Source organism: Ambystoma mexicanum, chromosome 3q (genome assembly GCF_040938575.1).
Source record: "Ambystoma mexicanum isolate Mex_15411 chromosome 3q, UKY_AmexF1_1, whole genome shotgun sequence".
Taxonomy (NCBI): Eukaryota; Metazoa; Chordata; class Amphibia; order Caudata; family Ambystomatidae; genus Ambystoma; species Ambystoma mexicanum.
Window position 1 is genome coordinate 822,956,958 of NC_090926.1, and position 288,358 is coordinate 823,245,315.

Below are 288,358 nucleotides of genomic sequence, written 5' to 3' on the forward strand. Positions count from 1 at the left end.
TTTTACCGGGAACCTATTTCCTCCAATAGTAGTGAGTCTAAAGTTCGGTATTGTCAAGCAATTAGAATTGATAACTCTGGTTGGTCTAAGAGATGTTCTCCTGTGGAATTTGTTAGTCAGGTAACTAGGGGCAGAGTTATTAAGGGCTTTATGGGTCAGGGATAGCATCTTGAGTTTTATTTTGTTCTCCGTGATCAACCAGTTGTAATGGCCTCTGGCGGAAGAGATATGGGATCTCTTATTAATGCCTAGTGCTGCTCTCAAGGCATTATTTTGTAATGTTTGTAGTCTTTGGGTTATTTTTTTATTGGCTCCAGAGTATAGAGCATTGCAATAATCAATTCTGGAGAGAATTAAGGCTCTGGCCAGGATTAGGCAACTCTTATTGGAAAGGAGTGGTTTACCGGCTCTTAGCAGTTTGCATGCGTAGGCCGTGGAAGAGGCAAGGGATTTTAGCTGTTTGTCAAGTGATAGTGTAGAATCAAGATAGAATCCCAGGGTTTTTACAACCTTGGATACTTGGATGATGTTCCCGTCTATGTTGAATGAAGAGAATTCCTGATCTAGTATTTTTATATTGGCTGGGGTACTCAGGATAATCAACTCTGTCTTATCATCGTTTAGACAGAGGCCGTGAGTGGCCATCCATGCCTGGATGATAAGGTATACCTTGTTCACCAATTCCGTTTCTTTAGCATGATCCCCAGAAAGCGGGAGGAGAATCTGTATATCATCTGCATAATTAGTGTAGGTGATACCAAGATGGTCCAGATCATCAAACAGGGGCTTGGTGAAGATATTGTATAGAGTTGGGGATACACAAGAGCCCTGGGGAACACCACATGAGATAGGGGTGGGATCTGCCGCTGCCGAGGGGGAGAAGACTCTCATCGTTCTCTTGCTCAAGAATGACTTGATCCATCCAATGGCTTCCGAGGAGAAATGGGCGGCGGAGTCCAAGTGACTGCAGAGGACTTTGTGATCCACCAAATCAAAGGCAGCTGAGAGGTCCAGGAGTAGTAGGAGTACTGTTCTCCCTTTGTCTCTCAGATCATCAATTTGAGACTTTAAGTCAATGAGGGCCGTTTCTGTTCCGTGTAGGGGACGGAAGGCTGATTGTCTTTCGCCTAATAGGTTATGTAATTCTAGGTGCTTTTGAATTTGGTTGTATGCGGCTTTGTCCAGAATCTTAAGAAGACACGGTACTGTAGTAATAGGGCGGTAATTAGTGGGGATGAGGGGATCTAAAGTCTGTTTTTTAAGGAGGGGGAGTACCCAGGACTGTTTAAGGTTGGCAGGGATGGTGTCTGAGGCGAAGGAGGCGTTAATATATTTGGTGATAAAGGGAGATAATTCTCTGGCAGCGTCTTTTATTAGCTATGCTGGGAAAATGTCACCTTTACAGTTTGATGGTTTAAGCGACAGGATAACATTTTCTACTTCCAAGGTGGTAATTTTGGAGAAGTGGAAGGTATTGCTGTGCGCCAGTGGGTTATTGATGTGAGGCATTTTAGGCGAATCCTGAATTTTAAGTACTTCTTTTTTTTGCTGGATTTTATTTTGGAGTGTGATAATTTTATTTGCTAGGGCTTGCTGGATATCCGTGCACCAAAGTTTGTCCTTAGTACAAGTGTCCTGAATGGCGATGGGAGACTCGAGTTCCTTTAAAATGGAAAAAAGCTCTTTCATGCTGGAATTAGATTTAGCTATACGGTCATCATATGAGTTACGTTTTGCCTGGCAAACTTCTTTTTTGTAAAGTGAGGAAAGTGTGGATAGTTTGGCTTTGTTATCGACTGATGGGCAGAGCCTCCAGGTGGTTTCACTCTTTCTTTTCAGAATGTGTAAATCTCTTAGCTGTGGGGTAAACCATTTGTTTAGATGAGCTTTTGGTTTGCTTGGTCTAAGTTTGAGAGGAGCCACTTTATCTAGGGTGGTGATCATGATAGTAGGGTTTAGATTAGCTGATAGAGTGTTAAGGGTCGGTAATATAGCTGGGATCACCTTCCCTACAGTGATACATTTTTTATTTCTGGTTAGGCAAGGTGGGGCTAGTGGAAGGGCCGTAGGGTTAGGTCTGGCAGTAGCTAAGTTAAAGGACACCGGGGAGTGGTCTGTCCAGGGTAAGGACATTATAGATGAAATAGTGGCTGTACAGTTGCAGTCAGCTATCCAGTCTAATGTTCTTCCCTTCAAGTGCGTAGGCTTGTCAACTCTTTGAGTTAGGCCAAGTGCGTGAATGGTGTTGGCTACCAATGTAGCGTTGGTGTCTGTGGTGTCATGGAGACCTAAGTTAAAGTCCCCAAGAAGGATTTATTGAGAGCAAGGTTGAGGTTGTTTGTAAGTAAGTTATGGAGATCCTCTTCAAAGGTGCCTAGAGGGCCAGGGGGTCTATATAAAAGGTGAATGATAAGTGTTTGATTATTATTTAGTTGAAGTTTGGCAGATAGGGTTTCACAAGATTGAATCGATTGGGTGGGTACTAATCTGAGTGAGAGGCTTGTTTTAGAGATTATAGCGATGCTGCCACCTCTAGCACCTTCTCGGTCATGTCTAATTATCGTGTAGCCATTAGGGATAGCTAGCATGAGTGAAGGTCCTGCTGCATTGTGTAGCCAGGTCTCTGTGATAGCGAGAAAGTCAAGGTTGCCTTCTGTAATTATGTCGGCAATGTCGAGGGCATGGGCGACAAGCGATCTCACGTTAAGGAGTGCTCCGACAATCATTGGGGTCTTAGTGACCTCTGTGGCTTGAGGGGGTAAAATAGTGGACATATTGGGTGTTTTTGACTTATTGTTCTGGGTTAGGCAAATATAGGAATTAGGTTGTGAGGGTCGTCTAGTATAGCTGGGTTTAAAAACCTGCTTGAGGTTTATTTTAATGTTGGTAGAGGGCAGAGATCTGCAGAGGGGTTCATGCAGTTTAGATAGTCTTGCACGGAGTCTGAGGTTTCTACTAGGTGTATCACATGGGTGAGATATTGCAGTGGCTGTCTCAAGGGGCTCGTAGCTAGGACATAAATATTGGTCAGGTGAGTTATCATTCAAGTGTACTACAGATGTCAAAGGTGGCAAGGGATTAAGTACGTTAACATCCGGCATGATGAGTAAGTGGAGGATAGTCCTCAGTAGGGTTGTGTCGGTGGCTGGTAGACACATCGTTGTATAGTGGTGGCCTATCTAGAATACCATATTAGTAACCGGTACGTGTGTAGGCAATCAATGACTCCAATGCAATTACTCAACTAAGGACAGCTAGGTAGGTACATGTACAGGCAATCAATGACTCAAAGGCAATTAATCAAATTGATCAAATAAGGCCGACTGGGTATGTACATGTGCAGGCAGTCAATGACTCAAAGGCAATTACTCAAATAAGGCCGACTGGGTAAGTACATGTGCAGGCAATCAGTGACTCAAAGGCAATTATTCAAATATGGCCAGCTAGGTAGGTACATGTACAGGCAATCAATGACTCAAAGGCAATTACTCAAACATGGCCGGCTAGGTAAGTACATGTGCAGGCAATCAATAACTCAAGGCAATTACTCAAAATATGGCCGACTGGGTAACTACATGTGCAGCATGCGAGTAATGACTCAGGGCAGTAGTTCAGGTAAGGGCTACTATAATTGACAATAAAGCTAAAAGGCATACATGTCCCTATCGAGGGCAGCTAGGTTTGATAATCCACAATATAGCAGCAGATGCGTGCATGACCCAATGGCAGGGCAACAAGATTTGACAGTATAGTTAGAGAATTGCATAGATGCTGATGCAGTAATACGTTAAATCAAACTGGACGAGAGTGATTGTAATGCACGTAAGAGTATGTACTTACAGGTAGACACACGCTTAACCAGGGAATTGCAAGCGCTGCGCTTCCATGCGCCAAACAGGCGCAGAACAGGCCTTTGAATGGCCTTCGTTTTTGGCCGCCGGCGTATCCGCCTGATCAAGCAATTCAGGCTGGGCTGCTACTTTTGGGGTTGGACCAAGCCTGATTTGCTTATTGCCTTTCCCCTTTTGTAATGTCTTGACAAGTGAAGAACGATTGCCTGGAGGGTTTCCCAGTGCAATGCCAGAGGTACGGTTTAGCTCAAAACCTTCCAGCCATCACCTCTTTTGTTTTGCTGTAGTCACCCCGAGTGGGACATGCATGCCCAGACGTGGGTTGAGAGCCTGCTGGGCCTAGAGACCCAAGCTTCTCCTCACAGATGAGGCCCAACGGGATTGAAACATGTTTGGGGATACTTGTGGTCTCATGCAGAAGGGATGTGACCAAGCATTTTGGCTGGACTACCTCTTTTGGGGTAGGACCAAGCCTGATTTGCATATGGTATTTTCCCTTTTGTCATGGCTTGGCAGGTGAAGAACGATGACCTGGAGGTTTGCCCAGGGCAATGCCATATGTACAGATTCATTTGAAACCTTCTAGCCATCACCACTTTTGTTTTGCGATTTGCAAGAAAAAACTGTTTTATTTCATGCAATTATGACCCGGGATGGTCAGCCATCACTGTAGAACAAGACAACTGAAAATGCTCTTGATAGGCCCATATTAGTTACAGTTTTTATAGATGAAAACCACAAAGTAACATTTGTTACAAATATTGAGTACATGTTAATCCCACACTCCCCATTGGCTAGTCCTGATAAAAACAAATCTAAACATAACCTATACAACCCAAACCTATTGCTGAATTACCTACCAGGATCATTTAAACCGCCCCCTGCGGATGACCTAATTATGCGGTCAGCACAAAATATTCAGTTTTGATTGGACAACCTTATTGGTATTACTGTTGCTATGATAGCCTTTTCTACTTTGGACCTCTTTTCCTTTGCTATGATAGCCTTTTCCCATTATTCAGGACAACTTCATGATATGCATGCTCCTGAAACTAGTGTGAACAGTTTAGTCAGTACTCTGTGTCAACAAAATGAACACAATACTACTGTTTCATGAGATCAGACAACTTGGCACCCTTAAGCGATTCTCAGACCTTGCAGCTGCACATTGGGCAACAGATCTGGAGTCATGTTGCTTTCTTCTCATATCTCTCTTGGGAACCAGATGGCTTTATAAAAACCGCTGCAGAGGTGCTGCTGCTGGGGTTTTATTTCACAGCTTTAATCACACTATTTAGCCTGCCAACTGCAGTTCCAATGGTTCTATTTATGTATTGCACATTTGGATGGTGACTATACAGCAGAAAGTGTTTCCAGGCACCTACCACTTCTAAATGGGGGCAGTGTAACCCCCAACCTTTTTCAATACCCTCGCTAGGCTTTGCCTCTGGGCCTTATTCAAACAAAACTGTCTATTTCACTGTCATCACATTTATCTACTGTTAGGAACATGGTGTTATCTATCTTGTGCCTTAAACATCTGTGAACAGCACAGACTTTCAACAATAACTAATATGTGCATGGCACTTCACCCTTCATCCAAGGTCTTTGGCCATCTGGACACTTGTTGGGGGAAATAGGAGTACAATCTAGTTTAATGAACAGGAAATAACCTAAAAATGATGCCTAGTGCCCTAAATAACAGAAACCCAAAGCTAACAACACTTAACTGGTCCTAGTTCAAAATGGCAGTGCTATGGCTAAGATGACAGGTGGCCCTTATGCTCATAATGATTCATATCTACATTTCTTAATGTGTGCATGACCTGGCACTTCAGCCATATATTCAACACTAACAAAAAGCTTGCCCTAATGCAATAGTGGCACAATCTCTTATTCTTTCCACTACCACAAAGATATAATCTACTTCAGTGATGCTTGCCATGAAACCTTTAAAGTAGAATAGGTCTAAATGCTACATATAATGTACAATGGCCCTCACTCTGAGTTTGAAGGTATCCCACCAGTAATTCCGGCAGGATGCCACCAAAATGGCATTATCATTCCCATCGCCTGATATCCTGGTATTACCGGGATACTATGGGCAGCGGAAATGCCGGTAACTCCCCATTCCATGGAGAGGACTGCTGCAATTACCGGAACCAATAGTATTGGTGCTGGTAATTGTAGATTTTCTTTGCCGGTGGGGGCCTGGTCTACTGGCAGGTCTGGCCTGGAGGTAGATCCGTGGCCTGCACCGGCGAGCTTGTGTTGCCCCGGTCTGGAAAAAATGCCTGTTATGGAATTACCATCAATTTTATCTGCATTTTCTCCTGGACAAGGATATCTTTTTATGTGCCCCATCTCACTATATAATGCTTCATAAAGTGTGCCAAAGCTGTGTGCACATCAAACGTGGAAAACAAATGCTAAAACAAATGATAGAAATACTAACACTAAAATTGCCAGTAGACCATGCTAATATAAGTTACACAGCTTGAACCTCATTCGATTCTGGGGACCTGTACCTGCATGACATCACTGCACTGCATTTTGGCACCTTGGACATTTTCCTATAATGCACCATGGGAGAGCATTGAATCACTCTGATCAAGTGGAACATGTAGTTGTTATTGCACAAGTCATATCAGAATATGCTGAAGTAATTTATGTGCCTATTTGCTTGAGCAAGACTGAAATAATTATTGGCCCCTCTGTTCCTGAATTGGGACCATTAATTAGACGACAGCCTATGTCTGTCCCCACAGATGTATTGCACACAAGAAAGGTGAATAGCCTACGCCTTGTTGTATTATTAATAAATCAAGTAGGCAACTTGCACCCTTTCCTTCTAATGATGTATACCAAGATTCTTAAATCTTAAAATTCTTAAATCTACATCAAAATAAAAACAAAGGTCTACGAAAACATGGTAAAAAGCCCTTGCAAACAGATGTGTGGTATCTAATGAAGCACAGAGGAGGATGGATTTTGTCTCAAAGTGAAGTATTCCCAGGGGCTTCTCCAAATTTGAAACCATAGTTAAAAACTAGTAGCACAACTAAATAGTCCAGGGAATAAGTTACCAGTAATCACTGAGTACTTGAAAGAAGGTCTTCTTTTGGCAGCTGATACTACACTTCCAACACTAGACTTACTAACATCAGAACTAATTCCTGTTACCAATAAATTGTGCGGTGTTGATAAAGAGATTTGGGTCTCTTATAGAAACTGTACACCTCAGTTTGAGGTATCGAATGGAGAAAACACAATTACTAACGACACACCTGACATGGAAATCTCTAAGCAAATGGGCACAGAGTCTGACTTCTTTAATGAAATTAGACTAGCAAACTCTGGAAAGAACCTTTCAGATTTAGGGACTTCTTTAACCAAACAAACACCCATGGTGTCCATAAATGTTATTCCACTCTATTATTTTCAAATAAGCCTAAGGATCCCCCTGTCCTTTTAATTGAAGGAAACAATTGAATGGTAAAGGCGACATGATCTCAGTGTTTTGTTTTCCTGTAGAAGGAGAGCATTTGACATGTGTATTCATCTGGATCCTGGTGCTTGAATGAAGGTATTGAAGAGTCTACAATATGTTTGATTAATATTTCTGGCTGGATACATTTTAGCATCAAATAATTATGATATTCACCCCAATCATCTGACTTCAGACCATCTACACAGGCTTCCTTGAAATAAGCTGACATGATGCTTTGTTCTCATAAAACATGACCGGCTTTGTATTTGATAACAGTGGATTCTTATGATTAGCATTCTAATGTGTGGTCTCTCCTTTGTGTCATGTTTTTAATGTTATGTTAAAATTGTTATCTTTTCCAGAATCTTAGTTGAAAGCTTATATTTTCCCAGGTCTTAAAAAGGGGTGATAGACAACTATCTTTAAACCTTTGCACCATTTTTCTTTTAGATTTCTCCTTTTAATTATGTGGTACGATTCAATTTGTGATAATTATTGACTATATTGCTAATAAAGACAATTTGACCTCGGTCCACCTTGGCTTCTGCAAAGGTCTTGGCACTGACTATAAGGAATTACATTTGTATTTTTTGATTGCCAATTCTCTATTGCTTAAACAGGAACCATGGAATGTTACCTTTATGGATCACAAAAGAGCCTTTGACTTTATCAAGTCTTCTGGTTTGTAGGTCACAAGATCCAATACAGTACAGTATCCAATAAGGGTTGTATTAGTGATATTTTACCTGCAATGATTCATAGCGAACATTTGCCTGCTGTGCACTACCTCCTAAAGTATGTCACCAAATATTTCCTTATTACTATGGGTGTTGGTCAAGTGTGTTGTTAGATCTAAACTGATTAATCCCTGTGTACATTCTTTATATGCGATTGTATGTGATGATAATACAGACTGCTCCTGACCTATGTTAACCCATGCAGATGATTGTTTAGTTTTCGTTAGGACTTTCATATTCTTCTATTTAGTATATAAAAAGTATAAAAACTTCTATTAATTAAAAAAAAACAGCCACAATGATATATAATGACAATAAGGTGATAACATCATTTTTTTTCAGGCCAGTATAGAAATGCATTTAACAGGTAGATGAGTTTGATTACCTGTTCATGCATTTTTCGCAATACATGTACAGTTGTAATCATGTGAAGAAATCTACCCATCATATGGGACAGGGGAATGGTGGGGCGTTTAACTTTTAAAAATACAACCTATAAAATACATGCCTAAGTTATACAAAAGAAATGTTGAAACACTGGTTCTGTATGGTGAAGGCATCTGATGTTTTAATGAAAATGCACCCTGGGCTTTATCAAAATTCCTTTTGCAAAACATTATTAGAACTCCCACAATCTGCCCCTGAATTTTCTGCTCACATTGAACTAGGATTGACATTCATACAAGATCTTTTTAATACAGTACCAGCTTATTTGCTTTTCAAAACATTTACACATCTTAAAATCACCCTTACTAAATCCATTGTGAGATATGTGGGGGAGGGGGGGCAATAGGACCAATGTTATTGCTCAGTTTGACATGCCAAGAAGGATCTTGCTCTGGTGAGCACTGAAGTGCATATGTGTGCATCAGGGTTATTTTTAAAATAATGCATTAGTTAATCATGTAGATATACGTTAACTATGAGACCAGGAAGGCAACAAAAATTGTTAGAAGGTCACATATTATGTATAACCATCATAGTTCTTGTTCTGTTACTCAACCATATCAAATCTCAATTCTGAATGCCAAGCATTGCTTTGTTATTATGAAGTTGTATTTTAACTTGTTGAATTTAATCAGCATAAATGATACTAAAATTAAATTAAATTAAATAAAGAAATGGTGGAAGCAGCGCTACTTGACCATTTTGTATTTTATCTCGTGAAATAATAAAAAATTTCATGTTTTTTTGTCCATTGAATCAAATTGAATTTAGGCTATTTTTATGACCTGTTTTAAAATACCTTCATTTAAGATTATGGGCCTTATTAAGGGCCTGATTCACAGATTGTTTTCCTATTTCATTGCCCCATTATAAAACACTTCCATGAATCAGGCCCTAAATTACCTTGGTTTTATGTTCTCACTAAGAGCACATGATGTTTAGTTTACTAAAAAATAATTATCTAAAACAAAACACAAAGCTTGATAAATCCATTGCAGCTAATTAACCCTAGCACTGTTTAAAGCCGGGAAGATGGCTCAGAGGCAACACCTTTGTCTTGCAAGCGAGAGAATGCAGAGCAACGCAGTTTAAATCCCAGTCCCATGCAGTAATACCAAAAAAAAATGAATAGACAAGTTACTGTTTTGTTATTTTGTGCTTTGATTTCTGGTCTAGCACCCAATGTAAACACATTTGACTGACTGCCTGAAATTATCTTAGTTTAAAGTTCTACATCATTAGCACTTGATCCATACCCAACATAGGGCCTAATTCACAGAAGCATTTTATAATGGCATAACCGCATTGGAAAAGCGTTCTGTGAATCAGGCCCATAATGTATATGGCTAGTTTACGCTATAGAAATTCTTTTTGGAGATGTGGTGATTGTGTTGCTAACAATTCTATATATTTTTGGGGCTGATATCTATGATTCAATTGCAGGATATTTAAGTAGGTGATTGCGCAAACATGCTTGTGTAAAAGTCCCATTTTTTCTTACCAGGATTATAATACACTGGCATATATATTGAATCCTAAAGATGATGGGCCTCATTACGAGGATGGAGGTAGCCCCAAACTTGCATCCGGCTCCGGCCCCGGCACCCGCAAAAGGGGAATCACTGGGCAATTCTGATCTTGGCGGACCCGGTAATTCCCCTTGTGCGGGTGCCCAATGGGAATGGGGAGGATGGTAGCAGCGGTACCGTTCATAATCGTACCGTTGCTACCATCATATTCTGCTTGCGTGTGCCGGTACGGCCACCTTGTCAGACCCGGTGGCTGCAAGGACACCTGCGGGCAGAAGTCCTAGTATGGCGGTACAGTAGCAAAGGTGCTGGTAGCGATAGCAGTGCCGTTGTTGCCTTATTGCCATACTCCTAATCAGGCCCAATGTCTTGGTCAGTATAGCTCTAACTGTCAGCTCTGATAATATATTTTTTAGTTCTATGTTTCATGGTCTAATTGTTACTTATTGCTTTATGATACACTGTGGAATTGCACTTGTGGGTATACTGTGAGGTCTAGACTATGTTTGTGATGAAATATCTGTACACTGTTTATTTATTTTTTTATATTGTTTTTTTATTTATTAAAATAGATAGAAGAACAATGCTCTTTTGATTTAAAAAGAATGTGCAATAGAAAAGAAATCAGATATCTCAGAAAACAGTGAGTTTCTTAGAACTTTTTGAGTGACATCCTAACCATGTTGTGGTGAGAAGTAAATAGAACAGTCACATGGGAGAATACATGGACGGACTTAGTTCAAGGACAATCAACATTAGACATTTTTAAGCGCAGGTAGATGGTGTGGCTACCATTGTTAGGGATGCAACCATGATGTATTCTTAGAATGAAGGCAGAGAAAGTGAGGAACAGAGGCAGATTAGCAGTGAGGTAAACATTACAGCTTGAAGGCAGATGCGAGCCAGGTTGAGAGGGTAACTCCGAGGAGAGGAGGTAAGCTTTCATTTTGGCTTCGAACAAATTGGTGTGGACTGTTTCTCAGATGTCTGTGAAAAGAGAATTCCATGCAAGTGGAGCAAGAATAGAGAAAGAGCATAAGCGAAAGGAAGCAGAGGGAGGGGAAGGTGCTACAAGGGTAGTCGAGGAGGTAAGGCAGATATTACGAGAAGGCTTGTAAAGTTGGATACAGGAGGATAGATACAGTGGTACCTCACCATGGATATATGTGTGAACCTCCAGAAGAAATGAAAACCTTGCCCTGTTTTGCATTGTCAGCCATCCAGCCTGCTGATGGTAAGAGGATGTAGGTGTGGTATGAAGGAGTTAAAAGAGAATACTGGTATCAAAAGTAACAATCTTGTCGAGAGGAAAGGAGGGGAGGAGGAAACCAAAGATAATTCTTGCACAGAACCCAAGTTTAGAGAAGACAAGAGTCATTAAGAAATGCTCTTCCAAAAAGAGAGCGACTAACTTGGAAGAAAGAATATTGCTTTTTATTCTCAAAAATATGACCGGGAGAATCAGACAGCTCCATGGAATGAACTGAAGAACATCTTGACATGCCCACTCAGGGCTATAATATTTAAAGCGAGAAACTGCAAAATGAACTTGTTTTGCAAATACAACATCAATTCTAATTCTGACATTCCCATTGGCTATTCATCATAGAACACCTAAAGAACACCATAAATTAAACATTAAACAATATAATTGGATGTTTCCTGCCTTTGAATATCAAAATACCACCCCTCGAACATAACATAATATTGTCAGCACAAAATACATCAATTTCATTGGTTGGCACTCTTCATGGTGCAATTAATAGACATGCTCTACCCTTTTTGGACAGTGACACCTATAACAGCTTGGGCTGTAGCATTCCACCAAGAAGGACCAATCATGTAGTGAGTGGAAATCAGCAAGGTCAAAACCTTGAGGCATCCCATGGAACACCGCAATCACTTCCCCATAATTGGCCCCCTTGCACCTGCTGACTCTGTAACTCCCATTTCGAGACATGTTGCCAACTCTAGATGCAAACATCTAGCTATCTTCTTGCAATGAATAGCTGCATGAAAAAACATGCCTGGAGCCCTGCTTCTAGAAATTCATTGTGTATATTTATTTGTTCTACCACGGCACTTTTACCGCTGCACTGAGTGCCTTATCTTTCAGTGGGGGCGCTGCTTTCACATCCTAGTTCTCCAATATGGCATTGCTACTGTCTGGGCATCTCACTGAGTCCTTCACAACCATTATATATTCATGTGTCTATCATCTGGTAAGGCACCTGCTGTCTCGAGCCTCATTCCAATAATGTGTTTCTTTATTTGCCATATGAGAAGTTCCCCTGATGTCTGCTGCACTCATAGCGCTTTTTGACGAATTGACTTCTGCCCTGCAGGAGCACAAGAATGAGTAGAAGCTACAGCACATACTTACCCCTTACACTTCTACAACCAAGTGTGAACCCAATCATAAAGGTAACACAGGCACAGTTAAAAGATATGCCTCTGCCACTTTTTGTCGTAACAAGGTCCACGGGAAGGATGTGCTCTCAAGAAGGGTGTGAATGTGAAACAGTAGCAATCCCAACTGCGAGTATGACAGCTAAAAACAAAGGAATGTCTTGTCAGGGTTCTTCAAAAATATATTTTCTTTAATTGAAAACCCCATATGCAATAATAACTAAATAGAAAACACTACAAAAACCCTCTGCTGTAGAAGGAACACAGAATATGCAAGATATAAAGAGAAAGCACTCTGGTTAATAGGACAGGAGGAGAAAAGCCAATAAAACCACAATGTTCACAATAATATGTTCTTGAATTGCAAGAAATGATTAATGTGACCTAGCCAGTGTCTAGGACCCAACATGGGCCAGGGGGGAGTTATCAGTCAATAATACCTTTTCAGTGTCTTGGTAGTTCCAAAGCAGCAAATTAGGCTTCTCTGTGCTGTTTAGTGGTTCCATGCAGTTTGAAATGTGGCAATTACAGTTGTCCAGTGGCAGATGTCGAAATGAAGTCGACTGAAGAAGGCTGTGGTCCTGGTTGTTTGATATCTGTGCGAAACGTGCTCAAATCAAGACTTGAATCAGTTTGATGGATAAATTGCAGGGGTCCTGTTTTATGTTTACTCTCAGGAGCTGTGAGTCCCACTCCAAGGTCTCAGTGATAATAGGATTAATTTTCTTGGGCTCCCAAACACAGGGGTGGCTGGCACATACCTACAAGAGTCCTTCAGCATGTTTAGGTGCTGGGCAGTAGTGTGGATGGCAGAGATGCAGGTTTTGATCCAGCAGCTGTTCACCCTAATATCCCCTGGTGCTGATAACATGCCAAACTGTACTAAGTGCTAATACCGTGAAAACGTTCACATGCACCAGTGCAACTTTTTTGTAATCTGGCTGATGGTGGCTGCACTGATTTACAGTTTCAGCCTTAACATCCATTTACAAGGTGATATGACAGTTTTAACCACATTATTGAAAGCATCTCATACATGCAAATAATATATCCTTTTTGGGAGTGTAGGAGTAGGGGCTCTGAATTTTAGTGGTGAGACTACATTTCAACAGTCAGAATCATCATTTTAGCATGCACATATTAGCGTGGGTTTGAACTGCAATGGGGCACAGGGGGTGAAACTCATTTCTGGATTCAAGAGTGTGAGTCTCAGGCAGAATTAAATAGATGCCAACGCACAGAGCACATGATCGAAATTGCATATTGCTTCAGTATGATATTTCAGTGGAATGAGCTGTACTAGAAATAATAGTAATATAAAAATAACATACTAAGCCAACCCCAGTTAACATGTAACTGAATCCCTTACTAACATTTAATGCAAATGAGTCCATGATGAAATAGGCTGAATGCAAATTTGGAAAATGCATGATGCTCTTTAAAATGGGAAATTAAACGTGCAGGCTGAATTTGCGCTGGGTGATAACACATGTGACAATCTGTTCCACTGAAAATAGGGCATTGTGTAGAGCCAGAAGCTAAAGGAAAGATGTATCTTTTGCTCTCCATCAATGAAATCATGTGCCATTTTCAGTGGACTGATCTGTTTAAGGGGAGGTGTTTCCTTTGAGTGACAGGGGGATTTAATAAAAAGGGGTTTGAGTGGGAGTAATTTATTCATCTATGGCCACTGAGAGATGAAGTAACAGAGGGCTAACTAGAGATGGAGCTCAGTGCTGGCTGGCTGTCCGATGCTGGAGTAGTCCTTATCTGAGTGATCCTGGATACGGCAGGTGGAAATATTGGGGAAGATCTCCATGCCAAACTGAATCAGAAATATCACCAACATATCTAGGAAAATATGAGTTTAAGTGAGGGTCTGCTGTTCTGAATGAGTCAGGTGGTCGAGATGAAGTAGGTGCTGTCTACTTTTAACGTGCATGTAACCCTGCATTGTGTTTTGATAAGTTCTGTTTTCTTTTTTTTTTTCAAAGTGTATTTCTCTTGCCAAGTGCCATGTTGCCAAGGACAGTTGACAAGACTTGCCACACATAAACAGAAAACTATTGCAATGCATTCGCATTGTGAAATACAATGTGGACATAACTGTTACTCTTTCTAGCATGCATATTTCTATTTTACGATAAAAAAACAGATTTCAAAGTAACTTGTAGTCTTATTGCAGCCATGCTGCATGTAGTCCCTTTTATATGATATGCATCAAAAGACAGAAGTGTGATAAGAGGTATCTCAAAACAAAGTAGCTGCCATGAGCTGTTTAGCTAGAAAGACTGAATGAATGTGCAGTATTTCAATTGAATGCTTTACAATTGTGGAAACTCAGCCAAAAGGGCATGGTGTGGTATTGTACATAAGGTACCACAAGGGTGTCACGCTCACCTGATTCCCACGGAGGCGCAGGTCTGGCTTCGAGTGCTGATGCTTCTTCAATGGTGAAGCGCAGGACTCTGATGATGGACAGGAAGGGCCCCTCTACTCTGGCTTTTCTGGCTCGCAGGAATATTCCCCTGTGCGTGAAAAGGGAGTATTACCTACTGACGGAATAATGCTCAAGCCTCCCACTCCCTTCCAACCCTCCTCGATACCCTTCCACGCTTCCCCGTGAAGTCTCACCTTAGGGTCTGGAAGGAGGAGTTCTCCATCCTGCTTCTGATGCAGGGGCGCGTTGAAACCCAGTTACTTCACTGGATTGAGGTTTGATGGGAGTTCAAAATAAGTTTGACTATTCAGATGAGGCGCTTTAAGAGTTCTGTTGCAAGTTCAAAAGTTCAAGCTTAATAATAATGTTAATTGTCTTATTGTAGCAAGTGCTAATGCTTATGTCTTTTTCCCCTTAGGGGCCGGGGTTAGGAATGCCGGAAATATGGCGCCGACCCGAAGTGTAAGTTCTGGATGAGCATTCAGGTAATGTCTTTGCATTCGCTCATTCAATGTCTTTGTCTTTTTTCCCCATTGGGGCCGGGGTCCGGAATGCCAGGAAGCGGCAGGACCCGAAATGAAATGGGAATGACCCAACATGTAAGTCTTAGAAGGAAACTGAGCTTTTCCTATTTCCCTTTCTTCTCTCACCTTGTTTTCTTGTCTTTTCTCTCTAGGCTCTGGGAAGTGGGTGCGGATCCGGATGATCGCTGCTGAAGATGGAGGCGCCCAGGAAAGGTGAGTGAAATGCAGCGCTGCAGCGATCGAAGCGAAATGCTTTTAAAATGATGTCTTCCCTTTCAGGATCGTCGGTGTGATGTCCCCGTGATGCAGCTTTAGCAGGTAAGGTCTTCTTTCTCGCCAATTCTCTCTTATCTCCCTTTGCAGGCGACCCAGGATGCTGACAGGCATGGCTGAAGTCCAGATGCAGGAGCTGACATGGTGAGCGTCCAGCTGCGAGGAGCAGAACAACGCGAATCGTGAGTTGCTGATCGGGCGTGGTTTAATTAGCCTTGGAAGAAGTTCCAGGCATGTATCCTTCCACCGATCAGGTATGTATCCTTCCCCGACCACACCCAGGTGGAAAGTGGTCCCACAGGTAAAGTAGTTCCATTCAGGCCTCAAGAGGGCCTGGATGTAGCAGCATGGTGTGCATCAGGAAAGTGCACATTAAAACACTTGAACACATGCCTAGCTTTATGAGCCTGGCGCCTAAGGCGCCAGGACAGGGGTCCAACATGAGCCTGGCGCCTAAGGCGCCAGGACTGTGTCCAAAGGGCCCCAGCTTGGGACCGCTGGCACTTCCCTGGGGGGAATGATGCCTGCCTCTGGGGTTGCTGGGTCGGACCTGGCTCCTTGGAGGTAGGCATCATGACAGTACCCCCTCCGGGGGTTTTGGCTTGTTCGGAAATCTCCGGTGGAACCTTTGTATTAATCGAGGTGTGTGAACATGGTTACTAGGCTCCCACGATCTCTCCTGAGGTCCATATCCCTTCCAGTCAACAAGATAGAAGAGTTTTGACTTTAACACCTTGGAGTCTAAAATGTCTTTAACTTCGAATTCTAATTCCCCTTCAATTTGAACTAGGTCTGGAGGCTTGGACAGTCGGGTCCCTGGTTGTACTGGCTTCAAAAGTGATGCATGAAAAACTGGATGAATACGCATGTTAGACGGTAAATCCAGTCTAAAGGACACGGGATTGATTATAGCCTTGATGGGATAAGGTCCTATGAATCTGGGATTGAAGGTTCGCGGGCCCTTGAGGGGTAAATGTTTCGTTGCTAGCCATACCTGGTCTCCTACTTGGTAAGGAGGAGTTTTACTTCGGGGCAAATCAGCATTTTCTTTATACTTTTTCTTGGCTTGCTGTAAATGAGTTGCAGCTTCTTTGAAGGCTCGGGTTATTGTGGAATGCAGATGATTTACTGCGGGCATTTCCAGGGTCAGAGGTGGATCTAGGTCAGAGGTCCGAGGATGGTGACCATACAAAGTATAAAAAGGAGTTTGTCTGGTTCCAGAATGCACTGAATTGTTGTATGCATATTCTGCGATCCAAAGGATGTCTTTCCAATTTAACTCGGATTGGTGTAACATGCACCAAAGATATTGCTCGAGAGTCTGATTGGTTCTCTCGGTTTGTCCATCGGTCTGGGGGTGGTGGCTGGTGGATAACCGCACATCTATTTGTGCTAGTTGGCAACATTTCTTCCAAAAATGGAAGATAAATTGACTTCCACGATCCAAGACTAATATGGAAGGAAAACCATGTATGCAAACTATATTGTCCAGAAATCCCTTGGCCAAGGTGGAAGCTGAAGGCAAACCTTTTAAAGGGATAAAGTGGGCCATTTTGGAGAATAGATCCACAATTACAAGGATAGTGTTGTAACCAGCACAAGGAGGCAGGTCAGTTATAAAGTCCATTGACAAGGTGTGCCATGGTGCCGGTGGAATATCCAAGGGTTGAAGTAGGCCGGCTGGCCTTTTCTTTTGACCCTTGTTTTGGGCGCAAATTCCGCAAGACAATACAAAAGACTTTATGTCTTTTCTCCAAGAAGGCCACCAGAAGTGGCGTTTGATTTTTTCCTCCGTTTTAGCGATACCAGGGTGTCCTTCCATTAATGATTCATGATGATGGGCAATAACAAGTTCTTGCAATTCTTTACTTGGCAGAAACAACTGCTCCTGGAAGTAGGGTAAATCATCCTTAACGGTGTAATGAGGACCCTTTTGACTCCATTCCAGTAAGGCTGAAGAGTCTAGTAGTTGTTTTACTTGCGTTTGGATGTCCTCAATAGTTTGCAATGAAGTTAGGCCTAAGATTCTTTGTTCAGGTATGATTGCCACAGGTTCTAAACTCGAATTGGGTTCTTCCATGCCAAACCGGGATAAGGCGTCCGCTTTACCATTCTTGCAGCCAGGGCGATAGGTAAGTACGAAATCAAATTCCGCAAAGAATAGAGCCCATCGGAGTTGTCGTGAAGATTGAGCTTTCGCCGTCTTTAAATAGTGTAAATTTCTGTGGTCCGTAATTACGGTGATGGTGTGTCTTGCCCCGAGAAGGTAGTGACGCCAAGCCTTGAAAGCAGATTTAATAGCCAGTAACTCCTTGTCGGTAATTGTGTAGTTGATTTCAGGAGGAGAACATTTCCTGGACCAAAAGGCCACAGGGTGTAGTTGGTTAGTTTCTGGGTCTCTTTGCGACAGGACAGCTCCTATGGCCGAACTGGATGCGTCGGTTTCCACAATGTAAGGGAGATCTGGGTGCAGGTGCTTCAATACAGGTGCAGAGGTGAATTTGGTTTTCAGGTCCTGAAATGCTTGTTCGGCCTCAAGAGTCCATTCAAAGCGTTTGTTTTTCTTTAGGAGAGCTGTGATGGGTTGGACTGTTCGGGAAAATTCCGGAATGAATCTTCGATAGAAATTGGCGAAGCCGAGCATGCTCTGAACTCCCTTCACCGAGCTAGGAGATGGCCATTTGAGGATGGCGTCCACCTTTCGCGAGTCCATTCGGACTCCTTGAGGTGTCAGGATGAATCCGAGAAACTCAACTTCTGTCGTATGAAAAACGCATTTTTCAAGCTTTGCAAATAGTCTGTGCTGGCGCAATTTCTCAAGAACTGCCCTAACATGTTTTCTGTGATCGGATTCTGAAGAAGAGTACACCAGGATGTCGTCAATATAAACAATGACACAGACATCAATAAGTTCCCGAAGAACATCATTCATAAAGTACTGAAAGGCGGCAGGTGCATTGCACAAACCGAAGGGCATCACCTGATATTCGAAGAGCCCAAATTTGGTGTGGAATGCAGTCTTCCATTCGTCGCCTTCTTTTATACGCACCAGGTGATAAGCTCCTCGGAGATCTAACTTGGTGTACACACAAGCCTCTTTCACCTGGTCGATAAGCTCAGGGATCAGGGGCAGAGGATAACGATTCTTAATCGTTATTTGATTTAGGGCGCGATAGTCTATACATGTTCTAAGGTCGCCCTCTTTTTTCGGCATGAAGAACAGAGCTGAGGAGACAGGAGACTTGGACGAGCGAATAAAACCATTGGCTAGGTACTGATCTAAATACTGACGCAAATGCAGGTTCTCAGGTTCTGTAAGAGCATAAATCCTACTACAAGGTAGTTGAGCATTGGGTACCAGATCGATTTGGCAATCATAAGACCGATGGGGAGGTAACGTGTTAGCCTGTTCCTTCTGAAAAACGTCTTGGAATTCTTGGTATTCTGACGGTAGCTGTACAGGGGTGTAAGTTGCTGAGGCTAGACCCATAACTGGATTTCTTGGATAACAAGTTGGTTCACAATCAGGAAAACTTATCTTCTTTGCTCGCCAGTCGATTCTGGGATTATGTGTTTCTAACCAAGGAATTCCAAGAATTACTTAAAATTGTGGGGCCTTGATCATATCAAACACGATTGCTTCCCGGTGTCCATCCTGACCCACCAGTGTCATTTCAACAGTGGAATGCTTACAGGCCCTGAGGCTATTTCGGTTCCATCTACCGTAGTAATGACATCTTGGGTTACTTTCGGGCGGAGAGGGAGCTTAATCCTGGAAGCCAATTCACGGTCTATGTAGTTTCCAATAGCTCCACTGTCGATGTATGCTTTTACAGCATGCAACTGCTGAGGCTGTTTTGGGTCCACGAGCACCATTGGCATGACAAAGTGCGAGGTCAAAGAGTTTGTTTTCAAGCTCGGCAAGCGGACCCCTACGCTTGTCGGGCTAGGTCGTTTCCCGAATCAGGTGTCAATAAATCGTTATCAGTGGCTCCAACCACCTTCTTAGGTGGTTTAACCGGACAATTTCGAAGAAAGTGACCGGAAGTCCCGCAATACAGATAAAGTTGCATTTGCTGCCTTCTCTCTCATTCCTTCTGCGTTAATGGTCCTTTAACACCGCTGATTTGCATAGGTTCGGATACATCGGTACTCTTGGAGTTAGCGTGGGTTTTGATCGGTACTCGGGTTTCGTACTTGAACCGATCTGCTTTTCTATTTTGAAGTCTGTGATCAAGTTGAACCACCAAGTCTATGTAGTCTGCGCAGACCTGGGGTGGATCTACTATCTGAGCTAGAACATCCTTAAGCTCTCCGCGCAGGCCTCGATGAAACAATGTGATCCTTTTGTTTTCTGGCCATCCAGTTTCCACAACCAGTCTATTAAAGGTGGCAACGTAGGACAGGAGATCCTGATTACCTTGTCGTAAGGATAGCAGCTCGTTATCAACGGCCTGTCCTTGAAAGTGTCGAGCAAACAATCGTTCCATGCTGGCCTGGAAGCCCTGAAAATCCTGGAGAATGGGATCATCCTGATTTACCAATGGAATAGACCAATCGGCAGCACTGCCACTGAGGTAAGATAGTATAAAGGCTACCTTGGTCTGGTCGTTAGGGAAGGCCCCGGGTCTGCATAGAAAGTGTAAATGACATTGGTTCACAAAGACGGCATATTTCTTGGGATCCCCCGCAAAACGTTCAGGCGGGGCCAAAGGCATGTGTCCAGGTAGATTGATTTGTACCGGGTTATTCAAACCCATTGATGTGGAAGTACCTCCGGAATTAGGTAAAGGAGTGTGCCCTGCCTGGGTCTGCAATAACCTTTTGGCCAGGTATCAGTTCTTTCCTTGGATAGGATCAGTTCTCTTTTGAGAGCGTTAGTCTCCTGGCGGGCTGTGTGCACTTCTGCCCGTAATTCCCCCAAAAGGTGGGCCAGCTGATCTGTCTCGGAAGTCTCCATAGCGCCCGGGTGGGAAATTGTGGGTAGGCTTCGCGTTCTGTCACGCTCACCTGATTCGCACGGAGGCGCAGGTCTGGCTTCGAGTGCTGATGCTTCTTCAATGGTGAAGCGCAGGACTCTGATGATGGACAGGAAGGGCCCCTCTACTCTGGCTTTTCTGGCTCGCAGGAATATTCCCCTGTGAGTGAAAAGGGAGTATTACCTACTGACGGAATAATGCTCAAGCCTCCCACTCCCTTCCAACCCTCCTCGATACCCTTCCACGCTTCCCCGTGAAGTCTCACCTTAGGGTCTGGAAGGATGAGTTCTCCATCCTGCTTCTGATGCAGGGGCGCGTTGAAACCCAGTTTCACTGGATTGAGGTTTGATGGGAGTTCAAAATAAGCTTGACTATTCAGATGAGGCGCTGTAAGAGTTCTGTTGCAAGTTCAAAAGTTCAATGCTTAATAATAATGTTCATTGTCTTATTGTAGCAAGTGCTAATGCTTATGTCTTTTTCCCCTTAGGGGCCGGGGTTCGGAATGCCGGAGATATGGCGCCGACCCGAAGTGTAAGTTCTGGATGAGCGTTCAGGTAATGTCTTTGCATTCGCTCATTCAATGTCTTTGTCTTTTTTCCCCATTGGGGCCGGGGTCCGGAATGCCAGGAAGCGGCAGGACCCGAAATGAAATGGGAATGACCCAACAGGTAAGTCTTAGAAGGAAACTGAGCTTTTCCTATTTCCCTTTCTTCTCTCACCTTGTTTTCTTGTCTTTTCTCTCTAGGCTCTGGGAAGTGGGTGCGGATCCGGATGATCGCTGCTGAAGATGGAGGCGCCCAGGAAAGGTGAGTGAAATGCAGCGCTGCAGCGATCGAAGCAAAATGCTTTTAAAATGATGTCTTCCCTTTCAGGATCGTCGGTGTGATGTCCCCGTGATGCAGCTTTAGCAGGTAAGGTCTTCTTTCTCGCCAATTCTCTCTTATCTCCCTTTGCAGGCGACCCAGGATGCTGACAGGCGTGGCTGAAGTCCAGATGCAGGAGCTGACACGGTGAACGTCCAGCTGCGAGGAGCAGAACAACGCAAAGCGTGAGTTGCTGATCGGGTGTGGTTTAAATAGCCTTGGAAGAAGTTCCAGGCATGTATCCTTCCACCGATCAGGTATGTATCCTTCCCCGACCACACCCAGGTGGAAAGTGGTCCCACAGGTAAAGTAGTTCCATTCAGGCCTCAAGAGGGCCTGGATGTAGCAGCATGGTCTGCATCAGGTAAGTGCACATTAAAACACTTGAACACATGTCTAGCTTTATGAGCCTGGTGCCTAAGGCGCCAGGACAGGGGTCCAACATGAGCCTGGCGCCTAAGGCGCCAGGACTGTGTCCAAAGGGCCCCCCTGGGGGGAATGATGCCTGCCTCTGGGGTTGCTGGGTCGGACCTGGCTCCTTGGAGGTAGGCATCATGACAAAGGGGGTGTTAACCATTCATCGACAGTGTATCAAGTCCGTATTTTGCTTGTTAGTGACCCTAGTAAAAACAATTATTGGGCAATATTCTGAAATTAGTCTCACCACAATAAAAATTTCCCAACAACTTACCACAATATATTACCAAGAATTATAAAATACCACCAAATTCCACCACAACAATAAATACCACAAAGTAATAGATATAACCCCAAGATATATCCAACAAGAGTAAGGGGTGGAAGTTGGCAAGTAAGATGTCAGTGACCACACGCTTAGAGAGAAGACATGACTCCCTGTATGGATTTTTAAATTGTAAGCTGGGTAATGCTAGACTTTGATAATTCTGCAAAGGATTGTCTTGAGGAATTCTTGTTCTGCCAATATGGAAATAATCATATAAGCTAAGAGTAATACCCTAGATGAAGAAATATTGCATGTTCACTTTATATTGAAGCCATGGAAGAAGTAATTTTCTGTATAGTGGCTGCAAACTGAAGTGAAATATGAATGGAATAAACATAAAATGATACCCCCATAACCTATAGCATGTACAATATATATAGACAGGCTATAAGAAAAACAACTTTAATAAACATGTCAAATATGTTTTTCTATTCGCTTTCCATTCACACATCTTTGTAGTAAATGTTGTATTAGTAGTTACAAAAATGAAGTAAAAACCCTCTTAGTGTGTGAGGAATGATAGAAAAAGCTTTGTGTGCCATCTAGTTTCTCGTGAATCTTCAATCATCTTCTTAATATGTTCCCAGTAAGCTTCTATTCGGGTACCAACATTATGTAGTAATAGCAGAGACAATTCCAGAAGAAAAAATGCTTCCCTATATTGGGTCACTCAGGATATGATTTCACTTGCGAAAAGGACACACCTAGGTAGATATATATAACCATAACTCACACCACCACGTGCACTGTTAAGACTAACACCCAGGACATCAAAGATGGCATCACAAATGTCATTGATGACATCACTGATGACATCACATGTGCATTTACTTTTCATGAAAAGTCTGTACAAGGGATTCTTACTATAATGTTGACAAAAAAGTGTCAAGGATCATTGGAATAAATATCATGAGCTAATTACTGCATTAAGCAATGCATTGATATAAATAGCATTCTATTATGAAGTTCTATCCAGTATACTAAGATACTCATGTAGAAACATAGGCATTGTGTGCAACATACATGATGGAGGTGCAATATTCATAATCTTGCCATGCTGAATAGTGAAATGATAACTGCTTTCTTATTAGAGTTTTACATACTATGAAACATGTAATAGGTAGCTAATAAAACCCACTTACTACATAATTGCATTATTACAGACAAAACACAAAGAGACAACGACACATATAAAAATTAGTATATACAGGGAAAGTGAAGTAAGCAAAAAAGCAGCAGTAGTAACAGAAAGTGTTCATAACCTAACTTTCTTCAGAGAAATGATTGCTCTGCTTCAAAGCTGCTACTTACCCTATGTATATGTATCACATGATGTGACTGGACCCTAAGGAAAGTAGTGTGAGTACAATGTATACAAATATGAGTATATACAGGGAAAGTACAGTAATAAAAAAAACAACAGAACTATCGGAAAGTGCTGATAAACCTACTGATCATCTTCATGCACAGAAAGGATTGCTGTCTTTCAAGCCTGTGTCTTCCCCCTATGTATATGTTTCATATGATGTGACTGGACCCTAAGGGAATTACTGTAAGAACATACTTGAAGGATAAATCTACAAATATAGTACCTTTTCAATTTTTAGTTCTTGACTGGTACTGAAGAAAACCATGTGGCCTAGATATGTCAGTAAAGGAATTAAGGAGGAGCCAGACATGTGATGCTATCAGTGATGTCAATAATGACTTCTGTGATGTCATTTTTGATGGCCTGGGTGTTAGTCTTAGCAGTGCATGGTGGCGGCGTGAGTTATGGTTGCTTAGCTTACCATAACTGGCGTATTTCAGGGGGTTTTCGGTTTTACTTGGAACCATAAGGCCCTTTTAACAACGTTTTTTTACTAAATTTCATAGGTTTTTAGTAGCCAAATTAACCATAACATCTCTTTAACAAAGTTTTTTTTACTGAATATCTATTTTCATAGTGTAAATTTGATAGATGTGTACTAGTGTTCCCTTATTTTATAAACAATTAACTTGGAACATACCAAACACCCCGCTAATGATTTTGATGTCTGCGGACGGGCACGGGCGACATCAATACTACCCAAACATGCAGGGGGTATTTGAAATTGTTCTTTCATACCATATAAACACTACGCAAGTTGGAAAAACAGCACATATACACATTATATATATTAATAAATAAGCAGTGGCAACTACATATTTAACACATCAACCAGCCATTGAAATACAATATTTAATAAAAATGGATTATACATAACAAAAAAGATATACCTCCAACATAATTACCTCACAGAAACTGCAGACCTAGAAGCAACAGTAGACCTACACAACACAACGATTACAACTTTCCAGAAACTAGTACGTAAACTTGATTTCTTGGTATATATTGTTGTACTTTTTGAGTGAGGTACAGTATAATTAATATATTTTTGTTTTTTACACAGAAATGTGCAGTACTTTGGAGTGGCTGGAAGAACATTTTTCACATGAGGAAATGTCTGAAGAGAGTGATAATAATGGTAGACACTTGTCTATACAAGGAAATTAATAATCATTACCTAATGTGTACCTAACATATATATGTGTATTTTTTACAGACCACAAAAACATTGAAAATGTGACTCCAAAAGACACAATGGAAAAGACTCTCGAACGCATTGAGCAAAATGTAGACATTCTTAAGGAAAATTTCGATAGTTTGAAACAGTTAGTGGAGGACCACATCAAAGAAAAAATTAAGTACCATTGTCCCACCTGTACCTGTGCCCACTCTCCATGTCCCAGTGAACTATCCCCAAACCGTGAACAACAAAATAAACGTTTTGATGAGATTTACATCCCTTCATCCCCTCCCATCCATCCTCTCCCCTATTTTTGTATCAGTTTCTGCTTCCCCCTCTCTTTCATAATGTGTGTATATATATAAATAAAAAAATGTTATGTTTCTGGTATGGAAATTCTTTGTATCTTATTTTTTTTTTTTAAAGCAGCTGAAATGTTGGCGGTCTGTCCGGCCTGTCCGTAATTAACAAAATGTGGATGTCCTAAGGTCACTACACCTGTCCGTACCATTCGCAACCAAGATGGAACTGTTCTTAGAACACACCAGGTGTCCGGGATGTCCGTAAATGAACAAAATGGGGGTGTCCTAAGGACACTATACCTATACGTACCGTTCGCAACCAAGATGGAACTGTCCGTAGAACAGGCGCGGTGTCCGGGATGTGCGTAGTCAAACAAAATGGAAGTGTCCTAAGGACACTATACCTGGCTGTACAGTCTGTAGAACATCTACGCACATGCAAACCATACCCATAAATCCTGTGAACATCGCGCCTGTCCATAACTGTCCGTCTCACTTGTGTCGCACTTTTAATTAGTTTCTGGACCCTAACACTGTCTGTAGGATAACCGCACGCATGCTCACGACCTCTCCTGCGCATTTGCTGTTCTGCGGACACCCGTTCCCTTCGCAGACATGTTCCCGACGTCATCAAGTGACCGCACCCATGCTGAGCATGTGTCCTAATTTGCGGACTCTGTCTGGATGCCCCACATTTTAAAAGAACTTATTTAGACAATTCAAATTATTTTACAGTAAAAAATCACCATTTCACATGTCCCAGACAATGGCCCTGGCTTTCCACATATTTTTTGTAACTTTTTGAAGGCTTTTGAGTGTTCGATATGTTCTCGAGGCACACCCCTCCACCACTATAAAAGGCCACACCCCAGAGCTGATCTTCATTGTACTTCTGGCTTTTCAGATTGACTTTTGCTGCCTTTAGTGCTCTAGCTCAGATTACTGCATCAAGCCTAATGTCATCCATGGCTGCTGTTGCTACATCACCCTCAGCACCACCCCCAAACCCTCTGCCACCACCACCTCCCCAAGGGCCTACAGAGGGGAACATGCGTGAGGATGGAGAGAACGAGGATGAAGAGGATGAAGAGAATGAGGTCGAGGAACTCCCTACTACCAGCACTCGCCAGGCGTCTTGGGTGTGGTGGTTATTTACAGTTCATGGTAATGTACCAAAAGCACGTGCGGACAAGGTCACCTGTAAACAGTGCAAATTAGTGCTGAGTTGTGGGAGACGTGGTGCATCCATGAAGTGACACCTAACTTTGTTCCATGGTGCGGACGTTCGCAAGGTTTTACCTTGTGATGAACGTAGTAGGTTCAGTTCCTCCACAGCATCCTCCGTTTCCGCTCCTCTCACCACAAGAGACACTCCTGTGGGAGAGCGCATCGCTCCAGCTGCTTCAAAGGTCATTCACATGCTGTTGACCCTTACCTTTCGAGGGTCACAATATTGTGTATGTACTGTGACGCAGTTCTCTGCAGGGGGGAGAGTCTTCGAAGTGCATTCGAGACTACGGTCATGGACCACCAGAAGACCTGCTACCTACCTTATTAAGGCCCACCCTACATCTTCCTCTCTCCACCTGCCCTTTCTTATCCCTGTGTTTGGTGTCCCTTCCTTACCCTCCTTTCCCCTCCTCTCCGATTGTGTTGTGTATAAAAAAAGAAAAAAAATATAAAACAACAAAAAAAACCAAAAAAGGCTCTTTTCGGAGACGCCTTTCACAGTTTCAAAATATAAGTGTCAAATAAATAGTGCAGGGCCCTGTGCATTTTTTAAAAGTCCGCGGACAGTCCTAGGACAGATAACATTTTGGGGTGCTGCCCTAGCAAAACCAAATCACTTTTCTCTGGGAGGAATTTGGTTGATCTGAAAAGAGCCTTTTGGTGGTGTTTTGTGTGTTTGAAAAACTTGGATTCGTCAACATCTAAAGCTTAATAGATGACTATAATTCCAAAAAAGGTTGCAATGCATTTTGTACATTTTTAAGGAAAATCTAATTGCCAGCATATGTAAGATGGACTCCTTCTCTGTGAAAAATGAATGTGCTACGAAACATAATATTTTCATTGTAAAAAGAGGACATGCCAACATCTCTTAGAAAGGCACAAACAGCCTTATTGACAATGCGCCTAGCTTTCTCCATTGTGGACCAAATGAAGAAGAATGCAGCCATATTTGTCTTTGCGCAATACGAGAAAAAAATACTTGGGAATTTTGGAAACATGTCCATGACCTTCTCAAGTCCTGCTTTCATTCCAAATTGCAAAGAGATTCCAAACACATGTCCTAAATTGTTCCCTCCACAATGAATTATAATTATGTCAGGATGACGCTCTGTAGCACAGAGAGGTACCAAGTCCAGCCACTTCATTCCACGTACTCCATGCCAGTGCACTTGCACATGAGGGAATCCAAGATCTGCAGATACACCACAAAGTTCTGCATGCACCTCCAACCAATGTATCCATGAGTCTCCCAAAATCCAGATAATCTGTTTTCGAAAACACACAGCCATAGCTATCTGTTATTCTCTCAGGAAAAAGACATCCTCACTAAATCTCTCCTTACACAACACACCCACTAAACTTTACTGACCAATCCCTAGCTCCGCTTATTCTCATTTGCATGCCTCTCTACCCCAGAATGCCTGTATGTAAAACGCGCTGTCCGCAGACTACCGCCATGTCCGCGGACCTGTGGAAGATATGAGCATAGTGAATGTACATTTAAATAGTGTTCCCCATTTCCCCTTTAAGGTGGGCTCTTAAAAGAGCCTTTTTTTGGATTTTTTTGCAGATGCCTGGCAGGCACCTGTTATTTTGTATTTTTTGGGGGTTTTTTTCTTCTTAGTTTACTCCTAAAATCATCACATAACCAGCTTTAAAATAAGCCACATTACACGAAACAATGTTCTCGTTTCTACAGAAAAACATACCAGCTCTTAGCATGAAAGCATGCATGCCTTGATTGATTGCACACCTACCAATGCTTTGATCAGGACAAAAAACAGAACTGTTGTCCCATTTTGCTCTGGAAGTAATCCTGAAAAAATGACTTTCGCATTTGGAAGGATGTTGATTACTGCTTGAACCAACTGTTCCAAATCTCCCAACAAAGTAGGGGAACTCACGTGGCCCAAATAGAAAGCACCATAGTGCAAAACTACCACATGGGGACTGTTCATCCTACGCATGTCTCTGCAAACTTGGAGAATTGCCTCTACATTGCAGTCAGTTGCAGCACTCCACACCACCTCCATTCCTCTAACATCGAAATTGTTTGCCCCATGCCTGCATTGAGAATACTGCTGTAAACCATAGACAAACATATCTTCGAGCACCAACCCCCTGACTGTCTCCACCTCTGCCATCTTCACTACACACACTCTCTTTCTACACAAATCAACAACATCAAAATCTGATTGGCATGAACTTAAAATTCTACTTATTTGCGAAGCAGGTTGAACTAACATACTGCAAATAACATATAAAGGCGGCACATAGTCAAATAAAATGCATGCATAGACTATGTTCAGATATCAAACAGGAATACTACCACGAAAACATAAAAATCAACGTTTACATTAACATCAGTGCTATAAGCACATAAAATTACTAACTTCTTCCTTTTACAATTGCAGTGAAGACCACTCTCCTGAAAATCAGCAGCATCTAAACTATAAACAACATATCCGAAGAAACCTGCTCATTCCACAAAAAAAGTAAGTATAATACTACCTTTATATTCTTACTGTTCCTCAAAGAGACTGTGTGGTTCATTCATTTAATTTGCGCACCAAAATAAAACATTGATTTCTGAACCATTCTGCCCACAAATCCCCATTTATTAAACAGAGATTAGCAGGCAGAATGGCACACAAATCACTGTTTTATTGGAACACAAATAACATACTCAAGCCTTAGAATGTTAGTACTACAAAACAAAGAACTGTTTTAATTTTAAACCATTACGTTTACTATTAATGCTTCTCCTCACCACTAGCTCACTTTCTACTCTCATCTGAACCACAGTGTAGTAACATACAAACAGAAAAATAGCCTTACCAACTCATTGTAACTGCCCAATGCACATTCACACACCACCACATACATCTTCCCCATCGAACTCATGCATGCATGCCCACAGCACACCTTCGGCCATGCACCCAAGACTCCAGGTCCTGGCCACAACCACTACAGTATATCATACCAATGGTGGCTTATAACTTCACTCCTTATAGCATATCACACCCATTGTGGCTTATAACTTGAACACTTATAACTTCTCTAGGTCCTGGCCACAACCACCGCAGCATATCACACCCATTGTGGCTTATAACTTCAACACTTATAAATTTGGTCTCGGATGCATGGCCTTTGGCCATGCACCAAAGTCTCTAGGCCCTCCCCACAACCACCTGATAGATATTCCATACTATGGCTGTGATATGCTGCAGTGGTTGTGGCCAGGGCCTACAGTCTTGGGTATATGGCCTACGGCCTACAGGCTGCAGCCATGCACCCAAGACTCTAGGGCTTGGCCACAACCACTGCAGCATATCACACCCATGGTGGCTTATTACTCAGTACCACACCCATAGAATTGATACACTCACATGGTATCCACAGGGACGCCACCCAGCCGGGTTACTCGCTGGTATGCTTCTCAGCTTCGCCCTGATGTGGTCTGCGGGGAAGGTTCTGCCTGAAAATACAGGAGGACTGTGTTCAAGACTGACCAACTGGGGTAAGTATCCTCCCTCCACCCCCGTATGATTTCAGTCCCTCTGGCACCCTCTCCTCACCTTGTAGTAGAATTAGGCGTGCACTCCGTCCTGCCTTCTTTGCAGGGGCGCGTTGTCTTTCATGGGCGAGTGCGGTCCAGTTACTTCACTGATGCCAGCCCGTTTGATATTGTTCAGATAGGTCTTATTGCTGTTCTTTAGTTTTGTTGCTATCCTGCATGCCTTCTTTTGGTTAAAATGTCTCTTTTCAGCGCTGCGAACTGGCTTGGTTGAGCCCGGCTGGTAAATGATGGTGCATTAAGAGCGCTATGATGCGGTAAGAAAGCGCTATGTGCAGCGCTGCAAAGTCTTGCCTTTGCTAACCTGTGTTTTCCTGCCTTGTTGGTCGCGGTGTTCTTCAGCATGAGTGGAATGTCCGGAGTGGTGCCCGCCGAGAGGCGACCAGCCAGGTAAGCCTTTTGAGCAGTTTGTAATTTGTAAATGTCGCTACTGCTTTCTTTAATGGTGCCTCTATTTTCCTCTTTCAGGTCGTTCTGTCCGGGAGGCATGCAGATTCGAGGAAGCTGTGTTCAGTAGCTGCGAGTGTTTAAAGATGAAGACTGCAGGTAAGATGCTGCTGCTAATGATGTTCCTTTTGTCTGCTTACAGGTTCTGCTTCTCCGAGGTTCGAGGGAATAGCTGGACACAGTGAGCGTCACATTGCAAGCTGCAAAGTAACGCAAATCGTGTTGTTTTGCTCAGGTGTGGTTTAAATAGTCCCAACAAAATAGTCCAGGTAAAGTAGTCCATAGGCTACCACACCCAAAACACTAGACTGCATAGCATGATTTTTAGGAACCAAGCTACATGGATGCCTCCATGTTGGCTGACAATACAATAAAGTAGTTCCCAAGCACATTGTTTTTCATGGTGTATGAGCCTGGCGCCATAAGCGCCAGGACTGGCCCCATGAGGGCTTTTGAAGAGGATGCCAGGCTCTAGAGGCCGGAGTCCTGACTCCACCTGGCCAATGGGTTGGCCAGAGGGGGTTTTGGACGAGGGTTGTGACAGCACTTCCCCCTAAGGCCCCTCCCATGGTGTTCCTTCTGTCTCGCCCAGGTTTGGTTGGGAAGTTCCGATGGAATTTCCTGATTAGACGTTGTGTGTGGATATTCTCACTGGGCTCCCAGGATCTATCTTGTGGTCCAAATCCATTCCAATCGACGAGATAATATCGCTTGGTCCTAGAGTATTTAGAATCAAAGATATCCTTGACTTCGAATTCTGGTTCTCTGTCAACAAGTATGGGCTTAGGTGGTGTCCCAATCCGTGTGCCGGGTTGCATTGGTTTCAGGAGGGACACATGGAATACCGGGTGGATGTGTAGATTAGGTGGTAAAACCAGTTTCACGGCTGCTGGGTTGATAATTGCCTTAATGGTATAGGGTCCTAAGAATTTGGGATGAAAGTTCCCGGTTCCCTTGATGGGTATGAATTTAGCAGCTAACCAAACTTTGTCTCCTACTTGATAATCAGGGGCCTTTTTCCGGTGTTGGTCGGCGAATCTCTTTGGTTTTTCTTTGGCATTAATGAGGTTTTCCTTTGCCCTTTTGAAAGCCTGAGTAATGGTTGTGTGTAGAGCCTTTACCGCTGGCATTTCCAAGCTTTCTGGAAGGGCTAGTTCAGAGGTACGTGGATGTCTGCCTTAAAGGGTGTAGAAGGGCGTTTGTCCTGTGCTTGAATGCAAAGAATTGTTTTATGCATATTCGGCTATCCATAGTAGGTCTTTCCAATTCCTTTGTTTGTGGTGCAGCATGCACTGTAAATATTGCTCGAGTGTCTGATTGGTTCTCTTGGTTTGGCCGTCCGTTTGTGGATGGTGACTGGTAAATAGCCGAACGTCGACCTGCGCCATTGCACAACATTTTTTCCAGAAGTTGGAAATAAACTGGCTACCTCGATCAGAGACCAGAACCGAAGGGAAGCCATGTAGCTTAACCACGCCCTCCAGTGACACTTTTGCTGAAGTGGCTGCGTCTGCGAGGCCTTTGAGAGGAATAAAATGGGCCATCTTTGAGAATAAGTCCACAACTACAAGGATGGTGTTGAACCCTTGGCTTAGAGGTAGATCAGTGATGAAGTCAAGGGAAAGAGTGTGCCATGGAACTGGAGGAATGCCCAATGGTTGAAGGAGACCAGATGGTTTTTGTTTCTGTGATTTATTTTGTGCGCAGACACTGCAGGACTGAATATACTGAATGATGTCCTTACACCAGGTAGGCCACCAAATGTTCTCTTTCACCTTAGCTAGGGTTTTGGTAATCCCAGGATGCCCTTCGATCAGCGAATTGTGATAGTTTGAAATAATATGCTGTTGTAATTCCTTCTTGGGTACATATAGGCGATCCCTAATAAGGGTAGATGGTCCTTGATGGTATATTGTTCTCCTTGAGTTTGCCATGCGAGGTAGGCATCAGGATTCATTGTCCGTTGGATTTCTTTTCGTAGTTCTGCTTGTGATAAGGCTGTCATGATACCCAAGAGTTTGTCTTCAGGTATAATAGGTACTGGGTCTGGAGTTGTATATACTATTTCATCTATTCCCATGCGAGATAAGGCATCCGCCTTTCCGTTTCTGACTCCTGGTTGAAATGTGATTACATAATCATATTCGGCAAAGAAAAGGGCCCACCGTAATTGACGCGAGGACTGGGTCTTGGCTGTTTTGAGATATTGCAGGTTTCGGTGGTCTGTGATGACTTTAATGGTGTGTCTGGCCCCCAGAAGGTAGGGCCCCCAGGCTTTAAAGGCGGATTTGATAGCCAGGAGTTCCTTGTCCGTGATGGCATAATTAATCGCTGGAGTGAGAACTTTTTCGACCAGAAGGCCACAGGATGTAGCTGGCCGGTTTCCGGGTCTCTCTGTGAAAGGACAGCCCCATTGCGAGACTGGACGCATCAGTTTCAACTACATAAGGGAGGTCTGGACGAGGATGTCACAGGATTGGAGCGGAGGTAAACCTTCATTTAAGTTCTTGAAAGGCTTCTTCTGCTTCTTCGGTCCAAGCAAACTTTTTATTGTTTTTTCGTAAGAGTACTGTGACTTGGTGCACAACCTGAGAGAAGTCTGGGATGAACCAGCGGTAGAAGTTCGCAAAGCCCCACATGCTTTGTACCCCTTTCAGAGTGTCGGTGTAGGCCATTTCAGAATGGCATCTACCTTGTGCACGTCCATTCTTATGCCTCCTGGAGTAAGGATAAAACCACGAAATTCTACTTCGGTGACGTGAAAAAGGCATTTATCAAGCTTTGCAAACAAGCGATGTTGACAGAGCTTGGTGAGGACTGAACGAACGTGCCTGACATGATCTTGTTCCGATGCTGAGTATACTAAGATGTTGTCTATGTACACTAAGGCGCACACATCAATCAACTCCCTTAAGACATCATTCATGAAATACTGGAATGCACGCAGTGTGGGATGTTTTTACCCATACATCCGAGCCCTACCTCAAAAACTGTGCAGTATTGACATGGAAAACATCATGATGGCCAGAGCTTCCCAGAAAATGCCCAGGGAAGTTCATGAAGAATAAGCTGCCACCCATTTTGCCGATGTTATGGGCACAGAAGGGCACTGCCTAAAACCTCCATTGGACTACCCACACAGTAGTCTGAAACCATTGGGAATGGCAATGCTGATTGCCAAAAGCAACCTAGAATTGTGGGGAACTCATTTTCTTAAATCCCAAAAATGGGTGCAGTACCAGTACTCACCACTATCAGAAAGCCAGCGTTTTAAAACCACCAGATTTTGTTTAAAACTGAATAAATGAACCCAAGGCCAGCCAAAGAAAGACTTACTGAGAGGTGGATACAATCTAAAGTTATATTCTGAAGTGACTTGAAGGTTTATAACAAGACTGGCTGAGCTGTGGATTTCAGCAGTTTAAGTAAATTTGGACTGAAGGACACTAAAAATCTAAATGTTTAAAAGAAATGAGTGACCTACTTTTGAGTGTCACATAGGTTGCAATTGTTTTAATGTCATAGTTTTAAATTGAGAATCAGCATCCTAGCTGCATATGTAAAAAATTGTCTTGACTTTAACTGGGGAACAAAAGTGACATTAGCTGGGGCCTGGCTTAAGGAACTGAATTCTGCCCACCAGCTACCCCCGACAGGAGATGAGACTTGCACAACAGCTGTGTTCCCAGGCCTATCTGCCTTTTGCTGCTCCCACCAAAAGGGATATGACACTTCCCTGATTGAATTACCTGGGCTCTGCAGGAAATTGAACAAAGCCCTGTCCTGACTCAGGCAAATGTTTTATTATGGGGGCCGTAAAAAGTGGCTTCCTCCTGGAAGTAAAGGGGAGGAGCACTGCCTGTGAGAGCAAGCTGGCTTGGCAGAACTGGAAATACCAGAAATTCAACCTTGTGCTGGGGGGAACCCACACCCCTGTAGCCAGAATATGGTTTTAGAAAAAGATGAATAACTCATAGAGCAGACTTGTGAAAATTATTTAAATGATACCATAATTCTTGGGATTTTTCTGCCCACATTTTAATAGGTTTTTAGAACCGGTGGCATGATCTGGGGGCAAACTAGCAGTTAAGAGGGTATTACTTAAAATGTATGCATGTTAAAAATCTGACATTTCATCAAGTAATGTCCATACCCCTTGCGCACATGTGTATAAATTTGGGGTAATGTCCGATATTACGAAACCAGTTAAAAAGTGCAAATGTTGCCATTTCTGAATGCAAGCTCCCAGGAAGAGCAGATTTGGACAGGGTATACCTCCTGTGATATGTGAAGGGTGCATGTAATTTTAAACAAATGTGTACCTGTGCAAATATGTCTTTTGGGTCAAAATATAGATTGTGTGTAATTTGACAGGGGTGGGTTCTCTGTATCATAAACAGACCTCATCATGATGACACTTCATTTCATTCCCCCAATCAAGGGGAAGAGGATGAAGTGGCCAATGACAAGTGGAGAGGGGTAGAGCCTAGTGATGCTGCACACACACCCATTTTCAAAACACATAAAAGCAGACAGTCAGGACAGATAGAGAGATTCAATTCCAGTTGCTGCAACGCACTCTGCCGGACCATACCACATCCAGAGATCCAGACTTCAAATCCATCAATCTCCAGAATCCAGAGAGGCTAGAGAGAGAGCAGAGCTGACCCAGACCACTGTTAGCAGAACCAGAGAGCTGACCCAGATCACTATGAAGTGCAGAGACCAGACCAGAGTCCAGTCTAAAACCTGACCAGATCCGTGGCGAGGCCCATTCTAATTCAAGAATATAGTGTGAGTACCTAGCAGAACTGTGCAGAACCAATCTCTTAGTTAAAATAATCTAATCCAAGCTATTTTAATCTAAGTAGAACTGCCTCCTAACTGTCACCTGTCATTTGTAAAGCTGTCACCTGTCATTTTCTAGTTGCAAGCTGCACTTGTCACTTTGAATTTTAACATTCCAAATCCGAAAAACTACCTTTATTTAATCGCTCATATCTCTGTGACCGCATTCTTACCCCCGATATTTTTGCCGCAATCGTGAAAAACGCACTCGCGAATTTGCCGCGATTTGCAAATTTCTCAACGTGTGAAAACAGCAGTTTTCTTGCTTTCAGTTGCCAAAAATTCGTTTAACCTGCTAGTTACTCCTAGATCCTTGCTAAAGTGAGCCTGGACTAATATTAACTTGATACCACTCACCCTGAACCTCTAGAGGGAATTAAAAGCATTTTAGCATATTTTTCACTTCATTGCCAACACATATAAAAGCATTTTGGGCCTGTGTTTCCAACTTCTGTAGTCTAAGCTTGCTGGGGTGAACTGAATTACAGTTGATTGCATTTCTGAGAACTGTGTGCTTTCCTTCCATTTCCTTGCATTGCATAAAGGGGGGAGGGGATTGCCAGAGAAAAGTGATTACATTGTTTTGTTGAACGCATATTGAGTATTTTCTGTACTGCATTTTCATTCCACCTTGCATCCATTTGAAACCATAAAGTATTGTTGCTATCTTATCCATCCTATAACCACTCATCATTGATTATAAAGAAGTGTGCTAGTGCCAGACTATCCATTATTGATTACTGCTCAGATTCAGTGTGATATTCAGTTATTAATTTATTATAAAGTGTGATATATATCTATATTTTTAAATTCTCAAATAAACCTTTTAAATTGCAAAACAGAACTACTTCTTGGCTCAGTGGGGTCAGGGGGATTCCTAGAGAGGGGTGTTATATAGGGGTAGTCATCCAGAACGTATGAACTGGACATAAAGATATATCAATGAGGGTTTCCATTCAGTATACCAGACTAGGCATTGACTTAGCTGTAGTGTTGAATTGAATCCTCTTACAAATTGGGGGCTCGTGCCGGACGTTTGGATTAGATTTATCACTTGTGCAGATTAATACAGCGTGCCAGCTGACCAGATACACATATCCGGTCGGATCACACGCTATGTTACGCTGTAAAGCACTCCTCAAAGGAACGCTCTAAGGAAAAGGTCTGTTTTGCAAAAATAAAATACAAACTTCTGTAAGTCAGGAAGGAACTCAAATCTCTAGAATGACGACCTTAGTAGACATGAAAATAGCCAGAGAGCACTTCTTACATAAGTTATTTGTGAGAGGTGAGTGGACTCATCAGGACCAGACGGTCTGGTTGCAAGCAATCGCACCCCAGATCACGGAAACAGGGTCAGATATATGGGGAGATCAGGGTCCCCTACATGTGGCCCTGAGTGAACTATATTTGGCCCCGAAGGACAAGGATGAGCACCACAAGATTGCCAGGGTAGCGGCATATTTATATTTACATATGGGAGCCATGCAGGACAAATGTGCTGAAGGCCAAGATCTGGCGAGTAGGCAACTGCTGGCATTACAGAAGGCCCAATCTGATCTGGACTCTTCTGAGCAGAGGCTGCAGAGGAGCCAGGAGTCAGAAAATGATAGTATGCAGTATATCATTAAAATAAAAGAGGACATGGACATCCTGCAACAGGAAAAGGCTGACCAGGATACCAGATTTCTGGCCTTGCAGAAGGAGTACCAAGAAGGTTTGGACTCCCTACTGCAGAGCCAGAAAAAGCTGGAGCAACAGTTAGACTTCAATAGGGCATGTGCTGAGCAGGTAGTCACCCTGCAAATCCACCTAGATAGGGAGAAGGCAGAGAGCAATAAACTGATTTTGAAAGACCTGGATACCCAGGCAGAGTTTGACCAGGAGCGCCAGAAAGCAAAGGCAAAGGGACAACCTGGCGGCACAGATGCAGGCTCTTAGTCAGGAAAGGGATACCTTAGGCCAGGAAGTCTGCCACTTAAAAAGGAAAATGGAAGAAAATCACCTGGCCCTCCAGGGACTGGGTGACCTCCAAAAAGAACACCAGGACTTGCTAGAGCACACCAGGAGGGTGGAGGATGCTCTGGCAAGAAAGGAGCAGGCCAATAGGGACACAGCTCAGGAGGTAACCCTCCTGCAGCAAAGACTGGCCCAGTGCTCCAGGATCAATCAGGAAACGCAGAGAGAGAATGAGGCTCTCTGCCAGCACAATGATAGGCTCCAACAACAAGTAGCGATGCAGGAGAGACTGATAGAGTCTAGTAAGGCCTTAACTGAGGAACTGAAGGCGCAGGCTCTTGCATTGCAACAGGGAGCAGGGACGGATAGAGATGAGGTTCGCTGGGAAAGAGAAACTCCTGAGCATAACCCCAGGAACCCTAGTACCAGAGGCCTTTATTTCTCTCAGTCCCTGGACTCTGCCACCCCCATGTCCCCTGGCGCACATGAGCACAGGGCCACAGGGATGGCAGATTACTATCCAGCCAGAAGCATGGGGCTCATAGGCCAGTACCACCCAGGAATGGAGGGGCGGGCATCCGGGTATGGGCACCCAAGCACAGTGCAATTTGATGGGGAACCCCAGGAGAGTAGGCCCATTAAGGGCATCCTGAAAACCTCTGCCCCGTTAGGTCAGTGGGGGGGTACCCATCAAATCCTGGCAGCAAGGAGGGATCTGAAGACTCCTCTGAGCGGTACAGGACACAGGAGACCAGGTCCCCACATTCTGCCAGCCATTCCCAGGCTCGCAGAATCCGGGAAAACCTGGAAGAACAGACGGGAACCTCTGGGAGCAGTGCCTCTGAGTCAGAAGATGAATGGACAAGGGTTACCCGAACCAAAAAGGCCAATAAGGCAAAAAGGGCCTTGATTAAGGATCCATTGAAACAGATTAAGGCAATCAGGAGTGTCATCACGCCTTATCATAAGAACGCCAAGTACTCTGTTTTGGAACACTTGGAGCTCTATGAGCAAATGATGGAGACTTTTCATTTGAAGGACAGCCAAAGCTGTATCCAATATGTAAAGTGGACATTCTCCCCAGAGTACTCCAGTTTCTTTGCAGGGCTGGAGGACCAAAATCATTCCAGGTGGTCCAACTATAGGGCGGCCACATTAAAACATTTTTCGGTTCACAGAAATCCCCAAGAGGCTCGCAAGGCAGCCTACAATTTACGATGTGGGGAGGATCAGGCCCCACAAGAATTTGTGCAGGAGTTAAAGCATGCTTTTGCACAGACCACAAGAAGGGTGCGCACGGATAGCAGAGAATTTATTAATACGTTTTTCCATGCCTTGCCCAAATACATAATGACCCAGCTCGTGAGGGATTTTCACGAGAAAAGATCTTTAGACTGGGTCATTGAACAGGCGACCCGGATCTATGAGGTGCAGAAGCCAATAGAAAATAAAAATAGTGCGCCCAAAAACCCCAAAGCCAACAACACCCCTGCTGCTGCCAAGGTGGCAGAGGTAAAGGTCACCCCCGTTTTAGAGTTGGAGATGGGGGGGCCTAAAAACCTACCTGCACCTAATACTGCTAGGCCCAGAAGGTCCTCGGGCCAGTCACAGACAGGGAGCCAAGGAGGTAGTCCCACAAATGGGGTCCCTCGCTCTCCTGACTATATAAGTCCCCGTTACAACGGAAATCGACCCATCCTGGGTTATGTGAGGACTCCTCCAGCCCAAGGGGGGGGTCCAGCCAAGCACCTAACCCAGGGAACTTCTCTCCTAACTTCCCATTGGAGGGCAGAAATTCTCCAAACCCTGGGCAGAACTTCTTCCCCAGGTATCCACCCAACTTCCAGCCCCAAAATCCTCCACCCTTCTTTCCCCAATTCCCTGAGCCCAGTCAACCAAATCCGGGAGAGGGGAGGCCAAGGGTGGAGGGGTATCCAAATCTTCCCAACCAGGGGTACTACCAAAGAAGGGATAGCTACCCTTCCCGGGATCAGCCCAGGGGAGAAAACAGGGCCCCGTATCAGCCTGAGCGGGTTTCCCAGTTAGAGCGCCAGGTTCAAAACATGGCGCGGGATCTGGGTCACATACTGAGGGCTCAGCAGAACCCTCAGATCGGCATGCCGGCGCAGAACGCACCCAACTCTGGACCTGGTGCCCCAGAACAATGACGGGGCAGCACCCCGATAACTCACCGGTTCCCAGGGAGGAGGCACAAAGGGAAGGGGGATGTAAAGCCTTGGAGGAAGCTTCCTTCCTCACTTGGAAACAGCCCCTGGAAACCCAGGAACGGGAAACAAAATCTCTTGCCCCTGAAAGTCTGCCTCCTAAGGAGCAGAGGGGGGGTAGGAGAAACAAAAGACCCAAACAGACTCAGTTTGAGGAGGAAGTACGGATCTTCCATTTTGAGGGAGAGGGATCCTCAGAGGATCCTGGGAAAAGGATCTTCTCCTTCAGAGAGGGGGAACTCCTCCCAAAGAAAAATGGGTCCCTAGGGATGCAAATCCAGACTGGGGAGATGTGGAGACTGAGCTACCGCCGCCCACCATCTCATCCCAGAACCAACAGCAAGAAAATCCCCTGGTTCAAACCCATCCTGGTGACTGCCTCCAAAAAGGGGGGGGCGGCCCAGAACCGGAGCCAGGGGAACCCACAATGGCTCTGATCTCCAGTTGCCAACTTTTTCTTTCAGATTCCCAAGGCTCTCCACAGAATTCTGCCCAAATCTCTTCGCTAGAGATGTCCAAAACCAGAAAGTTAGCCCACCAGTTGTCCAAAAATGTGCATTATCTGTGCCCCCTTGAGGAGAAGGAGGGAAGATACTATGCCCCGGTACAAGTACAGGGGCAGGGTACAATTTTGGCACTGGTGGACACTGGATCTCAAGCTACCCTTCTGTCCAGAAGGGCCTTTGACGAACTGAATGCAGGAAGGGGAGAGAATTACCAAATTCCTCTCACCTCTCTTCCTGGACAACTGCAGAACTTTGACGGGAAGGAAATTCCCGTTGAGGGGACTGCAGACTTGGACATTAAGATCGGGCGACACAAGGTGAAACACCCGGTCATAGTAGTGACTCCAGAGGGCACCCCTTGTTTACTGGGGAATGACCTCCTGAGGAGGTTGTCACCCTTAATAGATTGCGTAAACAAGGTCCTCTGGACCCAGACTAGCCGACCAATAAAATTAAAACAGAGTGTCAACCATGTTAGTTTAAACGGCACCTGCCACATGGTTGAACAAAAATCTGACCAAGTAGAATTTCACTTCCAGAATAGCCAAATTCCAGACGTGACAGTAATAGCAGTAGGACAACAGACTGGTGATGGAGGGTCCTCTCTATTTCTGAAAATCAACCTTCCTTCCAGTCTAAAGTGGTACTCCACACTGGAAGGAAGAACTCTGAGATTCTATACTAATCCACAATCAGAAACTCCCCCTCCTATAGTTCAGAAAGATGTGAAATCAGCTCAGAGCCTGGCTGATATTCAGCAAATTGGAGAGCAGTTGTTCATCCCTGTCCAATTAAATGATGGGAAGGACTCTGTTCTCGCTCGAGTATGTGTGAACAACGGTAAGAGCTTCATCAGCGAAGCCATGTTCCGCCAACTCTCAAAAGATCCAGCCATTCCCACATTCAAACTGATAGACAAATGGGAAATGGACCTGGAAGCACCCAATTCCAAACATCTCCTGCCAAGCAGGTGTATGCTCAAAATCTCCATTGGCAACAAGAGCATAGTCCATAATTGTTGGGTCGTGCAAGACGTCACTGCCGCCTTTTACTTAGGCAGTGACATTCTCAATCGCTTTGCCATTAGTTTGGACCTAATAAACTTCAAAGCTTGGTCCCGATTAGCGGATAATCCCATGGGCTTTGATGATCCAGAAAAAGCATTTAGGTCAGCTCAATTGCTACCTTATGCAGTTGAAATTCAGATTAAAGAGGAAGTCACCATCCCAGAAAGGACCCGACAATTCTCCCTGGAAGTGAAAGTTAAAAGAGGACAACATTTGAAAAACCCTGAGGCTTACATACATCTAAACGCTTCTCTCCAACTGCAAGGGTTGGGGGTAAACCCAACTCCATTAGTCAACATAGAACTTGACACCATTCCAATAGAGGTGGATAACAGCGACTTAAAGAGTATTACTCTAGCCGCAGGCACCATTATTGGAATGGCAGTTGATGACCGACATTTTTCCATAGATTTAGGTAATGAACTGTTAGGGCCAATCCCCAAGGACTGCTTTGACAGTGACAGTGATGACAATACAACACCAGACAGGATTTTTACCCGGCATGGGGGGAACTTCCTGGTGTACACTTCTTGCCCTTATGGTAAGGAAGATGTGACTTGTGACTTCAGAAGGGATGAGGTGATTTTCAAGGTCCATGAGGGCTGCCTTTCCCACCTGAAGCCTCCAGTCCAAATCAGCACTCTGACCAGGGATTTCTCCACCCAGCTGGAGGAGGCCGCTGAGATAGCCAAACCAGAAGTCTTTCCAGGCTTCAGGCAGATGGTGGAAGAGAGAGTCAACCTAGCTGACGCCTGTGTGACTCTGGAACAGAAGCAAAAGTTGAAACAAGTTTTCTTGGATTTCCAAGATCTCTTTGCGGTAGACTCATATGACTGTGGTCGCACTGACATCCACACAACAACAATCCCCACCCACCCTGGCATGACTCCTGTGTTTGTGAAGCAATATCGCTTGCCTCTCGCAACAATGGCGTCCCTTACTGAAATAATTAAGAACCTTGAGTCCCGGGGAATAATCTGTCCCGTCCACAGCACCTTCAATAATCCGGTGCTGGGAATATTGAAGCCAAACGGCCAGTGGAGACTCTGCGCCGACCTCAGGGAGCTCAACAAACGGGTCCATACTTCCCGATGGCCTCTGCCCTAATTTGACCAAGGGCTGGCCCAGATCCAGGGGTCACAGGTATTCACTGCAATAGACCTGACCAATGGATACTGGACTGTGCCTGTCAGTAGGGAGGACCAATACAAGCTGGCTTTTACCTTTGGGGGCCAGAAGTACACATGGACCCGGACTCCCTTCGGATACCTTAACTCCGGTAATGAGTTCAATATTTTCCTACATAAGGCCATGCCCGACCTGGGTGCAAGGGGTAACCTGGCTTATGTAGATGATGTCCTCATCAAAAGTTCATCTGTGGAGGAACACATAGCGGAGATCCGTTATGTTCTGACGCAGTTGAGGGCCGCCGGAGCAAAACTTTCCTTTCAGAAAGCACAGTGGTGTCGAACCCGTGTTAATTTCTTGGGGCATGAGATTACTCCTCAGGGTCTCTGTCCCCAGGAAAAGAAAGTGGAAGCCCTCCAAAAATTGAAAGACCCCACAACTCTGCGGGAACTAAGGAGCCTCCTTGGACTGGCTAATTACAGCAGAAAGTTCATTGAGGGCTACGCAGAGATCACCAGACCCCTGATTCATCTCCTGAAGGGGGGGGTCAAGTGGGAATGGGGTCCAGAACAAGCCGAGGCAGTAAGACAACTCAAAAGAAGCCTCTCACAAGCGCCTTGCCTAGCTTACCCTGTCAGAAACAAGGAGTTCTTCCTGGAGACGGGGTTCTCTAATACGTGCTTGACAGCAGTATTATACCAAAAGCATGACAAGGTCAATAAAGTAATCTCCTATGCGAGCAAAACTTTATCCTCTGTGGAGGAAAAATTCAACGATTGTGAGAAGGCACTCCTGGCAACGGTGTGGGCATTGAAGAATTACCACCCGTTTATCCAGGGGGAACACATCATAGTGGAGACTCCACACCAGCCTCTGCAATATCTCCAAAGTGACAGAATCCGGGCCGGAAATGTGAGTAATTCCCGAATTACTTCCTGGATTCTGTCAATGCAAGGCTTTCCTGTGGAGGTCAGATATGGCCAAAACAAGAAGAGTCCCCTCGCGCAAGGTCTGGCTGACTTGCATGATTGTGCCAGAGAAAACTGTCTCGAGGACGAAAGTCTAAAAATAAAGGACAACACGGAGGCATAACTTAATTCCCCACACAAAGTCTCTGAAGAGGACAAGGGTGAGGGAATGCCCACTGTCTATGTGGATGGATGCTCTTACCATGTTGACAACAACGGGGAGAAAGAACTGGTGGCCGGCGTAGGGAATGCATGGGTGAATGAGTCCCCAGAACCCTCCGCTGGATACAAAATTGGTCCCCGAAGTAGTCAGGTGGCAGAATTGATGGCTGTGCATCAGGCCATCCTCACTGCTGTCCAGCATCAACTCCACGAACTGGTCATAATCACAGATTCGGATTATGTACGGAACGGGTTCGTGGAGCACCTGGTTAATTGGAAAACCAGAGGCATGTTATGTGCTAACAACAAACCCTTGAAACATGGAAAGTTGATCCAAAACATTGATGATCTGGTCACCTCGAATGAGATGACCATCTATTGGAAAAAGATCATGGGTCATTCCAAAGTAGAGGGACCAGACAAAACTGGAAATGACTTAGCTGATCAGCTGGCCAAAACCGGGGCCATCCAAGGGGATCTAATTGAGATTGAGTCCCTGTTGGGGGAAATCCAGGTCACTGCTATCACTAGGTCCCAGACAAATGCTCACAACGACATTTCAATTGCAGAATGGAGTAAGGAGACCCCTGATGCTGATTTGATTACAGCTCAGAAGGGGGATCCAATTATTGGTAAGTTTTACCAACACCTTGAGGACCCTGAGAACTTTCCCCTGACGGATACCGATTACATTGGGAAAGAGGACCTAAGAGTGTTGATGAAATGTCCAAAAATGTTCCGAATCCAAGACGGTTTGCTGGTAAGGAAATCCAAAGCTGGCCACGATCAGTGGGTGGTTCCTACCTCATTCCGAAGCCTGTTGTTAAGTCACGCCCATGATGCGGCCACCGCCGGTCATAGGGGGTTTCACACAACACTGGAAATCTTAAGAGAGGTTGCATACTGGCCATACATGGGGCAGGACCTCGACCAATACTTGAAGGGGTGTCTTGTGTGTGCACAATTTCAGCCATCATCCCTCACGCACCGTGCGCCTCTCCAAAAGAGGGGGATGACACTGCCATGGTCAGATTTACAAATTGACTTTGTAGGCCCCGTGATTCGCTCTGCTAGGGGGAATAAGTACATGTTGACTGTGACATGCTTGTTTACCAAGTGGGTGGAATGTCTCCCAGCCCCAAATTGCAAGGCAGAAACTGCAGCTGCCCTGATGATTAACCACATCTTTTCCCGTTTTGGTCTACCTCAAAGGATTGAGTCGGACAGAGGTAGCCACTTCACCAGTGAAGTGATGACAAAGATGTGGGAGATACTGGGGGTCAAAAGGAAGTTACATATTGCTTACAGGCCAGCTTCTTCTGGGGCAGTAGAGAGATATAACCGAACCATTAAGAGCATATTAAAGAAGTTTGTGGCAGATTCTGGGCCAAGTTGGGATATCCGATTACCTCTGGTCATAATGGCCATCAGATCTACCCCTTCATCTGCAACCAAAATGTCACCATTCGAGTTGATGACTGGACGCAAGATGGTGCTTCCTCAGCATTTGCTCTACAGGACCCAAGAGCAAACACTGATAAATGCCTCCACAACTCATGAGTATGTGGAGAATTTAAGGAAACACCTTCAACATGCTTTTGCTTATGCTCAGCGAAATCTAGAAAGATCAGCTGATAGCATGAAGACCCACTATGACCTGAAGACTTCCAGGAAGGAATATCAGGTGGGGGACTGGGTCTATCTATACAATTTCCAAAGGAACCAGGCCAAACAGCGAAAATTTTTGCCTACGTGGAAGGGACCCTTTGAGATTATAGACAAAATCTCCCCTGTGGCCTACAAGATCCGCATCCCCAAAGGCGGTTTGGAAGAGGGGGAAGACAAGTGGGTGCACATTAACCAGTTGAAGTGTTGCCATCCCAGGCACACTCTGCAACAACTGGAGGAATCCTCTGGAATCCAGAGGGTACTGTCTCAGATTAATTCAGTTGTAACTTAAAAGATCCTACATATAGCCTATCAAATTCTGTGTTTCTCAAGTTTATGTGTTCCTGTCTCTTAATTTAAAAAAAAATGTGCATGTGCATATCTGTTGAGTTCTAAAATTCATATGCCACCCCACTATATCAATGGTGGGGGAAAAATGCCTATGAATAGGTATTCCCGCTCTTCCTTTGTCGTCCTAGGAGAAAGAAAACCTGGAGACGGGCCAAGGAGGACGATCCGGAGACCAGGAGCAGAGACGCGGGGAGCCCAGGGTACCGCCCAATATTCCCATCAGGACCTGCGAGGAGAACCGACCGATCAGTACCGGATGGAGGAAAAGATGCTGAACTGTGCCATCTACTGGAAGAAGATGAGGAAACATCCCAGGTCTTGCGAGTCCCATCAGTGAAACAGAATGGCCATCGCAAGAGGGGGGCTTGTGGGATGTTTTTACCCATAAATCCGAGCCCTACCTCAAAAACTGTGCAGTACTGACATGGAAAACATCATGATGGCCAGAGCTTCCCAGAAAATGCCCAGGGAAGTGCATGAAGAATAGGCTGCCACCCATTTTGCCGATGTTATGGGCACAGAAGGGCACTGCCTAAAACCACCATTGGACTACCCACACAGTAGTCTGAAACCATTGGGAATGGCAATGCTGATTGCCAAAAGCAACCTAGAATTGTGGGGAACTCATTTTCTTAAATCCCAAAAATGGGTGCAGTACCAGTACTCACCACTATCAGAAAGCCGGCGTTTTAAAACCACCAGATTTTGTTTAAAAGTGAATAAATGAACCCAAGGCAAGCCAAAGAAAGACTTACTGAGAGGTGGATACAATCTAAAGTTATATTCTGAAGTGACTTGAAGGTTTATAACAAGACTGGCTGAGCTGTGGATTTCAGCAGTTTAAGTAAATTTGGACTGAAAGACACTAAAAACCTAAATGTTTAAAAGAAATGAGTGACCTACTTTTGAGTGTCACATAGGTTGCAATTGTTTTAATGCCATAGTTTTAAATTTAGAATCAGCATCCTAGCTGCATATGTAAAAAATTGTCTTGACTTAAACTGGGGAACAAAAGTGACATTAGCTGGGGCCTGGCTTATGGAACTGAATTCTGCCCACCAGCTACCCCCGACAGGAGATGAGACTTGCACAACAGCTGTGTTCCCAGGCCTATCTGCCTTTTGCTGCTCCCACCAAAAGGGATATGACACTTCCCTGATTGAATTACCTGGGCTCTGCAGGAAATTGAACAAAGCCCTGTCCTGACTCAGGCAAATGTTTTATTATGGGGGCCGTAAAAAGTGGCTTCCTCCTGGAAGTAAAGGGGAGGAGCACTGCCTGTGAGAGCAAGCTGGCTTGGCAGAACTGGAAAAACCAGAAATTCAACCTTGTGCTGGGGGGAAACCACACCCCTGTAGCCAGAATATGGTTTTAGAAAAAGATGAATAACTCATAGAGCGGACTTGTGAAAATTATTTAAATGATACCATAATTCTTGGGATTTTTCTGCCCACATTTTAAGAGGTTTTTAGAACCGGTGGCATGATCTGGGGGCAAACTAGCAGTTAAGAGGGTATTACTTAAAATGTATGCATGTTAAAAATCTGACATTTCATCAAGTAATGTCCATACCCCTTGCGCACATGTGTATAAATTTGGGGTAATGTCCGATATTACGAAACCAGTTAAAAAGTGCAAATGTTGCCATTTCTGAATGCAAGCTCCCAGGAAGAGCAGATTTGGACAGGGTATACCTCCTGTGATATGTGAAGGGTGCATGTAATTTTAAACAAATGTGTACCTGTGCAAATATGTCTTTTGGGTCAAAATATAGATTGTGTGTAATTTGACAGGGGTGGGTTCTCTGTATCATAAACAGACCTCATCATGATGACACTTCATTTCAATCCCCCAATCAAGGGGAAGAGGATGAAGTGGCCAATGACAAGTGGAGAGGGGTAGAGCCTAGTGATGCTGCACACACACCCATTTTCAAAACACATAAAAGCAGACAGTCAGGACAGATAGAGAGATTCAATTCCATTTGCTGCAACGCACTCTGCCGGACCATACCACATCCAGAGATCCAGACTTCAAATCCATCAATCTCCAGAATCCAGAGAGGCTAGAGAGAGAGCAGAGCTGACCCAGACCACTGTTAGCAGAACCAGAGAGCTGACCAAGATCACTGTGAAGTGCAGAGACCAGACCAGAGTCCAGTCTAAAACCTGACCAGATCCGTGGCGAGGCCCATTCTAATTCAAGAATATAGTGTGAGTACCTTGCAGAATTGTGCAGAACCAATCTCTTAGTTAAAATAATCTAATCCAAGCTATTTTAATCTAAGTAGAACTGCCTCCTAACTGTCACCTGTCATTTGTAAAGCTGTCACCTGGCATTTTCTAGTAGCAAGCTGCACTTGTCACTTTGAATTGTAACATTCCAAATCCGAAAAACTACCTTTATTTAATCGCTCATATCTCCGTGACCGTTTCTCTTAGAGACTTGCAGTAACTTTCCTCTGAAAGCTGGGAATCGTGGCTTTTCTACGAACCTATAACCGCATTCCTACCCCCGATACTTTTGCCGCAATCGTGAAAAATGCACTCGCGAATTTGCCGTGATTTGCACATTTCTCAACGTGTGAAAACAGCAGTTTTCTTGCTTTCAGTTGCCAAAAATTCGTTTAACCTGCTAGTTACTCCTAGATCCTTGCTAAAGTGAGCCGGGACTAATATTAACTTGATACCACTCACTCTGAACCTCTAGAGGGAATTAAAAGCATTTTAGCATATTTTTCACTTCATTGCCAGCACATATAAAAGCATTTTGGGCCTGTGTTTCCAACTTCTGTAGTCTAAGCTTGCTGGGGTGAACTGAATTACAGTTGATGGCATTTCTGAGAACTGTGTGCTTTCCTTCCATTTCCTTGCATTGCATAAAGGGGGGAGGGGATTGCCAGAGAAAAGTGATTACATTGTTTTCTTTAACGCATATTGAGTATTTTCTGTACTGCATTTTCATTCCACCTTGCATCCATTTGAAACCATAAAGTATTGTTGCTATCTTATCCATCCTATAACCACTCATCATTGATTATAAAGAAGTGTGCTAGTGCCAGACTATCCATTATTGATTACTGCTCAGATTCAGTGTGATATTCAATTATTAATTTATTATAAAGTGTGATATATATCTATATTGTTTAAATTCTCAAATAAACCTTTTAAATTGCAAAACAGAACTACTTCTTGGCTCAGTGACGTCAGGGGGATTCCTAGAGAGGGGTGTTATATAGGGGTAGTCATCCAGAACGCATGAACTGGACATAAAGATATATCAATAAGGGTTTCCATTCAGTATCCCAGACTAGGCATTGACTTAGCTGTAGTGTTGAATTGAATCCTCTTACAGCAGGAGCGTTGCATAACCCGAAGGGCATGACTTGATATTCAAACAAGCCGCACTTAGTACGGAAGGCGGTTTTCCATTTATCTCCTTTTCTGACTCGGACCAGGTGATACGCTCCTCGAAGGTCCAATTTGGTATAAATCTGGGCATCTTTAACTTGGTCTAGCATCTCAAGGATAAGTGGCAAGGGGTAACGGTTCTTCACGGTGATCTGGTTCAATGCGCTGTAGTCATTACAGGTTCTCAAGTATCCTTCCTTTTTCGGTACGAAGAACAAAGGACTGGCTGCGGGGGACTTCAAAGAACGGATAAATCCATTTGCAAGGTACTGGTCTAAATAGGATTTCAAATGAAGGTTTTCTGGTTCTGTGAGAGCATAGATCCTGCCGCAAGGGATTTGTGCACCAGGAACAAGGTCGATCTGACAGTCATAAGGCCTGTGCGGCGGCAATGTATTGGCTTGGTCCTTTCGGAAAACATCCTGGAAATCATGGTATTCACTTGGCAAGGTAATAGTTGTTCCAAGGGTTGATACTGTCGCTCCAGGAGTCATGGGGATACAGACGTCAGGTTTCTCCTCTTCGTAATAGCAGGCAGGGGAACAGTCACCGGGGAAGGTTAATTTTCTTGCCCGCCAGTCTATCAAAGGGTTGTGAGCAACCAACCATGGCATCCCTAGTATTAGCCTGAACTGAAGTGCCTTTATGAGATCAAATGAAATAGACTCCCAATGTCCGTCCTGGCACAGCAAGGTTACCCTGGCTGTGCACTGGGTTACTGGTCCGGAAGCGATTTCTGTCCCATCTACGGTGGTTACCTTGTCCATAGTTGGCTTAGAACACAAAGGAAGCCCCATCTCTGCTGCACTACTACTCAGGTGTGATAAGACAAAAGCTACCCGAGCTTGGTCGTTTGGAAATGCTCCAGGCCTACAAAGAAAATGAAGGTGGCACTGATTGATGAATGCCGCATACTTCCGTGGGTCGCCTGAGAACCTTTCTGGTGGTGCCAGGGGCACTGTTCCAGGTAACGTGATCTGTACCGGATTGGGTGGTATGGCAGGGTTTTGCGTTGTTGGATTGCTTCGAGGTAGAGGCATCTGTCCTGCCTGTGATTGCAAGTATTGCCTGATAATCTCTTCAGTGCGTTCTTTGGTCACTATTAGGTCTCTCTGGGGGGAATTAGTCTCTTGTCGGCAGAATGAACCTCAGCAAGAAGCTCTCCTAGTAATTGGGCCAATTGGTCCATTTCTGATGTCTCCATGGCACCCAGGTGGATTTGTTATGGTAGGCTTTGCGTTCTGTTACGCTCACCTGTTATCCACAGGGACGCCACCTAGCCGGGTTACTCGCTGGAATGCTTCCGAGCTTTGCCCTGATGTGGTCTGCGGGAAAGGTTCTGCCTGAACATACAGGAGGACTGTGTTCAAGACTGACCGACTGGGGTAAGTATCCTCCCTCCGCCCACGTATGATTTCAGTTCCTCTGGCACCCTCTCCTCACCTTGTGGTAGAATTAGGCGTGCCCTCCGTCCTGCCTTCTTTGCAGGGGCGTGTTGTCTTTCATGGGCGAGTGCGGTCCAGTTACTTCACTGATGCCGGCCCGTTTGATATTGTTCAGGTAGATCTTATTGCTGTTCTTTAGTTTTGTTTCTATCCTGCATGCCTTTCTTTGGTTATAATGTCTCTTTTTTCTCCAATAGGTATACAGAGCTTCATTGCGGCGAACTGGCTTGGTTGAGTCCTGCGGGTAAATGATGGTGCATTAAGAGCGCTATGATGCAATAAGAAAGCGCTATGTGCAGCGCTGCATAGTCTTGCCTTTGCTAACCTGTGTTTTCCTGCCTTGTAGGTCGCGGTGTTCTTCAGCGCAAGTGGAATGTCCAGAGTGGTGCCAGCCGAGAGGCGAGCAGCCAGGTAAGCCTTTTGAGCAGTTCGTAATTTGTAAATGTCTCTACTGCTTTCTTTAATGTTGCCTCTATCTTCCTCTTTCAGATCGTTTTGTCCGGGCGGCGTGCAGATTCGAGGAAGCTGTGTTCAGTAGCTGGAGTGTTTAAAGATGAAGATTGCAGGTAAGATGCTGCTGCTAATGATGTTCCTTTTGTCTGCTTGCAGGTTCTGCTTCTCCGAGGTTCGAGGGAATAGCTGAACACAGTGAGTGTCACATTGCAAGCTGCAAAGTAACGCAAAGCGTGTTGTCTTGCTCGGGTGTGGTTTAAATAGTCCCAACAAAATAGTCCAGGTAAAGTAGTCCATAGGCTACCACACCCAAAACACTAGACTGCATAGCTTGGTTTTTAGGAACCAAGCTATGTGGATGCCTCCATGTTGGCTGACAATACAATAAAGTAGTTCCCAAGCACATTGTTTTTCATGGTGTATGAGCCTGGCGCCATAAGCGCCTGGACTGGCCCCATGAGGGCTTTTGTAGAGGATGCCAGGCTCTAGAGGCCCGAGTCCTGACTCCACCTGGCCAATGGGTTGGCCAGAGGGGGTTTAGGGCGAGGGTCGTGACAAGAATCAAAAATGTTAACTGCGCATATACTCAATTTGCACCCAACACTCTAGGCCCTTCCCACAACCACCTGATACATATTCGATTCTATGGGTGTGCTATGCTGCGGTGGTTGTGGCCAGGGCCTAGAGTCTTGGGTGTATGGCCGTAGATATTCGATTCTATGGGTGTGATCAATGGGTGTGATATGCTGCGGTGGTTGTGGCCAGGGCCTAGAGTCTTGGGTGTATGGCCTACGGCCTATGGCCTATGGCGTGCTGTCAGCGGATCCAAGATGGGGCATCCGAACAATCTGACGCACATCACGCCTCACTCCAGCCAATCGAAGGACACGTCGCGTGTTCACGGTCATGACATGAGCCCATTAGCCAATCGGTGTCCTGCCCGTGGAGCAAACAGCGAAGTGTCTCAGTTGAGCGGACATAGATATCATTAATTTTTTTGACCTACTTTTTGATCGTTTTAAAGAAAACTACGGGACAGATTGTCACCAAATTTACAAAAGCATGCTTTCGGGACCAAGCCCCTGCTCATGCCGCAAATTTGGAGAAAATCCGTCCAGCGGTTTCGGCTGTAGGCATGCGCAAAGCTTTTCCCCCATTCAGTCTATGGGGGAAAAGAAGTTTTGGGACCCCCCTATAACTTTTCCCCCCTGGACCAAACCTCACCAGACTTTGCAGACAAATTCAGAGTGGACCATATACTATTTTAGCATAGTTTGGTAAGGATTTGTCCAGGGGAAGCAGAGTTATAAGCCGCCCAAAAAGTGCTCTTCCTATGGAAACAACAACTTAACCATAACTACACGGTCACTACTGTGGCCGTGTAATATAAACTACAAACTGCCCCTGAATTTTGTTTCGAATCAATTTTAAAAATGTCACAGAAAGGCTTATAAAGTTTTGTTTCAATATTCTTCCTCCATAGAATTATACGTGCAGATGGTGTATAGTTAACACTATCACTTTCCCTCTGTGAGCTAGGCTTTCTAAAACATTTTCAATGGTATGACCATTGTAAATAAAGTTAAGGAAGTACTGGCTAATGCCAATACTAATGTCAGTGGACATTAGTTCTCTTGAGTGTGAATGTACCTATGCTAAATCTGACAAGAGGACTTCAACTCATTATATTGTATCAATTTATAGCTATAAATCCTGGAAATCGAGAAAACTACCAAGCTATAACGGATACATAATTCTGGCTTTTAGGCATTTAGCCTGCTAAATGAAATGCATTTCATACGTTTTTATTATTTTTGGTTGCATGTTTTAAGTCTGGGTTTTTGGGGGTGAGGGTGATTTTATGTTATGTTAAAAGTGTCATTTTATTTGTGTTGTGCGAATGTTGAGCTACAACATGAAGTATACTGACTATTTAAATATTCCAGTGTATGGTTTGGTGTACCCTGCATTTGCGTTTCCACTGTGCTACTGCTATATCATCATTTCTCCCTATCTAGTTTCTATTATTGCTAGAGCTATAAATAATGTTGTTTGAAAATGTAGGTTTACAGTGTCATTTGCATTCTAAGAGCCATACAGCAGCTCTGTGGCTAATGATACGGATTTTAAATTCTGTTGTCTTGGAAACAGATGTAGCAGTGCAAACACAATGTAGGCTCTGTTCATGAGTATGTACATAGATAAATGTAGGCATAATTTGGCTCAATGCATTTCCTTGCAGCCAAACAGAATTACACCACCAACTAAAAAATCAATATTTATGTAGTGTTAAAATTGCCTGAGCTTTAATCCACTCTTTCAATGAAGCTTGGCAAAAAGATAGAAAACTCTGTCAAATAAACTTGACACAAAGGAATGATTTGCACAGGATATAAAGGCTTAGAAAAGAGATATTTTACTATTTCTTTATATTATGAAATAGATTAAAGGGGGATCTTAGCTGTGCAAGATAAGCCTTCCCGAGCTAGCAGTGTGATCTTATTACGATAGTGATAATAGTGTATTGTGAAAAAGAACACCAAATTGTTCACACTACTTTTCCTTTTTTTTTTTAAATGAAACTGAGTCAAGTTGCTGTCACAACTAGAAGTAATTCAAATGTCTGTCTGTACACAGAAAAAAAAAACACAACCAATTCTTCCAACATTTGAATGGGAACATTCCGTGCATGCCTCATTATGAGCTTCACTGTATTTGGGCTGCAAACCATCAATGTAACATTTCCTGGTATAGCATGCAGTAACCCACACAATTATGCATTTACCACTTGCTCTATGGGCAGTTATGCCTGCAGTCAGCAGAGCATAGCGGCGGAAGCCCGGAGCAAAACATATTGCAGTAAAAGCATGCTGTGCGGTGCCTCGGGCTTCCAGCACTGTGTTATGCAGATCACAGAAGAAACACAAAAGCAGGGAACCACAGGCCACAGCCCACAGCAGGTAAGTGAGTTAGGAAAGTTTCTCTTTTCAATAACTTTCCCTACATATTCTATGCACCCCCAATCCTTTTCCTTTTTTTTTTACACCTTGTCCTGACTTCTTGCAGAGGATTCTGCTCATTCGTTATCAGGAGACTGACTAGTACTGAGAATGTTTCCCTTTTGTTGTTTGACATCTTAGCTCTGCAGGTAACTTTTTCATATTACAGAAAGTATCTTTCAATGCAGTGCAATGGGGATGCTATTGTATCCCCCTGGACTTGCGCCAACAGGATTTATGGTTACTTTTAAATGTGCATAAAGACAAGCCGGTGGAAGCAGTTACATTTTTACAATTTCTGCTATAATTTGGGGGTTAGCACATCCATATTTGGGGTTTAGTACATCCATATTTGGCTACTAATAGTGTCTAGTAGCCCAAGTGGCCATGGCCTTCTTCTTGCCTTCTCGGGTCAGGAATTCCCTTTCAGGGTCATGCATTTGCATGGGAAAGCTGTTGCTTTTGCAGGCCAGGCAATGCCTTGTGTGTATGTGCTGAGGCAGTGGGCTGGGACTGTCTGGTCCCAATCCACACACAGGTGCCATTATATCCAGTGTGCATGCATGATTCAGCCCGACAGTGGTCCCTGATTAGACCACTGCTGGTGTTCATGACTGGTGCAGATTCCTTCTATTGGATGGTTGAGTTTGATCTCTCAATTGAATTTAGAATAAGAAGACGATCCCTGCAGCCATTCCAAGAGATCGGAAGAGGAGTCAAGTATCCTGTGTAGCTGTGCAGATGATGGAAGACCCATGGACGAATCATGAAGAGGCCACAAGACCATTGTTTCTGCTCTCCTGTTGAAGCCCTGCTGGAGTACCTGATTTCAGAAGACCCTTGCTGGTGCTTCAACCCTTTCGACTGATGGCACCAACCAGTCTCAACACATTTGCATGTTCTTACAGCCTGGAGCCTTCAAAAGTGTGACAAGGCAAGGGAGGGGGAACAATGCGAAGACAGACAACGATCCTACTAGGCCAGGTGTCATTCAGATCATGCAAGTGCATTGGAAGGGTAAAGGGAAAAGTGTGGGGGGGAAGTGCAGTACAAGGGATAGTACAATAAAATAAGATAAATAAAACGGCCAGCGGGTGGCAAGTGTATGGTAAGTGCAGAACATAAGTGCTGGTAAGGGGACTGTAAGGATACAGAAAACAGTCCCTAGGTGCAGGGGTTGCCAGCGAGGCAGTGCAGGTGGGCAACTGGCAGGCCTAGGCCCAAGATCAGAAGGGAGCCCAGGTATCCAGTGCAATATCTGTCAGGAAATTCAACAGGGGAGAGGGGGAGTGAAAGCAGAAGCAAAGAGGAAGGTTTTGAGGTGCTTCCGGAACCGGAGATGGTTCTCCTCAAGTTTCAGGGAGGCAGGAAGGCTGTTCCCGAGGGAGGCCCCTGCCGAAGAGAGAGATCTACCACCAACTCGTTGCTTGAAGAAGCGACTGACCCTGAGGGAGTTGGAGCCGGAAGAGCGGAGAGGTTGAGAAGGAAGATATTTAGGTAGAGCGAGTTGAAGGTATTTCGGCCCCAGGCCCCAGAAGGCCTTGTGGACAATGCAGAGGGTTTTGAACTTAATCCTCGCAGCCAATGGGAGCCAGTGCAGAGATTTCAGTCCTGGAGAGATACGATCCCTGGGCTTGAGGCCAAGGACAAGCCTCGCAGCCCGTTTCTGGATAAGTTGCAGAGGGCGGAGAGTAGAGGCAGGCAGATTTAGATAGAAGCTGTTACAATAGTCCAGCTTAGAGAGAACCTGGGCCCTGGAGACAGTGAGCCTCTGGGGGAAGGAGAGGAAAGGAAGAATACCTCTGAGGAGGTGCAGCTGGTAGTATGACTTCTTAGAGACATCATAAATGTGAAGAGAGAAGGAGAGTGTGGAGTCGACGATGACCCCAAGGTTTTTAGCCATGCAGGTGGGAGCGGGAAGAGGGCCAAGAGAGCTGATCAGAGAGCCTATAACTAGGGTGGCCTCCTAAAATCTGTCCACCAGGCCAGATTTTAGAAATCCATCTTAACAGAGGGTTTCGCGTAGCGACTGGGATTTCAGGGGGAACCCCCGCCAGGGACCGGGAGAGTGCACCTTGTGGAATGGGGCTTTTTGTGCTACAATCACGGGTGCAACTTTTTGTGCGCGGCCTATAGACCTAGAACCTCAAGTTATGCACCTTAAAAAATGAAAAATATACTTGTGGTAATGTAAAAAAGGCTGGTACCTCATATGTAAATATTGTTATTGCATTTATAAGAATCAGGAAGCATTGCAGAAGCCATTTTGGAAAGACATTCCATTTCAAGTCTGTCCCTGGCAGGTGCCATCCAGAGAAAATGGCTGTTCTGCCTGATGCATGGGGCGATTGCCATAATGGAAGGTTGGGTCGTTAGAGATGCCAACTGAAAATCACTTCTCCGACAAGGAGGTGACTGTCCTAGCAAAAGACGGGAGGACGTTTCTAAAAAGGCACAATATCTGTTTGGACAGTTCATGATGAAAACTCTTGGCAAGTGATGCACCCAGCTAAGCAGGGGCTTCAAATTCTCTTGACAGACCTTCATCGAGAGTTCTTGGATGCCATTCATTTTACTCTATGTTGTTGTATATCTGTATTGTTGTATACCTCAGTAAAGTGCTCTGTTGCTTCTAGAAACTACGTCAGCTCTCAATAAATATAATAATAATAATTAGTATTATTATTATAATAATAATAATTCATTTTTGCTTTCCTAGGGGGCTATTGCAGCATATGCTTAGGATCTTACTGATCTGGATGGGATGTGGAAGCTGGAACCTGTAGAATCACTGGTATATATGACTCATGAATGTTGTGTTTGTCCAATGTAAGTGTGTGCAACACACTGGAGCTTCTTTTCAATGTGTCATACTGTTAATGCAAGGCATTTAAGCCGTGTATAAGGCTTTTACGCCTTCATTAACATCATGCTCCATTTTCATTCATTTGTATTGCAGAAAATATTTGCACCAGCATGCATATTCATGCCAGCACAAATGCTGGCGATCCCTATGATGCCCACTGGCTTTATGCAGAAGCATAAGCAAGCAGACTCAAATGGGATCCATTGTAAACCCTGCCTACATGGGTGTATGGCAGGCAGCTTTTAATTGTAATTGTAAACGCTGCCTGCTATATGAGCATAGCAGGCAGAGTTTATTCATTTGCATGGTGGAGTGCAAATGTGCAGGGCAAAAGGCAGCGTAAGCATGCCTTTTGCCTGTACATTTGCACTCCCTTTTGCAAATGACCAGCATTTGGCGGTGGGGAACTGTCTACATGTCTGTCTACACGTAAGGGCTTGCGGCCGGCAAATTACAGCTGGAGGCAAAATGACCTCCACTATGCATGCAGCCCCATTCTATGAGGCGAGAGATGTAGCAGACTTACCACAGAAGCCAAAGCAAAGCCTGCATGGGTCACATAACTCACAGATACATGCAATTGCAACCTTATAATGCTGGGAATTACTTTGGTATGTAAAAAAAAATGTCAAGGGCGGTTTTCCCAAAGTTGAACCTCATTTACAACTTGAGCTGGTGAAATAAATCATATACCGAAGACTTAACACGGACAAGGTTATCCGAAAAATATACTTGATGTGCTTATCATTATTTTATTTTTCCATGAACAGAATGGACGTTGCCGTAATATTAATTCAGTATTTATGATGTAGTGCAAAATTCGCATCTGTAATAGTGACCTGTCAAAAAATGCCTTTGTAGACACATAGCTGCAACATACATAGTAACAGTCACAGCAATTACGTTTCAGATCTCTGCCCCTATAAACCATGTAGGTACTCTTTTCACTGGTACATTTATTATATTACTCCACTGACTAGGTTTCAGTCCAAAGATGCACAGAGCTCAAGTGGAAGTCATCCATTTTGGGAAGTCAACATTTTCTTGATCTCCAACACAGGGTTCAAGACTAGTATGTTCTGCAATGCCAATACTCTTGGCGATATTAGCAAGAATGTCCCTTCACCTAGCTGGCTAATCTATCTTGGTTCTACCTAGTCTCCTACTACATCAGTCAAAAACCATGGCAACACATTCCATGTGTATCCATCATTTGGCTCAGATAACTTTTGGAAAAACCCGTGTATTGTTTCATGGCTACCCGCTTAAGAACATCCCCCTCTAACTATTTGTCCTGCTCAAAATATCAGCTGAAAATGGCCTCTTTTATCCCAGAATGTAATAGAGAAATACAGACGTAATAAGCATTCCATCCTTCCTCACTTGCAGGCTTCAATATCGAGAATGTGGAAGCCCATGCGCCAAGGAAAGCAAACACTGTACGGTTGCCCTCTCCAGCCCCCAGTGGATATCAGTCATCAAAAACATTAGTCACCCAGCCTTTGACAACGAAGTGACCTCTTTTATTCCCTTTAACTCCGCTGCAAATCTGCTTCCAGAATGGGCACTTGATCTTCAATCTTCTTTATTTTCTCCCATAAACATGTCAAATAAAGGAGGTCGCCCTTTCGCCATCTTCACTACCCACCTCTGGAATTCCTTAATGACATGATTCCACACCATCTAAGGTCACCTTGTCTTCCACAGGGCTGGCAAAATGTATCTTCAAACAGTACGTCTTCCTGTTGCACTACTCTAGCCCTTCCATGGCACAGTGCACGATAGCATTCTGGGATAAATGTATCACTCTAAAAGCGTTTGTAATGAATATAATAATTACATGTTTAACATTTTAACAAGCATTTCCAGAGAATGTTTGCATGACATCAGAGGGCCAGATCAGACCATTTGTTCAGAGGCTAACCAGTCTGCTATGCCAAATGATACAGGTCAGTGAGGACAGATCAAGAAGCATACAGCATTACTAAAAGATGTCAGAAGCAGCATTCGTACAGAGGCTCTACCACAGCGTTTACATTGACAATTATTGACAATTTAAAGAGATATTAATAACACACATACACAGGGATGTGATGAGTGTAGTGTCCCTGCGAGCAGCCAAATGAGCCTTGAATCAGACAGCAATATGGGCATGTTCCCCAACCGTTCACTGATTTAAGATGAACAGTGGAAAGATCTCATGCACAAAAGTGCTTGAATGTACACATCCTATCCATCTAAACAGGGAAAGGAGAGGAATCTCTGGATCTTACCACGATGCTGTGCAGAGTGTGGCCAAATATGTCAAATGGAGGATACATGTTGTTCGAGAAGGGTATTTTACATGATAAAACAGCAAGTTAATGAGGAAAATAAAGAACATGCTGATACGTGGAGAGGTGTAGTGGTACGCAAAATTATTGGGTAACCACTAATAAATGTCCTTGTATATTAGGAACCTACGTGTGAGATTGTGGATCAGTAGAACCATATTTAAGTACCCTGCTTGAGTCTGTAGGGAGAGGGAAAGGATGGTGCTGCACTATGTGACATTATTGTGGGTCTGAAGGAGGTGCATGTGGGATGCCTGAGACCATCCCACCTCTACCCATGCCTGTGGAAGGGGACTGTGAGCAGAGATAGGCACTCCACTTGCCCTCCTCTTTAAGAATTATTCCTGACTATTTAGAGAATCAGAGTCCTGCCCTTGGCCAATATATTCACATCCAATGGAGGTCACTTGAATTGGAGAAACTCGATGCAAGTTTAACTGAACTTATTAAAGTGAGCAACAAAATGCTGTTGGATATGGATGCTGCAGGAGCTGACTAGGGAAAGGCTAGGAGGACAGGATTGCCACTGTGACATAGTTACAAATATAAAACCAACATGGTGGACAAGCATTAATAAGGTTTGAACTATGGAGCCTTGGAGTGCAGGATCTACAAATTATACTCAAATGCAAGAATTCTGTGGTCCCTGCTGCACCAACCAAAATGCTACACAACTGATCACATGAAGAAGCAATCACTCACTCAAAGGGCATAGTTCCCAAAACAAGTCATAGGTGTGCAAAGAAGAGTGTGGGTTGAAAGGAGTTGGCACTCGAGAGGTGAGGAGGTTGGTAGCAAAGGAGTTGTAGGCATGGGGTCAGAAAGATTGAGGTGGAGCAGAAGGAGAATGTTGTAAGGAGAGTAACTGAGGATGTTGAAGTGGAGTAAGAAAGGGAGGTTGGAGGGAAAAATATAGAGGAGGAAGGAGGAGACAGAATTGTGGAGGTTGGAAGGTAGGATGGTGGGAGAGATGGTGTTGGAAGGAACCATCAGGAGGAGGTTGTACTAGTGAACAGATCATGAGGGATCACCAGTAGATGATTCTAAAAATAGAGGAAGGAGATTCAAATGAGATGCCAAGAAGAGTCTGAGGGATGTCTATTTGAGTGAAAAGAAGTTGGAAGGGGACATCGGGAAACAAGTGAAAGTCATTTTGGTGAGAGGAATGAAGGGGAAGGAGGTGGCAGGAGGAGGATAGGTAAACTTTTGAAGGGGAGCTAGTGGATGATAAAGAGATCGCCTGCTGAAACCATAATTAGGGTAGGCCTATGGTGAAGTACAAGCATGATGTGGAAAATCAAGGATGTGGATGATGTCAGAAAGCCTTTGAAATGAGGTGTAATGGAGATTCACAGAGGTATGAGATCATGATGAGGCGTTGTGGAGTGAGGATGGCATATTGGATAATAGGGCCAGAGCCCTGAGCGAGGGATGCAGTGGGAGAAATTAAATGAAGCCTCTAAACTCATGCAGATACAAGCTTCTTGGTGGATGTTTTGTCTCATTCCTCACTACTGGTATACCCTTACTCACCCAGGCCTAATTTGTTGGTCTACTTGGGTCCCTAAGAACACAGAAAAGAGAACTCCCAGGATCCAGGAGATGAAGAAGAGGACGAGAGACTGGGAAGTATATGGACGAGAAAGACCTGTGAAAGGTATATAAACCCCTCGGGCATGTAAGCGACTAGGAACTGAATGTCTACGCTGGGGGAGAACCAGGACATAATTGCAACCTTAGAGGATATATTGGTAAAACGGTGAAGCCTGCTGTTGACATTGAAGTTTTACACTGCATTTTCCTTGATCTGGCCCAATTATGTAACTAGCCTTAGTAAAACCTTTGTTGCACTTTGATTTATTGTGTCAGCCTCATGCTGCTCCAACTCAGCTAATGATAACACACAACCTTTAAAACATATGCTCAGAATCTGTAACCATCCTAGAATAGAGAAAATAATTTACATGTAGCACATTTACACATCAAGAAGCAATGACCCAAAAATATACACATTTCATTCCTGGTTGATGATTGCCCTAAGGGGTGCATTATTTACAACCGCAACATAGATTGCCCATCATTCACTATGGTAGCAACTTGCGCATATGTATGTATGCCTCAAAAACAGGACATATTACAGGGCCTATATATAGGGGGTCCCCAAATGTGTGCAAATCCTCATACACGCAATTGAAAAGAAATGTTGCTCACACCTACAGCCCAAACTGCTGGACATATTTGTACCAAATTTGTAGCAGGAGCGATGGCTTTGTCCCGAAAACGTGCTTTTTTAAAAATTTGGTGTAAATCGGTCAAGTAGTTTTATTAAAAAATGGACAAAAAAGTAGATACAAAAAAATAGTGATATCTGGGTCTGGCCCGCCTGATTTTGAAATGGTCGCCATGTTGGGACTGCGGACAGCGGCCTGTGTCCGCAAATAACACACCAGGGGAAAAGTCTGGAAAAAAAACTTGGGGTTATTAGGTTGTGAAACCAGAGATAGTATGGAAAAGCCTGGTTTGTTATCATTACAGAATCATGACCTATTTAGGGATTAGTTATCCATCATTCTGATTAGTGTGATATTAGTTATCCATTATCCATATTATGGAGCCATTTGCATATTTGAAGTGCCTTGGTATAGGCATGTAGAGACATGAAGAGATATTTGTTATGTATTATGTATGCATTTAGAGACATGTATGAGTGTGCACTTAGAGTATGCATTCGAGAATAGAAAGCATGAGGCCTATGATTTTGAAGCCATTCCATTGAGTCAGAAGAGAAGCACCACTTGGTTCTGTGCAAAGTTGTTATGGTACACTGTGAAAGATTGGCATGCATAAACAGTTTGGTTGTTCAGACACAGATAAGAGGTCACCTTTGCCTTAGGTGAGAACAGTGAAGGGCTGTCTTATCAGGCCTGCCTGGCTGGTGTTCGCAGACAGAGATGGTGGGGGCCATGCAGGGAGTGCTTTGCCTCATGGAGAGACACGCAGAACAGAGTGATTTCAGTGAAGTGAATAGAGGAATATGAGAGATGGTTTGGTAACACATCGCACAGATAGCATGTACAATATAGGCTGCAATGTCACAATGACAAGAACACGCAGTATTGAAAAGTACACGACATGCATCACAGACTTTTAGGCACTGTTCGGATTTAGAAATGCTGACAGACAGACCAGTGAATAAACCATAGAATGTATGTACGTCATTGGACACTATAACTGAGAGGTAGGTGTATGCTGTTTCTGAGAGACTGAGAGATCGAGGGAGCTGCTCTCTGAGAGATTGAGAGATCGAGGGAGCTGCTCTCTGAGAGATCGAGGGAGTTTTAGACAGAAATGACTCTGAGAGGGTAAGCATTCTGATGAGAGCTGATGCATATCGATCAGGCAGGGAGACTGGCAGAGAGAGTTGGCAGGAAGAACATAGACCACTGAGAGGAGACACCCTGACTGACTGGCTGGTTGCAGAATGGGAAGCTTGCACATGGCAAGAGGTAATCATTGATCTGAATAAGACACATGCCAATGGGGAATTAGGACAGACACTCACACAGAGCTTTGGCTGACATGATAGATGGGGTAATCACACAGGGATTGTCTTAGAGAGAGAGTGTGAAGTGTGGTGTGGATTTGAGAGGAATGGTGTGGATTGGAGTTGCTATATGATTGCTTGCATTAGAAGCCTGTAAGGCTTATAGTTATTGCATTGCATTATAGATTTGCACCAAAAGCATAAAAGGTGCATATTCGAGATTTGCATTATAGTAGTGCATGAATAAATGTATCCTATGGGGGCGAGGCTAACCGCCATGTAAGAAGGACGCATATCCAGTTAGATCTGCAAGATGTGCCCATAATACTGCTGCAAAACCACAATTTCGTGCAGCCCAAGCAATGGAGAGCCGCCACAACGGCTGCAAGACATGCCGGGCAGCTTCGCCCAAAGTTTGACACTGCTAAATTGTGGTCTTGGAAGAGTTGGGAGGAAGGGGAGGAAGGGGGGGCATTCAAGATATCTCAAAAGGTGCACTGATGATAATAATTGTTGTATTGTTAAAAACCCAATAACATTTTTTTAAATGAATAAATGTATTCTATTGTTATAATTGAAACAGACTTGTGTCTTTTAATTTTGTGTCCTTTGTGCATTTTATTTCGTTTTGTGTCTATTCTTATGGTTATGGTAACAGCCCATGTTTGTGTGTCCATAGCATTTTAACTTAGGTGTAACGCAGTGCACAATTGCCCTGAGAGAGAAGAGCAGGGGGGACATAGTGATCCACACCACCCAAGGTAGATTTGGAGAACTAACAAAATGGCTGAAATGGTGGTTGGAAAGGGTGGGGGAGTGGAAAAAAGATGACATGGAGCTGTTTTTGTAGGGAAAAAAAGGGTATTCAGGTGCCGCCCAGTCCGCGGGCACCAGAGTAGTCTGCGGGCAATGCTGTAACCAAACCGTTTGGAAAACACATTAGGGGGTATTTGATGACCATGCCTGGATGGGTGGATGAGTGGACTAAAGATGATTTGATATGGAGCTGTTTTTATAGTTGAAAAAAGGGTGTGCAGGTGCCACTGAGTTTTTGTTGTCTGCAGACATTATGGGCATGGCAGGGGGTTCTGGGTGAGTTTTGTTATTTGGTTTAATTTTATTGTGGTGGTTATGGCCAGTGTCTAGAATCTTGGCCACTGGCAACACGTGTATAGTAATTATAGGTACTGTAGGGTATTTGTACAGTATGTGTAATATGGTGTAATGATATAATTAAAGTGTTTATGGCATCTATGAGTGTAGTACAATTAAGTACAATTAAGGAAAGTGCTTGTAGATGTATCCTCCACCATTCACACAGTCGACAATTGTATACTCATTAAATGGTTACATGATACCATTAGCATCATGGACAGGGCACTGGACTGGCTGATTTGGTTTCCTCACTAACCGTCCTTCCTAGCTACAACTGGGCTGTTTGTACTCCACCACCTCACTGAGTACCTGCAGAGCAACCCAGGGTTATATCCTATAATTGTGGCTCATCCATATCTATTTTGTCCATCTGGCCCACATGATGTCTCACTGACAACAGGCCCCCATTACGAGTTCGGCCAGTAGCCATGCCGCTATTGGCGGCATGGCTGCCGCCGAAATCACATCCGTGTCCGGGTCCTCGGAACAAGGATTTACCGGGCCATTCCGAGTTCGGATGGCCCGGTAATTACTCCCTCAAGGACCCGGACACGGTCCTTCCCCATTTCCATTTCAGCCCCCATAGGGCTGAATGGGAATGGGAGAGGGAGCAAACAACGGGCCATAACGAGATGGCCTGTTGTTTGCTCCCTCTTCCCCTCGCGGAACCCGGTAAGCACGCCTGCTTTTCCCAGGTGTGCTTAACGTGCCCCGCGAGGGGACCTCATAATGTGGCGGAACGGGCTGAACGGCGCCGTCACCTTTTACAGCGCCGTTTAACCCATTCCGCCAAGGTTGTAATGAGGCCCATAGTATATTAGTAAGTGTACAGTAATTGTAGGTACTGTACGGGGAGTATACATTATTTGTAATATGGTGGAGTGATATAATTAAAGTGTACATGGTATTTATTATTATTTAGTACAGTTGAGGATAGTGCTCCTTGATGTCGTCTCTGGTTTTAACACAGTTAACCACTGTATCCTCATTAAACGGTTTCATGATATCTTTAGCATCATGGACTGGGCACTGGCTGATTTGTTTTCCTCACTAACTGCCCTTCCCAGTTGCAACTGGGCTGTTTGTACTGCAACACCTCACTGTGTATCTACAGAGTACCCCAGGGCATTATCCTATGATTGTGGCTCTTCCATATCTATTTCATCCCTCTGGCTCACCTGATGTCTTTCTTTTTTTCTCATTTGGAGTGTTATGTTAATAACACACAGCTTTCCTTACACTTCCCGGAACTATTTTCTTCTACTCATCTTTAACACTGATTGTGTGATCGCCATCGAGGCATTGGTTGCGGCTAACAATTTCTGTCTGAATGGCAGTAAGGTGGATATCTTTCTTAGTGTGACACCTGTGCCCTGTTTTTCTCCTGCCGTCTGGCTGCTGTCTTTGGGCCCTCTAATCTCACTATTCTGTGAGGGCAAAAACCTTGGGTCCATCTTTAATTCCCCTCTCCCCTGTAGTACTTACATTTTGTTGCTTGTACAAAAAAACATGCTTTGAGCTTGACCTCCTTACAGGCATTGTATCATTCCTCACTTTCCCCGAGAATCTCAATGTATGTAGAGCCCTGGTCTGTGTAGGCTGGACTACTACAACAGTCTCTTCCTTAACCTCCCCTTTGTTGCCGATGGCCATTTCGGCTAATCTAGACTAGGGCTGCATGACTAATCTGGGTTTTTCCAACTCTGAGTTCTTCGTAAAATGCTACCGTTTCTTCCTATCCAGCTTAGGCATGGTAAGTCGACTGTACTATTGTAATTCTCTTTTTTTGGCTCAACCCTTGTATTTTCTTCATCGCTTGCAGCTCCTCCAGAACTATGCAGCCTGCATCTGTACAGGTACGCCTTATGGTGCCCATATTTCTCCCATCCTTTTGACTTTACATTGGCTTCCTGTCCTTCAGCGAGTTTGCTTTAAATCGCTGGTGATAGTTTACCGGGCTTTCTATGGATCTGGTGCTGAATACTTACAGGAAAGGTTGTCTCCTTATGTGCCTTATCGCAAATTATGCTCCAAAGGCTCCTGTATTCTTCCGATCCCTTTGTATCAGTTTGAGCATGTGGGTGGCCACTCTTTCTGGGTTGCGGCTGCTCAATTATGGAATTCTCTGTCTGTATAACTACGGGCCACCAAAAAATCTACTTATCTTTCGTCGGCTTCTAAAAACATTCCTGTTTTAAAATAGTTATTTTTGTTATGTAATGTCATTGAGTTTTATAAAGCGCACGCTCACCCGAAGGCATCATGACGCTGGTAGAGAGAGAGGATCAAGAGAGCCCACAGAGGCCAGGGGTAAAAATTTAAAACAGTAGTGTTTTCAGGTTTCACCGGAAAGTGAGATGGTCAAGGGTCTTGTGCAGGGAAAGAGGAACATTATTGAATTCCTTGGCCGCACCCACTGAAAATGCACGGCCTCCTTTGTGAACCAATCGAAACTGAGGTACTGATAGATTGCAAGACCCTTGAGAGTGGAGGGCGCGAGTCGGTAGATAACGAGTAAAGTATTCAGCACCAACACCATAGAAGGCCCTATGAACCATACACCAAGATTTAAACAGGATATGCTGAGCAACTGGCAGCCAGTGCAGCTGGCGCAAAAAAGAGGTAATGAGAGCACCAAAGAGGGATGGAGAATGGAACCCGCCACAGCGTTCTGCAGGAGCTGAAGCCATCCTATCAGGTAGGCAGGTTGTGCTAAATAGAGCGAGTTGCAGTAATCTAGTACACTCAGCACCAGAGCAGCGACCACAAGGGCCTGGTTGCTGACCGGAATGAATGGAAGGACCTTACGAAGGATCCTAAACTTAAAATGACCAGATTTACATACCGCACTGACCTGTTCATCCATAGTCAGAGCAGCTGAGACCTGTACGCCAAGATTGCGTACTAATGGTACTGGTACAGGAAGAGGACCCAGGGAGGAGGGCCAAAATCAGTGGTCCAGAAGGTTTGAGGATTGGATGTGCCTACAACTGGAACCTCAGTCTTGCTGCTGTTTAGTTTCAGCCAATTTTGTGACATTCAAATGCCTAAATCCTCCAGGCAACGCCCAAGGCGAGAAGCTGTTTTGGTTTTGGTTAGATCGAGACAAACTAGAATTTGGCTGTCATCCACATAGGAATAAAAACGGAACCCATGAGAGACAATAAGGAGCATGAGATATCGTATGTAGATATTAAATCGAATAGGGTACAGGGCCGATCCCTGAGGGATGCCGCAAGATAGATGAACCGCGACCGAACGGAAAGGAGGGAAGGACAAAGATAGTGAGCGATCTGCCAGAAACCCAGTAAACCATTTTAGCACTAGGCCATCAATCCCTACCTCAGAGAGCCGGACATAAAAAGGGCATGATCGACGGTGTCAAAGGCAGCCGAAAGATCTAATAACAGGACTGCCCCGACACTACCCTTATCGGCCAGGCACTGCAGGTCATCCTTGACAGAGTTACGTATTGACTCAGTGCCTCTACCAGGCCGAAAGCCAGATTGAAAAGGTTCAAGAAAATGGGAGGACTCCAGGAAGGCAGAAAGAAGGAGGGGACACCAGCACCTCCAGAACTTTCATCCAGAACTTTCATCAGGAAGGGGAGAAGAGAGATTGGATGGTAGTTATCCCCCACCTCAAGGATGAGTGAGGGCTTTTTCAATGAAGGGATGACCAAAGCGTTTTAAGAGAGCTGGGTATTACCCCTGTCGTGAAGGAGGTGTTGACGGCCGTGGTGATAGAGTTGATTATGTCCGGTGAGGACTCTTGCAGAAGGGCCAGAGGTATAACTTCAGCCAGCGAAGCGGACTTTAGTTTTAGAATAGCGGATAACACATCCATATTAGAGAAGTGAGGGAAGGTGGACCAGGAAACTGTAGTAGAGGCAGGTGTGGTCACCGCTAGGACCTTCAAAGTTGACTGGAAGATGGCTTTAATAGTGGTGCGTATAGTGGCAATTTTTTCGAAAAAGAAAGTAGAGATGGCATTGCATAGCTCCTGGGAGGGAGGGGACACATTGGGTCCAGTTTTGGGGGTGGACAGAGATTGAACAAGATTGAAAAGGGCCTTAGATTTGTTTATGGCCTTCTCCACCAACTGACCAAAGTAAATACGTTTGGCATTTATTATATCGCTATGATATGGCACGCATATTATGATAGAGTAACTTGCATTCAGGCAAGTAGTTTTGGCGTCATTTCCTTTTAGCTTGCCTACAGCGGACCTTACTTTCTTTTAAGCCTTGGGAAAACCATGGTTCAGGGGGATGGCTTTGCTGTTTACAGAGTTTAAACGGGGCCAAGGAGTTTGCAGTAGTTAGGAAAGCTACTTCCAGTGTGGATAAGGTACACATTTTGTTACTGTTACACTGATTTTGTAGTGAGCAGGACAGTTTGGGTTTTCTTACTCTGGTCCAGCTGTGTTTAAGGATAGCAGGCTTCCTGGGCACAAAGGGAGGACTTTTTGTGACAGTGGAGAAAGGGACCATAAAGTGGTCAGACCAAAGTAAAGGGACTGGATTAGCTATATTGAGGGACATGGCCGGGGAGATAATAAAATCCAGTATATTGCCGCTTTTATGGGGGAAGTCATAACCCCCTGGGGGAGACCCAAGTCCACCAAAAGCACAAGGAACTTTGTGACAGATTTTATAGAGGCCTGATTAGTGGGGAGATTGAAGTCACCTAGCGTAACTAGGTTAGGGTATTTCACAAGTAGTTCCAGCACAAATGCAGGAAATTCGGTATAAACAGTAGTATCATTCCCAGGAGGGCGATATACTAGTAGTACTGTAAAAGTATGAGTAGGAGAGATGCAGCTACGGGTAAGAGTGCATTCCATTTTCAGTGAGTGTTTTGTCAACTAGTTTTGAAAACTTCCTGTATCATTCTTAGCGACAAGATCCTTTGGTGTGTGTGCTCTATAAATATAATTAACATAACATAACATCCTTGGCCTCACACTGAAGAATGGTATCTCTGCAGCCTCACCATGTGCACATTGGCTCCTACTAATTGCAAGGACTACAATATGTCCAACTTTATTTCCCTAAAAACTTCCCTGCTAGAGCCCTCCATTGCTGTAACTCTTATACTGTGCTTTTGAATCACGTTTTGAAATAGAGAGTGAGAGACATGTCTCTGTATTTGGCTGGTGCATCTCTTTTTAACAGCATTCTTGCTCCTCCTGTACTTGATCTGGACTTCCCTAAGTTATGGAAACTTCTGAATACTCTTATGTGTTCGTGTTTTACTTAATCCCTTCCCTGCTAACTCACACCACTGCCACTGAGACTGGTGGCCTGGTGCCTCATGAATCTCACAGGTTCCAGGCCCTATATCTGATCAACACCAGAACACGCCCCTCCCGACTCAGCACTGCCTTTGTGTGTTTACTACCTGATGGCTGTGTACCACACCCTTGGGGCTCCTCTGCCCCAGCAGGTAGCTAATACCCTCCCACCTTGGCATCCTTTTACACTTTACTTCTGGCAATCCATGTTTCTCTTTTCATTCATGCACTTCTTTTTCTGCACAATGCATATAGCAGCAATGTGTACAGTTATTTGGGATAAAATGTTTATAGGGTTATAGGTAGAGGTTTTTAAATGATTGGTGGATATATGTGTGACTGTTTCAAAGCAGGCAAAGAGGGAGTGCTACATACATAACAGTAAAAAGGATAGAAGGTCTGTTTTGTGCGATGGTGGCACATGCAATCCAGAATTTTATTAATGCATGGCCTACAGAGGAGACTGTGGAGACTGTGGATTATGGTCTTTATTGTATGCTAGAGAAATGTATTTGGGACAGAAAATAGTTTCTGTGTTTTTTTTCTCTAGTTACACTTTCTATTATATCCATTAGCATTGTACAAATCGCTAATGAGAATGTTGAAGGATCTTATTGAGTCTAACCCTTTTCTTCTTTTTTAAAACTGTGAAAGGTAGTTCCTGACGGAATCTTTTTTTTTAGTAAAAAACAAATGTGCAGGAGAGTTTAGGAAGTAAGGTGCGGGAAGGACATAAGGGAAGGGACAAGAACCACAGATATAGATGGGCAGGTGGACAGGGGAAGATGTTGGGCGTGCATTACATTTAAAGTAAAGGGCAGTGTTTCTCACGCTCCTTGTTTACAGCCTCAAAAGCACTTTGAATGTGCTCTCCATTGCTGAGTGGTTTGTTGCAATATATGCACAGTACTGTTGTCTTGGAAAGATATGGATCAACAGCTTCCTTTATGGCTTGTAAGGTAGCTGGTGGTATTTTCTAACCCACAGGAGTAGTCTGTGTGATGGTAGTATTAGTGGAGGAAGATGAGGTCGAAGGAAGACAGCATACTACTACTTGAGATAGGAACAGCCTTTCTGAGAGCATTCCAGAGGTTGGATTTAGTGTGCCTGGGCATGGAGGTGGTCCCGTAGGAGTACTGCCCAGGTTGTCCGCGACTGAGTACAACGTTGAATTCAGTGCATTTCACCTTGGTAGCCTTAGTCTTTGATAAACCCCCAGCGGTGGCAAAGAACTGCCTCACCCATGAATCTCTCTGGGTGGTAGAGGTAGCAATTCCCTCTCCTTCATCTTCTTGGTCCTCCTGATTGTTTTTTTGCATTATTGCGCTTCTTCTGTTGTGTAGGCCATCCAGTTGGAGGTGGATCCTAGGGATAAATAGCTGATGCAATATTTGTGCAATATTTGTCAGTTCTGCTGATATTCTTCCAAGCACACATGCTGTCCTTGATTGCAAATGGAAGAATAGGTGTAGGAGCTGTGCAAGGGTACATTTCCAGCTTGAAAACTTCATAGATGAGTTAAAAATGCAGTTTTTAACTTTTCGCGAAGATCTGATCCATTTGCGAAAATGTCATCATGCTGTGTGCGAGCTCTTGGTAACGTGACACTGTCCGTAAAGTAAACGATGACGTCAGATATTCGTGAAATATCAGAGAACAGAAAAACACTGGAAAAAAGTTGCAAAAAGTTTGTAGAATTTTTACAAAAAAGGAGGTGGGGAATGGCACAGTTTTAAGGTAAAACTTTATACATTGCCCGACAATGCTGCTATATTGGAGGTAAGTATTATCTAAGGAAGTTGTAGCAAATTAGGGTGCAATGGTAAAAACCCATGAAATTCAATGGAAAAACATTGTTAAAGGGATATTATGGTTAAAAGTAAAACCGAAAACCGCAGAAGTGTGACAATTATGGTAAGCTAAGCAACCATAACTTGCACCACCACCATGCGCTGCTAACACTAACACCCAGCACATCAAAGATGACATCACACATGTCATTGATCACATATTAAATTAATTGTGATTAAAAGTTTCCACAAGGGGGTGTGTTTACAATGTTGGTAGCAAGATGTCAGGGGTTATTGGAATACCTATGATGAAGTACTTCATGTATTAAAAAATGTACTTATCTAAGCAAAATATTATATTAGAGTGTTGTTGTTAATACAGGAACCTAATGACACATACACATAGATAATGGCAGCAGCATGCACCATAGAAGTACAGTATGTTTAATTTGGAAATGTTGGCTACTAAAATAATAAATGCTCTTTTAGCAGAGTTTTTAGTAATGTTAAACATGGAATAAATAGTAATAATTAGTACAAACAATACATATAAATATCCACAATGCATACACATTAGAGACACATACAGGGAAGGTAAAGTAAGCAAAAAAGAAACATCACCAGAAAAAGATAATAGTATTAGGGTTCATCGTTATATATACAAATGAATTATGTGTTTGAAGCCTACTTATTGCTCCATATATGTGCACTATGAGCTGAGATCAAACCTAAGGAAAGTACTTTAAAAATATACAAGGTAAATGTCTACATATATAGCACATTTTAATTTTAATATTGTAACTGTCAGTAAACAAAACCGCCTGTCTACATGTGTCAGTGAAAAAAAAAAACAAGTGGCCCAGATATGTGATGTCATCAGTGATGTGATCAATGACATTTGTGATGTCATCTTTGATGTCCTGGATGTTAGTGTTAGCACAGTGGTAGCGGTTGTTTAGCTTACTATAACTAGCACATTTCTACGGGGGTTTTGGTTTTACTTGAACCATAACGTCGATTTAACCAAGTTTTTTCATTGAATTGGTTTTTATTAGTGCAACCTAACCGTAACGCTCTTTAACAAAGGTGTTTTACTGAATATATTATAATTAGATAACAGCAAGGGGCACAGTTTTGCAATAACTCTGACCCATTTGCAAGGCTCGTTTAAAGCACACAATCATCATATACAACTTCTCTAGGTTTCAGCCCGTTATTATAAATATTAACGTTGTCCTAAAAAGTTCAACTTTACCATTGGTAAGATGCATTCATCCCTTATTACAGAAATAATAAGTGGGCATATCTGTTACTGTGGAATTCCTGCTCTTTACCCGTGGAAAATCATTCAAGATTCCTGTAGCAAAATGTATCAATCTGGCAAAAAAGTCATGTCCAGCCCTCTCCAAAGTGTCAAACTTACCGTTGGTGCTCTTTCATCCTTCGTATCCCCAACCTGATGTACCAACATCCCTTGTCCCGCCTCCAAATATAATTGTGAGCACCTGTCTTTTTTCAGTTTCTGCAGGATTTTAGCAGCAATAGGTCGCATCGAGCAAAACAAAAAAGACAGGTGTTTCTTTCTGAAAAGTCTCCGTGCTGCAATTCACTATGGATGGGAGATATAGAACATGTTTTACAATTGGGGCACACCATTCTCCATCAAATGTAAAACAAACTATTGAATGAATTTACACCAAACCACAAAATTAATTACCTGATGGTCCTTGTTTGGTGCAAATCCATGTATCTGTCTTTACTCTGTGCAACTTTTTCTCTATGGGCAAATGAATGGGCTCAGTCTATAAACAGCTTTTATGTTATTCTTAATAACATTTGAACTGTGACGAATTTTCTCCAGTTTAGGTTGCTTGGAATATTTCAGCCAGATCTGCCCAGTAAAGAGTCAAAGTTATTAGCAACTGAATATTCACAAATGTCAATGGTTCATAGGTTTCAATTTAACTCTAGGATAGTGACCGCCTCCCTTTTATTCATATCCATCTATTTACTTTTGAGGCCTTCCATATAAATATTCTTAAAAAATTCACAGAGTACATTTTGAAGACATCTGCCTCTGAGACAATGTTCTGATTTTTTCATGGTCAATATATTTTTAAGAAGTCGTATTAATGATGTTTTGAACATGTTTTATCGTGAATTTTCCATAGGGGGAAAGATAGGGGGAAACAAACACTCATCTGGTGTCACGAAAAACACCCTACCCCGTACAAACCCTCCCGGAAGATTTTATTTCAGAATGAAATCTTCCGCGGAGACTTTATTCTGAAATAGAATCTCCGGGGAGGGGGGGGGAATACTTTTGCGCCCCCGCAAAATGTAAATTGATTCTCCCCCCAACGTATGTTTTAAGAGACCTGACATTTTATCATTACCCCCATTTTAACAGATTTTTTCTTAAACGCCTGAGGCAGCATTCAAACCTGTGTGGGAGGCCATGTTTTTACACCAAGCTGGAGCTTAGTGCAGTGAGCTATTTGAGGGAATGCTCTAACTCTATGCAAAACAGTATGCACTTTTCAAATGCAAAAACAGTCCAGTGACCTCCGGTATGGTTTATATTATGTTTGCATCATACTCTTGTAATTAAGAAAAGTCCAGCACTTAATGATCAAAGCTCTTCTCCCAGCAATCATTTTATACATGTTTTTGCATTGTTTTATTGAGCATAAACCTAGCTTTGGAAGGGGCTTTACATTGATGGCAGCTTTTTATATTTGTTTGTTTAATGTTTTTCTTTTTTTTTAATATAGCAAGAATACTGGCCCAACTTTTGAAATACATTTGGACTGATAATACCTAGCGCGCCGAAATCAAAGTGCCCATGGCCCAACTTCACGCCAATTTGATTTGGCCATGGGCACTATGATTTCAGTGCAATGAATATTTGTGCAAGTGTAACAGTCCAACAGTATTTTTATTGAACACTAAAGCAATGTAAAGACAGAGTTTGCTTTGCTTTGCTTTTACAATTTTGGACATGCCACAGACCTGTCTAAATGACTGGTTGTGTGTCCTTTGCAACTCTCCCCAGGCATTGTACTGCTGTGAAATAACAGTATGCCTGCATTTTCCTGCTTCAGAGTGCCACAAAGGCAGTGCTATACTCAGTGGTGGCTGGTGATTTTTTTAATTGGAGAGGCTTACATACTTCCTACAAACATGCAGGAGTGACTAAGATTTGGCAGGGACCCTGAACCAATCAATGGGAGGGTCATGTGGGTACATCCCTGAGAAATCTCTTTCAATAATGGGTACAAATGGTGCATTTTACAGTGTACTTTAAGTGAAACATTGGTTGTAAGGGCAGTTTGCAATTGGTTTTGTAGGGCAACTCATGAAAAAAGCACATATATGCGAGTCAACAGCAGTTTGATCTTTGGGAGGGACTCTGAACCAATCAAGGAGAGTGTTGTGGGGGATCTTCCCCATTAGTGGCCATACATTTATATATGCCAGTATTCACATACATCAACATATTCATGTTTCCTTTGCTCATACTATCAGTAACAATCCTATAAGAAAGCATGTACATGCTGGTTCTGGCAATATAGTGCAGAGGAGCAGCTGTGTACATCTGCTGGATATCCCGGCCTCCTACCCCCTGTATATAAGATTGCATCTTGCCCAACACCAGCTATTATACCAATACCTCAGCAAGTTTTTGAAAGGTGACACCCCTTGAGACAACCTTTTCAAATGTATCCTCGAAGTGATGACAACCTGCAGTAGGAACACCCTGAAGTAATATGAAAAAAGAACTAATGACGTCATAAAGTGTGCACAAAGTCTCGAGATAATGAAGTAAGACAATGGGGGTCATTATGAGTTGGGCGGTAAGGGATACCGGGCACTGGTAAGGAGACCGGTGCAGGTAATCCCTTACGGCCCAATTCCGAGGTCCCTTAGCGGGAACCGTAAAGGACATGTGGTCTGACCACATGTCCTTTATGGGTCCCGCTAAGGGACCAGGGCGCTAATTACAGGCCTGCTATTAGCAGGCCGTAATTACCGCCTTCCCCATTCCCATTGAGCCCCCACAGGAATGGAGAATGGCTGGTTGAATGGGGACTTACTGGGTCCTCTAGGGTCGGAATGACCCGGTAAGTCCCCATCCAACCAGACCGGACCCGGTATTGGAGGCAGCCATGGCGCTAATGGCGCCATGGTACCCCCAATCTCGTAATGAGGCCCAATGTATGGATCATAGAGGACAAATGACGACGCAAGGGATTGAATGAACTATCAACATAGAAAAGAAGAAGATTACATGTTAACAAAGTGCTACAGAAAACAGAAGTTCAATAAATGTATAGACGTTGACACTCAAGGTAGATCAGGTCATCATAGAGGCTAGCTGTAAGTAGTAAATAAAATGCAGGCGTAGCGACCATTGTACAGAAGCTGGACAATGGTATCATAAAATAAATAAGCCATAAACCATGAAGGGAGAATGCAAAGCTGTGTCACAGCAGAATAAGCAGGCTCATGGAACTCCATGGTGAGGTTGCCTGGCTTAAAGTCAAGATCCTAGAAAGCAAGGTCAGCAAGCTACACTGAAGAGGAACGAGTATGCTGAGGATGACTGAAGAGGAACAAGTGTGCTGAGGATGAATCTTCTCACGTTAAGGTGCATGAAAGAGCACTAAGGATGCCAAGTTTTAATTCATTTAGAGCATTTAGAACCTGCAAAACAGACCAGATCATGGTCTCTTGTCAAGTGAGCCAAGGATGGAGATAGATCTTGAACTTTCAGTTCCAGACATGAAAGCGGGTGCCCTCACTCCTGTGCATTCCCAAAATGAGACTACTCCATAAGGCCAAGAACAAAAGACAATTTGATGGCAGAAGGCATGGGTGATGAGATGCAAGGCTAATTGGGTGGTGAGGTAGCTTCATGTTTTTAGTGTTCATGAATTTAGTATTCTAATTTGTTTTGGTGTTCTACGGGGATGAGTAGTCGTCAGTGGAAAGTTACACCTCCTATGTTGTAGGCAGCTAAACCCGTGGGGGCTGTTACTAGAGCTGAAAGCTTGTTGTTTGTAGAAATGTGCTGATTATTATAATTAAGAATGTTTTACCAGAATCAGCTACACCACTGACATACAGGAGCAGAGATGTATAATTTTTACAGTTACAGGTTTTACTTTCATGTTTAAAACCATGTTCAATTTCTTGAGTGACTTCTAGATAATTGTTGAGTTGTTCATCATTTAGCTGTGATTCCAGTATTGAGAACACTTCCTCAGATTGCTTATATTTTTTTATGGTATTTTCTGCCTCAGTCGTGGCTATTTCTGTTTCATTTAAAATGAGTGGTTCTCCATATGGTTCTTGGCTTCCTGTAAGGGAAGTTTGACTACCCTCAGGAGTGTCTTTGTCTAGTTGAGCTTCAATTTCTTCTTCTTGTTAGCGTTCATTGTCCAACATGTGTCTGTATTGTTTGGAATTGTCATTTGTAATACTGCTTTTATTTGCTTTGAATGCAGCTTCAAATGAGTCATAGGGCCTCATTACGACCCTGGCCGTCCTGTAATGAACAGTGCCGGTACGGGACCAGCACCGTTCATTACGGGTTGCCTGATTACGGGGTGCCCTAGCGGGACATCCTTTACCGGTCCTGCGAGGGGACCAAGGAGCTAGTAATGGGCCCATTGCTACCGTGCCCGTTATTAGCTCCATCCCCATTCCCATTGAGCCCTATGGGGGCTCAAATGGGAATGGGGAACGGTTTTGTGCATGAGGAATTACCAGGTCCTCCAAGGTAGGAATGATCCGGTAATTCCTCATTCACAGAATCCGGTATTGGAACCCGGTATGGAGGCAGCCTCCATACTCGTAATGAGGCCCATATGGTCTCATTACGAGTTTGGTGGTAGCAGTGCCCTTATTAATGGCACGGCTACCGCCAAACTCGCTACCGGCACCAGCACCCGCGAATGGACCATAACCGGCCCATTACGAGATGAATGGGCTGGTAATTGCCCATTTGCGGGTGTCGGTGTGGGCGGGCTCCCGATCCCCATTCTGCTCCATAGAGCAAAATAGGGGTGGGGAGCATGGTTGCACCGGCACTGTTTATAACGGTGCCGGTGCAATCATGAGTTCTGCTTGCGGGTGCCGCTCTGCATGCCTGGTCTGATCAGGCATGCAATGTGGCGGTATGGTAACAACGGCGCCGGTAGCACTACCTGTGCCGTTTTTGACCTACCGCCACATTCGTAATGAGGCCCATAGTCACCTAATAATTATTAGGTTCAAAAAGTTGGAGTGGGGGCATGTAAACCAGTTCTCTATGTTGTTCTCTATGTTCTCTATGTTGTGGAGATTTAAATGATAACTTTATATGATTAATAAGACTGGGTTTGGTGAGTTTCAATAGGCTTCCTTCACAAGTTGAGACTCAATATTTTCTCACCAGCAACTGAATGTGTCGCCTACTGGCTACACATAGGAGACTGCAGTAGGTGCATTAACCCATTGGGCTGTCGACCCTCCTGCCAGTTGCCAGTTGTCTCATTTGGTGTGACATTGTTTTTGTAGGTGTAGTTTTTGGCCATGTCGTACAGGCACATTTATTCCAAAGCAGTACTTCTGTTTGGGTAGTATGTGTCAATTACATTGTTTTTTAAAATGTCTTGGCTGTTGGGATTATTTGCGGCTATGTTTTCTATTTCTTGGTAAGATTTTAGTACTCGTGATGAAGCTGAAGGTTCAGCCAGACAATGGGCCTCATTACACAGACGGCGGTAACCATAGCGCTATTAGCGCCATGGTTGCCGCCGGCATTTTACTGAGTCCACCATGGTGAATGGCGGAATTACCGCCCTATTCCAAGGTGTGTGGGGCCGGTAATTCCCCATGGCACTTCCCCATTCCCATTTTTGCCCCTATAGGGCTCAATGGGAATGGGGAAAGCAGTAATTACGGTACCGCAAATTGCAGTACCGTAATTACCTCAAAGTTCCCTTTGTGGGTCCCGTCCTTAACAGCTGGTAAAACAAGCCGTTAAGGTAGGGTCCCACAAAGGGACCTCATAGTAAGGCGGTAAGGGTTTACCGGCACTGGTACCCTTACCAGTACCGGTAAACCCTTACCTCCATCCGTGTAATGAGGCCCAATGTGTTCAGATTTGCTATTTAAGGCTGTACCTCTTAAACAGACTGCAGCTTTGCAGCACTCACATTTTCTATGGGAGAGCATTGTTATACCGAAGCTGTGTGTGTTTTGTCAGATGATATGTCATCCCAGTGTTTTAGCTCTGTTTTATCAACTTTGGCTGTGACATACCTTGCAACTGCAGTGGAATTGTCTGCAATGTATTGTATGCCTATGTTTCCATTCCACAATAAGGTAATGATTGCATTGTAATAATTGATCACTTGGATGTTTCGTCCCTTTAAATGTTGTATGTATTTTACGATATGATATGATAGTTTATTTATGTAGCGCCTATACACAATGTGTTTCAAAGTGCTTCAAGGCAAGGGAGGGAACAAGGGAAAATACAATGACATTCATACAGGCCATGAACAGTAAGGATGTAGAATTAACTATCGTACTTGGCCTGACAACATTTCGGATCACGCAAGAGCTAAGACATAGATAAGGAAGGAAGACAGGTGACTACCGTCCTAGGCCTGATGACATTTCTGGTATGGCTGGACAAAAACAAAAGGTGATGGAGAGGGGTGCTGAAAGGGATGGGAGGAACAAAACAAGCGTCTATCGTACTAGGCCTGACGACATTTCAGATAGTGCTGGAGGGGGTAGAGAAAACAAGTAAGGGGAGAGTGAAGGAGACATGTGAGGTTGCTATCATACTAGGTCCAGAGACAATTCTAGAGTAAGTGCATAGAAGAATGTAAGGGGAGGAGATAGGAACAGGGAGAAAGGGAGAGGAGGAGAGAACAGAGAGTAAGCAGTCAAAAAGAGTAGAGAAGCAAAAGGGGAGAGTGAATATAATTACAGAAGTCAGTAGTAATACATGATGTTGCAAGCCAGGATACAAAATGAAGATGGGAACAGCATGATTCAAGGCCACCATGAGTACAAGATGCAAAGAAAGTCCAGCGTGAGAGTTGAGATAGGGTGACGTACCGCAAGTCCATAAAAGTCAAATCCAGCATTGGTCACAAGACGGTGATGGTGAAACCAAAATTTATCAGGACAGGCTCCTGCAGAAGTAGGCTGGGGGGGGCAGGGTAGAAGAATCCAGCAAAACAGGAAACACCTGTGTGTGAGAGGGGGGGGCACAAGGGAACATCACAGGGGGACTAGAGGTAGTGGGGATGCCCTGAAAGGTGGTAAACACATGTTGGTCCATGCTTACCTGTTGCCTGAACAGGGGGTCGGGCCCAGGGTCCTCTTGATTCAAACAGGAATTGCCCTTTTCTTCATCAGCCCTTCACTTGAGAGACACCCTTCATCTAAGAGCTAGGAGCAGGAAGGAAGAGGCAGGGCTAAGAAGGTGGGTGGTGCTTAGGCCAGGTGATCTAGATCCACTTGCACCTGCTCCACATCTGCAAAGGAAAAGAGGCTGGAGGGCTCCTTAAGTAGGGAAAAAGAGAGGCAACCAGGAAGGCACCAGGTGGGTGGGGCTTACTTAGTGGGGAAAAAGAGTGGCAACCTTGAAGGTGTCAGGTGGGCAGGTGGGCAGGGCTTAGGCCAGGTGACCTAGATCCACTTGCACCTGCTCCCCATCTGCAAAGGAAAAGAGGCTGGAGGGCTCCATAAGTAGGGAAAAAAAGCGGTAACCAGGAAGGCACTAGGTGGGTGGTGCTTGCTAAGTGGGGAAAAAGAACGGCAACCTGGAAGGCACCAGATGGGAGGAGCCTAGGCCAGGTGACCTAGATCCACTTGCACCTGCTGCCCATCTGCAAAGAAAAAGAGGCTGGAGGGCTCTTTAAGTAGGGAAAAAGAGCAGCTACCAGGAAGGCACCAGGTGGGCGCGGCTCAGGCCAAGTGACGTAGATCCACTTGCAACTGCTCCCCACGTGCAAAGGAAAAGAGTTTGGAGGGCTCCTTAAGTAGGGAAAGGGAGTGGCAACCAGGAAGACATCAGGTGGGTGTGGCTTAGGCCTAGTGACCTAGATCCACTTGCACCTGCTCCCCATCATTTTTAGGGGGTTTTGCCTTTTACGCTGCATGTAACAGAAGACATCAAGCTATTTATTTGTCCTTTTTTGCAAACTGGTCTACGGGAAGCCAAAGCAACATTTGGTATAGTATTTGCCTTTGTTTTTATATCCATATAGGCATTATCTATATTTAGGTTTTTGGAAATGTAACACTTGTGTATGTAGGTCATTATCTGTGGTTTCTGAAGGGAATTCACAGGTAATGTATTTTTCAATAAATTGTAAAACAGTGGTGTCACGATCATGGTCACAATTTGGAGCATCCTTTATCTACAAAAGCATGTGGATGTGTCGTGCTCCTCTGGATTGATATTCATTTCTCCAAAAGAAGTGTTGCACTTCTCCGAGCAGAAGGGTAGTTTTATTACAGATAAAATGCAGCATGGCAATGAAGCGATGGTGAAAGTACCTTAACACATTGACATGGTCAAGAGAACAGAGTTCTCCTCATGTTTGTATATTATTTTGGTTTGCAGTGTGTAAGAAGTTGTGCAAGTCATCCTATGCATACTCTGCACAACTTAAAGAAACAAACCATCTGGGTGGGCCTAGGTTCTTTAGCATACAACCTACATCAGTGTGACATTGGAAACAGTATTCTTTTGTACCACGCATGTTTGCAAAAGGGTTAGTAATACTTGACTGCCATATTTCATGTCTATTATTTCTTTAAGCAGTTGGGTAGCGGATATATTTAAATAGTTTGAGCATGTTTTTAATGTGTGTGCAACTCCATAACATAGAGTTGCTAGTTCACTTTCGGAAAAGGAGTTGGGAAATGTATTCAACAATTTGTCTGAATCTGGGGTCTTCAGACTACATTTCTAAAGAGTAATATTCTTATCCACTGATTTACATGGACCTTTCATCATATCTTCCTCCTTTTCCTGTAGGAAAAAGTAGAGGAAAGGAACGTGCTACTATGCTTTTTTCCCCATCTGCTCATTGGGGATCCTTTGGCTTGATATATTTGATCTGTTTCTAATGCATCGTCAATTGTGTCTTTGGAGAGTAGTGGGTGAATTGTATACTGGTCTAAAATGTTGGCTGCATTAACAGGAGTAACAGGATCTACACATTCAAATTGGCCAGTTGTTTGTGAGTCTTGAATAACTTGGGTGGTTTCTCTTACGTTTTTCTCTATGTTTACATCTTTGCAGTATTCATAAAATCCTAAAGAGGGCAGAATATGTAGAGTCACTAAGATACCTGAATGTATTGAAAGAATGAGACATCGGTTGACAGAACGTTCAAAATTAGGACACATTTACCATATAACACATAAAATCATTAGAATTTTGGACCTACTGTTTGAACAAAGAGTGTGAATCAACTCACATAGCTCTGTCTAGAGTATGGTGCCAGGTTAGAACACATTTCAAATATACACTAATCTAATAATGAAAGGAATAATGATATTGCTGTAAAATGCAAATGTTTTCTAAAATCCTTAAACATTTCTAAGAATGTTTTAAATAGCAGAAAAAATTTAAAATAAAATGCAATGTTAATGTAATGAAGTGAGTATGTGTGAATGATGTCAGGTATGTTAAGTCATTGTATTAGTATGTACTGTATTGTATATGTAGTTATTGATATTGGCCCTCATTACAACCCCGGCGCTAAACCATGGCGCTATTAGCACCATGGTTGGTGCCGGTGTTGTAACGAGTCCGCCATGGTGGAATGGGGAAATACCGCCCCATTCCAAGGTTGGCGGGGCGGTATTTCACCATTTCACCATGGCCACATAGGGCTCAATGGGACTGGGGAAGGCGCTAAATACGGTACAGCAAATTGCGGTATCATAATTAGCACCAAGGTCCCTTTGCGGCACCCTACTTTAACGGCTGGTAAAACCAGCCATTAAGGTCGGGTCCCGCAAAGGGACCTCGTAATCAGGCGTTAAGGGTTTAATGGCGCTGACACCTTTTACGGCGCCGTTACACCCTTAACGCCAGGGTCGTAATGACCCCCATTGACTTGAATATGGGTGCACTGTTTGTATTATAATGCTCCCATAAAAGTTAAGCTGTTGTAGAGTTATTAGTGATAGCACCTGATGGCACTTGGTTATTGTGAAGCTATGTGTTGCAATACGTGCAAACTGTTGAGGAGTTAGTTACTTGGAATTTAGTTTTTGCTGTTAGAGATAAACCCAATTGGAACCATTGGGATTCTTCATTGTCTTCTATTTTGTAGGCTATATCTATTATTTGTGTGCTCTTTTTGAAACTTTGCTATTTGAGTTTTCAGTTCCAAAGTATTTACGTTGGATGTGCTCTATTTCTTGAAGCAGTTATTTGGTTGTTCCATGTAGGAGAATGTTATTTAAATGTTCTACAGCAGATTGTATTGCATAGTATAGTCGATGCACAAGATTTCGTATAGAAGAATGGTGTGTTGCTAATGTTTTGATGTGGTGGAAAGTGCTTTTGCAAGCCATTCCTAAAATTCCTAGAGTCTATGGTTGTTAAAGTTTTCATTTTACCTTTTGTCTTTTAGTTTCACATAGTGATTGAGGACCTGTCATAAAGATTTAAAGGATTGTTGGTGTACATTACACATTGAGCTGCATGCCCATTTGTACACTGGACGGTTTCCTTGGGTGAAAGGAGCATTTGGTTCAAAGTTTGCGGGGGACTTTTTTTCTATACAGGTTTCTTTTGCCATAATGGTGTGTTCCACAATTTCATACCCTCGACCATTATTGTCTATGGCAATTGTTTTTTGTTGTTCTTGTTTATAAGCTTCTTCATTGAAGTTTGGTTCTGTGCTGCTTGTGTAAATCCATTGACCATCACAGAGGTTTGAAAGGTTCTCTATATTGACCATGCACGTGTTTAGAAGTACTTTTTTTAATGTATTGATTAATTTCGTTAGTGGGTTTCATTCTGTTTAAGATCAATGTAAATGATTTTCTCTTTAGTAGAACATCGCTGACGATTGGAGCTTGCAGGATTAGGGGGTCATTAAGAGTTTGGAGGTAGCCATGGTACAAATAGCACCATGGCTGCCTCCAAACCCGTGTCCAGGTCTGTGGTGTCGGAATGGGGACTTACCGGGACATTCCGACCTATGCAGACCCGGTAAGTCCCCTTTTTGAAAACCATTCCCCATTCCCAATTGAGCCCCCATGGATTTTTTTTTCTCCCACAGGACCAATGATTTAGAAAAAAAAAACACATAAACTGACCAAATTGCACAGTACACTGGTTTGAACTATAGTACTTGTAAAGTACTAAATATGATGGCCAAAGTCAGAAATCACTATTATGCAATGCAATAACTCATTATGAACTACCTGCTCTAACATATGATGTTTTCTTTTATCACAGAAATCAAAAAAGTATGTCTGGTCCAGTTACCCATGTCATGAAAAAACTGCATACAACCACAAAACACTCAACCAGTAAGTATACAATAAATAAACTCACAAACACTGCACTCCTTATATATAAACTCCACAATCTTAACTGCATAGCATAGCCAAAACTTAACATACAAACTCTACAAATGAAACAGTACACAAACTTTTGGGTTCTGGATATTTGATGGGTGTTTCATTCTATGGGTATGTTATGCTACGGTGGTTGTGGCCCGGGCCTAGAGTCTTGGGTGCATGGCCTACGGCCTACGGCCTTCGGCCATGCACACAAGACTCCAGGCCCTGGCCACGGCCATAGGCCATGCACCCAAGACTCTAGGCCCTGGCCACAACAACTGCAGTATAACACACCTATAATACCAAACATTTTGACTGTGGTATGTAACCTGCTTATAGGGGATATTAATTACAATAAATCCTCTACTAACAATCCAAAACTAACATCATAATAAAGTAAAATAGGCATTAGTGCATTTATTAAGTCTGCGGACAACTGCGATGACCACGGACATGGCGAACACATCAAGGGCACATGTCACCTAAACAAATACAGTATTTGTAGCATCTCTTATTCCACAACCCTCCCCAAGCACTTTTGCACACCAACACACACTCTGTTCGCCGTCGCGCTGTCGGCGGATCCAATATGGCGGGCGCATCGAAACAATATGACGCACCCCACGCCTCATCCAGGCCAATCAGAGAACACGTTGCATGTCTGCGGACATGACGCAGGCCGAGTAGCCAATCGGTGTCCTGTCCGCTGAGCGAACAGGGAAGTGTGTCCGCGGAGTGGACATAGATATCACTAATTTTGTTTCCTTATGTTTTGGCCATTGGTTTTGGTTTGAGCTGCAGGCGTGCGCAAAGTTTATAATGGGAAAAAAAAATATTGGGACCCCCCTATAACTTTGCCTCCCTGGACCAAACCTTACGAAAATTTGCAAAATCATTCAGAGTGGGCCATATACTTTTTGCAAAGTTTGGTGAGGATTCATCCAGGGGGAGCGAAGTTATAAGCCGTCCAAAAAGTGCTCTTCTTATGAGATTAGCAGCTTAACTATAACTACACAGCCACTACCGTGGGCTGTTTAATATATAGAGCAAGACCGGACCACAGTAGAGTCTATGTGCAGCCTTTATTTTGAGACTGCTTTAATCAGTATTGCCACTATAATAATGAGAGGCTGACATCCCCACCTTTTGTGTTTCAAATATGCAAGTATAATTGTACAATATGCAGCGGCCATTATGTGACTTGGGAAAAACTTTTTCATTCTAAATATAACCTTGCGTACAATTAAAATCTGATTTGAGAAAGCAAGAAGTCCGGGTATCTCATATTAAATCAGGTGCACTTGCCCATGGACACGACCATTAGCTGATGTACAGTGTTCGTAACATTTTCTGCAAATTTCGATTTACTGGTACTATATATTCACTTTAAATTGACAATTGTTTGGGATAATATCCAGGGTAATAGCGTTACTTGCGGGGATTCAAGCCCAAAACATGGTGGTCGCTGAACTTCCACTCGGGAGATGCTGACACTAAAAAAGGACCATGTGTATCCATAGTAACCAAAATAGCCAGGAAACAGAGAGAATACACGGGCGACGCAATGAGACATGACTGTTACTTTTGAGGTAAGCCCTTACAGACCAGACCAGACGGACGCACTGGGGAACCTACAAACCTAGATACTAATACTGATGCACCCGTACACTAGATCAACAATAATAGTGTATTGATAAGGAAATGCTTAACATTCTACGAACAGGGATAATAGTAATGTGGGAGACGTCCGCACACTGCACGAATATTTTAATACTGCCGGCTGAATTCAAAAAGTACAAAACGCGATATCTCGTAAGCCCTGTACCCAAGGGTCATGTCCGTAACCTTCCACACAAATAAACCAAATTATTCATAATAATTACTTATTGAGCTAAACAATGAACTAAGCAATGCTTATGCTGACTGCTGCGTGTATCTCTAGGAGGGATTGAACCCAGGAACTTTTACGGCAAGACTATGAAAAGGAAAATTAATACAGCGCTTTGGTAAGAAACACTTTTATCCGATTTAGAAAAATTAGAATATTCATTTCTACGCTTATTGATAGTTCCTTGATAATCATGGCAGCAGATGTTTCTTTTTTGTGACAATACTACTTTTGGACAACTATGGATGTGGCTAAAAGTTTACTATGGAAAGAGATGTCATGTAATTGTAGAATTATAAACAAACACTGAATTCTAAACTTATTAAACAAAAATTCGATGTGATTACACTTGTGACCATTTTGGTGTTTCTGTAAGAAATGTTGCAATGTTGCAATGTCGCATATTCTGATTTTGGGAAAAACCCTAATATGAACTGACCTTGTTTTATCTTTTGTGTTTTCTGCAAACTCCTAACTTCCCTACCTGACCCTTCTCCTTTTTGTCTGTCAATATAATTCCTTTTTTGATTTAATTTTAACCATATATTTTCCTGTTGCTCAATGTTTTTCGATTGGTATGGTTAATCTCAATTTAGATGCAACTACAATTTGCCCTGATTTGAAAAAGGCATAGAACAGTGCCGAAACACGTGTTATCTAAAGGGCATCTTTTGTTTTGGATTATTTCAAAGTTGATTTTGTCTATGACCAAAGTTGTGTGTGTTATGATTAAAAAACAACACTAAGGTTGATGAAACAAAACTAAGTGTGTGGCACACATTTTCTGGATGAGGAAACTGCTTACCTGTCTATCTAATAGAGGTAGTTGTCTTTGGCTCTTATTTTCCTCACGCCTGTGTGACACCTGAGTATTTACATTTCTATTTTTTGGGCACAGGCCTAAGAAAATTGGCACAACCAAACCCCCAACCTTTTTATACAGTTGAAAGGTGTTAACCCTGTGTTACGTTTCTACTTCTCCCACAAATAAATCTGATTTCATTGTTCTAACTCTCTGTTAAGTCAACACAATGTCAATGTTACATTTCTTATTAAAATAACGTACAGTACCAATGCATTAATCAATGCATAATTATTTTGCAACAAAAGTGGAATAACCATTTGGCAATGAGTACTTAATTATTTATTTTTGTGTAACCTACCCACAACTACTTTCTCTGTGGTCACTTTGTAGAGTATGAGTAATAATTCACCAGTGACTCACCAGTGTTATAGAGGGAATCCTATTTGGTTGCATCAAAGCCAACCCATTAGTTTTTTGAATGACACCATTTACATATGATATGATATGGCATTTATAACGCGCCTATACACAAGTGTTTCAAGGCACGACGAGGCAAGGGAAGGGAAAACAGTGGAAGACAGACAACGATCCTACTAGGCCAGGTCTCATTCAGATCGCGCAAGTGCAATGGTAGGGAGAAAGGGAAGAGTTCCAGCGGGAAGGGAAAGGGGAAAGAGCAGTACATGGGAAAGAAGAATAAATACGATAAATAAAAACGGCCTGATGGTGGCAAGTGCAAGGTAAGAGCAGACATAAGTCCTGGTAGGGGGACTGTAGGGATACAGAACCAGTCCTTAAGTGCAGGGGGTTGCCAGGGAGGCAGGGCAGGTGTGCAAAAGGCGGCACCTCACCCCAAGATCAGAAAGGGTGGCCAGGTAACCAGTGCAGATTCGGCAGGGAATGTCATCAGGGGAGGGAGGCAGAGGAAGCAGAAGCAAAGCGGAAGGTTTTGAGGTGTTTCCGGAACCGGAGATGGTTCCCCTCAAGTTTCAGGGAGTCAGGAAGGCTGTTCCAGAGGGAGGCCCCTGCCGAAGAGAGAGATCGGCAGAAGCGGCTAACCCTGCGTATTATACATTGCTTTGTACAGTACACAATGGCTGTCACTGCTGTCACTGATGCATTTCACAGTTTCGAAATATACAAGATTTAACACGCACAATGAAGGAAAAGGAGATGACAGGTTGTCTCAACATTTTACAGTTGACACATCTAAATGGGATTCCCTGTTTTCACATTGGTGAATCATGAACATTTTACAGAATGACCCAAGAGTTGGTTGTGATGTGAATATTGTTCAATAATTAGTAATTGGTTATCAATTACTTAAGTTGTGTTACACCTTTGTTCAATTAGTTACCCATTAGTAAACGGTTCATACAGTTGTGTTGCACATTATTTAAACACCTACCCAAGCCAATTTGCCCAAAATTGGAGGAAGTTCAGCAACATTTAATTTGAACAAATCGGCTGAACTTTTTCCGGGTCAGGTCAGGCAGGCTTATTCTGCAGGGATGGCCAATTAGAGGGTTTTGCAAGGCTTCTGGTAAGTGTTGTGTGTCATCCCTCCTGGGAGCATGGTATCTCCCAGGGCTCATGCTAAGGTCACAAGCTGGTGACCATGCGACTAAGATAATAAAAGGCACAAGCAAGTTCCGGCTCGTCAGTTGCTGTAATGGAGCCCTGACTACCTTGTGCGTTATTAGTGAAGCGCGATGCGGGAGCTGCGTAGCAGGCTGAGGCCCTGCTGCTGCAGGACCCTCCACACAGACAGTATCCACTCTATCCATGATGCCCCCCTTCAGATCTGCAAGCCCCCTGATGGCCAACTTGGCAGCCACATGGTCCCAGAGTCCCTGATGGGCAACTCTCCAGTGTGGTGCTGGCTATCCCTGCTGGGCAACTCTGGTGCTGTCCTTTTTGTTTGCCTGGGTGCCTCCAGGCCATGGAAGATCCTGTGTGCTCATAGGCTGAGATGTCAGCTGGGTGCCCCAGCCTTGCTCTGCCTGCCTGCATGACCGCAGGCCAGGACTCAACATTAAGGTCGAGAAGAATGCACATTCAGTAAATGGGCTGGAGCACTCCCGTTTAGAGTTTTATTTCTCCTCTTTGAATGAGAAAGAGAATAACATTAGTATGGCTTAATATGATCAGTCAACTTAGATAATAAAGTTAGTTGAAATGCACAGGGTTGGGCCTTGGCATTGTCCTCCTTTTTTACACGTAAAATCTATTATTGAACTCCTACAAAGTTCTGCACCAGGAACCTCGTTGATCTGCTTACTTTATGCAGTAGACGGCGGCAGGTCCTGCAGTAGTCAGCAAGAGGCTGACAGATTCTCCTTGCAGGGACCCAGACTTGTGTATTTTCTGAGCCGCGCGTGCAACAACCTTCTTTTGAGACATTGGCCCTCATTCCGAGTATGGTGGTAGTCATGGCGCTATTTGCCCCATGACTGCCTCCCATACCGGCACCGACTCCGGTTTGGTTCAATGGGGACTTACCGGTCCATTCCGACCTTGGAGGGACTGGTAAGTCCCCATTTACCAAACTATTCCCCATTCCCATTTGAGCCCCCATAGGGCTCGATGGGAATGGCGAGGGCACAAATAACGGGCCGGCGTATGCCAAGCCCGTTATTTGCACCCAGGTCCCTTAACGGGTCCCGTCCTTAACACCTGGTCAGACCAGGCGTTAAGGAAGGGACCCGCTAAGGGACCTCGTAGTAGGACGGTAAGGGATTACCGCCACCGGTCTCCTTACCGGTGCCCAGTATCCCTTACCGCCCTACTCGGAATGAGGGCCATTGTGTCCCCCTCATTGAATTAAATTCCACTACCATCTGACTTATCCAGTCCACAAAGCATTCAGCGGATTTGACCCACACTGAATTATCTAATCCCTCATCTGACTACTTTGACGTCTAGACTGTTGCCCTTCTGCAACCCAATACGAGTTCACAGGATACTCTGCATGTATAGTTATCCCGTTCTGATGAAGGTCGACCAAACAGCAGCTTCACCAGTTTAGCTCTTCTAGGCTGAAACACAGTTGTGTTTCAGTGATGCACTGTTCAGATCAGTGACTTTTGCACTTTGCATTACAAATGCACTTTTGTTTCTCATGCCAATCCTGAGATAAGGAACATAGAATGTGAAAAAGTAGTTTTTGGATGAACACTAATTGTACCACATTGGGTATGGTATATGTAACTTGTTAAGTGTCCTATGATTATTGATGTTTTGACGGCATATGCTTTTTATGTATAAAATGTTGCTCATTTGTGTATTATGAATGTTCACCTACCTGGGTAGAGCAGGGCCTTAACCAGGCACCCTTTTTTTTAGATTGGAACAAGTAATAATACAGAGGATTCAAGGTTCTGAATTGTCATCACCCCTAGTGGGTCTGAGGAAATAAATGGGGAAACTAAGGATGTGGGTTGATTTAAGATCCCTGAACTGATGTGTCATACCAGATCACCATCTATTTCAAAACGGTGCAACGTTTATTTTTCGCCAGTCATTTATTCAATGCGTTTTTTGCTGAAATGTTTTCTCTCCATTGAAAAACATAGGGAGTGTGGGAAGGCTATATAAGGAGTTGGGCGGGGGGGTCGGGAATAGAGTTTCATTAACACGGAAACATGATGTTTGGAAGGGGGTCCCCCCAAAAAAGAAAAACCATTATTCGATGGGTTTAAAATAAATCTATATTTCTGCAAAAACATCAAAAAAATTATTGCCAAAAAATGAACATATAACCTTTCAAACATTCATGAACATTTATAGAGCCAGCTACAGTGTACTTGGAAATAGACCTCAGGGACGAGGAACACCAAATCAAGTTAAATGAATCATTGAAATATCTCAATAACCTGGAAAGACTATTCCAGTATGTGAGAATGTTGTTTAGGTTTGTGTCGGCATCTGCAGCGTTCCAAAATGTGGACAAAGTAATTTTTTTTCCAGGATGACATCTTGGTGGTGTTAGGGAGAATTCTCCAGAGTGGCTAATTTCCCTTACCTACTGAGTCCCTCAGCAGCTTTGCTGGATTTCTAGGATTTATTTTTTCACCTGGTAAGAGTGTGAGCCTTTTTTTCCCACTCTTACATGTGTTTTTTTCTGTGTGTGTTTAACTTTTTTTGTGTTCATAGACTGTGGAGCCTCACCTATTCCATAGGCTTCATCTCTTTACTGTATGTTACACAACACCCTTAGTGCAGTGACACAGGGTTGTCTTTCAGACTTCCCAACTCAGACTCCATTTTCAGGGACTGACTACTGTCTCCCAGAACATGTAAAGTTGTCATTGACATTATTAGTCTTCTAAAACCACAGACCCAGTACAAACTATCTTAAATAGAGTACTGGAAAGGGTTAATACGTATCCCGTTTTGTCTGTCTCTCTTGGAGTATTGTTTCGCTCCCTTTTCATCAAGACTTGGCTGGTGGCAGTGGTAACTACCCTATTTTTCCTACCGCGGTTTCCTTAAATAACCTTGGTATTGTATTAGGCTATCTTGGTAGCCTCGAACTAAAACCCGCTAGACCATATACGTTTTTATGCAGTTCTGGCTGGGCTTATTCACCATTTCTTTTTGAAAATGTCTTTCTTGTATTTTACTCTGCGTGCCAAACCAGGTTTGGTTTATTTGTTCACTGTCTTTTCGTGGGGTTCTACACAGAAGCCCTCCTTAGGCGCCTGAAAGTCTGGGTAGGCAGGATGTGAGGGAGGGGTTTTAGGACCCCTGCCATGGGTTTCCTTGGTAACCCAAGTCACACTCCTGTTTGATTGGCTAGGTGGCTGTCCCGGCGGGGACAGGACTCCCTCCTCTTGTCTAATTTGCTGTACAGAGCTACAGTGAACCGGATAGCCAGGAAGGTCGGACCCTGCTTTAGTTTTAAGGAACGCACCTTTTATTTGTTGTTTTGCTCTGCTGCTGGTTTCTTCCCTGGGCAGTGCAGGACCCTCCAGTCTTCCTACTTCATGTCAGTCTGACAGTTGCTTCAGGATCCGTGAGCCTGGAAGGAACTGCCAGGAATGTCCGCCTCAGCTACAGCTTCTTCTCCTTTTAAAGGTACTGTGCAAATCTGGTTGTTCGTTTCGTCCAGCCGCGGTGAAGGTGTGTGAAACATTTCGCCAATCCGAGCGCTTGTCCTTCTCTACTCTTTAAACTAACTTTTCTGCTGACCAACTTCGTCCGGAACTCTTGGCAAAGACTTAACCGCCAACTACCCTGAACTGTGTGATCTTGAGCAAAAGACTTTTGTCCTATTGACTTTGGCCCTAAGCCTTTTCTATTTGATTCTCTCACTGTAGTTCCTCTTTTTAGATTGCCCTGCTTACTTACCTGTTGGTGCTGCTCAATCCCTACCTAACGTTGTCTTTCCCTCCCTTTTTTAAAATTACTGGAGTGCCATTTTTCTCATACTTCATTTTGAGCCTAACTTGTCCAGAATCTATTGGGAGTGGTGTGGTGTATGGTGTGGTGTATTAAGAGTGTGATTTCTTCAACAGCTTTACTTTAGTGAGATGTTATACAACTGATGTGTAAATAAATGTATATTCTTTTACTCAGAATCCTTGAGTGAGTGTTTTTTGAATCATAGTAATTGCTGTCCTTTGTGTAACTATTGATACTGCTCACCTGCTCTTGGGATAAGTCTGGCTGCTCAGCCATCGCTACCACTTTACTGTGTAGTACAGGCTTGTACCAAATGTGAATTTGTATTGTCACTTGTAGTCTTAATTGTGTGTGGTGTTCCCCAAGGGTACTGCATATAATTCTGCCTAACACTGGTGTACAGCGGTGAGGACCAAGTATAGTAATTACACTTAGAGTGCTGCTATTACCTTGGATCAACTAACTACAAGGCTAAACATCACTAAAACGCAATATTAATCATATCTGATAAGGAAAGCTACAGCCATGAGACCATCCTTAGTTACACTGTGGATTATTTAAAAAAATGTGTGTAGAGAAAGGAACCTCTCTGCCAAACACAAAAAGTCTGAATTGATTGAAAAGTTGTTGAAGAACCAAAGTCTGGGCAGTGGGTCTGAAATGCCTGACTCTCCAGCAAATGTGAAAAATAATGAGGATGATAATGTGTCTATTATTTGATGAGTCACTGCTCCCTTACCTGCTCAACCACCTCAAGCTCTGTCCAGTGGGACTCCATCTGGTCCTACATTTAGTCCTGAATTCATTGCTCTAGAAAAGATGAGGCTTGAACTGGAATTCAATGTTTAAATGCTCAAACTGAACAAAAGCACCAATAATTAAGCTCAGAGAAATGGAGTTGAATCATGAACTTGAAATTAAAAAGTTATTTCTTGAAAACGCTTCTCTCCCAGAGTCTTCTAGGTTTTCCAGTCCTAAGAGACCCCGTATGCCTAAAGAAATTGTGGGCATGTTTGAGGTTAAGATCAGAAAAAAAAACATTCATCAAAACATTTGGGAAATGTTATGTTTGTGAGTCAACTGACCATGTGAAAGGGGATCCCAGATGGAAGGGTAAACCTTTAGGGGTCCACACTGTCTCCTTAGCCTTTTCCCCAGAGGAAGAGGATCCTATGGCAAGTAGAAACGTTCACCTAACAGCTAATGAACCCATGAGAGTCTCAGCTAGTGTTTCTTTAGTGTCCCTGGGCTTGTGGGAACAACAGAATTTAGATGTCTATAATTCGATCCCAGATAATACAAAAGAGTATTATAAAGATAATGTTCTTGTGAATGGACAGGAGACCCCTGCCATCAGAGACACTGGAGCCAGCATAACCGTGGTGGATGAATACTTGTACAAAGTGGAGTTTGTTGTTAAGGCACCTAAATGCCTCACCAAGTTTTCTGGGGCCCTGTGCAAATGCTTCCCCAGTTACCAGCTCTCATCCAGTGTTATGATATGACTGTCAAGATACCTGTTAGTGTGCAGAGTGAAGTGCCTGGGAGAGTTCTGTTGGGTAATGACCTAAATACTCTTGAAGTTGTATCAAGTACCCCCAGGCCTCCCAGTAAAAGGAGACAGGAGCTCACTATGCCTGAAAGGAAGAGGACCTTAAGAGGCTCTCCAGAGGAGTTGATAGAGGAAACTATCACTCTCACTACACAGGAGTACTACACTGCTATTTCTAGAAAGACAGAGGCAAAGGGGAAACCCAATACCTCAAAGAAAACAGTCTTACAGCACCCCTGTGCAACCAACAAGGACATCCCCAAGATTGTCCAAGATCACTCCTGTAACCAATTTGATGGGCAAGAAGTTGGAAAGCATAGGTTAAGCTGGGAAGATGGCCTCTTCTACAGTGAACCGACCGAGTCTATCCCTGTGGACTGCAAAAGAATTGTAGTGCCCCTTGCCAACAGTCTCCAGTTCCTACAGTTCGCCCTTTGGCTGGTCATTTGAGTTTCATAAAGACCAAGGAAAGGCTGTCCTTATACTTCCACTGGCCTAAAATGGGTTCAGAAGTTGACAAATTCTGTAGGAGCTGTCACACTTGTCAAACCTCTGTCAAGAGTGGAGCCAAGAATGTGGCACCCCTGGTGCCTCTCCCACTGGTGGGAGTTCGCTTTGAGAGAGTGGGCAGCGACATTGTTGGTCCTCTTGACCCTCCACATCTTGAGGGAACAGGTTTATCCTGGTTGTAGCAGACCATGCTACAAGATACCCAGAAGTCATACCTATGAGAACTGTTACAGCTCAGGCTGTGGATAAGGCTCTACTTGGTATTTATACCAGAGTAGGCTTTCCTAAGGAAGTGATATCCGACAGGGGATCCAATATTATGTCCCACTACATGCAAGCCTTGTGGAAAAACTGTGGTGTCACTTACAAGTCCTCTACCGCCTACCATCCAAAGACAAATGGACTGGTAGAGAGGTTTAATCGTGCATCGTAGGTGCTTTAGAAGAACCCCTTGGAAGAAAGTGGGAACTTCTACTGCCATGCCTTCTATTTGCTTATAGAGAAGCCCTTAAGAGGGAGTTGAATTTAGTCCCTTTGATCTTCTCTATGGTCATCCAGTTAGAAGTCCATTGGCCCTAATTAAGGGGTTGGAGAGTGCTCCTTCTCCCAAGCCAGTGAGAGTCACTTACTATGTGTTAGGTCTCCAGAGGAGAATGGCACACATGATTACAGAAGTATTTGATAACTTAAAAGCAGGTCAGGCTCTGGTGAAGCATTGGCATGACCAGAAGGCCAACATGGTTGAGTTTACGCAAGACCAGCAAGTTTTATTTATAGTCCCTACAAGGCAGAGGGCCTTACAGGACAAATGCATTGGACCCTTCAAGGTTGTGGGAAAACCTGGAGGGGTCAATGATCTGGTGGACTTAGGCAACCCTAACGAGGCCTCCAGGGTCTTTCACACAAACCATCTAAAAGCTTATGTCACCAGACCAGAAGTGGGAGCTTTGCTGCTAGCTTCAGCTCAATAGGAGGAAGAGAGTGAATCTCTACCTGATCTCCCCAGGGGACAACCATTACATGAGAACGTATAAGGAGTTAATCTCTCTTCTAATCTGGCACTGGAACAGCAGGAGGAGTGCAAGTTTCTGTTAAATCAGTTTGCCTCCCTGTTTTCACTTTCACCAGGCTTGACCCCTTGGGGCCAGCATGATATTCTCACTGGTGACTGCTTACCTGTTAAAAGCAGAGGTTACAGGATGTCAGACCATATAAGAACCCATGTAAAGGAAGAGGTCAACAAGATGCTTGATCTCGGGGTAATGGAACCCTCTACCAGTCCATGGTCTAGTCCAGTTGTACTAGTACCAAAGACATGATCCAAGGAGTTGAGATTATGTTTGGACTATAGAGTTCTAAATGCAGTCACTAAGACTGATGCCCATCCTTTACCTAGAACAGATGAGCTGGTGGACAAACTTGGTTCAGCCAAGTACCTCAGTACATCTGACCTAATGTCAGGCTATTGGCAAATAGCTCTGACATACCATGCCAAGGAGAAAACTGAATTTTCAACCCCAGCATGCCTCTACCAGTTTAAGGTAATGCCTTTTGGATGAAAAAATGCACCTGCAACGTTCCAAAGGATGGTTAATCAAGTTCTGAATGGGATGGAGGACTTCTGCATGGCGTACGTGGATGACATTGCAGTGTTCAGCCCTACCTGGAAAGAACATGTTGACCACTTAGGATATGTTTTGCAGGCTCTTGAGCAGGCCCATCGGACTATAAAGGCGAGAAAATGCCAAATTGGTCAGAGAAAAGTGATCTACCTTGGACATGAGGTAGGAGGAGGTGAAACAAGGCCATTGCCTAGCAAAGTACAAGCTGTAAAAGAATGGGCCACCCCTACTACTCAAACCCAGGTGAGGGCCTTCTTAGGTCTCACTGGTTATTATAGGAATAATAATAATAATAATAATAATAATAATAATAATAATAATAATAATAATAGAACTATGGGTCCATAGCTTCTCCCTTGAATGTGGTCTACTCACCCAAATTTCCTAAAAAGGTCAGATGGAATAAGGAGTGCACCAAAGCATTTGAAGGAGTTAAGAAATCCCTTTGTCAATCTCCAGTCTTAAGAGCTCCTGACTACAGCCAAACCTTCATTGTGTAAACAGATGCTTCCAATACAGGTATAGGTGCAGTTCTGAGTCAGCTGGATTGGAAAGGTAGGGAGCACCCCATCTGCTTTATCAGCAGAAAGCTGAAGGAACCAGAAACAAGGTGAGAAACCATTGAAAGAGAATGTTTTGCTATTGTGTGGTGACTGAAGAAATGTAGAACATACTTGTATGGATCTAATTTTGTGATTCAGACTGACCACCACTTGAGATGGTTAATGCAGATGAAGGAGGAAAATCCTTAATTTTTAAGAGGGGCAATCAGCCTACAGGGGTTTGATTTTACCATTGAACACATGTCAGGGTGTAATCACAAAAATGCTGATGGTCTCTCCAGAATGTTTGAACTACTGGAGTTAGGAGATTCATCCAGGGGTGGATTAAATCCTTCTGTCCCTTAGTCTGGGGGGGACAAGTGTTAGGGAGAATTTCCATACATGTGCTAATTCCCTTCACCTTAGAGACCCCCAGCAACTTTGCTGGATTATAAGGACTTGATTTTTTTACCTGGCAAGAGTGTGAGCCTTTTTTCCCACTCTTTCATGTATTTTGATGTGTGTTTTATTCTTATGTCTTTAATTATGGAGTTTTAGATAAGTCCACAGGCATCATCTTTTCATGTGTGTTACACAGCACCTTCAGACTTTACTAGTCTTTTCAAATTCCTAGACCCAGCACACATTATCTTACAATAGAGTGCTGGGGGGGTTACCTAGTATCCCCTGTGTCTAAATACTCATGTAGCAGTCAAATGCTACCCTTTCCTATCGAAATAGCTGATGGCAGTGGTTTTACAACAAACTACCATGATTTTCCCTGACCGCAAACACTGATAGCTAAAAATCACAGGAGCCATGTTTTTCAAAATGGCGCCTTAAGCCCATTTCTTTAAATGTGTCCCAGTCTTCTATTTTTGCCATTTCTTTTTAGAAATGTCCTTCTAGAGTTTGTCTCTGCACACCAAACCAGGTTTGGTCCCTTTGTTCGTATGCCTATGGCGGGCTTCAGAAATGAAGACCGCCTCTGGTGCCTGAGTGTCTGGGGTGGGCAGGAAGTGAGGGAGGTGCCCAAAACTCCCTGTGCTTAATCTCCTATGATACCCAAATGCCCTCTGGCATGATTGGCTGGCTGACTGTCTGGCAACGATAGCCACCCTGCTGGGTGAGTGACAGCTAGGCTGGAATGAAAGGGAGAAAACTGTTTAAAAGGAGAGTCTCTTGGACTGGAAAGCCGAGTTGATCACTGGAACGAAAGAACTGAAGACGAGTTGGAAGAGGACGGCTACTGAAACTCCTGGACCATTGGTTTGCCCGGTGAATTCCTGCTGCAGGTCCGAATTGCCAAGTTCATCTCGACAGAGAAGCCTCTTCAAGGACGACTTTTTCCTTTGAGTTGGTGGAACCAATCAACTCGTAAGTCACCTGGATACCATTCTCGAAGCTGGTTAGCATTAACCAGGGGGAAGGACACCAGCTTGTGTGCTTGACTAAAGCTACTCGAACTGAAGTGACTCCATTTTGTCAGAATTTTCCGATGATCCCGTGCAGTGCATGAGTCCCCCGACGACCTCCCTCTTGTCCCCACGACTGAGGTTCAGGAACTGTAATATCTGCAGGAACTGCCAGGAACCAACATTTTCAGCGTCATCTTTTGCTTCATATTAAGGTACTGTGCCAACCCGATTGAGAGAACGCATCTCTCGCAGTGAAAGTTTGTGTAACTTTCCAAACTTACAGGCCTAATCAGCTTGTGACCCAACATATGATTCTTTTTCGTACAAACTACTTCTGAGAACTTTTCAAAGACTTTACCATTTATTACAAGAACTGCTCTTTCCTTCCAAGACACTAGTTCATTGACTTTGGCCTAGGCCTATTGAACTGAATCGAGCCCTCTGGTGAACTGAAACTATTTGCACTGCCTAAGAAAGTATGTGTGATCTATTCTGCTAACTTGTGCCTTTTACTCCCATTCAAAGTAACTGATATGCCATTTCGCTCCTATTTCAAGGGAGCCTAATTTACTCAGAAACTTATTTGTTCAGTACTGAAGTGTGTTTTGTATAATATTAAGTTGCCCCCTTCTAGTGAATGTTTTCTAAATAATTGTGTAGTAAATCAATAAGTGTTTTTACCAAGAAACCTTGAGTGTAAGTGTCTACTTGAACCACTGTGATTGTAAGACCTCTGTGTAACATCCCTGTACTGCTCACACTCCCTTTTGAGATAAGCCTGGCTCCTCAGCTTGCTACCAAAAACTGTGTAGTACAGACTTATACCAAAGGTTGGTTTTGCTTACACCTGTAGGCCTAATTGTATGTGGTGGTCCCAGAGGGTACTGCATGCATTTCTGCCTAACAAGGGAGGCTGTTCCAGAGGTGGGAGCAGGCCAGCCAAGGAAAAAGATCGGCCACCAGCTTACTGTTTAGAGAAGCGCTTGACACACAGAGAGTTGGCGCTGAAGGAGCATAGAGATCTGGGGGTAGAGTATTTGGTGAGAGCCAGTTGTAGATAGCATGGTCCCTGGCCCCTGACAGCCTTATGGATGAACCAGAGGGATTTAAATGTGATCCTTACAGCAACTTAGAGACAGTGGAGAGATGTTAGGGCATGAGAGATGCGGTCCCTTGGCTTGAGGCCAAAGATAAGACTTTCAGCCCTATTCTGGATAAGCTGGAGGGAATGTAGAGAAGAGAAGGGTAGATTAAGGAAGAGGCTGTTGCAGTTGTCCAGCCTATAATTTACCAGAGCTCTGTAGACATTGAGCTTCTGGGGGAAAGTGAATAAAGGAAGCATTCCTTTGAGGAGGTGGAGTTGAAAGTGGACCTTCTTGACAAGGTCCTGGATGTGAGGGAGGAAGGAAAGAGAGGAGTCAAAGATGACTCCAAGGTTGCTGGCTTCAGATGAAGGAAAAGGGGGAGAGCCCGTAGAGGGTGGCCAGAGTGAAGGGAAGAAAGATAGAGCGGGAGTCCCGATGGGAAGTATCTCAGTCTTGCAGGTGTTAGGGCAGTGGAGGCGCACCAGGACTTGATGGCAGATAGGCAGTCAGGAATGATGGAAGAAGTAAGGAGAGGATCACAGGGGAAGTTTGAAGAAGAGTTGTGTACAATCTGCATAAGACCTGAAGTAAGGGGAGAAAGTGGAAATTAGGTGTGCAGACGGAGCAAGATAGATGTTAAAGAGCCTGGGAGAGAGGTTGGAACCCTCGAGAATATCACAGGTGGAGAGAGAGGTGGGAGAGGAGAAAGAGTCCAGGATAACCTTGGAGGGATGGTCAGTGAGGAAGAGGGTCAGCCAGTCCAGTCCCCGCTTTGAGATTCCAAAGGTATCATGGAACCTTTTTATGAGGGTGGAGTGGTTGACCCTATCAAATACAGAGGAGAGATCAAGTAGAATGAGAACAACTTGAGAGTTAGAGGCAAGAGATGCAAGCAGTTCTTCACAGGTGTTCAGGAGAGCAGTTCTGTGCCTCATGATGCTTGGAATCCAGATTGATGGTCGTGTAGGCAACCGACAAGCTCAGTATGCAGGGTCAGTTGAGGGAAGACAAGATTCTCCAAGAGTTTCCCAAGGAAGGGGGTGATTGTGATGGGGCTGTAGTTAGCCGGCCACGAGGGGTTGGTGGAAGGTTTTTTCAGAAGGGGGCACACACAAGAGTGCTTGAGGGAAGAGGGTAAAGACCCAGTGGCTATAAGGTGATTTCAGAAACCAGCAAACGCAGGGGCAAGTGAGCTGATATTGTCCTTAATAGTTCTGGAAGAACAGGTGAGTACCTGTTTGAAGCAGACCTTCATAGAGCATAGAGCAAACAACTCTATTGACCCCATCGGATGTGATAGAAGAGAAGGAGGAGAGAAAGTCAGAAGCAGGATGGGAGGCCATGAATGGCAGCGGGATGGGAGGTGTGGTGGGGGGAAAATGAAGAGAGAGTGCTCAGGATGTCCTTGGTTTTTGCAGTGAAGTGTGTGGCCAATGCATTGCATAGGGCCTGAGAGGGAATAGGTGAGGTGGAGACGGCGGAAGGGCTGGCTAGTTCATTGCAGATTTTAAAGAGTGCAGCCGTGTTGTTGTATGCACCAGAGATGTGAGCCTGGATGTTGTCCCTTTTCTTGGAATGTAGAGTCGGTATTGCCTTTGGAAACAGTGACAGACCAGTTTGTCGGAGGGTGAGCCTGGGGGATGCCACTTCAATTCCACAGCTCTGCACTTGCGTTGATGGTTTGCAAGTTCAGAATTGTACCAGGTGTTACGCTTGGTGGCATGTTTCAGGCAGATCCTTAACGCTGGGGCAAGAATGTTTAGAGTTTTAGTGATGGCAAGATGGAGGTTGCTGAGAGAGGAATCAGAGGTAGAATCTGCAGTGGGAGAAGAGGGGGGCGAAGGTGGATGCAAAGGCAGCAGCTGACACTTATTTCATTGGGTGGATGTCCGTGAATGAGGTTGGCACGGTCAGATGGCAGAGGACCCAGGTGAGAGGAGGGAGTGGTCTGACCAGGAGAGTGGGGTAGTGAGTGGGGCAGAGAGCAAACAATCAGTGTGAATCAAGACATCGAGAGTGTGTCCAGCTGAGTGGGTATGACTAGAGGGGAGAATGGAGAGGGAGAGAGAGGTGCAGAGGTCACGGTAGAGAGTGGATGCTGTGATGTAGGAGTCAAGGTAGATGTTGAAGTCACCCAGTAGAAGGAGTTTAGAGGCAGATGTGAGAAGAGAGGAGAAGTAATCAGCCCATTCTCAGAGGAACAGGGTGATAGAGCCAGGTGGCCTGTAGCTGTAGATGGTGGCAATGGTCAGGGAGGAAGTGGGAGAGATGACCAGCTTGCATACCAGGCACTCAGTGGAGGAGTGCGGCTGGGTGGGTATGAGGGAAGAAGGGACACACTCAGGCGAAGATCAGGGCAACCCCACCGCCAGAACGGTTAGGACAAGGCTTGGAGGTAATTTTACAGTCATCAGCGAGAAGGGAGTCAAAGCAGTCACTCGGTGGCATTGAACCACATCTCAGTAAGATCAAGGATATTGAGTTCAGGATCTTCAAGGAGGAACCAGATGTTAGCAGAGTGTTTGATAGCAAGGCGAGCATTAAGTGTGGCTAGATGTAGCAGGTCATTGTCTTTGAGGGTTTCCTAATGATTGGTAGAGAGGTATGGTTCTCCAGTCAGAGGAGAGGGAACAGAGTGAGAGAAAGGAGTAGCACGTGTAGGAAGGAAGTAGTTGAGGGGTGGCACACACAGGTCAAAGAGGAGGAGTTTGGGTTGAGGGCCCTGAGTCATGATAGTACCGTTTTATGATAGACATTAATGATACACCTGGATGATGAGAAGCCCACCAAGAGTACTTACCATCTTGTGCCACCATTAATGGGTGAAGATGTGAGAGGAGAGAGAGGAGAGAGAGATAAGATGAGGAGTTCAAAGATCTGCAGAGGCTACAGGAAAGAGGCTATCAGTGAAAATCTGTCTGGAACCTGCGCTGACGTAGCTGTCTGCAATGTGTAGACCCGAGTTAGTAACCAGGATTATTTTTTAAAACATTTTCTTTCCAGACTTCGTGAGAGAATGAGGATAGGTGATAGTATAGCAGTTAGAATAGATAGGGGAGATGGTGAGTGACATAGGGGTGGCAGAGAGATAAGGATGGAAGATAGAGGACAGAATGCACAGCATAAATACAAACTCACCAGGCAGACTAGTAGCCAAGAGTGAGAAAACAGATGCAATAGAAACACTTGAGTACCAAAAATGCGGGTGCAGAGTTGCTAAAAAGACACAAGGATTCAAATGTATCAAAAAGCACAGACATGTAATGCAAAATGGGAGTGAAGAGTTGTCATAAACACACCAGGTTTCGAATTTACCAAAAATCACAGAAATGCATTAAGGAGAAGGGATCTAGTAAGGCATAGAAAGGAGGACTGGCATAGGCACACCTAGGATCAACAGTTGTGTGAGTTAGTGAACATGCGTAACAATGTCAAGGACATGAGTCACAGGTACTCATTGTGGGAGAACAGATCTCCAGATGCACACGTTCGTGAGGGAGCTGGCTGCATGCTGGGTAGCTAATCTGTGAGGCTGAGAGGTGGTGTAACATGAGGTGCTGTGGGGTAGGAAATGGGGGGCGGGGCTTTGAGCCCTGCAAAGACCGAACAGGTTCAGAAAGGGGATTTAGGAGTGGGACTTGGGTTTGGGGCCGGTGTTCTCCTGTAGGTACCCTGATAGTCTTAATTGTACGGAGCTGCAGCAAATCACGGGAGCATCAGGCTGAAGCAGGATGCACTCTGGTGCCCTTGTATGGGGCAGCCATTTTGAAGTGATGAAAGTTCCCAGAAAAGTTGGGCCCAGGTGTATTGCAGCAGAGTTCTTGAAAGCACACAGGATGAAACCATGAAACCAGACCCATAAATGGTGTGCTTTGCTCGATGTGAAACAAATGCTCTATGTATGGTACAAGCACCCCATAGTAATCGACGCTGCAGCAAGTAAAGTTAATTCACATTACTTTCAATTATTTTGAACTGTAGCATGTATCTGAACAGATAGCACCCCATGAACTGTGCAACGCCCAAAAGGGCATACCTCAAGATTTCTTGCGGCTTGATGTTACAGCTGGTTCAGGACCCTCATGCTGGATGGAAAGGCACTGTGCAGGCAGCTGATGTGGTGCAGCCAGCTTCCGATGTAGGAAAGGGTGAAATGAAAGAAGGATGGCCAGCACACAGGGGCCTAGGAGTGGGAATTCCACACTCTTCCGTATTGGATGGAAGAGTGTGGAATATGAAAAGAGGGATGTTCTGTAATGGAAAGTGTATAAGGAGAAGCAAGGTATGTTTACAGTTTTTCTTGACCAAGTCATCCATGAGGAGAGGTAATTAAGTTGAAGTCACAAAGGAGCAAAGCAGCATTGAGCCAAGACGGGGTGGAGGCAATCTTGTGAATCAGATGGACATGAACAGAGATAGTAGCTGTGCGATCAGGAAGACAATTAAGGAGACCAAATTATTTGCAGGACTATTTTGGAGGAAGTTGAGTGTGATAAGCTGAAGAAAGGAGGATGTAGTATCCTGGAAAGAAGATAGAAAGTGTAATGATTCAAAAATATTAGAGACACGGACAAAGAAAGAGCTGTTGGACTCAGGAGCAGGAGGTGTATGTGAAGCTCCATGTATTCCCCATACTGATTCAATAAATGTACTATTGAACTTACCTGATCTTCACTATTTAGGAAGCGGCTTCTTAATGCACAAGAACCCAAGGATGGGGGTATAACCAGTCTGATAATGCCCTGGGGCATCAGTTACAAGCCCAGTGAAGCTAGGGCTTCAACGCAAGCCCTGGGGCATAACACACCGGTAATGCCCCTCCTGAGGATTCTATTGCTGTTAGTACCCCGACATGTTGTACCGGGGTCTAATAGTAATATTTCTTGGGTCAGGTACAAGCTCGAGTGAAGTCAGGGCTTCATAACTCCTGGGCATTAACAGACTAGTAATGCCCTCCGTCCGAGGGTTCTATTGCTATTGCTATACGGCATGAAAGCCATTTCTCAACTTGAGAAAAGAAATGTCTGCCATGGATTGGGGAGAACGGACTATGTGCAGTCCCTTCTCCGTTTCCATGGCGGCCATTACAAAATGCTTCAGAAAAAGTAAACATAAAATGGCCACCAGGGAACAGGGTGAAGGGACTACACAAAGTCCCTTCTCCTTTTCCATTGCGGCTGATCATGTGGCAGAGATACGGAGGGAAGAGTACTGTTTCCGGTGCCACCGTGGGACAGAGAAATGCAGATAAGTGGGTTGGGTTGGGAGGGGAGCGGATATGTGAAAAAGAGGGCTGGGTTGGGGAGGAAGGGTCTGGAGATGCAGGGAGCACACTTACCATTGTTCCAGACAAGGGAAGATGGTGGCCTCTCACTCCGAGGATGCTTGTATTGGCCTATTTCCCTGTGTGGTAAAGACCTTGTTCCGAGCCTCCAAAATGGATGGACGTCCACCACCAAACACTTCCCCACCTCCCCACACACACACACCATTCTCCCCAGGCTGGCCACTAATTAATGTTAGTTCTGCATATGTCAATGGCTGAGTTTACACCAACACCAACATTCACACTGTCTCAAGTGTGTGACATGAAAGTTATAGAAACATTTTGTAAAAATGCAATGGTAAGAATTACTATTTTCCTGTTAAACAGTGGAATCTAATACATTTAGAACAATACGTTTGGGATGATTTGCTATTGGACTAGGATTTAAGGATGATACCAGCAGATAAAGTCCTCATCATATGACCAGAACGGATCTAAGAAATACATGATAAATTGATGTATGAAGGAACGTCTTCTTCTGTCGCCAAGGATACAATGTAAGAGGAACCGACATCATTATAAGGGTACGTTGGGAGATGGAATTAATAACAATGTACAGAAAGTGGGACAATTAATTATACAGGTCAATGGATCTTTGTACTCAGGCCAAAGTACTTAAGCTGTTAGCATTTACAATAGCAATTAGATTCCATTCTGTAGTCCATAGACAGCCCTCTCTCTGTGCACACAATGCATTTCTTACACAAGATTAGGCGAATAATGCAAATTGTTTCTTGTACTTTTGTGAAAGACGTGATACTAACAAATGTGGGATGCTCAAACATTTGTACAGTAAAATTTCACATAGGACATTTTTGGATTTGGAAAATAATTGAACGGATGTGCTGCCTTTTTGCAGTTGTTAATCTGCAAAGTACCATCAAGTTTGTGATGAACGGATGAAAAGCGCATGTAAGCTTTTTGAGGCATATGCAAATTAAGATACATTCATGGAACGTACTGATAGAAATAGTAGTCTATTTAGACATGAGTCACAACCCTTTTTGAGCAAGCGTTTACTCCTTAGGCTGTTTTTCAGACTGTGGAGTTGTCAGAATGTACCCAAGTATTAACTGAAAAGGATACAATACTCAAAAGGATACAGGAGGTAGGGTCTTCCGGATCCCTGTTCACACGATTTGATAGTTGTGAAGTCAATTGAAGACCTTCCAAATGATACAACCCTCTGGCTGATAAAACAGGCAGAGCGATGGATCACTGGAAAGGGCATGGGTAAGGTATAGAAAGCCAGCCTAGAACAAATTAAAGTATCATGAATAACTGCTCCAACCTGAGTATGATGAATTAGATAATGACAGGAATGTTCACACTGACCTTTAGTTTAGGGTAGAAGAATCCAGAAGTCTCTTGATGAAAAATGAAAGTAGAACAAACGGCAAGGAAGGGTAAATTAGTAAGGGAGACTTATCCCGAACGGAACGAGGCTCACGCTACGGGTTGAATTCACCACAGGATAGCGTCCAAAAGTTCAGTTCAATGTCACCTTCCAATAATCCTTGAAAAGCTTCCTTCCCACGTAAAGTAATGTCTAAATGTAGGGATCAATCCTTCTGTTAATCTCACAGATGCAGGAGTTAGAAATAGCGCTCTTTTTGAGGAAAAAACAAAGTACACGCGGTTATAAACAGCCGCGAAGAAAATAACGTGTGCGTGTGGATACACGCGGGCAGGATTCACGCAGTCTTGGCAGCTGCGCTTGAAGACAGAGTGCGCGTGTGGATTTACACGCGGGCAGGATTCACGCAGTCTTGGCAGTCGCGTGTGAAGACAACGTGCGCGTGTGGATTTACACGCGGGCAGGATTCACGCAGTCTTGGCAGTCGCGTGTGAAGACAACGTGCGCGTGTGGAATTACACGCGGGCAGGATTTACGCAGTCTTGGCCAGCCGCACTTGAAGACAGAGGGCGCGTGTGGATTACACGCGGGCGGTGTTCCCGCAGTCCGGAACAGCCGCGTTTAATGACAACGTGCGCGTGTGGGATTACACGCGGGCAGGATTCACGCAGTCTGGGCCAGCCACACTTGAAGATAGAGAGTGCGTGTGGATTTACACGCGGGCAGGATTTACGCAGTCCGGGCCAGCCGCGTATGAAGACAGAGTGTACGTGTGGATGTACACGCGGGCGGGATTCCCGCAATCAGGACCAGCCACGCTTGAAGACAGAGAACGCGTGTGAATTATCACGACCTGTAGGAATAGCTCCAGGAATCAGCGTGCGGCGGAACACACGCTATAGAAGGTCCATAAGTAGCTGTAGAAATATGCCAGGATGCAGATCAGAGGTTCAGCTACACAACGCCAATAGATTCGATCAGAAGCAGCGAGTGAATTTTCTACGCTGCTTAAATACGTAATACCGTAGTTCACGTGACGAAGCAAAGGTCACGTGAAGTTAGCGACGTGCGAAGTGCAAACGTCGTTTTCCCGGTAACGTATCGAATAACCTCCATTTTGAATAGAACGGTCTAGCTGTTCTACGAGCGTAGCGTCCAGCATGCATGACAGGAGTGTTGTACGCCATGAGGACCAATTCAGAAATAACGAAAATACAATTTAATTAAAGTTTAAACAAAAACAGACAACAGCTTTTGAAAGGCAACATACAAGATGTCAAATCCACAACAGACATGAACATGGTTAAAATATAAAACAAAATAACATTGTTAAGTGCATTTTCGATAAGGAGGTTTCAATATTCAGGGAATGCAAACTCTGATTTAAAAAAAAAAATCATAATGAGGTCAAGGGCAGAAAACATTGTTCTCAAATGCCCTATTGTTTTAAAAGAATTCGTAACGAATTAGGAATACATTCATCAAAGCAGAAATTCAAATAAAGACATCCAGCCAGACATGTCTAAAAACTCCACCATCGAGAACATGGACTTAAGTTTGCCTTGTCCGCACTGTTCAAAGGTACTGACGAGAGAGACGCACGTATTCACAAGTTTAAATTACTTGATTTTAGTTATTGAGCATATACATTTAAAATGTCTGCTTGAATGCGCTATACATACAAACTAAAATGATACACAGGAGCCAATCTAGTGTAATCAAAATTAGATAAAAGCAGCTAGATGACTTAGTACAGAAAGAAAGACAAGAACATTGTGAAAAATATCCTTGTTTGCTCAGATACATTTTGGCTTGTCAGACACACGAAGCCTGTTTGGATGCAAGCATGAAGCATGGCCAATGCCAGACCACAATTCTCCAGCATTAGAGGCACTTGCTTGGATGTATCTTGTTGATCTGAGCAAAGAAAGGGTCAGAGTTTCACATTGAGGCGAAGATACATGGACATACATTATAAAGTATTCTTCTGATAAATTGTATGTCAGAGCAAACTACCTGAGCATAGGGAGGTGGATGCCCATACATTTTAATGTATAGTAGTAACATGTGCCAGCACGCTTAAAATTCCACGTTGGGCCATTGCTACTTTCCTGAATAGTGGAGATAAGAGATAGCAGTTCGTATCATAATGTCAACAGTTTTGGGTATGCCTATTGTGGATTTAGATCTCAAAATGTCTTCCACACTACATTCAACTTCGGATATTTACTTTGATGGACAATCAGTACTATGGTGTCTTCTGTTATGAAGAGTAACTACGAATGACACAACTTTGACATGAACCGACAGAAGATCTTTAATTGAAAAGATGGGGAATGAGGGGACTCTGAATTCCTTGACTAACTAAAAATATGAATTAAAATCACTTGGTATGCAGGACTGAGGTCAGAGAAATACATAACCCTAACCTGCCACATAATACTATTGCCTGAGAGGTTTGTCACTTCACCATGAAATTGGTCATAATAGCAACCGATTTGTAATAAATATTTCTACAATTTCCATTGGCATCTGAGAGGGAGTAAAGGTATTTCAGTCTATAATTTATAACATATTTCTTTATATCTCCTAAGTAATTAGGGTGACTGAAAGCAAACAATACATTACCGATGATGTGTAAATATGCACCCACCCCATGTAGGTAAATAACAATTCACTCCACATGTGAGATCTGCCAGCTTTTCAACTCAGGTCTTATGAAGTGAAATTCAGTAACCACATTTTAAGTTAAACATTTCATTACGTTTGCAATAAAAAAATCAATTCTTTAAATAATAGACATGTGTCAGTTATGTGCAGCGAATCTCAGGAACGCACTACCACCGACCATGAGATCGGAGCAATCTGAGTGGTCCTTCCATAAACTTCTGAAAACGTGGCTCTTTACATAGGAGACCTCTTCATGACGTGCCTTAATTGTATTAATACCTGAATGCATGCCTTTTATCCTGTGACCTAATGTCTGTAACCTGACCTAATGTATGTAACCTGTCCTACAACTAGCACCTTGATGCCTGTGGGTTTAGTCTGCTTTAACAATGAATAAATAAATAAAATAATGCACCATCAGCTATTCCTTTGACCCTGAACAGGGTACAGGGACCATTACATTACAGCACATTTGGTATGATCTATGACCATCAGGCACAGTTGCTTTATGCTGGGTCCAGGGCATTGGACATACCAACGGTGCCTTCTGACCATGTCCTCTTCGTATGCCAATGGTTATTCTGTACAATATTTGAAGAAAAGATGATGGCCAGGCACACATGTTTTGGCCTAGTTTCAGCGAAACACATTTCCATGTTCTTATCGTGTGCATCTGTAGCTTGTGAGGGCCAACATATCAAACACTTATTTCTGGCAATTATTTGGGTATTTTATAACAATTGCTTGAGAGATTTTCACCAAACCAAGTAAAGTTTCTGAGTTGGTCCAGCCACTATCATCTTTTTCAGGTTTCATGAAAATCTATCCAGTCGTACATAGGTAATAGAAAGGCATGTCCTACACCAGTTTGAATGGGAAAGACATCTACTTGAGAAATTAGTTGAAGATATAGATTTTCTTGGTAAGTATCATGCCGTTTTATCAAACAGTACAAAGGTTAATACCACCTCAAAAAGTGACCTCACTTGGGGGAGTCCAACTTATCCATAACTAGAGAGTCCCTGTTGCCTACAGTATGGGCTGCTGTGGTGAAACACAAGTAGAATATATGTTCACCTGCTAACACTGATTTCATTTATTTAACTTCACTACTTTTGGCAAGCAACCTATCTGGCCAAATTCACACGTGTCAGAGTTGATGCCATTTCATGGCATAAAATAAAGTTAACTATTAGGTGCACATAGTGCTTGGAACATGGGTGAGTCCAGTATTCACATGGAGACAATAAGGTCAGAAAATGAGTACTCACAATGCCCATTGAAAATAAGTGAACATGGACAAGATGTACTGTTAATAGTGATAATTATATATTTGTATAGTGCGATCCTAGTTTGGGAGCAAGAGGTTACTGCACAGGTCATAGAGCAAAACATTGGTAGCGAGAATCTAACAAGTCAGCAAGTGAACATGATTAATAATTATCACAGTACAACATACTGATGAGGGAGTACAAAAGATACTCACAATGTAGGTTACACAAGGTGTTGTTGGAATAGCCTCGTCTTTCCATATTTAACAGAGACTTGGAGGAGTCCGTATTGCTACCAGGGTGGAGTTCCAAAGGACCAGAGTGTGGCTTGAGGACTACTTGCCAGTTTTTTCCTTGTGAGCTATTCCAGTTTCAGTCAATTCTGTGGATGTTCTTACTGCAACTTGACTGCGTGCCATTCAATGTTTTTAGTTTGGGTGTTAGGTAGACCTGCGCACCGGTGGTGGATGCCTTGTAGTTGAAGCACATATTTTAAATGAGATTCTAGGTAGGATCTGGAGCCAGTGTAATTTTCACAAAGTGATGGTGATGTCAAATTTACTAGAGCCGATGATGAGGTGAGCCATCACAAGGTGGGCTGGTTTGAGAGGGTGAGGGGGCTAAGTAGGGAGAACTGATACCAAGCCATGTGATCCTTTTTCACAATGTGTTGTTGCAATGATAGATTGCTACCACTATGGAGTCTATGTATTTTGCTGAGTGGGTGAGTTGAGGACATAACCAGTCCAAGCACAGTTCATTCAACCATCGATGAGTGGGTTCCCACTTGGAGGTGTATCCCAGGAGTAACTATTGGGCCTTGGTGTGTTATGCTTTACGTAGGTACGTGTCATCCACATTTGGTTGGTCTATGCAAATGCAATGACAAAACAAATACACAATGCAGCGGGAATCTGATTCAGTGTGCCTGTTAACATTCATACAGTACAGACACCACCAAGCAACACATACCACAGACACATACACACACACACACTCCTCAATCAAACATTCAAAAAAAGCGAAAATATATGGAAAAAAACGGTCTCAAATGTGGAATGTACTGCCTATTATATTTAAAGCCTGTAAACAGTGTAAATGCAATGTTGAGGTTACTATAAACACTATAAAAACACAGAAAAATGAAAGTCTACAAACATTAGGAATGCCAATATTAAGATTAAACCATAACACACAAACACTTCTTTTTTTAGTAATAATAATAGTACTAATAATGCAAGTAATACTTTGTATAATAATATAGCACTTCATGCCAGAGTCCTCCATAGTTTGGTAAAGTAAACGCGTATAATCCAATGTAGGAAGGTGGCTACCTTTCTACATTGTACCTACACTATTGCAACCCTCCTGGTCACTGCTTTTTTTACCATATATTGGCTTTCAGAAAACGATCAATAAAAAGCTTTTAGTTTAACAAACTCCTGGCAAACCTATTGAATCTGAAGACAATTCGAACCCCCTGCTACTCTCCTGTTCACTTTCAGGACCGCTTACTCTCTCTTTCGCCCTTCAATTCAACTTGTACCAACTTTCCATCCCTTTTGACTCTCCCTTGCTTTCCTTTACTCACACGCTCACTACCACTTGCACCACCTTTCACATGTTGTTCACTCTCCCTTAAACTCCCTCTTATCCCCTTTCAACCCTGTGCCCTCCCTGTCTACCCCTAAATGTCACTTTCACACACTTGCATCTCCCAGCAGGATCTGGAGATCCTGATCCTGCTGGATCTCCAAAGATCCCCCTTACTTGCCCTTTTACTCTGACTTGCTATCCCTTGCATTCCCTTTCACACCCTCCATACACAGTTCACCCCTTTCCTTCCCCTTTCACTGACCCTCCCTCCTCTTTTCACACCCCTTGTTATACCTTACTGCTAATGTCCTTCCCCTTCCTCTCCTTTACTCCATCGTTCACTCCCCCTTTTAACCACGTTTACTGCTTTACTATGAATTGCACCTCTTGCTCATAGTTTAATGCACCTCCTTCATCTCCCATTGCTCTCCCATGCTCTCCCTTCCTCCTCGCCCCATTTGTTATGTTAAGCTCTGCCTGCATCTGTTGGTAAGTGAGTGGAAAGTTGAGATGGAAGGCGGAGCAGAGAATGTTTACCTATGAGATTGTTCCAGGGTTGTCAGTTGTAAAGATGTAAGCCCTGAGAGAGGACGCCGGTGGGTGTCCTATAACCCCTTAACTTACCTGACTCCATGAACTGTATTTGATGAACCTTAAATTAAGTAAAGAGTTAACAGTTCACTTAGAGTTGTCAGTCATTTGTGGCCAGAGACAGAACCCAACAATAGTGATGAGCATGGGACTGGCTGTGCTGTGGGGACAGCACCAAGGAGGACACCCATCGCCCCCCTAAGAGAAGTAATCCTCTCTTAGGTAAGAACGCTGAATGGCAGTGAAGCGCTGCAGGCGCAGTGAGGGCAAGCGTGGCCCAGACAGAGGCGCTACAGAGGTAGTGGGGGCAGGAAAGGCCCTGACAGAAAGAAAGAAGTGCTACAAGAGCTAGTGGGACAGAGAAGGCCAACACGGAGGAAGAACTGTGGAGGCAGTGGGACAGAGGTCCATCCAGAGGGTCTGCAGAGGCAGTGGGACAGAGGTCCAGCCAATGGTGTTGCGGTTCAGCCAGAGGTTCTGCAGTGGGCAGTGGGACAGAGGTCCAGCCAGAGATGCTGCATAGGCAGTGGGAAAGAGGTCCAGCCAATGGTCATGCGGTTCAGCCAGAGGTGTTGCAGAGGTCAGTGGGACAGAGGTACAGCCGATGAGCTGTGGAGGCAGTGGACAGAGGTCCAGCCAGAGGTGCTGCTAGAGGCAGTGGGACAAAGTCTGGCCGATGGTGCTGCGTAGGTAGTGAAGTCCAGTGTTGAAGTGCAAGCGAGTCGCAATGAGAAGAAGTGCTTTATGGTACAGTGAAGAGGAGCTCCAGAGGGAGTGAAGTGCCGCACAGGCAGTGTAGTGGTGATGTGATTGAGGTGCTGCATACTCAGTGAAGAGGAGCTGTAAAGTAGAGAGGTGCTGCACAAGATCTGAAGTGGCGCTGTATGAGAAGAGGGGCTGTGCAGTCAAGTGGTCCTATGGAGGCTGTGGAGTGCTGCAGACTGCAGTAGGTCTGAGAGGACCATTATCTGACAAGAAGTTGCAAATTACTTTGGAGGAATAACTTTCAGAGTTAAAGTAGGACTACCTGCGTGGGCATGATGATGTGACTTACGGGGTGAGATTGGAGCCCAGGGTTGTGAAGAGAGCTTCATTCTGGGGACTTTGTTGGAGACCAAAGCTGTAAGGGGGAACACAGTCATAAAAATGTGTTGGTGGAGAGCTCCGTTCGCCTCGGTGTCCCAGCTTAACTGGTGACATATTAAAGAATGAAGGGGGTGATGGTGATGACCCTTGTGTAGTGATGTCGTCACTACAAACAGTCTTTGCTGGTCTGGAATGTTGGGAGGAATGGAGAAAAAAAAGAAACCCTGCTACGGCTGGGACGTGACGGCAGCGTAATGATACGGGAGCTGCTGTTTGAAGAGGAAAGGGAGCGAAAGAAAAGCCTTGTTAGGTATAGCGTTGCCCTGTTGATATATTTGATGGAAGCCGGAAAAGGAAATTAAAAAAAAAAAGAATATGGGAGAGGCAACACACGGATGTGTAAAGGCGTTTCGGCTTTTCTCCAGTATGCCATGTGCTGCGCTAATGTGAGTGGCAGCGAAAAGAGCAGCAAGAGCTGCAAAGTAACTTTGGACTTTGGCGGTGATGAAGGGGTCGTGTTCCTACAGGTACTGCATTTGGAGCGCATGAGTGAGCCTGTGACTGTAATTGTCTCTGTGGGAACAGTGGAGATGTTAAAGGGGGCCCGTGTTTCCCCAGAGGTTACTACTATCACCAGTGATGCATCCATGGGGAGGTGGAATTGTTGATAAGTTGTTGTTGAACTTGGAATGTTTTTTTGTGCCTTTGGTTGCAATGTTAGTATAATAATTTAGGGGTCGATTCATGGAGCAAACGTGCGCCGAAAATACCAGCGCAAGCAGGCGCAAGGTAGCGCAAGCGCGAGAAACGCAGCGCACGCGCACGTGTGCGATTCAAGGAAGACGCTGCGCGTGTATCCCACTGTCCGTGCGCCCAATCCAGCCATGGCGCTCGCAGGCATACACGGCAAAAGCGCACATAGCGTGGCGCACACAACCAAAGTGGGCGGAACAGTGGCCGTAACACGCGGAATGGGGAATAACGCGTGAAAAAGAAGGCGTAACTGGGGAAGTACTGCAGGGAACTACACGGAACGCCCACACGCACGCGAACAACCCGTATTCATGGATTCGAATACGGGAAACCGGCGCACGGCAAAAGACGCACACAGGCATCAACGCGTCCGCAACACGAAGGCAGGCGGAAGCGTCCCCGCGCACAGTATAAAAGTGCACGCAAACAACAAACACGTATATACAGCTACGATGAATGCCCCATTTGTCGCAGCACTGATCGTGGGACACCGCAGGAGGAGGAGAATAGCCAGGGCACGCATTTTCGCACCACGGACAAGCCTTTTTGGGATGCCTGACGACCAGGTCTATGGCAGGTATAGGTTTCCACCCCACATCATCCTAGACCTGGTCATGGAGTGGGAAGATGACGTTACATCCCCCACCCTTTGCTTCCAAGCATTGAGCCCCTTGGAGAAGGTGCTCAATGTCCTGCATTTTTTGGCCACTGGGTCATTTCAGCAGACTACTGCCATAGTGGGGGTGTCTCACAGGCCACGCAGTCACGCTGCCTACACCAGGTACTGGCAATCATGACAGCACGCCCCTCAGTCCGCAGGCACATATACATGCCCAGAACACCCGCAGAAATGCAGGCCGTTGTCCTGGATTTTTTCAGGGTGGCACACTTCCCCAAAGTGCTCGGTGCCATAGATTGCACCCATGTGGCCCTACGTCCAGCTAGGGCCACTGAGCACATCTACCGAAACCGCAAGCACTGGCATTCCATCAATGTACAGGTGGTATGCGATGCAAAGGGAATCATCACCTCTGTCTATGCAAACTACCCTGGCTCCACCCATGACAGTTTCATATACAGAATGTCCGCCCTGAGCCGGGCCCTGGAAGCTGGGCAGCATGGCGACACATGGCTCCTAGGTGAGTACAAATGCCCTTGCACATGTATGCATGTCACACAAATAAACAAACCCCAATAATCACAACCATTTACACCTCCCCAGGGGACAGTGCCTACCCTCTGAGCAACGACATGATGACGCCAATCCGGAACCCCACCACACCACTCCAGGTAAGATACAACGCCGCCCATATTGCAACCAGGGCCATAGTGGAGCGCACATTCGGAGTGCTCAAGTTACGTTTCCGCTCCCTTGACCGCTCTGGCGGACAGCTACTCTATGCACCACCAGTAGTGTGCGGAATCATTGTGGCAGCATGTGTCCTGCACAATGTTGCAACACGGCAGGGCGTCCCGGTGGACATGGTGGTGCCCCACATCCCAACCACAGGCACAGGCGCTGCCCATGGGAGGGGACAGGGCACGTGGCGAGGAAGCCCGGACCCACCTTGTGGCCACATTTTTCACATTAACTCCCACCCCTGCGAAGTGCACACAGGCCTGGCACATACCAGGTGACAATCGATGATGACAAAGAGACAGTCAACTGTCACAACCCTACCACCCTGAGATAGTTGCCATGGAAGTGCCACATTGTCTGCATCCCTAGCTACTTAAACACAAGCTATCCTGTGTGACCAAAAGGCACACATATGACATGACATGATATGGCCTATACATAAGTATTTCAAGGTGCGATGAGGCAGGGATGGGGGAACAAAGGAAGACAGACAACGGTACTACTAGGCCAGGTGTCATTTAGATTGTGCAAGTGCAGGGGTAGGGGGAAGGGAAAAGTGCAAGGGGAGGGGGGGAAGTGCAGTACAGGGTAAGTAGACCAAAAAACAAATACATAGGCCAGCTGGTGGCAACTGCAAAGGTAAGTGCAGACAAGTGCTGGGAAGGGGGGGCTGTAGGGATAGAGAGACAGTACCGCAGTGCAGGGGTTGCCAGGGAGGCAGTGCAAGTGGAGAGTGGCTGGGCCAGGGACCGAGGTTGGTGAGAGTGGCCCAGTTGCAGATCCAGTGCAGTTCCAGTGAAGAATTTTGCAAGGGAGAGGCAGAGAGAAAGCAGAAGCAAAGAGGAAGGTCTTGAGGTGCTTCCCGAACCGGAGATGGTTCTCCTCAAGTTCCAGTGAGGCAGGAAGGCTGTTCCAGAGGGAGGGCCCTGCCGCGGAGAGAGATCTACCCCCGGCTAGTTGCTTTGAGAAGCGGATGACCCTGACATGCAAGGTGTGAATCACACACACCTGCAAAACAGGCCATGGCCATCACTGTTATGTCACACAAACCCTCTCAAACCAGAACATGACATGGCAAGCAATACCCATACACCAACACAGTAAGAATAAGGTACACATTGCCATGTCCAAAATGTACAGTGGCATCAGACAATGATGCCTGACCTGGAATCAGATGAAATGACTGACCAACAACCTCCCACCCAAAATAAGTAATTTCCAAATGCATTACAAGAGTTGTAGACGTAACATAACAATGAATGCCTGTCTACATGCACATTGTGCATTGCAAAATCAATACTGCAGCTTCTGTGTGCTGTGTCCTACTCCTGCAACACACTGCTCAGCGCACAGCACAGTGAACAGCCATTGTGTGTGATGCACACCCTGATCATCACATCTAAGCGACAGACCACATCAAAAAGCAAATTAGGCATGTACAGGATCCATAATTGGTCACAGAACATGTGCTGCAGGGACACAGTGGGCACCAGAAGGCAAACAGTGTACACGTGGATATGCAAGGGTGGTAGTACATGTAGTGCATCAGAGTGTAAGTGTGTGGGTCAGCAAGGACATGCACTCAACATATGCATGTGCAATCAAGTGACCATTAGTGTTCTCTACACATCACATGTGAACATTCACCATGTGTACACCCCAGCATGTCAAACCACAACTATCCCCTCGCACCTGAAAGGTAAACACAACACATGAACAGGCAGTCTACATTAGACTGCTGTATTGTGCCCTTGGTCACATACAGACCACATTAGACTGCCGTATTGTGCCCTTTGGTCGCATACAGACCACTTTGAGGAGTTAGCACTGTGCCTTATGGTCGCAGCTCGCCCTGACACTAATCCAATATGCAAACTTGGTTGCCCCTCATCATGTTCCCGTTCTGCATTCTCCCCAACCACACACCCTGCTTGGCCCACTACTACTGGCCCCATAATAACGGTCTCAGCAAGCCGGCATGCCCCCGGCATCACCCTATCCCATGTCCTACCCCGTTCCTTCCCTCTACTCCCCCATTCCCAAACAGCGCAAGTCTCACTCCTAGGACCTATCTGAATACCATCAAGCATCATGCTATCAGCCCTGATCCAATCTCACATGTATTGCCCACAGCAGAGTCACCTCACCACAGCCATACCGAAAAATTCTCTAACCCTGTGACAGGTGTAGCAAGACACTTCCGATTAAGGTCTCGTACCTTCAACCACCCCAACCCAGTCAAATATGAACACACACCTCCCAAACAAATTAAGCCCAGAGTACCTCCCCCTCATCAAAACCATACTCCTAGCCAGAAACCCAACACTACTTCCAAACCAGCTCCGGACACCCCCAATAAATTGCTATCCACCTTTAACGGAGCGCTTATCAATGCCCGCTCCTTAGGGGCGCATGCTACAGAAGTTCACGACCTCATTATGGAATCACAGCTCGACATACTAGAAGTCACAGAGTCCTGGCTCCATCAAGCATCAGGTCCACTACTAACTCTGGCAATCCCTTCCGACTACACCATATTCAGAACAGATAGGACCCACTCACAAGGAGGCGGTGTTGCTATTATAGCCAAGACTAAATTACAGCTTAGATCTTGTCCCATTGAAAGTATTGAAGGGTATGAAACATTACTCGTAAAATTTCCCATAAATGCCAAAACTACTATTAATTTAATAGTAATTTATAGAGCACCTAGCCCCAACAACCACCCAGAGACTGAAATTCCGTTGCTATTAGCTCCACTAATAAAACCTAGCTCGAAATACATCATCCTGGGTGACCTTAACCTAGGTTTCAATGACAGCCAAGATGCCAAAGCAGAATCACTGCACTCCGCCCTGAAGGACATGGGTTTCAGCCAACTAGTTAATGCACCCACACATATCAAAGGCAGGACTCTTGATTGGATCCTCTTCCTTAATACCCCCGTAACCATTGAGGTCATCTCCCCTCTTACTTGGACCGATCACCATAAGATTGTATTTACAATCAATCCCTCCGAACCCACACAAAAGAAACCTAAAACTATGATTACCTATGAAACTAGAAACGCCCGCAAACTCACGCCAGAAAACTTCACACCTCCTCTTTCAAAAATCCTAGCTTCTACCTCGATCACCAGTGACAACCCCTGCCTCCTAGCAGACATATATCACAACTGCCTCACTGCAACCATTAATACTATAGCACCGCTCACCACCAAGGCAAAACGCTCAGACAAGCGATCTAGCTTCTGGTTCAATGATGATCTTATCGCCCTCAGAAGAACCAAACGCGCGTGTGAACATGCCTACAGAAAGCATCCTACTGCAGAGGCAGAAAAAGCCTACCAAGAAATAAACAAAACCTATAAAACAGCTACTATTACCTACAAATCTAATGCGTATAATAATAGGATCAGCAATGCTACTTCAGATACCAAGGAATTATTTGCCATTCTAAAAGAATTGGAAAACCCCACTCCAGCCATAAACCCAACCATCCCCAGCAAGGAATGGTGCACCACTATACAAGACGCACTAACAGCCAAAATTGAACCACTCCAAATAAAAATCACATCCAAAAAACAATCACTAGCCAACAAACCTGCCCTCCTTAACCTAAATCGACCACATCAGGAATTCACCAGCGCCCCATTCCATTTCACACCAGTATCCCAAAATGTAGTGTTTGACACCATCGCCAAACTTAAAGCCTCCAACTGCAAAGGCGATTCTGTCCCCGCATCAGTAGTCAAATCCTGCGCTCACACCCTCACCCCCATTATCACCAACTTCGTCAATGCTTCCTTCAATACTAACCTAGTACCAGCTAGCATTAAAGAAGCCTGGGTCACCCCTCTCCTGAAAAAACCTACCCTAGACCCCACTGTGCCCACTAATTACAGGCCAATAACAACTGTCCCATTTCTCCTCAAAATATTGGATACATTAGCATACAACCAAGTCCAAACTCACCTTCGAACAAAACCACCTCCTTGGCACGAGGCAATCAGGCTTCCGCCCCAACCATAGCACAGAAACGGCGCTCCTTGACTTAAAAATCCAGATGGATACCATCAGAGACTCAGGGAAACTCTGCATCCTCCTCCTACTCGATCTCTCCGCAGCGTTTGATTTAGTAGACCATAATAAACTGTGCGCCACACTAGCGAAAGACTTCAACTTCTCCACCGAAGCTACTACCTGGATCAAATCCTTTCTTGCTGACCGCACTTCCAGGGTCGCCATAGGTAAACAAGCCGCCAACCCCATCATAGTACCCATTGGTGTCCCCCAAGGTTCCTGTCTCTCACCAACATTATACAATGCATACACTAAACTTCTCTTCTCAGCGCTAGACGACATGGGTGTCATCTACACCAACTTTGCAGATGACACCCAGATCCTCATCCCTTTATCGGGAGACTACACTCAAGACACCGACACTATCAACAAAATATATGCCATAATCCAAAATTGGATGGCACTAAATAGCCTCTGTCTCAATGATGAGAAGACTGAGGTTCTCATTGTGGGCTCCCAATCCAAAATAGAAGCATTACATCCTGATTACTCATCCATCAACATTGATGGCACAAACATATCAGTACTCAAACAAGTGAAAACACCAGGTGTCTACCTTGATGCCAACCTCACCATGACCAAGCACATCAACGCCCTCTCTTCCTCTACATCCTACACCGCAAAACTTATTGCTCTCAGTCGCCAATTCTTGACACCCACCAATTGTATCACGCTGGCAAGAGCTTTAATCTTATCCAGGCTCGACTACTGCAACGTACTCTACCTGGGTACCTCAAAAGCCAATCTAAACAAACTACAGCTTATCCAAAATAAAGCCCTTCGGGCGGCCCTTGGAATAAGGAAGTCAGATCATATCTCAAATATTAGAAGAAACCATCACTGGCTCCCCATCAAAGCCAGGGTTACATTCAAAGCTCTGTGCGTCACATTCAAATGCATCCACTCATGTGTCCCCATCTACCTCAACCACGCCATCACCAGAAAAGTATCTAAGAGGCCCCTCAGATCTAACAGTCAATTACTCCTAGCTATCCCCCGCTACAAGACAACCAAGGCAGGAGGCAGTAGTTTCCAATACCTCGCACCCACATATTGGAGCACTCTTCCCCTCCCCATCAAAAATGAGAAAACATTCTCAGGTTTCAAGAAATCCCTGAAAACGTGGCTATTTAACCAAGACTAAAAAATCCCCCTCCATGCTTCAGGAAATATCATTGTACTGAAACCCTGCATTTAATGTCTTCGTGTATGATTATTTGTATTCACATGCACTGCGCCCGATTGGCAAAGTCCAAGAAATGTTTTAACCAAGCTGTCTGTAACATCGCCATGGTACCCAAGGGTTTGGGCGAGTAATAAATGCAATAAATAAATAAATAAATAAATAAATAAATAAAATAAAGATCAGCAGAACACAACATGTACAAGGATACCACCATTACAATGTCAGGGTTCCCATCACACTGCAGGGCAAGGCAACTATCAACAACAACCCCCCCCCCCTCAAAAATTACCATGACCCACTGAACAACTGCACCTGGGTCATGGAGCCTTCAACCCTCAAATCCACCTGGCCACAGGATCACCTTTACCCTTCGTCACCATCTCCCACCTTGTGTGTAAAAAGGTGCCTGCACCCTCAGAATCCACACTCATTTCCAAAATCACAAAATCCAAGCCAGAAAAACGAACCAGAACACCCTCCAGTAGATGACTTGACTTAGCAGTACCTCACAAAGGCCAAGTACTACCACAATGATGCAACAACCAAGGTAGCACAGTAAAACAATGGCCCTCATTACGACCCTTGCGGAAATCGGAAAACGATGGCGGAAATGCAATACCGCCATCGAATAGCGCTCGGTGCGACTATGACCCGTCACCGCAAAGTACGAAGCCATTAGCGACACCGTAGTGAACGCCAACGCTAACTGCACCAAGCACGCGCGCGCGCGCCATGCGAAACCGCAAACACCACCATGGCGCAACGGTACGCCAATTCCGACCCTAGCGGACATGTACCTAACGCCATCAGGCATGGCGTAATGTACCATTCCGCCATGGTGAGAAGTACGGCATCGCGAATCAACCGTAAACGGCCCCACTGAGTGCCTGTACACCGCTCCCTGCCCACAAAGTACAACTCCCCGTAGGTGCAATGAAGCCACAATGCAACCATTGAAATGTACAAGTCACCCATGCATGGCAACGAACAAAAGAAACACAAGAGGGGCCAATGGGAGCTGCAGGGCACAGATGGCACGAATACAGAAGCCATCCCAATGGACATGACCACAGTCCCCCACCAAGAAACGCACGCAAACACAGGCACCTGTGACCAGCCATATTCCGAGAATCACATCATTCCACCAGTCCACCTGGCTGACCGGCATCTGTTACACAAAACCCAATCCCCCGCCCCTGAGCATGACAACATTCAAACTGTCATATTGGCCGCCCCCATCCCAGACCTCACGGGCTTAGTAGGCAAACGCGCCCAGTACAGTACCACGCAACTAAACTCCGAAGCTGGAACCCAATGCAGATCTCCTCACAATACATCGCCCCCCAAATAGGCATATGCCACATCACTTGCAAAGAAAAACGCTACACGGGCCAAATCAGAATAGAAATTTAATGCACATCAAAGTCACCAAGCCCATACAGCCATCAGGCCATAAACTCCTAAACACCAATCACCATTGTGGGCTGCATCCGCAAGAAATGACCAGCCACTACTTGTGTGTCGTCCTGTTCCCTCATGGTACACAGAGCCACATTCACGTACGAAAAGGCAACATGGAAGCGCACAGAACCGCAGGGCCGTCCCAATGGGGAGGCACTAGTCCAGCTGAAAGGCCGAAATGTTGCTCCGAGCCACCAGTACTGCGTAAGGGCATGTGGGCCATTGGCGATCGTCCCATAAGATCGTAATGCTGCTCCACTGATTAACACGAAGCAGCAGGTGTCGGGAGTAAAACCCATCTGCAGGAGTGGCATACAGATGGCAGTGGCAAAAGGGGAGGAGATACCTGTCAACCAAAAGAAAAGAAAAAGAACAGAATGGCCATCAGAACTACATTCCAACAACTCACTTCAATGATCACACGAAATCCACAGCCATATGCATGCTAGCCCACTCCAAAGGATCATCACCACCCCAAAACCACTTGCGACTCCTAACCATCTATATCGAGGTGCAAACACCATCACAAACGAGTGTACCTGTGCATGCGTCTGTCAAAACAGAATCCATCAGATGGGAATGTTAATGTGCATGGACACAAGTGTCTGAGGGCGTGTCGAGACAGGGAGGGCTCAACAAGGCCAGATAGACGATGGTCCCACCATGGCAGCCCTGCATCACATAGCGTAGGGGAGGCGGATAGATCCCAAGAAGCCCTGTACATGGCAAACTCTGTATCAAATCACCTGCCCATGCATCCATTCATCATTCCCTCATCCCGGAATCAAAACGCCTGAATATTTACTCACATAACATTAGAAACATCCATTGAGTCTGTGCGTTATGCAGCCTGCAAAATCCACAGTGCCCCAGCCCGTAATTCCAGTGTTGTGAAGTAACATGTATGTGGGAACGGCCGGCCTCATCGCCCACGTAGCAATTGCGCATCCCAAACTATTCATATCAATCATTGCTTCCTCGCCATGGGCCCTGTCTCAAGGACATTGAACAACAGAACGTTATATTTGCAGTCAGACCTGTGGGCATCTCCTCGCCGCTAGCTGGAAACCGAAAGCGCCGCCCTTGGAATTCCACATTTGCAACATCACGCCGAAAAGGCATCTGTGGCCGTTTGAAATCACTAATTATTCCATCGAGTGCGGCTGTGTGTGAAAATGGCAACTGCCTTCACCCACAAATGGGACGCCCCGCCCGTCATTGCAACTCGGTACAGTGATGCATGAGGGCCCACCGTTACTCGAGTTCTACGTTCCACTGACCCTTCACAAGTCTGTTCGCGACTGCACAGATAGTATGTGCAACAATGGGACCACAGCAGAATGAACATGTCAACCAATGTTACACGGCCATCGGGTACAAATACATGATTGCAATAGCAAGATGCCATTCCCAGATTTGCAGCGTTGTGCGCGGGACGTGCTCGGCCAAAGGGGAGAGCAGCTTGCACAGGTGGAATTAATCACCACAGGTGGAGGCCATACAGCCTGAAAACACATAAATTGCACAGCCAGTCTCCTCCCACAACCACACCGAAATGCTACCGGCAGGACTCGCGATGTTGGCCCTGGGGGACCTGATACCACTGCAACTACTCCAACTCCAAGAAGAAGACGAACACCAAGTGCTACCGGCCGCACGAAGGAGACGCAGGAGGAGGAGGAGGCCAAGGCAGGGCCAGCAAGGGCCGCCAGCACAGCCACTACCACCACGCAGGCAGCCCGCAATCCCACGCCTCCGAGCACATCCGTTCAACCTCACTGATGAGCAGATCCACACCCTCTACCGTCTGGACCGGGACACCATAGCCGCCATTGTGGACATGACACAGGCTGACCTTGTCAGCATGATAGATAGCCCAACCGCCATCCCACCCCTACTGAAGGTGGTGTCTGTACTCCACTTCCTGGCCACAGGCACCTACCAGCACACAGTCGGACAGTTGCATGGCATTTCTCAGCCACTGTTCTCACGGACACTATTGCAAGTGCTCGATGCCCTCCTGCAGCACGCAGACGACTACATCTCTCTACCACGCTCGGAGCAGGAAATTACCAACACAAAAGTGGGATTCCATGCACTTGCCGGCATACCGGGTTGCATTGGTGCCATCGACTGCACCCATGTGGAATTGGTCGTCCCACATGCCATGGAGGCCCAGTACCGCAACAGAAAACAATTTCATTCCCTGAATGTACAAATGGTGTGTGACTCCAACAGGATCATTACACATTGTTGTGCCCGATTCCCTGGATCAACCCATGATTCTATGGTCTTGAGGAACTCTACAATACCACGCTACATGGAGCGACACGCAGGGAACAGATCCTGGCTACTCGGTGAGTCTCATTACATGCATGATTATGTGGGGAATGTGATTTGGCAATGACCTGGCAGGAAGGGGGGGGGTGTGCGTACGTAGCAATGGCATTCCACATCATACGTTTCTCGTCCACATACAGGTGATGCTGGATATCCACTGAAGAGATGGCTCCTCACACCAGTCCGGAACCCACGGGACCAGCATGAGGAGGACTACAACCATGCCCACTCACGTACCCGTGTAGTCATTGAACAGGCATCCGGCCTACTGAAGACTCGTTTCCGCTGCCTCAGCAGGTCTGGCGGGGCACTCCTGTACCGCCATGAGAAGGTTGCAAAGATGGTCATGGCATGTGTCATGCTCCACAACATGTGCGTACGTAGAAATGTGCCCATGCCCCCTGACGCAGAACTGCAAGCACATGATGATGGTCATGATGAGGGTGGGGATGTGGCAGCACCTCATGGAGTCTGCGAGGCACCGGAGGCCCGTGACATTCGTCAGCATCTCATTGATGTATGCTTCTAGCACTCACGCCTGGTGGCTGATACATGGACACGGGACTCGTGGCACTGTGCGTGTCTGGGACATGCACAATATGGACTGTACGCCTATGATGGCCTAGTACACAGAAATCAATGTCCACACATCTCATTGGTTGATCGTGCACTTTTTATGGCATATGTGATGTCATGTTGAACACCCTATCGACCCGCCACCCAAGTGAGCCCAACACACCCCCTCCACCCTCCTACCTCCCCCACGAACCCCAGTGTCCAAAGATGCTCATTGTCAGTGGGCTGTCGCTATTGCAAGCCCCCTCTGCGGGTATCAGGGGCACCCCTGCCTGTGGAGCGCAGGTTCCTTCCAGATCTACGTTGGGGGCTGCCCTGGACGGAACTTGCAACGGATGATGTGTCTGCCTGCTCACGTCCATGCATGTCCCTAAGGGTTTGCGAGAGCTCAGTGAGCACATGGCACACTGCGGCAAGTTCGGCACATACGTCTTTGGACGTCGCATGCAGTTCCCCCCTCAGGCTCTCGGTGCTTCTCTCCATTTGGACTCTCATGCTCTCGGTGCTACTCTCCATTTGTGCCCTCATCATCTCTGTGCCTCTCTCCATTTCTGCCCTAAGTGTCTCAGTTGATGTTTCTATGTCTGCCTTAGTGCCCCCACATTCATCGGCATGGTCCTTGAGGAGCGTGGCCATTTGCTGCTGTTGCACGATTAACTGGTCGAGGGACTGTTGCCTCTGCTGGGCCAAGCCCATTTGCGGGGGTGTCACAGAGGGGCTGTTGTCCTCATGTTGCCTTGCCACAGGGCTTGTGGGGGATGGCCAGTCGTTGTCTTGTGGGTGCCCCTGCGTGGTATCCTCATGTTGTACGGGATGGGACAGACAGGGGGATTGGGACAGGTCATGGATGGATCTGACTTCGACATCCCCGTTTTCTGTGTCGGAGCATGCTGCCATCAATGGGGTGTCACCTATGGTGCTGCTGCCACCAGAGGCAGTGCCTTCTGTGGCATCCATTGGGGGGACCTGTGGTGGTGGTGTTGTGGGCATGCTGGCTGCTGGGGTGCCTGTTGATGTTCCCTCCTCTGTGCTGCCACCTGATTTGTGCTGCTGCCGTGTCTTGATGCGTGCAGCTGAGGTGGAGGGTCTCTGGCCGTTGGTCTTGGCCCTCTTTGCAGGTGTGCTGGTAGGGGTGTCCTGTAGCTCGTCGTTTGGATCGGACCCTGTGGTGGAGTAAAGGAGGGCGAGGGTTAATGATGGGTCTGTGGGAATTGGAATGGCATTGTATCACATGCTCTGGGGTGGTACCTGAGGGTGATTTGGGTCGGGTCCTTGGAGGTGCTTTGATTTGTGTGTGGAGTGAGGGTGCAGTTGTTTGGCAGCCTGCAGTTAGGGTGTGCCTGCTGCACGTGTAGTGCGTGTATTAGGGGTTTTTAATTATTTATGTATTTATTGTGGGTTTTAACGTGCGCTATCAGGCCGATGTGTGTGGCCGTTCTCCTGGACATGTGTTTCTGTTGCACTATGTGGACGCATGGTACTTCACATGGATGGACTGTGTGGATTTGGCATTGTTTTATCTGGTACACCTACCTGAATCTTCGGATGTCTGCACTCCTTTCTCCATCCCTCCGACTCCCTCTATGCTCTCCATTCCGATGGTGGAGGCACAGATTTCTTCCCAGGGGGTCAACTTGATGGGTGATTCAGGACCTGCCCCGGTGGCTGTGGCAATGTTGCGGTTGGCAGAGAGTATGCTGCGGACGCGTATCCGCAGGTCGTCCCATCGCTTGCGGCATTGCTGTGGGGTGCGGGGTGCGGTCCCCACCGCACTTACCCGCTGTGCCACCAGAGCCCATATGGTCTTCTTGTTTGCAAGTGCCGTTCTGGTCATTTGCGTGGAGAAGACGACGGCAGCATTCTCCTGGAGGGTCTCTGTTAGCACGGTGAGTTCCTCGCGGGAGAAGTGGACCTGCCGCTTGCGGTCGCACGCTTTCTTCGCTACTTTTCCCATTTGTCTTGGTTTCGCTAGGGTGGGTGACGGGTTGGGGTGTGTTTCAGGGTAGTGATTTTAGTGGTTGTGTGGTTTTAGAGGTTTTATAGGTGTACGCCGGGATGTTTCCCGTTCCGGGCCCATGTTTTTACTTCCGTTTCCGTATATTTCCGGTCACCGTACTTTCCGGTAGGCGCACACTGCGGTGACCGCTAAGAGGGGTGGCGGTATTGCACCTAGGGCGCCGTACGGCGGCGGTGTGGGCCGTTTTGGGGTCATTTCCGCCATCGCGGACTTTGCACTTCCGCCGTGGCGTGGTGCTCGTGCCCGATGGGTCGGAATGGGCCGCACTTTGCTCCTTCGTGCAATGGCGGAAACGCTATTTACGCTGTGGCGCTCCGGTCAGTCGCTTTCCGCAAGGGTCGTAATGAGGGCCAATGTCACAACAGGATGTGAACCATGTGTGGTACATAACATAGAATGATGCACCATGAACGGATGTGTACTGTCACAGGTCCCGTGTACAGGCGCCGGAGTGTCACGAAACAACCACCCCCACCGTGTCCCGGGTGCCTGCAAGGTCAAACTCACACAGGCCCCTGAGACCCTGGTGGGGAAGGAGGTTCAGGGATATGCAGTCGGGACAGGTGTTGGCACACTGGATTACTGGAATGAGTGGCAGGAGAGGGGAGGAGGAATGAAACATGAAAGTAGGGAATGCACGAAAATGTACTACCTGCATGAACACATACACAATCCAAAAAAACTTGGACATCATTGTCATGGCTTTCTGTAGTCCAGGCTTAGGTGTGGCACGAACCAACCACCCCCTCTAGGCTTTTGGTGCCTGCAAGTTTGGGGCTTACACAGGCATCTGCAACCCCAGCTGGGAAAGAGGGTTAGGGAATGTTGCTTGGATAGGTACGGGAAGCAGGAACACCGGGTAGAGGGTACAGGGTTCAAAATTGCATAGGATTCCGGGTGATTAGGGGGAAAAAAACATACCAAATTGAATTACACATTCATCCATGCATTAGTGCACCCCCCAGCAAGCCTATGCAGAGCAGTTTGAAAGAAAAACAACAAGACACTTAGCTCTGGTTTTGAGTGCTGGCCTCCTGCCTGCGCACTCTCAGGTCTGGTTACAGGAGCACTGCAATGCTGCAAAGAGAGCCACAGTCAACAACCTGTACGTGCTTATTACACAAAAACACACCACCAAACATTCCCCCTTAGCAACAAACTACTCTACAAACAGACAATCTGGTGTAGATGCTTCGTACCCATATATAACATTACCCCTGTGATGGGTCATACACAGTCAATGCAGTAAGTCAGCCGCCGGTGGGTGCGTGGCAAATGGAACACCAATGTGTCACAATTCACACAACATGCAATGTTCCCTGGGTAAGCAGACATACCCATATACCACCATGACCGAAACAAAGTTGGCAGTGCATTTATCAAAATGTACAGGGAAATTAAATGCACTGCACCCGAGTATGTCCCTTGCTGTATGTCCCTGTGAGCTGCCCCTTTCCATGTCTCGGAAGGCTACATGGTTGATACAAGTGCCTCGATGGACCTTGGTGTACCGGAGAGTATGTGCCACTGCCCCTGCAGGTGTCCCAGACAACCTTACAATCAACAGCCATCAGTCCACCAACACATCTGAGCTGCATTGTGTGCTTCAACACCAATATTCATCCAAGCTCACCCTCAGTGCTGTGACTAAGCCTGCATGTGCAACTCGCCTGGTGCACGCTTTGCTGTGTTGTGGCCCCCCTGTGCTGCTCACCTTGCCTGGAGTTCCTTGGAACACGTCAGCAGTTCTAGGATGTAGGTCTGCAATCCCTGTGCCTCTGCTTGTGCACACATGTGCATGTGGGCACCAACAAACGTGTCCCGAATTCCGTCATCCAATGGGCCATGTCTGCTGGCAAAGGTGCTCTGGAGGCTCATCCCCCTGCAGAAAGGGCATGAAACACATGATTTTGCTTCAAAGTCATCTGTGTGTGTCTCTTCAGGCATCTCATTACTTGACCATGTCAGAGAGTCACATCATAAATCACACCATCAGTCCGTCTTTCACATCCAAAGTGTGGAACACTATCTACAGCATGAATTGCAACAAGCACGTGTACAGTAAAGATAAGAAACATACTACAAAATGCATAGCAATGAATGTACACATTAATCATGAAACACCCCATCTAGCAAAAGCTGAACAGTGGACGATAACACCAAAATCATCCCCACTAGGGGTGTAAACACAAGTCACACAGCACCAGACATGCCACAGATATGACAGTCCAAAGCCCTTGTGTAGAAGGTTGTGACACCGAACCATCCTTGCGAGCCCATGGATAAGGGAGGCAGGAGGGGCATATGTGAGTCAAGGACTCCAAGCAGAAAACACATACACAAGACAAGCCTGAAGGGCCCAGCTGGAACAGACAGTGGATGCCTTCAAAAGCCACAAAGCACCGCACCGTCACATGAAAGCACAATAGACAAGCAATTTTAAACTATATTAACTAATTACACTAACTATGGAAAACCTACATTACCTAATTAAACTAACTATCAAACAAAAACTTAACTGACTAAACTAAAAGAAAAATCAAAAATGGCCACATACGACCTGGGGAGGAGGGGAGGCACCCAGGAGGGGGGAGGTACAGGGTGCTGCTCAACATCCACATACGATGATGCTGAGCCAAAAAAAAAACCTCCATGGGCTCAACGCCTGCACAGCCCGACCTATGTGGGAGATAGATGGTCGTCCGAGTCTGGCTCATCCTGGAAAGGAGGATGTGGCACAGTAGCCTGGCCACGCCTAGCTGCAGCTTGCCCCTCGTCGGCAGCAAGTCTGCCAGACGGGTGAGCCTGGTTCTGTGTGGCGATGTGACATAGGTCTGCATGCAGAACCTCATGTGATACACGTGCTTCCTCTTGCAAGGTAGCACGTGTAACACAGAGTTCCTCCTGCAAGGCCTGGCTGGACAACCACTGCACCTCCCGGCAAGCCTGTAGCTCAGCTGAGATGGTACGCTCAAGCTGTGCAAACCTCTCCTCTGCCCGCTGGCTCTGGGACATCATAAGGACACCCAGAGTGGATCTGAGGGAAGCATACTCCTCCCTCAGTGAATCCATGTGAGCCTCTGCGTGAGCAGCAATTGCTTGACGCAGAGACGACATTTCAGGCTGGCGTGACCTGTCTGAGGCCGCCATGCCCAGCCTGAGCGAGCGGGCCGTGGACCGTGCCACCTGCTGCTGGAGAAGCACCTGCCTAGCAGGGGGGAGCACAGATCGGGCCACACGCTCCGTGCTCTCAGCAATGTTCTCCATTGCTGCCCCTTCCATTCTGAATTGGCAGTCATGTCTTGCTCCCACTCAGTATACTGCAGTTGCGCGCGGCGACCGCGTTGCCGGGCTTGACCCCTGTGGGATCCAAGGACCGGGGGTCCTCGCTGTGTTGGCACCGCCCGCGGCTGCTCGACTACATGCCCCCTTCGACGTGATGTTCCAGGCACATCAGTGACTGGTGTGGAGGGTGACCCTGCGTCCTGATCCATCACGGGCGGAGGAACCAAGACTGTCTGATCCCTCAGTGCAGGTGTCGCAGAGAGAGGAGTGTCCACATCAGAATCACTCACCCCTGACACATGGACTTGATGCTCATCCAACTCAACATGGACGTCAGAGTCGTCATCAAGACTGGACTCATAGGCAGCCAGAGACAAGATGGACTGTAGCACTTGGGGGTTTTCGTGGCCTACCACCCCACGACACCCACTAGTGCCGGGTTGATGTAGTGGTAACAACCCTGTGTCTGGCATGACAACACCATTCTCCGCCTCCATTGCATCATCACCTGAAAAATAGAGAGAAAAAAGGTCACTACACATGTCAGAAGCACACAACACACACATACACCGACAGCAAACGCATCAGGCAGACATGTGACACACAACATATAACCTGGCATGCATGCTGGGTCAACTTTGAATTGCTTCTGTGATCAGACCTGTTGAAAGGTGGCAGTTTCCATGGAAGTGGGTCTATGCAGTGCAGAAAATGTGTACGCCACTCACTACCTACATGTACAAGGACTCCATGGTGTGTGCCAGGAAATGTGAAGGCAGTGCAATGTCAAATTCAGACATCACGTGCATTGTGCATTCAATGTGTACCATATGTAGAAGCCAAGCACCCCTCCACCCCAGTACCAAAGCAGGGATGCCTAGCATGGTATCAAAAGGCCGACCATACACCTGTGTATTGACAGGCAGTGTTGACTGGCATCAACAGCTTAATGTGATTCAAGTGACAACACTGCAAATGATGCTGGGACAGTAAGGAGGACACATGATGAAAACTCTGGATTCCGCCCATGTGTGAAGAAGACACAACAACAGTTGGACAGAGTCATTGGCCATTGAACAGGCTAAGGCCTGTGAGCCACACAGATTGTCAGACCCTAAACATGTGTGCAACGCAGGACTGAGCCACAGTTGACATGGGAAGGCTGATGAGATGGCAGGCAATGTATGTAACCAAGGACTTGTATTACAGTGATCATCCAGTCAAGGACACATAGGGGCATGCGTGCAATGCACATGGAGCATGAATGGACACTCATGTCCCTGCGGGACATCTGACCTATGCACAGTACAAGTGAGATACCCTGCATCAAGTACTAAGGCTGTACCACACGGCATATGCCTGGCAGATTCTACGCTGGAAGTTAGCATCTACACAGGACGCATGAACAAGAAAGTACACATTGGCAAGATTGAAGAACACCAGTGCAAAGGTGGAACTGGGGTGCAGAGTGGCGGAGGAGGGGCAAGGGAGCATGCCTACATGGAGTCCCTGCATGCAGGCAGAGGAGACATGCATGATGGAAGCATTGCATTACTTACACATCAGAACCATGTACACGTCACATGTAGTGGCAATCATGCACAACACATCCCACAAGTGAAACACACACATCCTCAACAAACACGCATCAATACTCACTGGACTGGGCATCAAAGTCCAGCATATCTCCCACTCCTTCGACCAATTGAGGTGGTATGAACTCCGCAACAAGTGCCTCATGCGGAGTGAGCTCTTCCTCCTCTGGTGCAGGCCCACCGCCAGTCACCAGAGTTAAGTTGTAATTAGAGGCACGCTTAGCCTTAGTGCTGCGTTTGATGTCATTCCAATGCTTTTTGCACTCTTGCGCTGTGCGCACATCATGGCCGACTGAACTGACATGTTCCGCAACATGCTTCCAGTGGGCGTCACGTTGGGCAGCTGTAGTCTGACTATTGGCACCCACTAGCATGTCACGGCTGTGGCCCCGCACGTAGTCCACAAGGAAGTCCAGTTCCTGCTTGCAGAAAGGCTTCTTCCTCGATGTGCAGGAGGTTGTGGCTGTGTGTGGTGTCCCAGCCTGTGCTGCAGGTGCAACCTTCCTCCTCTTGGACTGTGGCGCAGACCCTGGCTGGCTAATGCCGCCCTGACCAGTATGGCCAGTGGGTTCGGTGGATTGAGCCAAGGGAGTGGCAGGTGGAGGGACGACCAAAGGCCTGACTTGTGTCAGTGGCAGCTGGGTGCGCACTAATGGACCCTGCGCAGCAACATCAGCTGTGGCAGGGTCATTGACCGCAACGGTCCTGGTTGGCAGACTCACAACCGGGGTGTTGTTGGGTGCATCTGCCCCTGCATTTGCCAACACCCGGCTGTTCGGGGCAGCAGATGACATGACTGCCCCAGGGACACGTGTCTTGGTCTGAGCAGCCCGGCCTGCCTCTATGGTTTCCCTCCTGGCCTGTTGGAGATCTACCAAGGGCTCCTCAAGTGCCAACCCAGCCTGTGCGGGCAGACCCTGAGCCTGGGTGGCGGTGTGCACAGCTGCACCTGCAGCTACCACTACCCTTGGGCCGGTGGCAGTGGATGGAACGGAGTGCCGGGTCACACGGGCGCCAGTGCCAGATGCAGAAGCTGCATCCCCCAGAACCACAGGGGGTGGTGGCATGACTGCACCGACACATGGCACAATATTGTGCTCAAGTGGCGCACCCCTGCCTCTTCCCCCTCTGTGGCCGCCCTGGACACCCTGGAGTCCCCCTACTCCCTGGTCACCACGGCCACATCCCCGACCATGCCCGCCATGAGGAGGACACCCAGCTGAGGCGCCCCTCACCTTTGGTGGCCTCCCAACCATGGCACAGATGTAGTAGTGCCGGCACAGATGGAGTGGTGCCAATGGGAGGTGTACACCACAATTGACCTGGGCAATTGGGGTGAAGGGGGTGGGAAGCAAGATGTTAACAGCCCCCCTGCACCTGCAAGGCTGTATGTGACCCTGGTGATGTAGTGACGGCTCACGCAACACTCAGGCACCCCAAAACTGCAGTAAAACCGTGCACGCAACCCTGCAGCCTGCGTGCGTGGATTCAACCTCCCGCAGTACGCGGTGGCACCCAGTAACACGAATAACGCGTACGCGTGGGACACGCAGGCTACTATGACATCGAAAATGGGTGCGATACACAGGGGCACCCGCAGTGGGAAAAAGAGCGTGTGCGACTCACCGTCTGACTAGCACGATGCAGAAAAACACGCGTAGCCAATACCCCCGCCAAAAGAAGAGATACGTCCTGGATGGCTGTGAAGTTGTGATGGCACGCGAAACAACAGGAAGCAGCAACACACGTCGGTCTCCACGAAAGGCACGTACAGCGAACTGCTTGGCCCGCTCACCTTTAACCCGTGCTGAGGGAAACGCCCGCGCACGTCACTTACATGCATGGGCCCTTTCCTCGGATTACACGCGGACGTGCAGTTTTTCACGCGCGCTGAAATGCCCATGCACGCCTGTGCGAGTCACGTCACAGGGGCGCTTGCGCTTGAGGGGCCTTCTGTCCAATGAAATTGCGTATGCGTGCAGACGCGCTTACGCGCTAAGGGCCTTTCCTCGAATTACACGCTGATGTACAGAATTTTCATGTGCCAAATCACTCCGTATCAAGCTTGTCACGCGTAAGCACACGGATGACCACGCTCCTGCCCAGAAGGCCGAATTGCTGCCCCCCAGATCCCCGAGCACGCTCCCACCTGCCATCTGCTGCTGCCTGACTGCCTGCTGCCCACGTGCCCTGCCATTTGCTGCCTGCACATCAGCCAGGGGTGCTGTTGCTGTGACCACCCCTGTTGGAACCGAAGACTCCCGACTGGGATTCCATCGCTCCACAGCCCAGTCCCAGGACCCAGTTACCCACCCACTCCTGCCTCAGGGGTTGTCATGTCGGGCACTGCAACATCTGGCACCACTGACAACCCCCGGCCAGAGAGGCAGAGGGGCACCAGCTTCAGTGCCAGGGAAGTTGGTGTCCTGGTGGAGCAAGTCCTGGGGCAGTATGATGCCCTCTTCGGAAGTTCCCGCGCCGACAAGGAAGGACGGACTCGGATCTGGACTGACATCGTGACTGCCATCAACACGGAGGGGGTGGCAGTCCACGACTTACAACATGTCAAGAAGCACTGGGAGGACTTCAGGTCCAGGACCCTCAACAAGGCCCGGCACCTCTTGAAGGCAGCGGATGCTACGGGGCGCCGGGGCCACTTGTCGGAAGATCAGATGAGGGTCCTGGAATGCATATCCCCCGCGCTCCACGTCCCGGTCCTTGAGAGGCAGACCCGTCTGGAGTCGAGCAGTAAGTGTACATGCATCCTGATTGTGAGCTGTGCGTGTGGTGATGTTTCAGTAGTGTGCAGGTTGCACTTCTGTTTGTATGGGATCGAGTATGGGCGGGGGTGTACAGGGCCGTGAGGCTAACACATGCGAGGGCTGTAATGTGTGAGGCATGGATGGTGCTTGTGTGTGTAGGCTTGCATGCCAAATGCTGTTGTGTGGGCACACATGTTTGGATGAATGTGTATGTAAGTAGACATGTTCGTGATGTCACGCATGTATGTTGTTTTCAGCTGCATGTATCAGCACTGTGTACATGTGCATTTGTGTGTATTTGACAAGGGTGCAACAGTGATGCAACATGGATGCATGTGACAGCGGAATGTGGAAGCCTGATCGGCAGATGTAACATGGATGCCCATCTGAACACTACGACACTTGGCAGAGGTGTACACATGCATGCAAGTGTGGTGGTGTGTGTACATGTGTAGTGCACTTCCTGTGTTGCATGTGATGTCTGGCTCAGCTTTGCCTGCTCATGCTGTTGTATGTGTATGGATGGTGCTGGCAGTTGCGATGTGGCTGTGGTATGGCTCATGTGTGCGAGTTGAAATGACATGCGTGTTGGGGATTGTGATGGCATGTCTGAGGTTTGCCAATGCCACTCATGTACAACTGTCATGTGTGTATGTGTCCATTGTACAGTGCACTGATGCCTGCGTTTTATTTCTCCCTGTCTGCAGCGTCAACTGATGAAGAGGGCGGAGAAGGTGCTGTGGAGCACAGCGGCGGGGATCCCGCCACCAGCCGGAGACGCAAGGCCCAGCTCCCCTCCCATGTTGTGATCTCGTCGGGGAGTGAGGAGTCCGGTGCCGCGTCCCAAACCGCAGCTGCCGGGGGGAGGTCCAAGAGGCGGTGGTTGGAGTTGGACATCTCGGCAGCAGAAGGGGCAGCTGGGACCCCACAGGGCCCAATGGGGGAAGATGGCACGGAGTCATCCAGGTTGGTGGGGGGTTTGGTGGATGAGGAGGCCGTGCAAGCAACAGAGACGGGGTCTGGAGGTGGGGATTCCACTGGTGCTAGTGGTGCAGTGCAGGTCCAGGGACAGGAGGCAGCACAGGCCGCCGCGGAGGTGCCTGTGTGCAATCCTGTCCCTGATCCTGTCCCTGCATCATCTTGCACCAGCAGGGATGCCTACGTCCAGACCCGTTTTCAGGCAGGGGATGAGCTGACGACAACTGGCCTTCCTCTGCCTGCGGACGTGGCTATCCGGGTCCGGGTTGAGCCTGTCCTGACTGGTGTGGCATTGCGTCAACGGGCCATGCGAGGTGACCTGCAGTCTTTTCATGAGGAGACTGCACGTCATCTCGAATGGCTCGTTGACCGCGTCGGCCTACTGGGACAGGTCACCCAGGCCGGATTCCTCCGTTTGATGGGGTTTGCTGCAACCCCCTCCTCAACTGAACCCCCTATGCGCCAGTCATCCTTCGTGCCATCTTCCCACCCATCAGTCACCTGGGTGCCCTGTGGAGCTGCCTCTGACAGCGCGGCCAGGCTGGTGGAGGAGGCATCCCTGCCACAGTCGGGAGTCGGACGTCCAGCAGGGGTGGCCACATCAACGACTGCACCCCAGCCAGCGGAGGATGTGCAGGCAGCAGGAGGCAGTGCACGGGCAGAGGCACAGCAGCAGCAGCAACGTGGTGGGAGCCATGAAGGCTCGGGGCCTTCGACATCAGAGGGGCAGGCATCGGCCGGAGGGCAGGAGGACCCAGGACAGAAAGTGTCTTCCGTGTGGCAGCGGTTGGGCCACGCCATAGATGCGGAGCGGCAGCGGGCGGAAGTGGCACGGCTCACGATGGTCAGGGCGGAGAACTCCATGCGGAGGGCCCTGAGGGGGCCGAGTGCCTCGAGGCAATCCTCAGGGGGTTGGAGGTGGACACGTCGACGGCCCTGCAGACCCTCGGAGCCATGGAGGAGGACCGCCTCCGGGACATTGAGCAGGAGTTCGATGATGCCCTGGCCCAGGACATCCAAAAGTGAGCCTTCGGACTAGCCCGCTGCCCTTGTACATAGTTCTGTAGTTAGTGTAATGTTTCCTTTGTTTTTGCATTTTTTTTGGACCTTTTGGACAATGGGCCACATTTTTGTATATAGTTTTTTTTTTATTAGTTAGTGTTGTTAGATAGGTTTCATTTCTTTTGTTGGGATAATGGACCCTGGCTTGTTCTTCTGTACATAGTTCACTGTTGGATTTTTTTTTTATTTTACAATTTACCCATGGAGCAATGGCTTTCAATCATAATTTTCCATTGGATTTTTTTTTGTGGACTGTGACTTTGGACACCATTCCTTTGGATTATGATTTTTGGTTTTGCATTTTTTCACGGACATGCTTCTTTTCATTTTTTACATTCCCATTTCTGTTTGTTTATTTTTGATTCAATTTATGTTTCCTTTAATACATATTTTTTGATCAAACTTCAATGTTTAGTATCATCTCATTGGTTTCATGCATATCATGATATGGGTTTTGAGATTCACTGACACCCATTGGGTGTATGTGAGGGACATGTGTTTGTTTCCAAACTTGCAATTGGTGTTCTATCATGTTATTGCCATTTCTAAGTGGGTGGATGCAATACTCGGGTGGGTGTTTTGCATTTGGAGGCTGACCATAGGGACCAGGGATCTAGATTGTGATGACATGTTGGCTGGGGAACATGAGTTGGGGCCTGGTGGAGGGTGCACCACAGTGCTGGGGGGTGGGGGTGCAGGGGAACATGAGTTGGACATGAGTGGGGGCCTGCTGGCAGGTGCCCCGCAGTGCTGGGGGGTGGGGATGCAGGGGAACATGAGTTGGGGCCTGGTGGAGGGTGCCCCACAGTGCTGGGTTGTGGGGGTGCAGGGGAAAATGAGTTGGACATGAGTGGGGGCCTGCTGGCAGGTGCCCCACAGTGCTGGGGGGTGGGGGTGCAGGGCAACATGTGTTGGACATGAGTGGGGGCCTGCTGGCAGGTGCCCCACAGTGCTGGGGGGTGGGGGTGATAGGGGACATGAGTGGGGGCCTGGTGGAGGCTGCCCCTGGTGGCTGGGGGGTGGGGGTGATGGGAGACATGAGTGGGGGCCTGGTGGAGGCTGCCCTTGCATTGCTGGGGGGTGGGGGTTGTGGTAGACATGGGTGGGGGCCTGGCGGAGGCTGCCCCTGGTGGCTGGGGGGTGGGAGTGATGGGAGACATGGGTGGGGGCCTGGTGGAGGCTGCCCCTGCACTGGTGGGGGGTGGGGGTGATGGGAGACATGGGTGGGGGCCTGGTGGAGGGTGCACCACAGTGCTGGGGGGTGGGGGTGCAGGGGAACATGAGTTGGACATGAGTGGGGGCCTGCTGGCAGGTGCCCCACAGTGCTGGGGGGTGGGGGTGCAAGGGAACATGAGTTGGACATGAGTGGGGGCCTGGTGGAGGGTGCACCACAGTGCTGGGGGGTGGGGGTGCAGGGGAACATGAGTTGGACATGAGTGGGGGCCTGCTGGCAGGTGCCACACAGTGCTGGGGGGTGGGGGTGCAGGGGAACATGAGTTGGACATGAGTGGGGGCCTGCTGGTAGGTGCACCACAGTGCTGGGGGTGGGGGTGCAGGGGAACATGAGTTGGACATGAGTGGGGGCCTGGTGGAGGCTGCCCTTGCACTGCTGGGGGGTGGGGGTGATAGGGGACATGAGTGGGGGCCTGGTGGAGGCTGCCCCTGGTGGCTGGGGGGTGGGGGTGATGGGAGACATGGGTGGGGGCCTGGTGGAGGCTGCCCCTGCACTGCTGGGCGGTGGGGGTGATGGGAGACATGGGTGGGGGCCTGGTGGAGGGTGCACCACAGTGCTGGGGGGTGGGGGTGCAGGGGAACATGAGTTGGACATGAGTGGGGGCCTAGTGGAGGCTGCCCCTGCACTGCTGGGGGGTGGGGGTGATAGGGGACATGAGTGGGGGCCTGGTGGAGGCTGCCCCTGGTGGCTGGGGGCTGGGGGTGATGGGAGACATGGGTGGGGGCCGGGTGGAGGGTGCACCACAGTTCTGGGCGGTGGGGGTGATAGGAGACATGGGTGGGGGCCTGGTGGAGGGTGCACCACAGTGCTGGGGGTGGGGGTGCAGGGGAACATGAGTTGGACATGAATGGGGGCCTAGTGGAGGCTGCCCCTGCACTGCTGGGGAGTGGGGGTGATAGGGGACATGAGTGGGGGCCTGGTGGAGGCTGCCCCTGGTGGCTGGGGTGTGGGGGTGATGGGAGACATGGGTGGGGGCCTGGTGGAGGGTGCACCACAGTGCTGGGGGGTGGGGTGCAGGGGAACATGAGTTGAACATGAGTGGGGGCCTGCTGGCAGGTGCCCCACAGTGCTGGGGGTGGGGGTGATAGGAGACATTATTGGGGGCCTGGTGGAGGCTGCCCCTGGTGGCTGGGGGGTGGGGGTGATGGGAGACATGGGTGGGGGCCTGCCCCTGCACTGCTGGGGGGTGGGGGTGATGGGAGACATGGGTGGGGACCTGGTGGAGGGTGCACCACAGTGCTGGGGGGTGGGGGTGCAGGGGAACATGAGTTGGACATGAGTGGGGGCCTGGTGGAGGCTGCCCCTGTACTGCTCGGGGGTGGGGGTTATAGGGGACATGAGTGGGGGCCTGGTGGAGGCTGCCCCTGGTGGCTGGGGGGTGGGGCTGATGGGAGACATGGGTGGGGGCCTGGTGGAGGGTGCACCACAGTGCTGGTGGGTGGGGGTGCAGGGGAACATGAGTTGGACATGAGTGGGGGCCTGCTGGCAGGTGCCCCACAGTGCTGGGGGGTGGTGGTAGACATGGGTGGGGGCCTGGTGGAGGCTGCCCCTGCACTGCTGGGGGGTGGGGGTGATAGGGGACATGAGTGGGGGCCTGGTGGAGGCTGCCCCTGCACTGCTGGGGGGTGGGGGTGATAGGGGACATGAGTGGGGGCCTGGTGGAGGCTGCCCCTGGTGGCTGGGGGGTGGGGGTGATGGGAGACATGAGTGGGGGCCTAGTGGAGGCTTCCCCTGCACTGCTGGGGGGTGGGGGTGGTGGTAGACATGGGTGGGGGCCTGGTGGAGGCTGCCTCTGCAGTGCTGGGGGGTGGGGTGATATGGGACATGAGTGGGGGCCTGGTGGAGGCTGCCCCTGGTGGCTGGGGGATGGGGGTGATGGGAGACATGGGTGGGGGCCTGGTGGAGGCTGCCCCTGGTGGCTGGGGGTGCAGGGGGACATGCGTTGGTGGGCAGTAGTGCAAGGTGACATGTGGGTTGGCTGGGGGGCATGGCCATGGTGGATGGGGTGCCTGCAGGACATGTGCAGGGTAGGCCCCTGTGGTGTGGGCCACTTGCAGGGGCCATGGAGGTTGTAGAGGGAACACCTGGGAGGACACACACGTGCAATTCACGTGTGGTGCTCCCCGCGCACCCCTGTAATACACGTACCCTGATGGAATCGCGTGTGATACTTCCCACGCACCCCTGAAATACACGTACCTTGCTGATTTTGGTTGTGATACTTCCTGTGCACCCCTGGAATACACGTACCCTGGTGTTTTTGCGTGTGATACTTCCCGCGCACCCCAAGATACACGTAGCCAGGACATTCGCGTGTGGAACTTCCAGCGCACCCCTGGAATACACGTACCCTGCTGATATCGCGTGTGAAACTTCCAGCGCACCCCGAAATACACGTAGCCAGGACATTCGCGTGTGGAACTTCCCGCGCACCCCTGATATACACGTACCCTGCTGATATCGCGTGTGAAGCTTCCCGCGCACCCCGAAATACACGTAGCAAGGACATTTGCATGTGGAACTTCCCGTGCACCCCTGATATACACGGACCCTGCTGATATCGCGTGTGAAACTTCCCGCGCACCCCAAGATACACGTAGCCAGGACATTCGCATGTGGAACTTCCAGCGCACCCCTGGAATACACATACCCTGCTGATGTCGCGTGTGAAACTTCCCGCGCACCCCAAAATACACGTAGCCCGCTTGCCGTGCTGGTACAGGGTTAGCGCAGCCCTTTGCGCTGGATTGGGGATTTTGATGGCTTTTCCCTGCGCGAGAGGCGTTCTTGGGGGCGTAACTGGCACTGCTGCAGGGTCGCTGCGCCACTGTGCGCCACGGCTGGTTTTGGTAGCTGGAATCCATGAATACGATGTGCGCAGAAATGGATTTTAGTGCACGCGGCTGGCGCAGGGATTCGTACGCGCACACTGTGCGCCAGCCGCGTGTGCCACTTGTGCGCTATATTCTGTGAATTACCCCCTTAGTGTATACATATGTTAGGCAGCAGTGGTATTGCGTATGTAGCAATGTTAGTATAATTTTTGAGCGTATGCATATATTAGGAAACAATGTTTTTGCAAGGTGACTGAAAGTTGGTGGTGAAGTTACATTAGACTGATCTTGTGGGTGTGAGGTGCTGCCATGTTGAGATATCAATGTTGTACTTGTACGATTGGGTTTGGTGCCTAGCTGGGAAGGTGCAGGGTGGTGTGTGGGTGTGGAAAGTGACACCAAGAGTGTTGCCAATTGATGAATGGATATGTGGAGTAAAGGGGGAGTGAATGATGAATGGATATGTGGACTGAAGGGAGTGAATGATATGTTTGAGTGATATGTTTTAGAATTTATTGTAGGATAACATGTCTTCCTCCTTAGTTGATGTATTGTAGGTAGATTAATATGTTTCCCTCCACAGGTGAACTTTTGATTTGTATCCACATATGGACTTTTTGTTGTTAATAGATTTTTGAAGAGGTGACAAAGTCAAAACGTGTTGGAAATGTTTTTTTGTGTGTTGTGAAATGTTTTTATTGTTTTTATTAACCTTTTGATTTCAGGTGAGACTTTATTGGACAAGTTATTGATGAATTGCTGATCTTGTCACCCATGTCTTATTGCTGTCGTTGTTGCCCCTATAGGGGGAAGATGTGTTGTGTTGTGTTGAGCTCTGCCTGCATCTGGTGCAAATGAGTGGAATGTTGAGATAGAATGCAGAGCATAGAATGTTTACCTATAAGAGTGTTCCAGGGTTGTCAGTTGTAAAGATGTAAGCCCTGAGAGAGGATGCCGTTGAGTGTCCTATGTCCCCTTTAACTTACCTGACTCCAAGAACTGTATCTGATGTATCTGAACTTAAGTAAACGAGTTAACAGTTCATGTGGAGTTGTCAGAGTCATTTGTGGCCAGAGACAGAACCCAACACCATTCTCCCTCCAAATTCCACTCTCACTTGCTGCCCTTTTCACTCTCCATTGCCCCCTTTCACTGTTCATTGCTCTCCTTCACTTCCACTTTCACCCCTTTGCACTCCCTTACACACTCTATTCCTCCACCTTTGCATCCCTTTGCACCTCCTTTCACTTCTCACTTCCACGTTTTCACCATTTCATGAACCACCTGTGACTAATTTGATTATTCTCCACAGGAATACAAGGATGAGTACTTTGAAATTACCCACTCAACCCTCAAACTTTTACAAACCAAATCACAATGCAATCATAAAGGTAAAACAGGCACAGATATTTCTCCTTCACCTTCTGTGGTAATGCAGGGGGATGGAAGGCTATGATTTCAAAAAGGTTGTCAAGGTGAACCTGTGGTGACACAATCAACATTGTATCACAGTCCAATCAAGGTTCTATAAAAAAATATATACTTTTATATACTTTTATCAAACACACCATCTGCACGTATAATGAATAGAAATTACTGTACTGTACAAAATACTGTACAAAATCCCACTCCAAGGAAGAACAGAGAATACGCTACATACAGGGGAAAGTGGCACTCTAAGCATTGTTGCACAGGTAGTGTGAGGGTTCAGAAAAGGTTTCTGTCCCTTACAATTATACATAAAACTATTCAGTAAGGTAATATATGGCAAATCAACATTAACAAATATAACAGTTATAAATCAACTGATAACTGTTTCTTCTTCCATCCTAGGTGAATTCTGCTTCCCCAGATTAAAGCAGGATTCTATTCAACAGTTCCAAAGAATAAGAAAATGCTGTCTTATAATGCAGTTCTAACTCAGTTCTTTTGGTTCCATCTAGATAACACAAGTTCCAATATAGTTCCACTTGTTCCAACTTGAACTCAAACAACAGTTCAAAAGTATTCCACAAGGTTTTCCTCTTTTCACTTTTGACAAAAGAGTTCAAAGCAACATCTTCTCCTGAACTAAGAATGTTTTCTTGAATCATTAGATTCAACACAAATGTCTTTATTATGATTGTTCTGCAGCAGTTCATACAACACTTGCTTTAGTAATATGTATTTGTCAGGATGATTCTGTAGCAATTCTCACAACCATCTTAGTGGTTCTCCCACTTCTCCTTTACAACACTTCACCACCACACCACAGTACTTCATTGAATTCTTCCTAGTCTACTTATCTGCCAGGCTTACAACTACAAAGTATACTGCTATGGTTTAGTTTTCAGCCAGAACAAGGCCAAAAGGTGACATAACCCCCCTCACTTTGTGTACTCTCCTGCCAGGTCAGAGTAAATTACTAACAAGTACTTCTGTGGTAAAGGTAAACTTTTAACACAATATAAATGTATCTTGATTCATGACTTCAAATTTAAGGATCTCTTCAGGGAGAACAAGAACCACACTGATGCTGTTTGTTAGACACTGGTGATTGCTCCATGCAATGCAGGTTATGCTCCATGCCTCCTAAGTAGCTTCTACCGGGAGGTCAGCCTTCCTACCACTCTTGTTCCCCCTTTCTTTCAACTAACTACTGTGAACAATCTTAATTTATCACGTTTGCCCTTCTTTGTCTTATGCAACATTTATTATAATCATTCTGTTGTTGGATTATCTTCAAGGAAAACAAGAACCACACTGGTGCTGTTTGTCACACACTTGTGATTGCCCCATGAAATGCAGGTTATGCTCCACTCCTTCTGAATATTTTCTACCAGAAGTGTAGCCTTCCTGCCATTCGTGTTTCCCTTTTCTTTCAACAAACCACTGTGAACAATCTTCATTTATCACATTTGCCCTTCTTTGCCTTACGCACTATTGTTCATAATCATTTGGTTGTTGTTTTGCTCTCTCTTCAACTTGCTGGTAGAAAGAATCGCACTGAAAAATCACTTTCCCTTGGCATGGGTAAAGTGGGTTATGGTTAGCTTTCTTTTATGCCACTTCATCTTGGTTTTGGCAACACTAGTTCTGGTTAAATGTGTCACGTCTTATCCCTTTTTATACTTGTTCTTCACTTAATCTTTGTAACAATAACCATATACTCTCCTTGTGTTCACAATGTTTCTGATCTCCTCAATCGGCTCCTTAATATGAGTTTGGTATTCAAAATGATGATTAAAGGCTAGCGTTCGCTTATAATGCATTGTAGGGTTTCCTCGGTTGGGCCAACTCACTGGTCTCTTTGCTCGCTCTTTATTTTGGTTTGCAGTGTGTAAGAAGTCATGTAAGTCATCCCATGCATATTCTGCACAACTTAAAATAACAATCCATGTGGTGGGCCTAGATCCCTTAACATACAATGTACATCCGCGTGATGTCGGAACCAGTATTTTTTTCACCACGCTTGTTTGCCAAGAGATTTGTGATACTTGACTGCAGAACTTCATCTGTGTCTTTTATCTTTTGAAGCAGTTGGGCAGCCAACATGTTAAAAACATTAGAGACTGTTTTTGATTTGTGTGCAACTCCATCACATTGCTAGTTCACTTTACAACAGGAGGTGGAAAATCTATTCTACATTTTGTCTGAATCTGTGGTCCTGAGAATACAGCTGTAAAGAGTGATATTCTGATGCAGTAATTTGTGGGGATCTTTCATCATATCTTCCTCCTTTTCCTGTAGGAAAGAGTAAAGGAAAAGAATGTGCTTCTACACTTTTCTCCCATTTGCTCATTGGGGATCCTTTGGCTTGGCACATTTGATATGTTTCTAATGCATCTCCTATGGTGTCTGTGGAGTGTAGTGGGTGAATGGTATACTGGCCTGCTATGTTGGCTTAAGTAACATGATCTACATATTGAAATTGATCAACCAGTGGTGAATCTTGAATCATGTGTGTGGTTTATCTTAAGTTTTCCTCAATGTTTAAATCTTTGTAGTATGTATTCATAGTTTTATTTGAGATATTGTTGGGCTTGTCTCACTTAGTTTAAATCAACTAGTTGCTGGCAAATTTCTTTGGCTTTTTTGGTAAACCATTAACAAATACAATCAAAGATGAAACTATTTTCCGTTGTACTCCTAGAGTTTCTACCTGTTCTTTAAGATCTTATTGCAAATATACTACTTTGCCACGCATGCCTTTTAGTAACTCAGAAGGAGACAATTTGTCTATTTTCATTGAAGGTGTATTATAGGTTGAAATGGGTGTACTGTTTGGATTATTATGCTCTCATGCAAGTTAAGTTGTTGGAGAGCATTATGAAGTGGGGATATTTCTATGTAATTAGTGATAGCATGTGATGGCATTTGGTTATTGTCAAGCTTTGTATTGCAGTATGTGCAAATAATTGAGGGGCCTGTTATTTTGTATTTATTTTCTGTTGTTAGATATAAAGCTAATAGCAACCATTAAGATTCCTCACTTTCCTCTATTTTGTAGGCCATATCTACTATGTGTGTGCTCTTTTTATAAAACGTATTACGACAACAGACACATACTTGGTCTGGTATTTCAGCAGATTTGTTTTGAAACTTAGCAGAAAGGTCTATTGCTAACCTTTCAATCTGGTGGAAGGTGCTTTTGCAAGCAGTTCATGAAATACAGGCTAATGAATGTCCGTGCCGTCGTGTGTGACTGCGCACTGGGCAGGAGTCCATGGTTTGTAAAGTTTTCATTCTACTTTTGTCTCTTAGTTTCACATAGTGATTGAAGAATTGTCATAAAGATTTGAAGGATTGTTGGCGTACGTTATATAATGAACTTCATGTCCATTTGTACACTGGACGTTTGTTTGGTTGAAAGGAACATTTGCTTGAAAGTTTATTGGGGAAGATTTTTCTATAGTTTTTTGCCATAATGGTGTGTCCTACCATTTCATTCACGCGACCAATACTGTCTACAGGAATTGTTTTTTTTGTTGTTCTTGTTTACAAGCCTCTTCATTGGAATATGGTTCTGTGCTGCTTGTGTGAATCCATTAACATTCACTGAAGTTTGAATAGGTATCTATATTAACATTGCACATGTTTAGAAATACTTTTTGTAATGTATTGATTCATTTAGTCAGTGGTTTCATTCTGTTTAAAATTAATATAAACAACTTTCTCTTTAGTAGAAATGTGCTGTCAATTAAATCTTCAATGATTAGTCTTCTGCAGTAGTTTTTATGGGTAGATCATGACTTTTCTATGGTGGATTTTTTTTGGGTAAAATAACGTTTTTGGAGTCCTCTACTGTGTCTATGTTAAAACTGGGAGATATATTGTTAGGTTCATAAGTAGGTCTGCTTGGAAGGGTGTCTTACGTTTAGTGGTGGCTGGTTTTGTTTTGTTACGTTAGGTTACTAGCTGTTTTGTTTTAATGTTTTCTATACATTGTTTTAGCGGTGAATGACTAAATGGCTTGTTTTTATTCTTATCTGCTCTATTTTTTATTTTTTTCTTTGTTTTACATAGAGTTGCTTTTTAGTAGGCATTCTGCTGTGTCTGTTGGAAAATAAGAATATTTGTGTTTGAAAGTTGTGGAATGGATTTGCATGTGTTGTGCATGGGTGTGTGGGTGTGACTGGATAGATGAATAGAGTGTTGTGTAATTGTGTAGTGGGATGATAGGTGTGGGCGGGAAGGTTGTAAGAGTAAGAGTGCTCACAGGTGTGAAGGGCTTAGGTTAGTAAGTAAGGGAGTGGTGGTGTGATTGAAAACGTAGGGACATTATTATGTTTTGAAGAAAACAGTGGGTGCTAAAATGGTTATGTTAATGTTAATGTTAAAGAACATTTATATAGTGCACTGTCACCACCGGATTGGTCCCCTGGCAGTCTGGCAGATCTGAAAGGTAAGAGAGTGGCAGTTAGTAGGGTATAGTGGGAATATGTTTACAGCTTCAGTTTGGTTTGCACCATTTGCTGAGCTTGCGTGCGATTTGTGGCTTGGTTGATTCCCATGTGCTGTTTGTGCGTGGCATATGTGTTGTTTGTTTCATCATTGCAGTGTGGTGAAGTGCATGTGGATTGCTGTACGCAGAGGTGGTTGAGTGTGCTTACATTTGAGAAGTATATGTAGAAATTGTATTTGAACTTTGTGGTGTTTAGATGGCAATAGAAATAGTGTGAATGTTGCAATATAACGAGTAAGAGTGAAATAAATGTTGATTTCAAAAGAATACTCTAGGCTAATATATAGTGAAAGTACATTGGTACAATAATAGAGCGAGACATGCTATATTAATGTACTTACTTTGTAGCATGGTAAGAGTGATCTTTTTTTGGTAACTGTCTTCGGGAATTGTAAAATAAGGTTAGTGGGTATATTTGGTAATGTTTATGTGCTTTTAGTAAGAGAGGTTGTTATTTATGAAGGTAGGATGTGTTGTTGAGTAAAAGAATTAATAAAGTTGTGTCATGGTTTGTGTACTAACGTATGTTAACTATGTTGTTAGAACATTTGGGGGGTAATTCATAGAATTCTGCGCACAAGTGGCTCACGTGGCTGGCGCACAGTGTGCACGTGCGGCAGTCTGCGGCAGCCGCGTGCATGAAAACCCATTTCAGCGCACAGCGTATTCATGGATTCCAACATCCATAACCAGCTGGGGCGCAGAGTGGCGCAGCGACCCTGCAGCAGCACCAGTTACGCCCCCAACCCCGCCCCGTGCGCCATGACCAGCGCACAAATCCAGTACATGGCGCAAAGGCCAGTTGACCAGCATACAGCCCCAACCACAAAAACACGTGTAAAACTTCCCCTGCACGCCCCAGTATACACGTACCCCTCCGGTAGCAGCGAAAATGCATGTAAAACTCCCTGTGCACCCCTCTAAATACACATACCCCGCTTGCGCCAGGCAAATAGTGTAGAAAAAAACACCCCCCCTGTGGTGTGGGCTGCCTGTGCGGCATGCCCAGGGTGTATAGAGTGCCTGTGTGTATTTGGGGTGTGCGCATGAAGTATCACACGCGATAGGCCTTGTGCGAATGGGGTACGTGTATTCTGGGGGTGCGCGGGACATTTTACATGCATTTTCGCTGCCACAGGAGGAGTACGTGAATTCTGGGGGTGCGCGGGACGTTTTACACACGATAGGCCTTGACCGAGCGGGGTACATGTATTCTGAGGGGTGCGCATGGAGTTTTACATGCGTTTTCGCTGCCGTGGCAGAGGTACGTGTATTCTGAGGGGTACGCATGAGTCTTACACGCGATAGGCCTTAGCTGAGCGGGTTACGTGTATTCTGATGGGTGCGCAGGGAGTTTTACACGCGATAGGCCTTGGCCAAGTGGGGTACGTGTATTCTGAGGGGTGCGTGGGGAGTTTTACACGCGATAGGCCTTGGCCGAGTGGGGAACGTATATTCTGAGATGGGTTCGCAGGGAGTTTTTCGCGTGATAGGCCTTGGCTGAGTGGGGTACATGTATTCTGAGGGGTGCGCTGGGAGTTTTTCGCGTGATAGGCCTTGGCTGAGTGGGGTACATGTATTCTGAGGGGTGCACTGGGAGGTTTACACGCGTTTTCGCTGCCGCGGGAAAGGTACGTGTATTCTGAGGGGTACGCGGGGTGTCTTACACGCGATAGGCCTTGGCTGAGCGGGGTACGTGTATTCTGAGGGGTGCGCAGGGAGTTTTACAAGCGATAGGCCTTAGCCGTGTGGGGTACCTGTATTCTGAGGGGTGCGTGGGGAGTTTTACACGCGATAGGCCTTGGCCAAGTGGGGTACATGTATTCTGAGGGGTGCGCGGGAGTTTTTTGCCTGATAGGCCTTGGCTGAGTGGGGTACATGTATTCTGAGGGGTGTGTGGGGAGTTTTACATGCGTTTTCGCTGCCGCAGGAAGGGTACGTGTATTCTGAGGGGTGCGCTGGGAGTCTTACATGCGTTTTCGCAGCCGCGAGAGCGGTACGTGTATTCTGAGGGGTGCGTGGGGAGTTTTACTCGTGTTTTCACTGCCGCGGGAGGGGTACGTATAGTGCACGGGGAGTTTAACACGCGATAGTAGGCCTTGGCCGAGCGGGGTACGTGTATTCTGAGGGGTGCACAGGGAGTTTTACACACATTTTTGCTGCCGCGGGAGGGGAATGTGTATTTTGAGGGGTGCACAGGGAGTTTTACACACAATAGGCCTTGGCCGAGCAGGGTACATGTATTCTGAGGGGTGTGCAGGGAGTTTTACACACGTTTTTGCTGCCGCGGGAGGGGTGCGTGTATTCTGAGGGGTGCGTGGGGAGTTTTACATGTGTTTTTGTTGCCGCAGGAGGGGTATGTGTATTCTGAGGGGTGCACAGGGAGTTTAACACGCGATAGGCCTTAGTCGAGCAGGGTATGTGTATTCTGAGGGGTGAGCAGGGAGTTTTACACGCGTTTTCGCTGCCGCGGGAGGGGTACATGTATTCTGACGGGTGCGCGGGGAGTTTAACACGCGATAGGCCTTGGCCGAGCGGGGCACGTGTATTCTGAGGGGTGTGCAGGGAGTTTTACACACATTTTTGCTGCCGCGGGAGGGGTACATGTATTCTGAAGGGTGCGCAGGGAGTTTTACACGCGATAGGCCTTGGCCGAGTAGGGTATGTGTATTCTGAGGGGTGAGCGGGGAGTTTTACAAGTATTTTCACTGCCGCGGAAGGGGTGCGTGTATTTTGAGGGGTGCGCGGGGAATTTTACATTTGTTTTTGCTGCCACAGGAGGGCTATGTGTATTCTGAGGGGTGCGCGGGGAGTTTAATGCGCGATAGGCCTTGGCCGAGCAGGGTACGTGTATTCTGAGGGGTGTGCAGGGAGTTTTACACACGTTTTCGCTGCCGCGGGAGGGGTAGGTGTATTCTGGGGGTGCGCAGGGAGTTTCACACGCCAATTGGCAGTGTGGGACCTCCCAGGAGTGCCCTCTCCACCCTCCCAGGCCCCGCAGGCAGGCCATCCACCTAGGCCATGGTCGGCAGGTAGCCCATCCACCCTGGGAATGCCCCCCAGCCAGCCCACATGTCACCATGCACCAGTGAGCACCGACTCATGTCCCCCTGCACCCCCACCCACCCAGCAGTGACGGGCACCTGCCAGCAGGCCCCGCCTCATGGCCCCCTGAGCCCCCACCCACCCGGCAGTAAGGGCCACGCCAGCAGGCCCCGACTCAGGTCCCCCCCAACACGTCATCATGATCCACAATCATGGGTCTTATGGTCACCCAAAGCCCACTGCACGCCACCCCTGTCCAAAGAGCCAACCATATATTCCATCCACCCCACATTTAAGTGGCCATTACATGACACAACCCAAATGGCAAGTAGGTACATCAACACATGTCCCTCACACACACACACAATGGGTGGCAGTGAATGTGAAAACCCACATTGTGACATGCATGAAACCAATGAGGGAATACAACAAATTGAAGTAGGAAACAAAGATGTATTGAACACAAAATTAAGTGAATCAAATGAAAACACACAATAATGGAAATAAGAAATAAAATGCAGCATGTCCCAAAATTAAAAAAAAGATGAAATAAAAATCCAAATGAATACAAATGAAGATGTGTCCAAAGTCTCCGTCCAACAAAGCAAATCCAAAGGGAAAGAAATAAGTAAAATCCATTGATCCATGGTCAAATAAAAAAAGTAATGATGCAAAATCGACTGTTCAACCATATACAAATAACAAATCCAGGGTCCATGAGCCCAACTATCGAAATTAAACCTACGAAAAAGAAAACCGAAAAAAGAACTATATACAAAAAGGTGGGGCATAGTCCAAGTGCCCCAAATGAAAGAAAAACATAAATGAAACCTAACACTAACTAACTATATACAATGGCGGCGGGCAAGTCCTACGGCTCACTTGTCGATTTCCCGGGCCAGGGCATCATCAAACTCCTGTTCTATGTCCTGGAGGCGGGCCTGTTCCATGGCCCGGAGGTTTTGCAGGGATAACGCCATGTCCACCTCCAACTCCCTGCGAATTGCTTTGAGGCACTCGGCCCGCCTCAGCGCCCTGCGAATGTAGTTCTCCGCCCTGACCAAAGTGAGCCGTGCCTCTTCCCCCGCTGCCGCTCCGCATCTATGTGCTGGCCCAACCGCTGCCACACGGAAGACACTCCCAAGCCAGGGTCCTCCTACCCTCCGGCCGATGCCTGCCCCTCTGATGTTGATGGCCCCGAACCATCATCGCTCCCACCTTGAGCCTGCTGCTGCTGTGCCTGTGCCCTGGCTCTTGATGCCTGCACGTCCTCCTCCTGCTGGGGTGCAGTTGTTGCTGTGGCCACCCCTGCTGGACCTCTGACTCCCGACTGTGGCAGGGATGTGTCCTCCATCAGCCTGGCCACGGGGTCAGAGGCAGCTCCACAGGGTACCCAGGTGATACATGGGCCGGAAGATGGCATGGAGTACGACTGGCGCATATGGGATTCGGGTGAGGAGGGGGTCAGAAGAAGGTCCAGTAGACGGGGGAATCCAGTCCTGGTGACCCGTCCCAATAGGTCGGCACAGTCAAAGAGGCATCCGAGATGACGTGCAGTGTCTTCACAAAAACACTGAAGGTCATCTTGCATGCCCCGTTGACGCAATGGCACCCCAGCCAGGACAGCCTTAACACGGTCCCGGTTTGCCACATTCACAGGGAGAGGAAGGCAGTTGTTGTGCGCTCATCCCATCCCTGAGAACGGGTCTGGATGTAGGCATCCCTTCTGGTGCGTCACAGGATCGGGGACAGGATTACACACAGGCACCTCCACAGCGGCCTGTTCTGCCTGTCCTGTTCTGTCTCCTGTCCCTGCACCATTAGCACCAGTGGAATCCCCCTTCCAGACCCCGTGTCTGTCCCTTCCACGGCCTCCTCCTCAACCAAACCTCCCGCCAACCTGGATGACTCCGTGCCATCTTCCTCCATCGGATCCTGTGTGGTCTCATCTGCCCCTTCTGCTGCCGAGGAGTCCACCTCTGACCTCCGCCTCTTGGACCTACCCTCGGCAGCTGCGGCCACGGACGCGGCACCAGATTCCCCACTCCCCGATGAGATGACAACCTGGGAGGGGAGCCGGGCCTTGCGCCTCCGGCTGGCGGTGGGATTCCTGCCGCTTTGCTCCACAGCACCGCCTCCGCCCTCTTCATCAGTTGATGCTGAAGACAGAGAGAGACAGAACACAGACATCAGGGCACTGTACAATGCTCTGATAAACGCATGACAGTTGTACATGAGTGGCAGTGTCAAACTTCACACATGGCATCACACTCCCCAACACACATATCATTTGAACCCACACACATGTGCAAATCAACAGGAATGTTGCAGCAGGCAGCACCATCCATACACATGCAACAGCATGAGCATCTGAAGGTAAGCCTGATGTCACATGCAACACGGGGAGTACCAAACACATGCACACAAGTCGTCACACATACATGCATCTCTACATCTCCACTACCTGTTGCAGTGATAAGATCGTCATCCATGTCACATCTGGCAATCAGCCTCCTACATGTCACTGTCACATGCATCCATGGTGTATCACAGTTGCACACTTGTCAAATAAACACACATGCACATATACATAGTGAAGATAAAAGCAGGGGGAACCACCATTCATGTGTGACACCACAACCATGCCACAGTACATACACAGAAATGTAAAAATGTGTGCACCCAGACCTGCATTTGGCCAGCATGCTTACCAACACATACACCATCGATGTGTCTCAAACCTGAGAGGACTCACATGCGGCAGGCTCATTTCCCTGTACATACACATGCATACATGGCCCTACACAGATATATGTATAACCTGCACACTCCTGCCATCCCTCAACATGCACAACGTCCAATCAGTATGCATGTACACTTACCGCTCGACTCCAGACGGGTCTGCCTCTCAAGGACCTGGAGGTGGAGTGCTGGGCGTATACATTCCAGGACCCTCATTTGGTTGTTGGTTAGGCGGACCTGGCACCCCTTGGCATCTGCTGCCTTCAAGAGGCGACGGGCCTTGTTGAGGGTCCTAGAACTGAAGTTCTCCCAGCGCTTCCGGATGTGTTGAATGTTGCGGAATGCCACCGTCTCCACGTTGATGGCAGTCACGATGTCCATCCAGATCCTCTTCCGTCCTTCATTGTCGGCGCGCATCCTTCCAAAGAGGGCATCATACTGCCCCAGGACTTGCTCCACCAGGATACCAACTTCACTGGCACTGAAGCTGGTAGACCTCTGCCTCGCTGGCTGGGGGTTGCCAGTGGTGCCAGATGGTGTTGTGTCTGACATGGCAACCCCAGAGGCAGGTGTGGGTGGGCAACTGGGTCCTGGGGCTGGGCTGTGGAGCGATGGTATCCCAGTCGGGAGTCTTCTGTTCCAGCAGGGGTGGTCACAGCAACTGCACCCCTGCAGATGGCTGACGTGCAGGTACCAAACAGCAGGGCACGTGGGCAGCAGGCAGGCAGGCAGTAGCAGATGGCAGGTGGGAGCGTGCTTGGGGCTGTGGGGGGCAGGAAAATGGCCTTCTGGGCAGGAGAGTGGTCTCTGTGTGTTGTTGTGTGGCCAGCTTGATACGGAGTGATTTGGCACGTGATAAAACTGAACGTCCCTGGGTGCCACCGCATACTGCGGGAGGTTAATTCCACACACGTGGGTTACTGGGGGTTGCGTGCACGGTTTTACTGCAGTTTTGGGGTACCTGAGCGTTGCGTAACCCGTCATTTCATCACCGGGGTCACATACAGCCTTGCAGGTGCAGGGGTGCTTTTTAACATCTTGTATCCCACCACCTTCACCACAATTGCCCAGGACAATTGACGTGTACACCTCCCATTGGCACTACTCCATCTGTGCCGGCACTACTCCATCTGTGCCATGGTTGGGAGGCCACAAAAGGTGAGGGCCGCCTCAGCTGGGCGTACTCCTTGTTGCGGGTGTGGTCAGGGATGTGGCCGGGGTGACCAGGGAGTAGGGGGACTCCAGGGTGGCTGCAGAGAGGGAAGATGCAGGGGTGCGGCAGCTCGGGACGATGTTGTCCCACGTGTTGGTGCAGTCATGCCACCACCCCCTGCGGCTCCGGAAGATGCAGTTCATGCATCTGGCACTATGCCCATGTGACCCGGCAGTGTGTTTCATCGACTGCCACGGGCCCAATGGTAGTGGTAGCTGCAGGTGCAGCTGTGGACACCACCACCCAGGCTCAGTGTCTGCCAGCGCAGGCTGCGTTGGCAATTGAAGAGTCCATGGAAGATTTCCAGCAGGTCAGGAGGAACACCGTAGGTGCACGCAGGGCTGCCCTGACCGAGGCAGGTGTCCCTGGGGCAGTAATGTCATCTGCTGCCCTGACCACCCGGGTGTTGGCAAGTGCAGGGGCAGATGCAGCCAACAACACCCCGGTTGTGAGTCTATCAACCAGGACAGTCGCGGTCAATGACCCTGGCACAGCGGATGTTGCTGCACAGGGTCCATTCCAGGGCACCCAGCAGCCACTGACGCAAGTCAGGCCTTCGGTCGTCCTTCCACCTGCCACTCCCTTGGTTCAATCCACCAGTACCACTGGCCATACTGATCAGGTCTGCATTCGCCAGCCAGGGTCCGCACCACCACCCAAAAGGAGGAAGGTTGCACCTGCAACATAGGCTGGGACGCTAGACACAGCCACAGCCTCCTCCACGTTAAGGAAGAAGCCTTTCTGTGCACAGGAACTGAACTCCCTTGTGGACTACGTGCAGGAACACAGCTGTGACATGCTAGTGGGGCCGAATTGTCAAACTACGACTGCCCATCAGAATACCAACTGGAAGCATGTTGCGGATAATGCGAGTGCATTCGGCCATGAGGTGCGCACAGCTGCCGAGTGCAAGAAGCATTGGGATGACCTCAAAAGCAGCGCTAAGGCTAAGCATGCCTCTAATTACAGCATGACTCTGGTGACTGGCAGTGGGCCAGCACCTGAGGAGGATGACCTCACTCTGCACAAGTCACTCACTTGTTGTGGAGTTCATACCAGCAGAATCGGTCAAAGGAGTGGGATAGATGCAGGACTTTGATGCCCCGTCCAGTGAGTGTTGTTGCGTGTATGTCCAGCCCATGTGTGGTTTGCGTGTGTGAGGTGTTGTGCTTGACTGCCACTACATGATATGTGTACATGGTTCTCATGTGCTAGTCATGCAATGCTTCACTGATGCATGCATGCTGTGCAGGATGGTGGACATCCTCATCACCACGCTTGCACCCTACTCACATGCTAGTCACCCAGATGCCCCTCCGGTCCATGTTCCAGCTCACTGGCCCTTCTGCATGTAGCCAGGGGTGTCTTTCCTCTCCGCACTGGGACTATGTCATTGCATGACTGACGTGCATGTGTCCTCTTCCTGCATGCGGGTACTCCACGTAGGCATGCCCCCTTGCCCCTCCACCCCCCCGGACCCCAATTTCAACATTGCACTTTGGCATACGACAATGGCCTGTTCAAGCCTCCTGTGTACATGCTAACTTCCACCAGGCAACCTGCCAGAAACATGCAGTGGGGTACATCCTCTGCCCTTCATGCAGGGTGTCTCACTTGGACTGTGCACATGGCAGATGCTCCGTAGGGACATGAGTGCCCATTCATGCTCCATGTTCATTCCATGCATGCCCCTATGTGTCCTCGACTGTATGATCATTGTAGTACCTGTCCAGGATGAGCTACATTTCCTGACATTTCTTCAGCCATCCAAGCCATCCCATGCCCACTCTGGCTCAGTCCTGCATCACACACATGTTTAGGGTGGCACAGTCTGTGTGGGGCACAGTCCTCCCCCTGTTTTAGGCCCACTGACTCTGTCCAACTGGTGTAGTGACTTCTGCACACATGGGTGTACTACTGAGGGTTCATCATGTGTCACCTGCTTACTGTCCCATCATCTTCTGCTGTGTTGTCAGTTGACTCAGATGATGCAATTGATGCTAGTCAACACTGTCTGCCAATACACAGGTCTCTGGTCACCCTTTTGCTACCATGCAAGGCATCCCTGCATTTTCACTAAGAGGGTGGGGGGTTGCTTGTAGCCATGCAACCCATTGTCTGCACATTGCACGTGATGCCTGAACTTGCCCTTGCACTGCCTTCACGTTTTTTGATACACATCATGAAGTACTTGTACATGTAGATAGTGAGTAATGTACACATGTTCTGCACTGCATCAATCTACTTCAGGGCCATATAACACCCTTCTACATGCCTACTCGCTGATGCAATGTCAAATTGACCTGGCATGCATGGCACGTTCTCTTTTGTGTGTGACATGTCTGCTTCATGTGTTGGCTGTCTGTGTGATGTGTATGTGTGTGTGTGTTATGTGCTTCTAACATGTGTACTAATGTTTTTATCTCTCCACTTTCCAGATGATGACGCAATGGAGCCAGAGGATGGTGTTGTCATGCCAGGCACAGGGTTGTTATCACAATAACAACCCGGCACAAGTGGGGGTCGTGGGGTGGTAGACCACGAGAACCCACATGTGCTACAGACCATCTTGTCTTTGGCTGGCAATGAGTCCAGCCCAGATGACCACTCTGACGTACATGTCGAGTTGGATGTGCAACAGGTTCATACGTCAGGGGTGAGTGATTCTGACACTCCTCTGTCCGCGACACCTGCACTGAGGGGCCAGACAGTGGTGGGACCTCCACCTGTGGTGGATTGAGATGCAGGGTCACCCTCCACACCATTCGCTGATGTGCCTGGGCCATCACGTCGACAGGGGCATGTAGTCATGCAGCCGCGGGCGGTGTCAACCCAACGAGGACAGCCGGTCATTGGGTCCCACAGGTCTCAAGCCCAGCAACGGTATACTGAGTGGGAGCAAGACATGACTGCCAATTCAGAATGGCAGGGGGCAGCACTTGATAACATCGCTGTGAGCATGGAACGTGTGGCCCAATCCATGCTTCCCCCTGCTAGGCAGGTGCTTCTCCAGCAGCAGGCGGCACAGTCCACGGCCCACTTGCTCAGTCTGGGCATGGCGGCATCAGGCAGGGCACGCTAGGCTGAAATGGTGTCTTTGCCTCAAGCAATTGCTGCTCACGCAGAGGCACACATGGAGGCCATGGAGGTTGAGTATGCTTCCCTCAGATCCACTCTGGGTGTGCTCATGATGACCCAGTGGGAGCGGGCAGAGGAGAGGTTCACGCAGCTTGAGCGTACATGCTTGCCGGGAGGTGCATCAGTTGTCCAGCCAGGCTTTGCAGGAAGAACTCCGTGTTACACGTGTTACCTTGCAAGAGGAAGCACGTGTATCACGGGAGGTTCTGCATGCAGACCTACGTGTCATCGCCGCACAGAACCAGACTTGCTGCCAACGAGGGGCAAGCTGCGGCTAGGCTTGGTTAGGCTCCTGTGCCACATCCTCCTTTTCAGGATGAGCCAGACTCGGACGAGATATCTCCCACACAGGTCAGGCTGTGCAGGCGTTGAGCCCATGGAGGGTTTTTTTTGTCTCAACATCATCGCATGTGGTTGTTGAGGTGCACCCTGTACCTCCCCCCTCCTGCGTTCCTCCCCCCTGGGTCGTAGGTGACCATTTTTGATTTTTGATTTTAGTTTAGTTAGTTAATATTGACTATTTTATAGTTATTTTAATTAGGTTATGTAGGTTGTTCATTGTTAGTTTAATTAGTTAATATAGTTTAATATTGTTTGTCTATTGTGCATTCATGTGATGGTGTGGTGCTTTGTGGCTTTTGAAAGCATCCGCTGTCTGTTCCAGCTGGGCCCTTCAAGCTTGTCTCGTGTATGTGTTTGCAGCTTGGGGTCCTGACTCACATAGGTCACTCCTGCTTCCCTTATCCATGGGCTTGCTATGAAGGTTGGGTGTAACAAACATTTACACAAGGGCTTTGGACTTTCGTCATAACTGTGGCCTGTCTGCTGCTGTACTACTTGTGTTAACACCCCTAGTGGGGATTTGTAGCATTTTATCCACCCCATGTCTGTTATCAATTTGGGTGAGTACATGATTGATGCCTGCATTAATTGATGTGGATTGTGATGTATGTTATTTTCTTGCCTGTATATGTGCTTGATGCCCTTCATGCTGTAGACAGTAGTCTTGGCCTGTCAAAGTCACACTGATGGTGGGAGGAGTTTGGATGTAGGTCTGTAACCGGGCCCAGTGACAACCAGCATGAAGACACACACACAGGGAACTTTCAAGCCTTATTAATATCTTTTATGCCCTTTCTGCTGGTAAATGAGCCTCCACACTACCTTTGCCAGCAGACACAGGGACGAGTAATCCTGATGACTGGCCACGTTCGGTGGTGCAGACGTGCGCTCGTGTGCGCAAGCAGAAGAACCTGCTTGTGCTCAGACGTCCGACAGAAGCAGACATGTTTCCAGGAGCTCCAGGCAAGGTGAGCAGCACAAGGGCCCACACTGCAGCCAGCCTTCCACCAGGCCACTTACACATGCATGCTAAGTAGCACCAGTGCTGGGGAGCTTTGCCCGGCATTGTTGGAGAAGCACACAGTACAGCTGACATGCGTTGAGGGCTAAATGCAAAGTGGCTTTGCAAGTTGTCAGGGGGACACGCAGGGGCCATCGAACATATCCTCGAGTACGCCCTGCTCTATTGAAGCAGAGTTATTAGGGATTTAGCGTTCCTAGCCAGAAACTGATACAGCGCACAGGGACACCCTGCGAGGCACAGACACGTGTGCAGTGCATATCATTTGCATTTGCAAATTGCCACCTGCACTACCTATTGAAATCTGCGGCTGCCAGAACACAACTTGTACTGAAGTTGCACCTTGCTATACGCGTGTAGCAGCTCTTCCAGGGACCATTGCATCATGTGTGATTCTTGACGCATTGGTCTTCCATTTCCCACGTGCCCACATGCGCCTGCCTTACTGCATTGACAGTGTATGAAGCATGAGGGGGCCAAGCTAACATATGGGTACAAAGCAGCCAACAGGAGTGTTTGTGTGTGGAGGAGTCACTTACTTTGGGGCATGGATGGTGTTGTGTGTGTGTGTTGTTAACACACATTCAGATTAGTAACTCACGCTCTCTTTGCAGCATTGAACTGCTCCTGTTACCAGACCTGAGAGTGCACAGGCAGGAGGCCAGCACTCACCCCAGAGATAAGTCTCTCTTTGGCTTGCATTTGACTCATTTGGTACAATGTGCATGATGAACATGTTTTCTCAGATTAAGTATGTGTTATTGTGAATAGTAGTTTTTAGTGTTTGGCTACTTTCCCTTGCCAATCCGACTCCCCTCTCCTGCCCCTCTTTCTGGTTATCCTGCATACCAATGCCTGTCTAAACAACATATCCCTGACCCTCCTTCCCTGCAAGGGTCTCAGAGGCCTGTGTAAGTTTGACCTTGCAGGCGCCCAGACCACAGAGGGGGTGGTTGGTTCGTGCCACTCCTGCGCCTGGACACCAGAACTGTGACACTACCCATAAGTTGTTGCATCCTCATTGTATGTTACGTATCAGAAATGGTACACATCCTGTAGGACCATTGTGCAACTGTGCTAACTTGGTTGTTCTATCATGGAGCGTGCACATGTGCTTTGACATTTCCTGCTACTTCAAGTCATCTACTGGAGACTCTTGCAGGGTTTTTTGGTGCCTACATGCTTTTTCTCTGGTTTGTGGGTTTGGCTCATTGGAGTGCTCTGCGATTTGGTATTTTTACCAGTCAAGGTGGCCCTTTGGGGGGGCTGGATCCTATTTACACGCAAGCTGGAACATGGAGACCAAGGGGTAGGGTGATCCTGTAGCCAGGTAGACTTGAAGGAAGAAGGCTGCTCAATGTGCTCTGTGCTGAGCAGTGTGTTGCAGGAGACACACACAGCACATGGGTTTGGGAGTAGGGATTTTGCCATGCCCAATGTGCATTTCAACAGGCATTCAGTGTTGTGTATATGCTACGACAAGTGGAAAGCATTTGTGTCTGACTTTGTATGTGCAGGAGGTTGTTGGTCAGTCATTTCATCCGATTCCATGTCAGGCATCATTGTCTCATGCCAGTTTTTATTTATGACATGTCACTTTGTATCTTATTGGTCATGTGTTGGCCTTTTGCTATTGCATGCCATGCCATGGTGTGGCAGACAAGGGTGATGTGGGTTGGGAGGATTTGGGTGACATACCAGGGATTGTGATAGCCTGTTTTGCGGGGGTAGGGGGTGGTACACACCTTGCATGTGTTCCTTTTGGTCGCACAGGATTGGTTATGTTTCAGTAGCTAGGGATGCACACAATGTAGCACTTCTGTGGCAACATTCTCAGGCTGGTAGGTTGTGACATTTGACTGTCTCTTTGTCATCATCGATTGTCACCTGGTATGTGCCAGGCCTGTGTGCACTCTGCAGGGGTGGGATTTTAGGTGAAATATGTGGCCACAAGCTGGGTCCGGGCTGCCTCGCCACGTGCCCTTTCCCCTCCCTTGGGCAGCACTTGTGCCTGTGGTTGGGTATGCGGGGGCATCACCATGTCCACCGGTACGTCCCACCGTGTTGCAACATTGTGCAGGACACATGCTGCCACAATGATCCTGCACACTACTGGGGGTGCATTATAGTAGCTGGCCGCCAGAGCGGTCAAGGGAGCGGAAGCGTGACTTGAGCACTCCGAATGTGCGCTCCACTATGCCCTTGGTTGCAATATGGGCAGCGTTGTATCTTACCTGGGGTGGTGCAGTGGGGTTCCAGATTAGCGTCATCATGTGGTTGCTCAGAGGGTAGACACTGTCCCCTGGGGAGGTGATGATGGTTGTGATTATTGGGGTTTGTGTATTTGGCTGTGTGTGACATGCATGCATGTGCACAGGCATTTGTACTCACCTAGGAGCCATGTGTCGCCATGCTGCCCAGCTTCCAGGGCCTGGCTCAGGGTGGACAATCTGTATATGAAACTGTCATGGGTAGAGCCAGGATCGTTTGCATAGACAGAGGTGATGATTCCCTTTGCATCGCATACGACCTGCACATTGATGGAATGCCAGTGCTTGTGGTTTCGATAGATGTGCTCAGTGGCCCTAGGTGGATGTAGGGCCACATGGGTGCAATCCATGGCACCAAGCACTTTTGGAAAGTGTGCCACCCTGTAAAAGTCCTGGACCACGGCCTGCCTTTCTGCGGGTGTTCTGGGCATGTATATGTGCCTGCGGACTGAGGGGAGTGCAGTGATGATTGCCAACACCTGGTGTAGGCAGCGTGACTGCGTGGCCTGTGAGACCCCCCCACTATGGCAGTTGTCTGCTGAAATGACCCAGTGGCCAAAAAATGCAGGACATTGAGCACCTTCTCCAAGGGGCTCAATGCTTGGGAGCACAGGGTGGGTGATGTAAGGTCATCTTCCCATTCCCTGACCAGGTCTAGGATGATACGGCATGGAAACCTATACCTGCCATGGACCTGGTCATCAGGCATCCCAAAAAGGCTAGTCCGGGGAATAAAAATGCGGGCCCTGGCTATTCTCCTCCTCCTGCGGTGTTCCACGATCAGTACTGCGACAAATGGGGCATTCATTGTAGCTGGATATACGTGTTTGTTGTTTGCGCGCACTTTTATACTGTGCGTGGGGACGCTTCCGCCTGCCTTTGTGTGGCAGATGTGTTGACGCCTATGCACATCTTTTGCCGTGTGCGGGTTTCCCGTATTTGAACAATATGTGTTGTTCGCGTGCGTGTGGGCGTTCTTTGTATTTCCCTGCAGTACTTCCCCAGTTACACCTTCTTTTTCACGCATTGTTCCCCATTCCGCGTGTTACGCCCCGTGTCCCGCCCGCTTTTTGGTGTGTGTGCCGGCATTGTGCGCTTTCCCTGTGCGCGTCACGCAAAGTGTTCGGTATGTTGCAATGACATGTGCGCCATACACAGATTTGGTGCACATCCTGGGGAAAACACGCGCAGGCCCTTCCTTGAATCGCACGCGTGCACGTGCGCTTGCTTTTTCAGGCTTGCGCCAGCTTGCGTTGAGATTTTCGGCGCACATTTGTTCCATGAATTGGCCCCTTGGTGTATGAGTACTGCTGTTTGGGGCATGAGTAGGAACAGGGCTAAAATGGGTATAAGAGAAACGTGCATGTGTAGGTTATTTTAGTGCTGCTGATTTTAAGAAGTGCTTTGTTTGTGGTGCAATGTATTTGTAAAGTGTTGCAGGGATTTAAAGAATAGGTCAACTGTGGCCTAGTGTTAATGAAATGGTGGATTGTTGTTGCATCAGTGTTTGGTGTGTTATAGCTTAGGTTGTGGAATAAGAGTACTTTATATGTAAGGTGAAGTGTTGTATATAGATAATTTGGTGGTACACACATAGGTGTGAGCAGGTGGAGAATCATGTCAGTGAAAGGGATGTAATGAGTGAGGTTGGAAAATGGGCCATTTCCATGAAATGAAAAATGGAAAAAGCTGAGTGTTTAAAAATGTTTTTTTTTTCAGGAGCATTTTCTTGAAATCAAAATGATTCATATGTTAATTTACAGCAGCAATGTGTGACTTTTTTGTAAAAGAAAAGAAAAGCAGTTGGAAAAGATTTGTAGAACATTTTTAAGTGGCACTTGTGTGGAAGTTTAATATGTTAGCAGTACATGTGTACTTGCCAATATGATGCCTTCCTATATGTGGCTGGTTAATACATCTTGATTTTTGTGTATGTATTTTGGGATTTGTAGTTCTACTTTTTCTCTTAGAAAAGTTGCACTACAAGTCCCAGAATGCAGAGAAAAAAGTAGGACTGGATAAGCACGTACAAATTGCAAAGGTTGATGTTTGCAAGTATGCATGTGCTCCCAAGTTATTAAACTTTCCACATACTAAGTGGCACTTAAAAATGTTGAACACATCATTTGCATTTTCTTTTTCTTTTTCTTTACAAAGACGTTACACACAGTGGTGTTGTAAATGTATACATGCATTTCTTAGATTTAAGAAAATGCTGCTAAAATGATACATTTTTAAATGCACAGCTATTTCCATTTTTCATTTCATATAAATGTCATATTTTCGAATGTACAGTGCAGTTTGTTTTTTTGTTGCACTCTGGGACTTGTAGTCTGAGTTGTGTAATGGGAGAAGTGGTATTACAAGTCACAGTATGCAGATAAGCACCTATAGATTGGAATGGGTCATGTTGGCCAGTATGAATGAACTACCAACATATTAAACTTCCACACACCAAGTGCTATTTAAAAATGTTTTACTAACCTTTTCATTCTGTGTTTCCTTTCTTTTACATAAAAGTTACACAGAGTGTTGCTATCAATGCACATATGTATTTTTTAACTTTCATGAAAACGTTCCTAAAAAGAAAATGTTTTAAATGTGCAGTATTGCAAGTAACTGCCACTTGATGTGGTAATTGGCAGTAAAATTGTATACATTCATTTGTAAAAGAGTTGAATAAATACTTAAAAAGATATAAGCATACCTGCACTATGTCTTAGATGCAGATGTTGTTGAATTGTAATGGGTTATTTATAATGCTTATAATGCTCTAAGCACGTGCATAGGAATCAAAACTGTGTTGTTCTGAGTCTTCTTGCTTCCAAAACACGCACGTTGCCCCTGAGCTATCCTCCTGAATCTGCAAACAGAAACCTTAGAGATGTTCACAGTAGTTTTTGATGCAGGTGGTTGTGAGTAACAAGAGACATGTACTCTGAGAGTTCAATAGCAGATCTGAAGTTTTGAACATAGATGACAGGGTTACATGTAGAGTTTTTGGATGTAATCGGTAGATGGATGCGTGACTGCTTGAAAGCAGCCACTGAGGGAGTGTTACACACATAAAAGTAAAATGGGTAAAAGGGCTGCCCTGTACTATAGTTGCATAGTCTGTGTACGACTGATTGGGGTTTTAAAAAAAATATGACAAAACAATATACAAGATATTTATAGTATAACAAATATATTTATGTAAGGGACTGGGTATTGGAATGGGAAACATAAATGGGAGAATTTGGAATGTCTATACAGATCATCCGGGGAGGAAGGAAGTGAAGTTTCATCAAAGCATTTTTCATTTAGATTTTGGGAATTTGATGGTGGTGATTGCTGGGGGTAAGAGTGACAGGTACAAGAAGGACAGTGATAATGAAAGTTTCTAATAACATGATTTTTAACATGATTTATAAGTTCAGTAAATTAATTATTACGTCTATACAATTTTGCAGACAAGATCATTAGTTCATTATGTACAGTCAGGGATTGCGATAGTCTTTGGGCTTGTTGTGTTTCTTCATAAATCATTGGTAATGTACTTTCTCCAAGTAAAGTATGTAATATTAGAAAACAAGAAATTATTATTTCACTGAGTGCTGTATAAATTACATTATGTTATTATAGTTAACGATGTATTGCTTACCATTAGTTATGTTGGCATCACTGATTTCTTACTTTGGAAAGTTTTCCTCTAGCGACTCAAGTCTGTTTGCCATTTATGTGAGTTAAACAATTGTGCTTTTTGCTCATAAGAAATGTTTATATATGAATGGTAATAATAAAGAAAGCAATATAATGTACTTACTATTTGGTAAGTGGTTGTCTAGGAATGAGCACCTGGTGTATATGAGTCTGTATGAAGAGTTGTACTGAAGTGATACCATTAGGTTTACAGTTATGGTTTGTGCTTGGTGCATTCCATTATATTGTGTGCTATTTGAAAAAATAATGTGCACATTTTCAAATGATGATTTTGTACAAAAAGGTATATTTGGGTGTAGTAAATATAAGTAATGTTGTTTTATTAAATGTGTTTTTTGGTTCAAGGGTACAACATTTTTCGTTGTCCCCTGTGCTTCTAGGTTATGTGAATGCCATTTGCTGTCCAGACCTTTTCACTGTCGACGGACTCTACAGCTCCTACATTGGGGGTGAGTATAATTTAATGAACTTGTTGCACATTAAGGGTGCACTGGTAAAAACCTATTCAATTCAGTGAAAAAACATTGTTAAAGGGACGTTATAGTTAAGTTTCACTAATAAAAAACTAAGAAATTCAGTGAAAAAACGTTTTTAAAAGCACGTTATGGTTACAAGTAACACCAGAAACAACCAGAAATTTGCCAGTTATGGTAAGCTAAGCAACCGTAACTCATGCCATGATGTGCAATGCTAAGACTAACACCCAGGACATCAAAGATGACATCACAAATGTCATTGATGACATCACTGATGATATCACACATGAAATTAATGTTCATGATAAGTCCCTTCAAGGGGTTGTGTTCACAATGTTGGTAGCAAAATGTCAAGGGTGATCGGGAGCATATATATATATATATATATATATATATATATTATATATATATATATATGTAGTTATGGTTAAGTTGCTGTTTCCATAGGAAGAGCACTTTTTGGGCGGCTTATAACTTCGCTCCCCCTGGACGAATCCTCACCAAACTTTGCTAAATAAGTATATAGCCCATTCAAATTGTTTTGCAAAGTTTGGTGAGGATTCGTCTTGGGGGGGCAAAGTTATAAGGGGGTCCTAAAACTCTTTTTTCCCCATAGACTGAATGGGGAAAGAAAGTTTCTAGCGCCTACAGCCCAAACCGCTGGACGGATTTTCACCAAATTTGGACCAGGAGTAGCGGCTTTGTCCCGAAAGAGTGCTTTTGCAAATTTGGTGAAAATCCGTCCAGTATTTTTTTTTTTTAAATGACCAAAAAGTAGGTCAAAATAAATTAGTGATATCTGTGTTTGGTCCGCGGACACACTTTCCTGTTCGCTCCTGTTCTGATTGGCCAATCAGTTTACGTCATGTCCGCGGACATGCAACGTGTTTGCTGATTGGATGGTGTAGAGCATGAAGTCCGTCAGATTTTCGGTAGTGGCCGCCATCTTGGATTCACGGACATCTGCGGACAGCGCAGGGAAACTTGGTTGAAAAATTGTATTTAGTAGAGTGTGTTGGTGTGTAAGAGTGTTTGGGGAGGGTGGAAGAGTATAAGATAGGTTAAATGTTGTATTTTTTGTATGTGTTAGACCCTCTTGTTGTGTTTGATTTGTCTGCGGACAACACAGCTGTTCTGAAATGTTCTAAACGAGAGGGTTCACCCATCTGCTGAACTCTGCACCCGTACACCTGAGGAATGCCGACATTATATGCACACAAGAAACATGGTTAACAAGTACACCTTGTGTAGAAGGCTTCGAGGTAACTTTCAATCCTGCAATCTGCAAAGAGAAAGGCCGCCCAATGTCGGGTCAACTAACCCTGATAAACAGAAAAAGCGGTCTGAGAATTAAGAATGCATGGAATATTTCACCCCATCTCCAAATGACTTGTATTGATCCAGTGAACATGGTAACATCAGATAATCAGACCATTTACATCCTAAATGTCTACTGGAACACAACCATGAAATTGCATTCAAAATTTGAAGATGACATCTTAGATGCAATTGACAGCATACTAGTGAGTGAACCACAAGCTTCAATAATTATATGTGGAGACTTTAATATGAAATTGATCGAGATCCCACAATCAAAGCAACAAGTGAATAGCAGAGAAAAAACAAACCATGAGTGTTGGCTTGATGAGATGGCGTTTAGAATTCTAGTAATGCTAAATGGAGGAACAAAGGGTGATACTCCAGCTAGACCGACCTGGACACGAGGAACCCAAAATTCAATACTGGATTATATGTTTGTTTCAGGCAATATATTCCAGGAAATTAATTCATTTAAAGTGATTAACACTAAACAAAGTGACCACAACATGGTGGTAGCGGAATGGACTAACATCAACAAAATAGAGCGCAAACAATGGAGACAAGCTCTATCCTTGGTCCCAGGTCGCAACAGACTGCGTATAAATCAGTGCGACATTGTGACAATTACCGAACTGCTACTGGAAGCGCAAGACCAGAATCCCTCAAGGTCAATGGAATATCAACAGTTCTTTGAGATCTACAAAATCAAGAAAAAAACGTCCCAGACAAGACCTGTTATACAAAAACACAAATATGACCCTGAGGTAGCTGCCAGAAAGAGAGAGGTAAGAAAAATTATAAGGAAAATATGTGCCGCAAACCCAGAGGACCTAATGGTGCAGATAAAAAAGGAAAAAAACAAGTATAACAACTGGTGCAAAAATCGCAAGGCAACCATGGAACAACAGGACGCGGAAGCAATGTTGAAGGCTCTAAATCGAAGGAACACAAGAGGCTTTTGGGACATTATTAATGACACAAAGAACTCTGATAAAGCACTACTATCAAGTACAGTTCTGGAAAAGGACTGGGAAAACCACTTCATAGCACTATTTAAAAGGAGAAAAACCTTGAGCCCGAAAAAAGTGGAGACAAGCCAGCAGTGGGAAATCGAAATGGAGAGAGACGATATACGAACTACCATCAGAAAATGTAACGCCTCTCGCGCTGCGGCTCCAGACGGTTTGTCAAATGCAGATCTTAAGGCAAACAGCGAAGAATGGGCAGACTTCTGTTACACACTCTTCACCGCCATAAAAAAGGAAGGGAAAATACCTGAGACTTGGAAATCTGGGATAATTGTCCCGATCTACAAGAAAGGTATTCGCTTAGACCCGGCAAACTATCGTCCAATTGCCTTACTGGATGTAGTGGGGAAGGTGTTCGCCTCGATGCTACTAGCCCAATTGACCACGTGGATCCAGGAAGAAAAAACATACGACGAACGCCAGTCGGGCTTTGTTAAAGGTGTAGGTTGTGGTGTAAACCTACTCATCCTGAACCTGTTAAAAATCGATGTCATTAGAACGGGACGAAAAATATATCTGGCATTTATTGACATGCCGAACGCCTTTGATGGCGTGGACAGAGAAACCCTGTGGGAAAAACTTAAAGAAAGGGGGTGCAAAAATGAGAGTCTCATCCACGCTATCCGCGAGCTGTATTCCGACACCTATATTCAGGTGAGATTAGATCGTGAGGGAAACCTAACCAACCCCATACCAACAGAGAGAGGTGTGAAACAAGGATGCCCGCTAGGGGCCACCTTGTTCAACTTCTATATATCCGAAGTAGGAACAGCTCTGGCCGATGTCGTGTAATTTCCACCACAGATAAATGGAGTGCCAATAAACCATATCTTGTATGCAAACGATATGGTGATTCTAGATCAGACTCCTATTGGCCTCCAAAGAAAACTTTCAGCTCTCAAAATCTTCACAGATGACTTAGGCCTTGACATCAATGTGGCCAAATCGGAGATCCTAATATTAGGAAACCAAAGAGGTATATCTGCAAGTAAAAAAAAAACAATGTGGTCCATAGGTGCAAATAAATTAAACCAGGTACCCCATACAAGATATCTAGGGATCACGATCAACTCTAGCATTAACGACACCCCAATGGTAAAAAAAACTCATGAATAGCTGTAAATTACTGATAGCTCAAGGTACCATTTTACAGCAAAGATACGGCAAATTTTCCATCGAGCCGATAAGGAGATTTTATCAAGGTAAAGTGACCCCAATTCTCGTCTACGGCGCCGAGAACATGTTCGGGTGTTATTATAAAGTATGGGCCCGATGTGAAAGTCTCTTTTGGAAAAAGATTCTCCAGATTCCCTTAAGTACACCTACAGCCTGTGTATTGTATGAAGTTGGAGTCGCTACCCTCAATTCAAGAATCACCTGGAATAAGCTGGCGTTATTCAGGAAGACACACGTGGAGGCAAACCTCCCATCTGTAAAATTCTTGTCGGAGGAAAAAGGACATGAAAAATCGGCTTTGCATATTTGGAAACATCAGTGCAGAGAGATGCTAGCACAATTTGGCACAGACGAAAAAACTTTGTGGTGGAATCCAGACCTGGTCAAGGGGAAACTGCTCGACTGGGACTGGATTGAAATCAATGACAAAAGGTCATCACAAAAAGCTATGAAGAATACCCCTCCAGAAGCTAAAAGACACACAGGCCGATTCATGGAATAAATGTGCGCCGAAAATTCCGGCGCAGAGGGGCCTATACGTGCGCTGCGCCGAAAAATAGCGAAAAGCGCAGGGAAACCAGCGCACGTCGATTCATGGAAGTCCGTGCGTAAGAAAAGCATAGGACGTGCGCTGAAAAAGTGCGCGGCGCACGCCGGCGCACAGGTCAACCAACGGCGTGCGCCACGGCCACTGCGCTATCACTCCGAGCGCAGTGCACAGCTCTAAAGTAGGCGGAACACAGGGCGGGACACTCGGAATGGGGAATAAAATGGGGCACAACACTCGGAATGGGGAAGAATGTGGGCGGCACGGGGAAGTACAGGAGGCAAGTGCGCGGAACGCCCACACGCTCTCCGGCAACACGTATTCATGGATTCGAACAGGGCAAAACAGCGCTCGATCAAACCAGCGCACAGGCCCAAAAACGTACGCCACAAGTAAGCAGGCGGTAGCGTCCCGACGCACTCAACGAAAGTGCGCCAAAACCTGCGCCAACAAATACCACCCACATACAGCAATGGGCCATACCGTGACCCCAAAGGACTAATGATGTGCAAAGGTGTACGCCATTTACACGGACACCCACTGTTCAAAAATTTGCGCGTGTGTGTACAACGGGTTGCGCGAGAAGTCACTCGCGCGATTGACCTGGGTACGTGTATCCCGGGGTGCGGGGAAGTCCCACACGCGATTGCCCTGGCCACGTCGATACCAGGGGTGCGTGTGAAGTTCCACACGTGAAAAGCCAGGGTACGTCGTTTACAGGGGTGCGCGGGAAGTTTCACACGCGAAAAGCTAGGCTACGGGAATTCCAGGGGTGCGCGTGAAATCCTACACGCGAAAAACTAGGGTACGTCATTTACAGGGGTGCGCGGGAAGTTTCACACGTGAAAAGCTAGGCTACGGGAATTCCAGGGGTGCGCGTGAAATCCTACACGCAAAAAACTAGGGTACGTCATTTACAGGGGTGCGCGGGAAGTTTCACACGCGAAAAGCTAGGCTACGGGAATTCCAGGGGTGCGCGTGAAATCCTACACGCGAAAAACTAGGGTACGTCATTTACAGGGGTGCGCGGGAAGTTTCACACGCGAAAAGCTAGGCTACGGGAATTCCAGGGGTGCGCGTGAAATCCTACACGCGAAAAACTAGGGTACGTCATTTACAGGGGTGCGCGGGAAGTCCCACACGCGATTACAGCAGGGTACGTGTATTTCAGGGGTGCGCGGGAAGTTCCACACGCGAATAGCCTGGCCGCATGTATTTCAGGGGTGCGCGGGAAGTTCCACACGCGAATAGCCTGGGCGCGTGTATTTCAGGGGTGCGCGGGAATTTCCACACGCGAATAGGCTGGGCGCGTGTATTTCAGGGGTGCGCGGGAATTTCCACACGCGAATAGGCTGGGCGCGTGTATTTCAGGGGTGCGCGGGAAGTTCCACACGCGAATAGCCTGGGCGCGTGTATTTCAGGGGTGCGCGGGAAGTTCCACACGCGAATAGCCTGGGCGCGTGTATTTCAGGGGTGCGCGGGAATTTCCACACGCGAATAGGCTGGGCGCGTGTATTTCAGGGGTGCGCGGGAATTTCCACACGCGAATAGGCTGGGCGCGTGTATTTCAGGGGTGCGCGGGAAGTTCCACACGCGAATAGCCTGGGCGCGTGTATTTCAGGGGTGCGCGGGAAGTTCCACACGCGAATAGCCTGGGCGCGTGTATTTCAGGGGTGCGCGGGAATTATCACACGCGATTTGGCTTGGTACGTGTATTACAGGGGTGCGTGCGAAGTTACACACGCGATTAGGCTGGGTGGGTCCTGTCACCCTCGACGGCCCCTGCAGGCAGCCCACAAAACAGGGGACTACCCTGCACACCTGCTCATGTCTCCCACCACCCCCACCCCCCCAGTCACCAGGGGTACCCTCCACCAGGCCCCCACTCATGTCTCCCACCACCCCCACCCCCCAGTCACCAGGGGCACCCTCCACCAGGCCCCCAACCATGTCTCCCACCACCCCCACCCCCCCAGTCACCAGGGGCACCCTCCACCAGGCCCCCAACCATGTCTCCCACCACCCCCACCCCCCACCATCCAGGGGCACCCTCCACCAGGCCCCCACTCATGTCTCCCACCACCCCCACCCCCCACCATCCAGGGGCACCCTCCACCAGGCCCCCACTCATGTCACCCACCACCCCCACCCCCCCCAGTCACCAGGGGCACCCTCCACCAGGCCCCCACTCATGTCACCCACCACCCCCACCCCCCCAGTCACCAGGGGCACCCTCCACCAGGCCCCCACTCATGTCTCCCACCACCCCCACCCCCCAGCAGTGCAGGGGCAGCCTCCACCAGGCCCACACTCATGTCTCCCACCCCCCCACCCCCCCAGTCACCAGGGGCACCCTCCACCAGGCCCCCAACCATGTCTCCCACCACCCCCACCCCCCCAGTCACCAGGGGCACCCTCCACCAGGCCCCCAACCATGTCTCCCACCACCCCCACCCCCACCATCCAGGGGCACCCTCCACCAGGCCCCCACTCATGTCTCCCACCACCCCCACCCCCCAGCAGTGCAGGGGCAGGCTCCAACAGGCCCCCACCCATGCCTCCCACCACCCCCACCCCCCCGCCACCAGGGGCACCCTCCACCAGGCCCCCACTCATGTCTAGATTAACAAGGGGGGTCCTGGGAGTACCTCTGCCAGACATCAGTCCTGGTTGCGAGAGACTTACCCAGAGTCTTTAGCTCACTATCTTTCACAGAGAAGAAATATCCCAAACATATCAGTCTTTGTCCTGCCCTGGGGCAGTCCAGCACCGAAATGCTAGGCAATTCTCCTCTGAACAAGAGTACCAACAGCATCCCCAGACACGTGTTTCGGTCTGGTTGAACCTCATCAGTAGGGAGGAGCTGTGTCTCTCTAAGAATAGTGAGCAAGGGGTCCACGTCTGGATTCCCCTAGTAACTTAGGGTGAGACCCAAAGTTACTTGCATATGCAGATTAACAAGGGGGGTCCTGGGAGTCCCTCTGCCAGACATCAGTCCTGGTTGCGAGAGACTTACCCAGGGTCTTTAGCTCACTATCTTTCACAGAGAAGAAATATCCCAAACATATCAGTCTTTGTCCTGCCCTGGGGCAGTCCAGCACCGAAATGCTAGGCAATTCTCCTCTGAACAAGAGTACCAACAGCATCCCCAGACACGTGTTTCGGTCTGGTTGAACCTCATCAGTAGGGAGGAGCTGTGTCTCTCTAAGAATAGTGAGCAAGGGGTCCACGTCTGGATTCCCCTAGTAACTTAGGGTGAGACCCAAAGTTACTTGCATATGCAGATTAACAAGGGGGGTCCTGGGAGTCCCTCTGCCAGACATCAGTCCTGGTGGCGAGAGACTTACCCAGAGTCTTTAGCTCACTATCTTTCACAGAGAAGAAATATCCCAAACATATCAGTCTTTGTCCTGCCCTGGGGCAGTCCAGCACCGAAATGCTAGGCAATTCTCCTCGGAACAAGAGTACCAACAGCATCCCCAGACACGTGTTTCGGTCTGGTTGAACCTCATCAGTAGGGAGGAGCTGTGTCTCTCTAAGAATAGTGAGCAAGGGGTCCACGTCTGGATTCCCCTAGTAACTTAGGGTGAGACCCAAAGTTACTTGCATATGCAGATTAACAAGGGGGGTCCTGGGAGTCCCTCTGCCAGACATCAGTCCTGGTTGCGAGAGACTTACCCAGAGTCTTTAGCTCACTATCTTTCACAGAGAAGAAATATCCCAAACATATCAGTCTTTGTCCTGCCCTGGGGCAGTCCAGCACCGAAATGCTAGGCAATTCTCCTCTGAACAAGAGTACCAACAGCATCCCCAGACACGTGTTTCGGTCTGGTTGAACCTCATCAGTAGGGAGGAGCTGTGTCTCTCTAAGAATAGTGAGCAAGGGGTCCACGTCTGGATTCCCCTAGTAACTTAGGGTGAGACCCAAAGTTACTTGCATATGCAGATTAACAAGGGGGGTCCTGGGAGTCCCTCTGCCAGACATCAGTCCTGGTTGTGAGAGACTTACCCAGAGTCTTTAGCTCACTATCTTTCACAGAGAAGAAATATCCCAAACATATCAGTCTTTGTCCTGCCCTGGGGCAGTCCAGCACCGAAATGCTAGGCAATTCTCCTCTGAACAAGAGTACCAACAGCATCCCCAGACACGTGTTTCGGTCTGGTTGAACCTCATCAGTAGGGAGGAGCTGTGTCTCTCTAAGAATAGTGAGCAAGGGGTCCACGTCTGGATTCCCCTAGTAACTTAGGGTGAGACCCAAAGTTACTTGCATATGCAGATTAACAAGGGGGGTCCTGGGAGTCCCTCTGCCAGACATCAGTCCTGGTTGCGAGAGACTTACCCAGAGTCTTGTTAATCTGCATATTTAAGTAACTTTGGGTCTCACCCTAAGTTACTAGGGGAATCCAGACGTGGACCCCTTGCTCACTATTCTTAGAGAGACACAGCTCCACCCTACTGATGAGGTCCAACCAGACCGAAACACGTGTCTGGGGTTTCTGTTGGTACTCTTGTTCAGAGGAGAATTGCCCAGCATTTCGGTGCTGGACTGCCCCAGGGCAGGACAAAGACTGATATGTTTGGGATATTTCTTCTTTGTGAAAGATAGTGAGCTAAAGACTCTGGGTAAGTCTCTCGTAACCAGGACTAATGTCTGGCAGAGGGACTCCCAGGACCCCCCTTGTTAATCTGCATATTTAAGTAACTTTGGGTCTCACCCTAAGTTACTAGGGGAATCCAGACGTGGACCCCTTGCTCACTATTCTTAGAGAGGCACAGATCCACCCTACTGATGAGGTCCAACCAGACCGAAACATGTGTCTGGGGTTTCTGTTGGTACTCTTGTTCAGAGGAGAATTGCCCAGCATTTCGGTGCTGGACTGCCCCAGGGCAGGACAAAGACTGATATGTTTGGGATATTTCTTCTTTGTGAAAGATAGTGAGCTAAAGACTCTGGGTAAGTCTCTCGTAACCAGGACTAATGTCTGGCAGAGGGACTCCCAGGACCCCCCTTGTTAATCTGCATATTTAAGTAACTTTGGGTCTCACCCTAAGTTACTAGGGGAATCCAGACGTGGACCCCTTGCTCACTATTCTTAGAGAGGCACAGATCCACCCTACTGATGAGGTCCAACCAGACCGAAACACGTGTCTGGGGTTTCTGTTGGTACTCTTGTTCAGAGGAGAATTGCCCAGCATTTCGGTGCTGGACTGTCCCAGGGCAGGACAAAGACTGATATGTTTGGGATATTTCTTCTTTGTGAAAGATAGTGAGCTAAAGACTCTGGGTAAGTCTCTCGTAACCAGGACTAATGTCTGGCAGAGGGACTCCCAGGACCCCCCTTGTTAATCTGCATATTTAAGTAACTTTGGGTCTCACCCTAAGTTACTAGGGGAATCCAGACGTGGACCCCTTGCTCACTATTCTTAGAGAGGCACAGATCCACCCTACTGATGAGGTCCAACCAGACTGAAACACGTGTCTGGGGTTTCTGTTGGTACTCTTGTTCAGAGGAGAATTGCCCAGCATTTCGGTGCTGGACTGCCCCAGGGCAGGACAAAGACTGATATGTTTGGGATATTTCTTCTTTGTGAAAGATAGTGAGCTAAAGACTCTGGGTAAGTCTCTCGTAACCAGGACTAATGTCTGGCAGAGGGACTCCCAGGACCCCCCTTGTTAATCTGCATATTTAAGTAACTTTGGGTCTCACCCTAAGTTACTAGGGGAATCCAGACGTGGACCCCTTGCTCACTATTCTTAGAGAGGCACAGATCCACCCTACTGATGAGGTCCAACCAGACCGAAACACGTGTCTGGGGTTTCTGTTGGTACTCTTGTTCAGAGGAGAATTGCCCAGCATTTCGGTGCTGGACTGCCCCAGGGCAGGACAAAGACTGATATGTTTGGGATATTTCTTCTCTGTGAAAGATAGTGAGCTAAAGACTCTGGGTAAGTCTCTCGTAACCAGGACTAATGTCTGGCAGAGGGACTCCCAGGACCCCCCTTGTTAATCTGCATATTTAAGTAACTTTGGGTCTCACCCTAAGTTACTAGGGGAATCCAGACGTGGACCCCTTGCTCACTATTCTTAGAGAGGCACAGATCCACCCTACTGATGAGGTCCAACCAGACCGAAACACGTGTCTGGGGTTTCTGTTGGTACTCTTGTTCAGAGGAGAATTGCCCAGCATTTCGGTGCTGGACTGCCCCAGGGCAGGACAAAGACTGATATGTTTGGGATATTTCTTCTTTGTGAAAGATAGTGAGCTAAAGACTCTGGGTAAGTCTCTCGTAACCAGGACTAATGTCTGGCAGAGGGACTCCCAGGACCCCCCTTGTTAATCTGCATATGCAAGTAACTTTGGGTCTCACCCTAAGTTACTAGGGGAATCCAGACGTGGACCCCTTGCTCACTATTCTTAGAGAGGCACAGATCCACCCTACTGATGAGGTCCAACCAGACCGAAACACGTGTCTGGGCTTTCTGTTGGTACTCTTGTTCAGAGGAGAATTGCCCAGCATTTCGGTGCTGGACTGCCCCAGGGCAGGACAAAGACTGATATGTTTGGGATATTTCTTCTTTGTGAAAGATAGTGAGCTAAAGACTCTGGGTAAGTCTCTCGTAACCAGGACTAATGTCTGGCAGAGGGACTCCCAGGACCCCCCTTGTTAATCTGCATATTTAAGTAACTTTGGGTCTCACCCTAAGTTACTAGGGGAATCCAGACGTGGACCCCTTGCTCACTATTCTTAGAGAGGCACAGATCCACCCTACTGATGAGGTCCAACCAGACCGAAACACGTGTCTGGGGTTTCTGTTGGTACTCTTGTTCAGAGGAGAATTGCCCAGCATTTCGGTGCTGGACTGCCCCAGGACAGGACAAAGACTGATATGTTTGGGATATTTCTTCTTTGTGAAAGATAGTGAGCTAAAGACTCTGGGTAAGTCTCTCGTAACCAGGACTAATGTCTGGCAGAGGGACTCCCAGGACCCCCCTTGTTAATCCCCACTCATGTCTCCCACCACCCCCACCCCCCACCATCCAGGGGCACCCTCCACCAGGCCCCCACTCATGTCACCCACCACCCCCACCCCCCCAGTCACCAGGGGCACCCTCCACCAGGCCCCTACTCGTGTCACCCACCACCCCCACCCCCCCAGTCACCAGGGGCACCCTCCACCAGGCCCCCACTCATGTCTCCCACCACCCCCACCCCCCAGCAGTGCAGGGGCAGCCTCCACCAGGCCCACACTCATGTCTCCCACCACCCCCACCCCCCCAGTCACCAGGGGCACCCTCCACCAGGCCCCCACTCATGTCTCCCACCACCCCCACCCCCCCAGTCACCAGGGGCACCCTCCACCAGGCCCCCAACCATGTCTCCCACCACCCCCACCCCCCACCATCCAGGGGCACCCTCCACCAGGCCCCCACTCATGTCACCCACCACCCCCACCCCCCACCATCCAGGGGCACCCTCCACCAGGCCCCCACTCATGTCTCCCACCACCCCCACCCCCCCAGTCACCAGGGGCACCCTCCACCAGGCCCCCACCCATGCCTCCCACCACCCCCACCCCCCCGCCACCAGGGGCACCCTCCACCAGGCCCCCACTCATGTCTCCCACCACCCCCACCCCCCACCATCCAGGGGCACCCTCCACCAGGCCCCCACTCATGTCACCCACCACCCCCACCCCCCCAGTCACCAGGGGCACCCTCCACCAGGCCCCCACTCATGTCACCCACCACCCCCACCCCCCCAGTCACCAGGGGCACCCTCCACCAGGCCCCCACTCATGTCTCCCACCACCCCCACCCCCCAGCAGTGCAGGGGCAGCCTCCACCAGGCCCACACTCATGTCTCCCACCACCCCCACCCCCCCAGTCACCAGGGGCACCCTCCACCAGGCCCCCAACCATGTCTCCCACCACCCCCACCCCCCACCATCCAGGGGCACCCTCCACCAGGCCCCCACTCATGTCTCCCACCACCCCCACCCCCCAGCAGTGCAGGGGCAGGCTCCACCAGGCCCCCACCCATGCCTCCCACCACCCCCACCCCCCCAGTCACCAGGGGCACCCTCCACCAGGCCCCCACTCATGTCTCCCACCACCCCCACCCCCCCAGTCACCAGGGGCACCCTCCACCAGGCCCCGAAACCATGTCTCCCACCACCCCCACCCCCCACCATCCAGGGGCACCCTCCACCAGGCCCCCACTCATGTCACCCACCACCCCCACCCCCCACCATCCAGGGGCACCCTCCACCAGGCCCCCACTCATGTCACCCACCACCCCCACCCCCCCAGTCACCAGGGGCACCCTCCACCAGGCCCCCACTCATGTCACCCACCACCCCCACCCCCCCAGTCACCAGGGGCACCCTCCACCAGGCCCCCAACCATGTCTCCCACCACCCCCACCCCCCACCATCCAGGGGCACCCTCCACCAGGCCCCCACTCATGTCTCCCACCACCCCCACCCCCCAGCAGTGCAGGGGCAGGCTCCACCAGGCCCCCACCCATGCCTCCCACCACCCCCACCCCCCCAGTCACCAGGGGCACCCTCCACCAGGCCCCCACTCATGTCTCCCACCACCCCCACCCCCCCAGTCACCAGGGGCACCCTCCACCAGGCCCTCAACCATGTCTCCCACCACCCCCACCCCCCACCATCCAGGGGCACCCTCCACCAGGCCCCCACTCATGTCACCCACCACCCCCACCCCCCACCATCCAGGGGCACCCTCCACCAGGCCCCCACTCATGTCTCCCACCACCCCCACCCCTCAGCAGTGCAGGGGCAGCCTCCACCAGGCCCACACTCATGTCTCCCACCACCCCCATCCCCCCAGTCACCAGGGGCACCCTCCACCAGGCCCCCAACCATGTCTCCCACCACCCCCACCCCCCACCATCCAGGGGCACCCTCCACCAGGCCCCCACTCATGTCTCCCACCACCCCCACCCCCCAGCAGTGCAGGGGCAGGCTCCACCAGGCCCCCACCCATGCCTCCCACCACCCCCACCCCCCCAGTCACCAGGGGCACCCTCCACCAGGCCCCCACTCATGTCTCCCACCACCCCCACCCCCCCAGTCACCAGGGGCACCCTCCACCAGGCCCCCAACCATGTCTCCCACCACCCCCACCCCCCACCATCCAGGGGCACCCTCCACCAGGCCCCCACTCATGTCACCCACCACCCCCACCCCCCACCATCCAGGGGCACCCTCCACCAGGCCCCCACTCATGTCACCCACCACCCCCACCCCCCCAGTCACCAGGGGCACCCTCCACCAGGCTCCCACTCATGTCACCCACCACCCCCACCCCCCCAGTCACCAGGGGCACCCTCCACCAGGCCCCCAACCATGTCTCCCACCACCCCCACCCCCCACCATCCAGGGGCACCCTCCACCAGGCCCCCACTCATGTCTCCCACCACCCCCACCCCCCAGCAGTGCAGGGGCAGGCTCCACCAGGCCCCCACCCATGCCTCCCACCACCCCCACCCCCCCAGTCACCAGGGGCACCCTCCACCAGGCCCCCACTCATGTCTCCCACCACCCCCACCCCCCCAGTCACCAGGGGCACCCTCCACCAGGCCCCCAACCATGTCTCCCACCACCCCCACCCCCCACCATCCAGGGGCACCCTCCACCAGGCCCCCACTCATGTCACCCACCACCCCCACCCCCCACCATCCAGGGGCACCCTCCACCAGGCCCCCACTCATGTCACCCACCACCCCCACCCCCCCAGTCACCAGGGGCACCCTCCACCAGGCCCCCACTCATGTCACCCACCACCCCCACCCCCCCAGTCACCAGGGGCACCCTCCACCAGGCCCCCACTCATGTCACCCACCACCCCCACCCCCCCAGTCACCAGGGGCACCCTCCACCAGGCCCCCAACCGTGTCTCCCACCACCCCCACCCCCCACCATCCAGGGGCACCCTCCACCAGGCCCCCACTCATGTCTCCCACCACCCCCACCCCCCAGCAGTGCAGGGGCAGCCTCCACCAGGCCCACACTCATGTCTTCCACCACCCCCACCCCCCCAGTCACCAGGGGCACCCTCCACCAGGCCCCCACCCATGCCTCCCACCACCCCCACCCCCCCGCCACCAGGGGCACCCTCCACCAGGCCCCCACTCATGTCTCCCACCACCCCCACCCCCCAGCACTGTGGGGAACCTGCCAGCAGGCCCCCACACATGTCCCCCTGGCCCCAGGTCCTGACGATACACAATCATGGCAGTAATGGCCAGCATACCCAGCACAAACACCCAGGCAAGGATTGCATCCACCCACATAGTGAATGCAATCACATGACACAACCCCAATGCCAAGTATGCAAAAGAACACATGTCCGTCACACACACATACACAATGGGTGCAAGTGAATGTCAAAACCCATATCATGACATGTAACAAACCAATGAGAAAATAACACAAGTGTAAGAAAATATAAAAAATGTATTAAATACCAAAAATAAGTGAAATTTTCAAACATACAACGATGTGGCTAAGTAAATAAATGGTCCATGTCCGAGAACAAAAGTGATAAACAAAAAAACAAAGGAAAAAAAAATTAAAATGAATTTGTCCAAAGCAATATCATGTAATAGGAAATTAATTAAAAACCATTACGTCATGGTGAAAACAATAAGAAATTAAAAAAAATGTATCTCCCAAAAAAACAAACTATATACAGGAATGTTCCAGGGTCCATGAGCCCAACACCAAAAATGAAACCTACCACTAACTAATGAAAAATATATGTACAAAAAAGTGGCCATTGTCCGAGCGGTCCAAAATAATAAAAATAAATAAAGGAAACCTAGCACTAACTAACTAAATAACTATATACAAAGGCAGCGGGCAAGTCCTGCGGCTCACTTGGTGATGTTGCTGGCCAGGGCATCATCGAACTCCATGTCGATGTCCTGGAGGCGGGACTCTGTCCTGGCCCCGAGGTTTCGCAGGGACAACCCCATGTCCACCTCAAACTCCCTGCGAGCTTCCTCGAGGCACTCAGCCCGCCTCAATGCCCGACGCATGGAGAACTCCGCCCTGACCATGGCGAGCCACTCCTCTTCCGCCCGCTGCCGCTCCGCACCTATCCGCTGTCCAAACTCCTCCCACACGGAACACACCACCATCCCAGGGTTGCCCTGCCCTCCGGCCGATGCCTGCCCCTCGGATCTTGATGGCCCCGAGCCATGATGCCTCCCACGTCGAGCCCGCTGCTGCCTCCGACGCCACTGCCTCTGCCAGCACGACGGCATCCAGGCTGATGGAAACCACCGACGCCGTCGTGCACGTGCCCTGCCCGATGATGCCGTCACATCTTCCATCTGCTGGGGTCCACTTGCTGTGTTGTCCACCCCTGCTGGACCTCCGACTCCCAACTGTGGCAGGGATGGGATCCCCACCGAGCTGGCTGCATTGGTCGGGGCAGGTCCACAGGGGGCCCTGGTGGCATCTGGGCCGGAAGACGGCAAGGAGAACGACCAGTGGATAGCCTGCACAGAGGAGGAGAGGGCCGTCAGATTGGCCAACACATGCAGGAAACCCCCGAACATGGCCGATCCCAATTGGGCCACGTCGGCACGGTGCACTTCGTGATGACGTGCGTGCTCCTCCCGGGAAGCACGCACGTCATCACGAATCACAGCCTTGCGCATCGCGACCCCAATCAGGACCTTCTCCACGCGGCCAGGGGTTACCACGTCCGCAGGTGGAGGGGAGTCAGGTGACATGGACATCCCCTCTACCTGCGGACGGGCCTGAGACGGGGCATCCCTGCTGGTGCATGGTGGTGCACTCACAGGGTCAGGGACAGTGACATGCACAGGCCCCTCCACGGTGACCTGTGCTGCCTCCTGCCCCTGGCCCTGGACTGCACCACTTGCACCAGCAGGGATGCTCCCACCAGGCCCCATGTGTGCACCAGTGTCGGCCTCCTCCTCTGTGCAAACCACCAACCTGGATGGCTCCTCACCGTCTCCCGCCGTAGCAGGCCCCTGTGGGGGCTCACCCACCCCTTCCGCTGCAGCCGTGGGGGCATCCCCGCCGCCTTGCTCCACAGCGCCGTCTCCGCCCTCTTCTTCACTAGCCGCTGCGTAGAGGGAGACAAAGGACACAAGCATCAGGCTACTGTACAATGGTCCCCTAGACAGGAAGCAATAGCAGATGAGCACCACTGTCAAAGTACACTTCCATCATGTCCCTCCACAACACATGGGTCAGTCCAGGCAAAACACACACAGTAACAGGCATGGTGCATGCCATGGACATTTCCATGCATGTCCAATGGACTCTAGAAACATTCAACGATATGTAACTCACATGCATCATGGCTCATGCATATCACATGCACACACTTCACCTCAGTCACATCCATCTGGCCCCAAACACACCGAACACAGGCGAAACAAGGGTAAGTTGGGTGCGTCACTGAATCTGTGCATTGTTACACACATGTGTCATGCATCCATGGCATGCACAAGTCACAGACATGCAGGTCATCACACAGACATGGCTACCATATATGTACCTGGCATCAGCACCCATCCTTCACCCCCATCCATGTCCAGGTACAGAGACTGGCATGCTCTCATGTCCAAAATCTGCATAGGGCTCCCCATGCCGCATTTCAACACATGCAACAACCATGTGGGTCACACATCACTGGTCGCACATGCATTACCATGATGTCCCTGCACACATACATGCATACATGGCCCATGGCACACATACAGGCAAGTATCATAGAACCAGCACACCGCAACATGCCCTGTCTCACACAGTTGGACACATACCGCTCAACTCCAGACGGGCCTCCCTCTCAAGGACCTGGGCGTGGAGCGCTGGGCGTACGCGTTCCAGGACCCTCTTCTGGTTGGAACTCATGCGGCCCCGGCCCCCCTCCACGAGGCGCCGGGCCTTCACAAGGGTCCTGGACCTCAAGTCCTCCCAGCGCTTCTTGATCTTCTGGACGTTGCGGGTTGCCACCCCCTCCGCATTGATGGCAACCACACAGTCGGCCCAGATCCTCTCCCGTCCTTCCTTGCTGGCGCGGGACGATCCAAAGAGGGCATCATACTGCCCCAGGACATGCTCCACCAGGACACCAACTTCGGTGGCAGTGAAGCTGGTGCCCCTCTGCCCCTCTGGCCTGGGGTTGCCACTGGTGCCAGATGTGGAAGTGCCCGACATGGCAACCCCAGAGGCAGGTGTGGGTGGGCAACTGGGTCCTGGGGCTGGGCTGTGGAGCGATGTAATCCCAGTTGGGAGTCTTCAGTTCCAGCAGGGGTGGACACAGCAACTGGACCCCTGCAGATGGCTGATGTGCAGGCACCAAATGGCAGGGCACGGTGGCAGCAGGCAGGCAGGCAGCAGCAGATAGCACGTGGGAGGCTGCTCGGGGCACTGGGGGGCAGTAACTCGGCCTTCTGGGCAGGAGCGTGGTGTTCCGTGTGTTTTCGGGTGGCCAGCTTGATACGGAGTGATTTGGCACGTGAAAATCCTGCACGTCAGCGTGAAATCCGAGGAAAGGCCCTTAGCGCGTAAGCGCGTCAGCACGCATACGCGATTCTATTGGACCAGAGTCCCTCAGCGCGTAAGCGCGTCTGACGTGACCCGCACGGGCGTTCCCCACTCAGCACGTGATGACGGAACACACGTGGAAATACTGCACGTCAGAGTGTCATCGCGTGATTGGCCTATGTACGTGTATTTCATTGCGTGTAATTGGACAAAAGTGCGCGTACACGCGATTGGCCTATGTACGTGTATTTAATGGGTGCGCGGCCACTTACACACGCAAGTACGTCAGCGAACCTGTATCCCGTGGTGCGTGTGAATTTCCACACGCTATTGGACTGGGAACTGGATTCCAGGGGTGCGCGGGTCACACGCTGTATCCCGTGGTGCGTGTGAATTTCCACACGCTATTGGACTGGGAACTGGATTCCAGGGGTGCGCGGGTCACACGCTCGCCTAGAACACGCGCAAAGCATAAAATTGCGGACTTTAACAATAACAAGCTCAGACGCCAGGATGAACATACCGTTCCTAGCAGCAGTGGCAGTGGGCTACCAAAGGAGGAGGAGGAGGATAGTCAGGGCCAGAATATTCACACCCAGAACCAGCCTTTTCGGGATGCCTGATGACCAGGTGTATGGGAGGTACAGGTTTCCACCACACATCATACTGGACCTGGTGACTGAGTGGGAGGATGACCTCACATCACCCACCATGTGCTCCCAAGCACTCAGCCCCCTGGAGAAGGTCCTCAATGTACTGCACTTCTTAGCCACTGGATCATTTCAGCGGACAAGTGCCATAGTGGGTGGGGTGTCACAGGCCACCCAGTCACGCTGCCTACACCAGGTCTTGAACATCATGACTGCACGCCCATCAGTCCGCAGGCACATATACCTGCCCAGAACACCTGCAGAAAGGCATGCTGCCGCCCTGGATTTTTACGGAGTGGCACGATTCCCCAAAGTGCTAGGTGCCATCGACTGCACCCATGTGGCTCTACGTCCCCCCAGGGCATCAGAGCACATCTATAGGAACCGCAAGCACTGGCATTCCATCAACGTGCAGGTAGTATGTAATGCCAAGGGAATCATCACCTCAGTATATGCCAACTATCCCGGGTCCACCCACGACAGCTTCATTTACCGAATGTCCACCCTATGCCGGGACATAGATGCTGGGCGGCATGGCGATACATGGCTGCTTGGTGAGTATGTATGCCACTGCACATGCATGCATGTTGGATACTGAGCAAGGTCACAACCCCACCAATGATACCAATCACCACCTCCACAGGGGACAGTGCCTACCCTCTCAGCCCCCACATGATGACGCCAATTCGGAACCCCACCACGCCACCCCAGGTAAGATATAACACAGCCCACATTACAACCAGGGGCATAGTGGAGCGCACATTCGGAGTGCTAAAGTCACGCTTTCGCTCCCTTGACCGTTCTGGCGGGCAGCTGTTATACGCTCCCCCAGTAGTGTGCAGGATCATAGTGGCAGCATGTGTCCTGCACAACGTTGCAACACGCCGGGGCCTGGCCGTGGACATGGTGGTGGCCCCACATCCCTAACCACATGCACAGCCGCTGCGCATGGGAGGGGAAAGGGCACGGGGGGAGGCAGCCCGTACACAGCTAGTGGCTAATTACTTCACATAGAAATCACACCCCTGTGGAGTGCACACTGCCCTGGCACATTCCATCTGACAATCAATGATGACTCAACCTGACACTGATCCTGAATGTCTGGAGAATGAACCGGGAATACCATGTCAGCCTGAGATTGTTCACCTGGAAGTGTCACAATGTGTGCATCCCTACCCACACAGACACCACCAATGCAGTTTTGTGAAGTTACACATTGAAGCAGCTAAAATGAATACCCACTTGCAAAATGCAACAAGAGGACAGTGCCATGTCAGCCAACCCAACCCCAGCACCGCCACACGACACATCGTGCCATGTCATGCTAATTGCAGGTAAACAAAGTAATCCCCACAACATGACATCAGTCTCACTATGTACAGGGGCACTATTAGAAACCTGCAACACCTGAAATGCTCACAGCAATGCCGGACCAACAACATACTTGAGCACGTAGTACCATTAACATGACATCACAAATGTTACATATTAGTAGTCTCACCACCTGGAAATGCCTGCACTCCCACCACTACCAACTGTGCAGTGTTGTCGCCATGTAGAGTTGTAGGTGCACTGCTGCCAACATGGTCCCCATCTCCAGACTAGAGGTCCTTGTGTGGACATGAGGAAGGGACCTGCAAATTGGGAGGTAGACACAGAAGAAGAGTTACACATCAATGCAACATGCAGTGTACAACACAACAGCAATATGCACTATGAATGTATACACAGTATTGACTACAGACTGGCCACACAGCTCATGGGAGTCCAACGTCACTGTGTAATTCACTGTCACTTGGGCACACCCTTTGCAAGCCCATGGAAACGGGAAGCAGGAGGGGTGTGTGTGACTCAAACCCAAGCATCTGAACCAAATACATTACAAGCCTGCATGTGCCCAGCCACAATGCAGCGTATGCCCACAGGAACCACGGAAGCCAACAGATCGAAGCCAACAGATCGAAGCCAACAGATCGAAGCCAACAGATTGTCCCAAAAAAATTGGGAATAAAAGAAATCAAAATAAAAATAAAAATAAGAAACAATCAAAAATGGCCATTGATGGGCCCGGGGGGGTTGGGGAGGCCACCCAGGAGGTCCGAGGACAGGATGCACACCAGAACCCACCTGCGTGGATCCTGGGAAGATAAAACACCTCCATGGGCTCATGGCCCACACGGCTACCCTATTGTGGGAGTATCACTGCTGTCGCTATTATCACCCTGTGCAGCTGCATCCGGAGGTGGTTGCACTATGGGAGGCAGCCCACGCAAGGCCCTAGTCTGCTCCTCCATGGCTGCAAGCATGCGGGTGTGGTAGGTCTGGTTCTGGAGGATGAGTGTGCGGAGGTCCCCATGCAACAACTCACGGGATGCCCGGACCTCCGCCTCGTTGCCTGCATCTCAGCTGAGAGCGTACGGGTGAGACGCTCCAGCTGCTGTTCTGTCCTTTGGTGTGTTGAAGCCTCAAGCTCAACAAGAGTCGTCCTGAGGTGAAGGAGCTCCTGCCTCAGGGCTTCCCTGTGGCCCTGGGACTCAATGGAGATGGCCTCCTGCAGAGTCGCCAGTGCCGCCCGCCTGTCCCTGTTGGACCCCAACATGTCCTCCCTGTGTGACTGGCAGATGGAGTCGGTTGCCTGCTCTAGTCGCTCCATCAGCCTTTCTGGGGGGACAATGGAAGTGGCCACCCTATCCATGGCCTGAGCCATCATCTCGGATGATGCAGCCTGTTGGGTAGCCATACCGTAAATGGATTGCTCCCATGCGGTATTGCCGGGTGGCGTACGGCCACCACGTCGGCGGGCACCACACCTGTCTGGGGCAAGGCGAACTGCGCCTTGCTGTGCCGGCACTGCCTGAGGCTGCAGGACTGCATTCCCCCTCTGATCTGCTGGCCCAGGAACAGGATCAGATGTCGCGGAGTGTGACCCTGCATCCGTAACCACCGAAGGCGTAGCTGCCAACACTGACATCCCCATGGAGGGTACTGACCCTGGTGCAGGTGGGTGAGACAGAACAGAATCCCTCCCTGGAACACTCACCTGCGACGGCACGTAGGTCTCATCCGAATCAACACCTGAGTACAGCTCGGGGGAGGTGCAGCCAGAGACACCCCTTGAGAGCACGACCTGCAGCACTTGTGGGTTCTCCCCCACCACCACACCACGTCCCTCACTGGTGGTTGGTCGGCCCTGGGACACCTCCTGGGTCTGCACCATCTCCACAGCACAGCAGTATCAGGTGCGTCTTCCCCTGCAAAGACATGAAAACAAAGAAATGGAAACAGGCATTAGCACCATGGCACACATTGAGGGCTGAGAAGCAAGAGAACCAGTACTTGATTGACACATGTCCCACATGACTAAAACCCTCCCATGCATGCACCCTCACTGCGTATGAAGTGCAGGCAAATGGCACACACTGATGACACCAAGATGGAAGATGAACACATTTTCTGCATGCTGCCTGGCAGTGGCATCACACATTGGCCTGTGATTGGCAGGTGAAACACACATGCCATCACACAGATGGCATGTACCATTGCTATTGAGTTAATATGGAGAGGAGGGCAGCACCTATTCATTCAGTCCAGTTCCCGCATGTAATAGCTTTTCTAATTCTAACAGGTCAGATTTTTCACCTGGAGCTGCCAGTCTGAAATGGTCAAATTGCACAGGGACATGTGTGTACAAATGATATCCAGGTAACAAAGTCACTCCACTTTACCATACCCATGTCAGACATGTGACTAGTGGACAGCGACATGCCTAGTGAAAGTGGTGGAATGCAAACAAACTGACTGAATGAACAGTGAAAAAGAAGCAAATATGTTGTGTCAAGGTGACACTTCAAGGGCAACTGGCGTGCAGTTGTGCTAGATGTCTACTGTTGGCAGAAGGGATACTGCTATGGCCAAATGCAGCTGCGCAGGAAGGATTGCATGAAGCACATGGCTGACCCATACGACTCAGGCGCACACACTCTCACCTGGCACCCGAACAGAAGCCCTCACACACACACCATGCACATGGATGACACACACATGCATGTGCACTCACCGGACAATGCCTCGTAATCAGCCAGATCTCCCACGCCTTGGATCTGTTCCTCCGTGACGTAGGTCCCAGCGACTGACTCATGTGGAGTGAGTTCCATGTCTACTACTGGAGACCCACCTCCAGTCACTAGAGTTGCGGCATGACTTGAGGCCAGCTTACTCTTTGCCCTGCGCTTTAGGTCATTCCAGCGCTTATAGCAATCATTGGCTGTGCGCCTCACGATTCCAAGGGCACTTACGATGTCCGCAACAGTCTGCCAGTGTGCCTGGCGTTGTGCAGGTGTGGTCTTGGATCCTGCAACAATGACCATCTCGTTGCCATGTCCGGACACATACTCGACAAGTGCATTCAGTTCGTCATCCGTGAAGCTGGGCTTCCTGGACGGGCCGGACTGTGTAGCCGTGTCTGGGGCATCAGCCTGTGCCGGACGAGCACTCTTCCTCTTCCGCTTGGAAGGTGGTGGTGATCCTGAGTGTCCTGCGCCGCTCTGGACACTAGGGGCAGGAGCCCTGGTGGACTCTGTATCAGGAGTGTGGGATTGCACACTCAGCATGGGAGTTGGTCCAGGCATTGGCTCTAGTGTGATGGTGTCAGGGGGAATGTCAGCAGCATGGACTAGGACCGACACTGTCCTGGCTGGGTGTGTGAGGGCTGGGGTGGATGGAGCCGCAGCTGCCCCTGCAGCCTCTCCGCCCTGCCTCCTTGGTGCAGCAGATGACCTTGCTGCCCCAGATCCACGTGGCATGATGGCATCAACGTGCACCAGCGCACGTGTCGTAGCCCTGCTGACCTGGAAGTCAGCCATGGAGTCAGCCAGGTCTGGTGCCACAATGGGCTGGTCCAACAAGGGCTGAGCATGGATGGTGTCAGCCACTTCAGCCTCAACAGGAGGGGGGGAGGGGGGGGGGCGGGGGGGGGATGATGGGTGCCCTTGACTGGTCCTCCACACATGGGGGGACAGGCTCACCCTGCAAGTTACGACCACGTCCCCTACCGGATCCACCACGGCCACCACTTGTGGCTCTTCCACCTTTGCCACCCTTACGGAATCCTCGCCTCCCAGCCATGGCACTGATATTAATGTGGGTATGGGAGTGGCTGTAGACAATTGTCCTGGGCAATTGGGGGTCAAAGGGGTTGGGTACCAGATGGTAATTGTACCCTAGTGCTCTAGCACGGCTGATTGTAACCCCTGGGGAAAGATGACGGGTCACGCAACGCACAGGAGGCCCAAAAAAGGGAGATGACGTGCACGCAACCCCTCCTAGACCACGTGTGCAGAAAGAAAAACCTGCACTACGCTGTGGCACCCAGTAACACAAGAATGAACGTATGCGTGTCACACGCAGCCTAGAATGACCTCTGAAGGGGTAGGCTACACACGGGGCAAGCACAGAAGTTGGATACGTGCGTGACTCACCGTCTGCCAGGTAAAAGAGCGTGAAAAATGAGCGCGTTTGGCTGGCTAAACCCCCGCCAAAAGAAGATGTGTACGCTGTCTGAGAAGACAGGACAACAGTAGAAGGGGACACTGTTTGAGGGAACAGGCCCAGGTAAACCAGTAAAAGAGAAAAAAGAGAAAAAGCTGTCAGAGGTAACAGGGAATACGAACTGGAAACGCCGTGAAGTAAATCGCGTGTGAAACGACAAGAAGTACAGAATTCACCCACTCGCTCTCCACGAAAAGCACGTACAAGGAAATGGTGTTCTACATGTACCTTATATACAGGCCCACACGTACAGCGTCACTTACGCGGCGTGTACGTTCACCAATCACACGCTTTGTCACTCCTGCGTGTAGATCCATTTTCACCAATCACACGCTTTGTCACTTCTGCATGTAGATCCATTTTCACCAATCACACGCTTTGTCACTTCTACGTGTAGATCCATTTTCACCAATCACACGCTTTGACACTGGGACGTGTCACGCAACAATTTCCTGCATGTGCAGGTGACTATAGGCGCGCATATGCTGTTGACGGGTTTACGCGCTAAGGGCCTTTGCTGACGTGTGGGATTTCACTCCCTATCAGGCTGTCCACGCGTTCACACACGAGAGACCACGCTCCTGGCCAGGAGGCCAAATTACTGCCCCCCAGAGCCCTGAGCACGCTCCCACCTGCCATCTGCTGCTGCCTGACTGCCTGCTGGCCACGTGCCCCACAGTGCTGGTGGGTGGGGGTGTTGGGAGACATGGGTGGGGGCCTGGTGGAGGGTGCCCCTGCACTGTTGGGGGTGGTGGGAGACATGGGTGGGGGCCTGGTGGAGGGTGCCCCTGGTGGCAGGGGGGTGGGGGTGGTGGGAGACATGGGTGGGGGCCTGGTGGAGGGGTGGGGGTGGTGGGAGGCATGGGTGGGGGCCTGGTGGAGGGTGCCCCTGGATGGTGGGGGCTGGGGGTGGTGGGAGACATGAGTGGGGGCCTGGTGGAGGCTGCCCCTGGTGGCGGGGGGGGTGGGGGTGGTGGGAGACATGGGTGGGGGCCTGGTGGAGAGTGCCCCTGGTGGCGGGGGGGTGGGGGTGGTGGGAGACATGGGTGGGGGCCTGGTGGAGGCTGCCCCTGGTGGCGGGAGGGTGGGGGTGGTGGGAGACATGAGTGGGGGCCTGGTGGAGGGTGCCCCTGGATGGTGGGGGTTGGGGGTGGTGGGAGGCATGGGTGGGGGCCTGGTGGAGGCTGCCCCTGCACTGCTGGGGGTTGGGGGTGGTGGGAGACATGGGTGGGGGCCTGGTGGAGGCTGCCCCTGCACTGCTGGGGGTTGGGGGTGGTGGGAGGCATGGGTGGGGGCCTGGTGGAGGCTGCCCCTGCACTGCTGGGGGTTGGGGGTGGTGGGAGGCATGGGTGGGGGCCTGGTGGAGGCTGCCCCTGGTGGCGGGAGGGTGGGGGTGGTGGGAGACATGGGTGGGGGCCTGGTGGAGGCTGCCCCTGGTGGCGGGGGGGTGGGGGTGGTGGGAGACATGGGTGGGGGCCTGGTGGAGGCTGCCCGTGCACTGCTGGGGGTTGGGGGTGGTGGGAGACATGGGTGGGGGCCTGGTGGAGGGTGCCCCTGGTGGCGGGGGGGTGGGGGTGGTGGGAGACATGGGTGGGGGCGTGGTGGAGGCTGCCCCTGCACTGCTGGGGGTTGGGGGTGGTGGGAGGCATGGGTGGGGGCCTGGTGGAGGCTGCCCCTGCACTGCTGGGGGTTGGGGGTTGGGGGTGGTGGGAGGCATGGGTGGGGGCCTGGTGGAGGCTGCCCCTGGTGGCGGGAGGGTGGGGGTGGTGGGAGACATGGGTGGGGGCCTGGTGGAGAGTGCCCCTGGTGGCGGGGGGGTAGGGGTGGTGGGAGACATGGGTGGGGGCCTGGTGGAGGCTGCCCCTGCACTGCTGGGGGTTGGGGGTGGTGGGAGGCATGGGTGGGGGCCTGGTGGAGGCTGCCCCTGCACTGCTGGGGGTTGGGGGTGGTGGGAGGCATGGGTGGGGGCCTGGTGGAGGCTGCCCCTGGTGGCGGGGGGGTGGGGGTGGTGGGAGACATGGGTGGGGGCCTGGTGGAGGCTGCCCCTGGTGGCGGAGGGGTGGGGGTGGTGGGAGACATGGGTGGGGGCGTGGTGGAGGCTGCCCCTGCACTGCTGGGGGTTGGGGTGGTGGGAGGCATGGGTGGGGGCCTGGTGGAGGCTGCCCCTGCACTGCTGGGGGTTGGGGGTGGTGGGAGGCATGGGTGGGGGCCTGGTGGAGGCTGCCCCTGGTGGCGGGAGGGTGGGGGTGGTGGGAGACATGGGTGGGGGCCTGGTGGAGGCTGCCCCTGGTGGCGGGGGGGTGGGGGTGGTGGGAGACATGGGTGGGGGCCTGGTGGAGGCTGCCCGTGCACTGCTGGGGGTTGGGGGTGGTGGGAGACATGGGTGGGGGCCTGGTGGAGGGTGCCCCTGGTGGCGGGGGGGTGGGGGTGGTGGGAGAAATGGGTGGGGGCCTGGTGGAGGCTGCCCCTGCACTGCTGGGGGTTGGGGGTGGTGGGAGGCATGGGTGGGGGCCTGGTGGAGGCTGCCCCTGCACTGCTGGGGGTTGGGGGTGGTGGGAGGCATGGGTGGGGGCCTGGTGGAGGCTGCCCCTGGTGGCGGGGGGGTGGGGGTGGTGGGAGACATGGGTGGGGGCCTGGTGGAGGCTGCCCCTGCACTGCTGGGGGTTGGGGGTGGTGGGAGGCATAGGTGGGGGCCTGGTGGAGGCTGCCCCTGCACTGCTGGGGGTTGGGGGTGGTGGGAGGCATGGGTGGGGGCCTGGTGGAGGCTGCCCCTGGTGGCGGGAGGGTGGGGGTGGTGGGAGACATGGGTGGGGGCCTGGTGGAGGCTGCCCCTGGTGGCGGGAGGGTGGGGGTGGTGGGAGACATGAGTGGGGGCCTGGTGGAGGCTGCCCCTGCACTGCTGGGGGGTGGGGGTGCAGGGGGACATGAGCAGGTGTGCAGGGTAGTCCCCTGTTTTGTAGGCTGCCTGCAGGGGCCGTGGAGGGTGTACAGGGAACACCTGTGAGGACCCACCCAGCCTAATCGCGTGTGACTTCCCACGCACCCCTGTAATACACGTACCCAGCCAAATCGCGTGTGATGATTCCCACGCACTCCTGTAATACACGTACCCAGCCAAATCGCGTGTGATAATTCCTGCGCACCCCTGTAATACACGTACCCTGGCTAATCGCGTGTTAAACTTCCCGCATACCCCTGTAATACACGTACCCTGGCCAATCGCGTGTTAAACTTCCCGCGTACCCCTGTAATACACGTACCCTGGCTAATCGCGTGTTAAACTTCCCGCGTACCCCTGTAATACACGTACCCTGGCTAATCGCATGTTAAACTTCCCGCATACCCCTGTAATACACGTACCCTGGCTAATCGCGTGTTAAACTTCCCGCGTACCCCTGTAATACACGTACCCTGGCTAATCGCATGTTAAACTTACCGCATACCCCTGTAATACACGTACCCTGGCTAATCGCGTGTTATACTTCCCGCGTACCCCTGTAATACACGTACCCTGGCTAATCGCGTGTATAACTTCACGCGTACCCCTGATATGCACGTTACCCGCTTTGCGTTCCTTGTTTGGCAGCCCTGTAAACTGGTCCAGGGTTAGCACAGCCCTTTGCGATGATTTAGCGATTTTGATGGCTTTTCCTTGTGCAAAGGCGTTCTTGGGGGCATTACTGGCGCTGCTGCAGGGTCGCTGCGATACTCTGCGCCACGGCTGGTTTGGGAGCCTAAAATCCATGAATACGCTGTGCGCCGGATTCGGTTTTGGCGCACGCGGCTGGCGCAGACTATCGCACGCGCACGCTGTGCGCCAGCCGCGTGCGCTACTTGTGCGCTGAATTCTATGAATTACCCTGACAATACGCTTCCGTCCTATTTAATATTGTCACCCTGTAAACGCCTAAGAAGGCTATACCTGAAATTTCGTTTGAACATCTACAAAACCAAGGAAATCCTAATTCATCGCAGGAAGATTCTTATGAACAATTCGAAATGCAGGTTTTGTGCAATTGAAACAGAAGATCTAAAACATCTGGTCTTGCAGTGCACCAAATTTAAAGTCCAACGCAAAAAATGCCTTGGAAAGGAGAGATGCAGAGTTCAAACTTATGATCTAGAGGAATGGTGGAAGCACCTTCACATTGGCGAGAGCCGATCACTGGTGATTGCAACAACGAGATTCCTTGACCAAATGCAAACACGACTAGAGGCGACAACACCGTATGGGGAGAATGAGTGACCCCAATAGATGCCACATCTAGTAAGCCAGAAAAGACACACTCAGCAAACAAATAATACTGCAACTAAAGAAAGTGTGCAAATGAGCTTTCTCAACTGCCATAAGACAGGAACTAATTGAGATGAGTCAAGTGCAAATTCACGACCAATCAGTCGCTTTTTAGTTATTTGAGCGTTTATTTTTTTCTGTTTTTTTTCTGTCACCATGGAAATTAGGATTTAAGAATGGTAAAAGTAAAAGTTTTCAAAAAGTTTGTAAAAACTAAATGAAATAAAAAAAAAAAATGTTCTAAATAAACTAAATGGGGGTGTTCTGAGGACGCAATATTTGTCCGTGTTGTTCGCTAGCAAGCTGAAACTGTTCTAAGAACACTTGCGGTGTCCTGAAATGTCCTTAAGTAAACAAGTATGGGGGTGTCCTTAGGGCGCTGTCCGTATTGTTCGCTGGTAAATTGAAATTGTTCTAAGAACATTTGCGGTGTCCTGAAATGTTCGTAAATAAACAAAATGGGGTGTTCTGAGGACACTGTCCGTATTGTTCGGGTGTTCTGAGGACCCAATATGTGTCTGTGTTGTTCGCAAGCAAGCTGAAACTGTTCTAAGAACACTCGCAGTGTCCTGAAATGTCCTTAAGTTAATAAGTATGGGGGTGTCCTGAAGGCGCTGTCCGTATTGTTCGCTGGCAAGTTGAATGTGTTCTAAGAACACTCGCGGTGTTCTGAAATGTTCGTAAATAAAAAAAATGGGGGTGTCTTGAGGACGCTGTCCGTATTGTTCGGTGGCAAGTTGAATGTGTTCTAAGAACACGCGCGGTGTCCTGAAATCTTTGTAAATAAACAAAATGGGGGTGTCCTGAGGACGCTGTCTGTATTGTTCGGTGGCAAGTTGAATGTGTTCTAAGAACACTTGCGGTGTCCTGAAATGTACGTAAATGAACAAAATGGGGGTGTCCTGAGGACGCTGTCTGCATTGTTCGCTGGAAAGTTGAATGTGTTCTAAGAACACTCGCGGTGTCCTGAAATGTTCGTAAATAAACAAAATGAGGGTGTCCTGAGGGCGCTGTCCGCATTGTTCGCTGGCAAGTTGAATGTGTTCTAAGAGCACTCGCGGTATCCTGAAATGTTTGTAACTAAACAAAATAGGGGTGTCCTGAGGACGCTGTCCGTATTGTTCGCTGGCAAGTTGAAAGTGTTCTAAGAATTCTCGCGGTGTCCTGAAATGTTCGTAAATAAATAAAATGGGGGTGTCCTGAGGACGCTGTCCGTATTGTTCGCTGGCAAGTTGAATGTGTTGTAAGAACACTCGCGGTGTCCTGAAATGTTTGTAAACAAACAAAATGGGGGTGTCCTGAGGACGCTGTCCGTATTGTTCGCTGGCAAGTTGAATGTGTTGTAAGAACACTCGCGGTGTCCTGAAATGTTCGTAAACAAACAAAATGGGGGTGTCCTGAGGACGCTGTCCGTATTGTTCGCTGGCAAGTTGAATGTGTTCTAAGAACACTTGCGGTGTCCTGAAATGTTCGTAAATAAACAAAATGGGGATGTCCTGAGGACGCTGTCCGTATTGTTCACTGGCAAGTTGAAAGTGTTCTAAGAACACTTGCGGTGTCCTGAAATGTTCGTAAATAAACAAAATGGGGGTGTCCTTAGGACGCTGTCCATATTGTTCACTGGCAAGTTGAAAGTGTTCTAAGAACTCTTGCGGTGTCCTGAAATGTTCGTAAATAAACAAAATGGGGGTGTCCTGAGGACGCTGTCGGTATTGTTCGCTTGCAAGTTGAATGTGTTCTAAGAATTCTCGCGGTGTCCTGAAATGTTCGTAAATAAATAAAATGGGGGTGTCCTGAGGACGCTGTCCGTATTGTTCGCTGGCAAGTTGAATGTGTTGTAAGAACACTCGCGGTGTCCTGAAATGTTTGTAAACAAACAAAATGGGGGTGTCCTGAGGACGCTGTCCGTATTGTTCGCTGGCAAGTTGAATGTGTTGTAAGAACACTCGCGGTGTCCTGAAATGTTCGTAAACAAACAAAATGGGGGTGTCCTGAGGACGCTGTCCGTATTGTTCGCTGGCAAGTTGAATGTGTTCTAAGAACACTTGCGGTGTCCTGAAATGTTCGTAAATAAACAAAATGGGGATGTCCTGAGGACGCTGTCCGTATTGTTCACTGGCAAGTTGAAAGTGTTCTAAGAACACTTGCGGTGTCCTGAAATGTTCGTAAATAAACAAAATGGGGGTGTCCTTAGGACGCTGTCCATATTGTTCACTGGCAAGTTGAAAGTGTTCTAAGAACTCTTGCGGTGTCCTGAAATGTTCGTAAATAAACAAAATGGGGGTGTCCTGAGGACGCTGTCGGTATTGTTCGCTTGCAAGTTGAATGTGTTCTAAGAACAATCGCAGTATCCTGAAACGTTGGTAAATTAACAAAATGGGGGTGTCCTGAGGATGCTCTCCGTATTGTTCGCTGGCAAGTTGAATGTGTTCTAAGAACACTCGCTGTGTCCTGAAATCCAAAAACAAATTTATAAGGAACAAAGTTATAAGCCACTATTGGTGTGATATTCTGCGATGGTTGTACTTATTATAGTATACTTACTGTTTGGTTTAGTAACTGGAGTACATGTATTTCTTGTTCATTTCTTTGATAAAAGAAAAGATCATGTTAGTATTGGTATTTTGTAACAACTTATAACATTGAATAATCAATACTTTTTTTTACCCTCATATTTAGTAGATTACAAACCAGAGTACTGTGCAATTTGCTCAGTTTCTGTGTTTGTTGCTAAAATGCTAAAATCATTGGGTCTGTCATGTTGGATTAAAAAAAAACCTATTTCTGTTATGCTACAGTTTATTTGTTTGTTTGTTTTCAGTGTGCGCTTGTTTCTGGCTAATGCTGGCTAATGCTGTATATATTTGCTTGTTGCACTTTTTTGGAGCAGTAACATATTATTTATTTGTTTGGATATTGTAAAATTTTGGAGCAGTTAGATACCAGTAGGCGTATTCTAACTGTCTATTTTTTGATATATTTTAGTGGTATTGATTTATCTGTTTGGATATTGTAAATTTTTGGGACAGTTAGATACCAATTTGCGTATTCTAACTGTCTATTTTTTTTATATAATTTAGTGGTATTGATTTATCAGTTTGGATATTGTAAAATTTTGGGTTAGTTAGTTACCAGTTGGTGTATTCTAACTAACTATTTTTTGCTCTAATTTAGTGGTATTCATTTATCTGATTAGTTGTTGTAGAATCTTTGGGCAGTTAGATACCTGTTGGAATATTGTAACAACTGTTCAAACCATCCACATTTCTTTTTTATGTATGCAGTGTAGTGACCTGAATTGGTTGTGGCTCCTGTGTGGTAGATTATACCTATTGTTGTGAGGGTTTTCTTAACAAATGATACTTGAGCATGTGTGAATCCAGTCAGCTTGCAGTTGTTTTGGTACCATCTGCATTGTAACATAGAAGCATTAGTATTACATATTACTATGTGTTTGTATTAGTAAGGTGGAACGATTATCCGAATTGCAGGTAGTACATAATCTACCATGGTTTGCATTTTGTACAAGTTGCTGAAATGGAATGGATTCACAATTAGGTATTGATATATATACGAAGCGTTCAATGGGGATTTGCTCTTGTGTCACATTGTTGCAGAGAGTGCATGTATGTTTCCACATGTATGAAATCTGGAAGATTTCATTTATAGGTATGTTTTTATTTTCCAGTACTTGTAGTAAGTACATTAGAAATTCTTGTGGATCTTCCTGTGAGTTTATAGTGAATTTAACCATTCCAGCACAGTAGTCCAATTGTTGTCTTATTCCATAAACACTATACATGTTATCAGGATTGTTTGTTGCATTTCTGTGAAGTACTAACATTTGCAAACACAATTGGTCTGTACTGTGTAAGTAAATGTTGTCAACAATTGGTGGCAATGGAAATAGAATATTCATTGCTACATTTGCGTAGCAACTTACTCCAACTATATTTGATAGTTTAAATGGACCAGGTAGTTCTGTATATGATTGATTTTTTTTTTTTAGTTTGTCTTCCTTCTTTGACGAAGTACCTGGTTTACTTTCCCTAATTGGTTCTTTTATGTTTGTGGTACTTGGAGGATTTGCAGTGACATCCTGTTGCATTTCTGTTTGATTTAGTTTTCTTTTACATTGTTTCACTTTTTGTGGAACAGAATTTGTGTTTAGATGGGGGGTATATAGTGAGCAAAATCTATTGTATTCTAAAAATGCAAGGAATATCAGTGTTTACTTTACTTGGATCAAAGTTGATTAGAAATAGACCGTCAAGTGTACGTAAGCGTGATAGTGCTACGTAGCTCATGCCTTCTTTAAAGACTGTGTTACCAATGTCTATCATTGCTTTGTCTAGTGTAAGACCTTGTGATTTATGAATGGTGACTGCGTACGTATGCAAGAGTTAGAGAAAATTGTTCTCTGCGTACAAAAATGTCTTTGAAGAGAAGGATTCGAGCTGTTGAGCGTCCTATCCTTTTCACTTCTTAAAGTTTGTCAAAGAGAATATTGACAAACTGAATTTTGTTGTCACGTGGGTATGTTTGAAAGCCACCAATTGTACCCAGTGCTCCATTAACTAGTCCTTGGTCCACGTCAAGGTTACGTTTAAGCATTACTCTGCAATTTAAGGATAATTTTAATATCTTTTCCAACCCAGCTGTGTTGGAGTTTGAATTTTCTGAACTATTTAGTCTTGTTGTGGCTTGCTCACACATGGGTAGTGTCATAGCATGTACATCTCGGTTGTCTGTGGCGCTAAGATGTTGGCATAAGTGAGATCTGCAGATTGACGCATGTTTTCTGTTAATTCTATAGAATTGGAAATGTTGCCAAAGGTTGACATTTCCAATGCTGCCAACAGTTTTACGGCAGAGTTTGTGTCCTAATGTTTTAAAAATAGTCTCACCTTTTACTGGTGTCAATTGAAGAAGATCTCCGAAAACAATAATGTGTTTTCCTGCAAACAGCTCTTCATAGTTTGTTTTGAGTACTTGTAATCTGAGGTGAATCAAAGCCAACATTAGGTTGGACACCATGCTCACTTCATCTATTAGTAGCATTTTCATTTGTTTTAATACTCTGCATAGTTCCATTGCAGCTTCTGTAGAACATTTGTAATATTCTAATTTGTTTTGGTGTTCTTCTGGCAGGAGTAGTAATCTGTGTAAAGTGACACCGCCTATGTTGTAGGCAGCTAAACCTGTGGGGGCAGTGACAACAGCTGTGAGTTTGTTGTTTGTCAATTGTTGAAGGAACTTACTGATGATTTTGATTAGGAATGTTTTGCCAGAGCCAGCTTCACCACTGACATACAGTGGTATAGGTTTGTAATTTTGGCAGGTGCATTCTTTGTTTTCATGTTGTACCCATGTGCAATTTCTTTTGTTACTTCTTGAAAAATGCTCATTGTTTAGTTTGATTGTAGTATAGTTAAGTCTTCTTTATCTTCATACTGACACATGGTGTTTTCTACTTCTGTCATAGCTAATTCTGCCTAATTTGTTATTAGTGGTTCTCCAAGTGGTTCTTGGTTCCTGTTACATAAAGTTGACTACTGTCAGGAGTGTCCTTATCTAGTTGAGCCTGGAGTTCTACTTCATGTTGCTGTTCATTGTGCAACATTGTTTTGTACTGTGTAAAGTTGACATCAGTTATAGTGCTTTCATTTGCTTTGAAAGCATCTTCATATGAGTCATAGTTATCTAGTATTTCTTCTTCTTTTCTCCATGGTTTAAAGCGTTGTAGCAGGGACATGTAATATACTTCTTTATGTTGAGGAGTCTTTAATGCCAATTTGATATAATTAATTAAATTTGGTTTGGTGCGTTTTACTAAACTGCCTTCACAGTTTGTCACTCTGTATTTACCTTTTTTTTCATCGGGTTTTATATTATTTTTGTATGTGAGGTTTTGGGCTATGTTTTATAGACACATGGTTTCCAAAGTATTACTTCTGTTTGGGTAGTATGTGTCCAATAAATTGTTTTTTAAAATGTCTTGGCTGTTGGGATCATGTTTGGCTATTGTTTCTATATCTTCATATGATTTTAGAACTCTTTTTCTAGATTTAGCTGGACCAAGACTTAGCCATATTATATTCTCAGATTTACCATACAATACAGTACCAGTTAAACGATCAACTGCTTCATAGGATCCACATTCTCTATGGGAGAGCATTTTTATGCCCAGGCTGTATAATTTCTGAGATACTGTTTTATCTAATGACAGGTCATTCCAGAGTTCTTGGAGCTCTGTCTTTTCTGCTTTGGTTAAGTATGCTGTGACATATCGTGCAACTGCAGTAGAATTGTCTGCAATGTACTGCACATCTATGTTTGCATTCCATAAGTGGGCAATGATTGTATTGTAATCATTGATATATTTTTCTTCTGTTCTTTTTATGTAATATGTATTTTCAGCTGACTTACCTTTAACACCATGTTAACTGAAGACATGAGGTTGTTCACTTGAATGGAATTTGTAACTGGTCTATGGAAACCAAATTGGTATTTGGTGTAGTATTACAATTTGTTTTTTTTATTTGCGACAACAATATTTGACACATTTGTGTCTTTGAAATTGTAAAATTTGTGCATGAGGATCACTATTTGTGGCTTCTGATGGAATTTCACAAGTGACATATTTTTCAATAAACTGAAAACAGTGGCATCACTGTCTTGACCAAATTTAGGAGCATCTTTAATCCATAAAAGCATGTGGATATGTGGTGCTCCTCTGGCTTGTTATTCTTTTCTCCAAAAGAAGTGTTGCACTTCTCCAAGGGGAGGAACCGTTTTATTACACATAAAATGTAGCATAGCAATGAAGCGATGATAAAAATATCTTGAAACATTAACAGGATCCAGAGAACAAAGTTCTCCATGTGTTAGTATATCTATGTTTGTTTTGTTTTTGTTTGATATGCGTAGGAAATCATGTAAATCTGCCCATGCATATTCTGCACAACTTAATATAACAAACCAAGTAGGTGGGCCAAGGTTTCTGATCGTACAACGTACATCTCCATGACGTCGAAACCAGTGCACTTTAGTACCACGCATGTTTGCTAATAGATTTGTAATATTTGATTGTAAAACTTCATCTTTTTGTTGCACTTTTTGTAATAATTGTGTAGCTGTCATATTTTGAAAGTGGGATCCTGATTTTAATGTGTGTGCAACTCCGTAACATACAGTTGCTAGTTCACTTTCAAAGAGTAGGTGGAATATGTATTCCACATTTTGTCTAAATCTGGGATCTTCAGAATACATCCGTAATGAGCAGTATTCTGATGCTGATGTTTGAATAAGTCTATCATCATACCTTCCTCCTTTGCCAGTAGGAAAGAGTAGAGGAAAAGCATGTGCTTCTATACTTTTTTCCCATATACTGATTGGCGATCCTTTTGTTTGACGCATTTGGTAAGTTTCCAGTACATCTTGTACGGTGTCATTACAGTGCAAAGGATGAATTGTATAATGGTCTAAAGTATTTGATATTGTAGCAGGATCTAGTAGCTCAAAGTGTCCAGCTTCTTGTGTCTATTGAATTATTTCAGTTGTATCCTTCAGGTTTCCTTCAATATTAATTTCTTTGTAATATTCATTATTCTCTTTAAGATATTGCAATGCTTGTCTAACTTTATGTAAATCTACCAGCCGTTGCCAATTTTGTTTTTCTTTTGTAGGTACTCCATTTACTAAGATAATTAAAGATTGCTGCATTGGACGTTTCACTCCTAGAGTGTGCACATTTTCTTTTCAATCTAATGGTAAATACACTACTTTTCCACGAATACCTTTCACTAATTCAGAGGGAGGTAATTTTGCTGTTTTTGGTTGAAGACATATTATTGCTTGAAATGGGTTCACTGTTTGAATTATGATGCTCTCATATAAATTACGTTGTTGAAGGGGTTTTGGTAGTGGATATAATTCCAAATTATTTGTGATAGCACGTGAAGGAGTTTGGTTGTTGTCAAGTTTTGTAGTGCAGTAACTGCAAAGTATTAAGGGATCAGTTATTTCGAATTTGTTTTCTGCTGTAAGATAGAGAGCTAATTCAAACCAATTAGAATCTTCAATGTCTTCTATTTTGTATGATAGGTCTACAGTTGTTGTGTTACTTTTATATAAAGTTCTGCGGCAACATACACACATATGGTCTGATGTACTTTTAAATTTTAGTATTTCTTTTTTGTATGTGTGTAGTAAAAGGTTGCCATGTTTAGAATTGTTGCTAATTTGGTTTACAGCTATTTGATTCTGTAAGTGGCTTTCACTTCCAAAATATTTTTCTGGATATAGTCGATTTCTTCAAGTAGGTCTTTAGCTGTACCATGTAGAAGAATGTTATTTAAATTGGCTACTGCTAAAGCAGGACTTTTAGAATAGTACGGTTTATAAACTAGATTTCTTATAGTTGAATGATGTGTTGATATCTTTTTGATATCATGGAAGGTGGTTTTGCAAGTAGGTCCTGTAATGCAGGCCAATGAATGTCCTTGTAGCCCTGTGTACTTGCGCACTGGACAGGTATCCATATTTTGCAGTAGTTTAATTTTGATTTTGTCTTTGCCTTTCACATATTGATTGAGGAATTGGCGTAAAGATTTGAACATTTTTGGGGAATGTTACACATTGACGTGCATGGCCATTTGTACACTAGACTTTGTGATTCAGTTGAATGGAGGGGTAATTCTAAGTTTTCAGAGCATATTTTTGTAAGGAGTACTTCTTGTTCCATTATGGTATTATTAACTTTTTCATAACCTCGACCACTGCTATGTATGGCAATTGTATTTGTTTGCTTTTGTTTGTGTGCTTCTTCATTAAAGTAGGGTTGTGTGCTTGTAGTGTGACTCCATTCACCTCCTCAGATACTTATGAATTTCTTTCTGTTGACATTTCGTTTATTGAGAAGTCTTTTTTGTAATTTAGTTATTAGTTTTGTTAGTGGTTTCATTTTGTTTAACACTACAATAAATAACTTTCTTTTGAGAATAATTGCACTGTCTATCAACGCTTCTAAGATTCATTTTCTACGATAGGTTTTAAGGGTTGAACCTGGTTTCTCTCCTATTTTTATAAGATTTTGAAGGACTATGTGATGGAACATTTTGGCTAAAATACTTTTCTTGGTATGCTTACCTTGTACTATATCAAAATTTATAGAAGCAGTTTTATCTGTAGTGATAGCTGATTCTTTGTTAATTGTTTTCTGGTTTGTTTTACATTTTGATAGAGGAGGCAAAGAATTTGTATTTGAAACTTCTTTTGTTTCACTAAATGACTGTATTAGCTGTTTTGTTTCAACTTTTTTTTACAAATTCTGCTAGAGATTGATGCTTATGTTGGACACTTTTATTTTCATTTGTTCTACTTCTGCGTTGATTTCTACGGACTTGATTTTTGGTAGGCATTCTTTAGGGTCTGTTGAAAAAAATAAAGAAGGTATGGGTTGGGGTGTTCTGCAATTTATGTGTGCTGTGTGCATGAGTGTTTGAGTAAGATGATAAAGATGTATGTAATGGTGTATGATTGTGCATTGTGCAACTACAACTAGTAGGGATGGGTATTATTGAATTAATGTGGTACTAAACTAGGGTTCAGATGACAGAAACAAGAAAACTAAGCTAGTGGTGTGGATAAGTACAAATAGTAAATCTAATGCTATACAATTAAAACAGTTGTTTGTTCTATAACATCAAAATTCTAGCAGCTGGGTTGTGTAATTTGTCTGTGGAAAAATAGGAATTCGTGGACCATTCTGACTGTAAATCGCTGTTTAAGAAATGGGTATTTTTGGAGAGAATGGTGCACAATCTCTATTTTTAGGCACAGAAATAGCATGAATTAACTTCACAGTTTGTTTGAGTAATAAATAATACAAATATTATGGTGGTATTCAACTTACTTTTTTTCTAAAATGAGCAGGTTACTTCTTAGTTGTTCTTTGCACTTCAAATTTGGCTGCTTCTTTTCAGGAGAATGGTCTTCACTGCAATTGTAAAAGAAACAAATTAGTAATTTTGTTTGTATATAGCACTGTTTTTAATTTAGACATTGATTTTTTTTAATTGACATCCTCAGCGCCTTCCTCAAAACCATTAAAACTATCTTAGTCATATAAATAAGATATGTTGCACCAGTTGAATACATATCATATGTTGTTAATGAATAAACTGTATTGCAATGACTAACTGTAGCAAACAAAATATCTTTAGTATGCCTTGTGAAGTTCATAATGTACCACTGAATACCACTATTCCTGTAACTAAGCTCTTGCAAGTAGTAGTGCCTCAATGTCATGGGCTGCTTGCCCTATATAAATATAAGTAATATAATAAATAAAAAATAAAAAAAAAAATGTTTATGTTATTGTACAAGTATTGTTGTTTGGGATTTGAACATAGTGTGTGCATGCAATTTTGTTTGACTATAAGTAGTCATAACAGTCTTCACAATATAGAAGAAAAAATTGATGTATTGTTGGGTAATTTTAATAATGTAAAAACTTTTGTAGAAAATCATTTCAAACCAAAAACCTTGTACCATTGCCCCACATGCACTTGTCCCTCCTCACCATATCCCAGTCAATTATCCCCAAACCCTCTCCATAATCCAAAACGTTTTGATGAGATTTCCATCCCTTCTTAACCTAATACTAATCATGTTGAAACCCCAAATTCTCCTGTTTTTGTTTCTGTTTCTGCCTCACCTTCTCTGTCATAAATTATTAATATATGTTAAATAAAGTTTAATTTTTATATTGTATTGTGAATAGTTTCCGTTTTAAAAAAAAAAAAAAAAAAAAAAAGTGCCCGTGGACAGTGCGAGTGTTCTGAAATGTTCGTTCATAAACGAAAATGGAGGTGTCCTGAAGAACACCAGACCTGTTCGTACTGTTCGCTAGCAAGTTGAAACTGTTCTAAGAGCACACGTGGTGTCCTGAAATGTTCGTAAAGAAACAAAAATTAAAGTGTTCTAAAGAACACTATATCTGTCCGTAATGTTCGCTATCAACTTAAAACTGTCCTAAGAACACAATTGGTGTCCTGAAATGTTCGTAAATAAACGAAAATGATGTGTCCTGAACAACAGTACAACTGTTCGTAGTGTTCGCTAGCAACATGAAACTGTACTAAGAACACACGAGGTGTCCTGAATTGTTCGTAAACAAACAAAAATTAAAGTGTCCTAAAGAACACTATACCTGTCCGGTACTGTTCGCTAGCAAGTTCAAACTGTTCTAAGAATGCTATTGGTGTCCTGAAATGTTCGTACGTAAGCGGAAATGGAGGTGTCCTGAAGAACACTATACCTGTTCGTAGTGTTCGCTACCCAATTGAAACTGTTCTAAGAACACATTTGGTGTCCGGAAATGTTCGTACATAAACTAAATTACACGTGTCCTGAAGAACACTATATCTGTCCTTACTGTTCGCTACCAAGTTGAAACTGTTCTAAGAACACACGCGGTGTCCTGAAATGTTCGTTTCACGTGTGACGCACTTTTAATTACTTCAGAACCCGAACAGTGTCCGTAGGACATCAATGCGCATGCACTAACCAATCTCCGTGCTCTTGGTGTCCTGCGGACAGGCGCTTCTTTCGCGGACTAGTTCGCGAACGGATCATATGATCGCGCCCACGCTCATCATGTGTCCTGAATATTTTTCAATAAAATCTCACCATGGCACAAGTCCCACATAGCAATCTTGAGTTTCTATATACCTTTTGAAACTTTCCGATCCTTTTTTTGTGTTCGATCTGTCCGCGGACAGTGCGCATGTCCGCGAACCGCGCACAAGCACCCCTATAAAAGACCACGCCCAAGAGCTTATTCCCATTGTGTTTCTGGCTATTCTTCAGAACACAGTGATTTTTGCTGCCACCTGCAGACTACACCATCATCGAGATGGCATCCTTGGCTGCTGAACTGCCACTTGGTGCTGCACCTGCTTCAGCACCACCCCCACCCCCTCCACCACCACCACCTCCCCAAAGGCCTGAAGAGGGGAACAGGAGTGAGGATGCGGAGGAGGAAGAAGAGGATGATGAGAATGAGGTAGAGGAAAACCCTACTACCCGCACTAGGCGTGAGTCTTGGGTGTGGCGGTTATTTACCATTCATGGTAATGTTCCTAAGGCTCGTGCGAACCGTGTTACCTGCAATGAGTGCAAAATGATACTCAGTCGCGGGAAGCACGGTAAGTACAGCTTTGGGACCACTACTATGAAGCGACACCTGAGGTCATTTCACTCTGGGGCTATTTGCAGGGTTGTACCTTGCGAAGAACGTAGCAGGTTGATTTCCTCTACTTCATCCTCTGTTTCTGATCCTGTCACCACAAGGACCACCTCTGTGGGACAGCGTCTTCCTCAAGCTGCCTCACAGGCCATACAGAATGCTGATGACCCTTACCTTTCTAGGGTCACAGTTGTATGTATGTACTGTGACACAGTACTGTGCAGGGGGGAGCGACTTCGGAGTGCTTTTGAGACTATCGTCTCAGAGCACGAGAAGACCTGCTCACTACCCAAATAAAACCCACTCTACATCTTCCTCTCAGCTCGCCCTTTCTTATCCCTGTGGTTGGTGTCCCCCCCTTTACCCTCCTTTACCCTCCTCTCCTAGTGTGTCGTGTCTGAAAAACCAAAAAAATACAAAATTACAAAAATCAAAAAAAAATAAGGCTCTTTTCAGGGCCGCCTTTCCCAGTTAAAAATAGAAGTGAAAATAAATGAAGCAGGGCTCTTTGTATTTTTTAGAAGTCCGCGGACAGTTCGCGAACATTAAAAAAATTGGGTTGCTACTCCATCACAAACATTGTAATTTTCTCTGGAAAGAAGTGGTGGCTCTGAAAAGAGCCTTTGGGTGGTGTTTGTAAGTCAAAAATTGTAAATGCTTAACATCTACTTCAAAATCGTTGTTGTAATTCCAAAAAAGGTTGCAATGCATTTTGTACATTTCTCAGAAAAATCTGATTGCCAGCATAAGTAAGATGGACTCCATCTCTGCGAAAAATGTATGTACTACAAAACATAATATTTTCATTGTGAAAAGAAGACATGCCAAAATCTCTTAGAAAGGCACAAACAGCCTTATTAACATTGCGCTTTGCTTTTTCCATTTGTGGACCAAATGAAGAAGAACGAAGCCACATTTGTCTCTGCGCAATCCGTGAAAATATCACTTGAGAATTAGGAAACATGTCCATAACCTTCCTATGTCCTTCTTTCATAGCAAATTGCAAAACAAAAAAAATCCAGTCACATGTCCTAAATTGTTCCCTCCACAATGAATTACAATTATGTCTGGATGTTGCTCTGTCTCCAAAGTAGCACAGAGAGGTAGCAAGTCCAATCACTTCATTCCACGTACTCCATGCCAGTGTACTTCCACATGTGGGAATCCAAGATCTACAGCTACTCCACAGCTTTCTGCATGCACCTTCAACCAATGTATCCACGAATCTCCTAAAATCCAAACAATCTGTTTTCTGAAACACACAGCCATAGCTATCTTTTGTTCTCTCAGCAAAAAGAGTATCTGAGAAAATCTCTCCTGGCACAACACACCCACCAAACTTTCCTGACCAATCCCTTTCAGTGCTTATTCTCATTTGCATGACTTCTGAACCCAAAAATCCCTGGATCTAACTCCCGATGTCCGCGAACTACCGCCATGTCCGCGGACATATCATAACATGAACAGCCCTTTTACCATTTCCACTACACTCTCTCTGCCATTCCCTCATTGGATGTACCTCAAAAATCACATGACCATGCACCAATCACATTCAAGACCTCTACATCTAACTGCATCATCATAGATCAGCACTGCAAATGTACTCTGAATCTCTCTGAGTACAAGTGTCATATCATTGGCAAGCACCATCTACCAGAAATACTGTACAAGTCTTCAAGATTTCTACTTGCAGCTCCATGCATATCCATATGCATGAACACAAACTTCAGGTATGCATATTTTCTGTATAGTAGATGAACACATTTTCAAACAGACTTTTACCTTGTAAAATCTGTAAAATGAATTTACTATACTTTTTTTCAATTTCCTAAAATCAACTATCACTTATAAACCTTTATACTGTTTACTTTCTTTATACACACACACTCAAATCATGTTAAACTAACATTTTTTAAAAGAAATATATAGACTACATATCTTCAAACAAAATAGCATGCAAACACAATCTATGTTTAAACCTTTATAAAAATACTTATACAATTTCATATTTTTTGTTTTTATTTATTTATTTACTTAATTACTTTAAATTAGACATGACATTGAGGCGCTATTACCTAGAACAGTTTACTTACAGAAATAGTGGTATTCACTAATATATTATAAATTTCACAAGACATAGTAAAGATATTTTTTTTTGCTACAGTTAGTCATTCAATACAATTTGTTCATTAAGACCATATCATATGTACTCAACTGATGCAATGTATCTTATGTAAATAAATTAGTTTAATGGTTTTACAGAAGGCACTGAGGATTTCAATTAAAAAAATCAATATCTAAATTAAAAACAGTGCTATATACAAACAAAGTTACTAATTTGAAACTTTTACAATTGCAGTGAAGACCAGTTTCCTGAAAAGAAGCAGCCGAATTCGAAGAAGAAAGAAAAACTAAGAAGTTACCTGTTAATTTAAAAAAAAGTAAGTAAAATATCACCATAATATTTGTATTATTAATCAAATATAATATAACATTAATACAAGCTATTTTGGTTTCTTAAAATAGAGATTTTGTACCATTTTGTCCAAACATGTCCATGTCTTAAACAGCAATTTACAGCCAGAATGGCCCACAAATTTCTATTTTTGGACACACAAATTACCCAACTGAACCACTACAATTTTCCTATTATAGAACAAACAACTGTTTTAATTGTATACATTAGATTTACTATTTGTACTTTTCCACACCACTAGCTTACTTTTTTTTTCATCTGAACCCCAGTTTAGTAACACATAAATTCAAGAATACCTATCCCTACTAGTTTTAGTTCCCAATGCACAATCACACACCATTACATACATCTTTATCATCTTACTCAAACACTCATGCACACAGCACACATACATTCCAGAACACCCCAACCCATATCTTCTTTATTTTTTTTCAACAGACCCTAAAGAATGCCTACCAAAAGTCAAGTCCGTAGAAAGCAACGCAAAAGTAGAGCAAATGAAAATAAAGGTGTCCAACATAAGCATCCATCTCTAGCAGAATTTATAAAAAAAGTTGAAACAAAACAGCTAATACAATCATTTAGTGAAACACAAGAAGTTTCAAGTACAACAACTTTGCTTCCTCTATCAAAATGTAAAACAAACCAAAAAACAATTAACAGAAAATCAGCTATCAGTACAGATAAAACTACTTCTTCAAATTTTAATATAGTGCAAAGTAAGCATACCAAGAAAAGTATTTTAGCCAAAATATACCGTCACAAAGTCCTTCAAAATCTTATAAAACAGGAGAGAAACAAGGTTCAACCCTTAAAACCTATCATAGAAAATTAATCTTAGAAGCATTGATGGACAGTGCAATTCTTCTCAAAAGAAATGTATTTATTTTACTGTTAAACAAAATGAAACCACTAACAAAACTAATAACTAAATTACAAAAAAGACTTCTCAATAAGCGAAATGTCAACAGAAAGAACTTCTTAAGTATCTGCGTAGGTGAATGGAATCACACTACGAGCACAGAACCATATTTTAATGAAGAAGCATACAAACAAAAGCAAACAAATACAATTGCCATAAATAGCAGTGGTCGAGGTTATGAAAAAGTGAATAATACCATAATGGAACAAGAAGTACTCCTTACAAAAATATGCCCTGAAAACGAATTACCCCTCCATTCAACTGAATCAGAACGTCTAGTGTACAAATGGCCATGCACGTCAATGTGTAACATTCCCAAACAATGTTTCAAATCTTTACGCCAATTCCTCAATAAATATGTAAAAAGCAAAGACAAAATCAAAATTAAATTACTGCAAAATATACATACCTGTCCAGTGCGCAAGTACACAGGACTACAAGGACATTCATTGGCCTGCATTACAGGACCTACTTGTAAAACCACTTTCCATGATATCAAAAGGATATCAACACATCATTCAACTATAAGAAATCTAGTCTATAAACTGTACTATGCTAAAAGTCCTGCTTTAGCACTAGCACAGTTAAATAACATCCTTCTACATGGTACAGCAAAAGACCTACTTGAAGAAATTCACTATATCCAGAAAAAATATTTTGGAAGTGAAACCCATTTACAGAATGAAATAGCTTTAAACCAATTAAGCAACAATTCTACACATGGCAACCTTTTGCTAAACACATACAAAAAAGAAATACTAAAATTTAAAAGTACATCAGCTGAAGTACCAAACCATGTATGTGTATGTTGCCATAGAATTTTTTATAAAAGTAACACAAAAACTGTGGACCTATCATACAAAATAGAAGACAATGAAGATTCTAAATGGTTTGAATTAGCTCTGTACCTTGTAGCAGAAAACAAATATGAAATAACTGAGCCCTTAATACTTTGCAGTTATTGCACTACAAAACTTGACAAAAACCAAACTCCTTCACGTTCTATCACAAATAATTTGGAATTATACCCAGTACCAAAACCTCTACAACAACTTAATTTATATGAGAGCATCATAATTCAAACAGTACACCCATTTCAAGCAATAATACGCCTTTAACCAAAAACAGCAAAATTACCTCCCTCTGAATTGGTAAAAGGCATTAGTGGGAAAGTAGTTTATTTACCATTAGATCTAAAAGAAAATGTGCATACTCTAGGAGTGCAACGTCCAATGCAGCAATCTTTATTTATATTAGTAAATGGAGTACCTACAAAAGACAAAAAAATATGGCAACAGCTGGTAGATTTATATAAAGTTAGACAAGCCTTCCAATATCTTAAAGAGAATAATGAATATTACAAAGAAATTAATATTGAAGAAAACTTGAAAGATACAACTGAAATAATTCAAGAAACACAAGAAGCTGGTCAATTTGAGCTACTAGATCCTGCTACAATATCAAATACTTTAGACCATTATACAATTCATCCTTTGCACTGTAATGACACCGTACAAGATGTACTGGAAACTTACCAAATGCGTCAAACAAAAGGATCGCCAATCAGTATATGGGAAAAAAGTATAGAAGCACATGCTTTTCCTCTACTCTTTCCTACTGGCAAAGGAGAAAGGTATGATTATAGACCTATTCAAATATCAGCTTCAGAATACCGCTCATTACGGATGTATTCTGAAGATCCCAGATTTAGACAAAATGTGGAATACATATTCCACCTACTCTTTGAAAGTGAACTAGCAACTTTATGTTACGGAGTTGCACACATATTAAAATCAGGATAACACTTTCAAAATATGACAGCTACACAATTATTAGAGAAAGTGCAACAAAAGGATGAGGGTTTACAATCAAATATTACAAATCTATTAGCAAATATGCGTGGTACTAAAGAGTACTGGTTTCAATGTCATGGAGATGTACGTTGTATGATCAGCAATCTTGGCCCACCTACTTGGTTTGTTACATTGGGCCTCATTACGACCCAGGCGGTAAGTTACTGCCTGGGTCGTACCTTTACCACCATGGCGTAAACTACGTTTACGCCATGGTGGTTGGCGGACTTACCGCCCCATTCCGAGGTTGGCGGGGCGGTAAGTCCTCAATCCCCATTTACCCTTCCCCATTCCCACTTTTGCCCCATAGGGCATAACGGGAGTGGGGAAGACGTTAATTACGCCACCGTAAATTACGGTGGCGTAATTAACATCAAGGTCCCTTAGCGCCATGGATTTTAACACCTGCTAAAAGCAGGTGTTAAAACCTCCATGGTGCTAAGGGACCTCGGAATCAGGCGGTAAGGGTCGGCGCTGTTTACGCCGCCGTAAACCCCTTACCGCCTGAGTCGTAATGAGACCCATTAAGTTGTGCAGAATATGCATGGGAAGATTTACATGACTTCCTACGCATATCAAATAAAAGCAAAACAAACATAGATATTCTAACACCTGGAGAACTTTGTTCTTTGGATCCTGTTAATGTTTCAAGATATTTTCACCATCGCTTCATTGCTATGCTACATTTTATTTGTAATAAAACTGTTCTTCCCCTTGGAGAAGTGCAACACTTCTTTTGGAGAAAAGAATACCAAGCCAGAGGAGCACCACATATCCACATTCTTTTATGGATTAAAGATGCTCCTAAATTTGGTCAAGACAGTGATGCCACTGTTTTACACTTTATTGACAAATATGTCACTTGTGAAATTCCATCAGAAGCCATAAATAGTGATCTTCATGCACACATTTTACAATTTCAAAGACACAAATGTGGAAAATATTGCCGTTGCAAATACAAAAACAAAGGCAAATACTACACCAAATGCCGGTTTGGTTTCCCTAGACCAGTTACAAATACAGGTCAAGTAAACAACCTCATGTCTTCAGTTAGACATAGTGTTAAAGGTAAGTCACCTAAAAATACATATTACATAAAAAGAAAAGAAGTATAAAAATATATCAATGATTATAATGCACTCATTGCCACTTATGGAATGCAAACATAGATGTGCAGTACATTGCAGACAATTCTACTGCTATTGCACGATATGTCACAGCATACTTAACTAAAGCATAAAAGACAGAGCTCCAAGACCGCTGGAATAACCTGTTATCAGATAAAACTGTATCTCAGAAATGATACATCTTGGGCATAAAAATGCTCACCCATAGAGAATGTGGATTCTATGAAGCAGCTGACCGTTCAACTGGTACTTCATTGTATGGTAAATCTGAAAATATAGTATGGTTAAGTCTTGGTCCAGCTAAATCTAGAAAAAGAGTTCTAAAATCATATGAAGATATAGAAACAATAGCCAAACATGATCCCAACAGCCAAGACATTTTAAAAAACAATGTATTGGACACATACTACCCAAACAGAAGTAATACTTTGGAAAACATGTGTCTATACCAAATAGCCCAAAACTACACATACAAAAATAATATGAAACCTGATAAAAAAAAAGGTAAATATAGAGTGACAGACTGTAAAGGCAACTTAGTTAAACTCACTAAACCAAATTTAATTAATCATATCAAATTGTCATTGAAGACTCCTCAACATAAAGAAGTATATTACATGTCTCTGCTACAACTCTTCAAACCATGGAGAAAAGAAGAACAATTACTAGATAACTATGACTCATATGAGGATGCTTTCAAAGCAAATGAAAGCACTATAACTGATGTAAACTTTACACAGTACAAAACAATGTTGCACAATGAACAGCAACATGAAGAAGAACTCCAAGCCCAACTAGATAAGGATACTCCTGACAGTAGTCAACCTTCTGTAACAGGAAGCCAAGAACCACTGGGAGAACCACTAATAACAAATGAGGCAGAATTAGCTATGATAGAAGTAGAAAACACCATGTGTCAGTATGAAGATAAGGAAGACTTAACTATACTACAATCAAAACTAAACAATGAGCAAAGTAGCATTTTTCAAGAAGTAACAAAACAAATTGCACATGGTGTAAAACATGAAAATAAAGAATGTTCCTGCCATAATTATAAACCTATACTACTGTACGTCAGTGGTGAAGCTGGTTCTGGCAAAACATTCCTAATCAAAATCATTAGTAAGTTCCTTCAACAATTGACAAACAACAAACTGTCAGCTGTTGTCACTGCTCCCACAGGTTTAGCTGCCTACAACATAGGTGGTGTTACATTACACCGATTACTACTATTACCAGTAGAACACCAGAACAAATTAGACTATTACAAACTTTCTGCAGAAGCTGCAATGGAATTACGCAGAGTATTGAAACAAATGAAAATGCTACTAATAGATGAAGTGAGCATGGTCTCCAACCTGATGTTAGCTTTGATTCACCTCAGATTACAAGAAGTACTCAAAACAGACTATGAAGAGCTCTTTGCAGGAAAACACATTATTGTTTTTGGAGCTCTGCTTCAATTAACACCAGTAAAAGGTGAACCTATTTTTAAAACATTAGGGCACAAACTCTGCCGTAAAACTGTTGGCAGCATTGGAAATGTCAACCTTTGGCAACATTTCCAATACAGAGAATTAACAGAAAACATGTGCCAATCTGCAGATCTAACTTATGCCAACATTTTAAAAAGTTTGAGAGTTGGTATACTTTCTAAAGAAGCAGAAGCAACATTGAAAACCCGGCACATGAATGCACTTTATGGCGATAATGCATGTGCTACAGATGTTATGGAACAATTAGCCCAAAAAAATGTCAATTGTATGGCCTTAATGCCAACTCTTGCAAGCTGTCTCAAATTCAATGAAATAATGTTAAGTAAAGAAATGCAACCAATAATGGATATTAGCGCCACAGACAAACTAGATGTACATGGTATGACACTACCCATGTGTGACCAAGCCACAACAAGACTAAATAATTTAGAAAAATCAATCTCAAACACAGCTGGGTTGGAAAAGATATTAAAATTATCCTTAAATTGCAGAGTAATGCTTAGACGTAACCTTGACGTGGACCAAGGACTAGTTAATGGAGCACTGGGTACAGTTGTTGGCTTTCAAACATACCCACGTGACAACAAAATTCAGTTTGTCAATATACTCTTTGACAAACTTTCAGAAGTAAAACGGATAGGACGCTCAACAGCTAGTTTCCTTCTCTTCAAAGATATGTATGTACGCAGAGAACAATTTTCTCTAACTCTTGCATACGCAGTCACGATTCATAAATCACAAGGTCTTACTCTAGACAAAGCAATGATAGATATTGGTAACACAGTCTTTAAAGAAGGCAGGAGCTATGTAGCACTATCACGCTTACGTACACTTGACGGTCTATTTCTAATCAACTTTGATGCAAGTAAAGTAAACGCTGATATTCCTTGCATTTTAGAATATAATAGACTTCGCTCACTATACACTCCCCATCTAAACACATATTCTGTACCACAAAAACTAAAACGTTGTAAAAGAAAACTAAATCAAACAGAAATGCAACAGGACGTCACTGCAAATCCTCAAAAGAGAGTAAAATAAACTAATACTTCAGCAAGTACCACAAACAAAAAAGAATCAATTAGAGAAAGTAAACCAGGTACTTCTTTAATGAAGGAAGACAAACTCTAAAAAAAGCAGTTAGATACAGAACTACCTGGGCCATTTAAATTCTCAAATATAGTTGGTGTAAGTTGCTATGCAAATGTAGCAATGAATATTCTATTTCAATTACCACCAATTGTTGACAACATTTACTTACACAGTACAGACCCTTTGTGTTTGCAAATGTTAGTACTTCACAGAAATGCAGCAAACAATCCTGACAACACATATAGTGTTTTTGGAATAAGACGACAATTGGACTACTGTGCTGGAATGGTGAAATTCCCTATAAACTCACAGGAAGATCCACAAGAATATCTAATGTACTTACTATCAGTACTGGAAAACAAAAACATACCTATAAATGAAATCTTCCAGATTTCATAAATGTGGAAACATACATGCACTCTGTGCAACAATGCGACACAAGAAGAAATTCCCAATGAACGCTTCATATATATATATCAATACCAAATTGAGAATCCATTCCATTTCAGCAACTTGTACAAAATGCAAACCATGGTAGATTATGCTCTACCTGCAATTCAGATAATCGCTCCACGTTAGTAATACAAACACATAGTAAATACGTATTACTAATGCTTCTACGTTACAATGCAGATGGTACCAAAAACAACTGCAAGCTTACTGGATTCACACATAGTCAAATATCACTTGGTAAGAAAACCTTCACAACAATAGGTATAATCTACCACGTAGGAGCCACAACCAATTCAGGGCACTACACGGCATATATAAAAAAGAAATGTGGATGGTTTGAATGTAATGATAGTACCATTACTCTAAAGCAGAGATTACCAGCAAATCTTACAAACGCTTATTTGATGTTCTTAAAACCAAAATTTGATAAATAAACTGTATTTAAACCTTTAAGTAAATTTGTGTTAAAAAAATATAAACTGTTAGAATACTCCAAAAGCTATCTAACTGCTCAAAGATTCTACAACAACTAATCAGATAAATGAATACCACTAAATTAGACCAAAAAATACACAGTTAGAATACGCCAATTGGTATCTAACTGTCCCAAAATTTAACAATATCCAAATAGATAAATCAAAACCACTAAAATATATTAATAAATAGACAGTTAGAATACGCCAATTGGTATCTAACTGCTCCAAAATTTTATAATATCAAAACAAATGAAGAATCTGTTACTGCTCCAAAAGAAATACAACAAAGCAAAGTATAAAGCATTAGCCAGAAACAAAAAGTGAACACTGAAAACAAACAAACAAATAAACTGCAGCATAACAGAAAAAGGTTTTTTTTTTAATCCAACATGGATTTTTTTTCTCCCACAGACCCAATGATTTTAGCAACAAATACAGAAACTGAGCAAATTGCACAGTACTCTGATTTGTACTGTACTAAATATGAGGGTCGAAAAAAAATAAAAGTATATTGCTTATACAATGTAATAAGTCATTACAAAATACTAATACTAACATGCTATTTTCTTTTATTCAGAAATGAAGAAGAAAAACATGGACTCCCATTACTAGACCAAACAGTAAGTATACAATAATAAGGACAACCATAGCAGCATATCACATCCATAGTATCTAATACCTTTGTTCCTTATACATTTGTTTTTCACCCAAAGTTATAAGCAAATATGAATGTGATATCCTGCGGTGGTTGTTGCCAGGGCATAGAGTCTTGGGTGCATGGCCAAATGGCCATGCACCCAATACTCTATGCCCTGGCAACAACCACCGCAGCATATCACATCCATAGAGTCAAACATTTCAACTATGATCTATGGGAAACTTTTAATGTCCGCGAACAATGTGAGTGTTCTTAGAACACTTTGAACTTGCCAGCGAACAATACAGACACCGTTTTCAGGACACCCACTACGAACATTTCAGAACAACGCAATAGTTCTTAGAACACTTTCAACTTAACAACGAACAATACGGACAGCGTCCTAAGGACACCCCCTATGAACATTCCAAGACACCGGGAGTGTTCTCAAAAACGTCTTCAGAACACCCCATTTTATTTATTTGTGAACATTTCAGGACATCGCGGGTGTTCTTAGAACACATTCAACTTGACAGAGAACAATACGGACAGCGTCCTCAGGACACCCCCTACGAACACTCCCCGGACACCACCAGTGTTCTTAGAAGCGTCTTCAGAACACCACCATCTTGTTTATTTTTCGAACATTTCAGGACACCGCGAGTGTTCTTAGGACACATTCAACTTGACAGAGAACAATACGGACAGCGTCCTCAGGACACCCCCTACGAACATTCCAGGACACCGGGAGTGTTCTTAGAAGCTTCTTCAGAACACCACCATCTTGTTTATTTGCGAACATTTCAGGACACCGCGAGTGTTCTTAGGACACATTCAACTTGACAGAGAACAATACGGACAGCGTCCTCAGGACACCCCCTACGAACACTCCCCGGACACCGCAAGTGTTCTTAGAAGCGTCTTCAGAACACCACCATCTTGTTTATTTGCGAACATTTCAGGACACCGCGAGTGTTCTTAGGACACATTCAACTTGACAGAGAACAATACGGACAGCTTCCTCAGGACACCCCCTACGAACACTCCCCGGACACCGCGAGTGTTCTTAGAAGCGTCTTCAGAACACCCCCATTTTGTTTATTTGCAAACATTTCAGGACACCGCGAGTGTTCTTAGGACACATTCAACTTGACAGAGAACAATACGGACAGCGTCCTCAGGACACCCCCTACGAACACTCCCCGGACACCGCGAGTGTTCTTAGAAGCGTCTTAAGAAAACCCCCATTTTGTTTATTTGTGAACATTTCAGGACACCGCGGGTGTTCTTAGAACACATTCAATTTGACAGAGAACAATACAGACAGTGTCCTCAGGACACCGCCTACGAACATTCCAGGACACCGGGAGTGTTCTTAGAAGCGTCTTCAGAACACCACCATCTTGTTTATTTGCGAACATTTCAGGACACCACGAGTGTTCTTAGGACACATTCAACTTGACAGAGAAAAATACGGACAGCGTCCTCAGGACACCCCCTACGAACACTCCCCGGACACCGCAAGTGTTCTTAGAAGCGTCTTCAGAACACCCCCATTTTGTTTATTTGCGAACATTTCAGGACACCGCGGGTGTTCTTAGAACACATTCAACTTGACAGAGAACCATATGGACAGCGTCCTCAGGACACCCCCTACGAACATTCCAGGACACCGGGAGTGTTCTCAAAAACGTCTTCAGAACACCCCCATTTTGTTTATTTGCGAACATTTCAAGACACCACGGGTGTTCTTAGAACACATTCAACTTGACAGAGAACAATACAGACAGTGTCCTCAGGAAACCCCCTACGAACATTCCAGGACACCGGGAGTGTTCTTAGAAGCTTCTTCAGAACACCACCATCTTGTTTATTTGCGAACATTTCAGGACACCGCGAGTGTTCTTAGGACACATTCAACTTGACAGAGAACAATACGGACATCGTCCTCAGGACACCCCCTACGAACACTCCCCGGACACCGCGAGTGTTCTTAGAAGCGTCTTCAGAACACCACCATCTTGTTTATTTGCGAACATTTCAGGACACCGCGAGTGTTCTTAGGACACATTCAACTTGACAGAGAACAATACAGACAGCTTCCTCAGGACACCCCCTACGAACACTCCCCGGACACCGCGAGTGTTCTTAGAAGCGTCTTCAGAACACCCCCATTTTGTTTATTTGCAAACATTTCAGGACACCGCGAGTGTTCTTAGGACACATTCAACTTGACAGAGAACAATACGGACAGCGTCCTCAGGACACCCCCTACGAACACTCCCCGGACACCGCGAGTGTTCTTAGAAGCGTCTTCAGAACACCCCCATTTTGTTTATTTGTGAACATTTCAGGACACCGCGGGTGTTCTTAGAACACATTCAATTTGACAGAGAACAATACAGACAGTGTCCTCAGGACACCGCCTACGAACATTCCAGGACACCGGGAGTGTTCTTAGAAGCGTCTCCAGAACACCACCATCTTGTTTATTTGCGAACATTTCAGGACACCGCGAGTGTTCTTAGGACACATTCAACTTGACAGAGAACAATACGGACAGCGTCCTCAGGACACCCCCTACGAACACTCCCCGGACACCGCGAGTGTTCTTAGAAGCGTCTTCAGAACACCCCCATTTTGTTTATTTGCGAACATTTCAGGACACCGCTGGTGTTCTTATAATATCATTCAACTTGACAGAGAACCATATGGACAGCGTCCTCAGGACACCCCATAAGAACATTTCAGGACACCGGGAGTGTCCTCAAAAACGTCTTCAGAACACCCCCATTTTGTTTATTTGCAAACATTTCAGGACACCGCGGGTGTTCTTAGAACACATTCAACTTGACAGAGAACAATATGGACAGCGTCATCAGGACACCCCCTATGAACACTCCCCGGACACCGCGAGTGTTCTTAGAACAGTTTCACTTTGCTTGAGAACAAAACTGACACATATTGAGTCCTTAGAACACCCCACAGTCAGTTTATTTAGAACATTTCAGAACACCTGTGATGTCCGCAAACAAATCGAACACAAAAAGAACGTCTAACACATAAAAAACACAACTTTCATCCTATCTCATACACTCCTACCCTCCCCAAACACTCCTACACACCAACACACTCTACAAAATACACATTTTGAACAAAGTTTCACCGCGCTGTCCGCGGATGTCCGCAAATCCAAGATGGCGGGCGCTACCGAAAAATTTGACGCACTTCACGCTCCACGCCGTCCAATCAGCGAACACGTTGCATGTCCGCGAACATCACGCAAGACGATTGGCCAATCAGGACACTGTCCGTGGAGCGAACAGGGAAGTGTGTCCGCGGTTTGGGCTGTAGGCGCGAGCAAAAATGTTTTCCCATTCAGTCTATGGGGAAAAAAAAAGTTTTGGGACCCCCCCTATAACTTTGCCCCCCCTGGACGAATCCTCACCAAACTTTGCAAAAAAATTCAGAGTGATCCAAATACTTGTTTTTGCAAAGTTTGGTGAAGATCCGTCCAGGGAGAGCGAAGTTATAAGCCACCCAAAAAGTGCTCTTCCTATGGAAACAGCAACTTAACCATAACTACATGGCCACTAGCGTGGCCATGTAATATATATATTCAGTATTTAAAATGCAATGTTAACTTTCAGTGCTAGCTACTGGGTGCGCCGTGGCGTGTGCATCTTACCTGAACTGGCATTCCCATGTTTACTTGAATATTCAAGCCTATGTAATCCCAATAAACCTGCCATATCTTTATTTATTTGAATTATTCTGATTTTAATTGATTCAACATGTGTTACAGTTGGTAACTAGAACAAACATATTAATAAAGAATGCAAGCATACATATATTCTAGATGTTGGCACAATGATCTGGTGACTACTGGTTCACTATCGAAATCTGTTTACGTATTCAAAATATATTTATTTTGAAATTCATTACTTGGTATTTCTTTTTTATGGGGAACCTGTCAACATTGCACTGCTTTGAAGTATGATTTCATAAAGAGAATACATTACACATGTACTTTGTATCTCTCCATTTGCTCTGAATCATTTCAAGAATGTGAAGCCTGAATTAATGACAAGGTGGGCAGCTTCCATGCAGTGTGCCAACAATGAACTGTGGCATTGTACTCTTCCGGTGGAGACTAATTTATCAAGTTTTGCTACTGACACCATTTACTGTCTCCTTGCAGGTGTACATGAATCTGATTTGGGACTGCATTTGCATTATTTATATGTACTGCTTATACGGTTACCAACATATTCCTGGCATTCCAATAAAATATCCGCTGCTCGCTTCTAAGGTCAAATAGGTGATTTTATGATAGAGATGTTTGCTGTTAAAAAAGCATGTACAATTAGACAAGTTAAGTGAAGATCATGAATGAAGAATAAATATGTCTGATGCAGAATATGGAAGAAGAGAAAGGAAATTAGATTCATAAAGCACATTTATTGCATTGCATTGTTGCAAAGACAGAGGGCACAAACGTGTTTGGGGAAAAATAAAGGCTTCAGTTCATTGTGTTCTTACAGACTGGCAGAGTAGATGTTTGCAAAGAATAAAAAGACTCGGGTATTCAACAGCATGATTTCTCATAATGATGTTTACAGTTGCAGCTTTTCCCCATTTTATTTTTAAATATGACTGTGCAAAGGTTTAGAAAGGACAAAAGAATGACCGACTACTTCAGCTCTAAATAAAGAAAATTAGTTTACCTGGAGTAACTGGAAAATAACTCTGAGGCTGATTTGCAGCGAAGTCAGCAGTAGTAACTCTGGTTTTTCCTCTGGAAACCGGTCAATTTACAAAGATGTAATATAGTTGTTAGGGAGATGTAACATTTGTATGCTTCATCCCCTCTCCTAGTGAGACTCCCAGCACTTTCTGCTGAACTTCTGGACATTTTTCTTTCAATCCCGAATGAGTGAAGCCTTTTCCACTTATTCCTTCTTGTGGGCCATGTCTGTTTGAGCTCTGTTTCTTTGTATTCTACCTGGACTATGGAATCAGTCGGCTCCATAGCTCTTAAAGGCATCTGTGCTTTTAATACTGCAGCACACATCTCCTTATGGGCAGTGTTACTGGGGACCCTTAGGGTCCCCCATCAAGATTCTTTTTGTATCGCCTCGAGTAACTACAGTTCTCTAGGATAAAGGTATACTTAGTATCTCTCCCAAAACCATATAGTCTGAGAGAATGGCACACGCCACATTCAGTGGAGTGCCAAAGGTATACCTAGTATCAGCCTTCTCCCAGCCCCTGTGACTTTCTAGTGACATAGACAATCTCCACGTTATGGCTGGTGGCAGGGAACATGTTCTGCCAACTACCGTGTAGTTTTTATACTGCAGGCTATGTCCATAGCCTCAGTAGAGAACGATAGAGGCACCTTTTTTCGCCATTAATAGCGTAGTTGTTCTCTGTGAGCCCTTCTTCTACCATTCTGGGAGGGAGAGGACACTTGGGTATACCCGCCTAGGCTCCAGAGTGTTGTGCAGGCAGGAAGTGGGGGAGGTATCTTCTCCCATGTCCTTTGTCAGCCAGAGTGCCTGAATAGGGCCAGCTTCCACAGGGGGTCTGGCTGTCCTGATTGGACAGCCTAACACACCTTTCTGTAAAATGCTGAGAGAGATTGTAGAGGAGTGTGTACTGGAACTGTATAAAAGATGAGGCTTCTGGAGTAAGCAGACCACTGGAAGCTGATGTAACCAAAGAAAAAGACAACCAGAGTCACCTTCAGACCCTTTGTAACACAGTGAAGCAACCACTGCTGTCCTGACCCTGTATTCTGTGCAATAGAGGAGCTCCGAAGAGGATGACTCCTTTCCTTTGGCTGTTGGGAACAACCAGTCCCAAGACAAACTTTGACTTGAGCCATAACCTGAGGTCCTAGGAGTTTCCAGAGCTGCGGAACCCCAATACCAGGAGACCTGCTGCCCATTTTGAAGTGCATCATTGTGGAAAGGCTGAATCTGTCCAAATCTTTGCTCAACTTGTAAGGACACTCCAGGGATCCAAACCAACTCACCCAGAACCCCTCATCAGAGTGTGGGACTGCAGGAAGCAAAGTAGATTGACAGGACACTACATGACCTCTGTTGCTGCTGTAGAAAAGGTGGCAACACTGCAGAGTGAACCAAGAAGTTGGTGAAAGTCCTGCCACAGGTCCTCCCACAAGACTGCTGCTGAGAGATCTAATCCATTGTTCTGCCTTCATTCATCAGACCAAGGAATCCGGAGGTCAAGTCCAGAGCTGCAACATCGCGGAGCATCCAGCACAAGTATTTTCTTCTAACCTAAGGTACTGTGGGTGAAAAGGTATTGCTTACCTGATTCCAAGAAGTCACTCAAGAGCTGTGGAGTGCACCCAGAGGTGTCCAGGGTCACCCCTCTTACCTTTGACTCAAGCCGCTGCAAGTGTTTGTTCCTCATGTCTTTTTACAGCAATCCCTTGTTAGTTGTTAACTTGCTGCTTCCATAACACCAGAGACATGATGAAATCCTCAGGAACTTTTAATATTCTGCTGCTTGTCAAGTCTTTGAGTGCTCTCTGAACTGCTTTTAGATAGGGTTGTGTTTTTGGACTTAAAAGACTTGCTTTGTGAAGAAACACTCTTTAGAATCTGGAACCAGACTAAGTTACACTAGCTAACCATTTTCTCCCCTTTAAGCCACTTTACTATATGTGTTTGCAGAGTATTACCAAATGAACTGTTAAAAACCGCAGGTGCACATAATAACCGATAATACGAGTACATTTTCTTTTCCCTTTCTAACATTGCTACAAATGTAACCACGAACAAACACAAAAGTGAAAGTGTCCTTTGTAGTGTATTCTCAAGTATTCTGAAGTGTTCTCGTGTAAACGTCTATAGTAGTTAAAGTGATTCTGGTGTGTATATACTTGGTGGGTTATTCATGGAATTAATGTGCACCGAAAACAGGTGTGCATGCGTGAAAATTTCAGCGCACGCGTGCAAAAGCCACACAAGCGCATGTTTTTGGCAATTCATGGAAGGCGTTGCACCTGGTTTACCTGTGACCCTCGCCTATCCACGTTTGGCACACATGTCATAGCGACATTCCAAATGGCTGTGCGCGAGTCGCCCAGTGAAGGCGCACACCGCCCAGCGCACACACCTAAAAAGTGGGCGGATCATGCGGAATGGGGAGCAACACACTGTTAGGCATAAACCTGTGCAGTTCCTTTAGGGAACACTGCAAAAGATTTAGGACTACAGGTGTTAGCAGAAAACCCACTTGGTAGCAGTCTGTACCACCCAGATTTACCTGGTAGCTGTGGCTGAGCAGTCAGACTTCTCTCAAGAAGAGTTAGGCAGTATGCAAAGTATACACAATAGGCACTCAGACACACCAATACAAGCAAACACTGACCAGAGCTTTGGTATCAAAGTATATAATTATTTATTTAAAAACACACTGTTTGAAATACTCCAGCACTCTTATTGTAAAATATTCTAAACACAGTTACTATTGTAATATATACACCCCTTTTTCCTTATCAGATAAGTCTTAGTAAAACACCACTTATTTTCATACAGAGGTAAGCGCTTAACTAGATGGCACTCCAATAAGTTTGTGGAAAAGGGAGGGAAAAAGACAGAATACGGAAAGGTACACCACTCTAAGATTCAGGAACACTGTTAGCAAAGCAGAAGGGCAAAAGTCACTGGTGAGCCAAAGTCCAAAGGCTGGGCCCACTCTTAGAGAGAGCAGAGCACAAATGCGCCCAAGATCACACAGTTACACTAGGCTTAGAAAGTCTTGCAGAGAGTTCAAAAAGAGTTTAGAGAGGCTCAGGAAAGTTTAGCCAGGGTGTCCCAGGCTAACCCAGGTCCGAAAGCCGGGGGCTAAATCTACCCCGTACAGTCGGTGGCAAGGGAAGCCAGGCGGGACACAGTACCTTAAGTGGGAAGGATCCTCCAGCGGTGGCAGTTGTTCCTGGCAGTGGGTGCAAGTTGCGTCGTCATCCAGGGGAAGAGAAGATCTCGGCTTAGAGGAAAGATGAAGGTCGTTGCACTGCCAGGGAATAAACCAGCCGCAGAGTTTTCCGGTTAAAGGTGGTACCTGTTTTTCGTGGTCGTGGTGAAACGTGGTATCCCGGTTGCCGGGTGCTTGGCACAGGCAAGGCGGCCACGAGGTACGTCGGGAAGACGAAAAGACAGTGAAACTGGTTATCCCCACCAGTCAAAGGAAGAAGACTCTCCGGCGGGAGATCTTCTCTGTCGTTGGGAAAAGTGGTGAGACGGTCCAGCAGGACTCCACCGGTGGTGTCATCGTGGCAGGTCGGCTCAGCTTCTCCCTCGTCGGATTCTTAGGTCCTGTGGTGACTTCTGAAGTTCCAGTCCCCAAAGCCCTGCTTTTATGCAGAAAACCCCCAGTCACTCAGCCTAGCTGTCACTCAAACATGCTAAGTGGTGAGCTGGCCGGCTCACCACTTGGGCCAATCAGGACGGAGTGCGACTTGAGTTGCCTAGGCAACTCAGTCCAGGGTGCCTAAATCCCCCTCCACCCCTCCTAAGTACCCCAGACAGAGTGACACCACTTTGGAGGGCTTCTGTGGAGAAGCCCTCCAAAAAGTGGAACAAAAGGCTCGACTTGGGTTGCAGTCACAGAAGAGAACACAAACACCATTTTAGAATCAAGTTTTGGCAAAAAATACCAACCAGAGAATTAATATTAATTAAATAAACCAGCGGTATGTTCGAGGCTACCGTAAATAATTAAATAAATATAGTAGCCTAAAACAATGGGAAATCCCATAGGAAAATATTCGCGGTCGAATATAAAAAGTAGTATCCACTGCCACCAGCCAAAACTCGATCAGGGGGGCGGAGACATGCCCCCTCGACTAACAGACCCCGGGGCAATTGAATTTCCCCAGCCAGTACGTCCACAATATGATGGTTTGTACTGGTTCTGTTCAGAATTTAAGACTAGTAAAGTCAATGGTGACTTTACATGCCCTGGGAGACAGTAGTCAGTCCCAGGGTATGGAGTATATACTGGGGGGTCACTATGACACCCCTGTGTTACTGCACTGAGGGTGCTGTGTAACACACATCACAAAACCACATGAAGCCCTATAGGGTAAAAGACCCCATAGCCCATTAAACACATCTAGATTCAAAGAAACACACTCAAATCATGCCCAAGAGTGAGGGTAAAAGAGTCTCACTCTTGGCAGGAGAAAAAAATAAACCCCAAAAATCCAGCAAAGCTGCTGGGGGACTCACTAGGTTAGGAAATTCAGCCTAAACAGATAATTCTCCCTAACACTCGCCCCCCCCCCAGACTAAGGGACAGGAGGATTTAATCCACTCCTGGATGAACCTCATACCTCTAGTCGATGACATACATCCTAGAGAGTCCATCAGCATTTTGATGGTGACACCTTGACCTATGTTCTATGGCCCAATCAAAGGTTTTCCTTTGTAAGCTATATGACCTACAAACCCTTTGAGGAACATCAGTCATTTTAAAGTTATAAGGGATATGGTTGACCAGTCCCTCAGAAGTTGGTACAACTTCTGAACCTGTGTTAGGCTTTTTCAAGGGGTCCTTATAAAGGATTCCTTCAGATCTAGAGGGGCCTACAAGGTTACTCACCATCTCTCTTGTGTGAGCAGGTTGGGTCTTAGGCCTCTTGGTTGGAGGGGTTGGGGTTAGGCAATGTACCTGCTTCCCCTTCCTCTTAGATCTAACCTTACCTACTTTAGGAGTTTCCCCCCTAATACTAGGTTTTGAGTTGGGGTCTTCAGTAGAAGGTCCAACAGTTTGAAGGTTTTTGGCCTTAGACTTTTCTTTCCTGGTTTCCCACCAGCATTGAGAATTACCAGTTCTCTCAGGCCTAGGTAAGGGTCCAGTAGGTCTATCCTCCTCTTCCTCAGAAGCAGGGGGGGTTGCAGACTCTGTAATTGGGGGAACAATGATGGAGCTTGGTTGGGGCTCCCATTTCCCTAATGTACTAGCCTGAAATGTGCCTGGGTTAGAGGTCAATTTACTAACACCAGGGCTTGTAGTGGGGGTCTCAGTAGAGGTTCCCACAGGCTTAGAGTGCTCCCTTAAGGTGGCCTCTCTAGCCAATTTGGTTAGGTTCTGGTTCTCCATACTGGGAGGCCTGAGGGTATGTGACACTACTCCTAGAGTTCTCAGGTCATTCCCCAACAGGACCTTCCCAGGCACCTCAATCTGCACACTGACAGGGATCCTCACTGTCATGTTGTTACACTGAATGAGGGCTGGTAGAACAGGAACCATTTGGACAGGGCCTCCAGACATCTTAGTGGGACCTTTGGGTGCTTTTGCCACATCCTCAGGTTGAAAGAAGCTTTCATCCACTACTGTTCTGCTGGCCCCAGTGTCTCTCCTGGCAGGAGTATCCTGGCCATTGACAAGAACACTGTCCATCTAATAAACTTTAGAGTTAACAGGTAGGGAGTTATACACAACCCTATTCAGGGGACTAACCAGACCCATAGGCTCTACGTTTATAGTTGCTTGAAGACCCAAGGGTTCTTCAGCAAAGAGTTCAAAGTGGGCACTAGCCATCTGTACTTCATCCTCAGGAGTGAAGGCTAAGGAGACTGTGCTGATCCCTGCAGGTTTACCCTTGCATCTGGGATCCCCTTTGATATGGTCAGTAGCCTTACAGATATAGCATTGTCCAAATGCTCTCTGAAAGGGTGGCTTGTTCTGACCTCCTTCTGGTTGTTGACCAGAAGGTACACTAGCCTGATTTGGTTTACCCTGGGGCTTACCCTGGTTATTCTGTTGTTTGTGGCCGTCTTTGGTATGGGAGGTATTAGAATTCTCTGGATTCACTTTAGGTGGCTGCTTTCCCTCATCCTTTTTCAGAGTGACCCCTGAATCCTTGTGAGTAGCCCTGTTGGCCACCCACAAGTCAGCAGCTTTAGCTAGTTTTCTGGAATCTAATTCCTTTGAATCAGCCAAGTGCTGTCTGAGCTCAGGAGAGCAGGCATCATAAATTGACTCCAACATAAAAAGATTGTTCATACCTTCATAAGTGTTCACCTTGTAACCCTTAATCCATCCCTCTAAGTTTTTCAAACATTCACTCATCCAGGTAGCCCAAGGGGTACCAACATTCTTTTTGAGGGTCCTAAACCTCTTAAGATACTGGGAAGGGTCTTCCCAAATCTAGTTATCAGAGCTAGTTTCACACATTCATACTCTTTCCTATCCTCCTCCCCAACTCCATTACCACATCAGTTGCAACAGGGGGAAGCCTAGAGAACAACCAGGTGAGTAAGTGATTTCCTGTGATGTTCTGGAGCCCATGATTATATTCAAACAGAGACAACCAATCCAACACATCCAACTTAGGCTCATACATACCAACCAATTCTTTAGGCATCCGGGGTCTTTTAGGACTGGAACTTCTAGAGGAGCCAGAGAGAGAGAAGCATTTTCAACAGATAATTTCTTCATTTCTAGCTCATGCTTGAGCTCCATTTCCCTTAGCCTTATTTCTTGATTCAGTTCCTGGTGTCTCTGTTCAGCCTGAGTATTCAGTCTCTTGAACTCTAGTTCAAGTTTCATTTTCTCTAATTCAAGATATTGAGGACTAAGTGTGGGACTTGGCAAAGGCCCAGTAGGTACAGCAGGTAGAACAGACAGAGGCATAGGAGGGACAGTCACAGCAGCCTCACCCTCCTCTTCTGACTCTTCCTCAAGATTGTCCACATTTTGATCAACATCAATCTCTATACTGTTATCTACATTTTCTGGCATGGTAGGTTCCTCTGAACCATCATCCAGACTTTGGTTAGATAACCTTTCTATCAATTCCATGTTCTTGCCTTTAGTCAGGAGATTCTTATGCTTACATATAACTCTTAAACAATCAGCAATTTTTGTAGCAAGGGACTCTTGACTATAATTTTCCATAGTTGACATGTTAGAAAGATTACTTTTTCAGTGCTAAGCTTTGTGGTTAGTTGTACTAAGGTATCCTAAAGCACTCTAAAATGTATACTCAATACAAATCCCACAGCTGCCACCAGTGTTAGGCAGAAACCTGTGCAGTTCCCTTAGGGAACACTGCAAAAGATTTAGGACTACAGGTGTTAGCAGTAAACCCACTTGGTAGCAGTCTGTACCACCCAGATTTACCTGGTAGCTGTGGCTGAGCAGTCAGACATCTCTCAAGAAGAGTTAGGCAGTATGCAAAGTATACACAATAGGCACTCAGACACACCAATACAAGCAAACACTGACCAGAGTTTTGGTATCAAAGTATATAATTATTTATTTAAAAACACACAGTTTGAAACACTCCAGCACTCTTATTGTAAAATATTATAAACACAGTTACTATTGTAATATATATCCCCTTTTTCCTGATCAGATAAGTCTTAGTAAAACACCACTTATTTTCATACAGAGGTGAGCGCTTAACTAGATGGGACTCCAATAAGTTTGTGGAAAAGGGGGGGAAAAAGACAGAATACGGAAAGGTACACCACTCTAAGATTCAGGAACACTGTTAGCAAGGCAGAAGAGCAAAAGTCACTGGTGAGCCAAAGTCCAAAGGCTGGGCCCACTCTTAGAGAGAGCAGAGCACACATTAGCCCAAGATCACACAGTTACACTAGGCTTAGAAAGTCTTGCAGAGAGTTCAAAAAGAGTTTATAGAGGCTCAGGAAAGTTCAGCCAGGGTGTCCCAGGCTAACCCAGGTCCGAAAGCCGGGGGCTAAATCTACCCCGTACAGTCGGTGGCAAGGGAAGCCAGGCGGGACACGGTACCTTAAGTGGGAAGGATCCTCCAGCGGTGGCAGTTGTTCCTGGCAGTGGGTGCAAGTCACGTCGTCGTCCAGGGGAAGAGAAGATCTCGAATTTGAGGAAAGATGAAGGTCGTTGCACTGCCAGGGAAGAAACCAGCCGCTGAGTTTTCCGGTTAAAGGTGGTTAAAGGTAGTCAGTCCCTTTTTTCACGGTCGTGGTGAAACGTGGTATCCCGGTTGCCGGGGTGCTTGGCACAGGCAAGGCAGCCACGAGGTACGTCAGGAAGGCGAAAAGGCGAAAAGGCGAAAAGACGGTGAAAATGGTTATCCCCACCAGTCAAAGGAAGAAGACTCTCCAGCGGGAGATCTCCTCTGTCGTTGGGAAAAGTGGTGAGACGGTCCAGCAGGGCTCCACCGGTGGTGTCGTCGTGTCAGGTTGGCTCAGCTTCTCCCTCGTCGGATTCTCAGGTCCTGTGGCGACTTCTGAAGTTTCAGTCCCCAAAGCCCTGCTTTTATGCAGAAAACCCCCATTCACTCAGCCTAGCTGTCACTCAAACATGCTAAGTGGTGAGCCGGCCGGCTCACCACTTGGGCCAATCAGGACAGAGTGCGACTTGAGTTGCCTAGGCAACTCAGTCCAGGGTGCCTAAATCCCCCTCCACCCCTCCTAAGTACCCGAGACAGAGTGACTTCACTTTGGAGGGCTTCTGTGGAGAAGCCTGCCAAAAAGTGTAACAAAGGGCTCGACTTGGGTGGGAGTCACAGAAGAGAACACAAACGCCATTTTAGAATCAAGTTTTGGCAAAAAATACCAACCGGAGAATTCATTTTAATTAAATAAACCGGCGGTATGTTCGAGGCTACCGTAAATAATTAAATAAAGATAGTAGCCTAAAACAATGGGAAATCCCATAGGAAAATATTTGCGGTCGAATATAAAAAGTAGTATCCACTGCCACCAGCCAAAACTCGATCAGGGGGGACGGAGACGTGCCCCCTCGACTAACAGACCCCGGGGCAATTGAATTGCCCCAGCCAGTTCATCCACAATATGATGGTTTGTACTGGTTCTGTTCAGAATTTAAGACTAGTCAAGTCAATGGTGACTTTACATGCCCTGGGAGACAGTAGTCAGTCCCAGGGTATGGAGTCTATACTGGGGGGGTCACTATGACACCCCTGTGTTACTGCACTGAGGGTGCTGTGTAACACACATCACAAAACTACATGAAGCCCTATGGGGTAAAAGACCCCATAGCCATTAAACACATCTAGATTCAAAGAACACACACTCAAATCATGCCCAAGAGTGAGGGTAAAAGAGTCTCACTCTTGGCAGGAGAAAAAAATAAACCCCAAAAATCCAGCAAAGCTGCTGGGGGACTCACTAGGTTAGGAAATTCAGCCTAAACAGAGAATTCTCCCTAATACACACGAAAATGTGGGCGTTACGGGGAAGTACTGCTGCAGAATTCTCGCAACGCCAACACACGCGCTAACAACACGTATTCGTGGAATCAAAATATTTGCATGCATGTGTCTGGACTTGGCCATGTTTGGGGTGTGAGACATGGATGCTGATGTCACCGTCATGGTCATGCATGGAGTAACTGTGTGTGTGTCTGAGTGGTGTGTGTGTGACTGTGAAACCCTATGGATGCATGACACATGACCATCACAATGTGTGAATTCATTGATGCCGCCTAGTTGTGCATGAATCCACTGTGTCGGGAGGTAGACATGGCCAGATGCATGACTGTCCGTGGTGTCTGTGCATGTGATCAGCATGTCCCATGATGCATGTGACGTTCAGCCCCCTTTCGGATGCTCCAACGGTGCCTTGGACATCGATGCAAATGTCTTTTGCATGTGCCATGCCTGTATCTCCATGTGTGTTGCTTGCACTGACCCATGTGTTGTGGATGGTGATGATGAAAGTGACGTTTCACAGTGCCACTCATTTGCAATTGCTTTGTGTCTAGTAGACTATTGTTCAGTACCCTGAGGCTTCTGTTCAATCTCTCCCTATCTACAGCGGCAACTGCGGAAGAGGGCGGAGACGGCACTGTGGAGAAGAGTGAAGGGGATCCCTCCACCAGGCAGGGACGCAAGGCCTGGTCACCCTCCCAGGACATGTCATCTTCCGGGAGCGAGGGGACTGGTGCCGCGTCCAAGGCCGGGCAGCCGTAGGGGCAAGTGAGCCCACACAGGGGTTGTCCACAGTGGAAGACGGTGCAGAGGCATCCAGGTTGGTGGTGGGTGAGGAGGAGGAAGAGGCTGCATCAGACCCACACTTGGGGCCTGGTGGGGGTGGTTCCACTGGTGCAAGTGGTGCAGTCCAGGGGGTAGGAGGCAGCACAGGTTGCCCCGGAGGGGTCTGTGCCTAATCCTGCCCCTGATACTGAGACCACATCACCATGCACCAGCAGGGATGCCCTTTACCAGGCCGGACCACAGGTAGGGGGGAGGCCCACATCAACTGGCACTCCTCTACCTGCAGAGGTGGTGAACCGTGACACGGTTGAGCCTGTCCTACTCGGTATCGCATTGTGCACACATGACATTCATGATGATGTGCGTGCTTCTTGGGGGAACCACGCACGTCATCACAAACTGGTGTGTGCCAGCGTGAACCGGCTGGGAGGGCTCATGGTCGGGGGTTTCCTCCATGTGCAGGGCGCTCTTGCGACCCTCTCCTCCCCTTTACACACTAAGCGCCAGCCGTACTCCATGCCATCTTCCTGCCCACATGCCACCAGGGCCCCCTGTGGACCTGCCCAAGCCACCACTGCCACGCTGATGGAGATCCCATCCCAGCCACAGTCTGGAGTCGGAGGTTCAGCAGAGGTGGTCACCCAAGCTACTGGACCCCTGGCAACAGAGTTTGTGCAGACACCATCAAGCATAGCACATGCACCACGTCCCCAGGTGTTGCCATCTTCCCGGAGGTAGTCATGGTGGCAGAGGCAGTTGGCATCAAGGTGGCAGCTGGCTCGATGTTGGAGGTGTCAGGCCTCGGGTTGACTACATCATAGGGGCAGGCATCAGCTGGCAGGAGGACCCTGGACAAAGTGTGTCTTCTATGTGACAGTGGTTGGGCCAGCTGATAGGTGCAGTACGGCGGCGGGCAGAGAGGGCATGGCTCACCATGGTCAGGGCAGAGAACTCCATGTGGCGAGCTTTGAGGTGGGCAGAGCTCCTTGTCGAGACTCGCAGGGAGCAGGAGGAGAGCATGGCTGCGTCCCTGCGAGCGCTTGAGGTCAGGGCGCAGTCCCGCCTCCGGACCATAGAGTCGGAGTTCAATGATGCCCTGACCAAGACTCTTCGGGAGGAAGGTGAGCCGTAGGATAGCTCCCGACACGATTGTATATAGTTTATTAGTCTTAGGTTTCCTTTTGTTTTATTTTTATTTTGGAGTCAATGGACATTTTTGTAGGATTTTGACTAGCTTTCATTTGGTTTTGGGATCATGGACCCTGAGAACTTTAATAGTAAATAGTTCTGGAACTGTGGACTTTATTCTTTATATTTTTCACACCCATGATGGAATGCTTTTTTTTTTATTTACCCTTTGGATTCTGATTTTCCATTTTATGGACATGGACCACTTGGAGGTTTTTCTTATTTTTTTTATCACATTTTTTGGGGAATTTCCATTTCAGTTCAGTTCACATTCATTTATTTTTCCTTGTCATGGTTGGTTTTTGTTTGTGCGATTTCCATTTTTGAATACATTTTCATCTGTTCATATATGTGTGTTGTCTGCTCTCATTACTTTGGTGCATGCGTGAGTTGTGCGGGTGCGTGAATCAGGGGTACGCAAGTGTGCTTTTCATGTGATTTCGCCGGCACGAGCGGGGTACGTGTATTCCGGGGTACGCAAGTGCACTTTTCACACGATTTGGCCGGCGCAAGCGGGGTATGTGTATTCCGGGGTACTCGAGTGCGCTTTTCATGCTTTTTGGCTGGCGCGAGCGGGGTACATGTATTCCGGGGTACGTGCGTGTGCTTATCACACAATTTGGCCGGCGCGAGCCGGGTACGCGTATTCAAGGGGGTGCGTTGGGAGATTTTCATGCGTTTTGGCTGCCGCAAGTGGGGTACGTGAATTCAAGGGGGTGCGCAAGTAGATTTTCACACGTTTTGGCTGACGCGAGCGGGGTATGTGTACTTTTTCATGCGATTACAGTGTAGGGGGCCTGTGAGCTGGTCCAGTGTTTTAGTGCCGTTTTGGGGATTTCTATGCCTTTTTCTGGCACAAGGAGCGTTCTTGGGGGCGTAACAGGCGCTGCTGGATATTTGCTGCACCACAGTTGCAAATGGCTGCGGAAATCCATGCATACACGGTGCGCCTGATTGCTGCCTGGCGCACGCGGCTAGCGCACGAGGGTGCCTGATTCCATGAATTACCCCCCAAATATATAATTGGATATGAATTTTAAGAGTACAAGTTTCTTTGATGTGCATGTCTAGCTAAGGTTCAGTGTATTTACCTACTGCTCACATCGTCCTCGTATGATAGCCTGACTGCTCTGCCACTCTAGCAAGGTTCTGAGTTAATACAGACTGATACTAAGATTTGAGGATCTACAAACCACTGGGACAGCTTACTAAAGTCAAACTCCCCTAGCAAAAGGCTTACAGACTGAGGAAGGGGTAATGAATCACTTTGAGTAATGGGGGAAAGCTCACTAGTCCAAGTGATAATGTCTCCTCCCAAGGACTATAAGGCTATTAGCACATAACAGTAGTAGCAATTCATGTTTTTGAGTTTTGGTAGTGAACTTAAAACATACTTTAATATGACTAAAGTCAGTAGACAAAACTGATTTAATAAATTAATGTGCTTTTATTTAATAGTATTTAACAAATATTCATAATTTAAAAATTTTAATTGCAAAGTTGGTTGAACTGATACAGGTTTACCATGAGCATGTATTTGGTGTCATGTAAAAGTAAACGATTTCTAAAAAAGTGAACACATTTTTTTCCATGTTTTAGCTTTCTCTTTCTCTTTCATGTCTCTAATAACATGTTGCTACAAAGCAAAAGGGGCTTGTTGAAAGAAATCAAGCCTAGGATTTGCATTGTTGTTTTTCTGTCTGATTTGCTGACAGAATGTTTAGAATGCAGTCCATGTCAGTAGTTATTGACTCCACTCTCCACATTCTGATTGGATAAGCTGAGGTAAATTAGGATCCCCATTTGGTAATTGGTTTTGACATTGACACACTCCTGACTTAATCTTCTCTTCCTATGATGAAGTCAGAGTTACTCCTGGTAACTCCTTCCCAAATCAAACAGCCTCTTTCCAGGAATATGTCAACAGCAAGCCAGAATTGCTACCAGTAACTTCTTTGTAATCGGCTACTCGTTTGTTTTGGCCCATACTGTGAGATTCATATTCGATGAAAATGCTAACAATATTGCTTTTTATTAAGGAAGTGTATATCACCACCAGAATAAGGAGCCAGGCATACTGTGACAACCATCTCTTTTGCGCACGTAGAGCAGGACAAGAATTTTGATTGATTTAAGGTGGTCTACAAATACTTTTGCACAAGAAGACGTAATGGATATAGTACCTGTAAGCATATCCTTTGCCATCCTTTACCATTTAAGACTACAAAAATAGTGGACATGTCATATAAGACATTTTGGCACAGAACTGTATTTGTAAAGTGACCACATAAGTTGCAAATTAGGTCAATAGGTGCCATTACGAGTGTGACAGTGCAGTATATGGGGGCCTATTTCACCTTACCGGCACCCATTTCCGGACCGCCACACTACAACCATGAAGGCGGGGGCCGTCGCGCCTAGCAGAAGGGTTTTCACGGAAGCAACGGCACCGTTAGCAACGGTGCAGGTGCTTACATCCACCCACTCTCATAGAGTTTTATGGGGCTCCATGGGAATGGGGGTTAACATTGCCGGCGACTGTAATGTCCCGGTGGCACCGGGAAGTCAGGCGCTGCTAAAATGTTGCGAGTCCGACAGCAACCCGACGTAAGCACCGGCAGGGTTACTGCCAGACTCGTAATGAGGCCCGGTGTGTAGTACCATTACAATAGCTCACAGAAATGGTTAGAGTCAAAGCATGGACAAGTCTGACACTTATCCTTAAATGGTTTGTATATTGATTATCATTGAATAATAACACATATTATTATAGTACTTAGAAGTAGGTAGAATCTGGAACAAAGCACCATACACAAATTAATTTTATTATCGAGCATTTTTCCCCATAAGTACATTGCATTGACTGTGTGCGTGCAACTGTGTTGATACTTATCTATGCACCCATGAAGAAAAAGGAATATGCCAAACTGCGCCTAGCAGAGTGCTCAATGGCTGAGCGAGATAATACTTGGTGCTCTGTGACACATTACCTAATATTAAAGCAGTTCGTAAGTACAGCCGCAGTGCTGCACAACATGCAACCCTTTTAACAAAGGTGCTGTTACCCTCGCAACTCTATAAAATGTGCAGCAGGGTGCATCTTTCAAAACAGTGAAATTGCACCTCCTGCCTCGATTCAACTGTCAGCGCCTGTGTCTTTATCAACAAACAACCGTTCTAGACTCACATCATGAAGAAAAGTGATTCGTAGCAGTTCTCACTTATTTGCAAAATCAAGTATTTCGTTCCCACCAACAACTTCAGGTACGCTGTCCACGCTTTCGTTCTTTCCAACACAGATGATGAGATCACCCGATTGACAGTTCTCCCGGAGCTACATGAATGCCTCTGAAAGCCATCCACCACACATCAATGCTCATTACTGTCACAACAAAATGTAAACACACAACTTCAATCACCTCCACGTCCCTTTTCGTCATCACAGCACTTTACTCTAGGAAGATGCCTTGCCTTCTGATAGAACACTTGCAAAAAACCCTTCCTTTTTTTCTCTTTTAGGCCTCCCTTTCATAGCCCGGGCTATAAAACACCTTACCTGTCACATGATCCTCCTATCTCTGTATTAGCCTATCCCCTACTTTGGCTACCACCTCAGATCTTTCTCATTTGGTAGTAGCAGGCAAGATCTACTTTGGCAACACTTCTCATGTGTGGAAAGGGTTCTGAATCTGTACACTCTTGGCATCTGGTTCTTGCCACATTCATTCTCTGTTTCTTCAGCCCAGTTGAAATGTGGCACAAGGGCCTACAGGTTGGAATGCAGGTGTACTTGATTATTTTTGAAGCACCAGCCACTAGGAGGTCTTTGCATGGCCTCACTTATAGGGGTGTTCTCTCTCCATTGCATGTTGTTCATTTTGTAAGTGCAGAATCATAGGAGCCCCTAGACCCATTTTCCAGCCTCTTTGATGAGTGCCCTCATTGGGGATCAGTCGGAACACCTGGAAGAATACAGCCTTTTTTGCATCCCGTTTGAAGCCCTTTTTGGTTCCCATTTTTGAATGGTTGGGTAGTCACGCATTTAGGCTACCGCAGGCCAGTGTGTGCTGGGTCCCTGTGTTGCTACAACTGTTCCTTGGGGCTTCTCGACTTGGAGGTTGGTGTTGCCGCTTTCTCTGGTGTTTTGCCTGGGACTTCTGTGATGCTCTGGTGGCCCCTGGTTTCGAGATTCCAGGACAAAAGTGCTTGGCTTCGCTGACGTGGTCCTATTCAGCAGTCTGGATATGCATCTGTCCTCACCACCTGGGATTATTCCCCTCTGTGGCTGGCTTTGTTGAGGGATGCTCTCCTCACACCGTTTCTCTCCTCATGGTGGTTGCTTGTGGTTCTCCATGGGAGGGACACTGTTCCCACTGTGAAGAGAGGAGGTGTTTCTTTTCGGCCCTCATATTGGTCGGTCTGAACTTGGATCTTTGGTATACTTCATAGAGTAAAATACTGTGATGGTAATGCTCACATTACGTACTGGTAATCTTCATTACCCCTGGTCCTACTCATAAGTAATCTGAGCTTTAACTCTGACATTGAGCATGCATTACCTACTCAGCTTGAATCATGTCCAGAAACCAATACTACGTGGCTGAGAGACTCAAGATATTAAGTCCCATACAGACTACATGATGCAATGACACTTCAAAGCTCAATAAAAAGAACAGCAGGAAACATAACATATTAGAACCCACCGAGGGGGATGTGGCGGCATCCCAGCCAATAAGGAGGCTCAGAACAGGGTCTTTACCACACAGTAAAGACCCTGCTCCCAGCCTCCTCAGAGGGGTTGGCCACCATTTTCTCTAGTCGGAAACAGCTAAGTGTGCTTCCCACACACCCCTTTTCCACATATTAAATCCCCCACCTCAATTACCTTGTGCTGCAGTGTCCTCCACACGTGCCAGGAATAGTAGTGTTCCCAGCGCATCTCTGAATAGCTGCCACGGAAAGGGGGAAGAGACAATGTGTAGCTCCCTTCTCCCCAATCCATGGCATCCATTTATTTTGTAGGTTTTTCTCAACTTGAGAAACGGCTAACCTGCTGTTTCTCTACTTGAGAAAAGAACACCATTTGTACCCTTGTACAATGTACTGGGCTACTAATAACAATATAACCCTTTCAGGGGGGCATTACTGGTCAGGTAATGCCCCAAGGCTACAGTTAAAGCCTTTGCTTCCACATGGCGTGTAACAAATGCCCCCCTACTCGGGGTATATTGCTTAAACAAACGTCATTTTTCTAACACACACCCAGAATCTGAAAGAATACATTGATCCTTAGTAGGAAAACCTTCTCCATCCTACACTTAAACAAACGAAAGTCCTACTCTTCTGACAACAAATGCACCAACCCCTGAGCGCCCATATGGGACATATGTGTCCCCTATATATCATTTTTAATACACACAGTTAAAATGGGGCAAGTGAATGTAATGGGAGGGAGAGTGTGGAATCTGTCACTGAACCCAATCTCGACAGAGGGCCTCTTCGGATGCCCACTGACATCTCCTTTCGATCCCTGAAAGGCCAGTCCGTTATGCACTCTTCATGTGTACAGACTTCCATTGGCAAACATGCAGTGCACCACCACTGGTTCGAATTGTCTGTGTACCTGCCTTGGTAACACAGCATTTACAAGGGAAATAGGAATGCCTGTTTTTGCATGGAACATACCTTACTGCAAATGAGGGAACAGCACAGAATACTCACTGTTAAAGTTAGGGGGTAAGCCTACTGTAGTCCCATTATGTACCCAATCTGGGCCAGAAGGAAAAATGTGACATTGCGCAGGGGCACACATTTAAAAATCAGGCACTAGAAGAAACTTTGTTTAGAAATGAAGGACATCATGGTGTTTGCCAACAGTAGTTATGAGCCCGTACTTCAGAACTGCAATCCTCCTGTTAGCGGCTGATGTGTTGCCTGGTCTCACCAGACATAAACCAACACTTGGACATGTTCAAGTCATAGTAAAATCAATGCTTATCCTTGCCTACTTTGCAGGTCATATTATTGCAAAGCCAGGGACGTCATTTCACCAAAATGCCAGGGGTAGCGGAAGTGACATCACACGCCCCTTGACCCCTGATGACATCATAGGAAGTGGTGTCATTTGACCCCAGCCCGAAGTGATATCGCGGGAAGTGATGCAACACGACCTTTCACCCGTTGACAAAACAGGAAGTGGCATCACATAGCATTGTATACTACGAAAAATATGGTACGACATACAAGAATGGATCGCCATATGTATCGTTAAGATCAGTGTGTATATGCCCATATTACCAAATGACTGTGGATGCAAGCAGACGTCCATGACCAAATGATAATGATGTGTTATTATATAGCACTTACGCTTAAGCGTTTCATATAGAACAAATATACACCCAATATCACCCAACCTGTGTTGGTACTCATTTATCGACCTCAGAAGGATGAAAGGCTGAGTTGAGGCATTTAAGAACAGACTAAATCAGTGGCTCACCCCCTGAAGTGTGCTAGCAATTATTGTATAGAATTCCAGAAAGACACATTATTTGGTATTCCTATTCTTTCTTATTCAGGGTCAATGCTGAAAGTGTTAGACTTGCGGCACTCCTGTTCTTATTTTTCTCCTTTATTTAAAGGGGCCTGAACAAGAAAGCCAGCCACTCAAGAAGTAAAGAGCCACATGGTGCTGGCCACAGAACAGGAGCGTGCATTAAAAAAAAGAAAAAAAAACGTTTTTTTTTTAGAGGTCGCAAGGGAGACCTCAGAGGTCACAAGGGAGACTTCAGAGGTCACAAGGGAGACCTCAGAGGCGACACCTAAATGACGTCCTGTGCAAAGCTAATGGGCAGAAGGTACAATTTTTAGGGAAAGGTATGAGGTTGTACGTCCTAAACTGAAACTGTGTTCAGACCCCTATATTATATTTGTTTTATTGAGTGGCTTACTGGCTTTTCTCAGATAATTGTGAATCTGTGGCTTCATCCAGGATTTAGCAGTAACCACAGCAATTTTTACAGAGCTGGCTTGGTGAGAGATTTGATTGGCTGGCACTCACATGATAGCCCATAATGGTGAGTGGGTATGATGTAAGCCTCTGTCTGAGGTCAACGTATGCCCGGACACCCTCCTGCATCATTACATGAAGGGCTGTTTAGCCATCTCAGAAAAGGAATAAGTGTCACGTGGTCGCCAGGCACATGAACATGTTTTCATTCAAGAAAGGTGGTGTGAAGCTGGTTTTGAACATGTTTCATATCCTCCAGTCTGAACTTCGTTGATGAGATCTGCCTTCATCAATCGGACAACAAAGTGTTTTCAACTATTTCTGAGACTGTTCAGTTCAGAGTGTGTTTCAGCAGTTCTTGCTTCTATTGATTGCATGTTTGTTTGCAGTGAGGATATTTCCTGAAGGACAATATATAATAATGCTTGTGCCATATCACACTGCATCAAGGCCACAGATTTGGGTTGATTCTTCCAGGTACTCTCGTTAGAATGAAAACATAAGTATCTCTTGTGTCATCCAATTCAATGGTTTGTATGCAGGAATTTACTTCAAAATAAGTGTGTGACTCCCCTAACAATACCTACATGACATGTATCAATTTGGGAGTAGTTTGTGATCTGTAAACAGACATTGAGTCGATTATCAGAGGTATGTTAGCAAAACACTTAACGATGGAGGCCAGATGACAGCACTGTCCTACTTTGGTTAGTGTTCTTCGGGATGAAATAGAGCAGTCCTCTTTCAATGGCTAATGGTCTTTGGTAATAAGAGTATTAATTTATAAATTTGTCAATCCTAATTATTTATTCCACTCACGTGAGCCTGCTGAGCTCTTACCAATATTTTCTTCAGGACCCCCAATGCCTACAGTTAGGTAACTCTGAAGCCGATGCACCAGTGGCTACAGGCCGGCTTCGTTATGTCACGGCTCCAGGGTAAAGTGTGCTATTAGCTTTGTTTCCTCTAGCCCCGCATATAATCAATAAGGCATCTACCTGCAGAGTTAAAGAGCACATGTACCCTGCATATACTCCGAGTGAACAATAAGACATGTTTCTATCCTGGTGAGCCACATCTGAGTGGCAAACCACATGTAGAGGTTGTTCAACAAAGTCATTAATCAGAATCATACATATGAGAGGAGGTTCTTCCATAAGGTCATTCATCAGGATTAGAAACATGATAAGTCTTTTTCATTAAGTTATCAAATAAGACTATAAATATGAGATCTTTCACAGAGTCAATCATTTGGATTGCAAACATAAGACAGAGATATCTCTATGAAGACAATAGTTATAATAAGGGTTAAAAGAACAAAACACATGAGCTTTTCAGCACAAGGATTCACATTCCAATAAAAACCTGGCTCAAGTGAAACATTGTTTGTACTTAACATTATATGCACAATTTAAGAAGTCTTTAAAATAGAAGGATCCTAATTTAAATTCAATTGAAGACCCATCAAAAACACGTATGTATATTTATTTATTTATTTAGTGAGCATTTGCTAGGCACCTATACAACAAAATAGTGTTTCGAGGTGCCACAAGGCAATGTGGGGAGGGAACAAGGGGAGTACAAAATAATGGCAAAGGACAGAGAATATACAATCATGGCCCTACTAGGCCTTGTGGCATTCGGACATGCAAGTGCTGTGAAGAGAACTGCAGGAGAAGGGGAGGGCAGGGGAGGAAGCAAGGTATGGGCAAATGCTGTTCTGGTGAGAGCCCGGGAGGGCAGTGCTGAAGGTTACCAGGGGAGGAATCGCTGGCTAAGTGCTAGGTCAGAGGAATCCCATGGATGGGATGCACAGCCACCCAGTAGGGGCCCACAAAGTCAGTGCTCGGTGGATGGGGGGTGGTGGTGCTGGTGTCGACTGAGCAGGGGCGTGGTACCTGTGAGATTCATGTATCAGCAGCAGTGGGGTGATTAGCAGGTTAGGAAAAGAGGGAAAGAGGTAGAGAAAAGCAGAGATTTGTGAAGATTCCGAAACTTAGGGAGGTCCAGCTCATGCCTGAGAGGGGCAGTGAGGATGTTCCAAAGAGAGGCAACAGCCGAAGAGAGAGACCTGTCCTCACTCTCTGCTTGGAGAAACATTTGACAAGCAGAGAGTTGGAGTTAGAGGAGCAGATGGCTCTAGCTGGGAAGTATTTAGGGAGGGAAAGTTGGAGATGGCGTGATTCCAGGCCCCAGAAATCCTTGTGGATAATGCAGAGGTTCTTGTATTTGATATTTGCAGCCACCAGAAGCCAGTGGAGAGATTTTAGGGCTGGAGAGATATGGTCCCTGGGCTTGAGGCCAAGGATAAGTCTTGTAGCCCTATTCTGGATTAGCAGAAGGGGTCATAGGAGGAAAGGGGGAGATTGTGGAAGAGGCTGTTGTAGTAGTTCAGCCTAGAGAGGACCAGAGTTCTGGAAACATTGATTTTCTGGAGAAAGGTGAGCAAAGGTAGAATGCATTGAAGGAGGTGAAGCTGGAAGTGAGCGTTCTTGGCAAGGTCCAAGATGTGAGGGGTGAAGGAGAGGGACCCTGAAGATGACCCTGAGTTTTTGGCCTCAAAGCAAGGTGAAGGCAGAGGGGCGAAAGACGGCAGGGGGAGGGTAGGAGAGAAACATGGTGCAGGTGTGCCAATAAGAAGGATCTCTGTCCTACTGGCATTAAGATCGAGGTCCTTAGCCGTACACCATGCCTGGATAGCGGTCAGAAAATCAAGGATTAGAGAGGAGGTAGTAGAGGGAAATTTGAAGGAAAGCTGTGTGTCATCAGTGTAACACTGGAAATGAGAGAAAGAGGAGCAAGATAGATATTGAAGAGCCATAGTGATAGGATAGAGCCCTTGGGGATGCCACTGGTAGAGAGTGAAGTGGAGGAGGAAAAAGGACCCAGCTGCAATTGGGAGGGGTAGTTGGTGAGAAAAGAGGTCAGCCAACCCTGGGACCGGTCCATGATGCAGAGGGTATCACAGAGCCGTTTTATGAGGATAGAGTAGTTGATTGTGTCAAAGACAGAGGAGAGATCAAGGAGAATGAGAACAGCAGGAGTCAAGACTTGCAAACATGTCTTCATGGGTGTTGAGAAGAGCAGTTTCCATGCCTCAGAATCGAGATTGATGGTCATGAAGGCAACCAGCAAGTTCAGTACGAAGGAACATTTGAGGGAGGACCAACAACTCCAGGAGTTTGCCCAGAAAGGAGGTGGGGGAGCTAGGGTGATAGTTAGTCAGGCAGGAAGGGTCAGCAAACAGCGTTTTTAGAAGAGGGTGCCACTGGTTGGGCCTGGGTTTGGAGAGGATTTTGTAGCCCTCAGGAAGGAGAGTGTCAAGAGCAGGTGGGGCTCCAGGGAATGGCTCCCCTCAACTCCCTCATCCCACCTCTGGGGTAGGGCATGCTCTATAAGCATCCTACCCAAAGTTGGGCGGGGTCTCTGTTCGACCTTGGTAGGTTCCAGACCCTGACCTTATCACACAGGCAATGTATATTAATGGCAGCCTGGCTATATCAACTGTTGCAGGTTATTCAAAAGTGAGAATGCTACCTTTCTTTGATACACCAGGAGGAAGGGTAACACTGTCCGTCCTTCATAGATGTGATGGCAGATGTGATGTGAAGGCTCTGTCCCCGAATCATCCCCACAAAGAATTTGTTGTGAATTGTTGTTGACAAAGTTCTTCCACTCTGCCAGACTCACTGGCAGAGCAAGAAGGAATAATCATCCCCTAGAGCTCCTGGATTGATACTCACAGAAAACCAAGACGTCTAAAGCAGACTTGTCATCCTGTTTCACTGCTTCAAGCCATTTTCAAAATGCTTCTATCATGCTTGATGCCTTCAAGCCCTCACAGGATCCACAGTGCTGCTTTTCTGCAGTGCTTCTATTGGCCCTCTTTTTAATGCTATTTTGAACCTGTTACGCCTAGTGAATGACATTGTCTCGAGAGCTGACTCGAACCAGGCAAAGCCCAGTCTTACGGACAACTTGCTGGTGGCTCAACATTACCCACATCATCTCAAACGCATAAGAAAAAAGCCCAGCTTAATTCTATCAAGCCATTTAAGGCCTGACTATGGTGCTGTTCGAGGGTTTCATCCTCATGCCCTCTTTCTGGGGCCAAAGTGACTTATTAGCACTCTTTTTCAGCTTTTTCAAGAATATATGCTTTGCAAAATGGCATTGCTACAATAGCTTGCCTGATCAACCCTGCTCAAGTACCCTAAATATCATACTGTACCATTTCTGCCTTTTCTGTGTTCTCTCTCAGAGGTGGGGTTGTGTTTGTGTTTTTAGTATTTTGATTGTTTAATCAAAGTATGTACATATTTTTATAGAACCTTAAATTAACATTCTTTTATTTTGGTCTTTTTGCACTATTGTTATTTGGGTTTCATGGTACATCTATGTGAAACAAAACATGCAGTGATGTAAAACCTTTAATTTGAAAAACAATATGTAAGCTGCCGCCTGTGCACATCATATGAAAAAGACAAGTCGTGTAAATGTGTGATTTTAGCATCCCATCTTGATCAGAATATATGTCCTAATTAGCAGACAAGGCCCAACATAAATTATTCCAGCTAACATAAAGTATCCATCAACTTTTATTAATCTGAAAAATCAGTCCAATCAGTGAGGAAAAGCACAGCTTTTCATAGCAGCACAAAAATCAAGAGGGCTCCTGGTGTTTGTTTTTATGTCCTTACAAGATTAAGAATAAGCATTGTAAGACCGAAAGATGCCCAAAAATAAAATATTTTCAGGGGTTTGATTGCAATGACTTGTATAATGATGCCTTGTTTTGGGAAAATGTGAAAACAAGGCATAAAGAAAAATAACTGTAAAATCTGCATCTGTGAATGAAACCGGCCTTGGGCCTGAACAGCTAAATGGCATTCCTTGCCCCCAGGCACAGCAACACAGAATGATAAAGGTGTATAGCCTTTTTTTCCCATGAGAAAGGTGTTAACACTGGCTTTCAAGTTCACTATAAATCCTTATGACTTTGTCTGAATTTGGGTCTCAGGATTCAGGTCTTGCAAGCAAAACACATGCTTCCCATTTTACAACTACCGTTTGTCTCTGAGTGTGGGCTAACAACTCACACATTACACCTTTACAGTCTTGATGTCTGACACAGGGACAGGCACAGGCTGTAATCACTCAAGGGGTATTGACGGGGTCATAAATGGCCCTTGCCTGCAGTCTGTAAGATATATTTTGGGGTTATAGTTAGAACTTTGTGGTATTTTTATTGTGGTATTTTGCTATGGTGGTATTTGTGATATTTTGCTGTACGTTGCTATGGTGGTATTTGTGGTATTTTTCTATGGTGAGCCTAATTTCAGAATACTTCCTAATAATAATTTCACCAGGGTCACTAACAACAAACAAATACTGGACTTACACTCTGAATAAATTACACATGCTCTCTTGTGATGATTTAACTTCACGGTTATGCCCTTTTGGCTGTGTATCAACAAATGTAAAGCATGCAAATGAAATACAACACATTCATTTAAGCTCTCTAAGTAAAACAATTCACCGCTGCTACCTTGCTTTGAGATATTTCTTACCACACATTCATCTCCCTATGCATTTCAAATCAATAAGCCTGAATGCAGAATAAATACACTGAAACTAAATTACTTTTTCAAACTTGTTCTTTATTATAAACTAAAATTATGCTAGTTAAACAGAATTACATGTAAACCCATATTATATTTCACAATGTGAGTGCATTGTTCTGCAGTGGCTTTCAAAGCTCTATCTGTGCCAAACTCTGATAAATCAACGTTGGCTTTGTAACAGAATTGGCATACTTTGTACATGTAAATTTGAATCTCTAATGCAGCACCTAATATGAACTGAACTATTTAAACTATGCTACATAGTATCATTCACTCCCTCAATTAACTTATAATTACATAGGGCCTCATTACACGGATGGCGGTAGGGATTTACGGTACCGGTAAAATACCGGTACCAGTAAATCCCTACCGCCTTACTACGAGGTCCCTTTGCGGGTTGGGGGATTTAATGCCTGCTTTTTGCAGGCGTTAAAATCCAACCCGCTAAGGGACCTCGGACCTAATTACGGCACCGCAAAATTGCGGTGCCGTAATTAGCGCCTTCCCCATTCCCATAGAGCCCTATGAGGCAGAAATGGGAATGGGGAAGGGCAATGGCGGAAGGGGGATTTACCGCCCCTCCAACCTTGGAATGGGGCGGTAAATCCCCTTTCCGCCAAGGCGGTGCCGGTATTTTACCGGCATGAGCCATGGCGCTAATAGCGCCATGGCTCACCGCCTACCGTGTAATGAGGCCCATAGATTAAGTTGGCGATATTCCCTGACTCAGCTTGGCACTAATCCAGGGTCATTCATAGTTAAGGTCGCTGGAGGCCTCCAGCTCTGCTAAAGATCGCCAACCCAGGAGAGAAACAGCTTCAGACTTATTCAGCTTGCAATCAGCCCAGCAACAGCCCTCTGCTTCCTTCGTCAGTCAGTGCCAGAAGAGGAAAAGCCTTTTTACTCTGCCTGCCTCAAAACCCTTTTTATGAAACCCCCTGTCACTCCAGAAAAGTACCTTCCCATGGCCAGATCCACCCACTAAAATATCACTCGATTTCCTCTATGCCTCTCTTTGTGCTTACTGCATTGTTGAAGAACAAAAAAAGATACATCTCTCTTGCGTTTCCTGCTCTAATACAATGCCATGTTTTTAGGAGAACAATCTTCACATTTTTCATTTTACCACACAGCGCAGATTCAGCATGCACGTTTAAAGAACATTTTGCTTCCCATTTTCAGAGCATCATGCATTGGTTCAATCTGCATCCAGTTTATTCAATGGACTAATTTGTACTAAATGTTATTATGGGATTCAGCTACATGTTAGATGGGGTTTGGTTAATTAGTATGTTAGATTTATGTTAGTACTGTATTCAGTGCAGCCAGAGGCGTTGCTAGGGGTGGGCTAAGGGGGCTATAGCCCCGTATCTTTTGGTTGTAGCTCCGGATAAAATCTCAGGAGCTACAACCAAAAGGCTAGCTAGCCCCCAGTCCTGACAGTTCTTACAGTAGCATAGCCCAGGGTCTTTTACAGACCTAGCAACACCCCTGAGTGCAGCTCAGACAATTTAAATAGCATCATGGAGCAAAGTGATCGGTGTGTAGCATGCACTCTGTGCATTGGCATGCATTTTAATCCAGCCTGAGACTCGTACTCTTGAGTCCATTACTGAGTTTCACACCCTTGGCCCTAGTTAAAACTCAAACCCTTGATAAAATGTGAATGATGAAATGCAGCATCTAGATGTTGAAATGCAGTGTCTAGATGTTGAAATGCAGAGTCTAGATTCCTACTCCTTTTTTCTGCTGGGACATAACACAGAATCACTGCTGGAAAAACACACATATATGCTATAATCCCAACAAACCACATCTTAACAGTTGAAAATAAATAACATGCAAATGGTAATATTCACACACGAGAAACACTATGTATATATCTTTAGTCTTAAGATAAAGAAATAAATAAAATCTTTAAGAAAACAAAAAATGTGTCTCGTTTTTATTTTTTCAGTTTTTTTAATCTCTTGATCACCCTTTTCTTTTATCTTTTTTAATTGGTGATGTTTTTAGTGTTTTTTGGGAATTTATTTGGTAACCTTTATTTTTGGGGAATGTTATTAATATTTAAATTTTTAATCTTGTTTTTCATAAAACATTAAACAAGAGCATTGTTATTTTCAGAAAACCTAAGTCCATAAAGATGTAAAAATCAGTAAGTGATAATAACCAATGTGTGTTCAAAAACAGTGATAAAAATAGTGTTTAAATAATTTAAAAATCACACCAGAAACCTTTCTCGGTGGAATGAACCACCATTCAGGGACGTCTTGGGACTTTCTTCGGGGTCCTCATCTTTAGGCCTTTCGGGGTCATCATCTTCACCCCCTTCTTCGTTCAAGGGGGATTTCCAGTGGACTCCAGTCCAGTGGCATCCTCCAGGGATCCGACGCACCACGGGTCTAGCGCTGACGGGGGAAACAATTATTTTTCTAGAGTAAAAAGAAAAGACAACTTAAGTAACAAGCACATCAAACCCTTTACTTTTCCTTTCTCACTGGGATATCTGAAATCAAATTCAGTTATGCACACAAATGCAAATTTTACCTAATAACATGCCATGCAGCCAAGACATCTCCTTATGACTAACTGAAAACAACATGAACTAAGTACACTAACATCAAATGGTATTTTTCAGATAAAAGTCTCAAACACAACACGCCTTTCTCTTTGTTACTCACTTACATTTTTGTTCACTAACTTGATATATATTTCCCTTTTTTTACCTCTTCACATCTCAATTTTACATCTTTGCACTATTTACAGATAGCCACCTGCTCTGGTAATACTGGCCAAGGGCGGTAAAAGGCAGTCTTTGCCTGAGAGTGCTGCTGAAGGAGGAGGGGTGAATTGTTTTCACTTGCCTTGATCCCTTCAAAAACTTCTACACATGGTGAAGCCACGTGAAGGGCAGTCTTTGCAGTCTGTGCTGTGCTGCAGGGCTGCGTGGATTGAAGGCTGCAGCCTGCCTTCAGTAATTACAGTAGTGAAAAGCGACAGCGAATTTTGGCCACTTTGGTCTGTGGTCTGTGGATATTGGAGTGCATCTGAGGTGACCTCCGGAGGTGAGGCACGGCTTGACCGCTGCGTGCTTGCAGTTGTACTGTAATTACATTCCCACTCCTCCGTTCCTCCTGCTCCCCCTCCCCACCTGCCCAGGCTAATTGGGTCATCTATATTTTTGCATTGCCCAGCTCCTCCATGCACCCCTGGCTCTGTAAGCCCCTTCGGCAGCATTATCCTGAATTTTATTTTGTAAATCCTCTGCTGCCTACTTGTGCTTATTTGGCACCTTGGTACCTACAGCATCTACGTCCTGGCCCCTTTGAAGCACTGTAAGACAGGAAACAGGCCATATGTTGCGGGTTGTTTGACTTTTAAATCTTTCATTTCTGCCCCCCCGCCACATGTTTTAGCCTGTCCTAACTCTAGTTTGTGAAGTCACTGAAGTATGGGGACCGTTTGACTTCTGGAACCCCTTCTGGAACCCCTTCTTTGTGCACAACGGTGACCTCCTCTGTTGCAATTTGGTACTAAGGACTGTTAAAAAGTGGCAGAAATCGAGATAGTATTGTCTTGGAATCCATCCTGAACGATGCCAACTAAGACATCGTTTTATCTGCTGCTATATCTACCGTTATATCTTTGCTGTGGATGCTGTTTGTTATTCTGGTAATCAGAACTTGGCGGCCTGCATAGTTCGCTGCGGCTCGGAGGACAGGGCGGGTGAGACGGACTAAGGCAGCTCCTCAAGCTGTCGGGCATGCCCTGTCCTCACTATCTGCCGTTCCCGCCCTTCTTTCTGTATTTTGCGTTGCATCATCTTTAGGACTGGGGACAGGGGACAGGCGGGGAGAGTCGGACTAAGGGGGCTTTTCAAGTTGTCAGCCGAGCCCTGTCCCTGCCCTTGGAGGCAGTTATTTCTTTCCTGTCTACTATAGTGTTTTTTTTTATTTTTTTTGGAATGAAGCCATCTTGTGTTTTTCATTGCACTACTCTTCCTTGGTTCAACTGTGGTTTATTGGCCCTTTTTACACCTTTTCTCCTCCTGTTTTTATTTCTTACCCCTGGTTTCGTTTTCCCATGGTCTTAGGCTGGAAAGTTGTGGGGCTGCGAGTGAATCTCTCCCCTCCCCTCCCTAAGTCCTACTGTACAAAACTGTTTTGACCTGTGCTTACTGCACACGTTTAGTGGCGCTTCTTTTATTTCTCCTCCCTTGTTTTTTTTTTAACCGGTGCATGTGTGTTTTTTATTACTCTTTGCGTGCATTATTCCATTTTATTTCTCTGCATTTGCACTTTAAAGAACACGCTTACTCTCCTCATTAATAGGGGTTCTTTGATTTATAGTCAAAAGGATATTCTTCCTTCTGTTTAACTTTGGTCTGGTAGGGGCTGCTTTCAGTGCTATTAAATTATGTCTAAACGTAAGGCTAAAGCCCCCCCCAATGGTCCCCAATAAAACCAAAAAAAGCAAGCCAGTTCTCTGGGTGTGCTGGGAGCCCAGGACACTGCTGTTAATAATTCCAAACTGAAGCTTAGAAAAAGTAAAGGTGCCCAGTTCGCCCCTGGTCAATCGACTTTAAATGAATATCTCAAATAAATGGCAGGTAAACTGGAAGAGCCTATCCAACACACAGAAAGAGCTATTGAAGTTGCTAGTTTCCAATCTAGTGCAGTCGGTGACACAAGAACTCCCCCTCTACCCTCTCCAAACTCCCCACTCCCTAGTGTTTCACAATGTCTTGAAACCACACTGAATAATCACCTTTTGGAAACTGACCTATTGGGAGACGAAAGTGTGGGGATACCTGTTGGAGGTCCATCATATGAGGAAATTAAAGTAGCTGCCCCTATGGGCAGGTTGGTGGATAGTGGCCAGAATCCCCATCTCTCTGCATCACTAGATGATTCCCTGGAGTCAGCCTCAAGTGACTTCAAAATCTTGGATGCAGTTTTAGACCGAAATCTCGCACCGGTCCTAGAAAAAAATAGGAGCCCTTAAAACGTCTCTAAGTACAAACTTATGTATTATGGACGACCTAATAAGTGGTCTAAAAAAGATATTATTGAAATTAAAGAATTGGTTGTACAACAAATAGGGCCAGTCATGACATTTTAAACCCCTCTACTAAAATACACAGGGGCTGGATGGTGGCTCATAACCCTACAATCTCTGCCACATCAGTGGCCCTAATACGGCATAATGCCGCGCTTCTGGTAGACACCACTTGGAAGAGGTCTAAAAGCTGTCAGAGGGTCTCAGCTGTGGGCACACATAAGATTCTAAAGGATAAATGCCCACTAGTGAGCAAGTAGTACTCAATCTTCCCCCAGAGGCTGCTCCTTTGGTGGGAGTTATCACAGGACTCCCTCCCCTGGCCTCTGGCCAGGTGGAAACTACCCCGACCTTCTAAATAAGACAGTACAATGGATTAACTCACGTTTGCCTGGTATGAAGGTTAACCTCAGAGGTATCCTTATGGCCAGGAGGGTTTGATGGGTGGGGAAGGGTTCAAAATGGTCTGTGGGGGATTGTGTGGTGGTGTCCATGATTTCCCCAGCTATTCTTAACTGTGTGGTTACCTCCATCAACCCTGAGTGGAGGGCCCACAATATTTTCCTTTAAAATAATGCTTTCTTTACCTTAGGAGCGTTTTACCCTGTAAACCTTCCCCTGTCAGCACCGTGAACTACTACTAAAACCTCATATCCATGTGTGGCTCTGGAGGGCTCTGGGGGCGGCAACCAGATGGCATTAACAATGCCAGTGGCCATGGTAGACCTTACAAATAGCTATAATGTCCGGGGTGAAATTGAAGAACTATATCGAGCCCATGCCATGGGGGAGGTAGGTCAGCCCAAGGATATACCTCGAATAGGTGGCACAATGGGACAAAATCATCTTGTAAACGAACTGGCATCCCCTCAGACATCTATGTCCTTTCTATCTTGGAACATTGCAGGTGCTTTGTCCAAGCTCACGCAGAGGGATATATCTGTCGCCTTGAAGGAATACGATATCTTGTTCATTCAGGAGACGTGGTGACTCTCTCCATTATGCTTTGATGGCTATGTTTCAGTATGTGTTCCCTCTGAGAAAGGTAGACGTAGACGATGCTTTGGTGGTTTGGCAATTTTGGTAAAGGCGTCCCTAGCCTTAATGTTGACAGTGAAAGAAAGCAAAAATGTGAACGTACAATGTATTACTGCATGACCTGTTGATGGCCAGCTTTTATCCTTGGTCAACCTTTATAATAGTTCACATACTGCCAACCCAGGGTGCGCAGGAGCGCTGAGAGATTTAATTGAACCATACAGTAGTGATAATGGGAGCCGGGGTTCTTTGCTAATTTTGCATGGTTATTTTAATGCGAAAATAGGGCTAGGGGTGCTGTCAGTAAATTTAGATCCTGGTGAAGAGCTTGCTCACGGGGTAGCCCCTGTACAAACGGTGGATGAAAGAATGTGTGAAATGGGATTGCAGTTCTGTGAATGGTTTTTAGAGTGGGGGGGTCTGTTTTTTGAATGGCCATGTAGGTATGGACCAGCACAAAGCCAACTTTTGTTGCTACACAGGGATCCTCTTCGATTGATTATTTTTCGTCTTCATGTAAGAGAATGGCACTTAATTAAGGAGTTTGAGGTCCTTAAGAACTTATGTAGTGACCATCATGCTTTGCGGTTGGTCCTGGGCATCGATTCACAGATGGTTCCAACTGTCAATTTCCCACAATTGGACCACTGTGGTTTTAACCCCTTGTGCAAACGGAGAATAAAATGGGCAAAATTGGATCCTGAGGACACACAGTTTTCTGTTTGTAACGCGAACAGAGAGGAATTTAGTCTTATCCTCTCAAATGGATACCCGCCCGGTCCCATAATTTCAGCTTCACAAAAAATTTTGGGCACTATGTCTAATATTATTCAAAAGGATTTCAAATTGGTGAAAAAAAATCTGGAAACCTGGTTTGATGCACCTTGTCAGTCAGCACAGAAAAATCTTAAAGACATTCTGGCTGCAAAAGATAGCACCCGACAGGATATAATTGCTGCCCGGGCGCACTATAAGAGCGCCCTTGCTAAAAGGAAGTGCCACCTAGAAGAGCAAGCCTGGGGGGGACTCCTTCAGGCTGTACAGTTATGAGATCCCAAAAAATGTTGGGAATGTGTGGCCAATGGGCCTCCTCACAAAAGACCAAAAATCTGTAAAGTGAATACTGTTAGTGCTCTGGCATGGTCCAATCATTTTAGCACTCAATATAAAGCTCCTCCTTCCCCTGGTTATAATGGACCACGTGGCTCTCCCTTGCGCCTAACTATCAAAGAGGTAGAGCTGGCTATAAGTAAGCAACTCCCTAATCGTGCACCCAGACCCAATGCCATTCCTACTGATATTTTTTGTAATGAGGTGGATCTGTGGGCCCCATTACTAACTAAGTGCTTTAATTCATATCTAGAACTGGGCACCTATTCAGTAACATGGTGACAGGCTATAATCTTCCCTATTGTTAAGAAGAGCAACCCTGGTAGCCCTCTTTCCTATCGTCTGATTTCCCTTCTGGACACCTCATTCAAAATCTTTGGTATGGCAGTTTGACAGGATTTGAACAATGGATTTTTGACTCAGGTGTACTCACAGAGACCCAATATGGCTTTCGTCCGGGTTTGGGTACTAGGGACCAGGCTCTGAACTTGTATGTGGTGGGTGCCTCATCAATATATGTTAGGGGTATTTGGCATTCACGGACCTGAGCACCGCATTTGATAAAGCTGACATGGCGACGCTCTGGGCTGTGCTCAGGTCCATGGGCTGTCTGGAAGATCTGGTTAAGGTGCTCCAAAAAGTCCATGAAAACACATTAGCTTGCGTGAGATTTGGTGACCAGGGACAGTGCACATCTTTTTTTGGGACCTTTTTGGGTGTTTGCCAGGGTTGTGTTGTGGCACCTGTACTATTCGCCCTGTATATAAACGCGTTTATCAGGCTCTTGTTAATTTTAATGCTGATTTAATTAGGATAGGAGGTGCTCCCCTTCCTGTCCTGGCTATGCTGATGATATGGTGATCATAGCTCGTACCCCCATAGCCTTACAATGCCTGGTGGATGTTTACACTGAATTCATGGCCACTCACAAACTCTTGGTGAACTCCAAAAAATCAGCTGTTATGGCTTGCAGGAGCTCTGCATCAGACACCTTAAGATGCAGAAGATACTGAGTGGTGGAGAACCTATTCCAAGGGTTTCTAGTTTTGTATATTTGGGAATCTGTTTCACTGAGAACTGGAGAGGGTTTGGCCATGTGGATAAACAATGTATGAGGATGAGACAGGCATTGGGGGGGGGCTGTCATGTTTTCAAAATGATTGTCTAGGGAATCTACTCAAGCTAATCCTTGAAGTCTACAGGGCACAAATCAAAACAACCACTAATTATGGGGCCGCACTGTGTGGCATGGAAAACATCCCAAGTATTAAAAATGTCGAGAACACTGTTTTTTAAAAAAATGCTTGGGCTTCCACAGTGTACGCCAAACTACTGCACCCATTTGGAACTCGGGTGCCCCCATATTGCTGACGATGTGTTACTGGCCCCAGTCGCGCACTGGCTAGCAAGATGGTCAAATCAGAAAGCTGTTCTTTCACATAAAATGATAACAGCATTGGTGAGAAGTACGGCTGCAAAAAAAAAACTGTGGCTCATTTACATCCTGAAATATGTCAGTCAGCTAAATTGTGCTAGCATTATCTGTCCTCCAGCTTTTTTGACCCCGTGTGTTGCAAGGGCCCATAAGCAACTGTTCAAATCCATTTATTGTGTCAAATAGAGAGTCCTCTGCCATAGGCACTGCTGCAAATAGAAGGCACATTGTTTTAACCATGGCAGGCACTATTCAGCCATATTTGTTACATAGTGATCAACCCTATGACAATTGGGCACTTTCAAGAGCGCGGTTTGATTGTTTATGGCTTGGGGCCAGAACCAAAAAAAGGTCTCACAATGTACAATCGCGGGCTTGTCCATGCTGTCGGTGCCCTGTGGAGGACCTTTTGCATTTTGTGCAGTTTTGTCCAACATACAAAGATTTAGGGAGGAAAACACTCTTGCCCTTATTGAGGTCTGTTGGAATATCCCAAGCTAGGCCGGCCCTGTGTTATCTACTTTCAGCTGCCACATTGTCTGTGGACTGGGGCTCGGTGGACTATTTGCGAAAGGCTTGGCACCAGAGAACTAAAATCATTTATCAAAACTTGACCGAACACTGATAAGCTAATGTCTATACTCGCACCCCTTTGAGTATTTTAATTGGTATACACATACGCACTTTTTTAAACCTCGTTTATTCTATGCAATGTGTTTTTATTTATGTGTTATAGATTTATCTATTACTGCATTTTATCTTGTATTTGCTGTTTATGGAAAATGTGTTTCCGAATAAATGTATTGATGACTGGTAATTCTATTTAATAGGTAAGCAGTTAACTTTTTCACTTGCAGCTAGTCTCAACTCGCTCTAGTCGTTTTACTTCATGTTTTGTGTGAACGGGCTTCATTTGATTGACATGGGCCAACTGTTCCACTGTTTACTCGTGTCAAAATTAAACTTTTATACCTGGTCTCTTATTTCATATTCTCTCACAGATGCCTTCCTATCAAAGCATGTTTTTGCATCATCAGCAGCATTATCCAAAATTTGCTGTGCAAATGTGAACGCTTTCTTAATTTTTCTACGTAGTCATGAATTGTGGATGCATTCACAAGCACCTGTTCATTTGTTCTGTAAAGTAAGTGTTGCAGCAGAAACTTGTTTCCTCTTTTCAAGACTTCACAGGGGCTGAGATTTATTGATTTAGAGGGTGTTGACCTTGAGATCCATTAGTGCCAATGGAAGCCGCAAATCCCAACTAGATCCTGCTTCAGCTACAAACTTTTTCAACATGTCAACTATTGATCTGTTCCACCGTTCTACTCCTCCTGAAGAGGAGGGCCGGTAAGAAATGTGTAGTTTCCTCTTCACACCCAAGAGTTGCCATATTGTTGTCATTAACGCACTAGTGAAATGACTTCCACAGTCTGACTTCTTTGAGGTAAAACAAATCTTGAAAAAATATGATTTACAATTACAGTGTCGGCTGTTTGAGCACTGCAGTCTGGAGCTAAAATGCACCCACCCATTTAGACATTAGACAAATTACTCTCAAAATGTACCTGTTTACCCTTGAGGATCTCCTCAGTAGCCCTACATAATCGACTTTTCATCAACAGTGCTATTTGAGCTCGGGACAGAGGTTGAAACTGTGAACACACTAAACACCCGACGGTGTAGAGCTCAACATCTTGGGACATGTGTGGCCAATAGGCATAATCTTTAAACATTTCCAAAGTTTTCTGTGACCCTCTGTGTCCTGCAGTTATGGCATTGTGGGCATGATGTAACATCAATCCCCCAAATGGCAAAGGCACTACCCATTGGATTTGGCCTGTCACAGATTCCCTAAGCATCAGACCATCCTGCATTCTATTTCTTTTTTTGTTTTTTAAATAGCACCCTTAATTCCTCTTTCCCTTTGAAGTCCTCTTCAATCAGAGGATTTTGTTCTGCATCTAGCAAATGGCTTTAAAATATGCCTAGAATACCATCTTCCTTTTGCGCTTTGATCAAGTCTTGATCTGGAGTAACAAAACTCCACTGTGCCACAGGCTGTTTAACTGTTTTTGGAGTTTTGGAATGTGTTACCACATGTACCTGTATTTTACCAATCAGGTGTTCAATATGAAATGAATCCCCCATTACAGCTCCAATTTTGGCCAAATGATTTGTCTTATCATGTCCTTCCTTATCCTCACAGGGTGTTTTCAAATGACCACGTATTTTCCTACAATGGATTAACAGGTCACTTTCTGACACAAGTTTGTCTATAGCTTGACACATCTTGCCATGTTTAAGTGGCTTCTTGTTATAGGGTGAGCATGGCTTTCACCTTCCTGCCAGGTAAATAGTCCACATAACCTTTTTGCGCATTGTCAGGATCAGTTACTATAACATTTTCTTTGAGTTTATGTTCTACTGCTGTAGATATGGCCTTATAAATAGCGTCCAATTCTGCCACTTATCTACTTTGGGGTCTATCCTCATGCTTACTCCTGGAATGTTGTCACATTTAAACCATATGTTTCCTATTCCCGCCACAAGCTATTTTTCCGTGTAATTTTCTACATGGTATGCACATCCATCTACATACACATTGGTAAATCCTTACATGTTGATTTGTTGAATGCCTTGGGTGGGGATTGCTCAAACTCATTAAAACTTGTTTCTAGCTCTGTGTCAACAGGTGCACATACAGCTGCACAATCATGCAATTCCACTAGTCCTTGAGCAACTGAGCTCTTTATATTTTGTCCTTATCTCACTTCTAAAGGAAATCCCTCAAGTGCAAATGTCCAGGAAATCATTCTTGACTGGGCCAAATTCCCTGATCTGATTCTCTTACTTTGCAAAAATTACAGAGGCTCGTGATTTGTTTCAACAATCACCCACTCCCCTTCAATTCTGGGGCAGAAATGTTGTAATGCCAAGGCAGTGGCCAGAAGGGTTTTTCGCTTTCACTTAATTTGGTCTCTACCTGTGACAATGCTTTTCTAGCATATGCAATGGTTTTGTTATTCGCATCAAGTTTTTGATATAATATTGCCGACATACATTGATCTGTAAATCCTATTTCTACATTGGATATGCCAAACATGGCGCTTTCATTAAACACTCTTTCAGCATGTCTACTACCTCACTTTGATCCTTTTCTGTTACGCTCACCTGGTCTCTGCGGGGACGTTGGGGCACCGTTGCAGCCCTCTCTGCAACTGGCTCCATTTGGTCAGGCTTCTTCCCCTGCTCTTGTGTTGTGGACTGCGCTGGTTGTTGCCACTGCCCCTGTCCAGACCGGCTGTGGCTGACCCACTCCAAAGGTAAGTATCCTTTCAATAATGATTATTGTCTGTATCCTTTTGTAATGTCTTTCCTTGATTATTGTCTGTATTGCTTGTAATGTCTTTCCTTTTCCCCATTAGGTGATATGAGGCCAAGCAGTAGTTGCGGGGCAAGAAGCAAGCCCCAATGGAAGAAAAGTGAGTACACGATGTCCCATAAGGATGTAAGTTTGGTTTTAAGATCAAGCGCGAGGATTAGTCTAAGCACGACCTTAGTTTAATGTCTTTATTGATGCCAGACTGGAATACTGTTATCCGAAGATCTGCCGGCGGATGAAGAATGCCTGGATCCGCGATGATGCTGGCCGAAAGTGGACTCCCGAGTAAGTGTTGTGGCTGGGAGCCAGAATCAGGTAAGGATGCGCTCCGATTGCGGTTGCTGCTGGAATCAGATAAGGATGCACTCCGACTGCAGTTGCTGCTGGAATCAGGTAAGTATGAGCTCCAACTGTGGTTGCTGCTCGAATCAGGTAAGGATGCGCTCCGACAACGGTGAACGTTATGCTGCAATAAGCAGACTAACACAAAGTGCTTGCATGCGGGCGGTGCAGGCTTAAATAGCCTGGTCCCATCCATGCCCATTTGTTCTGACTCATGGCCCCACCCTACCACTCCTAGTGGATGCTGCACGTGCAGCCCAATTCATTCCTACGGCCATGCCGACCTGGAGGCATGTGGAGGCCCTGCAGGGTAAAAACAGCACATGCACCAGAATAAAAGTGTGCAGAGCACACTTACTCATGAGCCTGGTGCCAAAGGAACCAGGAATGGGTCCAACTGGACCTTTTGTGTTTATGTTTATGTTTATTATTTGTAGTGCGCGCCTAACCCAAGGGTAGCAGGGCGCAAAAGCAACAAGAGGATTGTAAAGCTTAGGTTAAAAGAAGCACACTAGATGGAATCAAACTGAGGTTACATTGCTGGACAACATCAAGAACAATGAAAGCTGATATGTCAAATTATAATTGCAGGAAATATACAATATTTATAGGTTATATGATATGTCTAAACATAGAGAATCAGTAGATGTACATAGTTTAACACAATTTACAGTAGTTAAGTATAGCACGGCAAGGAAGAGCGTTAGGTGTCATGTTCCTTGAGCCAGATGATGGTATTGGATCTAAATTGAGGGTAAGGAAGGTCTTCCCTGATGGATGGTGGTAGGGAGTTCCAGAATTGTGCTGCTTTGACAGGAAAGCTATTCCCTCCCGACATAGTGCGTTTGAATCTTGGCACCAGAAGGAGGTTAGAGTTGACCTTTCTGAAATGGCGGTAGGATGCTGGTCTAGTTAATCTCGTTATCAAGTATTGAGGGGCAGCTTGGTGGAGGCATTTGTGAGTCAGAGAGACAGATTTAAGGAATATTTTGTCTTTCGTTGAGAGCCAGTTGACAAATCTTCTAGTCTCTGAGATGTGGGCTTTCTTCGGGAGGCTTAGTGCAGCTCTTGAAGCATTATTTTGTAAAATTTGAATTTTGTTCATGATGTATTTGTTGCAGCCTACATATAGAGCATTACAATAACCCAACTTGGACAAGATCAAAGCTCTGGCTAGGGTGATGCAGTTAGTGGGAGAGAGGAATGGTTTGGCTGCTCTAATAAGTTTGCATGTATAGGATGTGGCGGATGCCATAGCATTCACTTGTTTTTTGAAGGTAAGTGTGGAGTCTAAATAGAAGCTGAGGGTTTTGACCTCCTTGGCTACGGTGATGTTGTTGTTGTCAATTACAAAGGAATAGTAATTTTGGCCTGGTTTATTAAGGTTGGATGTGGTGCCTAAAATGAGGAGTTCTGTGTTGTCATCATTCAGGCATAGGTCGTGTGAGGCCATCAATGCCTGGATGATGAGGTACACTCTATTTACAAAGGCCAAATCTTTGTCATAATCCCCCATCAGCGGGATGAGGATCTGGGTATCATCAGCATAATTTGTGTAGGTGATAACCAGACCATCTAGATCATCGAAAAGGGGCTTCGTAAAAATGTTGTACTGGGTGGGGGAGACACAAGAGCCCTGAGGCACACCGCAAGTGATAGGCGTTGGGTCAGCAGCTGCTAGTGGGGAAAAGACTCACATAGTACGGTTGTTAACAAAGGATTGGATCCAGTCGGTTGCCTCTTGGGAAAAGTGGGCTGCCGATTGTAAGTGATTGCAAAGGATCTCATGGTCGACCAGATCGAATGCAGCTGAGAGATCAAGAAGCAACAGTAATGCTGTCTTACCCTCATCTCTCAGCTCATCTATCTGTGCCTTAAGATCTATGAGTGCAGTCTCAGTTCCGTGCTGGGGTCTGAAGCCTGACTGTCTAACTCCTAGAAGGTGGTAGTGTTCAGGTAGTGTTGGATTTGTTGGTATGCTATTTTATCAAGGATTTTGAGTAGGAACGGCACTGTGGTGATGGGATGGTAATTTGTGGGGGTGGAGGTATCTAAATTAGGTTTTATAAGGAGTGGGAGGACCCAATATTGTTTCAGATTATTAGGTCTGGTGCCTGATGTGAAGGATGCATTTATTAGTTTGGTGATAAATGGTGCAAGTTCACGAGCTGCATCTTTTATCAATTGTGCAGGGCGTAGGTCCCCATGGCAATTCGAAGGTTTGAGAGTGAGAATAACATTTTCAACCTCTTTGGTGGATACTTTACAGAAGTTGAAGTGGGGAATCAGCACAGGAGGAGGCATCAAGTTCGACTGTGACAATGAGGAGCTAGTGATGCTAGTTTTGGAGGTGGAGAGAAGGGAGTCTTTTTTGAGACTGATCTTAGTTTGCAAGGAGGTAATTTTATAAGCTAGAGCATTTTTTATACCTGTGCACCAGTTTTTATCCTTGATGCAAGAGTCAGGCGTCTGTACAGGGGATTCTACCTCTTTCAGAATTACAAAAAGCTCTTTAGTTTATTTTTTGTACTGGGAGGCTAGTTTGCTCAGGTTTTTCTTATTGTTTTCTGTAGGATCTGACCTCCAGATTTTTTCTCAGCGTCGTTTCTCCTGTCTGATAGCCTTAAAATGGGGAGAGAACGAGGTATTCACATGTTTGCGAGGTTTACTCTTTCGCATCTTCATAGGTGCTATGTCATCAAGGGAAGATAGCATTACTTTATTATACAGGTCTACCTTAATGGAGGGATCTGTGTGGTCTGGAATGGCATTGAGAGTAGGTAGGATCAAGGGGATAAGGTTTTCAGGAGTAATGTTTCTATTGTTTCTGGTCGGGACAGCTGGAGCTATACTGTCAGGTTGCAATGGTACAGCCTCTAGGGAGAAAGTGGTCAAGTAATGGTCAGACCATGGCTGTGGTATTACAGATGAGACCAAAATTGGGCAATTATGCACAGCTAACCAATCAAGAGTTCTGCCTTTGATGTGGGTAGGAGCTGTGATCTTCTGGGTAAAGCCTAATTCCTCTAAGGTTTTGTTAATTAGAGTGGCATTAGCATATGCGGGGTCCCTGACACCAAGGTTAAAGTCTCCTAATAGGATGCTTTGGGAGGAGTTCTTGAGATTGTTTAATCGGATATTTGTAAGGTCCTCTTCAAAAGATGCTAAAGGGCCGGGAGGTCGGTATATAAGGTGAATAGATACAGACTGCGTATTAGTTAATGTTAATTTAGCAGTTAGGGATTCACATGAACCTGTGTTGTGGGGAGGAGAGAGTTTCAATGTTAGTTTAGTTTTAGCTATTATGGCAAGACCTCCACCTCGAGAGGTGGTATGATCAAGTCTTAGTAAGGTATAATCATCTGGTAAGGCTAGCATAATTGCTGGACCAGCTGCTGGGTAGAGCCAAGATTTGGTCACAGCTAGGAAGTCTAAATCTTCATTGTGTAGTAGGTTGGCTATATCTTTTGCATGGCCTACCATAGATAGGGCATTCATAAGTGCGCCCTTTGTCTCAAGTTGTACTGGTTTCAGAAGTGATGGCTGAATTTTATGAATACCTTTCAGGGTGATGATTGGTTCTCGGAAAAGTCTGCTGTTAAGTTGGAGGGGGTGCTGGGAATGGCTAGCGTTACGAGGACTAATAGTGGCATTGCTTTGCGCTGATTTGGTTAAAGGGTCATAGAGCCTTGGGAGTCTAGCGCGTAATTTGAGGTTCCTCTGTAGTACAGTACAGGGTATAGGGATCATGTCAATCTGTTTAAGGAAGTTGTGCGCTGGCACTAGTGGAAGTAAGTTGAGCGTGATAGTAGGGTACTGTAATCTGATAATATATAAAAGCGATCTTAGTAGAACAGTGTAAAGCAATGGGAGATACATTATGTACGTGGAGCTAATTAGGAGTTATGCAGTGGGACTGCTGGCAATTAGCATACGTAGCAGCTTAGAACTAGCAGTTCTGACACAGTAAGATGCATGGAAACCTAGTGTAATACAGTGGGGGCTAAGCAAATAACGCACATGATAAGGTATAAGTTTGCAATGAGAGCCAGAAGGGCAGCAGTTCAATATGCACAAACAATGGATCACCTAGATTCAATTTTAGCAATGGGAGCCAGAAAGGCAGCAGTTCAGTATGCACAAACAATGGATCACCTAGATTCAATTTTAGCAATGGGAGCCAGAAAGGCAGCAGTTCAATGGATCACCTTGATTCATATTTGCAAACGCGGAAAGGCAAGGTGTAAGTGTACAGCAAAAAGCAGAGTGCGCAGTCAGATGTGCATCTGGATTCAGGTCATGTAGTCGAGGCTGTCACTGAATAACACTCAGAAGTATTAAAGTATTAGCCGTATAGTAATGGAACACATAAGTTCAATTTTTACAATGTAGGCTTAGACCGATAAATGAGTGGGCATATAGTGCACAGTCAGCAAACAAGCATTTAAAGTCTAAGTAAGCGCAGGTTTTTGAAGCTAATGTTGTCGCAGTAATTGGGCGGCCAAGGGAGTGCAGGTGGAGTGTTGAATAGGAGAATAAGTTCCAGGTGGCTAGTTATGTTGAGAGTGCAGAGGCAGGGAATTTAGTCAATCATAGGTTACTCACAGTCACAGGAGCATGAACAGGGAGTATGGCCCTGGGCTCTGGTCAGCTTGGGACAGTCTCAGGACAGTTACTGGCCTTGCCCTCAGGGCCTTACCAGGAAGGGCCGGCTTGCGCCTCCCGGCGTTGGATAGGTGGAGAGGCAGGCTGCAGAAGCCAATCATCCGGCGCCTCTCATCAGATGAGGAATCAGAATGAAAGGGATGATTCAAATAGCACGGGCGGCCATCTTGGAGTGCTTTCCAACACGTGTGTTGCAATGGCGATCATGGGCAATGCCTCAGTTAAATGGATGGCCACAAAGTTGGATTAGCTTGCACAAGAGAAAATCACACGTGCGTTTCAATTATCAATATTGTTATAAGTAAAAAAGAAAAAAAATGCCAGTGGTTACCGCGCCTAAGAATAAGTGGCCAGAAGCTCCGGCTCCAACTCAGACAATTTTTGAGTGTGGTGGAGCGCATCCGAAGTGCTGGGCAGTGTTGGCTGTTGGGCTGAACCCGCTGGAGGACCTTGGCTACATCCCTGAACTGCCGTTTGAAACTAGCCTCGTCTGTAAGAGGAAGCTTGCAACACGCTGCAACATCGTGTATTCTAGTGAAGACTTTCAAGTAACTGAACTCTTTGCCTCATCTTACTTTATCATTGTTTAGACTGAGGGTTTTGCCGCGGGTTTTGCTGCAGGTTTTTATGTGTATGTGATTTACACGCAGCAAACTCAATTTGCTTCTCTCTGTCCCCCACAACTCCTCCCTGGAGGTTGATCCCGCCCCTTACTTCAGCCAGACCCTACATAGCACAGGTGCATGCTCATCCTGCGCGTGCATCCGAAGTGCTGGGAAGTGTTGGCTGTTGGGCTAGCGGGGGCTGGGGTGCAGGCTACGCTGTGAAGGAGGTGTTCTTTGCAATTGGGTAATTGTTAGTACTGCATCTTAGCAAGTCGGTGGGGCGTGCTGCATTTCCTGGCAGCTCCAGGTGGTGCATCTTTGACTTTACCTTTGTTCTCACAACTTCACCCACTGTAAGTGCACTGTTACCCTGCAATGTGTCCTGTGGTGTGTTTCCTTTCGTTGTATTACGAACACCCATGAGTGAGTTCAAGATCTATGCTCATACGATTCCTATTTACGAACAAAGAGTTCTGCTGTATACATTTGTTTGTGATTGTGTAGAAGTTCAAAGATCTAGTTAGTAGTTAAAATGTCACGAGTTGTATATACCCTAAAATCTGGTATGCCTAAATTGCCGGATCACGCAGTGAGTGAAATTAATTTGTGTGAGTATCCTGCTATCGGCTCTCTGACCAAATCGAGTGACAAAATCAAACATGTCACTCGAACTTCAAAAAAAAAGTATTATTGTTACCCCTGTGACTCAAACTCCTCTACATAATCGAGATATTCGCACATTTTATGAAAAAGAAAATCAATTAACGGCCACTGGCCAACTCACCTTGCTATCAGTCTGTTGGTTCTGCTCTGTCTCATATAATACCATCTGGAAGTTCAATTCCAAATAACCCTGATCCTAAAGTGGGTAACCCCAGTGCCATTATTTCTGATCAAACTGTTTTGACAATTCACAGACTCCTCTGAAAATTACTCAGCATAAGAGAACTTTTCTATAGTTCAAGAGGAAACTTTGACTGAACCAAAACTATTTGTCAGTTCAGAGGGTGTTGTGGAAGTCTCAGATGAAAGTGCAAGTGGCTCTCCTATAGGTGCTATAATCTCTGCATGCAAGTATTGGGGATCTTGAAAGCTCCAGGCTTTCTAATGTTACTGATTACAATCTTCCGTGTTCAATAGACTCAACTAGACAGGCAATAGATGAGTCTTATATACAGCCTAACCCTCGGCATTGTTTGTCAACCGGCCGGTCAGCTGGTAAAAGTGGTGACTCAGTTGGCAACCAAGCACTTATTGAAATCACCTTAGGGCCTGTGAACACAACCATTGCTAGCCTCTACAAACTTTTTGAAGCTGTGGATACAAAGATCTCTCTCCAATCCGCAAAATTAGACCAAATTGGGAAATGGATGAAAGGTGTTTCGTGTGACCCTCTGAATGCAGAAATTATTGTGAATATAGCTCAGCGACTGACAGTTCTAGAGTCCAATTACAAGGCCATTAAATCACTGACTCTTGAGACTTTGACGTCAGTTTTGCCCATGTTCCCCAGGATTATTCGCCCTGTGTAGTGCGTGGAAGAAACCAATGCCAAAAAGAATGACTCATGGGTTAGTGTTGATTCTCCGGTGAGAACGGTGCTCAATGATGTTCTATTGATTCAAGACAATTCCGGTGAAGTGACCTTCAACAGACTCATAAAAAATGCAGAAAAGTATTGGTAGGGAAAAAAACAAAAACATCAACTCATGAAATGATGCCTGTGGTAAAAGTAAATAAAATAAATTAAAAAGCTTCACAAGCACAAGTGAACATCCCGGCAAACATAACTCAAGCAGACGCTGCCGCTCATGTGTCTGCTCAGTCGGAAGGAGGGAGTACACCAGACGTGACGGATAACGTTGTGGCACTGCACAAATACATGGATCTCCTGTTCTCGGTCCTACAGTGGGGTACAAACCACTGAATGAACTTGTGGCATTACTGGAAAATAAATCATCCAATCCTTATCCATTGAAACAATTTTCTCCTGCTGATTGTAACCCAATTAACCAGGTGCATGTGGATACTTTTGGCAGAGATAACCACTCTGCCTCTGCACCTGGTTGCGATTTGGGCTTTGAAGAACGCATGGCCACACTCAAATCTACATTAGATTCTTACATGCAGCAAAGAATAACTGAGGCGTTGCCGGGGCAAATTCTGTGAACGTCAAGTCACGGTCTTTGCAGAAAAATGACTCACAACTGGCCGAAGCATGTTATACAGGCAAAGAAATCTTGACCGCATGTTCAAAAAAATGCCCTGGACCAGAGAATAGAAATTCCTCCCGTGATACAATCCACAAAGAGGCTTCAATGATGGGAGCTGGAAGTAATTCAAATCTTAAACATGGATATAATCATCAGAGAAATTCTAACAGAAATAGATTTGACTCCTTCCATACATTGATACTTAAGAGCCGTGATGGTCAGTTCTAGAAATATGATCTTTGTCGCTCGAGTGTCCTAAACATCTTTGGCGACATTCAGGCGTTAGAAGATCTCTCCTCGAGCAATTTTGATCAAGTTGGATTTCTATGCGACAGAAACCTTTCCATAGTACGACTGTGGATCAAATCAGGGCTGGTTCGGAACACGCTATGGAAGGCTAAAATTGAACTCTTTAACATGGGCTTTTTGTTGGCCCTAGATACAGCTCGGCAAAATCACAATTTGGGCGACCAAAGCCTGCCTAAAACTACATCATTGGCAGGGCCAGATTGCTTATGTCCGTTTTGTGCAAGAGATAACAGCTTGCAGCATGTTCCATCTTCTAAAACCCAATCGTAACCATTTAAAAGCGAGAAAAGAGAGGAATTTTCATTAGCAAGTTGTAATACGAGAGGTTTTCTGCATCTAAAGTGGGCACTAAATGATCAGCTGAACTGTTTTGATATTGTGGCGTTGCAGGAAACCTCGATGTTACAAAACCCGGTATGGAATGATCATGATCTCATCTTATTGCCAGCAGTTATATAAGGTAAAGGTAGACCCACTTCAGGCTTGTTGGTTGCAGTAAAATCGAGCAGGGGTTTCCAAATATCTGCTTGGCTGTCCCCGAACAATTTTATGCAACTAGTGAAGATCTCTCATACAACGCACACTTATGCCTTAATTCATTTATATCATAACCCAGTCGGGATCACGGATAATGCCTTCCACCGTGACCTATCAACCCCTTTTGAAGAAATTGCAAAGAATAGTAATATTTCTGGTATCTTGGTGGTGGGTGATTTAAACCTTACGTGTATCCAGACAGAAAACAAGAAGGTTAGTAGAGCTGGACAGAGATGGGTTAGGTTTGTGAGTGAACTAAATCTTAGAATGGCAGATGGAGCCATTCAGGGAAATATCCCACCAAACCACGTGTGGGAGAGAGGTGAATCTAGATCCACGATTGACGAAATTTTTTTCAGCAATAACATTTTTGTGACTGCTCACAAATTTATGATTGTTAACCAAACTAAAAGTGATCATCATTTATTATCATTATATTGGACCATCTCATATCAGAGAATTGATAAATCACAGAAGTGGTACAAACAAATGCTAATGGTCAATAATGCAAAAAAAAATTCAGATGGTCAGAAGATAAGTTAATATCCTTGAATCCTTCCATCTTAAATAGCCAAAGGTTAAACAGGTTTGAATCATATGTAGATGTACTAGACACATTTAGGAACATCCTACCGAGCACTAGCAGATTATCCAATACTCATATTCATGGCTTTGATATAGTCCTTCAGCAGAGGAAAACCGACCATAAAAGAAACATGCAAAATTTACGTAAATTGCCTTTGGCAGAAAGAGACAAGGCAATTAAAGTGGCTAAATGCTCATATCGTAATTGGGCCCACTCCAGGAAAGCTCATCTCTTTCAGTGATGGTGAACATTTCTTTGCAGCCTGCCATAAGAAGTCTTCAGCACAAGTTTGGGAACTGCTAACCATATGCAATTCCACTTCTCAAGTTGATCACCAAATCAATGGAGTTACTGAAGCAAAATGGCTCACACATTTTACCGAAGTTTATGCTGACGAGAACATGGGTGATTACAAATATATAAATAGATCTGCCCCGTGCTGGTATCTAACTTGTTCTGAAGACAATATCAAAGAATACATCAATAAATCTTCCTCTTACGAGCAGTAGGTCCGGATGGGCTTATGAATTACATGTTCAAACAAAATCCGCAACACTGGGCGACCATTCTTAACAACACTTTCCAATACATTTTGTCATCTAGAAAGCTACCTAAGCCCTGGTGTTCTTCGCTGATTGTTACTATATATATAAAAGGAGATCGCAAGGACCCAAAATGTTACCGCCCAATTGCTTTGCTGGATGCTCCTGGAAAAATATTTTCATGCTAGGTTCTAAGAGATTTTAATACATGGACCGCCAGGGTGCATCAGCATGATCCAAAGCAAACTGGTTTTGTAGCTGGATTGGGGACCGCCATTAATTTGATCACCTTAAATGCCATCAAACTACAAGCCCAGGCAATAAAGCAACCGATTTATTTCACCTTTGTTGATCTGCATTCCGCTTTTGATTCAGTTTCCAGATCCAAACTAATGAACAAACTTATCAAGGCGGAATGTCCACCCACGTTGACTGACATTATTTCTGCCCTTCATTCAGACACTGCTGTACATATAAGACTAAACTTTGAGGGATTGTTATCTAAAAATGAATGGTGTTGAAGTGAAGGCTTTGTGGTATGCTGACAACCTCATACTAATTTCCAAAACACCTGTTGGGTTACAGAATCTGTTGACTGCCCTATGTAACTACTTTAGTATTAACAAATTAGTGGTCAACAGCAACAAAATAAACAAATTGTCATGTGTGCACCCAGAGGTTCACGAAGAAATAAATTAGAGTGGAAAATGAAGAACACAACAATTGAGGTTGTCCCAAATTAAGTGTATCTGGGCCTTATCTTTGATGGCCTCCCTTCTCCTCATTCTCAAATGTCTAAAATTGAACAAAAACTAACATCAGCAATTTGCCAGACAAGATTAATTTTGTTTAATTACGGTAAATTTTCTATCAAGTCAGCCATTGTGTTTTGGACTCAAAATGTGGTAGCTACTCTACTGTATGGTTTGGAAACCCAAAACGTCATTCAACCAGCTTTTCTGAATCAATTGGAAGCAAAATTCTGGAAGGCAACTCTTCATCTGCCTCAATTCTTCATCTGCCTCAATGCATTGAAGGGCCCTGGATGCGCTATGAACTAGGGTTATCTTCTTTAATGGCCATGTATAACTGGCAATTGTGTAAGTCTATTTCGGAAATGTTTGCTTTCTGCTCTGAATGATTCTACTTTGGCAATTGTATCAAGTTATTTGTTGTCTTCATCTCATGAATTTCCGAAACAGTGGTCTAAGAGGATCATGATGGGAATGGATAACACTGACATCACAATTGATACTCTGGTGTTCAATCCAGACTGAGCAAAGAAAAAACTGCATATGATGGAGTGGATTGACACAAGAGCTGCTTGTTTAAAATATAAAGATTTTGACACTCACCTGTTTGGCCCAAAGAAATGTAGAGAGATTGAACCTTATCTTTGCAAAGCACCTTCCACTTCAATAAGAAATGCAATATTACGTTATCGGTTCAATCTATGGCCGACTCGTGATGTGCAAGCTCGTAGAAAGATAATCAATATTGAAAATAATTGGTGTTGCTTCTGCCATAATCATACCATAAAGGAAACTCTGGAACATGTGATTGTAGATTGACCAGAACTTAACTTATACACATGAGACAAATACATTTCACCAAGCACATGGCATATTTTGCACACATGAAGGCAGAAAATAGATGGGTTGCAATAATAGCCACTAATATTATGAGCATTAGAACAGCTACAGTCAATTTCTTGAATGCTCTTTCATTCAGTTTTTCTTATTTTTTAAATCAGTAAGCAATTCAGTACTGTTATTCAAAAGCAATTCATGGGCATCTGCGTTTTCATCAGTGCAGAGGTTATTAGTTAGTCACTTGTTGTCGCTATGCACAAGATCACTCATATGACCTTCTGCACCTTCACATGGCTGTTGCTTTTGGACTGCACAAAATGTTCCTATCTGTTCAAATAACATTTTGACTTGTGCCTCTAAGCATTGAAACCTGTTTATGTCCCTGAATTTCCCCCTTTGTGGCCTGGACCGGCAATTATTAAACTCACCCTGATTAGGCCTGTTCTGATATCTCTCAGGAGATTGATTTCTATTTGTGTTACCTCTAAATTTAGGTGACACAGGAGGTGGAGAGCGCAGAGTGATCATCCTTTGAGCATGGTCGACTGGTGGTGGTGATTGATTATATTGGCGAGGTGCATAATTCATATTTTATCTTTCATTAGGTGGGAATCTTTCCCTATGCTGGTTTCCATTTTCAATGAATTTATCCCCATATCTTGGTCTTTCCTAATGGCCATATACCATTATAATAGGGTCAAATCTACTCTGGGCCTCCGGTGTCTGGTATGGGCCATTGTACATTTGATTTTGATTGTTATTTAACCCTGGCATATTGTGGTGAAATCCCACTCTGGGAGAATTGCCAAGATATCTAGGGCTAATGTAAGAACCCCTATTGTTTGGATCAATGGATTGGAACATTGAAGTTTGGGGTGATATCCTTTGTGGAGGCACGCCCCTTTGGCTAGATGTCATGTCGTTCTGTGCCTGCGTTTAGGCTGATTCCAGCAGCATCCTTACAGATTTTACCTCCTAAATCACTGGTGTGGGTTCCTTAGGCTTGTTTTTTTCTTTTTATTCTTAGCCCCCTCTGAACAAATATCACTTCATACAGTTTGGTCCCCTGTTCATCCATTCTAGTGATTTTTCCCTGTCAAATTCGCAATTTCTTTCTGGAGACCATAAACGTTTGCACTCTTAAATTCTACAGAGTTAGGGTTAAAGGCTACATCAAAGCGTGAATTTTGAAGGCATTGGCGAGGTGATGTACCTGGCTTTGCCGTCATAGTGTAAGCTGCTTTTTTGGTGGCCTGTGTAGACTGGTATGGTGAGAATTGATGTCTAACCTCCTTCTCAAAGTACGCCCATGACACATTTTCCTATTCATTGAGACCACAAATAATGCTAGAAGATGCTGCATCTAAGGTGAGGTGAACGTACTGTCTATATTGTTCCCTAGGTATCTGGAGGTCTTTGAATACATCATGAACAGTCTCTAAATGGCCTTCCATGTGACCTTTTTGAATGGTTCAATTAAGGTTTTGATGGATTTCATACGTTTTATAGGACTACATGGTGAATTCTGGTCTGTGTCATTTTGATACTCATTCCTGTTTTCTTATGGGCAAAAATGCATGTGGATATTTGTAAGTGATTCAGATCCCACCATTGGGTTATAACCAGGTCTGGCCAAAGGGCCAGCTGTTGGTACATTGTTTCTTTGGCCATAGCTGTGATTGAGTTCAGTTCCATTGAATGTAGTACCCTATTGCTTTTCCTGAGATCTGAGATTAAATATTTGCTGCTCTAGGTTTTTGCACTGTCCATGAAGATGTTTTGCCTCATGACAGAGATCAGAATTCTCACCCCTGACCTTATTGTTTATTGCTTGCAATTCATTGATTTGTGTCTGAGGCTGATTAAACGCTTTGGTCTTTTTGTCAGTTTCTTCCAGTAATTTAAATATCTCCTGTTCCATAGCATGGAATTCTTTATATTTCTCCTGCCATCTTTTCTAAGGGCTTGTATTTCCAAAATAGCATCAGCTTTATCTTGCATTATGCCATCTAAAATTGCTTTTAAATGGGTTAATTTGTGGTCACTCTCATTAAATAGTTTCTCTCTCTGAGCCAATTGTGTAGCAAAATCACTGCATTTGGCTTGCAATTCTGTATCTAACTGTGTTAATTCTGCTTGTAAGTGCTGCACCTAATCACATTCATTGTCCAAACTGCATTGTAACTTGCTAATAACTTCACTGTCATTCCCTTGCATCTTTATGGATCTGTGTAGTTTTGCACACAATCTGATGATGCCATTTTTCCTCTCTGTGCGTTCTTTCGCTCAGAATAGCCTAAGGAGGCACACCTGTACAATGCTTCCTTCATCAAAAATATTTTTAAATGCCTCCTTTCCTACCTCTGGAGTAATTCTGTTTTTCCATGTTGTCACCTTTTTTGGGGACCAAACTGCATGACCATAACTCTTTGCCTCAGGATCATCTGGCCAATCAGAGATATCAGCCTGAATTTGAGACATGGTGACACTATTGCCAATGACACTATAATGATATTCAGATGAGCACACAATATTGCACTACCTCATGGAACTAATTCAATGAATGAGTGCACAATATGATTATGATTTAGGACCACACCCAGTAATTATTTTGTAGTTTCCTGGAAACACACCGAATCTGTTAGACATATTTTGCGGTTATGTCTAGTACTTCCTGGTATTTTTATTGTGGTATTTTGTTATAGTGGTATTTGTGGTATTTTGCTGTACTTTGCTATGGTGATATTTGTGGTATTTTGCTGTAGTGAGACTAATTTCAGAATACTGCCTAATAATTATTTCACCAGGGTCACTAACAACAAACAAATACTGGACTTACAATGGCTCATGTTCTCCTGTGATGATTTATTTACAACATCATGGTTATGCCTGTTTGGTTGTGTTTGAACACATGTAAAGCATGTAATTCAAATACAACACATTCATTCAACCTCTTTAAGTAAAACAATTCACTGTGGCTACTTTGCTTTGAGATATTGCTTACGGCACATGTATCTCCCTATGCATGTCAAATCAATGAGACTGAATGCAGAATAAATACACTGAAACTATATTACCGCTTTGAACTTGTTCTTTATCATAAACTAGAATTATGCAAGTTACACAGAATGACATGTGCACCCACGTTATATTTCACAATGTGAGTGCATTTTTCTGCAATGGCTTTCAACGCACCATCTGTGCCAAGCTCTGCTAAATCAACCTTGGCTTTGTATCAAAATTGGTATGAGCGATATACTTTGATTTTCAGCAGAACTTAGAGAAATACAAACACAATGTTACATGTACATTTACATTCAAATCTCTAATGCAGCACCTAATAGGAACTGAATTATTTAAATAATGCTACATAGTATCACACACTCCCTCAATTAATTTATAATTACCTAGATTAAGCTGGTGATATTCCCCGGTAATAATCCAAGGTCATTCATAGCTAAGGTTGCTGGAGACTTCCAGCTCTGCTAAAGATTGCCAATCCAGGAGAGAAACAGCTTCAGCCTTGGTCAGCTTACAATCAGGCCAACAACAACCCTCTGCATCCTTCATCAGACAATGCCAGAAGAGGAAAAGCCTTATTACTCTGCCTCAAAACCCTTTTTCTGAAACCCCTTGTTATTCCAGTAAAAAAAAAGGTGCCCATGGCCAGATCCACCCGCTAAAAGATCTCTCAATTTCCTCTGTGCCTCTCATTCTGCTTAGTGTATTGCTGAATAACAAAAATCCAGTTTATTCCATGGACTAATTTTAACTAAATGTTATTATGGGAGTCAGTTACAGGTTAGATGGGGTTGGGTTAATTAGCATGTTAGATTTATGTTAGAATTGTATGTAGTGCAGCTCAATACATTAAAATAGCATCATGGAGCAAAGTGATCATTTTCTAGCATTTGCTCTGTGCATTGGCATCTGTTTAAATCCAGCTTGAGACTCATACTCTTGAGGCCATTACTGAGTTTTTAAGGGAGGAAGGGTCCTTTCGACCCCCGTGTACATTCTGAATGGAATTAATCTCATGCTCATCCAATCACTGGAGATGTCCCCACGTTCTGCCCTTGGAAGGCAGAGGGCAGGATAAATTGAATGACATATGCAGACTCCATTTTATGCTTCCCCAAACTCCATCTTTTTACTAGGATGCACAATGATTTCCAAAAGTCATCTCTCCCACTGTCCAGTGCAGAAAACAGCCAGCCCAGCTACCCCACCACTTCCTCCTCTGTCTGCATCACACAAGCTATTGTCTCACAGAAGCCCAGGTGCAAATTGTTGCAAACAGATACAGTATTCTTTCTCTTCCTCTGAGCTTACTGCCCTGTGTGTGATCGGAGCAGAACCACTGCCTGTGCCCCATCTGTCTCCACAAACTGGTCTATGACCTCTTGACCCCCACCTCGAGAAGCCACAGTCCCCAAACCTCTCTTGATGCAGATACACATCTGTCCCCTATTTTAAGAACAGGCCAACCACCCATCCCAGGTCTAATCCCCCACTGTTGTATTCAATAGTAAACCTAACAAATGTCGGTTTATATCATGGGGCATCAAACAGAGCAAAATGTCCAAGATGGGCAACTGGGCCCGGGCATCAGAGTTGAACGACCCTTAAGGTTCAAAGAGCAAAATCAATCAGATGTTGAACAAAATGAACTCCACAGCATCACCATGACTGTCCACTTTTTCCAATTGTTATTTGTTGCAAGCCTTCAGTTCCTGTTTTGCTACAATAGATTAGTTGGCTATGTTTCATTGTGTGTGTCTGACCTTCACCCCATGAAGATTAGCCCAGCTACCCATGTGCTGCTCACCCAGGCCTTGAGCCATTCCGGTGCAACTGTCTCTTATGTATCCATACTGGTTCTGCACATTAAGCCTATGACATTCAAGCATTATGTACCTATATCAAATCGCATTTCAATCTTAAAATGTGCTGCTCATGTAATGTTTGCCAGAGCGCTCTCAGAGGAGCAGAGTACTATACATGCATCCTTTTTCTGTTTATAAAACTTTGTTCAACTTGCAATCTATCTCCTGGTCTCATTCCCTACTAGGGTGTGTTTGTTTATTCCAATTTTGGGATCTATGTTGGGGGACAAGCCCATTCAAGTCTCACGCCCTTGGCCCTAGTTAAAACTCAAGCACTCGCTAAAATGTGAATGATGAAATTCGGAATCTAGATGTTGAAATGCTGAGTATAGATTCTTACTCCTACAAGCATAGCTTCAATGAACTTACATCATGACAATAAGCATTCTCATTAGTGATATTTGGCCCCGCTGTTAAAGGCACAGGAACTCAAGATATTGTTAATTATTTTGTAAATAATAAAAATAAATGCCTATGTGAATTTTAAATTTGTAATCACAATTACTCCTACGTCCCGTCCCCTTTCCTCCATACTTATGGGACATCTCTCCGTCCTGTGGGACGGGACCGGAGCACTTTGTAAAAAGCATCCAAAAATGTTTCCAAAAATGTGTCCTTCCTCTCTTTCTTGCCTGGGGCCCGGCACGCGGCCGTAACCCTGCTCACCTTGGCTCCGCCTGGTTATACTCCTATGTCCCCCGGGACGGGACATAGGAGTATAACCAGGTTACTCACCGTAGTGACCACCTTACTCCTAGTCCATAGTCCCCTTTCCTCCATACGCCCTCCCACTGTCCCCTCTGATAAGGTTCCTCTGTTATTGCTAATAGGTCTCTGACCTGGTGATAGAAAAGGACTGATGGGCGATGCGCGGGGCGGAGCCAAGGTGGGCAGGGTTACGGCCGCGTGCCAGGCCCCGCGCAAGAAAGAGAGGAAGGACACATTTTTGGAAACATTTTTGGATGCTTTTTACAAAGTGCTCCGGTCCCGTCCCACAGGAGGGAGAGATGTCCCATAGGTATGGAGGAAAGGGGACTATGGACTAGGAGTAAGGTGGTCACTATGGTGAGTAACCTGGTTAATTTCTTGTAGCTTTTGAAGGACTTGTCCTAGAGACTTTTTAAAACAAAATGTTCACATTGAAAACGCCATCAGCTAAATCTAAAATGATTATTTTGTAGGTTATATTAATTATGTAAATTACACAAATGTGGATATTTTCGCACAGAAACAGCACACACAGGATTCATATATCCTAGCATTTGTGCCAGTGAGCCTGTTTTTTCTAAGATGGAAAAATAATGTTTGTATAAAAGTATCAGTTTGTAAAAAGACAATATTTGTAACACATAAATCAGATGTCTTCTGAGATCAGCTTAGCATCATTTGATTTTCCTTAGTGAGAGTAATTTGATGAACTGTTAATTGTTTAATGTAGAAATCCCCAAGATGACATCACAGCAAATGGGAGGTAAACTGGGTTTTTTAGTCACTCCCAAATAGACTTCCCTCTTCATTAATATGCCCAAAGATTATGGAGGCAGTGGTTTAGTGTGATGTCAACTTTGGAACACTGTCCAATCACATACACCGACCAATTAGATTAGATTAGACACCTCTAAATGTAGTGGCTTCTGAGCTACAAAAGTTAAAACACATAGGGCCTCATTACAAGTTTGACAATCATTTTGTGGTTATACCACTTAATTACCAGCAAACGGTATTACCATTACTGTCACTTGGTCCCGTGGGTTTACCATAGGATTACAAGTGGTGTAGGCAGTGTAAATCCCCATTTGATGACATTCATAGGACTCCATTGGGGATTTTTGGCTGGAATTGCCAGGTGGTATATCCACTAATATATGGCGGTAAAGTGAAGCTTCCAGCATCGTCCTAGAGGTAAATCCTCCACTGTGCCTCCAAAAATTGATGGAATTACTAACTGGAAATTCCACCAGGGGTAACACCGCCAAACTTGTAGTTTGACAGTGCGGGAAAAATAGAGCTAACAGAATTACCTGCACTTTTTTCCTCCACTGCCAAACTTGTAATGAGACATTCACTTGCTCACTCAGTGACTGGGAAGGACTGACAGGCAGACTGAAAGAAGGAGAGAAAGTAGAATTGTTACCAACATAAAGGAGAAGGAAATAGATTGGTTTGTTTTCAAACTTTTTTGGAATACTAGAATACTAGAAGCACACTGGGGTTGAAGATCCAGGCTTTCTGCAGTGGAAGAAGAAGCAATAGACATGCCCAAAACGGTTTCCAGACTGTGGAGGTAAGTTAACCCTATCTTCCTGACTCATGTCCACCATGTTCCTAGACGGTAGAATTGAATGAGAAGGGTTGCACACCTTTCTGCAAGACAGTCGAACGAAATTCATATGCAAGTATATTGTTGAGGGGAAATATAATTCTGAGGGCAGTGATACTCTAACGGCATATTGATTAAACCAAGCTCTTTTTATTAGTGAAAGTACGGAGGGAGTGGGTGTGTACATTGACTAGACCTACTGAAAAATTATGTAAATTGAATAGGTACCCGGCGAGAGTCAAGCAGAATGCAACACGCATTATGATTGGCTCTCGCCGGGTCGTTACCCGGCCAAGAATGCTTCGATTCGCGGCTGGGATTCCAGCCACCTTGTCCATGGCGGGGATGTGGCAGCCCCTCAGCCAATGAGGAGGCTCGAAGCAGGCCATCCCCACTCCGAGCCTCCCCACGGCTGAGAGCCTGCCTTCACCCCCTGCTGGGGACATGGGTAAGGCTTTTTTTTCCCTTTCCTCCCTCGTCCCTCCTCCGTGCCCTCCCCACCCCACGTACCTTCTTGCTCCTTCGTCCCCAGTGGGGGATGATCTCAGCCTCCCACTGTGTGGAGACTCAGAGCAGGGCCATCCCTGCTCCGCCCCTCCACAGGGCTGGAAGCTTCCATCGTCGCCCACCGGGGACGCAGGTATGTTTTTGTTTTTTAAACTTTTTTTCTTCCCCTCCCGCCCTCCTAACGCCACTTACCTTCTGCTCCTTTTTTTTGGGAGCGGATGCGCTGGGAACACTTCTGTTCCCAACGCGCCCACTTCCAATGTGCAATGGAAAGGGAAAACGGACTCCATTTTCCCTTTCCCGGTGGCCATTTTCTTGGTCGTTTCTTTCTTTTTTTTCTGTCCCGAAATGCTGCAGCATTCCAGGACAGAAATAAATGCTTTTATCGCCCTGGTCACGCACATATTGCGGGCTGGAGTATTATTGCAATATGCCCCTCGCGGCAGTGGAATATTTCTTAAGTAATTTCCTGGTCACATCACCAAGCAGAGGTGTGCTACTGGTGCTTAACCATTGAAGACATAGAGGAAAAGGTAATTCATTGCTGCATATTTTCCTGCCTTTAAGTTGTCCATTGAAAATGAGAAAGATACATTTTTACACGTTAATGCAATAAAAGCACAATTGAAGGAAATCTAGTGAACAGGGATGTTAAACAGACAACTTCCGCTTTACAAGCAATTTACATGCAGGAATATTAAGAAGCAGGAATTTCAGTTCAGTTGTCTAGAATGCTGTTTGAAATGCTGTCATGTTCATTGTGGGGAGGGATCTATTTTCAATAAAGGGGAAGTAGAGAGACTTAGGTCGGCAGGGATATTCTGATTTCATAAAATCTTTGGAGGTCCAATTCATCATTCAGCCCGTAGTGTCTGGGCACTTAGGGTAAACCAAATGTATAGATGGGGGTTTGAGTGTTTACAAAAGTCTATTCAAGTAAATGTAGCATAGAAAAGGGAGATGACCAGTGCATTGATAGTTCTACAATGAAGTTGGATTTTCATAGATGCATAATGTGCTTAAATTTAAATAAATAGACCTTCTGTGCAACCCTGTGTGGCTCTTATCCCGAAAGGGGAGGGAGGTTGTAGGGAAACAATATTGTTAAATTGAGGCTCACCAGGTCATAAAAAGGGATTTCATAAATACATGAAAATGGTGTGCCTCTGATGTAGGTTTGTTAGGCAGAAACCTGTGCAGTTCCCTTAGGGACCACTGCAAAAGATTTAAGACTACAGGTGTTGGCAGTAAACCCACTTGGTAGCAGTCTGTACTACACAGATTTACCTGGTAGCTGTGGCTGAGCAGTCAGACTTCCCTCAAGAAGAGTTAGGCTCCACCGGTGGTGGTGTCGTGGCAGGTCAGTTCAGCTTCTCCCTCGTCGGATTCTTAGGTCCTGTGGCGACTTCTCAAGTTCCAGTCCCCAAAGCCCTGCTTTTATGCAGCAAACCCCCATTCACTCAGCCTAGCTGTCACTCAAACATGCTAAGTGGTGAGCCGGCTGGCTCACCACTTGGGCCAATCAGGACGGAGTGCGACTTGAGTTGCCTAGGCAACTCAGTCCAGGGTGCCTAAATTCCCTTCCACCCCTCCTAAGTACCCCAGACATAGTGGCACCACTTTGGAGGGCTTCTGTGGAGAAGCCTGCCAAAAAGTGGAACAAAGGGCTCGACTTGGATTGGAGTCACAGAAGAGAACACAAACGCCATTTTAGAATCAGGTTTTGGCAAAAAATACCACCCGGAGAATTAATATTAATTAAATAAACCGGCGGTATGTTCGAGGCTACCGTAAATAATTAAATAAAGATAGTAGCCTAAAAGAATGGGAAATCCCATAGGAAAATATTCGTGGTTGAATATAAAAAGTAGTATCCACTGCCACCAGCCAAAACTCGATCGGGGGGACGGAGACGTGCCCCCTCGACTAACAGACCCTGGGGCAATCGAATTGCCCCAGCCAGTACGTCCACAATATGATGGTTGGTACTGGTTCTGCTCAGAATTTAAGACTAGTAAAGTCAATGGTGACTTTACATGCCCTGGGAGACAGTAAGCAGTCCCAGGGTATGGATTCTATACTGGGGGGTCACTATGACACCCTTGTGTTACTGCACTTAGGGTGCTGTTTAACACATATCACAAAAACACATGAAACCCTATGGAGTAAAAGACCCCATAGCCCATTAAACACTTCTAGATCCAAAGAAACACACTCAAATCATGTCCAAGAGTGAGGGTAAAAGAGTCTCACTCTTGGCAGGAGAAAAAAATAAACCCCAAAAATCCAGCAAAGCTGCTGGGGGACTCACTAGGTTAGGAAATTCAGCCTAAACAGAGAATTCTCCCTAACAAAGTTGGCTGGAAAATGTCCCTGAACTAGTTGTTGCCCTATTAAAACATTCTGGAGTATGTTACTATTTTCAATTCACACTTTTCCTAAGACTATAGCCTGTACTCAGCCCACATTACCACAAAATAGGAAGGAGGTATACTAATCAGGCAGTATCTCTTTTACCTTTATGATTAGTAGTTTAGTAGAAGTGCGGGGCTGAGCAGGCGATTTAGCCACCACTCTTCCCTGTACTCCTGCAGAGCAGTAGTCATTGGGCCTCATTACAAGGTTGCTGGTCTGGTAAAATCGATACCAGTACGGTATTACCGACATCGGCATAACAGTAAGTGCCGGTGCCTGCGGCATCGTGGATGCCGGTCTCCAGGGGTTGGGGGCCATTAGTGGCATGCAGGTAAGCACGTTCACGCTGACTCGGAATCTACCGTAGATTCCAGCAGCAGTGCTACACGGACATGGTAGCACTGGCATGCCAGTAATTTCCATTTTTACCGGGTAACTCGTAATGAGGCCCATTGTGTCACAAATACCTCTGCAAGCACTGACATGATATGATAGGTTATTTATAACAAGCTTAATACCCAGAGGTTTCTAAGCACGGACTGGGGATCGAACCTGTGTTTCTCCGTGTTGTCTTGCTTCCAAGGCAAGCACATTGTCGCTGAGCTAATTTTCCGAAACTGCATGCCTAATTAGGTATTTGGTGCCCTGCTATCCAAATGATATTTCAATATTGGAATCCTATTCGCCCTTTATCTGTAAATAATGTGGGCTGGGTTCACCATGTGGCAATCAATGCACGGCTGGTTATACGAATTAAATGCAAAAGGCCTTCTGCAATTTGCTGGCATTGCATGGTTGGCACCACACTCAATGGCAGGTGTGTTTTATTTGAATGTGTTTTTTGTTTCACTACCTAAGCCTTCTTAATCCTGAAGTGGACTATTTTTTTGGCAATATTGGCATGACTCTTCAAAGGTGCCTTTTGCACTTGGCCCTGGGTGTGTGGTGGTGTCTTCCTGGTGGTGCAGCGACTTCCCTGCCAAATGTATGCTGTTGCTTTTCGCTATTGTATACCCGTTTAAGTCTCAATGGGCCTCATTACGACCCAGGCGGTAAGTTACCGCCTGGGCCGTGACTTTACCACTACGTTTACGCCATGGTGGTTGGCGGACTTACCGCCCCATTCCGAGTTTGGCAGGGCGGTAAGTTCCCAATCCCCATTTACCCTTCCCCATTCCCATTTTTGCCCCATATGGCATAATGGGAGTGGGGAAGGCGTTAATTACGCCACCGTAAATTACGGTGGCGTAATTAACTCCATGGTCCCTTAGCGCCATGGATTTTAACACCTGCTAAAAGCAGGTGTTAAATCCGCCATAGCGCTAAGGGACCTCGGACTCAGGCGGTAAGGGTCGGCGCTGTTTACGGCGCCGTATAAACCCTTACCGCCTGAGTTGTAATGAGGCCCAATGCATCTAAGGAGTTAGGATACCCGTTTAAGTCTCAATGCATCTAAGGAGTTAGGATACCCGTTTAAGTCTCAATGCATCTAAGGAGTTAGGATACCCGTTTAAGTCTCAATGCATCTAAGGAGTTGTTGTGGCTACTATGTTTTAGTGTAATGCTGGGCTCTCCAAAACGTATATCAAAACAAAGAAAATTTCACATGACACACAGCAGCAGGGTGATGAAATGAAGGTAAGTGACAACGAGGGATCCTTTAAAGTCGAAAACTGAAAAATAAATATAGTAAATAAGAAGCGGTTGAAAGCAGTTAATGTACCGCTCGCCGCTTGTTTTATGTAGTAAATGTTGTGAATATATTTTAGGCATGGAAAAACATTGGAGAAGCAAAACGAATAAGTGCCCGTAACCTTCTGCACTGGCGAGTTTTCCGTATGCCGCTTTATTGACATGCGTTGGGGCGATCGAATGACTTCAAATGTGAGTGCTCTCCCCCAGAGCGAAATCTATCTTCTTGCAAAATGTGCTGTGAATTAATTTTAGGTCCACTCCCCCGCAGACGAGGGGCAGCCTTCGGGTAGCTTGCATTGCTGCTGCTCAATAGAAAGCTTCTGAACCAACAAACAGCAAGGATGGCTTCTCCTTTCATGGTTTATGGATAGACACATGGTAAGTCCAAAGTGCAGTAAAACATGCTCTGACTTTTTCACAAATAAACAATGTAATTATACAACACAACATAACAGAAAGAAACACGCTATATTTTAATTAACTGTAACAGTGTGTCAAATTCTTAAGTAAGTTATAGAAATCATTGCTCTGCTTGTGGTGTTTGGAATACAACTGTGAAGCACGACCACAAGGTAGAGCCTTGACAGGGCATCACAATCATGCACGTGGAGGCCTTGTATCCCTAGGAAACATACAGCTACATATTCTGGGAACCACAAATTCGTGGGAAGCAGGGTGGGTGTGGGGTGTGGAGGGGCCTGGACTTGCCGGGAAGATTGTGGGCATTAAAAAAGCCCCACAAAGCCATAGCTAGGGCGTGCTCCTTTCCAGCACTGCAACTGGCAATTGTGTGCTGTATTCTCCTATGGCAGTCTTAATGACCGCCTGCCCTCGTGCACTGCATCCACGATCACCTCACTCTTGTAGGCACAAGCATGGGGATCCGATCAAAGGACTATGATCGGAAGCCCTGCCACCTTCGGGCAGCGGCAACTGTTTTTTTCGCCTGGGTAGATTACAATTTCGAAATCTGGGGTTGGAGCAGGTGTTCTATAGACTGTAGGCCTCATTACAAGGCTTGCGCTGACGGAATGAAGGGGGCTGGTACGGGACCACCCCCCTTCATTCCATCAGGGCTCATTACGAGGTTCCCTTTGCGGGACCCGGATCAGACGTCTGGTGAAACCAGACATCTTTTCCGGGTCCCGCGATAGGAAGAGGGAGGTAACAACAGGACACTTGTAATGTACCCGTTGTTACCTCCCTCCCTATTCCCATTGAGCCCTATGGGGGCTCAATGGGAATGGGGAATGGTTCCTGCAAGGAGGACTTCCTATGTCGGAATGACCCGGTAACAGCTCCATGGCTGCCTCCAAACTCGTAATGAGGCCATGTGTCTTTATAATTGGGTCGAGGGAGAGTTTCCTTTTTGGCAGTGGAAGAGAGATTTTTATTTTTGGATTGGAGTCCTTGGTTTGTGCATAGATAACTGCTAGTTCTTTTCAATGACTTCCTGCCTCTCTGATGCTTGTCACCCCTATTTGGCAGAACCATACCAATTGTGTTGCACCCCATAGTCTTGTGGGATGGAGGACAGGAATGGCATCCCTACATGCCCTTCTCCCCATCTATCCTGTTAATGCATGTGTCTGTGTTGCAGCCTGTCCCTTGGTCCCACGGCTGTGGAACCTCCATTTGCCTCTGCTACCCAGAGCCTCGTTTCTGCTGTTGAAAGGAAATCCTATGGCAAGCGAATTGCTGACTGCACACTGAGCTGCCATGTTAGTTGGGGCACAGGCAAGTAGAATGATAACGGTGGTGGGGAGAGGAGTCTCAAATGGGGTGGTGCTTGATGGAGATTGATTGCTTCCACTTTGAACGTCATTGGGAACATATGGACCCAATGTTTCCAGACATACCGTTTGTCTGCCTTCAGGGGCATAAGTGTCTACATGACAGGTTATAGGTGTGGACAGGGAGATGCTTTTTTTTCTCTTGTGGCAGCACATTGGTTGTTTTCAGCATGACACATTGGATCTGGAGGTAGGAGAGGTGTAGGGCTCTGTAGTAGGAAGGTTTACTTTCTCATGAACAAGGTCTCTGTTGTGTCAATAAAAAATGTTCATGCGCCTTAGGTCTGTACTGACACTGTGGTGATGCAGTGGGATTAACTGTTTTGTGTGACCACACGTTTTGGCAGCCGGGCCCTGATAGCTTACCGACAAGTAAGCACGATTATAATTTATCTCAGGGAAGCGTGGGCAAAATATTTTGGACCCTAAACCAAATCATCCGAATACTGCACTTTTGTGGTGAACCGAGTTGCTTTGTGCATTAGTGGTTCAAGCAAAATGATTTAGGTAGGTCACACAGAAATGTTGCAAATAGGGCATGTGTGGTTTGATTTCAGGGTTGGTCTTGGTAGGCAGAGGACGGGGCAGGGGGTAACTAGAGTAGTTGAGGAAATACGCTACAGACAAGAGAGGATTGAGTTGTGGGAGAGGTAGACAAATAAAATAGGCTTTCGTTGATGAAGAGGTAAAAACTGAAATAGGATAGGTCACATTTTTGTCACTTCATTACTACTGACTCCAACTTGACCGGAATTAACAAATGTAACGTTTCTTGATAGTATGAAGAGAATAACAACACGTATTTGTTTCAGGCAAGCAGGAGATTAAATGACATGTATTGACAATAAATGACTGTGCCATATTTAAGTGGTTATAACATCATCTAGTTAGCAGCTGCAGAGCATATGTTTGAAATTTCTTGATTTCTATCCTGCTCACTGCGCCCTGCAAACGGGCAGAGTCTGTCATTAATTCTAACTTAAAGAAGGCAATCGCCCTGCCTCAGAAATACTTCAGTTCACCATGTTAAATTATAATGATAAAACATACTGCATTGTTGTAAAATGTTACTTTGTATAACTTTTAGACTAGCGTACCGAATACCGTGAAAAATGAGTCACTCGAGTAATTTAACAGTAGGAGCACTCGCCTTTGCAGACGACATAATGGTTTTGGATTTAACCCCAATTCGGCTGACTCGTTTTATTAAGGCACTAGAGCACTTTATTAGTACTAGCGGGCTCACAATCAATGCAGGGAAATCATGCGTAATGGTTAGCACGAATAGAAAAAAGCCTAGTAAGTTTAAGTGGTGCCTGAATGACCTACTCATGAACATATCGAATCAAACGGTTTACTTAGTTTTTCTACTTTACTGTGTAAAAAGGCCAAGTCTAATTATGGATAGATTACAGCTAGTTCACCTGGATCCGCAGATGTGCAGGATCTATGTGAAATATTGTGCATTTATAGTGCAGCCTCTCATGAGTTATTACAAAGGGAACCTCATTCCCACGTTTCTTCATGGTTTGGGGATTCGGGATCTTGCAGTGCAGTGCTCGCTGGACACATTGGAAGGCTGTTTATAGAAGCGATCTTTACGTCTTCCTAATTGTACACCAATTGTTTTTTTTAGGTTTTAAGTCGGGATACTATATTTAGACTCGACAATTGTATAAAAAAAACTCATGATATTGTACAAAGAATTGAACCTACCAGGGAAACCCTAATACGTAGATTAAAAAAAACATGTATTTGCTCGTCTGGTACGTTATCTTTCATGGCTAAAATGTATATGGAGTGCCTAGCAACATTAGTGAAAATAGGTTCAAATTGTGAAGACTTCATGTTCAATCCAAACAGTGAAATCTAAAGTAGCGTCCAGAAAAATAAAATGTATGAACACTACAAAAAGACAGTAAATAACATAAACACTTTCTCCGGGTAGGTGAGATTGTTTCTCAACAGAGGAATCTGAAAGACTTATGTCAGATTTAGGTTAAATATTTTATATACTGTAACGCTTACCTTCATGTGTCCTGCAGGGGTGCCCCGTCTTCGGCTGTCGTCCATGGGTTCGTTGTTCCCCTCCTGTGGTCAGGTGTGATGAGAGTCCAAAACTCTACTTCCCCACTGTATATGCAGACTGGCACGTTGGCCCAGCGCACGGTGCAAGTGGGAGTGTTTTGGAATTGATTTACACTCTAGCTGAGGTGGTTCTGACGACTGCTGTGTGACTGGTGAGTTGGCCTCTGTGCGACCTATGGTCAACAAGTGGATACCTTAGTGTTGGTCCAATACTATCTCCCCCCAAACTTCCTTTACCTTCCTCAAGGCTGCTGGCTGGCAGGGGCACTGGATCACCTTCTGTATGTGGCGGAGAGTTCCAGCTTGCAGTTTTCGCAGCAGGTCCAGTTGCTTCACTAATCGTCGTGGTCCAGTCCTGCTGTGACTCACGAGTTGCTTCTGGTAAGTAAATGTCTGTGAAAGAGCGGATGGTAAGTGCGCGGCCAGGCGTGAGTGTACAAGTTCCGTTTTTATTGCTTTGCTCGCTGTTCATGCGCAGAGCGAAAGCTGTGCGTAGAAATAATGTCTTTCCCTCCTTGGGTGTGGTTACCCTTCCAGAGTGCCACGAGTACTCGAGGATATTGTCGGCAGTGGTCCAGGTTGCAGTCGAGACAACACGGTAAGCAGGGTTCCAGAGGATGACTTGGGAAACGAATTACATTACAGTTCTTACCTATGCTTTCCTTTCCAGGTGTCTGGCAGTGTGCAGCAGAACAGTCACAACTCCAACGAGCTGGTAAATGCCACGTTTAAGCAGATGGTAAGCAGATGGTAAGCATTGCACTGCTTTCCGTGTTGGCAGACGGAATGCTAAGCACAGGGTGCGGCCCAGGGTATGGTTTTATAGCCCTGGTCTGCACCCATAAACACTAGATCACCAGGGATCACTTCAGCATGGGTTGCCTGGAGGTCATCTTGGGTCTCACTTCGTGGTTCAAATTGGCAGCCATCTTGGTGCAGGCTGTCAATACCAGTACAATGCTGCCTACGCCATCCAGCGACCTTCCAGGTCCATACCTTGGCAATATTACAGATGTGTGAGGATGCGCCTAATACTCTGGTTGGTTTTGCAGAATTACTGGTGTTAGGGAACATGCCCTGCCCTCTCCTGGGATTGAGCCAAAAGACATAGGGTACCATTCTAAGACACAAAAAAGAATCATGGAAACATCGTATTCTTAAGTGTCCAAGAACAGTGCATGCTAGGTATCGATGGCTACGATGATTTAGAGTTGTGGCACGTGTAAACGAGACCTGCTATGATGTATGGACCTGCGAAAGTACAGGAAAAATATTATCAGAGCAAGGTTTGTCCTCTTTTTTGTTAGGGGCTCATTGGCAGAGGACTGCAAAACAGTAGAGAAGCAAGAAGTCCACAACAAGCTACCTATTGATTTCGCATTAAGGTTGGGAATTCAAATTCACAATGGGTAACTGCAAAATGTCATCTTATGTGGAACAAATAGCACAGGATGAACAGAAGGTTTGCGTTACAAACATATATTCAATTTTATTGTATAATACATGATAAAATGGACACTGTTAGTCATTCTTTCTAAAGAAAACACATGTGACAACATAAAACACAATATAGAAAAGAACAAAAACTGGTTCTATAGCACGCATGAGCTTATTAGCGTATTATTATCTCAATAATGCACATCAGAAAAACTCAAAGTGATGTTAGTAATCAATGGGTGACTTCAATTAATGTCGAATAGAATTCATTTCCAAAGAAGTCCCCATATTTATTGTGCTAAAGTACAGACACTTACACACTTTTCCTTATGTTACACAGGCAATGGCAGCATGCCTGTTGGTACCAATGAAAATTGCACTGAGAAATTGTATATTTCAGACTTTACAAGTGGAACTGCAGAACTCATATACGGGAGCTCTGCATATCTCCACTTAACACCCTCTTGGAAAGGGGTATGCTCCCTGTCAATGTTGCATTCCATTGTGCCTGATACCCACCTCAACATCATAAGTGTGCCACAGCAACCCCCAGTCACAACTATGTCCCCTCCCCACCAGCATGCCCATTGATCAATGAGTTCCCCTTGCTATAAACGTTCAAACTATTTTTCAAAAGAGGAAGGACATGGGGTATACCAGGTAAGTATGGCCGCTGTGGCTTAAAAGTTAGATAAAGACCATTCTTAACCAGAATGTGACAGCTGCAGATGATGGCACAGCTGGGCTGACCCCTGCCTAGCATGTAACAACAGAAAACTATGGGTATGCCAAGAACAATGCGTTTAAAAAGATGTAAATTCCTTTAAATGTAATGGTTATCAAATCAAGAAAATAAAAGTGAAGCAATTCATTTGGCAATTTATTTTGCGTTATCTTTCCCCTAATACCTAAGCCCAGTATTAGGGGAAAGATAGGGAAAGATAACGCACTGTTTCACTGTTATTTTCTTGATTTGATAATGGTTAAATTTAAAGGAATTTACATATTTTTAAGCGCATTGATCTTGGCACAACCATAGTTTTCTATTTTTCGAAAGACTCTGGTGACAAACTTAAAGCCATACTGGATCAGTACCGTCTATTCACCAAGAAAGAAACTTTTGTTACCTCCATCCACGTACCAAGCATCCAGACTGTAACCAATTCAAGATGGTTACAGATAAAGAGGTGGGAGATGATTTAGATTGTGAAAGAAACAGAGCAAGGCCTCAACTCAATCATAGAAGAGTTAATGTCCATCTGGTTGATGACGCTATAGAAGAGGTACATCTTGGACCTCCTCATAGCCATGGAGAGGGGCGTCTGCAAGAAAATAGGGAGCTCCTGTTGCACCTACACCTCCCAATGATGTGATAATCGGTCCCTGACCCACACCATAGGGCCTTACACAATTTTCATATTGCCATGGAGAAGGAAGCAGAGGTGGGAGAACTCGATTGGCTGGCTTTATTTTCATGGGCTCCTTCCTTGTTGGGCCTAGCCATAAATGTGCTAGTTCCCATCGTTGACCTTTTAATAGTTATATTTTGCCCCTGCCAGATTTTCCTGCAATGTTGCTCCAAGACGGTATCTGAAGGAGCTATGATGATCCCTGGCCCTCACAACAGGTAAAACCATCCCGTCTTCAAACACATGCACACACAGACAGAAGAATGGAATGATGAAATAGAGTACAAGATGGTAAGGGTAGAACATCCAGTTGGTCTCCTGGGGACCCTATCAGAGAACTGTGCAGATTACTAGGAAGATCATGCAGGGGATGCTGCATTATGACCTACACCTCAGAAGAATATGCCCAGCGCAGAGAAATCTTGCATCATGTGTCCAAGGTGTGGATGCCCAAAGATAATTCTTACAGGGAGCGGAAAGCAAGATTAGTTAATTAATTAACTAAAGGGGGAATGTTGGGATGCAAGTGCAATGTTCCAGCCGTGGAAAGAGTGTCAGTCTGTGTATTGTATTAGCAAGAAAGGCTGGTCATTTAGTGTCAGTATTTTGCCATTTTGATTTGGCAGTTCTGCACACGTGTTATTTGTAGTTAGCATTGACACACTTTAGAGAACATTGCAGAGCCTTATATGATGAAAGAAGGAGAGTCAATGTAATAACATTGCCTATTAGATGTAGAGGTTAGAGCCAGGGTGAGGTTAATATGTTTTGTAGCTAGTAGTATTGATTGATGTTGTTCTTTGGTTGCATTAAGGAGATTTTAGACTATGCTTTTTATAACCAGGGAAGCTTTTGGTTGCAGTTGAAAAGGTAGCTGCAGTGTCCAGAAATGAGATAGGCTGTGTGCCGAGGGAGCAAGAGCTCTGCCGTTTTTGGATCAGGCCTCATTAGAAATTGCAGCTTTTGGTAGTTGGAGAAGTGGCCCCCTTTGGAGCTTTTGCTCTGTCCATTTAATTAGGTTTTAGGCATCCTTACCCCCTGTGAGAGTGCAGACAGCCATGGTTGCAAAAGAAGGGAGATGCGCAGTGCAGATAGCAGTTAATTGTGCCAGTCCGAGCAGATCACAGGAGCTGAGAACAGAATGTTAGTTTATGACTATTAGATTAGTGCTGCCATCTGTGGAGGATAAAGCTTGTGAGAACAAAGCTTGGTGTCTAGCATTGCCAAGGTTTTGAGCTCGGCTTGGAGTAGTACTGTCCCCATTGAGAAGTGATTGGTCTATTTGAAATACATGTGTCAGAGCAAATAGAGCAAATAAATAAGAGAAATTCATCCCAAAGAGCGGTGTCTTGACTGTGTGTTTTATAAAGCACCTGGTTCCCAAGGGAGATAAAAGTAGGAGGTGTGCTAGGGAGGTAAAGTGTTCTAAGACAGGAATAGCAAGAGTTGATGCCAAATAGTACGGCTGCAAGGCAGAAGAGGCTATATGGAATTGCCAAATTGCCTGGTCTCATAAGGAAGCCATGGTATTACTGGGACGGAGTTGACCTTGTTTTTTACATTTTCTCCCTTATTGGGTTCTCTCTGGGGTATGCACATCATGAGTTGTCCAAAGTTGTCTTGACCAATAAGGAGAGTACATAATTGCAACAATGTAACCAAATATAGTAGACCAATCACATAACAATGTTTCTACTGACTGTACAATTATGTCATTTTGTAGTGGTTGTATTTAGATATGAACAAATGTTTATATTTCTTTATAGGTGTTGGCTAATGTGGAATGTGGAATTATGTTGTATTTGATATGTTTTGCTTTATTGGTTTACCCTATAAAAGATGCAACTCGACATGGGTGTGTTGAGCCTGGTTTCAGTTTGAATTGTTATGGGACTGACTGACACTTAATACATATTTGCATGTATGATATGATATGATATGTTAAGTCATATATAACGTGCCTACACACAAGTATGTCTAGGCACGACAAGACAAGGGAGGGAAGACAGAGGGAGGACAAACAATCTTACTAGGCCTTGTGTCATTCAGATTGTGCAAGTGCGACAAAGAAAGGTGCAGGGGGAAGTGAGAAGGGGAAGTGTCAGGGAGAGGGAAGGAGGAAGTACAATCAGGACAGCAATGCTCTGAGTAAGTGCAGGCAGGGCAGAACAGCTCTGGGTAAGTGCAAGGAGGCAGAGGACTGTAGAGGATACAGTTACAGTCCCTAAGTGTGAGGTAGGCCCGGAGGCAGTGCAGGGGAGCCTGATACCCAGTGAGACTCTAAGGGTAGCCAAGCAAGCTTTCCGCGTTGTGGACACTTGGTAAGCATGGGAGGGAAAGAGAGAAAGCAGAGGAGACAAGGAACGTTTTTAACGGCTTCTGGAACTTCAGGTGGTCCAGTTCAAGTTTCAGAGGGGTCAGGGAGGCCATTCCAGAGGGAGGCACCTGCAGAGGAGAGAGATCTACCCCCACTCTCTGCCTGGAGAACCTTCTGACCAACAGAGAGTTGGAGGTAGCTGAGCGAAGGGCTGGAGAAAAAAGGTATTTAGGAAGAGAGAGTTGGATGTAGTGCGGGCCTGGCCCCAGAAAGCCTTGTGGATGATGCACTTGATCCTTGCAGCCACCCGGAGCCAGTGGAGAGATGTAATAAAACGCTGTTCTTCTTGCAAACTGCCACTTTTTATTGATCCCAATGGAGTTGTTTTCATCATTCTGGTTCTAGGCCTGCCTTACAGAGATGTTAAAGAAAGATGTATAGGGTCCGATTCATGGAATATTTGCCTGGTTCAAAGTGAATTTGCACTGCTGAAAAGTGACTTTGCACTGCCGACACAAACCCTGATTCATGGAACTGTGCAAAGTGTATTTTTGTCGTGCAAAGCCCGAGCAAAGTCAGCGCATAGTCATTTTTGCATTTCAAAATGATTTTACCCGGTACTTTGCACAGCAAAAATACACTTTTCAACGTTTCATGAATCAGGGTTTGTGTCTGCATTGCACAGTCACTTTGAACCGGGCAAATATTCCATGAATCGGGCCCATAGCATCTGGTGAATTTTAAATTATTTATAAATGACTAAACTATGCTTTTGTATATTGTTTGATGCCATTGTAAGTTATGGGATGTATGTATATTATTTTTCCAAAAAAGAATACCCGACCTTCGCCTGCAAGCACAATCCAACTGTTTATTCACATTTTGTCCTTCTTTGATATCCAATTACTGGGTACCATGTCACATGACAAACCCACCCAGAGCACTTCCCACTGAGGAGCATAGCCACCCCTCCCATTATGCTGTCATCATTTCTCTCTGAGCGATCCTAATTCAAAAAAAAATGTTGCGCAGCGC